At 39.5% G+C, this 243,793-nt stretch overlaps 4 protein-coding genes across 17 annotated transcripts; 2 read left to right on the top strand and 2 right to left on the bottom strand.

Moving 5' to 3' along the window:
- Positions 1 to 634: 634 nt before the first annotated feature.
- rps7 (ribosomal protein S7) lies at positions 635 to 10,465 on the bottom strand. Its single transcript, XM_069886201.1, has 7 exons — positions 10,443 to 10,465; positions 9,807 to 9,890; positions 8,186 to 8,257; positions 7,018 to 7,161; positions 6,862 to 6,926; positions 4,559 to 4,709; positions 635 to 754 (listed from the first exon to the last, which is right to left on the bottom strand). The coding sequence occupies exons 2-7, from the start codon at positions 9,879 to 9,881 to the stop codon at positions 677 to 679; spliced, it is 585 nt and encodes a 194-aa protein (XP_069742302.1). The 5' UTR covers positions 9,882 to 9,890; positions 10,443 to 10,465; the 3' UTR covers positions 635 to 676.
- Positions 10,466 to 18,525: 8,060 nt separating this feature from the next.
- Positions 18,526 to 68,283, top strand: rnaseh1 (ribonuclease H1). Of its 5 annotated transcripts, XR_011340363.1 has the most exons (11): positions 18,619 to 18,776; positions 25,218 to 25,339; positions 27,535 to 27,696; positions 28,178 to 28,277; positions 31,115 to 31,169; positions 34,275 to 34,359; positions 34,612 to 34,736; positions 35,959 to 36,105; positions 55,017 to 55,098; positions 57,911 to 57,980; positions 68,142 to 68,283. XR_011340363.1 is itself a non-coding variant. In XM_069886200.1 (8 exons), exons 1-8 carry the CDS (start codon positions 18,541 to 18,543, stop codon positions 36,043 to 36,045), a joined length of 972 nt encoding a protein of 323 aa, XP_069742301.1. In that variant the 5' UTR covers positions 18,526 to 18,540; the 3' UTR covers positions 36,046 to 36,949. The 5 variants fall into 5 exon arrangements, 1 of the variants encoding a protein (XP_069742301.1); XR_011340362.1 differs by lacking the exons at positions 57,911 to 57,980; positions 68,142 to 68,283 and adding an exon at positions 50,356 to 50,494 and having other exon boundaries at positions 55,017 to 57,897; XR_011340364.1 differs by lacking the exons at positions 57,911 to 57,980; positions 68,142 to 68,283 and adding an exon at positions 56,104 to 57,892.
- Positions 49,945 to 149,572, bottom strand: trappc12 (trafficking protein particle complex subunit 12). 8 transcript variants are annotated; one of them, XM_069886194.1, is made up of 13 exons: positions 149,355 to 149,572; positions 117,366 to 118,622; positions 110,454 to 110,570; positions 98,935 to 99,048; positions 98,165 to 98,303; positions 83,772 to 83,884; positions 70,914 to 70,986; positions 68,913 to 68,986; positions 64,412 to 64,510; positions 61,344 to 61,447; positions 57,521 to 57,608; positions 54,994 to 55,069; positions 52,783 to 52,876 (listed from the first exon to the last, which is right to left on the bottom strand). In XM_069886194.1, exons 1-13 carry the CDS (start codon positions 149,505 to 149,507, stop codon positions 52,869 to 52,871), a joined length of 2,415 nt encoding a protein of 804 aa, XP_069742295.1. In that variant the 5' UTR covers positions 149,508 to 149,572; the 3' UTR covers positions 52,783 to 52,868. The 8 variants fall into 8 exon arrangements, 7 of the variants coding, with proteins under 7 accessions (XP_069742291.1, XP_069742292.1, XP_069742294.1 ...); XM_069886190.1 differs by lacking the exon at positions 54,994 to 55,069 and having other exon boundaries at positions 49,945 to 52,876; positions 149,355 to 149,570; XM_069886191.1 differs by lacking the exons at positions 54,994 to 55,069; positions 149,355 to 149,572 and adding an exon at positions 123,531 to 123,610 and having other exon boundaries at positions 49,945 to 52,876.
- On the top strand, positions 123,576 to 232,985 carry eipr1 (EARP complex and GARP complex interacting protein 1). Of its 3 annotated transcripts, XM_069886197.1 has the most exons (9): positions 123,576 to 123,773; positions 133,327 to 133,410; positions 160,579 to 160,711; positions 183,735 to 183,891; positions 199,996 to 200,095; positions 207,830 to 207,966; positions 222,851 to 223,018; positions 229,337 to 229,504; positions 232,700 to 232,985. In XM_069886197.1, the coding sequence occupies exons 1-9, from the start codon at positions 123,732 to 123,734 to the stop codon at positions 232,869 to 232,871; spliced, it is 1,161 nt and encodes a 386-aa protein (XP_069742298.1). In that variant the 5' UTR covers positions 123,576 to 123,731; the 3' UTR covers positions 232,872 to 232,985. The 3 variants fall into 3 exon arrangements, with proteins under 3 accessions (XP_069742298.1, XP_069742299.1, XP_069742300.1); XM_069886198.1 differs by lacking the exons at positions 123,576 to 123,773; positions 133,327 to 133,410 and adding an exon at positions 149,893 to 150,737; XM_069886199.1 differs by lacking the exons at positions 123,576 to 123,773; positions 133,327 to 133,410; positions 160,579 to 160,711 and adding an exon at positions 173,341 to 173,442.
- The last annotated feature ends 10,808 nt before the right edge of the window (positions 232,986 to 243,793 follow it).

The following is a 243,793-nucleotide window of genomic DNA, read 5'->3' as shown; positions in this document are numbered from 1 at the left end:
TGAGATTATGTTCATCAAGCTTCATTGGAAAGGAAGGAGAAACAGGCTTAACAGATAAACATGCAGAATGAAATGATCATTTAAAAAAAACGCACACAGTGAAGACTGCTCGATGACCAGCAAACTGGATCACATTAATGCCCCTTCAGCAACTGAGGGGATTGCAAACAAGGCAGCAACAACAAAAAAATTAGCCACTGTATCTGTGTGCACATGGGAAGTTCTTAATAATTGAAAAGGGAATGCAGAACAGTGTTAGAGTTGGAAGTAAACCATTTGAGAAATCACAAATCACTAGCAGATGGGGGCAAGAACTGTATAATGATTAAGGCTTGCATAGAAATTGGCAACTACACTATGCTTCATTTAACCATAGCAGAGGGAAATCCTCAAGTGATATTCCAAGTTTTGAAGACCATCAGGTACATGACTATCCTTGTGGGGCCGAAACAGCAAGTGTGACATAATGCATGTTAAAATATTTAAGCATCATCCAAAACTGATCAAAGAAAGTTTGTACACAGCACACTAAGGATTTTTGGTGCAGCAAAGAGAATAAAGTTCAACAAAACTATCCCAATATTTTTAGCCAGCAACATCACAAAACACAACAGCAATATCCAAAAAAAACAAGTTATGACCAAATGCTTGCTTTATTTAAACCATTCTGCAGAATTTACAACTGGAACTCTGGGAATTCATATACAACATCTTTGCCTGTTAGTTTTTTGTATACAGCAGAAAATGTATCCACCTGTGGGAAGAAAAGAAAATGCACATTAAAAATATCAAATGGTTAAAAACTTGTTCAAATTCTGAAGACTTTCAATTGTTATACAGTTACAGCAACACTACATGAAGATACCATTCTTAATGTCAGATTGGAATTATGTTTAATACTTTTATAAAACTACACCAAACCAAACCCCAATGTTATGGTTTAGTGGAAAGAGCTAAAGGGTGAGGTTTGAAGAATACAGGGGGAAAAAAAAACCTTTGGGATAATGTGCAGCAACAAGAAATTCAGAACCAAGTTTACATCTTACAACCTCCAAAGCCAAATTCCAAAGCAATTTTGCAATGATGCAGATACTCAATGAAATCTAGTCTTCATAACACACCAACAACCCATACTCTTTTCAGGAAATGTTGCAAAATACTTTCATAAATCAAATGCTCCAAGCATCCAAAAATCTGAAAGCCTTGCATGCATTATACTTAGCAGAATTAATGTTTCATATCATAGAAAGATAGCATTTCTACATATTAACACAACCATCCTGCTTGAGGGAACGAATCCCTCAACAAACTCATTTAAAATTAAGAACTGAAATTTGAAGTTTCAATTTTGGAAATTGGTCATAAAGATCCTATCAATAAAATATTTAAGAATTTTGAAAATATGAGTTATGTAAAATACTAAAACACTGCTTATTAGTACTTTAAAAAAATCTATCTGCAAATACTTCAAAGAACAAAAAAGTCTTCAGATATTTTACTCTGGAATTAAATCAGTTTCCATCAACAACGATTCAAACACTTCATTTTTTGATGTATGGAGTTTTGGCAAAGTCAACACATGCGGGGAGATTTTAAAGAGTGAGAAAGGGGCTGTCATAGAATACAGCAGAATAATGATCAATTGAAAATTGGCCAAAGAAATTAGATGTAATTTAATATGGACAACTGCAAGGTGATACTTTTCAAGTCAAGTACAAGAAGAAACTGTTCAGCAGATGGCCTCGGAAGCACTGATACACTGTACAGTGTCTTGCTCCATCAAGTGGCAATATGTGGATAGGATGGCAAAGGCAAGCTTGCCTTCAGTTTGAGCATGGAGTTCAAGAGTCAAAAAGTTATGTTGCAGCTATACTTTAATATATCTTTATGAGTACCGTGTGCAGATCAGTTTGCCACACACCAGGAAAGATGTGAAGACCTGGGAGACAGTGCAGAAAAGCTCCACTAGGATGTTGGGAAACAATAGAAAAAAAACATGAAGTCAACATTTAGAGTCAGGACTTTTTTTAAAAAAAAACTCTTCACTACAATGTTTCCTGGGTCACAGAGTATTAGGCACAAGAAGATGGACTCAGTTTTCTCTGAAACAATTGATGAGCAACCCAAGTACAGGAGCTCCTTGGGTAAAAAAATAACCCGATTTAGGCAAACTAGCTTCAGACAAATTCTCCTAAACTTTTTTTTTTAAAAAGCTACTATTAAAATGTTCACGGCTTTCATTCATGACTGGTTATGGTATATATTCCATGATTTTAAATACTAGTAGCATTTGGATGATTAATCAAAAAACTAAAGCAAGTAAATGTACAGCAATATAATATGGTTAACTAATGAAAGATGACATTTCTGACTTGGAGACTGAGACAGGTCCCAGACACAGAACTCGGGAACTGCCTGTACACATTTAAAAATGATGTTAAGAAAGGAGTGGTAGATGCCCAAATCAAGTTGCCTCAGGAGGTGGTGGAAGCAAATATAAAAGTGATGTTTAAGAAGCTTCTAGACAGATATGAATCAGCATGGAATCGAGAGATAGGTGCTACATGCAAGCAGAGTTTTAGTTTAATTTGGGCATCATGTTCAGCACAAATGATGTGAGCCATTGTGTTCCTCTGCTGACATTAAAATCCATCCGTTATATCCACTGCCAGAAAGTTGGACATCCATCAGCTGACTTTCAAAATATAAAGATCCCCAAAGACAAAATTTAAAAAAAAACACACGTTCAAAAATCCAGTTCATTTTATACCAATAGTACACCATATTGCTCCAAACATTCTTGCAAGTATTTTCGAGATTATTCTGGATATGTCAATCAATACATCATCAGTAAACAAATTAATCTTGTATTCATTATCTACAGTCTTTATCCCCTTAATATTACAATTTTGTCTTATTGCCTGAGCTCAATGACCAATGCAAACAGGGTTGGCGACAATGGACAACCTTAACGTGTTGATCGCTTTAACTTAAATGATGAAGTTGTTTGACCATTTGTCACCACCCTGGCAACTGGCTTTTTATACAAGGCCTTAACCCAACCAGTAAAAACCAGTCTAAATTTAAATTATTCTAGCACTTTAAATAAAAAATTCCATTCAACTCAGTCAAATGCTTTTTCCGCATCAAGCGTGACCACCATTGCATTGGTAGGTTGGGTTGCTGACTCGATGCATTGATCAACGTTATCATTCTAAGAATATTATCAGAAGCATATCTATTTTTAATAAAACCCACTTAATCAACATGTACTAACTGAGGCAAATATTTAACAAATCTATTCGCCAATATTTTAGCTATTATTTTATAATGTACATTCAATTATGAAATTTCTTTCTTTTAATCAATTTAGAGAAAAATTTGGAACATCTGAGTTCTTTATTTGTGTATTATCAGGTTAGACATTCGTTAGGGATAATTTTGGAAAATAAATGATAATGTCTAAATTTTAAAAATTTGAATTTTTGATTTCACAATCGCCAAAAAAGGGTTTTATTTCTGATATGTATGCTTTGTTACAGGATAGTAAGGATAAGTCAAATTTAAATAAATCTCGAAATCGATGGGAAGGGGATCGATCTTATGATATACCTCAGGAAGATTAGGAAATTATGTGTCAAAATGGGGTGACTAAATTACTTAATGTAAGATTATAGTATAGTTAATTATAATTTTCTGCATCAGTTTTATTTGACCCCTGAAAAAATGAAAAAATATGGATTTAGTCATTCAGATTTATGTTTTAGATGTGGACAATATGTTGGAACATTTTTGCAATCAGTTTGGCTTTGTGATAATGTTCAACCATTTTGGGGAAAAAATTAATAGTATATTTGGAAAAATCATTTAAGATTAAATTGCCATTAGATCCTGAAATTTTATTGGGTTACACTGTTTCATTGACTGGTTTGGGGTTGGACAAGTTTCAGATAGCTTTTGTTCGTTTAGCATTGGCAGTAGCACGGAAAAATATAGCGATTACTTGGAAAGATGATGTAGAAGTAAATATAGTTCATTGGCATCTTGGTATTTGTATGGAAAAGATAACATAATTTGAATGATAATTATACTTTTTTTGTTCAAATGTGGTCATCTCATTTGATTTGTATGGGGTTGGAAATATGTTAAGATACTTTATAGTTTATTTCTGTATTTGTTACTTTTTTTGGCTCCCCTTGCGGAGCATGCTGAGGGTGGGATGGGTTTATGTTTAGATTATTTTGATGTATTGTTTTTATGTATTTTGAAAACCTTAAAAAGTTTTTTTTTTAATGATTCAGTTCTAAAAGGAATAAAGTAAATAATATCGAGGAAAAGAACTCAAAAGCATAGTAACCATAAATATTAAGACTGAAACCTTTTGGGGGAAAAAAAGCTAGTATAAAATTTCCAAATTAATATTAAAGCATCAATAGGGGTTTCAATGCATACATATATTCTATAGCTAAGATAGTGAAGCCAAAATTGCTCAAAGGATTTTCAAGAGCAAAGTTTTATAATATGTCTCCTCAAACAAAATGCAGCAAGTTAAACTCACTTTATGTTCTACATTGTTCTGTTGTGCCTTATCCAAATGGACTTTGATGAGCCTTGTTCCATCCAATTTCACACGAATTCTCTTGCCCACAATTTCACTCGGGAATACCAGGTCCTCAAGAATTGCATCATGTACTGCCGTCAGCGTACGACTGAAAATTAAAATAAAATCTTAAAACCAACAAACTTCATAGATATGAAGTCATGAAGAACTGGCTCATCATTGAACACTTTAAAGTGAAACAGTGACAGAGACAGCATCAATTCCATCTTTTGTCCACTGCTTGTTAATTCAAGAATTATGACTATGTGTTGGCTCCTCTTGGGTGTTGGCAATACCAGCATTATGAAAGCTGTAGCTTCACCAACAACTTTTTGGATGAATTTTAAATAACCAAATTTTTGAGGCCTACAGGAGAACACAAACCAGTCCTCATCAAGGGGTGAACAGTGGAAAACATTAAGAACTTCAAGTTCCTGGGGATCTGAGGCCATGTTGATGGAATCACAAAGGCAGCTTGCCAGTGGCTATACTTTGCAAGAAATGTGAGATTTGCTGTCACTAAAGAGTTGCAAATTTCTACAGGTGTACCATGGAGAGCATTTTGACTGGAATGGAGGTGTCAATGCACAGGACAAGAAAAAAAACTGGAAAATGCAAACTCTGCCAACACCATCAGGACATCAGTCTCATCTCCATCGAGGTCATCAACAAGAAGTGGTCTTAGGAAAACAGCCTCTATCCTAAAGGACCCTCACCATGTCCTCTTCATGAAGCTACCATCAGCAATGAGGTAGAGGAACCTGAAGATGAACACCCAGTGAGTGGAAGAAGGAAAGCTTGTTCCCACCTACCATTATTTTAATTTTAAAAGTTGCAATATTTGCACTGCAAAACAGTGAATTATGTGACATGATTTTAAAATAACTTCAAATGTAGCAGGCAAGGTTAGTGTAGCAAATAGTGCAACATTATTAAAGTGCCAGCGACCCAAGTTCAAATCCGGCGCTGGATGCAAGGAGTTGTAGGTTTTCCGTCTCTGTGGGTTTTCTCTGGCTCCAGTTTCCTTCCATCCTTTAAAACATATGGAGGTTGTAGAATAATTGGGGTATTTGGGCAGCACAGGATTGTGGGCCAGTCTGTTACCATATTATATGTCTAAATTTAAAAAAAATTCTTCAAATCTTATCCAGATTTGTGAATACTCAACAATAGTCCAACAAGAATGGTTGAAGCCAGAACATTTCTTCCTTGGTTAACCTGACAGAAGTTTTAAAACAGATCGCAGAAACTTCATACTTTTTACTTACCGCAAATTACTCCCAACCACAATATCCAAGATTCTAAAGGCAGAAAGTGAGCTGATACACAGCATTTCTACCTCTCTTTGTGACATTCCCTACATTGGAGAGACTGGTTGCAGATTGGGAGATCACTTCACTCAGCACTTTCTCTCTGTCCTCAACCACAGCCACCTCCCAGTGGCCAACTACTTCAATTGTGGGTCACACTCCGAGGCTCATGCTTGTCCATGTATTATCCCACCCTGACCATCCAGAGATTGGAGGAACACCACCTTATTTTTCGTCTGGGCTCCATCCAGCCAGATGGCATAAAAATGAACTTCACTGCTTTCCATTAAACCTGCTTGCTTTTTCTTCCACCTCCCCAATTTGCCATTCCACCCCACCTCCCTTCTCCACCTATCATTTCCTGCCCTGCCATTCCCCCCTCCCCAATCCTTTATTTTGATGCTCACCAGCATTTTCTCATACTTTGATGAAGGGCTCAAGACCGAAGCATCAGTTATGATGCCTTTGCTACATAAAGGGCACTGACCTGCTGAGATTTTCCAGCATTGTGCTTTTATTTCCAACTTGTATATTCTTGAAACACCGTCACAACCCAAATTTTTAAAACCATCTCTGCATTGACAAGGTCAAATATTTAAACCTATTTTTAATTATGTAAGATGTCAAAGTTTTAATTTTGCCATTGCTCCAGCTCTGAACAAGCTCTGCAAATGATGCCATTCACTTTCTCTTCTACAACAGGTCTGCACATCAAGCCTGCACATCAAGCCAACTAAATTTCTACTAAAAATTAAAAACAGTTTTAGGACCAAAATCTTGAGTGCACACCAAATATACTCATACTTTGTTCTGTGACCCACAATTGGTTTTGGGTACTGACCCACAATTTCTATAAGCTTTTTAAAAAAAAACATCCTAATGTACCACAGATGTGCCAAAACATATGCACCATCAGAACCAACTGCAATGTTGCACAAAATGATCATTTACCTTCTGGGACGCCTCTGCTTATTCTTGTTTCTGCTTTTTCTGGTTGGCTTTGGTAGAATTCTCCTCTGTGCACAAACCAATTTCAATGCTTAAGTTAACAAGTCAATACACAACATACAACAAAAAGTTTTGTTATATTCAAAAATCACATTTTACCTGTGCAATGAAGACAACGTGTTTACCACTAAATTTCTTTTCAAGCTCACGTACGAGTCTAACTTGGATCTTCTGAAAGGACTTCAGTTGAGGTACAGGCACAAAAATGATGATTGCCTTTTTGCCACTGCCAACTTCAATTTCCTAAATTAAAAGCAAATTGATCCTCAAATTATATACTTTTTTTTCTCTTTTAAATACCAGTATTTAAAATAAAATCAAAATATATACCTTAGAAGATAATTAGTTACAAACATTAAGGACAGAGATTTTATGACCAGATGTACAATTTGCTTTTCAGTAATAACATTCAAAGCCACTTCACAAGATGTTCAATCAAAATTAACATATCCAAAACAATCCATCCACTTCACAATTTTCCAAACACTTAAAATGAAGAATTATCCATTGTGACACTACCACTTGTAAAATAAAACCTACAGAGTTAACCACACCGAATTATCTGGACCACAGGATGGATACTGCACATCCTTTTCTCATTCAATCTTTCTCACTTATCACTCACTCATCAACCCATCTAATGCAGAAAGTATTTTTTTTAGAAACTTATTCAGTAAGAGAGCAACAGAAAAAATGGTGTAAACTCCCCATCAAGCATTAGGATGGAACCAAAAAGCTCAGAAGTGAATCATGTCTTCAAGGTAATAATGGAGCAACTGAAAATTAAGACAACTTAAAAAAAAAACCATTAAAAATATAATTCCAACAAAATAATAATTGAACAAGGATTTTACCAGAAAGCTCAGTTGAACTTTGGCTGGTCTTTAAAGTGAAAGTTTAACAGGCTTCAATTCAAATCCAAAATGGAAATCTTTAGTAAGAACACAAGTCTTGACTATATTACAAGTAAGATATAGTTGAATACAAATTAACCAGGATGCAAAGAAGAGAAAGAATGATATATTAACATTTTAATGAGATTCTCAACTGTTTGAGGAAGGGATTTGAGACCAAGTATGACAGTATGACAATTTCCAATGAGTCACTGGCATGGATTTGCAACCACTAAAATGTATTCAGTTGGAGAGCGCGAGATTGCAGGGATACTGAACTGAGAAACTTTTCTCTAGACACATGTACAATGCTGAAACATTCCATCCTACACCAAGATAAAAAATAGCAAGTCAAAGAAATGTTCAAAACACACCTTAGCAGCTGTAATGTTCAATTCCCTTAACTGCGCCTTCAGATCAGAGTTCATTTCAAGCTCCAAAAGAGCCTACGAATACAAGATGAAATAGTATTATTGACATTTTCAATATTGTGTTAATAGACAATGATCAAATATTAAAGGAGAACCAATTCCTTTTAAAACATTTCTACATCAGCACAATTTCCACTTGGACATAACCCATAATGTAGCAACAATACTTTGCATCCACATGGTCAAGGAAGTAGAGCATTTTAAAAGGAAACAAAAAAAAATTTAAAAGTAATTTGTTTGGGAAAATTTCTCCAAACTCATTTTAGTGAGAACAGTAAAGTGGTAAAGTTGAGCATTATCAAATGCAAATAGATTGTTGGAATTTTAGGTCAATGTAAGTGAAAGGAAAAATGTAAATGGAAAAAGACCAAACAAAACTATTTGAACAGTGTAAACATACAAAAGAAACCACAAGAGACAGATAGAGAACCTCAGAAGGCCCAACAGCATCTATGTAGACAAAAAGGATTATCAAAATTCTAGGTCAAGATGCAGAATCTCAATCTGAAACATCAACCACACCTCGAGGTGAAACACAAAAGTCTAGACACTGTGATAGAGTAAAACCATAGAAATGCTGCAGGAAATCAGCTGGTCTTGCAGTGGCCAAAGGAAGTAAATATACATGTACCTTAAAGTAGGGTTCATCTGAAATGTCAGTTATGTATCTTTACTTCCTTTGGCTGCTGCGATACCAGCTGTGTTCCTGCAGCATTTCTGTCAACCACCCCTGTGATTCCATGGATGCTGCTTTCTCAGCTGAGGTTAGTGTTTGTTGCAAAAGTGGTCCTTATTTGATGATTCTCTAGCTACAACCAAATAAACAGGAATGGACCAGACAAATGTGGCCCCATCCCGATTACAGGACAGGCACTGCTGCAAGTCAGTGTAGTATTGTCTGAAAAGCTGCAAATTTGTCACAATCAAAGTGAGCATGAACAGTGACTTTCACCTGAAGTTTTTCTACTGGAGCAGAGGAAAGAAACAGAATTGGAGGATATCAAGCAAAAGCAAACAGCAAGAGGAGCAAAAGATCTCAGATGAAAGGAGAAAGTGGGTGCTGATTTACAAATACAGCTTCTTGTCTTTTCAAGAGACAACTAATGATAGTCAAAGGGAGCCATTTAACAGTACCAACTGACAAAAGATCTCAAATGAATTGGATATAAATAGATGAGAGCAGAGGTGGGCATCATTTGAATTTTATCAAATTTGAGGTCATTGGGGTGCTATACCAAAACAGGAAGAGGCCATATTGGGACTTGGGAATGACAAAGTTAACATTACAGGTTAGCTTTCAGGAATCACGGGGGGCGGGGAAGAAGAGTTGATCAAATCATCTCAGGTCTATTAATTATCCCCTAACTCATGTGGAGGTTTTAGATTAGTGTTGAAGGCACCAGTGATATTTTTGCAATCCAGAATGAGCAGCAAGGCAAGTCTTCAGCAAAATATTGCGAGCCCTGAATAGTTCTTCTGAGATACTGTTTAAATATTTTGAATACTCCACGCAATTTACATCTCAAGTCTTCCACGCTGCAACGTCTTACATGATAGGACTTACCTGGGAAATGCCAGACTCGAATTCATCTGGCTTTTCGCCATTCGGCTTCACTATTTTGGCGCTACTGCTAAACATGGCCTATTACTAAAACAGAGAAAAGAAAGTCACCATTAGCCATTTATTTCGGGTGTCGTCACCGAGCCGATTAGGCCATTAGGCAGCCCGCACTACCAGCTGTGGTGAGTGAATAGCAGGAGGCCGCTGCGTGTCCACAGCGAGACGTTTCATTCACGCTGAAGAGGGGTGGGAGTTGAAACAAAACGTGCAACAGTTTGCGGCTGAACGCTGGGGCTGTTAGAATGGGACCCACCTCCACAGCGAGATTGCGGCCTGCAGAGATCAAGGGCACTCGCAGGGGCTGGTTACCTGCCACCTGGAAATGGGCAGCAGATGCCACCCGTTCAGGAAGAGCGCGGTCCAGGGACAAGCCCGCGTCTGGGCCCGGTTCGAGCAGCCGCATACAAATCCCCTCACATTAAATAATCCTCGTCACGGCGGCCATCCGGCCGCTCAACCACGCGAATCCCAACCATCTCACACCCACCGCCCTATCCCCGCCGTTTCCCTGCTCGTATCGAGCAAATTGGAGCAGTAATTCGACAGAACCGGCCAACAGCCATACACACGGACACCGACCTAGGCTGACAGCGGCCAAAGAAGAGGACCAGGTATCGCGAGACTTGCGCTTAAAAGAACGCCGCTGCTCTCGAGCGTGGCCGCGTCATGGGAAGCACCCGGGGCGTTACCGTGGCAACCGTGTGCCGCGCGCCGATAGCCTTGCACCAGCGACAAGAGCCATTGCAATGTCCAGTCTTCGATGTGATAAAGAAACATGGTTCTGCATCCACAATGAAAAAAGTTCAACTTCCTTTTCACTCCTTACCGCATGTGGAAACCCATGGGTTTCTTCTCCAGAACCTCCTCAACCAGCGGGCACTTCTTCAATGATATCATAGCATCTATATTCAAAACACGCAAAATGTACAACTCCCTTCCGCATCTGCTTCACCTCACTCGACTGGCAGACAGCTGCAGCATTATCGCTTCACACACTAAAAATCTTTCCCTTAACACGTTCATTGCCTTTGCACCTCACTGAAGATGCCACCAAATCTTGTTTTTTTTAAATCAAGTTGATTGTCAGCCCCTTGATCATCTCCTTGGATCAGTGTCCAATCTTTTGGCAAAGGCTCAGTGAAGATTTTGGTTAATTTTGTGTTGGAGATGCTAACTCTATCCAGATCGCACCCTATTGTCACCAACATAAGTACAACAGATAGATGCACTAAAATTCTTACTGCTTGCAAAAATACACAAACTACAATCAGAAAGAGATAATAACTATGAAGGCTATGCACTTTAGCCTAACCCCTGGAGAACAAATAATTACTGGAACATATAATAATTATTGATTCTTTCAATTATAAAAAATTCTAAGAATGGGCCCAATAATTTCATAAATTGAAACTTTCTACCTTTAATATTATATCTGATTTTCTCTGAACTTAAATAGAACATTATATCATATAACCACTGCATATGAGTAGGGAATGCATCTCCTTTCTATTTCAATAAAATAGCTCATCTGGCTATCAATGTAGTAAAAGCTAAGACTTTTTCCTGAGTCCTGAGAAAAACCAAACAGAGCAATTTATGGACAGGGTGAGCCAGCATTTCTTGCCCATTCTCAATTGCCCTTGAGAATGTGGGTCGAGCTGTCTCCCTGAATTTGTGCAATTTTTAAGATGAGAGAAAACACACAATGCTGTTATGGAGGGGAATTCCAGGATTTCAACCCGGTAACAGTGAAGCAGCATTGATATATTTTGAAGTCAGGGCAAGATGTAGATTGGAGGGCATGCTTTTGGTGATTTTGCTGCCCTTGCCAATCGAGCTGGTAGAAGTTCTGAGTTGAGAAGATGCTGTTTCAGGTCGTTTGCCGGGCTACTACAGAGCATTCTGTAGATGGTACAAATGGCTGTTACTGTATATTAGTGGTGTCATGAGTGAAAAGTTATGGATGGGGTCCCCTATCAAGTGGGATGCTAACTCCTGGCATGCTGTTGATCTTCCTAAGTGTGTTGAAGCTTCACTCATCCAGGCAAGTAAGGAGAGCATAAGGCATAGGAGCAAAATTAGGCCGTTCAACCTAACTTGTCCACACTACCATTCAAATCAAGGTTGATATATTTTTTCCTTTCAACCTCATTCTTTTGCCTTTTCCCCATAACCTTTGACACCTTTACTAATCAAGAGCCTTTCAACCTCTACTTTGAATATACACATGACCTGGCTTCCATATTTATCTGTGGATCTTATCCATAGATTCACCATCCTCTGGATAACGTATTCGATCACACTACTGATGAACTTTGTAGATGATAGACAATTTTTTGGGAGTTAGAAATGAATTAGTTGCTGCAGTTCAGTTTCCAGTCAAAGGTAACCACCAGGATATTGACAGTGAGGAATTCAGTGATTCTGATAAGTCATTGCAAGGGTATTTCTCCATATGGTATGGAAACTCCACCCAGTCGCAATGCCAATTCATCCATCAAGAAGCATAATAGGTAGAATCTAAAGTCCTGCAAAAGGTAGTGGACACAGCCAATTACATCACAAGCAAAACTTTCCCCACCATCAGGAAAATCCATATGGGATGCTGCAAATCATCAAGGATCCACACCACCCAGGCCATGCTCTGTTCTTGCGACTGCCATTAGGAAAGAGGTGTAAGTGTGTTGAATAGAAGGTCGCCTGGCCAATCTGGAAGTAGACAGGTCGAAAGTCACCTCACCTGCCAATCAAGGGTTAGATCCACCCACAGTTAAAGCTGCCATGCAATTGGCTCTCACATCACATTGGTGATCCTGAGCTGCCCTCCACCCCAGTGGCAATACGTGGCCACCTACATGGAGAAACTCACTCTCTTTCTTGTTCCCTTGAGATGATCACTGAGCTTCACTCCAGGCTGCGAGCCTCAGTCGATGCTGGAAGACCATTTGTGAGGAGTCTGATCCAGGTTGCAAGCCATGAGAGACACTGGAGATCCAGTTATGATCTGTGTATAGTTCAGGATGGGGCTGACTGCGGTATCCACCTAGGAGACCACTGCATTTCACCCGTTCTAAATTATAACTAGATTAGTGTTCTTGTGTTAATTAGTGTATCATTGTTGCTTATTGCAGAGGAGGTGGCAGGTATTATTGTGTAACACAGCATCACAATCAGAAGTCACCATTATCTTTCACTAACTAGCGTGTGGTGCACATTCTGGTGAATAGAACTAACAAGGACTCCACAGGCAAAGGTAGTAGAATCCCGGGTTGGACAGATAATGGTGCTAGATTCAGCAGCCTGGCCAACCTGCTGGTAGGCCAGTGGATTGGCCAGATGGCCTAGAGCCACAGGAGAGGAAATGGGGCATAATTTTTCATCACACCTCAGAGCATCAGGGTTCCCAGGTGCAAGGAGAGCCAAAGGGATGCCTTGTGTCTACTGGCAGCTGCCCTGAGGCACCAGCATGAAACCTTGGGGAAGGAGAAACAGGCAACTAACCAGTTGAAGTGTGAGGTGGAGATACTGTAGCAGTCTTGATACACCATGGGAGAAGCTGTTTGGGTTGCACAAACCTGGGCCTGACAATGAGAATGCAGGGGCACCGAACTGGCATCCAGGCTAGTGAAGATGCAGCAGCTCGAAGTGGCTTGCCAGGCCCAATCAAGGTCAAAGCCATGATGCTGTGGGGGAGATGGTGCTGGGACATGGCCAGGGGATGGGGACCTCTGAATGGATAGCAATGATAGTGAGGATGCTGACCAGTACTGTGAGACCACTCTGTCAAAGAATGGTCTGGGGAAATTGCTAATGTCAAAAGCTGGGTGAGTCTGCCTTGTAGCTGCTCCGGATCTGGGATGAGGGCAATACCACTGTGAGCTTGTGCTGTTGGGAAGCAAACATTCTCCCCCCCCCCACCCCCACAAATACATAAAATAAAATTAAATAAATACAAAATATGAAATGCAACTACATTAAAATATTGTCACCCCCATCTGGGATACATGTATCACACGTGGCACCCAGCGCTACTGAAACCCCCTCCATGGTTCCTATGGACCCTGCTCGTTCCTGTTCAAAGGACACCCAGGCGTGAACATAATCCCTGAAAATGGTTAATGCATCATTGCAAGAGGAATAATGCTTGCTTCCAGGATCTATGGATGGCGAGTTTCACCAGGCCCAGGAGCCAGCCTACCAGGACATCCCCATCCACACTGGGTAGCCAAAGATAAGGAGGGCGGGGCTGTAATGTAACAAGAATGCGAAGAGCAGCCTCTTCAGAAGGCAAAGAGGCACCACAACCTTGCACATTCCATGTGCATGTGGTGGAGTCTCCTCCATCTCACAGAAATAAAACAGGAAAATCTGCAGACATCTTGTTGAACTAAAAACACAAATCAGGTCAAACTGTAGTCTTTTGTTACAGGGCACTGCTCGATGCAGTATCTTCCACCCCAGGTCCCTGTTTTACAAGGGCCAGATTCCTGCCAAGTGAGTCCACTACTGGGGACCCCCATGAATGACAGATGGCAACACTGAGCACCTGGGCGTGTCCGAGCAGTGAACTAGTGCGAGGAAGTGGAAGGTGTGGAGCACTTTCACCCTTACCTGTTTCTCAGTATGGATGTTGACGAGAGATGGGTCAGGTTACGTGGGGCATTTCCCCGGGTAAGACCTTGGCCTGGGCCCAATGAGCAATCCCGTCTGAGCGGAGATTAGGGTGGAAACCCTGCATCAAGACTGAGAGAAAGAAGAGAGCAAGTGTAAAGAGGAGAGAGGGAGGAGTGATACAGAGGCCAATGACTGAGGAGGGGCAAAGGATGATAGGCAGATGGAGCTAGATAGAGGAGTGGGAGGTGTGGGGTTGGGAGACTACAGGAGTTGAGTGATGGATGGAAGCAGAGAAGGAAAAAGTGAAAGTATCTGGAACTATATGGGATTGGGGAAAGGTGAAGACAACAGCTGGAGGGTGAAAAGCAGGTGCACAAAGGTGTGAATGGCCATCACAGATGGAGAGACAAAGTGTGTGATTTCTGTCTTATTTTGCTTGTTGTTCTTCACTTCAGTCAAGACACGAGGTTCCTGTTTATAAGACACGTGACATATTTCTACTCTAAAATTGAGGATTGACCCAGCATGGGATTGCATGACTGTAGAATATGTTACAAGTTTACTTGGCTATTGTGAGGAAATGAATAACCTTTAACATTCAAGGAAACATCCGGACACTATAGAAATAAATTAAACATAAACTAACAGACCATGTATTTATGTATGGTAATTATTTGAAAGACAAATGCTTTGTAAATTGCAATAAAACTGGTTTTTTAGGGAGGGTAGAAGAAAAAGAATTTGATAGGTGATGGAGAGGAAGGAAAAGGGCTAAGAAGAAGGATAGCTATCTGATAGGAGAAGGAAGGGAAAAGTGTGGACAGCAGTTATTTAATGTGCTTATCATGATGTGGATGTTCATTTCCTCTGGAAATTGTTTTTTTAGATATAACCCTTCTTAGACCTTTGTAAATTTTTTTTTTGTGACGAATAATAATAATAATAATTAATGACCTGTTATATCAATGAATATTGAATATACAATATATTTATAATTTAAACACTGACAAACCATGAAAAAAACTAAAAGGTGACAAATTAAAACAGACACGCCAAGAAATAGAACAATTATGCTTTGGCAACACTGTGTTTGAAGTATAATATTTATTATATATAACAAACAGCGTATAATGGCATGTAATTCTTGTTTTTAGCTTTTTTAAAATATTTTTAATGTTGTATCAGTGTTCATTGAGATAACAAGCATGGTTATCAGACTTTTTAATTTTTTTTATTTCAAAAACAAATTGATTTCCAAAAATCTAAAAAGGATTATACAGGTATCTCAAATTTCTTTTTTCTTCAACTCATATTCAAGTTTTTTTTTACAGTCCCTTTGAAAATAATGAAATAAGGGAATGATGAACAATACATGAAGTTCAGATTCACATCCTTCTATGATCATGGAGAATTAAAAGGTTCTCTGATATCACTCTCTGCATTCATCCCAGTTGCAACTGCACCTGTTGAAGATTCGTCCACAAAACCAACACAAGGATGTGAACTTTTTCATACGAATGGAAGGATGCCTGAAGCGTCAGTGCTTGGATGAAGTGGAGCATTTCTATAGCAAGAAAAGTGTCTAATTGAAGCTTCTTGTGCTGTCAGCCTTCTCATTGCACAACAGAAGAAACCTCACACAGATGGAGAGGTACTGATCAAGCCATGTGCCCTGAAGATGGCTCGGATTGTGCTTGGAGAAGAAAGTGAATAATGATGAAAAAAATCCCTTGTCAAATTCTACAGTGCAAAGGAGGTTTGCTGATTTATCAAATGACATGAAAGAACAGTTGATTGCAGAAATCAAGGATGCTACATTTCGATTGTTCTCAATTCAGCTGGATGAATCCACAGATATTTTATCTTGTTCCCATCTTCTTGCCTTTGTTTGATATGTGAAGAGGGAATCAATCAAGGAAGAAATACTATTTTGCTGTTCTCTGGAGACAAGTATCAGAGATGTGATGGAAAAGGTATCAGATGTGACGGAAGAGGTATCAGAGCTCTTTAACCGTGAGGGTCTGAACTGGCACAATCTGTGTTGAGTGTGCACTGACAATACACCTGCCACGTTTGGAGCAAAAGGTGGCTTCCAACTCTTGTATGAAATAGATCTCCAAAAGTCATTGCTGTTCACTGTATGTAACATCGGTAAGCTCTTACTTCAAAAAAACCCTCCACCTCCTCTTCAGAATGTTATTGTCAAGTCATTAAAATTGTAAACTACTTAAAAAGTGAGGTTGTTCAAGTAACTGTGCAAAGATATGGATTCAGAGCATCAGAACCTGCTCTACTACACCAAAGTGCAATGGTTATCAACAGGAAACACGAGTGTTTAAACTACGAGAAGAGTTTCAGTTGTTCTTGAAGATGCAAAAAAAGTTTGAACTGGAAACCTGCTTCGATGAAAAGCTGTGGGTATTTTGCTTTGCCTACCTTGTGGATATTTTTGATCAATTGAACAAACTGGATCCCAGGTTGCAAGGCAAGGACACAATTATCATCCAGTTTGTTTGTGCTCTCAATGCATTTATACAAAAGCTTGTCAACTGGAAACACAGGGCTGAGGGAGGGAACTTTGCCATATTTGGATCTCTTTCAGCAGTAGCTGTTAATGGAATGGATGCTGATGTTCCAAAGGAAGTTGTCTCGCACCTCAGCTGCCTCCAAGAGAAATCAGCTGAGAAGGACTGGCACTGGTGAGAAACTCCTTTCTTGTTAAAGTCAACAAAGTTCCTGATGATCGACACAATGAAGTCATTGACCTTCAAAATGATTCTGAATGCAGAGATGTGTTTGAGACTTCACCTATCTCTGAGTTTTGCCCAAAAATGCCAGTTACCCCAACATTGTGAAGGAGTGTCTTCAGAAAATCTTGGCCTCACTTATCTTTTGTGAATCAGCCTTTTTGACATTGCTGCAGTTGAAGATAAAGGCACAAAACTGCATTGAAGTGGACACAGATCTCGTGTGTGGATTATCTACAATAGATCCAAGGATATGGAAACTGGTAAAGAAACTTCAGGAACAGCAGGCTCCTTCTTCTTGGCTTGAGTTTTGATTTTGATCAGGAGTTTTTTATGTTGAGTGTGTTCTTGCAGTAATTTTTGTTCTTTAAAAATGTAAAATAAAATTTCTTTAAATTAGATAAAAACATGTTTCGTTCAGAGATACCTTTGACTTGAAAATATTGCTCAGTCACTACCATCAGTGGACCACAGCATGTTAGGTCAGAAGCTAGGTGGGCCTTAGACAGAAAAAAGTTGAGATCCACTGCTCTTGTGAACGATATACACCCTGGTCTACAAAAGAGTGACTGAATGGATGGAGGAGATGCACTTGAATCTTGGTCTCAGCTGGAAGGGATGCTGAGGAAGGAGATGTTGGGACAGAGAAGGAGAGGTCAGGGAAAGATGAAAGGACCACAGAGTCATGGAGGCAGTGGCCCATGTCAAAGGTGGAAAAGGGTGGGGAGGGAGAGTTAAATAACAAAGTAAATCTGCAGATGCTGAGGTCGACCTCATACCTGACAAAGAGCCCAAGCAAAAACTTTTACTTCCTATGATTTGCCAAGTTTTTCAAGCACATTTGTGCCTTACTCTCAGCCCCAGCATCTGCAAACTTTCCTGCTTAACTCCATTCAGCTGCTCTACTGCAGATGCCTGAAGAAGTTCTCCGCCTCTCTTCGTCTAACAAAGGGCTCAGGCCCCAAACGTTGGCCACCCTTGACTTCCATGGATGCTGCATGACCTACTGTGTTTCTCCAGTGGATTGCAGGGAAAAGAGGGACTAGTCATGGGATCCCATTGCAGCAGGCGAAATGACCCATGCATACCAAGCCTGACTGCACTGTAATTCCAACGTTACCCAATTTTTACAGGGCAAATTTCCTATATGAATGACGACGCCGCCAAAATGAAACATCTTGACCATGTGTAACTTACAAACTGTTAGTTCGGAAGCGCATGCGCAAACATCACACTCCTGCTGCCGCTGCTTCTTCCCACCCCCACGCCAGAAAAAGGAGCGGAAGTTGGCGTCGGAATGGGCGGGACGAGACCTGATGTCACGTGATTGTCGGGGTGTTGACCCGAAGCAACAAGGTCTCTTTCATCGAGTGTTCCACTCTCTCGTTATCCCCGTCGATCAGCCAATCAGGAGGAGCGCGTCAACAAAGGGCGGGGCGCGCGGCCGGATGTGGCGGTTGGGCGGACTGGTGCTTGCGTTTGTGCACGAGATGAAGGGTCGGTTTTACTACGCGGTGCAGGCAGGGAGGAGCCCTGGGGTCTATGCGACTTGGTGAGTGAGTGAGTTGGGGTGGGGGTGGGGGTGGGGGTGGGGATGGGGGTCGGGGGTGAAGTGGGATATGGAATGACGCAAGAGGCTGCAGGCGCTGGAATCCGTAGCTGCACTCAACCTGCTGGATGTTGCTGGGTCCCCCGAGTTCCTCCAGCAGATTGTGCTTGAAACACCCCGGGTTCGCTCCTTAGCCCCTCTCTCATGTGGGAACGTGTACCTGGGCCTCTGCTGAGCAGGCGATTGGTTCAGTGCAGTAGTTTTCAAACGCTTTCCTTCTATTCACATACCACCTGTGCTGTAGGCACTCTCTGATCAGTAAGGGATTGCTTAAGGTGGTTGGGGTGGGGGTGGTTGGGGTGTGGGGTGGGGGGGGTGGTGGTGAGGGGGAAAGGTTGAGACCACTGCTTTAGACCCAGTTGTTACTGAAATATTTTGCTTGAGAAAAATTGTCATTGGCCCATTTCCTTTGGAGTTCTAAAACTGCACATGAGTCAATTAGGGAATGATTGAAATAGTGGTTTTTCAGATCTTTTTCTACTCACATTTCACTTTGTCATCCTTTACTAATCACAGCACATGTAACATAGGGCGCTCAATTGGAAAAGAAAAGTTTGAGAACTGTCAGAAATAAAACTTCTCACACATGAGTCTCTTTAAAACTGATGACACAACAAGCTTTATTTACAAGTCTGCAGAGTTGGACTCAACTGGCTTCTCACCAGTTAAGCCCCGATACATACAGTGCATTGATTTTTATACCCTTGTTGTTTGCCCTTCCCCTTCTTATTAATACTGTTTTAATTGGTTAGTATTGCAAAAGCATTCTAAGTACAACTGCATTTTTAATTATCACGTTCGTTACGTACGCTGCGAACTCTACATACACTAAATTCTGTTTCTCACCCTTCTTATCAATCTTTTGTCTCCTGCATGTCTCTCACTATGACCATGAAAAGATATGTTTAAAAAAAACATATCCAGCTGAACTTTTTGTCCTTGGTTGCTAGTAAGCTCCCTGTCCGTTCTGGCTTCCCTTTTTATGATTAATCATCACATTTTAACTTAAGCCATTTTAACCTAAATTCTCTATTTATAACTGGTTGAGTGGGTGGATTCGAGTCGTCGGGGTGGATTTGGAAATGATTTCATTGTCCCTGGATCATGTTGGAATGTGGGTACAGTCAGGGTTGGTGTCCCTGGAAACTATTGGATTAGGGGTACAGTGAGGCTCAGTGTGTTTGGATCATTGGAATAGTGGGACAGTTGGGCTCAGAGTGAAGGAGGACATAGCTTGGCTTTGGTGACTCCTGAAATAAGGAACATCATATTTTTCAAAGTATTTTCATGACCTTTTATTGTAGTAACATGGTGTTGTACAACATGGTAGAAAACTAGTGAATTGATTATCGTCACATGCAGTTTAGAACAGTGTTTTGCATGCTATCCAGCCAAGTCAAACCATGCTCTTCATAAAACTGCAGACTGCAAGAACAAAAAGTGAGTGTTATGATTTAAAAACAAAAGTGCAGTGTTGTTTCAGAGTTCCAACCCCACCTTCAAATTTCTTGGCACTGTAGTAGGAGGTATATAATGAGATGCAATGCAGGAAAGCAATTGAAAGTCTGGTGCCATGGTGCTAAGATGACTCTCAACGTCGGTAATATAACTAGGATGATTATGGACTTCGGGAGAGGAGACAGATCTACAGTCACGTCCACATGAATGCTGAAGTCAAGTGAATAGCTTCACGTTATAAGAAATAAATATTTCCAAAGACCTGACCTGGGAAATGTACGTCAATGGAATGATCAAGAAAGTGCAACAATGCTGTTATAGCCTTAGAAAACTAAAATGCTTGCCATGTCCTTCCAATAATTTCTGTAGGTCACCATCAAAATCATACTCACTGGATTTAACTCAGTTGGGTATCGGAGCTGCTGTGCTCAAGATTGAAAGCTGCAGAAGGAAGTGAATGCAGCTCAGAACTTAAAGTTTCCTCCCCTCCTTAAATTCCATCTACATCTGCTGCTGCTTGGGAAAGGTAGCCAACATACTGAAAGACCCATCTCACATCAGAAGATTCATCTTCATCCTCCCATTGGACAGAAGGCTTAAGAGTGTGAAAGTGTGCACCAACAGGCTCTTGCTTGCTGCTATTTGATCTTTCTTTTCATTGCAATCCTACACTCTGTAATTGTGCTTATTATGTCACTGTCTGAATGTTAAAGATAATTTGTTGGTCTGTTTGTAGGGGAACCTTTCACACTGAACTTGGTATGATGTGACAAATACATTTAAAAGAATAATGCAATTAAACAGTGCAAGGCATCAAATGCTAATGAAGAGAGCAGCCACCAAAACCCAACCTCCTCCTCTTAGATGTGGGAGATATAAGGATATTCCAGGGAGTGTCAGACAGGAATCATGACCATCTTCCACAAAGAGAAAGGATTCAATCAAAGTAAATACACAGGATTGCTTACTGTCTGCCATAAGGGATATTGACCCATAGTGCTATTCAATTGTGTGGTGTGGGAGGTTGAAGTGCTGCTGCATGGATCAGTGTGTTTTCTATTTGTTTAGAGGCAGTGGACATGATCTTCATTCGGTGACAATTCCAAAACAAATGCAGGGATTAATCCCAACTATAATATCTGGAATAGACGTTTTGTGTTAGGGTTTCCACTGGAGTTTTTGGGGAATTTGAAGGGCTTTCTCAGGGACATTCTGAAGATTATGGTTTCCTCTTGTGGGAGAATCCAGAGCTAGGAGCCGATGTTTTAAAAAGTGATCACCGATTTAAATGCGATGTGGCAAATTTTCATCTGAGGTTGTAACACTTTTCTCTGAAGACTGGCTTTTTCTAAATGTTTTTTTAAAATTGTGGTAGGTGTTCGCTTAATATTTAATTAATGAATTTGCATTTGGATCAACTGTGATAAGAAATGGTGCAGTGTTTGAGTAACTTAGTGGCCAACTCCTACTCCAAAATGGACTTTTTCAAAATTAATAAAGCCTGTGCAGCTTTCTTATTCATCTGATTTTGTTTTCAGAGATTAGATCTTTTGTTGGACCCATTGGGTTGGGATAAGTGCTTTGTAAAGCAAGCCATACAACAACTGGAAAAAATAGTAAAATAAGGTTGGAATTTCAAATCATGTAATCCAGTTAGTTGCTAATATTTCTATTTAAATGGAGATTTTTTTCCATTGTTTTTATGAACAGCAGTACAGTATTTAATTTTGCATGAGTGAAGCTGTTGTTTAAACTTGTGATTTGAGTTAAATTATTTTGTTCATTTCCAATGAGACCTTTGTCTTTCATAGTCACACGTAGAGAAGTTTTCAAACAAATCATACTTGTCTGCCACTATCTGCACAACAGTAACTGGTGTAATGGATAAATATTGGGACAAATTTTGTCAGATTATAGTAGGTTACTACATACACACATTTTAAAACAGGCCTTATTTGAAAGATTGAAGAATTCCTATTCAGTAACATTGCAGGATCTATGGAGACTTTTATGTACATTTCACAAGTAGGTGATAATTGAAATGACCCATGAAATGAATAGCCATTGTTTTGGAGGAACCAAACTGGCTGTTTCCAAGTGCCTACAGGGTGCTCACAGAAAGGTCACTCCTGGGTTGTTTATCTAAGACAACAGCTTGACCAAGAGAGGAGAATTGTTATTTGCTGAAGAAGGTGGGGGTCTTTGCAAAGGAGAGAGTCACATGGGCTTCCTGGCAGTCTCAGTTGGAGAGAAAGAGTGAGACCAATCTCAACAAGGGTTTTTTGAAATAAGAGCTTGCCAATGTTACATACAGTGAACAGCAATGACTTTTGGAGATCAGCGAGACCTTGAGGTGACTAATGGTGGTACCTCAGTTGTGGAAATCCTGGAACAACAAATCTCTCTCTGCAAACCCTACAAGAACCTTCCTGAGTGGTAAATATTTACCTTTTGAGCACCAAAGCCTGGTGAACTTTATTCATGTTAAATTCTGTGCAAGTGTAAGAATTGCCTGCAACCAGAGAACTTGGAAGAAGTGAGACTGAACTGTGAACCAAAGAATTTTTCATAAATGTATACACACATTACATACACGTGTGCTTAGAATTAGAAGGGGGCTAATTTGGGTTAGTTAAGTATAGAGATAAGTTAACATTTGATTCTGTTTTCATGTTTAAAGTTGATTTAAAAACAACTGTTGTTTTAAAAACTACTTGTCTTTGTCAATGTCTATTGCTCCTGGGTTTTGGGGTCCTTTGGGCTTGTTACACTGGTTAGCAGGAGAATGTGAAGTTCATATTGGCAATTTCCAGTTCAGGAATGAATGTGTGAATTTCAAGAGTGTTGACTTGAATATCCTTAAAAAATACATTTTGGTACATGTACAGTGAGTGCCCTCCAGAATGTTGAGGGCAAAGACACCTCTTCCTTTATTTGTCCCTGTGCTCCACAGTTTTAAAATTAATTTCTTCATTGGTGCAGATATAAGAGTGCTAGGCTTCTGCTTTTGATCACCTTGAGTCTGTAGTTGCCATTTTTCTGAGGACCAAAGTTGTGCCAATGTAAGTCAAATAAACCATTATGAAGCTGAAAAATAAGAATAAAATAGTAAGAGACATTGCCTTAGGATTACCAAAGTCAACTGTTTGGAACATCATTAAGAAGAAAAAGTGTACTAGTGAGCTTGGTAATCGCAAAAGGGCTGGTAGGCCAAGGAAGACCTTCTCTGCTAATGGCAGAAGAATTCTCATCATAATGAAGAAAAATCTCAAATGCCTGTATGATAGATCGGAAACACTGTTCAGGAGGCAGTGTCGATGACTACAGTCCACAGAAGACTTCATGATGTGGCGGCACACATCTCTGTTAACAAACTGGCCCAGTTTGTACCGCAGTGCTGGCGGGGCAGCTGCAGAAGATGGCGCCGTCGGGACTTGCTCATTGTCTCGTGATTTAGGCCATACTCGCGTCCCGGGCCACGTGATGACGTCCCTGCTGTGCGGGGCGGAACTCCTGTGGCCTTAAAGGGGTGTGCATAAAATTCAAAAACAGTTCTACTGGAAACCCCACCGAGTTCAGTGGTGTGTTTTCAGTGTTGCAGCAGCTGCTACAATGAACAGAAATAGAGGCAATGCTGCAAGATGTAAACCATGGCAAAGGTGGTATGCTTTGAATCTTGGGCCATTCCTTTATATTGCCACCCTTTGTTCTTGCCATCTCTCTGATACAGGTTAATCTTGGTCTCATCTGTCACGAGACCTTTTTTGAGAATTCAGCAGGCTCTTCTATGCTTGGCAAAATAATCAGGCCATCTTGTTTCTGTGGATAACTATTAGTTTGCATCTTAAAGTGTAGCCTCTGTATTTCTGTTCTTGAAGTCTTCTGCAGATAGTTGTCATTGAGATAGCCACACCTACCTTCTGAAGTGTTTCTGATCTGTCAGATAGGCACTTTGGGATTTTTCTTCATGATGAGAATTCTTCTGTCATCTGCAGTTGGGGGGTGGGGTGGGGGGTCCATCCTTGGTCTACCAGCCCCATTGTGATTACTGAGATCACCATTATGGTTTTTGATCTTAATAATGTTGAGTTTGATAATCCCAAGGTTGGGCGATGTCTCTCACTTACTGTTTTCCATCCTCATGATGTCTTTGTCTTTCGTTTGCTCAACTCTGATCCTTGTAGAAAAATGGTAACTACAAACTCCAAAGGTTATAAAAAGCTTAGAAGCAAGCCTAGCTTTCTTGTACCTGCACCAGTAAAGCAATGAAACACACCTGAGGACCCATAAATACCTGTGAAGTCAAATGTCCCAAACATTATGGTGCGCTTAAAATGAGAACAATGTATATAAAGTGCTGTAATGTCTACAGGGTCAAACTAAAATGTATATAAATAGCCTTGGATAAAATCTGGAATATGCACTTTAATTGCATATGAATTGTTTGAATACAAATTTGATACTGGAGCACAGAGGGAAAGAAAAGGGTCTTAGACCCAAACATTATTATGGAGGACACTGTACCTGCCTATTAGAGAGATAATCAAGGGAATTAAACAAGAGAGTAATCTTTTATAAGTTCTAATAATGAATGGATTGTTTCTACCTTGTTTCTTTTTATTATTTTTTTGGAGTTATCCTATTTTCATTTGTGGGGCAGCATGGTTAGTGAACAGTTAGCTCCACATTATTACAGCGCCATTGACCCAGGTTTGAATTCCGCACTGTCTGTAAGAACTTTGTATGTTCTCCCCGTGTCTGCGTAGGTTTCTTCCAGGTGCTCCAATTTCCTCTCGCACTTCAAAACATACAGGGGTTGTAAGTTAATTGAGTGTCTAAACTTAAATTAAAATTTAATTTTGTAAAACAAGATTTTAAAAATGAGTGGAATATGTTGCTCTAAAATTGTACTCATTTTCCTCCTAGGGATGATTGTAAAAAGCAAGTTGACAAATTTCCTAATGCCAAATTCAAGAAATTTGCAACAGAAGATGATGCATGGGCTTTTATAGGTACCACAGCTACAAGTTCACAGTCCGCAGCAACAGGTAAATCATAAATATTTGAATTGCATAATGATAGGTTAAATCTTTATATATTTTGACCGTTTTTGTATAAGGAACTGACATGAGTTTTAAAATGTTTGTAACCAGAGAAACTTACTAACGGTTAAGGAATGAAAATTGCAGATGCATTTTAAAAAAAATGCATCAAAGGTATTTGCAGTAGGGTGAAAGTATGATGGCTGAGTTTGTTCATTAATTACTATTAACATTTTAAGTGTGCAGGTAGGTGGTTAATAAATGCATATTTATAGATTTTGACAGATACTTATTTTTTTTACTGAAGGCCCTTAATGTAAACATAATTCTATCGTAACTATGAACTCAATTGCATTATTGCACAAAGAAAATCAACTTTAATATACTTGTTTTAAATCTCTGTGTCAAGCTTGATAATGTTTCAATTTTAGATTTGGATGTGATTCCACTATACCTGAAAAGGGCTGTCAAATGCAAATTGTAATGGACTACTTGTTGAAAATTTAAAAATCTCAAACCTGCCTCATTGTTTATATTTTTATTTTTGATATCATGCCAATGTGGTACTGTAGAGAAGCCATTCTTAACTGGGGCCATATGCACCCCCTCCCCTCCTCGTTTCTCTAACCCCCCCACCACCACTGGCTAGGGCCTCAGCACATTTAAGGGGGGAGGGGCATGGCTGAAATCATCATTTTTTGTTTTTTAGTTAGTTAGGAGGAGAGAAGTATGGAAGAAACCAACTAAACTTGACTGCTCACAGGGAAAAGAAGGTCCATAAACTTTGACCAGAGTTCTAAGCAGGTCATACCAAAAAAAAGTCGATGGCTGCTTTTTGCTGCTTCCTGTGCAATAGTATGTGAGAATTCTGTGGCCCCTAAAAGAGTAAAAGGAACACAGACCTTATTTCACAAGACAATTTAATGATAAGTACATTTGCTGAAGTCTACTTCACTAAATTTCTGGAAATATATCTTGTTGATCACTAGTGTCAGGAGATAATAGGAAACATTCTTTTACATGAAATCTTTTTGATGAACAAAATTCTGTTCACTTCAAAATTAATTATTACATAAGAATATAAGAAATAGGAGCATGGGTAGGCCATCTGGCTCATCGAGCCTGCTCTGATTTCAATGAGATCATGACTGATCTGGTGATAGGCTTATCTTCACCTACCTTTTCCCCATATCCCTTAATTTCCCTACTTTGTATAAATCTAGCCAATCTTGTCTTAAATGTATTCCCTGAGGTAGCTGCCACTACTTCAATGGGCAGTGAATTTCATCGATTCACCACTGCCTGGAAATAGCAGTTCCTCCTCATCTGTCCAAAATATACGATCCTAGATCTTGAGGCTATATTGCTGAATTTGAGTCCCAACCACTGATGGGAACAATTTACCTACCGCTATCTTACTGATCTTTCATAATTTTATATTTTTCTATAAGGTCCCCTCTCATCTCAAATTGGAATGAGAACAGTCCCGGAAGGGCTCATTTCAATTCTCTAATTTGATCTAGCCAATTAATATCAATTAAATGAAATTCCTGAATGAACTCCTTTAAGAAGTGCCTGAAATTTATTCAATTATGTTCTAAAATAATTGCATAGTTATAAACTGCATCTAGTAATTTGAAGTAAAAAAAATTTATAAATATTTTTCTCACCCTTACTGTTGATGCAGAGATGTGTTTCCTTTTATTAAATACCAAAGAATGGCAGCCTTCTGCTGTTATCAGAGCAAGGATCATTGGTGGGTAAATGGTTGCTGAATATATATTAGAAAGTTGATCCCAGGCTTTGATCTCATTCTGCTTTTTAAAGAGGTGACAATCTTGTAATCATGGCTAAAATTGGCTCTGTTGAGCTTGGGGTATTTCTGTTTTGATCCACAAATATATTTCCATTTACTTTCATTTCCCTGTTTCTTGGTGTTTAAAAAGGTAGCTGAAATCTGGCCCGATGTATTGGGTCCTGGTTACTCCTGATGGTATCCTCTCACAGTACACTATTTGTTTCCAGAACATAATAAAAATACTCATTCTGAAACTGCCTTTTTTTGTATTCTGTTCCCTGCAACCACTCTGAATCTTGTTACTATTTTGCAGTCTAATCGTATTTCTCCAGACTCGCATCTTCGAATCTACATTCTTTCATTCACTTCTGAAAAGTTAACTATCTATCTCAAACTTCTTTAGATTGCAGTGACCAAAGTAAGTCTGCTGATGAGTTTGAACTACTGACCAGTGGAGTGGAGAAGCGTTCATGCGTTTTGTCTGAGGATGACAGTGAGCCATGCAGTAAAAAATTCAGAAGTACCAAGTCATTCATCGACTCAGAAAAGAAGTTCACTTACATGGGTAGGCAAATGTATCGTGCAGCTTATTCTTCAAGTTTATTTGGAAACGGTATGCCTCGGGCCGCCGCCAGGAGCAGGGCCCACTGTGTACAGTACTTTTAATACAAAATATGTACTTGTACAGTAGTTTAAAAAAATTTTTTGGTCATGCGTGTGGGTGGACGTAACTCGCATGGGTCGGAAGTCGAGGACTACCTGTACCTACACCAAGGCTTCCATTCACATTTTAAAGATACCACTTCAAATCCTTGATCATTTTTTGTAGTATTTCACTCTTTTGCAAGGTATTATGTTAAAAATAACATCTTAAGTTTTTTGAGATGATTTCCCCATCTGTCATTAAATTAGATAAAGTAAATTTGTTGGATTTCAGTTCAAGAAGGAGTGAAAAGTTATGAAAGGGTGCAATCAAGTAATATTGGACTTGCTCAAGCTCAAGCTGTTTGTAAACAGAAAATATGTACTTTTGCATTAATGTCCAGGAGATGCTGTTGCAGTTTATACGGATGGCTGCTGTGCAAGTAATGGGCGCAAAGGAGCGCAAGCTGGAATTGGTGTGTACTGGGGACCTGGTCACTCTCTGTAAGTAATGACATTTGAGTATGTTTAAATTTGATTTACAACAAAAAATATAAAATGCTGGAAGTATGCAGCAAGTCTAAATGGTAGAAGGTTCTGTGGGGAGAGAGAGATATTTAACATTTCAAGTTGAAGAGCTATCAGACAAATTTGGTCTGAATTATGTCGGGATCGTACGACTATTATGATAACTATAAGATATAGATTAGTACAGGTAGTCCTCGACTTCTGACCTACTTAAGTTGCATCCGCCTGCACATACGACCACCTACACGTATGACCTTACGGCAGCTGAAGTCCCTGTTACCCTACTTATGACCAACCCAAGTTACCACCAATCCTTCAGTCCACATTACAGTGGTAAGTCGGGAGCTACCTGTACAATATTTTTTTTTTTGTTGCATCAATTATATATTGCACTACAGAAATTAAACAAATTAAATTCAAATCTTTCAGACCAATGTTTTGGATGTGGTGAGAAGATAGGAACATTTTTACATTCAACTTTATGTTCTAAAGTAAGACCTTTTTGGGTAGATTTAGGAAATTTTTTAGAGCAAATTAGAGGATTTCAATTTCTACAAAACCCAGAATTATTTTTACTAGGGAACATGACAGGGACAAGACCCAAATTGAAATGTCGAAATATCAAATAGAATCTGTTAAAATTTCGCTGGCAGTGGCCAGAAAATGTATAGCTGTTGCATGGAAGTCTGACATATTGGAATGCAGAGACACATCGGAGAAGATTACCTATAAATTTAAGAATTAAGTATGACATTTTTACAAATTTGGTAACCATATTTACAAAATTCAGGCGTAAATCTTTAGATGAGTTCTTCTCAACTCTCGAGACCAGTGTTGATCTTCTACAAAGAAAATTAAATAGAATATGAATTTGTGATCTGTCAAGTGTGTGTCACTTTTCAGCCATCCAAATTAGGTTTCCTTTTTTCTTTGCTGTCTTTTTCTTCCTTTTCTATATTTTCATATTTTTTTCTTTGTGGTTCTTTTTTTGGAGGGGGGGGTTTGGGTGGACTGGATTAATACATGAAGTAAATATTGAGTACTTTTATACTTGTATTTTTAACTTTGTAATTGACTTCATGTATGGTTTAAATTTTTTTTTAAAAAGCTATAATCAGAATAACCGTGTAGACTCGTGTAATTGTTCAATCTGTAATAATTGACCCCCAGCCCTAAAATCAGGTGTTTTTGTATGACCAATTAATAAGTTGACGCCCCAACGGTGGACCTTCTCCCCAACACTCCTGCTGTCTGTGTAAAAGTCGACCCCTTTTTTGTCCAAAAAATTTGACAATTATGTAAGTATATAAAGTTCTTTGACTTCATGCTTCTCTCTCCACCAATGCTGCCTGACTTGAATTTTCAGAGTTGGATAGCATAGAAACAGGCTCTGCAGCCATATTAGCTTACTTTAACTTTCAAACATGTATTTGCTCTATTCTTGTACAAAAAACTGATACAAATAAAAAAGGTACAATTCTAATCCCATTTTATATCATCTCTCTCTGCTCTCTTTCCCTTCCCCCATATTCTATAATTCACCTACACACAGTGTTTATAAAAGATTAATTAGCCTACAGCCCTGCATTTCTGAAGAATGAAAGAATAAGTTGGACCATTTGGAGGAAAACCATCTTGTGTATCACAAGAAGAATGTGCAAATTCCACAAAACAGCACTAAAAGCCAGGTTTGAACCTGGGATGTTGCAGCTGTACTCATTGTGTCATTGTCCCGCCCTCTGTTTTTGATTTGCAGAATCTGCAGCTTTTTATTTGTTCCAGTTGTACTTGCTAAGATTCTGCTGAACCTGTGTGAGAAATCTCTCAAATTCTAGTCTGGGTAAATCTGCAGGATCTCTGAGCCTATTCATTTGAATCCCTTGACAAAAAATAATTAAGGTTATTCCTTAATTAGTCTGTAGTTGATCTTATTTTAACTTCATTTTTTTCTCCTTGCTCGGGACATTAAGTAATGTAAAATGTTAAACATGGCAAGACCAGTGATGTCCGTAAGAATCCCAAGAGGAGCTTTGTGCTCAGTTGATTTTGGTCCACCCAGATGGAGTCTGAATTATTGGTGCTATTTGGTGTTGGGAACCAGACCAGTAAGTCACCAAGTAGAGAATGAGGGGAAGGTAACATGATCAGCAACATTGAGAAAACAAAGCCTCAATTTATAGGTAAAGGAATGAATATCAATATTAATAAGGATCATTAAATTGATAATATTCACTAAAATAGATTAAATAATGAATTCCATTCCTCGAACAATTAAGAATCCAAAAGTGCCATATAATTAAAACAGAATTTAACTTCTATGTTACTGACTCAATTTTTAAATGTGTAGGAACCAGTTGTGGTTTATGTGACCTAATATGTCATTAAGATGATGTGTTAAAGCACCATTCTACTTTAGATTTGTGGGACAATTAGCATTGACAATTGCCAATCTTGAAAACTTTTTATTGTGTGGTGCAGCACTCTGTTACGACTAAGAAGTTATTGGAAGTTTCTTTGCCATATTCAAAGGGCTTTTTGGCAAGAATAGCACTTCAAATTTAGGCTCTTCCCAGTGTATGCTTTTCAAAAGTTGGCAATTATTCTTCAAGCAAGGTAAATGGTGATCAGTATTTTTATTTTATCTACTTCACTTTCCCAAAATCCTCTGACCCTTCAGCCTCTTTCTGCACAACACTATGGATGTTATAAAGGTACTCTACTTTCTCTTATTAGAAATAAGGCAGTTTGATTTTGGAGTATGATGTATTCTGGAGGATATTTTACACCGCTATTTCTTGCTTTTTTAAAATCAGAAACTTGAGTGAACGACTGTCAGGAAGACAGACCAATCAAAGAGCGGAAATAGTTGTGAGTATTTTGCTGAAATAAATACATAAAATCTTGTCCAATCTTTTGTATATTTTTAAAAAAAAAGGATACAATTGTATCAAATGACTAGCTGCTCAAGTTTGTTTGGAATCGTGACGCTTGCATTTATTTACATGTAATAATCAATGGTGCTTTCAAGCAGCACTTGCTTTGATCAGTTTGGGTTTTGCCAAAATCACTCGACTCCTGACCTCATTATAGACTTGGTCAAAGTATGGACAAAACAAAAATGAGCTCCATGGGTGAAATGAGAGTCAATGTCCTTAAAATAAATCTGGCAATTGGCCAAATATGGCATCAAGTTGCCCTCGCTAAACTGGAGTTGATTGGAATTGGAGGAAACCTTCCACTGCTGGGAATCTCAGTGAGCACAAAGGTTATATTGAATCTCATTTGCAGGATAGCTCTGAAGGAGCTCCTCAAGGTTGTGTCCAAGGCCCAACCATCTTTAGTTGTTTCATCACTGGCTTTCCCTCAAGCATAAGGTCAGAAATAGGGATGTTCATTAATGATTACACAATGTTCAGCACCATTTAGGACTCCGATAGTGAAGCAATTCACAACTAAATGCACCAAGATCTGGATTATATCTTGGTCTGTGCTGATGGGTGGCAAGCAATGTTCACACAAGATTAGTGTCAGTCTATGACAATGCCCAACTATGATTCCCTGACATTCAATGGCTTTACCATCACTGAATCGCCCATTATTAATGGAGTTGTCATTGATCAAAACTCAACCTGATTAGCCATACACAAGAGCATGTCAGCGTGTGTTTGCATTTCCTAGGCAACCGGGAATGTAGATGAAGTTGAGGGAGGGGATGGAGGTTTGAGGTTCTGAGCTGCATTCGCCACCTTCCTTGAGCGGCATAACTCTTGTTTCATGCTGTGTTGCTTCCTGTACAAGTTAGAAACATGGTGCCCGTACTAAACTTGCTGAGCTCGTTTGAGTTCTTCTAGTATGCCAGTACTAGGTATGATTTAACAATAAATGTAATAATTTCTTCAAAATATTTAGGATAAATACTACCACATCAACAGTGGTGAAATGTTTTAAAAGCCTGTTGAAGCATATCAGCTCCTGTCTGAGTGTTGTTCCAATCTGTTCCAATTTGCCTATGATAGCCACAGGTCTCTGGCAGATTTCATCTCAACGCTCTGGACACTGGATGCAAAAATGCATACATCAGGATGCTTTTTATCAACGACAGTTTGGCATCCCCTCAAAACTGATCAGCAAACTCAGGACCTGACACTCAACACTCCACTGTGTAATTGGATCCTTGATTTTCTAACCTCCAGATCACAATCAATGAGCATTGGTAAGAACCTCTTCTCCACAATCTCCATCAGTACTGGAGTGCCACAGGGCTGCATTCTTAACTCCTATGTCTGTGTGGCTCGGTATGACAACAGCACCATTTACAAATTTGCTGACAGTGCTATGGTCGTGGGTTACATAAAAAGGGCGATGAGTTAGCATATTAGAGGGAGATTTGAAAACTTGGCCGAATGGTGCACCAACAATAACCTCGCGCTTGATTTCACTGAAAACAAGGAGCTGATTGTTGATTTTAGGGAGGTAAAACCAGACAGGTTTGATCCAGTAATGATTGAAGAGGTGCAAAATCTCATGAAATGGTGCGAGAGTGACAACCTGTGTCTCAATGTGGTCAAAACGAAGGAGATGATCATAGACTTCAGGAAGACCAGGAATGACCACCCTCCACTATACATCAACTCTGTAATAGTGTTTGGAGAACATCAATTTCCTTGGAGTTCACTTAACTAGTGATTATTATGAACACTCAGCATCTCTTGTCGGGAAGGCACAACAGCACTTGCACTAACTGAGAAGACTGAAGTGGGCAAGGCAACCGGCCACCATAATGTCAACTTTCTAAAGGAGCTCTATTGAGAGCATCCTGGCCAGCTGCATCACAGTATGGTACAGTTGCTACAGATAAATGGATCAGAGGCCAATCCACAGGACCATGAATGACATAGAGGATCACTGGAGTCTTTCTTCCACCCCATCTCCCCCCCCCCCCCCCCCCCCATCAACATGATCTAGCGAGGCCGTTGTCTGAAGAGGGTGCTCAAAATCATTGAGGACCATTCCACCCAGCATACAGCATCTTTCAGCTGCTCCCATTAGGGAGGAGATACTGGAGGATCAGGGCCAGCACCACTAGGCTGAGGAACAGCTTCTTCCCATGGGCAGTGAGAATGCTGAATGACAAAAGAAACTGCTCACTTTAACTATCTGGAAAAAATATTTGTCTGGATGACATACTTGTCCTGCATATGTATTATTTGTCTGTATGTGTAATGTCTTGTGTATTGGCATGTTTTGCATGGAGGACTGGAGAATGCTGTTTTGTCAAATTGAACCTGTACAACCAGATAACAATAAACTTGACAAATTGTAGTTCTTGGACATTGCTATCTCAAAGGATCTTTCCTGGACACTACACACTATTGGCCTTGTGGAGAAAGCATGTCAGTGCCTCTACTTCCTCAGAAGTTTAGAGATTTGGTATGACATTGGAAACTCTGGCAAATTTCATGTGGAATGTGTGCTGACTGGTGCATTATGGTCTGATGGGAACACCAATGCTGCTGAACATAAAGACCTGCAAAAGGTATGGATACAGGACATCACAGGCAAAATTCTCCTCACCATTCAGAACATATACAGGGAATGCTGCTGTCGAAGAGCATCAGTAATCAAGGATCCCTACGACCCAGCACATGCTCAGTTCTTGCTGCTCCCATCAGGAAAAAGGTAGAGGTAGCACAAGACTCATGCTATCAGGTTCGGGGACAGCTGCTACCCCTCCATCAGACTCAACAATCAACTAAATCAGGAACTCATTTAAGAACTCTTACTTTTGCACTTTTTGTTTTTTTTTTCCCCCTCGATGTTGCACAGTCAATTGACATTTCTTTGTTTACATGTGTACATTGTGTAGAGCTTTTGCACTACTAGGAAAAAGAATCTCAGGGTTGTATGTGATGTCATGTATGTACTCTGACAAGAAATCTGTATTAACGTATTTAAATTCTTCTGTTTTGTTAGGCAGCTTGTCGGGCGATTGAACAGGCACAGGAACTTGGTATTGAAAAACTTGTTATTTTCACTGACAGCATGTTTACAATTAATGGTGAGTAGCCTGAACCTCAAGACAATTATGTTTGCTGCACTTTAAAAAGACATTTCTACTTCTGCCTACTTTTATAAATTTCTTGTTGAAAATGTGATGTGTGGTGATCTGATGGTGACTGAATTGTTCTTGTATTTCGCTTCAACTGTTGAAGGAAGGGTAATGTGAGATGATGCAGTTGAATAAAAAATTTGGGGATATTTTAGTCATGAAAGGTGGTTTATTAATGAAGATTATTTCTTTATCCATTAGGTATTACAAAGTGGATTAAATCCTGGAAGACTAATGGTTGGAAGCTTTATTCAGGAGGACCTGTGGTCAACAAAGAGGACTTTGAAAGACTTGACAAATTGACTTCTGATATCAATATTGAATGGGTATGTAACCTTTTATTTTCAGAGACTGTGAAAAATCATTTGGAATTTATACTTTTAAGTTGTCCAAACTGGACATTTCATTTTGGTACATTGTTTTTAGATGATTCAAATTATTCGTTACACAGTAATTGACAAAGAGTAATAGAATTTTAGCACTAAGATTCTCTTCACGCCCTCTTCAGTACAACAGGAGGGAATGATCTTTATCTTTGGTTCAGAATCTTGCCATTTCTTTTCCCTCCATTTTTACTTAAGTGGAGGGTTGCATGAGATATCTTGCATTCATTGTTCAATTATTAATTCAGGGATAAGATTCCAGAAGTTATGTGGATTATTTATGACTCACTATCTTACTTTATAATTTTACTCCAAAGTAATTGTCGGACCTATCTTTTCCAGGATCCTTTTTTCCAAACCTTTGATTTTCTTTTAATACTATGCATATATAGCATCTGACAGTGTGGTTAGGTAAAGGGGTTTGAGTTTTTCCCTGACTATTTTCTGCTTTTTTTAATATTATTAGAAGTTTTTTTGAAAAAGCTATGTGCTGTTTAGTGTATGATTTACAATTTATGTAAGTGATGTACAGAATATTGTAGTCGCTCCAGACAAAAGAACCACAGTCAAAAGTGAATTCAACCAACTGACTTCATTAGAACTCACACATGTTTAAATCCCTAGGAACTGCAACTCCCAGAACCTTTATGACATCAGCTTCTAGGCTGTGGGCTTGCCCTGCACCCGGAGCTCTCTCAGTCAGATCTGACTCCATGAGCTGGTTCGCCTGTTGTGTAGGCAAGCCACCACAATATTTCAGTTTATGTAACTGTCTGTACCATCTTATTGAATTAAACCCTTTTGTATAAGTCCTGTATTAAAATCAATAAAAATATTTTGGATTCTCTTCACAATATGAATGTTTTCATTAGTTAAGATATTTCCAGTTCAGACATATTCTATATAATTCAAACAAAAATTAAAACATTCATTAAATGTTTATGATGCTCATCTGCTGGTTTCTAAAATCACTGGCAAAGAAGTCAAAAATTAACAATTTACATTCAGTACAAATTTAATGCAAGATTTGTCAAAATTTTCAAAGCAAGAGATTGTTGTAACTAATGAAAAAATAAAAATGCATGTCTCTTGCTGCGCATTCTGATCAGTTGTTGTACATGTCTTTCAGCATTATTGTCCTTGATTCTCACAATCTACTTTCCAGATGCATGTACCAGGTCACGCCGGTTTCATTGGGAATGAAGCAGCAGACAGCCTTGCAAAGGATGGAGCGTCCAAGCCATTGTACTGATGATCACTGACGAAAAAAAACCAGACTTGTTTACCAGTTCCGCAAGAACACAAGCCTGAAGTATGTGTACAAAGCAAACAATGATTTTTTTTTTACTCATTTAAATTGTGGTATTTATTGTTCACAATTATTTAATCCCATATCCATAGAAAGCTTGATCCACTGTCACATGGTACATTGGCAATTCATGAATTTGCTTTGCTTGCCATGATTTTCTGGCTGTTTGCTCACATTTGAATTTCCAATGTCCACTGTAATCATACAACATATCTTGCTAATACTACATTCTCAGAAGTATGAAGGTTAACTTACTTTTTCAATCTCCCTGTGTTGCATAGTCTGCACTTGTAGAAAATTAGCATAATGCCTTCTGAGACTCACCACTCATCCGAGATAAATGGCAACTATTTAGAGCATTTTTCCCCTGCCCAATCCTCCAGATGCCTGCATAACTATCGTCTCCCCGTCAGCATGGCTTTTGGGAATTGAGTCTTTTTTTCTTGATCGTTGTGAATCATATTTGTTTGTTGAATGTGTTTAAATTTAAAGAGTCATTTGTAATTAATTTTCATGCTATGACTTGAGAATTATTTGGGTGTGGATTTTGTTTCTAAATTTGGATCAACGCACAACAAGTTCAAGCCCAAATATATATTTTAGTGCTCAAATATTTTTACTACTTTTGATTTTAATAGCCATTTGTAGGCAGTTTTGTTGCAGGAACGAATTTGTGGATTAACTCAATCACTCAAAGATTCAGGTAATTGTCTCTTCAATGCAAGATATTTTATTTCATGATTCATATCTTGGCCTGCCAGACCAAGATAGTCAATTAATCTAATTTGTGCATATAATTGTATGGTAGAACTAAGACAGTGCAAAATAAATATTCTATTTTTCTGTACATCTAAAGGGCTGTTTTCCTTTATTTGCTTGGAAACCTGGAAACAATGGCAATGCATACAAATTTGCCTTAACTAGTTCTGAGAATTTCAAAATGTAATGCCAATCACATTTAAGAACTCAAAAGAAAAATTTACATTATCATCAGTTTTCATGCCTTAGCTTGAAAGGTGTATTCAGGCACAAATTCTTTTGCTTTTGGTTCACTTTATATTCCTAAATTGAGCCGAGAATCTGGATCAAGAGGCTTTTATTTGGTAGAAATTAATGATTGGAATATTTCTGCTTATTTTTAATTGGACAAAGATAACACCAATAATTTTAAAACAGTGCACAAAAGTGCTAGAGAAACTCAGCAGTTCATATGAAAAGATCAATGTTTTGGACCCAAGCCTTTCATCAGGAATCTGGGAAAAAACCAGTAGATGTCTGAATAAAAAGATGGCTGAAGAGAGAAGAAAGGAAGGAAGGGAAAAGGGGAAGAGCTCAGGCCAACAACTAAGAAGTGATAGATGGATACAAGAGGGAGGGTAGAAATCTGGTGGTGGAGGGAAAGGGGTGGGTAGTTGGAGGAAGGGAGATTATAGGGGAAGGGAGACCAAGGAAGGTAGTTATCAATGGCAAATGGAGGTCAAAATTTATGCCATCTGATGGAAGACAGAATATAAAATGTTCCTCCAATTTGCAGGCAGTCTAGATTTGGCAGTATAATAAGTGCATCAGGAGCATTGGAGTAAATAACCCTTGCAGATTCACAGGTGAAATGTTCTTTCACTTGGAATGGCTATCAGGGATCCCAAATAGTAGGAAGGAAATCCAAGTGCAGCACTTCTTGTGATCATAGAGAAGGATGAAGGGGGCATTTGATGGGAAGGGAGTGGGTAAGGGAGTCGCAGAGGGAATGGTCCCTTCTGAAAGAAAGGAAGATGTATCTGATGGTGGGATCCTGTTACAGGTGACAAATTGTGGAGAATATGTTGGATGTGGAGGCTGGTGGGGTGATAGCTGAGAACAATGGAAATCATGATGTTGCATCTGCAGGGGTGGGCAAGGGGCTACGGCGAATGTATGGGAAATGCAGATGAGAAGATTGAACATTAAAAATACAAGGCTGACTTAATAGGAGAAGAAGGGTACTACGTTTTATAAAGCAGGAGGTTATTTCCAATGTCCTGGAAAGGAAAGCCTTATCCTGGGCACAGATGTGGTGGAGATGAAGGAAATGAGAGAGGAATGGAATCCTTACAGGAGACTGACTGGGAAGAGTGGCCAAGGTAACTGGCAGTTAGTGGGTTTATAAAAGATGTCTATAGATGGTTTGTCTCCCAAAAAGGAGCCAAAGAGATTGAGAAAGAAAGTGTTGCTAGAGTGAAAGTTGGCAACAAAGTGGATAACAGTTCATGAGTGCAGGAAGCAGCACTCGTGTCGTCACTGATGGAGCAGAGGAAGAGTTGAGGAGCCTTGCCTGTGTAGGCTTGCGGCATGGATTGCTCCACAAATCCCAACAAAAAGACAGGCATAGCTGGGCACATACAAGTACCCATTACTACATCTTTGACTTGGAGCAAATGAGATAAGCCAAAGAAGTTATTGAGGGTGAGTACAAATATTGCCAGGCATAAATAAATGATAGTGATATTTTTACCTATACTCTTACTGTTCATTATGGTTTTCTTGTGTTATTTCTATATGATGTCACTTTGGTAATTTTTACTTCTTGTACTTTTAAAATCTTTTTACTTTATTTTGATGGTATTTTCCCTCCATTCCCATCACCACTTGTTCTCCATCTTTCTAGTTCCTCTCTGCTCATGTCTCAGCAAACTTACTAATTCTCCAGAAGGTACTCTGCCTTAACCTTGTTTGCTGTTCCTACTTTCCTGTTTGCTGGTATTATATATATTTTTTTTAAAGACTTTAAAATTTTTATACCATGAATACAATAAAGAATTACATTTAAAGAAAAATAGAAAATTTTTTTTAAAAAGGTATGATTACAATATTACATCAGAAAACTACACAAAATAATCCCCCCGTTAATTGCAACACAATATTAATAGTCTAACTTAAAATTAGTCCAACCCTCCCCCCCAAAATAAAGAGTGAAGAGTTAATAAAATTGACAATATTATATATAAAAAAAATACCCATTACAAAAAAAATAAAAGTTAACCTAAAAATATTCTAACAACAAAAAAAATTGTCAATACTAAAATATCACACTTAAACATATATTTAAATCAAACTTAAATGCATATAATTAGCAAATGGAGTCCACTTTAACTTATAAAAAGACATCTTATCCTGAATTGAAAAAGATATCCTTTCCATAGTCAAACAAAATTTCATTTCCAAATACCACTTATCTAAAGTTAGTATATTTCTATCTTTCCAAGTAAGTGCTATACATTTCTTAGCCACAACTAAAGCTAAATAAATGAAATCTGATAATCCTCTAAACCTAAATCGATTAATGATTGTATGTTCCCTAATAAAAATATATCGGGATCTAATACAAGATGGATATTATATAAACTGTTAAAAACAGATTGAATACCTTTCCAAAACTGTTGCAATCGATCACAAAGCCAAACAGTATGCAAAAAAAGTATTGGCCGTCTGATCACATCAAAAACAAGAATCCAACTTACTAAAACCAAATTTTTTTAATTTCTCCGGCGTTAAATATAGCTGATGAATAAAATTATAATTAATCATCGCTAGTCTAGCATTAATTAATTTCCGAATACTATTCTGACAAATTTCCATCCAAGCTTCTTCAGCTATTTTATGTCCTAAATCTTTTTTCCATTTCAACTTATCTTTATCCCAGTCTTTTTTACTATCAATTTCTTGTAAAATACAATACAAATCAGATATATATCCCTTTTTTGGTATTGAAAGTACATATTCTTCAAAACTAGATTCAGGCAATAAAATCATATGTCGACCACATAACTGTTTTACAAAAGATCTTAATTGATAATATACAAATATAGAATTTGCACTAATACCATATTTCCTTTGTAATTCGTCAGAGGAACAAAAACAACACTCAGAAAAACAATCAGATAAATTTTTTATTCCCTTCTTTTCCCATTGTTTCAAAGTGGCATTGGAGACCTTAAAAGGAACAAGTTGATTATTATATAATGGCAATCTTCCAGAATATATATTTTTAAGTCCCAATTTTTTAAGTTTACTTGTCCATAAATTCAATAAATGTTTCAATATTGGCACATCATAAGTTCGTAATAAATTATTATTCCATCGAAACAAAAACTCATGAGGAAATTTTTCTAAAATAACCGCCATTTCTATCTTTACCCAACTAGGTGTCCATATTCATTAATGCACTAAGAAATTTGAATTGAGCTGCTTCATAATAATGCTGAAAATTCGGTAATCTTAAACCTCCAAATTGAAAATCCCACATCAATTTTCTCATTGCTACTCTCGGAAATTTTTCCTTCCATAAGAATTCTCTAATCGCTTTATATAAATCCTTAAAAAAATTTTTTTTTAAAATAAGGAATTGATTGAAACAAATATTGTATTCTAGGAAAAATATTCATTTTTATGGTATTAATCCTCCCTAGTAAACCCAAAGGTAAATCCCTCCACCTAATCAAATCTAATTTAATCCTTTTTATTAAAGGAAAATAATTAATTGAATATAATTCTTGAAATTCCGTATTAACATTAATTCCTAAATATTTAATTTGTGTAGTCAACTTCAAATTTGTAATATTTTTATATACTGAATAATCACCTTTACAAATTGGTAAAATTTCACTTTTAGCCCAATTTACTTTGTAACCAGATAATTGGCCATAAATTTCTAAACATTCTTGAATTGCAGGTAAAGAAATATCTGGATCCACCAAATATAATAAAACATCATCAGCAAATAAATTAATCTTATATTCCTCATTCAGAACCCTCATACCTTTAACGTTTTCATTTTGACGTATTAATTGTGCTAAAAGTTCAATAACTATAGCAAATAAAGCAGGTGACAACGGACATCCTTGTCTAGTAGATCTTGTCAAACTAAAAGATTCTGAAATTTGGCCATTAACAGCAATTCTAGCCTTCGGGCTATTATATAAAGCCTTTATCAACCCAATAAATTAAGAACCAAAACAAAATTTCTGAAGTACTTTGAACAGAAACTTCCATTCCACTCTATCAAAAGCCTTTTCTGCATCCAATGAAACCACTATTGGATAATTCAACTGAAATTTAGATTTATTTATCAAGGTTATTAACCGTAAAATATTATCTGACGCATACCTGTTTTTTATAAATCCCGTTTGATCACCATGTATAATTTTAGACAGATATTGAGCTAATCTATTAGCCTTAATTTTAGCTACAATTTTATAATCTACATCTAACAACAAAATTGGTCTATAAGAAGAAACCTGTAAAGGGTCTTTATTTTTTTTGGTATAACCGTAATTATTGCGTTAGAACAAGACTCAGGTAATTGAAAAGTATTGTAAGTTTGTTGTAATACATCCTTATAAATAGAAGAATCATCAGTATAAAAAACTTTATAAAACTCTATAGAAAACCCATCTTCACCAGGTGCCTTTCCATTCGGCATGTCTCTTATTGCCCTTTCTATTTAATCTTCTGTAAAAGGTTTATCTAACTCTTGTCTATCTTCTTGATTCAATTGTGGCAAGTTAATATTTTCCAAGAAAGAATCTATTGCATCGCCAGTTACATCTTTACATTCTGAAGTATACAATTGTTTATAAAAATTACAAAATTCCTCATTAATCTCCTTTTGATTAAAAGTAAAACCTGATTTCTTTCTAATCGCTGGTATAATCCTAGATAGTTGTTCCTTTTTTTATTGCCATAACAAAACTTTGAGCTTTCTCACCCCATTCATAAAACTTATGCTTAGTTCGATTCATTAAACATTCAAACTGATATGCTTGTAATTTATTATATTTAAATTTTAAATTAGTTAACTGATTCTTTTGCGTTTCGGTAGCATGTTTTTGAAATTCTTTTTCAGTAGCAGTTATCTTTTCCTCTAAGTCTTCAATCTCTTTAATTCTCTCCTTTACTTTAGAGGCATAACTGATAATTTGGCCTCGCAAAAAATCTTTCATTGCATCCCAAAAAACAAAATGACTAGAAACAGAATTACAGTTAATACCAATAAAAATTTCAATTTGCTGTTTTAAAAAAACTAATAAATTCTGGTTTTTGCAATAGCATAGTATTAAATCTCCATCTTGAAGCTTTCTGAACATCTTGTGAACTCAAATATTCTAATAATAGTAATGAATGATCCGAAACCAATCTAGCCTTATACTCCACAGATGTAACCCTATCCTGCAAATGTGCTGATATTAAACAATAATCAATTCTAGAAAAAGAATTATGTCGCGAGGAATAAAAAGAAAAATCTTTCTCTGTAGGATTAACTCTTCGCCAAATATCAATTAAATTCAAATCTGCCATCATATTAATCACTTGGATTGCCATCTTAGACTTCTTAATTACTCTTGGGTACTTATCCAATAAAGGTTCCAACACCACATTCAAATCTCCCCCAATTATCACATTAGAGTTCGATTGTCCAAGTAATAAAGACATATCCACAACAAAAGCTGTATCCTCAACATTAGGAGCATAAACATCAAGCAAAGTCCATGCCTCATTAAAGATTGTACAATTTAATTTTAATAATCTTCCACCATTTTTCTCTTCATTCTGTAACTGAAATGGTAGATTCTTATGTACCAAAATTGCCACACCTTTTGCCTTAGAATTAAACGAGGAATAAAAAAAACTTGCCCAACCCATTCACGTTTGAGTTTCAAATGTTCCTTATCTGTTAAATGAGTTTCCTGTAAAAAAGCAACATCAACTTTTAATTTTTTTTAAATAAGCAAGTACTTTCTTAATAGGATTATTTAAACCTTGAACATTAAGAGAAGCAAACTTCAATTTAGACATTTCTTAGACTCAATAAAACACAACAACAAGAAACAAACAAAAAAGGAAAAAAAGAGAAAAAAAAGAAAAAGAAAGAAAAAAAAAAGAAACCCCCAAAAAAGAAAAAAAATCCTTAATTCCCCTTTAAAATTACAACCAAAAACTAAAAAAAAATTAAAAAAAGTTATATATAAAAAATTTAATTATTTAAAAAAGATATAAAAAAGCTTCACTCCCTTACCCAAAAATTAAAAAGAAAAAAAAACAGGTCGGAGGTCACAATTACCTCCTCCTGTTTAAACCGCCTACTGCGGTAACTCCCCCAAAATATTGGGTGTGAGATAACTCACACGCAGCTGATGAGTTCTGGAAATTGGTGCCCACCCAGTTCCCTCTCCCAACTCCCATCACTATTTAAAATCTTCTCAACAAAAATTTAAAAAAAAATTATTTTTTTTAATCAACTTTGCCATTGCGACCACCGTTTCTTCCATTTCTTCCAGAAATCAAATTCCCTTCTTGCAGCTCTGCCCTCTTTGGAGACCGTGGAGGACTACGTCGTTCCTGGAATTGCGTAATTGGTAAAGACTGAGCAAAATCCATAGCTTCTTTAGGATTATCAAAGAACTTTGGTTGATATCCATCCTGAAAAATCTTCAGTACCGCAGGGTATCTAAATGTTGCCTTGTATCCTTTTGTCCACAATAATTCTTTCACAGAATTAAATTCACGTCGTTGAAACATAATTTCCTGACTCAAATCCGGATAGAAGAAAACACGATTACTCTGAACCATCAAAGGAGATCTGTTTTGCTGTGCATTTCTAATAGCCATACGTAAAATAGTCTCACTATCACAGTAATTTAAACAGTGAATCAGAACAGGTCTTGGATTCTGTCCTGATAAAGGTCTCCTTCTCAAAGCTCTATGAGCCCGTTCCAATATTAAACCTTCAGGAAACTTATCTTGTCCCAACACTTTTGGAATCCATTCAGTGAAGAATTTTCTTGGATCTGGCCCTTCTTTGCCTTCTGACAAGCCGACAATTTTCACATTATTCCGTCTGGATTGATTCTCCAAATAATCAACCTTTTTAGCTAAATTTTTATTCTGAATCTGTAGCGTTTCAATTGTTTTATTTACATCTTGGAATTGATCTTGTACATCACATAATCCTTGATCACAAATCTCAAGTCTTTCAATAGTTTCGACTTTAAAAGCTCCAGATTCAGCCATCTGTTGAGTATTGACATCCACCAATGCATTAATCTTAGAAGTAAAATTATTCATAGAATCACCTAAATGCATCATTGAAGAAAATATCTTATGTTCAAGACTCTTGAAAAGTATATCAACATCAGTAGATCCAGACATGGTGGGATTCTGCTGTTCTTGTGGAATCAGAGGACCTTCTATCCCTTAATTTAGTAGCTTTTCTTGCAGTTTGACTCCGTGTAAGAGCCCCTGCCACAGACCCCCCAGAAGTATCAGGAGGCTGATGATCAGGGTTATCTTTGATCCAAACCTCCTTTAAAAGCTTCGTTACGTCAGTATCTGGAAGAGCTGTTATAACTGGTGGTATAGCAGTCAAATAACAACTCTTTAACTCTCCAACTGGTGGCGCCCCAGCTAATTCAGCAGTCAAAGTCTCAGTCGACGTTGTTTGAAATACTGGCATCCGGCCAGCCCTTTGTTCTAAAGGCAGCTGAAAACGACCTTCAGAAAGACTTACGGAGTCAGAGCGGAGCTCCAAGGCCAAATTCTTCGCTTCTTTTCCTGGATCCATTTCACGCTGAGCCGTGGCTTTTTGTAAACAAGCAGGCTCAGATAATTTCGGAAAATATAATTTTAAAAAAATCTGTTGATGTTTCCTTTTACTTTTTTTTAAACAAATGTACCATTAGGTATTAATTCAACACCTCATGCTATTTATAAACTTTTAAAAAAAAAAGTTTTAACGGGCACTTAAAGACAAAACAATAAGTTAGAGTCAGGAGAGGACTGGAAGGCACGTCTGTTCCTTACGCCATCTTGCCACACCCCTGCTGGTATTATATTCTTGTTGCACACACACTTATGACTTATTTTTATGTTGTTCCTTGTGTTATCTATTGCTGTTTCATGAGGTAAGTAGGAACATATCTCTTGAAGGATATTATTGAGTCTGCATCATTGTAATTTTATCCAGCCACACATTTGTCCAGTTTATGGGGTCAGTCTTGCTTCATACTATTGAAAATATCTTTCTAAATTTAGAATCCTAGTAATTATTTTCTTGTAAAGGCATCTTTGGAGAAATGTCCAAGTACCAGCAGATTGTTTACTATGTAGACCAGTGATTCTCAACTCTTTTCATTCCACTAACGTACCACTTTAAGTAATCTATAATGCCAGAGGTGCTCTGTGATTAATAAGGGGTTTCTTAAGGTGGTATGTGAGTGGAAAGAAAAAGTTTGAAAATCACTGTTTTAATCACATCCAATTGACTCGTTATGTGCATGGTTTCATACTCTAAAGGAAATGGGCCAATGACAATTTTTCTCAAGCAAAATATTTCAATAACAATTGGGTCGAGAACAATGATTCTCACTCACTCTATGACTTGATTGTAATTTGGGGATATGTTGTGAAAACTACTAAATATGTTTATCAGAAGTTTCTATCTAATGAGAGCTTGTATGTTGAGTTTTCTCCATGAGAAAGTTCAGATTTATTGTCAGAGTACATGCATTACATCATATACAACCCTGAGATTCCTGCGGGCTTGGCATAATAAACTGAATATAGTGTATACATGTAAACAAAGAACTGTAAACAGATGATAATACAGAGAACAAAAGAAAATCAATAAAGTGAACGTAGGAGTCCTTAAATAAATCTAATTGACTGTTATCGAGGAGCCTGATGGTGGAGAGGTAGCAGCTGTTCCTGAACCTGGCGATGCAATTCTAGCACCTATACTCTTACCTGATGGCAGCAACGAGAAAGAGCGTGTGCTTCTTGGTGCGGTCTTTGATCTGACGGCAGCATTCCCTGGAGATGTACTCAATAGTGAGGAGGGTTTTGCTTGTGAGGTCCTGGGTTGAAAACAAAAGCCCAAATAAAATCCACAATATGTTTGCTCTCTAATCAGTCAATTCACAACTATTATGGTGGGGGGCAGAGAGTGTTTTATACACAGCTGCTAACTTGATAAGATCACCAGATGTAGGAGCTGAGTTTGACCATTTGGCCTATGGAGTATGCTTTGCCATTCCAAATCACTGTTCATGAATTTTCCTCTGAATCCCATTCTGCCTTCTCTCCATAACTTTTGATACCCTTATCAACCTTCACTTTAAATGTTCACAGTGACTTGGCCTCCACAGCCTGTGGCAACAAATCCAGCACATTAACCATCCTCTGGCTGAAGTAATTTTTCTCCCTTTTTTAAAATCCTTTCCATAAAACCTCCAATGTCTGCTCTCTAATATTCTCTTACTGAAGAATTAATTTTGTTTTCTTCATTAATTCTACCCTTCCCACTCCACCAGGTTTTCTTGTATCAATTTCTATCAGCCATGCTCCTATAAAAGGCAACAAGAGTTCTACTTTGTGTAGAATTTAATCCTGCAATTTAACATCAGCTTTTATTTATGCAGCACCTTAAATGTGGTAAGGATGAAATAAGTGAGAAGCAGAGGGTATGTTGGAGGAGCAGAAAATAAGGTTTTCAGAATTTATTGTCATGAACATCACAAAATTTGTTGTTTTATGGGCAGCAATCACAGTGCAAACATTTGTCTAAACCACATTGCAAAATATTTTTTTTAATAGTGTGAGAAAATGAAAAATACCAAGTAAGGCAGTGTCTGTGGCTTATGGTTCATTCAGAAATCTGGTGGCAGAGGGGAAGAAGCTGTCCTTGTGCTATTGAGTGCTTGTCTTCAGCCTCCTGTACTTCTTTCCTGATGGCAACAGATGGCTGGTGAGGGGTCCTTGAGTATTGAGGCTGCTTTCCCACAAGACCACCTCTTGAAGATGTCCTCGATGGAGGATGACACATGACAAGTTGACAACTGTCTGGAGTTTTTTTTCTTGTCCTGAGATTGGACAACTCCATACCAGTCAGTGATGGAACCAGCCAAAATGCTCTCCAAGATGCACAAAGTTTCGAGTGGCTTGAGTGCTGTGGAGATTCATTCATTGTGTTCATTTGAAACCGAGCATTAAGTTCTGGGTATGAGGTGAATCAAAGAACACAGTGGGTAGTATAGGAAAATGGAACTCCAGTGGAAGATCACCTGGTTGACAGGCTGGATCACTCTCTCCTGCCCTCAATTTTTGTTCTTATCAGAAAGGAAGAGCAAGAAATCTCTTGGTGACTTGACCAACATTCACTCTTGAAAAACTGCATATGTCAATAGTTGTGGGCTGTTCATTTTGTTGCTGTCTGTCAGAGTTTGTATGCTCAAATGAGCAAAACAACAGCACACTTTGCTCATGAAACATGTACCATCAAAGTAACTGGTTGTATGTCAGTTATTAAAGTGATAAAAGTAGCATCACTTTATACAATGCATTTAATATAGTAAAATACCTAAAGCAAGGCATCTGAAGATGCTGGAAGACTTCCATGGTCTCCATTTAATTTTATAGGATCACAGGAAGCATTATTCAAACAGTATCATTTCTTCTCACACACCAACAGTCCCAGGATTGAGACCCTATTGTTCTGATTTGGCTGCATTGGGCAGGTAGCATAATGGCCCTGTGTAGCTATCAGAAGGAATAGAAAACCTCATAGCAGTCTATCCACCAACACATCTGTCAGTGTTCTCCTGCATATCAGTGAATGGTTTTAACATTGGCCTAATTGGTCACCTCAAAATCAGAGCCAAGCGTGTCATCCTCATTCTTGTTGCATTGCCATCAAGAATAAAGTACCCAAAATTTCTTTGCAGATGTGCTGTCAAGTAAAATTTAACAAGCCCCATTTTTAAAAAAGAAAGCCATAATTCATGAGGGATTACAATTTCAAACAATGAAAATCAGAGGGACTCAGCAGGTCAAACATTATCGATGGAGAGAAATGGATGTTTGTCTATTTCTCTCCATGGATTCTGCCTGATCTGCTGAGTTCCTCCAGCTTTTCTTTGTTGGCTCCAGATTACAGCAGCTGCTGTTCTTGTGTTTCTCCATTAAAATTTGAAATTGAGATCCTGTCGAGTGAAGAAGGCCGCTGCTTCATTGTGTGGTCAGGAGATGGCAGCACTCTGCTGTAAGAGGGTGAATGTGGCTGCTGATGGAGATTTGTCAAACCTTTCAGTGTTTTTTGTGTAAAAAAAATTCTCCAATGACTGTTCTGAAATGGAAAATGAATTGAGGTCACGGGAAGGGAATGCTCATAATAACCGATGCTTTTTAGTGTTGGAGAATTTAGGAGCCTTCCTAAATTTTAGGCCTTTTCACAAAAAAAAGGGACTGTTTTCCTAATGCATGCAATTTCAAACAAACTATAATTTCCTGGGATTACAGTCTTCTTTGTAAGGTGCTTTAAAAAAAAATAAGAATATATTTTTAAAATATTCCACGGACAAGCCACGAAACACAGCAAAAATAATAGAAAATTCCCAGCTGGGTCCCAATCACAGATTTAGTGACATTTGAGTTGGCCTTCCCTCAGTGAATCTTGAATGGTTCATTAGGTGGCCTTCCGCACTGTTGAGCAGCAGACCACCTTCTGGGAAAGGAAGCTGGGTCACTCTCCCAGCCCACTCTTCTGCTGCATTGCAACCTGCCTTCTGTCAGGTCAAAACTCATTGATTCAGACATGACAGTAATCTTCAAACATTGTGTGTGTGTATATATGTATTGTTTTAAAATGTCTTAAAAAAAAACCAAAATGGCATGAATTGTTACTATTTATTTTAGTTTCTGAAAACAATTTCATATGGATGATGAGATTTGCTGTTCTAGATGGCAGTGTGTACTTTATCTGAGATAAAGATGACAAATTAATCCAAATTGTCCTTGTAAAGGAAGACATGATAACGTTTAAGCAGAGATCCATCATCGATTCTCACTAGACAAAAACTTAAGTTCTAATAGCATTGGTGTGTTTATTGATCAGTGCAGAGATCAGACTGGTAAAGTTAATTCAGTTGATAGTGGCAGGTGTTACCCATGACATTAGTGGCATCTTTCACAAAATGGACAACAAAGAACTAAATGTCTAATTTTCAACTTCTTTTCCCATGGAAACCCTCTCCACTCAATTTCTCATTTGAATGTGTTTTATCCACAACTAATAACTACAGGTGAAATATATTGAGGGAGTTGTAATTTCACAGAATGCAAGAACAGAATGGCATGCAAATTATGTAGATTCCATCTTTTCTTATATTCAACATTTGAATCCTCTTCACCAATATAATACTGTGAGCATCAACAATGCAACTATCAGAAGCAGTGAAACTACCAAGACTGATTGTAGTAAAAACACTGGAGGAACTCAGCAGCCTTGCACCTGCCATAGGACACAGATATTTTTCTCTCCTATGGACACTGCAGTATTTCTGTGTTTTTACAACTATCAGAAGCAATTGGTGTTCTAAATCTTCCAAGTTATTCAGACAACCAAAGGCTATTAAGGTTCCTTTCCACAGATAATTGAAAACACTATAGTATTATGACCCAAAAAGATAATTAAATACATTGTTAGATTGAATATTCATCATGGGAACTTTTCTTGATTGCATAAAACTTAAGAAAATATAAAGGATGTTTTGATTTACTTACTTAATTTTATGTTGATCTAAGTTTAAAAAAAATGATAAATGGTTACTTAGTTGGGAAATAATAAGCAATGGCTTTTAAGAATTATGGAATTAAATGATTTTGAGGCCACATTTGCATGTTGTATATTGTGTTTATGGAAAGAACTCTATGTAAACAATGTATCTTGGGGTGGCAGTGGATTCTTGTCTCCATACTCATGCCTTTCCCTAATCTGAGCCAGTGAAAACAGAAATGAATACAGTATTGCATAAATTTATTATTTTTAAATTCTTTAATAAGTTAACATAAAATGATTTGACATTGCCATGCACTTTCATAAAACATATATTGGGAGAAAATTGCAAGATTATTGATTCAAACAACCAGTCAGTTTCAACATCAACAAACTTTTGTGTTGGCTGATGTGATCAGTACAGAGCAGGGTGATGCAATTCTTCTCTTACCAATGTGTAGTTGATCAGGGCTGGAGCGTCAAAGTACATCTATTTCAGGTGCACTTTGGAAATTATTTTAAGATTAAGGAGTAACCTATTTAAGAAATAGCTTGGGCAATGTTTACTTTCTCTGAGGGTTGTGCTTTGTTCTCAAAAGGGCATTAGAATCATAGTCTGAATTTTAATGTGTAGCTGATTTAGTTCGTTATTTACAAACCTCCAATAACAGAGTTTCAAAGTCAGGTGATCCTGTTCACGTCTGGGATGGTTGCTTGTGAACAAAACCTATTCTTCAGAAGTCGTGCTTTAAAACTGAAAATGGATTCCTGAATTTTTACATTTCACATTTCTCAGAAGCAGTAAGAAAAGTGAGTTTTTAATATTCATTGCTATATTATAAATGTTTTAATTATCATGAAAAATAATGTATTGCTAACAGGTTCATACAATTACAATGTGTGGTAAAGTAAAATCTTTTGCTGTTTCCTCGTGTAAAAACAATGGAATCCAAGATGTTTTTTGCTGTGATTTACAAATATTGAGGGTTTCTCATTCTGAAACATAACACTAATCTTTCTTGTAAAGGGAAATATTTCTACAGTAGCTGAATGCAAAAAATCCTTTGTCCTATTGTCAGAGCAGTGTCAACATTTATTTCTCTGTTCCACTTTCCTGAACTCTCTAGTTTTTTTTTCCTTTTTGCCTCAGTGACCAAAACTGTTGCTAGCCCAATTAACTGATGTGGCATGTAATCTTTCTTTCCCTTTTGCTTCCATTAGTACTGTTCAGAATGTTATTTTCCACACCTGTCATGGAAATTAAGTTAATTGCACCAGTATTTAATTCTAATTTAGTCTGGAATTCTGTACCATTCCTGGATTTTTAAAAGTTCAATTTTTAAGATACTGACAAAGCAGTCAGAATTATTCCACAGGGGATCAATTAGCCTTGGATTTTTGTGATCCATGTGGTGATGGTTTCAATGATAGAATTTCAGGATTCTAACAAATACTTGATTGAAGAATGACAACAAACTACTCTCATACCAAAATCTAAAAATAAGCTGGGAATACTTTGCACCAGTTACAATGGGTGATGCAATGGCTTTATCAGAACTAGGAAAGGATAAAAATCAATATTTTTTTTTACCTTTGATTTATTTGAAGGATGCTTTGTTCTGTGTAATTACACGCTGCTGTAGAGTTGACTATTTTGGTCAACATGTTATACACTGAGCAGACAGTTGCACATAAAAAGGACCTAATGTGAAATGGAAAATTATCTATGTATTGATAAATGTGATTGTTTCTCAGGTTGCCAGAAGTTCTTGACATTTTAATGAAAGAGAACGAGCATTCCAAATAAACTATAATTTTAAAACAGAAAATCCTGTTAACCATTTTTCTTCCATAGTTGTTCTCTGACCTGTATTTCTAGTATCTTGTGATTTAAAAAAAAAAATTATTATTCAGGTTTCCAATTTTTTTTCCCCCCTGCATAATCGAGGCCAACCTGGTTGCCTGTCACTTTAATTCCCCACCACACTCCCACTTTCAATTATTTGGAGCCTGATGCAGTTTGACATATTCGGTATATAAATTTAGACATACAGCACAGTGACAGGCCATCTTGACCCATGAGCCTGTGCCACCCACTGAACCCACAGTCTGTTTCATACAGTGGGAGGAAACCCACACACATGGGAGAACGTACAAATTCCTTACAGACAGCATGTTTCGAATCCTGATCGCTGGTGTTAGAACAATGTTGTGCCAACTGTGCTGCCCATATGATGGTAAATATATCCATACATTTATAATAGAAAGTGACATAGTAATTGAGTGTCTCCTTGATCAGGAAACATGGGAAATATATAGAAAACCAGCTAGCAACAGCCCCACATTTCCATGCAGTCATTTACTCTGCCCCTGAGCTCCTCCCACCTTTCATATTTCTCTGAGTGTCACAGCTGGTGCTGCCTCACAGCTCAATGTCCTGGTTCCAACCCATCTTTCATTTGTGTCTGTGTGGAGTTTGTATATTTTCTGTGCAGTGATTTCTTCTGACCCTAATGTATAGGCAAATTGCAAAATGTTGGGGGGGTGGGGGGGGAACCTAATGGGAATTTTTTTTGGATTAATGTATGGGTACTCAAGGGTCAGGTGGGACCATAGGCCTGTTTCGATGCTACATGACTCCAGTTTTCCCTTAAAGTGTATTTTTCATTGTTTGGGTCTATTGTACCTTGCAACTGTTTATTTTAAAATTGAAAAACCCATTTAGTACACCTCTGGCCAGGCTGCATGGACCAGTAGTTTTAAAAAAAAATACAAACATAGGTAGGTAACTGAAATTCAAATTGTTCCCTTATCCTGAACAGAAGATGGCTGTGAACGAAAAATCACATTATTTACTAGCAATATAGACAATTTCAGCCAAAGTTAAAGATTATTACATATTTACATAACCAAGTTACAATAACTAATTACAAACTGGTGAACATGATTTCACAGTAGTTTTAGACACTGAATATTAAAGCTGTCTCCTTCACGACAGGCCACTGACTCCAGCAAGCTCTGTTTTTTCTGCATGCTGCGAGATGATTCAAGCTCGTACATCGTGGTCAGGTTAAATAGAACACTTTCATGGAGGTAGTGTTTTGGATCTTGCTGTACAAGTCCTTCCAGCTGCTTGAGTGAGTCCTTCAGTTTACCCAAGTATAGCAAGCAGACTGCAGCATTGTTATTTGCCTAAATTAGAAGACACAATGTCAGTTGATCAGTCTTCTGAATGTACTTGCAGAATTATTCCTGAGCTTGTAAACAAAGAGGCCAGCAACTTGTTGCTAAATTCTGGTGTTCTTAAACAGAAGTATTGGCTTATGTTCAATTGTGGAAGCAAGTCAATTTTTAATGGTCTTGAAATGCCTCAAACTCTGAAACATATGCAATAAATTATGATACCAGGAACAAAACTGGGGGTGGGGCTTCTTGAACATCCTACTGGGGGCTCTGCCTCTGCTCAAGCCACATCCTTTCTATCTGTTACAGCAGGCCAGCAAGATAAGGCAGCCAAGGTGTGAACATGGGAAGACGGTAGACTAACTTCTGACCAGTAAGGGTGTTTTTTCACTTGACTGCTTTTGTCTTAAAAAAGCATTTAAATGAAATAGCATTTTCACAAGAAAATGAAGGTTTTTACTTCAATGTGGTTAGGTCTTGCTAAGAAATCTGTTCAGTTATTTGTAGTAATATAACAGCCTCACTCTCATTTTCATTGTCTTGCTTTCAATGTTTATACTGAAAAAAAAATCACAAACCAATCAGGTGATTACTTTATGCAGCACTTCTGTTTAGTTGCCTGTCACTTTAATTTCCCACCACTTTATTGGCTTTGATTCCATTGTATAATAATCAACTTATTTATTTTTCAATACATAATCAAAGTTTATTGCATTGGAAATTTAAAGGTGTGGAAAATTTGGGAGATTGTTTTGAACAGGGTAAATTTTTATCTTTTAATCAGATGAGGGAAGATTTTAGTATTGATAAGAATTCTATTTCTTTATTATCAAATTCGATCTTTGGTAAAATGTATGTTTGGTAGCGATATCATTTTACCTGAAATGACTAAATTTGAGACTTCTCTTATGAAGGTACCAGAGAAGGGTTATATTTCATTTATGTATCAAATATTACAGGATGGTATGGATAAAAAGGGTTTGGATAGATCTAAAATTAAATGGGAAGTGGATACTGGTTTTACTTTTTTTGAAGATGATTGGTCAGATATCTGTTATGATAGTGTAACTAGATTGATAAATGCACGTTATGCAATGATTAATTACAATTTTTTACATCAATTATATTTGACTCCTGAAAAATTAAAAAAATATGGTTTTAATGAATCAGATTTGTGTTTTAGATGTGGTGATATGGTTGGAACTTTTTTTCATGCTGTTTGGTCATGTATACATATAAAATCTTTTTGGAAGAAAATTCAATCGTTTTTAGAATATCTGTATAAGATTAAAATAGTTTTAGATCCAAGAGTGTTTTTATTGGGTAGTTTGCAACCTCTGAAAGGCTTGGGATTAGATAAGTTTCAGCTTGCTTTTGTATATTTAGCTTTATCCGTAGTGAAAAAATGTATTGCTAGTATGTGGAAAGATACAAATATGATTGATATTAATAGATGGCATAATGAGATGAAATATTGTTTAATAATGGAAAAAATTACATATGTTTTGCATGATAATTATAATTTTTTTATTAATAAGTGGTTGTTATACTCAGAATATTTATATTTCAATTTATATTGATTAGATTTTAATATGTATATTTAACTCTTTTTAAATATTCTTTCTTTTTTTATGGCTCTCCTTAGGAGAGTTGGCTGAGGGGGGGATCTTTTCTTTTGTGTATATATATATATATATATATGTATGTATATATATAAATATAAATATATAAAATGTTCATGTTTAATTGCTGTATATGTCATATTATTTGTTTTTTGAATGAATAAATAAAGTTTAAAAAAAAATTCCCACCACTTTCAACTATTCTGAGGCCTCCTGCACTTTTACAAGGCCTAATGCAAACTTGAGGAAAAGGCACCCTATTTACTGCATGGGGCCCTTCCAGATTTCATATCAAATTCTCTTAACTTTAAGTTGATAATTCTTTCTTGCTGTCGAATTAGGTTGGCTCAGTTTTTTTGTGGATCGTCTGTCCTGTCCCAGAGCCTTGCCCATTTACAACAGATCACACAGATTAAAAAAAACTTAATTCCCCTCATCAAACAGTATGACTGACTCAGAAATGTTTGCTTTGTTCTACATTGTCCCCTGCTACTGAGAACTAACTTGTTTTTTTCTCTGTTTCACAGTTTTGATGGAGAGTCCCAGCCCGAAATGTTCTCTGGATTGCCTGCTGCACAACCTGTTGAGGGTTAATTAATCATCAATCTGGTAATTAATGTACCTTGAGGGAAGATGACCATATCATGATTTAAAGTGACTGAGTTCAATCAAAGTGTAAAGTTTATATGCTCTTTTATATTGGAAAGAAACATTCAAAGGTAAGGGAGTAAGCAAGCAATGACTAATATGTAAAGAGTTTACAGCAAATACATATCTTTTCAAGGCATAAAATGTCAACAGAAAGAGGCTAACAGCAGGTCTAACCTGATACTAGATTAAAAGAAAAAAAAGTTGCCAAAAAAAAGAACCAACAGGAACATTTCAGATTTCAAAGGGAGATTAAGAAATTGGTAAGGATTGGTAAATGGAGCATGTGTCATGAGCAAGAAATTTTTAAAAGCATTATAGATATAATAGCATTAAAGATGAACAAGGGAAAAAATTTTCTGAAGGAAAAATCATGTTATTAAATATGTTGTTCTGCTTTCATGCAAGATGCAGAAAACCACTCAGAAATAAATTGAGACATTTCGGTCCACTAGTCTGACGCCCAATTAACCTGCAACCCCTGGTACGTTCTGAACGGAGGGAAGAAACCGGAGTCTTAGGAGGAAACCCACGTAGACACGGGAACAATGTTCAAACACCTCATGGACAGGATCGGAACCCTGGTTCCAATAGCTGGTGCTGTATAATTGTGCAGCCCTTAAACGATACAGCATGAGATAAAGCCTTTCCAGCCCATGAAACCTGTGCTGCCCCAATTGCACCGAAATGAACTCCCAACCCTGTACATTTTGGAGGGTGGCAGCAAGCTGGAGCAAACCCATGCAGGTCACAGGGAGAACTTAAAACTCCTTACAGACCAGCACCAGATTCAAACCATTTATTTGCCAGCACTGTAACACTATTGTGCTAACCACTACAAATGGAGAATAATTGCTCAATCATATTAGCATTGAGAAAGATATTGGTATTAGATGATTTAAAAAAAAACATTGAATATTTTTAAATCCATAGTTTCTGATTACCTGCATTTTATGATTTTGAAAGAAATCATCTTCCAAGATGATTCCCATGGACTGAAGGGAGCAACTGTAAGCCTACTACATTAGAAAGAAAACTGGAAAGGAAATGAAGGATAACCTCATGCTATGAGAAAATGCTCTACCATATTGGTCCTTATCAAAAAACAATAGTAGGAATGGATAGCATCAACATGGACATTTGAAAAAGGCTATAACAAATAAAATATGAGGAAAAAAAATAATACCCATGATATATTTGGTCTTTTTTATGGCCTTCAATTAAGCATGTACAAGTTATTAAACAAAATTAGAACAGTTGAGATTGGGGTAACACATTGACATGAATGGAAGGGACAAATGGATGGATTACTTTTGGATTGGGAGGCCATGACTGGTGGATTTCTGCAGGAATTGGTGCTGGGCCCATGATGTGCACAAAGGGACAAGGTGTGATATATTCAAGTTCGCTGACAATTCAAGTCTGGATAACAATGAGGGTTAGGAGGATGATCTCGAGAGGCTTTAAGGAAATAGAGTAATAAATGAGCAAAGACACGAAAGATTGAACATAATGTGGAAAATTGCCGTTTTTTAAAAAATAATGTTGGACTGAAAGATAACGGTATTCAATAAAAATGAATATAAAGGTACAAATAATTGGAAAGGCAAGTACTATGTTGGCTTTTAGTGCATAAGGAATGGAGCACAAGAACAAAGATGTCTAACTACAATTATATAAACCCACATTTAACATGAGGATCTCTCTCTCTGAGAATGGATGTATGTGACAGGAGTGGAATGAAGGTTCAGATTGTCTTAGTGGTTTGTCCTATTAGAGATATTAAGCAGATTGTGTCTATGCTCAATTTCTTAAATGGATGAGAGGTAATCTCACTGAAACCACAAAGAACATACTGTATAATCCTTAATAGGGATGGTTTTTACCTGGATGAAGTGTCAAAGTAGGAATTTATTGTCAGAGTACATGCATGACATCACATACAACCCTGAGATTATTTTTTCCTGTGGGCCAGTCAGAATTTCTAATTACAGGTAATTGTAAACTGTACTTGAAAGAAAGAAATGTAAAAAAAATGTAAAAAAAAACTGCAAATACAGAAAATATTCAGTAATAAATAAAATCTTGAAATGATTCTCTGGATGAGTCTGGTGGTTTAGGGGTTGCAGATATTCCTGAACCTGGAGGCATCCATTTACAGGAAACATTTCCTCAAATATAGCAAGTAATTAAAAGAACCATTAAGAATTAGGATGGGAGAAAAGGGGTGGCTGGTTGCATGACAAAAGTAGACATGCAACTGATTGCAGGATATTGAGAAAAGCAGAAATCTGTTGTATGATAAGATTTACAAATTCATTCTATTCTAGGAGAACTACAGGTACATTATATAAGGTTAACAACAAACCACAAGATTACTCACCACTGGATTGTTTGGGTCTAATTTGGTAACTTCTGTAAAGAATTTATGGGCTTCTGCAAAGTTATTCTGACCAAGGTGCAGGAATGCCCTAATGACAAAAATACAATATTTTCAACTTGCAATACTGTTTGCCATAAATGATTATAGAACAAAATAAAAACATCTGCTTGAAGAACCCAGTGGGTCAAGCAGCATTAGTGTGGGGGAAGGGGGGCAACTGGGGGAAGGATTTGCTGACATTTGGATTGAAACCCTTCATCAAATTATGATCGTGGAGAGAGAAGATAGCTAATATCTGGAGGAGAGGATGGGAGAAGGAAAAAATTTAAAACTGTGCAAATATAGAAAATAAATATTCAGTAATAAATAATATTTTTCCTTTTTATTAAGATTAAGTAAAGGAAGAGGTTTAACTACAGATCATATCACAGAACATGATCAGAAGTATAAAATATTTTGTGTAAGGAAGTTTTACTTGTATTCTATAATTTTTGTGTTCAATATTTGAATCTAGCATGAGTTATGATTTGTTTAATTATAATTATCAAATATAGTTTGATGTACTGAACAAAATAAGTTGTGTGATGGTTATGCTTCTAATTTACAAATAATATGTGATATGTAATGATATGATTTATGTTATAATTAAAAAAAAGAAAGTAATATATAAGTAAGAGCCTTTAAAATGAGTCTCTGGATGACTGTTGTTCAGGACTGTTGAGGGGTTGCAGCTATTCCTGAACCAGGCTGGGTAAAAGATGATACACTGATGAAGCCAGGTCGGAAGAGTGGAGGATGGAGTTGGCAGAAGGGGCAGGTGATTGATGGGTGCCAAATAAAGAAAGACAGAGAAAAAAAGCATTTGGAGCAAGATTGGCTGGAAAGGCTGAAGGTGTCTCCATTGGTGGTCTGAGATAAGCCAGAACAAAGGTGATTAGTGCTGGAATCTAAGTGAAGAGGTGGTAATAGAGACTATTTGGGGAGAGGTGAGGCACAAATGGGACCCATCAAGGGAAGGAACTTGGGTGAAATGTTTGGTTAACGGAGGTTAATAGAACCACGAGGGGAAGTCAGATGAAAATGGTTGGTTGGGGGTGCTGGGGAAGTGGTAGGATTCTCTGGGAAAGTTGACAAAAAGATAAGGGTAAAGGGGTCAGGCAGTGGTTTGGAAGAGAGGCGAACACGGAAGGTGTGGGTTAAATGTTAAAAAGTCCAATATCCATACCAAGGCAGAATATGAGGTATTTTCTCCAGTTTATGGCGAGTCTCACTTTGGTGATGGACAAAGCTGAGGTTGAAACTGTCACAGAGTCTGTGCTTGGTCTTACTGACGTACAGGAGGTTATGTATGGAATGTAATAGATGAAATTGGAGGAGGTACAGGTGAATCTCTGACTCACCTAAAAGTGATATTTAGGTTGTTGATTAGAGTGGAGTTGTAAGAGCAAGTGTTACACCTCATCTAGTTGCAAGGGAAAGTGCAAGCAGTGATAGGGAGGTGGGAAGGGAGGGATGAACAGATAACCGAATGGTCCCTGTGGAAAGGGGGTGGTGGAGAAGACGTGGATGGTGGTGGGATCACATTATAGCATCTCTCACTGTTCCATGGTTCACCAATTCTCACCCCTTCCATCCTCTTGTATTGGCTATTTCCCCTCTCTACCATCAGTCATGTTTCATTCTGAAACAAAGACAATTCCTTCCCCCACTGATGCTGCTTGAGTTGCTGAGTTCTTGAAATTATTTTTGCTTCAGATTCCAACATTTGCAGTCTCTTGGGTTGCTAAAATTAAAACAACAAATCGTATCAAATTTTTTTCACTTAATGGATTGGCTTTTTGTTAAAGAAACTAAATAATTGTTAGAAATTTTAAATTAACTTCTAGGCAGATTTTTTTTGTGTATCCATGTGTGTGGCCATTCAAACCTGCAAAAGATATCACTTAAAAAAAATAAAGCACCTTATGAGGCTTGAAACAAATAATATTCAGTTTCATAAAGGGTTATTATGTTAGGTTATTACCTCAAGCCATGTCCCACTGTGCATTGTCATTCCTTAGCAACTGCCAAATTTTAAATTTATTTCAGTATAAAAATAGAAAATACACAAGAATGAGCTAAAAACAATTTCAAACAGAGAGCAAAATATGTGGTTAAAGGAAATAGATTCCCCTGTGATTGGAAGATGTGTATTGATAGGTAGCCAGGATGCGTTTAATTTATCAATTTAACTGTCAAACCAACTGTCATCCAAAGACTTTCTTATCCTCCCGCTGGAGGAAGATACTTTCAATTGGACCCACACATTCACACAAACCATGTTGTCGATGAATTCTAAACGCCTATGTAAGATTTCACATAGTGGGATCAAAATACGTTAATTAAGCATGAACAGACTAACATTAATTTCCAGTCAGACTTCCCCTACACAGTGATGGACATGAATAAAATGCTGTGAGGCCTTCAGTTAAGCTGTTCATTTTAAAAAAAATCACCCCGAACTGATTGGCTCTGAATTATTTCCTTCTCGAGGTGATTAGTCTGTTCTATCAGGAGATTACATTTGTGGATCCTTATTTCCCCACAACATTGATAACAGTTTACATGTGCATATGAACATAATACAGTCAAGCTTAAATACAATAAAATTAAAAATCTTCAATAAGAGAAGCAAAGCAGAAGAACAAAATCCAGACAGAAGTGTAACAAAATTAATCTCCAATCTCAATTAAAGATGTTAAAAATATAAATTCACTGAAGTCAAAAAATTAGGGTAGTGTAAGGAAGCATTTAAGAGATGGATGGAATATAATAAATTAAAATATCAAAAGTGCAAGAACCTGCCATGGTAATTTCTAACGGGGTCATAATGCAGATTTAGACGGTAGTGGCTGGGCAACAAACCATTCAATTTGATCAAGTACAATGGGATTATAGTTAATAAACAGCCTCTGCTTGGCCATCAAGCAGATTTATAATCATATTCCCACATATTCTTTGGGCAGAATTTTGCATGCCAGAAGGTTAATGTCCTGATTTAATGACAGGAATAATAATTCAGTCTGACTTGAGTATATCAGAAGAGACTGCTAAATCTGGAAATACAGAAGTTAAATCCTTTTTCCCCTGCTCCTTTACAAGCTATTCAATAAAGCTCAGCAACATGGCACTCAAACAGAAGTTGTGATTCCTACCCACGAAATACACGAGAAAAATCAGGGCTTTCACATTCAAAGAATATGCATATTTTTAACAACACATTAATCTTAATGGCAGCAAACAATTTCCCGGACACTGAAAATGAACCATTAAATTCCTTTAGATTTTAATTATTGTTGGAAATTTAAAATAAATGCCCATTCCTTCTCATTTTTGATGCTGTTTAATTTTTCTTTTCCATTGAATTTTGTATTTTTGAACATAATTTCATATGTATTACAAATTATTTTGGTTCAAATGCTCCATAACTCAGCAACGATCATTTGATTAGATTAATTGAGAAAGCATGTTGTTGCTTTCCTTGTTTCTACATGTACTAGATCTGTACCATCAGTCTCCCTATCACCTTAATTTGCCAGACAAAAGCCCATGTTCCTTCAGTTTGTAACTGCCCATCTGTGGATCAGACTAACACATCTTCATTCATGGCAGATTTTGTGCCTTGTCAGTTATGCCATATGAGTCTTTGTGAAACAAGAACAGTTTGCCATATTTCACCTTTTCCTCCATGTTTTACTCATAAGATTTAAACGCTATTCAAAAACAACTAAACAAGGAATTGAAAAAATCACATTTGTAAATTTTTTTCCCCCCAATCACTTACCTGTTCATCTGAATGATTATATTTTGTTGCAATTCACTTCCTAACTTTGGAATCACTTTTTCAACTTTTTGAAAATATTTTTCAGCTGTTTTGATGTCACCAATCTAGAAAGAAAAATAATTCTGAAAATTAAAAAATCATTAATAACTCATAATTAAGGAAGACTTTTCATTTTCTTAGTAAGTTGTAATAAAAATACTGCTTCAAAAAAATCATGTGAAATGCCAGAAAGTCTAATTCTTTAAATCCACAGTATTTACGTAGGTTGTCCAGTTGTGAACCGAAAGATAGTCAGAAGGGTGGAAATGCAAATAACTATCCCCAGATGGATATAGTTTTTGACTTACCCTTCTACAACAATGAATGAATGGTACTTTCTGCTTACCAGCCTATGCATAAAGAATATCTTAAGTTCTGCTGCATGTAGTATGAATAACATTACTAAGGAACTGCAAATGGAATTAATGTATGTAATCATTCACGAACAAAAATGAGAAACTCTGTCCAAGTTCAGATTTGTAAGGCTACTTATACATTTCATATTTAACCTACAGTAAGTGTATAAATGAGATGCTTAACTGCAACTGATTAGCCTGAATCACCAAAACAAGACCTTGTAGCTGACTGCTACAAAGAAACACACACACTCACTAAGCTTTGAGATTTATTGAGGCTGGAAAGGCTCCTTTTATACAGTTGGAGTTCCCACCAACTGTTTGATTGGCTGACATCAGCTGCATGAATAACAATAGCGGGCAGGAACATTCTTGCATGTGAATACCATTCTTCCCCAGCCTGTTATTGACCTATTAACTGGGCAGCTTGGCCAGTGCCATTTTAGGGCTGGGTTCTTGTACTGCTCCAGCTTTCAACCGTGCCGGTTCGCTGTGTTAAGGGACATGTTACAGTGTGTTACGCTGCTGTTTACTACCGCGCGCGCTGCGCGATGTTCCAGCTCGATCTCCGCGGTGGCAGGCTGCCACAACCTTTTCTTTGACATGTAACTGTGAATGACAATGTTGACATTTACATCAGGTGATCTTGTCACCAATAATAAATTCATTCACCAAAATGCACCAATCACTTTCTCTGGAAATTTATAGAACCATAGATCCCTTCGGTCCTTCTAATCTGTGCTGAATGTTTTTTTAAACCTAGTCGCACTGACCTGCACTCAGTTCATAGCCCTCCATACTGCTCCCATCCATGTACCTGTTCAAATTCTTCTTAAATGTTAAAATTTGAGCCTGCATTCACCACTTCAGCTGGCAGCTCATTCCAGATTCCCACTATTCTCGGTGTGAAGTTTCCCCTAAACTTTTCCCCTTTCACCTTTAACCTATGTCCTCTTAGTGGAAAAAAAAAGCTTATCTACATTTACTCTGTCTATCCACCTCATAATTTTAAATACCTCTATCAAATCTCCCCTCATTCTTCTACACTCCAGAGAATAAAATCCTAACCTGTTTAATCTTGCACTCTTTCTATTTTATTGATATCTTTCCTATGGTGAGGTGACCAAAACTGCACACTCTACTCCAAATTTGGCCTCACCAATGTCTATACTCCTATACTCAATACTTTGATTTATGAGGCCAATATGCCAAAAGCTCTCTTTACAACCCTATCCACCTGCAACGCATTGGTGTTTAGAAGGATGAGTGGGGAAATCTATAGAAACAGATAAAATTATGAAAATAATTGATAAGATAAAAGCTGGATGTTTACACTGTCAGGAGAGATTAGAAGTAGAGGAAGTAGCATCAAGAATGATGAAATCATAGAAACAGATAGAATTATGAAAATAATTGATAAGATAAAAGCTGGATGTTTACACTATCAGGAGGGATTAGAAGTTGAGAATATAGCATCAAGATTCAGGAGATTAGATTTGAGTAGGAACTGCTTCACCCAGAGATGAGTGAATTGGTGGAATTCTCTGCTCAAGGAAGCAGTAGAGGCTGCCTTATTAAATGTATTTAATACAAAAGACAGATTTATGACTGGTAGGGGAATTAAGGGTTATGAACAACAATCAGGTTTGTGGAGCTAAGTCTGATCAACCATGATCTTATTGAAAACGGGGAGGTTTAACAGACCAAATGACCCATTCCTGCTCCTATTACTTCTGTTTTTAAATTATAACCATCTTGATATTGACTGATATGATCATTAGCAAGTGGTTCTGCATCCAACACACGCTGGTGAGAATCAACATCGAGCAAGAATTCAACTGGATTAGTTATATAAATATTGTGGCTGGATATCATGCAGTAACTGACTCATCATCTGACACTTCAAAGTCTTCAACCATCCGCAACATAAATATTCAGAAGCATGAGAGAATGCTCTCCACTTTCCCAGAAGACTGTGCAGCTTCCACAACATTTGAGAAGCTTGATACTTCCCATATTAAATAGCCTAACTGATTAACTATTCATTCCTCAACCAATGTCGCACATTGGCTGCAATGTGTGTAATTTACAAAATTTACTGTGTTTATGCATCAAGAGTCAAACAATAAAATGTCTCAAATTGCAACCTCGACCACCATGCAGCGTATAGGCAACATGCGCAACGGAACCCTTGGAATATATATTTTGATCATTTATCATTGCTGTACTTAAATTTTGAATTTTCCTATGCCACTACAGTGATGGAGCACCATCACTACAATTCCTGCAGTGATTCAAGATTCAAGAATGGCTCACCAACTCTTTATCCTGGGTAAATAGGGACAAGCAAGAAATGTTGGGTTTGTTAATGGCATCTGCATCCCAAAAAATGAAAATCAATTTTAATTGATTGCTTTGTGTAAATCTAACTTCCAACTTTTATTCAATTTTTACTTTTGCCCTGATATTATTTTGCTACCACTCTTTAGAACTATTTTAAGATTCAATCTTATTGCATTATTTGGATACTCAATACATTTCTAGAAGGTACAATTCTTGACTTTCTATGTGCAACAATACATAAGTTAGACCAAAATATTGTAAAATTAATTAAGGGCAAAATGATAATGTTTATTGAAAAAGCCCTTTTTTGATCTATCCCATGACTCATACCTGCAAAAGTAGCCTTCCTATTCCACTTAAAAGTTGAGGCTCTTGTTCTGGTTGGTATTGAATGACTGAATGGTACATGTCAACCGCAAGTACGTAGTCCTAGGAAAAGGAAAGTGAAGTGAGCAGCATGTTTAATTCAGAAAACCTAGATTCAGGAAATCAACTTTAACCTTTGTTGGCGACAATACCATTAGGCAAACCAGTAATGTTATCTATTTGCTTGAAATATTTGAAACCAAAACATAATTTACAGCAGCCATTCTCAAACAGGGATATATGCACGCCCCAACCCAGGGCCACAGTACATTTAAGGGGGATGGACTAAAATCATACAATTTTTAAAATGTTATTATCGTGTTATATGGCGAGCTCTCCACTGGCCACCGTGACAGAGGTGCACCAAAGAAAAGGTACAAGGACTGCCTAAAGAAATCTCTTGGTGCCTGCCGCATTGACCACCGCCAGTGGGCTGATATCGCCTCAAACCGTGCATCTTGGCGCCTCAGTTTGGCGGGCAGCAACCTCCTTTGAAGAAGACCGCAGAGCCCACCTCACTGACAAAAGGCAAAGGAGGATAAACCCAACACCCAACCCCAACCAACCAATTTTCCCCTGCAACCGCTGCAACCGTGTCTGCCTGTCCCGCATCGGACTTGTCAGCCACAAACGAGCCTGCAGCTGACGTGGACATTTACCCCCCTCCATAAATCTTCGTCCGCGAAGCCAAGCCAAAGATTAATGTAGTAGGTAGAAGTACAGAAGAAACTAACTAAATGTATCTGCTTCATGGGGAAGGGGGCTCATAAACTTTGAGCAGAGTCCTCATGGAGCCTTGGTCATAAAAAGGTTGAGAGTGGCTGATTTACCAAACTCATTTACAACAAATCAATCTCAACACAAAAAAAAGTTTCCCAAATCTATTATTTAAATTGAACAGTGTGTTTGATTGCCTTTTTGGAATTATTAAGAAGAATCAAAATGTTAATTGATGAAGAATTAAAAATAATCCTGGGTATAAAATAATTAAAAATAACCCTGGGTATAAAACAGCTAATTTGCTAATCAGAAAGTAATATTCTCAACCATAAAAATTGAAAAAAATACTATTACTATAGTAATATAAAACTCAAACCAAATTTTTTAATCTACCATCTATACTGAATAATGCAAAAGCATTAGGGTTCAGGAGTGGAAGAAATTGTTTAGGAGAGGCTACCAGTTTCAGTTACCTAAAGGGGTATCCAGGCACCTCCAAGAGAGTTTCCTCACATCCTGTCCTGCTCCAGACCCAGACTCTGGATGCTTGAATGACAGATATAATTACAAAGGGAGATCTCCCCAACACAGCCTCCATCCTGATAGTGCCCAACTCACTCTGCCCTCTTCTTTCTCTTACTGAGGTCACAGACAGGAATGCCCTGGTAGACCCATTGTTTCTGCCTGCTCTTGCCCAACTAAACTTGTCTCTTCATATATTGACTCCTTTCTGTTTCCCCCCCCACCCCCCCCACCTTGATCAGTCACTTCCCACCTACATCCAGGATTCTTCTCATGCACTTCACCATTTTGAAAACTTCCAATTCCATGGTTCACATTGCCTCATTTTTACCATGGATGTCCAGTCTCCATACACTTCCATCCCTATCAGGCAAGGGCTTTCCAGAACACAGACCCACCAGTTTTCCTTCACTAATTTTTTCATCCATCCTTACCCTGAACATCTTTTCTTTGGGTTTCCCCCACTTCCTACATTAAAGGCTAGCTACAATCATCCTAATTCCATATCTACTCTGGCCTCCTCCCCAACTCGTTCTCTGCTGTACTGATGACTACATTAATTCTATTTCCTGCAGTTGTGTCTAGCTTGTCAATTTATCACCTCTGCACCACTTTTCAACCTGTCCTCAAATTCACCTGGATTTCTGATACTTCTCTTCCTTTTTTGATCTCTATGTCTCCATCTCAAAATACAAATTATCCATGACTATCTATCATAAAACTCCAGACTCACTTGTGTCAACAACACCTCCTCGCACCCTGTCTTCTGCGGTCGCATCCCTCTTTCAATTTCTCCATCGCTGCCATATGTGTTCTCAATGACGTTTCTACTAACGCACTTTAAAATATCCTCCTTCAGGAAACGTGGCTTTCACTCTGCCACAGTTGATAGATGCCTCACATGAATTTCCTCAATCTTTTACACATCTATATAAAATTGATTATTAATTGAAATGTATTGTGGTTTTAAAAATTTAAATAAAATATCCAAAATATTTTACTCATCTGAGCTCCCTCACTATATGTACAGAGGTAGAGTTCTTTTGTGCCACTAGTCTCTCAATCAGCATATCATAATTTGCCTCTTCTACCAGCTCAAACAGGATCTAATCACATCTTCCCCCTTACCCCATCTTTCTGCAGGAACCACTCTTTCCTTCACTCCTGGTCAGCTCATCCCTTCCCAACCACCCCATCCCAACTCCACAACTGTAGATGGTTAAATATATGCCCCTAAACAGCCCTTCTAGCTAGGCAGAAATTTTTAAATTTAATTTTCACAATACAAGGCCCTTCCAGCCCATGACACCTATACTGCCTAATTATACCCAATTAACCTAACCCTGAACATTTTGGTAACCGGAGCACCAGGGAAAAAAAACCACGCAGGTCACTGGGAAAATGTACAAACTCCTCTCCCCATCTTGAATCATTGCTGTTTTCAAGTTTAAGTGCATCTTCAAGGATGTTTTGTTGCGAGTTCTAAAGCTTGAGATTATGGAGGAAATATAACAATGTGTTTTGAATGGAAATAAAAGACTAACTTTTAGGATTGGGGGTAGCACAGTGAACTGAGTTTGATTCTGGTCTTGCGTGCTATTTGTGTGCAGTTTGCACATTCTCTCTGTGAGTGAGCAGGTCTCCTTAAAGGCTCCAATTTCCTCCTATTTCTAAAAAAAAAGTGCACTGGCAGGTTAGTTAGCTTTTATTCAATATTTCCTTGCTTTGATCAAGATTTTGGTTTTATATATTTAAAAATCATCTTTCATGTCCAGTTTTGTTTGATAGCAGTTAAGCACATGGGAAGATTTAACTGTATTGAAGATACAAGTTACTGTTACCCATTAAAGTGCAGCATCTCAGATTGATCTGTTAAACTTCTATTTTCCATTGTAATCCTCATTCTTTGTTTGTAATATTTACACACAAAATGCTGAATTAACCCTTAGTTTTAGCAATACCCACAAATTTTGTCGTATCAAAGACATTGATTGAGTTCCTAATTTTCACGTTTATTGAGCAGCAGAGTGATGTGGCATGGAATGATGGTGTCGACTGCATGCGGTTGCATGTTTTTCTTATGACCAGTTTCCCCTTAGCTCCTACATGTTCATCAAAACTGCAAATACGAGAGGGTCAGTTAATTGGTTACTATAAATCAAACTCTAGTGTGGGTAGATGGCAAAATATTCAGGCAGAAGGTGACAAGTCATGAGTGAGACAAAAAAGCTATAGGGAAAATAAGTGAGAAATTGGATAGATGAAAATACTCTATGGGCCACCATAGACTTGATGGGTAAAGTGCTCTCCTTGGCTGTAAAATATGTGAAAATAATGAAAGGAAATGAACTGAATTAAGATTCAACCTAATTCAGTGTTGGTGGCAATGATTCTAACAGCAGAGGGCGATGTTCTACACAATAAATTGACCTGTACTGATTTTTTCATACAGAATATCACAGCTGGTGCTCGGCACAAATGTGTTGTGCTTTAATAGGACATTCAGGCATGCTTGAAAGAAGAATTTCAGATAATGTTCTCCTCTGACCCATCAATTGGATTGATTATGATCTCAGGTAATATTCCAAAAAAGTAAATGTCTATTGCTTCAATAAATAAATTTCTTTTCAGTTCCATTGACAAAGGAGTTATACTTTCTAATTAGTATTTATTAGCTTGTCTTATTTTAAAAAAATACCTGCTGTTCTTAGCTATTTTTAAAAAAGTAAACAATTTCTTGTAAACATGCATTTTTTGTGGTAGAGTTAAAAATAATTTAAAAAAGCAAAAACTCAGGAACAATTTATCATACTTGACACAGTAACAGAAAATATGAGGGTTGGAAGTAAAATTAATTGAATTGTATTTTTCCTGTGTTTCCACCAATATTTATTTTGCAAGCATTTCATGTAGTTGCAATAATAATCAATAATCCAGTGAGGAAAAGCAATTTTCAGATGTGTTCTGGTTTACTCACTTATTGTTGTCATGAGTTGCAAGAAACAATAAATATACAAACAAGGCATTGTTTTGGATTTTATAAAAGGCCATGAAAGGAGTATGAAAAGAATATATCGACTTTAACTGGTGTGTTTGGTTTAAAGCATCTGCACACCCCAGTTTCTTCCACCTGCTGCAATATACAAACTGGTGCATTGCCTACAGAAGTGCTCAGATTATCAGATATATACGGTAATCCTGCAGCCCACAGCCACCCACGTACCTTCATCATCAGCAGGCAGTTTGCCATGGAGTACATCACACGCCCCAGACGTGACCTCCACAACTGCATAGAAGCTGCAAGACACAAGAGCATCTCATAAAAATATGGCAGACAAATAATTGCTTTCTGATACTAGCTTCAGCAATTCAACTACCAGTTATTGTCAATGGATTGCATCAACTTATTAATTCTATTATTACTCTCAGAAAGAAACATTACTTATGCACTTCAACAGTGCAATGATGACTACAATTCGATTTATAAAACATGTTAATGCTTTAATGATTGTGGACACTACATTTTTCTTAAATTTATAATAGAATGTAGTTAGAATATCTTCCTGGAAAAGACAATGCAACTGATAGAAATTCTGTCTACCACACAATTAAATAAAATCTAATCCAATTAAGCATTGTACAGTTCAGAGTATAATAATGTAATCTGCACAAAATCAGTCTGAAGAACCATGTTCTATGTTTTGCAAACATTATTTTGATTCTGGTGGCCATGGTCAATATTTAACCTCTAACAATTTAGCTAGATGATACAAATATGATTATAATTGTACAGGAATCTCCTGAATGACATCACTTCCTTCAGGTCTGAAATGATGAGAAATATAAAATTGAGATTTTTTTTTCTTTTTTTTTTACTCTGTCCTTGGCCAACAGAGTCACAGGATCAGAAGTGAGAGTAAACATCCATAGCCACATGTGGCCAAGTGTCTCACCAACATGTCACAGTAAAACTAAAATCAATATTAGTTTGGATGAATCTGAGATGCAAACCACAAGTGCGAGAAATGCTTCGCAGGTCAGATATCATCTGTGGTGAAAAATGCTTGGTTAATATTTTGTCTAATGAGTTTTCATAAAAATTAGAAAAGATAAAAGATGATGGTAAAGTGACATTGAAAGATAATCATGGCAAGGACTGAGATAGTATGGAAAGAGCGTCATGATAATCAAGTGATAAAAATCGATCATGGTTAGCTTTGAAGGTGTCAAAATTGAGAAAAGCAGACTCATTCAATCAAATTTTGAAATGATTGTTAAATGTAGAGTCTTTGATGTGACAAAAAGACGATGAAGTCAATCATCAGAATACAATTTTTTTTTGTCAGTACACACATGACATCACATACAACACTGAGATTCTTTTGCCTACTGGCAAAGTAGAATTTCTAATTATTGTTAACTGTAATATGTACTCAAGAAGAAAGAAATATATACATGACTGTGCAAATATAGAAATAGAAATATTAACTAATAAATAATGAGCAAAGAATCCTGAAATGAGTCTCTGAGTCTGTTTAGGAATCGGATGGTTGAGCAGTAGCATCTATTCCTTAACCTAGAGATAGGATTTTAGCATTAAACATGCATTTAGCATATTAGCATTTTCATGGAATTTAGATATTTTAAGTCAAGCAACAAAAATCAAATGCAAACAAAATAAACAATTATTTGGAATGTCATAAAGTCAGATCAGCAGTGTTCAGGCCTTTAGGTGTGCTTCTCTGTTCCACTATTTTCCTCAGTTGCATAATTGACTAAACCGCGCATCCAAAACTTCTCAGATATGCATAAGACTATAAATTTTTTTGTCAGCATGAATTATCTGTCCCATGTAGCTGCGAGATTTTTGTTTTTGTTAAGATGAATATTAATGTACAATTGACAGACTTTATTGATAGGTTACAGAAAAGCTTTCAAATTTCAAAATGTTAGCTGCATTTTATTTGGGTTTCAGTTTACAGCAATGTAAAATTTCTTTTATAATGATCTCACAAAGATTTTTAAAATACAACTTACATATCGCAAAATGCTTGAAAAATATTGTTTAAAACAAATTCCAAATCTACCACATGAAAATAGGTTGCTATTAGGCTGCTCTTCATGTCAAAATGATTTAAGTAGGTTGTTATTTGTGTAACATTCTGGTATCTGCAAAAACGAGAATTACTCGACTTGAAACAAAAAGTGTCAGGGAATTTCTTACCTTGTCTGTTCTCAGAGGATATGCTGATCATACTTCCATCTTCAGCTAGTCCATTTTCCAAATTATCATGAACCTGCATGAAATAGGAATCAGTCTTAAACCTTTGAAGGTGTAAGCATTCATTAAAATACTTAAATTAACAAAGTATTTTAAAAATAAAAGCACCTGTTCTAACAAATTTTAAGGAAAATGTCTCATCATGGATCATTGCCTTTCTTCCTGGGAAGGTGATACTTGTATTTAAAATTGGAGTGGGGGGGGGGGGACAATAGCCTTGCAGAAAGGTTTGCTGGTGCTGCACCTGTGAGGAGGATGGAGGGGGTGGCGTGTGAATGGGAGGTGGAGTTGCAAGGAGATGGGAACCAGACTGCTAGAGTAGAGTGGATATGGAAAAAGATGTTTAGCCTGCAAAGTCAGAAATCAAATGGTCAAGCACGATGGGAATAATGTCTTGGGTTGCCTCAATTTCAATGCAAGGAGTATTGCAGGAAAGAAAGGTGAATGATCTTACATCATGGATCAGCACGCAGAATTATGACATTGTTGCTCGTAGCGAGACTTGGCTCCAGAATGAACAAGACTGGTAGCTCAATATTTCAGGGTTTTGTTGTTTTAGTCATGATAGAGAGGAAGGGATGAAAGGAGAGGTGGTGTTGCTCGTCAGGGAAAATTTCACAGCAGTGGTCAGACAGGACAGAATAGAGGACTTGTCTACTGAGGCTATGTGGTGAGAACTGAGGAATGGGAAATGGGTGATCTCATTAATGAAATTATATTATAAACAGGAGGAACTGGAGGAGCAAATTTATAACAGACAGTTGCAAGAAACACAAGGTTGTAATAGCAGGTGATTTTAACTTTCTACATATTGACTGGGAGTCCCATAGAATTTGTCAAATGTGTTCAGGACAGTTTCCTTAATTAATACATAAGGTCCCAACTATAGAGGGTGCAATGCTGAATCTCTGATTATGGAACAAGATGGGGCAAGTGATGAAAGTGTGTACAAGGAAATACTGGATCCACTGATCATAATGCCATTTGTTTCAAGATCATTATGGAAAAGGATAGGTCTGGTCCTCAGGTTGAAATTCTAAATTAGAGAAAGGATAATTTTGATGGTATTAGAACAGAGTTGGCGAGCATGAATTGGGATAGGTTATTTTCTGTCAAAAGTGTGATTGGTAAGTGGGAGTCTTCAAAGTTGAAATGTTAAGAGCACAGAGTTTGTAGCTGGGAGACAGTGGCACACAGTTTGAGAGGAGTTGGAGAGAAAAGACAATAAGGAAGAAATGGAAACAGGGATGGGAGGAAGTTACCTGAAATGAGAACAATTGTCATTCTAATTTTACGTTGGATGAATTTTTTTTTCAACCTGTGAGGTCTGTTTGGCTCCAAAAAAAATTGGATAAATGAGGATTTTGGAGAATCTGATTTCAGATAATCGGAGTTATACTGTACTTGAAGTGAGGAATGTGAGTCTTAAAGTATTAACAACAGTAGAGAAACAAACAAGGTGCATTCCATTGATTAACTAATAGGTTGATGATTCAGAAAGGCTAAAGCTGATTATGAAGAACATTATTTTTGAAAATTTTATTTAATAATTTTACAAAATAAACATATAAAATATACTCATTTAAAAAAATACCCCCTACTACACCCCCTCCTCCTCCCTCCCACCTAATCCACCCCCTCCTTCAGAACTTTCTTCCCCCCAAAAAAAAACATTTCGGGTTTTAACAGGTTGCTGTGTGGTGTGCCATCTTTTTACATCTTTTTTTTAACCCATACCCTCAAAATACAGACTCCACATTTTAACAAAAAAATAATTATTCCACAAATTGTAAGTTATCTTTTCCAAGTAAATACATGATTGAATTTCATTATGCCTCCTTTATATACTCAAATCAACATCATTTTTCCAACTGACAGCTATACATTTTCTAGCTACTGCCAGTCCTAAACGTATAAACGTATAAATGCAATTTGAGGTTTCTCCAGTCACAAACCTGTCGTTAATGTATTCATATATCCCAGTAAACATACCCATGGATCAACATATAGATTTATCTTGAATAAATCTTGCAAAAATTTAATAATTTTTTCCCAAAAAGGTCTAACTTTTGTGCATTCCCATACTGAATGTAAAAAACTATCTGTCTGTTCACCACACCGAAAGTCTGATGAACAAAATCCATATTTTTTCAATTTTTCAAGGGGTTAAATATAACTGATGCAAAAAATGGTAATTAACCAAACTATATTGTACATTAATTAACTTTGTGACACCGTCAACACACATATTAGACTACTCCTCCAAAGATAATAGGAATAGATAAGTCCTTCTCCCATTTATCTTTCATTTTTTATATACATCAACCTTCACCATCTTTTCCTGTAGTAACATATACATTTCTGAAATAAATCCCTTTTTCCCCTTATCAACAATTAGTTTCTCAAATTTTGTTCTTTTGCTTGGCTTCGCGGACGAAGATTTATGGAGGGGGTAAAAAGTCCACGTCAGCTGCAGGCTCGTTTGTGGCTGACAAGTCCGATGCGGGACAGGCAGACACGATTGCAGCGGTTGCAGGGGAAAATTGGTTGGTTGGGGTTGGGTGTTGGGTTTTTCCTCCTTTGCCTTTTGTCAGTGAGGTGGGCTCTGCGGTCTTCTTCAAAGGAGGTTGCTGCCCGCCAAACTGTGAGGCGCCAAGATGCACGGTTTGAGGCGTTATCAGCCCACTGGCGGTGGTCAATGTGGCAGGCACCAAGAGATTTCTTTAGGCAGTCCTTGTACCTTTTCTTTGGTGCACCTCTGTCACGGTGGCCAGTGGAGAGCTCGCCATATAACACGATCTTGGGAAGGCGATGGTCCTCCATTCTGGAGACGTGACCCACCCAGCGCAGCTGGATCTTCAGCAGCGTGGACTCGATGCTGTCGACCTCTGTCATCTCGAGTACTTCGACGTTAGGGATGTAAGCGCTCCAATGGATGTTGAGGATGGAGCGGAGACAACGCTGGTGGAAGCGTTCTAGGAGCCGTAGGTGGTGCCGGTAGAGGACCCATGATTCGGAGCCGAACAGGAGTGTGGGTATGACAACGGCTCTGTATACGCTTATCTTTGTGAGGTTTTTCAGTTGGTTGTTTTTCCAGACTCTTTTGTGTAGTCTTCCAAAGGCGCTATTTGCCTTGGCGAGTCTGTTGTCTATCTCATTGTCGATCCTTGCATCTGATGAAATGGTGCAGCCGAGATAGGTAAACTGGTTGACCGTTTTGAGTTTTGTGTGCCCGATGGAGATGTGGGGGGGCTGGTAGTCATGGTGGGGAGCTGGCTGATGGAGGACCTCAGTTTTCTTCAGGCTGACTTCCAGGCCAAACATTTTGGCAGTTTCCGCAAAGCAGGACGTCAAGCGCTGAAGAGCTGGCTCTGAATGGGCAACTAAAGCAGCATCGTCTGCAAAGAGTGTGTTCTCGCACCAACCCTCTTTTCAATCTTCTTCAGCATGATGCTGAACCAAGCCATGAAAGACCCCAACAATGAAGACGCTGTTTACATCCGGTACCGCACGGATGGCAGTCTCTTCAATCTGAGGCGCCTGCAAGCTCACACCAAGACACAAGAGAAACTTGTCCCTGAACTACTCTTTGCAGACGATGCCGCTTTAGTTGCCCATTCAAATCTCTTTATAATAAAGAAATAAAGTGTTTGGTAGTATACCGAACTTCTCTCTAAATCTATTGAAAGAAAGAAATAGATCTGCTTCAAAACAATCCTCAACTAGTATCACACCTTTTGATTCCCAAGCTTTCAAGTAAGGATTATTCAAAGAAAATGGGATTATCTGGTTCTGATATAATGGCTGAAATTTTACCTTTCAATCCTATGATTTGATTTCATCTATACCATACATCCAGCAAATGTTTCAAAACTGGCATTTTATACTGCTCTAGAGTGATGGATTCCATTTATATATAAAGTGATGTATGTTTCTCTCATAAATATGGTCCAACTCCACCTTCGCCCATACTGGAGGTTGCTCAATATCAAACAACCTATTAATAAATTTTAATTGTGCCGTTTCATAATAATTCTGAAAGTGTGGTAATTGAAGACCACCTAAATCATACGTCCATGTCAACTTTTACGTAGAAACTCTTGACAACTTGCCTTTCCATAAAAACAAATGAACTGCTTTATTTAATTCCTTAAAGAATTTTCCCGATATAGCACTCCAAATAGACTGAAATAAATATTGAATACGAGGATAAATATTCATTTTAATGCAATTAACTTGTCCAATCAAAGTTAATGGTAACTCCTTCCATCTATTTAAATCAAATTTAATCTTATTTTATAGAGGCATATAGTTTAAAACATAAATTTTGATATTCTTTATCCACTATTACTCCTAAATACTTAATTTTATTGGACCATTTAAATTTCTAAGCTGTCGACAATCTGAATAATCTTAATCCAATATTGGTAATATCTCACTTTTATCCCAATTTACTTTGTACCCCAAAATTACCCCATATCTTTTCAATAAATTTTGTAACGGTTCTAAAGAACTTTTGGAATGAGACAGATATATCAACACATCATCTGCAAACAGATTAATTTTATACTCTTGACCACCAATTGTAATTCCCTTAATATTAATTTCTTGTCTAATTGCTTGAGCCAGAGGTTCTATAACTAATGCAAATAAGGCTAGTGACAGCGGACAGCCCTTATAGTTGATCTAAACAAATTAAATACCAGCGAAATATGCCCATTTGTCACCACTCGAGCAGAGGGATTGGTATATAATGCCTTAACCCAACCAGAAAAGAGTGGTCCAAATTTAAATCTTTCTAACACCTTGAATAAAAAATTCCACTCCACACAGTCAAAAGCTTTTTCCGCATCTAGCGCTAGTATCATTGGTTGGTTGAGTTGGTGTCTTGAAGCATTCATTATTGTAATCAATTTAGTAACATTATCAGCTGAATACCTATTCTGAATAAATCTTGCTTGATCCACATGTACTAATTTTGGTAAGAAATTAGCCAATCTGTTTGCCAATACCTTTGCTACAATCTTGTAATCCGCATTCAATAAAGATATTGGTCTGTATGAAGCTACTTTTAATGTGTCTCTGTCCTTCTTTGTTATTAATGCCCTTGAAAATGACTCTGGAAATAAACCTATGTCAGTCGCTTGTTTAAATACATCTGTACATACAAGAAGTAACAAATCATAAAATTGTAAAATTCCATTGTAAATTCATCTTGTCCAGGCGATTTCCCACTCGGCATAAATTGCAATGCCTCTTTAAGTCCAAATCAGTATATGGACCATCCAATTCCCTAATATCCTCATCATTTAACAAAGGTAAATTTAAATTAGCCAAAAAGGATTCAATCTGCTCCATGTCAGAGGTCCCTTCAGGTGTATACAAGTCCTGATAAAATGTACAAAATTCATCATTAATATCCTGTGGTTTATAAGTTATTTCTGAATTTTTCCTAACTGCATTAATCATTCTAGATACTTATTCAGTCTTTAACTGCCAGGCTAAAACCTTGTGAGCTCTTTCACCCAACTTATAATAACGTTGTTTCAATCGTTGAATCATTTTTTCGTAATTATAAGTTTGCATTGTATTATAATGGACCTTCAATTTAGTTAATTGTATCTTATTATCCTCCGTTGAATTTTTCTGAAATTTCTTCTCTAGTATTGCAATTTCTTTTTCTAAATTCTGACTTTTTGCCATATATTGCTTCTTCAATTTTGCTGTGTAACTAATAATCTGACCCCGCAAATATGCCTTTAAAGAATCCCATAAAGTAAACTTACTCTGATCTGAACCTTTGTTTGTTTCTAAAACAAAACTAATTTGATCTCTTACAAATCTAATAAATTCAGGCTTTTTTAACAACATTTAATTAAATCTCCAATAGTAGGTGATTTCTGCCACCTCAGTGCCACAAGATGAAATTAGCAATAGTGAATGATCAGACAAAATCCTACTCTTGAATTCCGCCTTACCAATTCTACCTTACAAATGTGATACCAAAAAAAATCTATTCTTGAGAACGAATCGTGACGGGCAGAATAAAATGAAAAATCTTTCTCAGTCAGATTCATCCGCCTCCAAATTTCCATATGTGCACTACGCCCGATCGGGCCCAGGCTATGGGAATGACCAGCCTCCGCCGGACGATGTCGGCTCAGTTTGGGGTGGGGGGGGGGATTCAGACCCGCAGCCAAGTGGCACGGGCTGAGATGGTCGCTGTGGAGCAGAAGAGGAGGAAGAAATGTTGACAATGATGGAAGAAGAAGAAGAAGAAGAAGAAGCAATATTACAAGCTGCAAGAATTATTGAAGGTTGGCCTCAAAAGATTTAAATCTCCTCCACTACAAACTTTTAAAGCTTCAGTTGGTGAAGGGGATATTTTATGCGAAGAATGGATAATATGGCAATACAGTTTACTCAGGGTTTTATAGATAATAAGACTCAACTGACTGAATTGAGAGGGAAAATAGCCAATATATCGGAAGAAGTGTCTGCAATTAAAAAAGATGTGAATAAATGACTAAGAGCAGTAGACACGGTGCAAGATGAATTCAAAGAAATAAAACGGGCATTTTGTGACTGTAAACAACAAAGTGGAAAGATATGTGGAAAGGATGGATTATGTTGAACAACGTATTATGGGTTGGGATGTGCAAAAATGAGAATTTCTGAAGAAAATTGACTCATTGGAAAATCAGAGTCGGCGTAATAATGTTAAGGTAGTAGGACTGCCAGAAGATATAGAAGGAACAGATCCAGTGACATTTTTTTGGAAATGGATACCTGAAATGTTGGGAGAAGTGAAGAACATCTCCTGATTTAGCAAGACAGTATAAGATTGAACCAATAGGTAAGGGACACCACCTGGCCTAATGAGTCATAAAGAAACAGGTACTTGTATAGAAAAAGATTCTGAAGGTCTGTTTGACTGTTCTGGAAAGTTGGGTTTGTCTATATAAATATCTAACTTGTGAGCCATGTGGCAGATTCCCTTGTAATGAGACTAGCTGCGTGTGACAGTGCCCAACATTGTAAAGCAGTAATGAAGTATGGTGAAATTTGCAACTGTGTTTGTTGTCGTTTATCATGTATTTTCAGGTCTGCTTGATCAGAACAGTATAAGAAATGTGAGAAAACACCAAAGAAGGAAAGCAGGAGAGTGAAAAAGAGCATTAATCATCCCACCCCAGTGCCAAGAAGAGCAGGGTGAACTGTCTCAATGACTATCATCCAGTAGTACTCACATCCACTGTGATGAAATGGTTTGAGAGGTTGTTCATGGCCAGAATTAACTCATATCTAAGCAAAGATCTGGACCCACTGCAACCAGATCATTTATATACATATATTTTAAAAAAATTACAAAGAGCAAGGGTCCCAGAACAGATCTTTGCAGCATTCCTCTAGTTCCCATCTCCAGGCAGAATACTTTCCTTCCATTAAGTCTCTGCTTTCTTTACAAACCAGTTTTAAAATCCATACAGGCAAGGTTCCACTGATCCCATGCCTCACGACTTTCTGGATGAGCCTCTTGTGGGGGACCTTGTCAAATGCCTTGCTAAAAAATCCATGTAGACTACATCTACTGCCCTACCCTCATCAATTTCTTTTGTTACCTCCTCAAAAAAAATTCAATTAGACTTGTGAGGCATGACCTTCCCTTCACAAAGCAATGCTGCCTGTCCTTCCTCACCAACTCAGAGCACATAGCATCAGGCTTTTGTCCTTCTACCCTAATCTCTGCACTTACGATTCTGATTCTCACCCCTCTACCAAATGAGTTTAAACCCTCCCCAACAGCTCTAGCCAACCTGCCTGCAAGGATCTTACTCCACTTCCAGTTCAGGTGCAGCCTGTCCTTTTTGTTCAAGTCAGATCTTCCCCAGAAGAGATCCCAATGATTCACAAATCTGAAACCCTGCCCCAATTCTTCAGCCATGCATTCCTCTGCTACAACTTCCTGTTCCTACTCTCTCTGGTGTGGCACAAGCAGCAATCCTGAGATTTCCACACTTAAGGTCAAGCTTTTTAACTTCTTTCCTCAGGACCTCATCCCTACTCCTATTTATATCATTGATCCCAATGTGGACCACAGCATCTGGCTGCTCACCTTCTCCCTCCAGAATGTGATGAACTCGATCAAAGACATCCTTGACCCTGGCACCTGAGAGGCAACAAACCATCCGGAAGCTTCAATCTTGTTCACCCAACCTCCTATCCATTTGTCTCACCATTGCTCTCCTCTTCCCTTCCCTTCTGAGCCAGGGTGGCGGGGGGGGGGGGGGGGGCGCTAGCCTCTGTGCTGGAGATGTGACCACCACAATTTGTCCCAGATAGATCGTCCCTCCCAACAGTATCCAAAACAGTATACTTGTTGAGGGTAACAGCCACAGGGGTGCTCTGCACTATCTGCCTCTTCCCTTCCCTCTTCTGACAGTCACCCAATTACCTGTCTCCTTCCTTTTAGGGGTGACTGTCTCCCTGAAACTCTCTGCTTCCCTTAAGATCTGAAGTTCATCCAGCTCCAGACCTCTAACTTGGTTTGTCAGGAGCTGCAGATGGATGCATCTTTTGCAGGTGTAGTCATCAGGAACAAATGTGCTGTCCCTGACTTCCGACATCCTACAACTGGAGCATTGTACTGCCCTAACTACTGTGTCCATCACCTTCTCCTGAAGTTAATTAAATTTATTAAAGAAACTTACCGGCCTTACCTCTCTATGAGGTGTTGCACTTTGGGAGAATGAACTAAAGTAGGAGTTGGATGGTAAACAGTAGGACACCATGGATGCAGTAGAACAAAGGAATTTGAGATACAAATACATAATTCCTTGAAGTGGTGTCACAGGTAGATAGGGTAATCAAGAGAACTTTTGGCACATTGGTCTTTATAAATCAATGTAGTACAGAGTACAACAGTTGGGGTGCTACACTGAACTTGTACAAGACTTTAATGAGACTAAATTTAGAGTATTGTGTACAGTTTTGATCACCTACTTACAGAAAATATATCAGTAAGATTGAAAGCATGCAGAGAAAGTTTACAACAACATTCCCCTAACTCAGCTCCTCGAATATTGGCAAAGGTTGAATAGGTTAGGTCCTAATTCTCTGGAGAATCAGAAAATAGGGAAGATTTGATAGAGGTATACAAAATATGAAGGGTATGGATTGGGTAAATTCAAGCAGACCTCTTCATTTGAGGTTGAGTGAGACAAGAACAAGAGGAGTTAGGTTGAGGATGAAAGGTGAAATGTTTCAGGGGAACATGGGGAGGGGGACATCTTTACTCAGAGGATGGTGAGAGTGTGGAACAAGCTGCAAGTGGAAGTAGTTTATGTGGGTTCGATTTCAACATTTAAGAGAAATTTGGATATGTACATGGATGGGAGAGGTATGGAGGGCTATGGTTGAGTATAGGTTGATGGTATTAGGCGGAATAATTGTTTGGCAGAGGCTAAATGAGCTGAAGGGGCTGTTTCTCTGCATTAGTGTGAATGGATTGGAGAGGATTGGAGAGACATAGGCCAAATGCAGACCAATGGGACTAGCTTGGTTGGCACAGACATTTTGGGCTGAAAGGCCTTTTTCAGTGGTGTAGAACTCTTGTGACTCAATGTTATGTTTCCTGCATATTAAATTGAATGTACTACATAAACAAATGTTTAAATATACAGTAAAACCCCTGGTATATGGAATTCAAGCAACCGGCAGCCTCAAGCAATGGCAAAATAAACAAAAAAAACAAGGAAAATAAATTAAAATAAGAATAATAGGGAAAAATAAGCAAGTTTAAAATGGTAAAAGTAAATGTTCTCTGAAGTAACACATAAACCTTTGGTGAAGATGGGAGCAAATATTCAGCCTGCGAAGTGCCTTGGTCGAGCTTTGCTCACAGTAGCTATTTGAATAAAGTTGTGTTTGAATGAAATGGTGTAGCACAGGTTGAAAAGCTAGTTGATGCTGCTTGCTGTTGGGGTGACTCTCTTTAAGTGTCTCCTTTTTTCTGCTTAGTAAGTCACCCCGGTCAGAGATTTTACCTGTAAACTTGGTTGGGGGGGTGGGGGGAAGATAAGGGGGAGTAAGGGTCAATTATGTACCATGTTTTGTTCATCTTTTGGGCAGCTCTGTGGAGGGGAAGGAACTTGTAGATGCAGCGATGATTAAATGTTTTCAAAGAATGTGGCTGAAAGTAAAGCAAAATTCTTTAAGGTTTATATATTCATGCAAGTGAAGTTTGTTCAGTGCAAGTACAGTGTAGTATTTTTGTCTTTTTATCTTTTAAACTGTTTATTCTTAATGCAGGTGCATTTGTTAAGCATTGTAAGAAAAGTCTCAAGCAACCGGAAAATACACCGATTTGGCATCTACCAATACCCATAGGTGCCAGATACCAGGGTTTTACTGTACATTGTTCCTTGAATTTTTAATTTTGAGAAATAAGTACACTTTAAGTTTTCCTGCATTATTAAATTAGAAATGTAAACAAAGTCCAGAGTTTGCAAAATAAATAACCCAATTAATTTAACTAGGGTAATACAACTGAAGTTAATGCACATAGCATAGTGAATACAGGCAACCCTTGCATTACTCGAGTTGGGTTCTGAGAAAAGGGTCCACATCATGAGTTTCGGTAACACATTGTTCTACACATACATCAAGAAATAAGAGTTGAAACTTTTTACAGATCTTTTGTTTGTTTCCCAGGTTTTTGATCGTTATTTGGCAATAATGCAATGTGGGGGTTACCTGTATATAAAAGTACATTTACATTAGCTCTACATTAGGGCCATTCACTCTTACAGAATTCTAATATCACTATCGAAAAATTCGAGATATGGAATAAAACTTGCTCTCACGAAATTTATGTGATAAAAAGTTAATCAATACAAATTTTAAAAATCACTAATTTATTGAAACACACAGGTGATGCAACTCCATGCTATTGCAAATCATAATACACACTATTTTCTTGGAATACTAACCCCCTGTAATCCAGGGATTACTTGCACTCCATCAAAGGTTCTTCTTTAAAAGACTGAAGATTTATAAAATGAAATTAGGGAAATATTTTATCCATAATGCAACAAAAATATAACCTGAATAGTGTATCCTTTTACTTAAGGTTTTCCACTGTTTCTTTCTGTGACATCAAAATTAAAAATTATATCTTAGATCTAAAGCAGAAAGCCAGGTTGTGTTTTAATAGCCATAAGCAATTTTTGAGGACATTTGGCCTTTACAGTGTCAGTTTGAATCCCGCGCTATCTGTAAGGAATTTGTATGTTTTCCCCGTATCAGCGTGGGCTTTCCATGGGGGCTCCTGCTTCCTCCCAACATTCAAAACATATTGTGTGTGTCGTCTAATAGGGCAGCATAGACTCCTCGGCCAAAATGGCTGGTTACCGTCCTGTGTGTCTAAATTTAAAGGCATAATTTAGTGTCCATAACCCAAGGGGAAACAATTCAGAATTTTGAACCAGAGAACTGAAGCAAATTCTATTTTTTTTTTAAATTATTCCCATGCTACAGGGAAAAATTAATTTTAAAGAAGTGGGAATGAAGAGTCCATAAGTTGAGGGCCATGTTATTTATAAACTGGATGTAATCAGGTGCTTTTTCGGCCAATTCTTGTCAACATTTTGATCCTGTGGTACACAATTGAGATAATTCAGTCATTTCTATGTGAAAAAAAAAGAATTATCTTATAAGCAACCAAATTAAGTGTTTAGAAAATGGGAAACCAGTCTATTTGAGGAATACAATTTTGATGCTAAGAATACTTTGTTCAACAATTTCTGACACTAGTTTGTGTGATAGGTGCTAACAATGTTCAAAAGTTATCTTTGAAGAGAAATAAAATGATTTAACAACTGTAGACATACAAGGTCCCTCATGTACAGAATTTCTATATATGTCAGGGAAAATAGCTGCAAGCTCTCAAAGCTACCAGAATATCAGGAATACTAGCAGAGGCTATAATAGCCTAGCACACTAAAATTCCATCACCATCATGGACTGGTGGTTCCATTACTCCTAATTTAGGGAGGGCAGGAGATGGGTGGAGGACTTTCCACAGATACTACCTATTCAGATTTTCCAGCATTTTCTGTTTTTCATTTCAGTGCTGAGAATTTTGAAAAATGATCTTTAGATTGCTTATGTCATCTTCCAACTACCGGATTTACGTTGAGACTTCAATATTTCAAATGTGATGCTGCAATTCTGCTCCATAAAGATCGTACCACCAGATTCTCAAATCATTTACTTCATAAAGAGCAGTCATTTTAATTGCATGGACCAATTTAATGGCAACTGCAAGCTACGCTGGTTGCCTGTAATGGAGAAAAATTAAAGAATTTTTGTACATGTGATTTTCTCATGATAAATTCCATTTTCTCACAATAAATTCCATGGAAAATTACTAAGAACAATATGCACATCTTGTATAGAATTCTGATTGGTGAGAAAGAGGTGGTGATTGTTGTGAAAGAATAGGCTATCATGTGCTATGTTTGGTACCTCATTACAGCTTAAAAGTTCTCACAAGGAAAGGCTGCTGTTTCACATGGTCAGGTACAGCAATCAGAAATAAGTTAAAATTTACATACTAAAGAATTTATGGGGAGGCAATCAACTAGCTGTGATGTATTAACATGCAAGCAGTTTATTTTGAAAGTCCTTCTGACATCAGCCATGTTCATAAATGCTGAACATGATTATGCAAACTGCATTTCTTCATCACATGATCAAATGGACAACCCACAAGTACACCTTTATTTCTCAAGTTCCTACCTTTTGGCAAATTACTTTCAGGCCATGCAGCCTGTCCAATGACTCCTGTGGCTTTCCCAAATATTGTGGCAGCTCTGCATGTAGGATTCTCATTGAAAATGGTATCATGGACCCTATAAGTGGAATTGAAAGAAATTATAACTACAAAGGAGAATCAACCATTTCTGGTTCTGCTTCTTTGGTGTTGTTACCTGTACATTTTGAATTGATTATTAATCATTTTGAGGATGATTTTACTTCAAAACATTTGTGACTGAAGATAAACTGTAGTTAACAATAAACACTCAAGTCTTGCCCAAAGTGATGTCAGCACATGGCTCCATTCCCCAACATATTGGAAGTGATTTATATGCATATTAATATTACTACATTTTTAAACAAACAAATGTTGAGGAGTTGTTGTTTCTTTGACTTTTTGTGTATTTTTGGGAGTTATATTTTTTAAAACAAGGAAATGCAAGCCAGACAAATCATTTGCCTTTGCAGTAAACATTTGCCTTTGTAGTAAACTATTGGTTGTTTGATATCTTTACTGGTACTTATATTTTGCATTTCATGTCAACATGCTCCAAAATAAAATTCTGTTCAAGTGTACTGACTGTCACAACAGTCTAGTGTAGATTCCCAGCTAAGTCACCATGTTTCCTCATCAATGTAGGACCTAAATTCTGGAACTTCTTCTGCAATTAGTTGAGAGGGGGGCATCTTAATTTTCCAATGTTCTGACATTTCAGATATGATAGAGATGGATGTACAAGTGATGGAGAAGTTGAATTACTGATCAGAAAGAATCTCACAATTACATTAAAGAGAATATAATAGAGAGCTCATCTACTGAGGCAATATGGATAGAACAAAGAAATAAAGAAAGGCACTGCAACTATGTAACTAGGGTTATATTAAAGGCCTCCCAATGGCCAGTGGAAGATACAGGAACAGATATGATAGCAGATTATGGAAACATGTAAAAGGGAGAGGGTTGAAGTCCGTGATTTTAATTTCCTAACATCGACTGGGACTTCTTTGGTGCAAGAGGCTGAAATGGGGTAGAATTTGTTAGATGCACCCAAGAGGACAATCCAACAAGGGAAAGGCTATTCTACACCTTGTATTAGTAAATGATCCTGTGAGATTTCAATGAGAGCGTAGTGTGGAACAACAATAACAATAACAAGTCTTCAAGTTTTCAGATGATTATAGATAAGGGTAAGACTGGACTTTGGGAAAAAGTGCTAAATACAGGGAAGGAAAATTATACAGTATTAGGCAAGAGTGGTGGTTGGGGGTGGGAATAGATTGGAAGTAATTGTTATTAGGTGAGCACACATTTGACACGTTTAAGGACCAGCTGATCAGAATTCTGGATGGGCATGTCCTACTGAGGAAGAAAGGCAAAGACAGCAAGGTTCAGGACCTTTGGATGATGAGAGATGTAAATTTAATCAAGAAAAAAAAAGTATGCATACAGTTAAGAATGCTGAAAACAGACAGAGCCCTTAAGCATCAAAAATAAAGCAGGAAATAATTCAAACTGGGCTCGTCACATAAATACCACAGCTACAATAACAGAAAATTAGTATTGTGCCATAGGTGATTCACTTCCTGATACCACAAAGCCTTTCTGCCACTTTCCAGACAAGTTAGCAGTGTGATAGATCAGTTTACTTGCCTTAATGACTTCAATTACAACACTCAAGATTTTCAACAATAGTCAGGGCAAGGTAGCTCACTTGATTAGGACTCCATCACCAGTGCACAGTGACTATAGTATGTACCATCTACAAAATACTCTCCAATTGCTTTCTGAGACTCCTCTAATAGAACCTCTCAAACCTGAAACTTCCACCAGAGAACAGAGTAAGGGCAGAAAGTGCTTTAAATCATCAGTCCCTCTTCTTTTTGAATCAAATCTTGGAACTCCTTAGCCAATGGCATTGTGGGAATAGCTTTTCCAGAGATCTGGAGTGGTTCAAGAAGACTACTCATTACTACCTCTTCAAGGGCAGTTGAAGATGGGCAATAAATAATGGCTTTGATTATGATGTCCAGATTCCAAGAAATGCATAAGCAAATGGGAGTAATTTACATACTACAACTACTCACTAATGGCAATGATTTAATGACATGGAACATGTTGTACAGGATCAATCCATTTATGAGAAGTCCATATCTGTGTGCATGCTGTACAAGAGTTTCGGAATCGAGGATTTTATCTCACCCTTTATCTTTCATGTACAATACTCTATTTATTTATCCAAAATTATTCTATTCCATTCAATCAGTTCTGATATTTTAATTACTTTCAAGGTAAATGACCAGCTAAGTCGTGACTCAAGACATTGCAGATGTTGGAATCTGAAACAAAAGCATGAACTGCTGGAAGAACTACAGATTGAACGGCATCAATGGGAGAAAATTAACGGCCAACATCAAGTATTGACAAAGTGTTCTTACCCTAAAGACTGACAATACTTTTTCTCCCTTTGGTGCTGCTGAACCCACTAAATTCCTCCAGTAGATTTTTATTTGTTGCTCCATACAAGTAACTAATGTCTAAGTCAATGCAATAATAAAATTGAAGAAGGTTGAGCAAATACTATTTCAGAGCACAATATAGCCCAACATGAGTTCAGTGCTGAGGGAATGCTGCAATGTCAGTGGTTAAACATAGGGGAAGGAAGGTTATGAGAAGGAGGGATATGAGAGTAGGGAACAAGGGAAATCAAAGCTAACACACAAATGAGCAAGTATACAGTATATAGCCTTAAAATTAGATTGTATTGTTCTCCAATACTGAAGAACACAAATCCATGCTTTCACCTTAAAATCAAAGGAGAATAATGCTAGTTTTATGATTTTTGATTGAAAGAGATATGAAGTCCAACTTTCTAGCTGACCCATATCAATGATATCTTGGAAAGTTTTCTTTGCTATCTAGAACTCCACCAATGTTTGTGTTGTCTTACTAATCAGATCAGCTATATTCTCAACCAAATATTTTAAACATATATTACAAACTATGATGTGCACCACTTTGTACAGTCTTCCAGTTAGAAAAGTAGCCATCACAATTACTTCTTGCCTTTCATCCACCTTGAGGCCAACATATCTCAGATCCAACCTATCACACAGGATGTCAATAGGGTTACTGAAGTAAAACCATGTCAAACAAGCTGGGCCAAAGTGTTATTTTACTTTCACCCTTAACCAACATCATGACTCAAACCCTTCTGTTTCACATGGAATCCACATTCTTGTGGATTGAATCAATTTAAATCATAGGCCAGTGTCAGCAAAGAGCAATCAGTTTATGTTTATAGTTTACATCGTCCTTGTTCAAATTGGGCTAACCACTTAAATGTCAACTTTGGTTCACGCAAATGATCTGCCACCACTAAAGTTACAACTGAATTAAATCTTTCATTTACAGAGGAAGCTACATTCTTGCAAACTTTCTGCTTTCCATAATTGTAAATACATCTTTTATTAAATAGAAAAATCTATGAAATTTATTTGTGAATTCACTCACTGGGTGCACACAATTAATATTCCAATAATCTAGCATCCGATTATTCAGAAATCCTGATAGTTTGCTATCTGGCTCACTCATTACTGGAGCAAGAGCAGGGTTTACAGCCAGGACCAAGGTCCAGAGTGTGAGCTGGGACTACAACTGGATTTGGTCTAGAACTCTAGAGATCAATAATAAGGGCCAGAGTGCTTATATAATTCTTGCTCTCTTTAAGCTCACTTATTTCACTGGGAAATTTATTATAATACTGTGTAACATGTTAAAAAGTGAAATGAAAGTATGTTGGTATTTTATTAGAACTAGCATCTGATAGTCCAGAAAATGTATTCATTCAGCACCAAAGCCTTGACACTGCCAGATTATGGGACTTCTATTGTATATCCTCTGAGTCAATAGTTTTTCTTCCTTATCTGTATTTCCTCTAGATATAGATAATGTCTAATAAGAAAGGAATTCCAAAATGGATTACAAAGAATTAATTTGGAAAATAATAACCAATTGTAATTGGGAAAAGAAATGTAAAGGCTGGTATGCTAGAATAAAGTAAATACTTAATGCATTTAATGCAAGAACACAGAAAAAAAATATTTCACTTTAATTCAAAACATTAACAGGAATACTACTAAATAAGTAAATTCAGAATTTTTAATTCTTTCTCCAAGAACACTGTAGATTATTGGGTCCAATGAGCTCAAATACATCAGATGGTTCATAACTGAATTGAGATTGTTAACTGAGTAATATCTCGAAGGTTGCAAGAACAATTTTGGAGAGTGAAAAATACAAGATAATCCATGTTGATATTCATTTTGGCCTTTAGATTATTTTTATATTTACTTCTTCACTTGATATTTGCAATGTTGGCTTGGCCAGTATTCATTGCCCATCTCTTGTTGCCCTTTAAGAGGTAGCAATAAGCAATCTTCATGTAATCCATCAGGTTATGATGTTCCCACAAAGTTCCTACATGTCTCTTTACTTGAGGAAGGATGCATTGGCTTTGGAGGTGATGCAGAAGATGTTCACCAGGTTGTTCCAGAGAGATTGAGTTGCCTAGGACAGTACTCGCTGGAATTTAGAAGAATGAGAGGGGATCTGATAGCAACATATAAAATTATGAAAGGTACAGATAAGAGGTAGGCAAGTAGTTCCCTTTGGTAGGAGAGACCAGAACTAGGGGACATAGCCTCAAGATTCAGGGTAGTAGATTTAATAGCAGAGATGAGGAGAAGCTGCTTTTCCCTGTGAGTAGTGAATTTTGGAATTTGCTGCCAACTGAAACAGTGGAGACTATCTCTGTAAATATATTTAAGACAAGGTTGGATAGAATTTTACATAGCAAGGGATTGAAGGATATGGAAAAAAGAAAAGGTAAGTAGAGATGAGCCTATCATCAGATTAGCCATATGGCCGAATAGGCTTGATGGACCAGATGGCCTGCCTACTTCTGTTTCCATTTCTTATGTTAAAGAGGAAGCTTGAAGATTTGGATCCAGTTGCACTGAAGGTACTTCAGCAGATGTTCTGTACAGAAATGTGTGTGATTTGAAAGAATGTAGACAGTACTGGAATAAAATTTAAACATTCTGACAATTACACCTCAAAAATTCTCACTGGCAGTCAAACACTTTTTGGGTCAAAATCAACAGCACATAAATGAAACTTCTTTATTCTTTTCGAAATTGAACATTACTCACTCAATATGCAGTTTCAAAAACCTGAAGATTTGTAATTGAACTAGTTCTCTGATGAGGAGCCACTATGATGGGATAAGTTGATCAGACAAAAATTGGTATATAGTTATTAAATAGTCGCAGCTCATTATTCCTAACAGATGCTAAAGAATGCTGATTAAATAGCTCTCCTCACTCAGTATTCTTGCTAGAGAGAAATAATTTTCCACAGTTTATTGCCTTTCACAGTGAAGGAGCATCAATGGTAAATACTGACAGGCATAGTCCTTAAAATATGCAGAAAAATCCGGGGTATTAAAGCAACCATTGATTTTATCTGTTGTTTAATGAAAACAAAATGCCGTAATTTGTAAAATATGACAAGAGGAATAGATTGATGCCAAAACACAACAAAAACAAACAGAACAATCCTCAAGACAATCGTCAGATCAAGTTTTCGCATTCTTTGCAGATGTCTTTAGCTCCTTCTATCGATTCAACCTACTTTTAGCTGTTAATTGTTTACTGTTACTAACTTCACAAGAAGACTGTGTGACTAAGAGGCTAATACAGGTTTTCCCCAAATGGAAACAATAGATTTGAGGCATTCAAGTCAAGAAACCCTACCCTATAAAAGAAATCCTTGTACGATCTTCATAATGACATTAGGGAAGCCAAGAGGCATACCACACTAAGATCAAATCCCATGAGAGCACATTGGACTCATGGTGACTATGGAAAGGCATGCAAGTTATATGGTGTACAGTGCAAAGCATGCAGCATAGCATGCAACAGTGCAACACTCCCCATTGAGCTTAATGTATTCTCTGCTCATTTTGAACAGGAAACCAGTGAAGCAGTAACATCCACCTCAACTAGTTGAAGTGCTCTTGCACCCCTGGTCACTGCTGGAAGTCAGATCAGCTTTTTGGAGTGTGAACGCATGGAAAGTGACTGGCCCAGTTGCACATGTCCTGAAAGCCTGTGTAGGTCAGTTGATAAGTATATTCACAGGTATGTTTAATCTCTCCTGGAAACAGGCTGCAGATCTGACCTGTTTTAAGACAGAATTGGACATCTTGGAATCCGCAGTTTGGTGCTGGATATTATGGCAAAAAAAAAAACATGACTTTTCTACCCCCTCAGACATTTTGGCTCAGCAAACAAGAGCCTTTTGTAAATTATAACGATATATTTATCATTTATTGTAGCTTTAATTATAAAAAATTGTTCATTGAAGGCAATTTTAATTACATATAATGAAATATAATATATACAATAAGTGATTACCTGTATAATCCCAGTATGTGGCAATAATTGCAAAAAAATTGTTGTCCTCTCCCCACAGATACTGATTGATTCCAGCATCTGTGTAAACCTCCCAAACTTCATGCCTCCTCTCCTCTCCCCAGGGGAGGAATAGTGTTGCCCTGGGGAGGGAGTGTTACCAGTGGTCATAGTTGGGGGGGGGGGGGGGAGGAGAAATGCAACCAAAATCCCTTGTTTGCCAGGGGAGGGAGTTTCTGCAACACCAGTGGTTCAGCAGTGCAGCAGGACGGAGTCAGCCAGCAAACAGTGAGTGGGCCGGGCAGGGAATTCCTAACTAGTTTCTTAACTGTTAGCGCCAAACTGTGGACATCAAAATATCCTAGACCCATTTCAAGAAGGCTTCTACCATCCGAGTACTAAAGAAAAGCACAAGAACAAGCCTAAATAGTTTTTATCTGGAGGTTCTGCGATCCAGCATCATGAAGCATGTTCAGAGGTTAGCCATGGCTCACATCAACTCCTATGTCCAACCAGCCCAAATCCACTTTAATTTGTCGACTGCCCAAACAGGTCCAGAGCAAATGGCATCTCCCTGGCCCTGCACTGAAACATCTAAATACCAAAGACACCCATGTCAGACTACCATTTATCAACTACAGCTTAACCTTCAAATATAATGGTCCTCAATAAACTCATCCCTTGGCCTCAGCAGCCCCCTCTGCATCTACATCCTGCCAAATTGACTGCAATCAATGAAGATGGAAAACAACACCCTTCCATGACAACTCTCCACAAGGATGTGCACTCAGACCCCTCCTACACTCCTTCTATATCCGTATCTGCATAGCCAAATACTGTTGCAAGTCCATGTTTAAGTTCACCGGCGACATCTCAGATACAGGCCAGATACCGGCTACACTTTATTTTCCTTCCTTCCATTGGGGAGAATGTTCAAGAGTGTGAGGTCACCCATTAATATGCTCAAAGACAGTTTCTTCCCCACATCCATCAGGCTTCTGAATAAACCTTACAATAATGTTCCCATGCCATCCTTGTAATGTACTATTTGTTCTTCTTACTTTAACTCTACATGTCCTCTTGCTCCTCCAAAGTGAACTTGCTAGACTGCTCACAGAACAAACCCTTCTCATTGTACCAGGTATGAACATAAACTTGAATTTTTATAATTTTTTGAGCTGTCATAGGTGGATTTGTGGTGAAGACTGGACCCAAATTCTCCAAAATAATGAAAGTTTGGTTCAAAAGGGTAGTGAAAGGAAGGAATGTTCCTGGCCTAAAGATTAGAATTGAACATTACAGTTTCGCAAAAATTATCCATTTAGGATTTTAATTTCATCAGATGCATTGTGAAGTTTTGGAATTCTCCATCTGGAAAATTAGAAATTCATTGCATTGAAATCTGAGATAAATAGGTTTCTGGATAATAGAGGAATCACAGGAATATAGGGCCAGGACACAAAAGTGATGATGTGGTCATCAGCCATCAACTTGCTGAATGATTAAGCAGGCTCAATGGGGTGAATAGACACTCCTGCTCTGATTTCGTATGCTTCCTTGACTGTCACATTTCAAATTTTTGAAATGAGCATCTCCAATGACCTGCCATGGACCAATCACGTTGATGTGACATTCAAGGAAGCATAGGTACACCATCATTTTCTTAAAAGACTGAAGAAGATTGCTGTGTCCCTCAACATGATCTACAGGTGCACTATCAAAAACATCACTTGCTTGAAGCATCGTAGTGTGGTAGGGGAACTGCTCTGCTTAAGATTGGAAGTGGGACCAAGTAGTGAATACAGCTCAGAACATAACAGAAACATCCCTCCCCTCCAAAATCTCTATCTACCTTTCTCACAACCAAGAAAGGGCACCCAACATACTGAAAGATCCATTACACCCCAGATACATTTTCTTATCCCTCCTCCCATAAGGGAGTAGGCTCAAAATTGTGACAATAAGGATCAATGGGCTTAAAGATGGTTAATTCCTTGCATGTGTCAAGCCCCTGAATTAATGCCACAATGACTGAATTTATCTACTCATTCAACTTCAACACCATTGATACTTATAGATAGATTGTTATCTTAGCATCAATCTCCTTCCCCTATTCTGTCTCATTGATATTTGATACTTGGTCCATGACTGGTGTTTCGGAATATTTTAAGATGGTTTTGGAATGGTATTTGGCTGTACATAGTTGTGGAGGAGGTATAGTAGGGGACTGAGTATACATCCTTGACAAGGGCTGGTGCTGAGTATGATTATGGAAATGTAGCTATTCATCATCACTGATTGAGGTAAGTAAAACAGGTAGTTAAGGATCCAGGAACAGAGGTTGGATTCAGAGGTTTGCCAAAGACTCTGATATTGAAAGCAGAGCTGTCGTCTCTGAAGAGTAGTCTGACGTGTGCTCTTGGCTACCTGGAGTTCCAGGGCCAAGTGAAGAACCAGGATCTTGTAGACAAAGTTATCGTGTACAAGGAAGAATTGTAATTTTTTTTGATTGGGGAAAAATTGCAGTTGATTTTTTTTAAAAATAATCTTTTTGAAAAGGATAAATTAGCTGGAGCCAAAATCTCTGCACTGGGAATAAGTTTAATAAACTGAAGCCTGAGGAGTATCATTTACTTATCTGACATTGATGCAAATTTCCCCAAAAATACAAGCTAGTCATTAGTAACGTTTTGCGGCGTAAGTGATCTGATCGACCACTCATTAGTAACGTTTTGTGGTGTAAGTGATCTGATCGACCACTCATTAGTAACGTTTTGTGGTGTAAGTGATCTGATCGACCACTCATTAGTAACGTTTTGCGGTGTAAGTGATCTGATCGACCACTCATTAGTTTTACCTACACAGTTAAGTCCAATCTCATTTTATCCAACGTCTTCACTTTGATGATTCAACAAAGATTAATAGTAGAAAGCAAGCACCAGCCTTAACTTTGGCCAATTTTTTAATCCAGTATCATTTACTGAATATTTGGCTTATTGAAATCAATGCCAACTAAAATGAAACCTTGGCAGTTTTTTTATTATTACAGGGTTTGGATACATTGTAGCTTAATCAGAAAATTCTAGGTACATTATTAATCATTAATGTTGTAATTAACCCAATCTGTGTGAAAAATGAAGCTGCGTGACATACTTAAACCATCTCTTATCAAAAACAAACCATCATCTGAAATTCATATTGGGAATAGGGGAATGGGAAAAATTGGGCGAAGTAAAAACTCGAATAGTAGAAAAATGGACAGTGTGGAACCAGAGAGGTGGAGGGTTACCTAAAAATAGAAAAACTGATATTCAGGCCATTGGGTTTAAGCTGTCCTCAAGAACTATGATGTGTTTGTTCCTCAAGGTTTTGTTTGGCCTCACCCTGTGAATAGATGATGCTGAGGATAGAAATGCTTATGTGGGAATGCTGAGGGGAATTGAAATGGATGGGTACTAGAAGTTACAGCTTCACCACAGACAGAGCACAGGTGTTTGGTGAAGTGGTCACTCATCACTGATGTAGATGAAGTCACATAGTGTACATTGAATGCAGAAGATTAGGTTGGATGATGTGCATGTGAAGCTCTGCCTTACCTATAACGTCTGTGGACTCAGATAGAAGTAAGGGAGGAGACAAAGGGAGAAGTTTTGCATTTTTGACGATCATAGCAGGAAGTGTCCGGTGGGGTGGGGGAGAGGAGGAAAAGTGGACTAAGAAATCTTGAGAGATTGGTCTCTAAAAAGAACAGATAGGGAAGAAGTGGGCAGTGACGGAATAAAGCTGGAGTGTCAGAGGATAATGTGTTGGATGCCAAGCACAGAGGGTGGGAAGTGAAGACCAAAGGGACTCATTTCTTTTGCCTCCTGTGGGAAGGTGGCACTATGCTCCTCCCACTGCCCTTCCACCCCCAACATTTTATTCAGGTACCTGCCTGATTTTTGCTTATACTTTGATGAAGGGCTAAGGCCTGAAAAGTTGGTTATATATCTTTATCTTTGTTACATAAAGAACGCTGTGTGACCTGCTGAGTTTCTCCAGCATTTTTTGTGTTAACTGCAATCATAGTGTTGGCAGATTTGCTTGTTTAACAGTTAATCATAAACCTCTATTACAGATCCACTGACTCTCACAGCTACCTGGATTATTCCATTGAATGGAGAGAGAATGGGGTGGACAGCCAGAGGAAAGGAGGCAGAGTGATGGGGAAGAGAGGAAGGCAGAGAGGTGGCCTAATGGAAACTGAAGAAGTTGATGTTAATGCTATCTGGTTGTAGAGTGCTCAGAGGGAACATGAGGGCAAAAGTAAGAGAAATGGAGAGATACAGGTATGGGTTTTTAATCAATGACAGTACAGGGGAATGCACATTTATTAAAGAAAGAAGACATTTTGGATATATGAAATGGAAGGCCTCATCCTGGCATCAGAGGAGAAAGGAATTGCGTCCTTACAAGAAATATAAGAAGAGGAATAATCCAGCTAGCTGCAAAAGTCAGTGGATTTGTTATAGAGGTTTATGGATAACTATTAAACAAGAAAATCTGGAGAGACCGTGATTGCAGTTAACACAAAAAAATGCTGGAGAAACTCAGCAGGTAACGCAGCATTCTTTCGGGCCTGAGCCCTTATTCAAGGTATGGGCAAAAAGCAAGCAGATGCCTGGTGGGAGAAGGGACAAGAGCAAAGGCCCACAGGCAAGAGGTCATAGGTGGTTGTGGGTGGGAAGGCAGAAGAGAAAAAAAGCAGAGGTGAAAGGGGGAGAAGAACCCTCTCTGAATGGAGAGGGAAGGGAAGGGGGTGGAGTGCAGAAAGAAAAGAGAGAGGGATAGGGAAGAGAAGTAGGCAGAGGAGTAGTCTAACTGAAACTGGAGGTCGACATTTATGCCATCTGGTTGTAGAGTGCCCAGAGTTAACTTGAGGAGTTATTCCTCCAATCTACGGATGGTCTCAGTTTGGGAGTGCATGAGACCATGGACAGACAAGTCGGCAAGGGAATGGGTTGCCACTGGGAGATCCCCACTATTGCAGCAGACTGAGTGAAGGTACTAAAAAAAGTGATCTCCCAGACTGTGTCCAGTCTCTCCAATGTAGAGAAGGCCACAATGGGAGCACTAGATGCAGTAGATGACCATGCAGATTCACAAGGGAGATGTGGCTTCTCTTGGAAGAACTGCTTGGTGCCCCAAATCATGGTGAAGGAGGAGGTGTGGGCACTTGTAGCATATCAAGGGTGGGTACTAAGTGGTCAATTGGTGGGATGGTATGAATGAATGAAGGAGTCATGGAGGGAGCAGTCACTGCAGAAGGCAGAGAGGGAATGAAAGGGGAAGATATATCTGGTGGTGGGATCACGTTGTCGGTAGCAGAAATTCTGAAGGATGATATGTTGGAGGCCGGTGGGGTGGTAGGTAAGGACAAAGGGAATGCTGTTCTTGTCACGTCTGGGATGGAGAGGGCCAGGGCAGATGTGCGGGAAATAGAGGATATGCGGGTGAGGGTCGAGTTGATTGTAGTAGAGGGGAAGCCTTTTATTTTGAAGAAATCATCTCAGATGATCTCACATGGAAGTCCTCAACCTGGGAGCAGATGTGATGGAGATAAAAGAATTGCGAGAAAGGAATAGAATCCTCACAGGCAACAGTGTGTGAAGAGGAGTAGTAACAGTGAAAGTTGGTGGGTTGGTAAAAAGGCCTGCCTAGAGATTCTCCTCCCCCCCCCCCCACCAATCCAGAGATGAAAACAAAGAGATCAAGGGAAGAGTGTTGCTAGAGATGTATCAAGTGAATGGACCTCCACCCTGCCACTTCATCTCTTCTCCCATCCCCATCTTTTTAATCTGGTGCTTGTCTGCTTTTGGTTCATACCTTGACAAGGGGCTCAGACCTGAAACATTGGTTATATATCCTTGCCTCCTATGGAGGCTGCAGGACCCACTGAGTTTGTCCACCATATCCTTTTGTATATTAACTAGAATTGGAACGCAGACTGTTCCACATACCTGACAAAAAGGCAAATATATTTGCATGTGCCCATGGTTACAACTTGGATCAGAAGGAAATGAGGTGATTTGAAGGGTAAGAATAAACTCCACCAAGCAGAGAACATGAGCAGAAGGAGCATGAATTGTTTTGTATTCAAGAAAGAAGTGGAGACATGGGGGATCAGAGGTGGAGAGAGTGAGCATATTTAAGTTCTTGGGAGTCACTATCTTGGAGGATCTTTCTTGGATCCAACACATCAATCGCATTGTGAAGAAAGTACGACAGCGCCTCTATTTCCTCGGGAGTTTGCAGAGGTTTGGTATGACACCAGAAAACCTGGAAAATTTCTACAAAGGTGTGATGGAAAGTGTGCTGACTGGCTGCATCACGGTCTGGTATGGGAATACCAATACCCCTGAACATAAAGCCCTCCAAAAGGTAGTGGACAAAGCCCAGGACATCACAGGCAAAACTATTGAGTATATCTATGGGAAACGTTGCCATTGGAGAGCAGCAGCAATCATCTAGGATCCATACCACCCAGCACACGCTCTGTTCCAGTTGCTGCCATCAGGAAAGAGGTACAGGTACCACAAGAAACGCACCACCAGATTCAGAAACAGCTGCTACCCCTCTACCATCAGACTCCACAACAACAAACTCAATCAGAGACTCATTTAAGGACTCTTGTGCACTTCATTCATTTTCTTTTTGTTCTCTCTGTATTGCAGTTTGTTTATTTGTTATTTGTTTACAGTTTTTGTTTACATGTTTACACTGTGTACAGTTTTTTTTTGCACAGCCAATTAGCGGTAATTTTACCATGCCCACAGGAAAAAGGAATCTTAGGGTTGTATGCGATGTCATGTATATACTATGACAATAAACCTGAAACAGATTAGAAATTTTTAAAAAAAGAAAGAAGTGGAGGGTCCTAAAGTCTTCCAGATGGGGGATGGATGTGTATAAGGAATTCAGATCCATTGGAGAAGATGTGGCATTGGGAAGAGGGTTGGTGGAGAATTCTTGATTTTGAGAGCATCATTGGTGTCCAAGATATAAATGGGAAAGCATTGGATGAGAGGGAACAAGGTGGTGACAAGATACAAGTTTGATGGGGCAGGACAAGCGGAAACAATGAGTCCACCAGGGAAATTCTGTTGGAGAATTTTGCACATAATATAGAAGAGAGCAGTATGTTCGAGGGAGTGGTGGGAAGATCACCTGAAGCGATGATGTCTGTAGTCGTCGCGGAGATGATATCCTGATTATGGTTATGAGGTCATAGTCTCTGAGTAGATATGAGGAGGAAAACACACCATTTTCCTCCTGGACAATCTTAAAACCAATGGCATGATCATTGATTTTTTTTTTCTAATTATTAATCTGATTAAACTTTCCATTTCTTCTTTACTTACTTCTGTTCCTACCTTTAACCTTTTTCCCCTCTCAATGGTCTTTCTCTCTCTCTCTCTCTCTTTCTACCTCTCTAAATTTATTCTTCCAAAACTCTAGTCACCTTTCACTAACCCACTAACTTATTTCCCCCTTCTTTTTGCCCCCCTCTTGATATCACTCCTTGAAAGTGTCAATAAAGTCCCTCACCCAGAAACATTGACTGACCATTTTGATTTATGGATGGTACCTGACCTGCTGAGTTTCACCAGCTTCTCAATGTGTACTCAAAATCTTCATAGATCCTTGCCAATTTTCTTAATGCCGATTTATTTGCCTTTTTTTAAAAAAAAATCAGCCACGTAAAAGAAATAACAAGTTTTAGCTCCAGAGCAAATTGGATTTTGAATATTTTCAAGGAAAATGCAAATATTAAAGCTGGATTTAGTGACATTTTTTCTCCATTGAAATGACATTATTTAGTCCATAATGCAGTAACTATGAACAAAATTTTAAAAAATAACCTCTGCGTCCAGGATACACGTGAGGATAATATTCATAGTACAAGTCTGGCTGATCAAGGTTCCCGAATGGTTCAAATTCCATCTCAGCATTTTGGAATAAACTCAGCTTCATCAACAAGGCTAGTCGTACAAACCAAAGCTGAAAGAGTGAACATATTAATGTTATTCAGTCTCCACCATATTAAATTATGCCTGTAATCAGAAATTGTTTAAACTCTGACATTTGAATCCAGACCGTCTCTGTTGCACATGTAATTGAATTCAGCAAATCTACATCTGGAAGGCAGACAAGGATATTTTCAATCCAGATTACAATTCAGTTCCCAAATTCAGGACAAATAACTTATTTCACAGTAAACCAAAGTCAAAATATCTCAAGTTTCTAAAAGATAATTTATCATCCAAAACTAAAATAAATCCACTGCCTTATTTCTAAAATTGTGCATTCATTTATTTTTATGTTTGCATCATCGTACAACTGATGGAAGATCAGTGCAAATTCATACACAGGTGATGCTGGTCATCTACAAATTAGCTTCAATATACATAACTGTACTTTTACCTAAAATCTCATTATTAAACACAAACCTTTCTGATATAACTTGACACAGTGGTTGTTGTTACCTCCATGCCAGCTGTTTCTGATATAACCAATATCTGAAGAGATGTACAGATTATTTTAAAAATATAAAACCAATGTTTTCTGATCCACCAGTTGCGCAATAATTCAGGAGGATCAGAAAACAAAATTAAATTGTACATAAACACACCTGTACAGAATCTGTAGTGTGGTTTGTTGGTTGACCACTTTTACCATAGCCTTGACCATGTGCTGTGAGTAATCTTCCACAGAGATCAACAGCAGCTCGCCAATTCTTAGTTTTCTGTTGAAAAAAGGAAAGAAAATGATAAACCCACCAACTGTTTTTAGTTCTTCGAGCAGACACATGTATGACAGTGGCAAATGCCACCTAAGAAAAAGGAACAATTTTAGAGAAATTCATGGGATTAATTCAGGATACAAATGAAAATAATCCAACTGTGATTGTCAGAAGGTGAACTAACTTTAAAGTCAACAATTAGATTCTTAGCAAAGTTGAGGCAGAGGGAGACTGCATTGCTGAAGACCTCCATTCTAATTTAGCCAATAACAATGAGATAAAACTTCTTTCAGGAACTCAACAAAATTTATTTAGATAACACCTACACTATTTTTAAAGGCTATGAAAGTGTTCATATTTCAAGATCTAATCCTATATTGACAAGAATGACAAAAGAATAGTTGTTTGTTTGAGAAGAAAGGCATTTCAGCCTCCTACCATTGATGCCACAAGGGCATGGCTGCAATTTACAAATATTTTTAAATATGAAACATCTGTTGTGAGTACAGGATGAAAAATTATCAAGAGCATTTTTGGGAATAAAAACAGAAAGTTCAATAGGTCATATTAATGCTATTAAGATAATAATATTACCTACATTTTTGTATTTATTTCAAGCAGTCCCAGTTTTTACTCCAAAATCCTTTTTTGATAATATTGACTCTAAAATATCTTCTTATATTTGGAATAAAAAGAATCCCAGATTCCTTTTCTGCAGATAGAATTTGAGTAAATTCTATCTGCAGAAATTAAAGAAAGATGGTGGTATGGCTTTACCTAATCTTAGATTATTCTGATTCTGATAAATTTGAATGCTCTTATTGGGTAGATTTGGAATTAAATTGTGTGTAGAGGTATTCAGTAGCCTCTTTATTCGGAGCAGCTCTTCCTTTTATACTTTGTATTAGTAAACATACCTTTAACCTAATACTCAAACATACATTCAATTTTGGAAGTTTTTTGACTTGAAAATTTTTTATTTTATTTGGCACCATTTCTCCTAATTATTTTTTTCCAACCATCAATAATTGATCAAGACTTTTTTTTTAAAGAAAGATAAAAGAATTGTTTATTTTTAACTTAATGTCTTTTGAACAATTATCTAATAAATATGCCTGTACCCAAGTGGCATTTTTTTTTAAGAAAATACTTCCAAATTAGACATTTTCTGAATACTACATCGTACCAATCGGAGTTAGATTTTTTTTTCCCCATTTGAACCCTTCTCATAAGGATTTAATAAGTAACATTTATAATGTTATTAAGATTTATGATCAAATTCTAATGACAAAATTAAAAGGGCCTGGGAAGAGGAACTTCAGTTATATCTTCCAGAGGAATTATGGGGGAAAATTTTTGGATTGGTTAATACCTCTTCAATATGTGCTCATCATTCTTTGATTCAGTTTAAAGTTGTACATTGTGCTCATATGTCAAAAGACAAATTGGCCCATACTTTTTCTGTTAGTCCCATTCGTGATATCAGTTTGAAGAGATAGCTGTTAATTGTGGTGTAATGCAATATGTTATATGATGTCATTTAGTGATACTTTTCCCCTTTTTGATTATCTACTCCTATTCTCCTCTTGTATTGTTTGCCAATATAATCAATAAAAAGATTTAAAAAGAAGGAAAAACAGAAAATTCTGGAAATACTAAGCAGGCCAAGATGAATTTGTTGGAAGAGAAAGAGTTGAAATGATAGGTAATTTTTTCTAAAGGAATACAACTTTGAATCTGGGCATGCCATCTTTCTAATGTTAATGAAACATCAGATTTCCATGTTACAGCAATACATTTTCTTGCTATTACTAAAACGAACTTAACAAATTTTAATTGAGAATAACACTTTCAAATTTCCCTAACAACAATTAATCAGAGTTCAATGGGGAAAAAAAAGTCACTCCAGTTATTCATTGCAAAAACCTTACTAAAAGAAACACAGAAAGAATTAACCTTCAAACAAGATCACATGGAATGAAAAAAAAGTTCAAATTTCTTTTCCACATCCAAAGCATTGATCCTTATTTCTACAAATTTGGAGCCCACATGTTAGAATTATGAGGTTAAAATTATAATTTATTTTTTGAATTCTCCTGACCAGTGCAGTTTTCCCTGAATACATAATAACTTTATGATATTTTTGGGATCCTTGATGGTAATCTGATGCAATCTGAATCAATCAATATGTAGTAATGATATTATGTATGTTAGTCATGGGATTAATTAGGTTGGGGGGGGTTAAAGGAGGCTTTTAGAGTGTTTTTTTTCAAGTTTTTTAAAATATTTTCAGCATATATTTGTTAAGATTGTAATATGATGATTTATTACTGTTTGTTATTATGATCTTATATATGTTGATTAAATAAAATATTCAAAAAAAGAGAAAGGAAACAGAAAAAGCTTGACTAATTGCAGGGAGGGTGGAGGAGAATATCTCCTGATAGGGTAACACTGAAATAACCATGATGATGAGCTGTGAATAAGGATTCTTGTCAATGCTTCAGCTTTCACTTTTGCACTGATGTGAGAATCCAGGTAATTATGGCACCTGCTGATCTAGTGAGTTATTTAATTGTCCACCACCATTCAGGATTGAATGTGAAGTATGAATAATCTCAATGCATCAACAGTTTATTGGGGACAGCATCACCAGTTAGTTCATCAAGCTTCCATCACTATCATTTCAAAAGCCTTCTGAACCTTGAGGAAGCAAAATTTGCTGGAGAAATTATCAGGTATGAGTAACAATCTTTACCTATATTTCATTAGGCCTAGAGATAAATAAAAAAAAAACACTTCACAAATTAGATTTCAATTCCAGCTCAACATAACTCATCATGGCCATGCTACAATGCTATGACTAACTGAGAATTAAAGATGAACTTTAATGTTTAGAAACCAGGGCTGAATATCATTAAACAAGTTTTCAGCAATCAGCAAATAAGAGATTTATACTCATAAAGGAAAATCCATTTGATGCATCTGGGCCACATAGTGTTTCACAAGCCTCTTCCCATCATGTGTGTCAGTGCATCAGCATTTCTCTTCCATGTGTTCATCTAGTTTACCCTCACATTGACCTACTGTAATTGTTTCAGTAAACACAGCTCTCCACATTCTAACCAACCTCTGGGTGACCATCTTACATCTACTGCATTTTGTGCTGGTCATATTACAAAGGGAATTAGCCTCTCCATGTCTACCCTACTAAATTACTTTACAATCACGTTATCCTCTAGCCAGCCAGCCAAATCTATTTCTAGATAATTCTTCCAACAGGGAGAGTTGAAATATATCAGGTTCTAAGTGTATCCCAACCATATTTCTGTAAATTCAAGGTATAACTCTTTTGATTTTCAAATTCATCCCACCAAATATCTTCTGATCTATTTTTTTCTTGTTTTCTTTTTAAATAACCTTAATTTTCTGAGAGACTATCTATATTTCTGTGCTCTCAGATTCCCTTACTTTCTAATCATCCAGACAATTATTTTACAAACAGAATGTGGCATTCTTATTCTGCCTACCAAGTGGAATTTCCTTTTTCTCTCTGTAAGTGATTACTTTTACCACAACAACCTATGTGAAAGCCAAACTTTTATTTCTGTTACAACAATTGATTTGTAATTTTAATGAAATTTCAAGAATTAGCAAATTTTTTCTGAAAACACTCTTCAAATTTAAATATTCATTGGTAGAAATTCTAAAACAAATAATTTTATAGGAAATTAAACCTTCAATTATATCTTGCATTACTTTTTCTGGAGAATACTTGATAAAATGCAAAATGAAAAAACAGTCAAATGAAAAAATAGAAGAGTAGTTAATTTAGTTCATCCAGCCTGTTCCCTTATGCAACCAAGTTATTACTCTTTCTACTCTATTTGCATAGAAATACATAGAAAATACATCATGACTATTTGTCCCAATCATTCAAAAGGGAAATGTTTAGGTGTATTTTAGTCAATATGGTTCAAAGTGTGAAAAAAAAACATACACTACTTTTCAGTTTTGCTCCATGAGAAATATGCTTATTTAGTTTGTTTATAGCTTTATGAAAATGCATTATCAGTTCCTGACTATGCATTCCTGTTTCTCATCCCAAGTATTCGAATTTTTCTCACCAAGATGCAGTACCCCAAAATTTCATTGTAGTCCATTTCCCAGTTATATTCCCATTTTGCATCTATTATTCAGCTTTGATCCATACATCTTGAGCAATAATTTAAAAAAAAATCAATTGCAGAAATGGGAAGGAATGAGGTAGCAGTGAAATTTTGAGACAAAGATGAAAATTTAAAAAATGAAAGTGTAGCATGCGTACTATGCGAAGTGTGGAGTAAGAATGACACACACGCAGTTGAGTTGAGGTCAAACACTGATTTATTGCTCTGCCAGCTTTGTTTATATTCACTTCCTGTCTCAGACAACAGGAGTAATGTCATTGCAGCACGAGCCTCTATCTGGCCAGCATTCCCGCCAATGTCCACTGTTTTCTGCCATGCGGGAGGTCATGCGAGACAATGGCTGTTTGTCCCTGTGAGGCCCTTCAAATCGCTGCATTTGCCAGCCATTTTGTGACCCGGGTTGCGATTCAGTTTGCGGGCCGCTACACAAACACCCACCCCCACCCCCCCCCCCCCAGAACCAGCAATTGGAGGGTCCATTTCCATTATGGGTGGCCTACCTCTGTGTCGCGGGGGCTGAATCTTGACTGACTAGCCTTTTCAGGCAAAGGCTAGGAGAAGGTAATTCTGACTTCAAATCCCTAGGCTCAGCTTGCCCAGCTGTCAGTATCTGGAAAAGGCCCCAGCTATGAGCAAACAGCACATTTCAGGGTGGCAGCAGGGACAGAGCATGGGAAACAGTTTCCCTAGTGGTCTGCAGCAGGAAACCACGGGCGAAGGATCCGTAAGGACAACAGCCAGCAAGCACGGTCTTGCAACAGACCACTGCAGGGCAATCTCGCGTCACTCTGGTTGTCATGCTTCGCACTCCGCTAGGCCCAGTGGCGTGGGACCCGGAGGGAGGTGTTTGCCCTGGGCAAGCACTCGCCTCCAAGTCCTAGCATTGGCACATGGTGCCTAAAGCTCCATTTAAAACAGAACAAAAGTTCTGTGAGGACAGGAGAGAAAGAGAGAGAGAGAGAGAGAGAGAGAGAGAGAGAGAGAGAGAGAGAGAGAGAGAGAGAGAGAGAGAGAGAGAGAGAGAGAGAGAGAGAGAGCACGCACGAGCTGTTGGAGGGGTTTCTGGAGCACTCCACTTAGCATAAAAACATTCACAGGTGTGCAAGTCCTTTGGGACAAAAGATTTGGGCTGGCCATGAGGCAGGGGCTGTAGAGGGGCTAGGATACCCAGTCTTTCCCTCAGCTGTTATAGAGCAACTGTGGGGTTTCCGGATCCTTAGCAGCAGCCAAGAACTCCCCCAGGATTACCAAGGGTGCGCCGTAGACCATTTTTGCTACAGAGGCATTAAAGACCTTTTCTGGCACAGTGCGTATCCCCAGAAGGACCCAAAGCAGTTCATCTGCCCAGTTTGGCCCCTTGAGCTAGGCATAGAAACATAGAAGATAGGAGCAGGAGTAGGTCATTTGGCCCTTCGAGCCTGCTCAGCCATTCAATGAGATAATGGCTGATCTTAAAGTTCCATACCCCGACCCTGCCTTCTCTCCGTAACCCCTAATTCCCTTATACTCACGAAATATATCTAATTCCCTCTTAAATATATTCAATGAACCTGCCTCTACTGCTCTCTGTGACAATGAATTCCACAGATCACCACCCTCTGGGTAAAGAAATTCCTCCTAATCTCGGTCCTTAATGGTTTGCCTATTATCCTCGAACCATGGCCCCGAGTTCTGGACTCCCCCACCATTGGAAACATCCCTTCCACATCCATTCTGTCCAGTCCTGACAGAATTTTATGTCTCTATGAGATCCCCTCTCAATCTTGTAAACTCCTGCGAGTGCAATCCCAAATTGCGCAATCTTTCCTCATAAGTTATTCCTGCCATTCCAGGTATCAGCCTGGTGAATTGTCTTTGCACTCCCTCCATTGAAAGAACATCTTTCCTCAGATAAGGCGACCAAAACTGCACACAATACTCCAGGTGTGGTCTCACCAAGGCTCTGTACAGCTGCAGTAAGGGCTGCTTTTAAGTGTTTGTGGAACCGCTCCACCAAATCATTGGTCTGTGGGTGAGGGGTTGCAGGCCACTACAAAGGTATGCCATGGTATGATGGAGTTGGGTTCCCAACAGTTTAGCTAGTGCCACTCAGAGCCCCGAGGTAAACTGTGCTCCCCTGTTGGAGGTGAGATGTTCCAGATGTGCCAAGTTGTACACTGCGTCAAAGACCTCCCGTCTCCATGCTGCTGGCACGATGAGGCAGGGTTTGCTGGTGGAGACATCGCAGGAGTGTCTGGTTGCCAGGGGTGATGATGACATTCTCCAGCCACAGCCCAGGAAACACCATCCTGTAAACCAAAATCTCAGGGTCGCCATGTTACGCCCTGGGATAGGGCATGGACAGATTCGATGGAGGAACATAAGAGTGCATGGGCTACCATATTGCTCTTGGCGGCAATGTGTTGGAGGTCCATTGTGAATTCAGACACATTGGAAAGGTGCCTCTGCTGCCTGGCTGACCACAAGTCAGACACTTTGTGGAAAGCAAAAGTCCAAGGTTTTTGGTCTTTGAAGACCTTGAATTGTCTGCCTTCCAGAAAGTATCAGAAGTACCTGACCGCCAGGTACAGTGCCAATAACTCCCGGTCAAAGGCACTTTATTAAAGTTCAGGTGGCTGGGGGTGTCTGCTAAAAAAGGCCAGGGGCTGCCATTGCCCATCGATAGGCTGTTTGAGAACACCTCTGACCGCTGTACTGGAGGTGTCCACCGTGAAGACAGTCGGTGCCTCCGGCCTAGGGTGAACCAGAAGGGTGGTATTGGTTAGGGCATCCTTCGCCTTCTGGAATGTCTCCAAGGCCTCCCCATCACAGGCAATGTTTTTTTATTTTTCCCCACCATGAGTGCGAAAAGTGGGTGCATGATCTGAGCTGCTGCCGGTATGAATCAATGAATAAACTTAATCATATCAGGAAACTTCCTCAGCTCCTTCATGGTGCGAGATTTTGTGAACTACCAAATAGCATCCACCATCTCGGGCAGTGGCTTCACCCCTTACCTGTCAATCCGATGCCCCAGGAAGTCAATTGTGTCCTGCCTGAACTGACACTGGCGGGGTTGATCATCACCGCAAACTCTTACAGGTGAATGAATAGTTGTCTGAGGTTGGCAGTGTGCTCTACATGGTTGTGGCTGGCAATAAGAATATCGTCCAGGTAGATGATCATGAATGGGCAGTCCCGGCCCACCATGTCCATCAGCCGCTGAAAAAAGTCTGAGCAGAGTTCTTAAGCTTGAAGGGCATCATGAATTTGAACAAGCTGAAGGGGGTGATTATGACACCTTTGGATATGTCCTTGGGGTGCACTGGGATTTGATGATAACCCCTGAGTAAATTGACCTTTGAAAACACCCGTGCCCCTTGTAAGTTGGTGGTAAAGTCTTGGATATGGGACATTGGGTATCTGTCCGGTGCGGTGGCCTTGTTCAGGCGTTGGTAATCACCACATGGTCTCCACACTCCTGCTGCATGTGTTGGGGGGCAGGCCCAGGAGCTGACTGACCTCCACACTATCTCCAACTCATCCATTTTCTTAAATTCCTCTTTGGCAAGGGGATGTTTTTCAAAGGTGGGGAAGGTGGCATGCTTTGGCATGGAGCGAGGGACCCCTCAGTGAGGATGTTGTGCCTTACCCCATGCTTCAGTTCCGCAGAGAATTGTGGCACCACAATTGCGGGAAACTCTGTCAGGATGTGTGCGTCGTCAGACAGTGTGTTGGAGTCAAGGTGGAGGGCCGAGAGTTTGGCTTCCCCCAGGGATATCGTTTAAAAAATCTGGTGTCACTAAATGCCACCCTTTTAAGTCTACCATCAGGCAGTGGACGTGCAGGTAATTGGCTCCCAGGAGTGGTTGCGCCACTGCCATGACAGTAAAAGTCTATTTAAATTGGTGGCCAGCAAATTGTAGGGGGGGATGGTGCAGGTGCCACATGTTCATATGCTGCCCTCAGTTCCAGGTCTAGCTTAACGTCCAGGGTGTTGTAGGGCGTGGGCGGTAGGACACTTATTTCAGCACTGGTGTCCATGAGGAACCTCCTTCTCGACAGAGTCCCACACGTGGAGAAGGCTGTCACGTTGGCCAACCACCGCAGCCAACTGGCCATGGCATTTGCTGGAAATGTGCAGGGTTGGCAGCATCAACAGGACTCGCACCCTTTTGTTGATGACATTAGCAATATGGCTGCATGGGGGGAGGGTCCACTTGCCTCTACGTCAGCTGTGGCCTTGTTGCCGGTTGAGGTTGGGGCTTGGTGATCAAAGCACAGTATTTTTTTTTCCTTCGTTCTCCAAAGCATGTCCTCGCGGGCTGCGACTTTCCTCAGGTCGCTGAAGTCCTTGTCGGCGAGCAAGAGTAGGATATCCTCGGGCAGCTGCTCCAGGAAAATCTGCTCACAGAGCAGGCAAGGCTTGTCACCCTCGGCGGATGGGTCCCTGTCCCCCAAAACGTCCATATGCAGCAAATGGGCAGTGTGCTTGCGCTGTGATAGCCCTAAAGTGCGGTTTAATAGCTCTTTGAGGGGACTGTATTTGCCTTATTCCAGAGGCTGTCATAGGAAATTGACGACCCTCCCTGCCGTGTCCTGGTCATGCAAGCTCACTACGTAGTAGTAGCGGGTCTCTTCGTTGCTGATCTGTTGAAGGTGGAACTGGGCCTCAGCCTGTTTGAAGCAAAACCACGTAGAGAGCTGCCTGTCATCTTTGCGTCCAACTGCTAGTTGGGCCTGTCAGGATCGCCAATGTTGCTATGTGAAGTGTGGAGTAAGATTGACACACACAAGAGTCGAGGTCGAAGACTGATTTATTGCTCTGCCGGCTCGGCTTATATTCACTCCCTGCCTCTGATGACAGGAGTGACATAATCACAGCGCCGACCTCTGACTGGTCATCATCCCCCCCCATTGCCTGTTTCCCCCCCATGCGGGATGACGGCCATTGGTCCCTGCAGGGCCCTGACAATCACCGCATTTGCTAGCCATTTTGTGTGCTGGGTTGCAACTTGGCTTGCAGACCACTACAAAGGTATGATTCATTGCCTATTAATACAGGTAGCAAGCACAAAGCTGATATCTGAACAAACACAAATGAGTAAATGGATAGGATAGTACTGGAGGTTGCCTAATTCACAAAGAGCAGAATGTAGGATGTTCATAAGCATATTGAACCTTCTGCATAAATTCAGTAATGATGGGCATCATCTTAGAACAGAGATACAGAGGAATTTCTTTCACCAGAGGGTGGTAAATCTGTGGAATTTCCTGCCACAGGTGGTTGTGGAAACCAAGTCATTGGGTGTATTTAAGGCAGAAGTTCTTGATTAACCAGTACATCAAAGGTTATGTAGAGATTAGGCAGTGGGGCTGAGTTGGAAAATGGATCAGCTCATGATTAAATGGCAGGGCAGACTCAATGGGCTGAATAGCCTATTTCTGCTCCTGTTTCTTATAGTTCTTGTAGCAAGTCTAAAAAGGCATTGATTATGGTTAACATGTCTTCTCTGGAAACGTTTATTTATCTTTCATCAAAACTCAACTTTTTGGAAACTTATAAAAACAACTTTCATTTAATCCTCCCTCAGCATCAGCTTCTTTAACCGTCATTACCACTCTTTTCTGTACTCTTTCCAAAGCTCCTTCATGAACAATTAGGCACTACTGGGAAGAATTAAAACCTGTTTAGCAAGACAAGGAGAGACAGGATGAAGTACTGAGGAGAAACAAGCTGAACTGGTGAAGACAAAAAACAATCCAGAAAGAGAAAGCGTGGAATAAATCCAGGAACTTTGAAATACTTTTGTGTTATGTGCAGGAAGACGCTGTGAAAGTTAACAACTGATAAAGTGCTCATGCAATTAGAATACTGGATAATAAGATATGTGGTTTAAATAAGGACAGGAATGGTAACATAACATTCCTAATTTATTTAACCAAAACAGTTATCAGTGAGATCTCAGACTGAGCTCACTCATCTTCATACCCATCACTTGAATGCTTGTGAATGTCTTTGACATTCATAATCATTTGGGATCTGTCAGAAGATAAAATAATTTAAAAGGTTAAGAATAAAGGGACCCCCCCCCTCACCAAAAAGATATATTTATACTTGCCTTCCCTGATTAGGCACAATCAGGGGTTGATAATAAATGCCAACATTGTTGGTGATATCCACACCCCTTGAATGATTAAGATAATACATTTAACATTAATTAAAACGTTGAAGGAAAAATAATTTTATTAAATGAAAACATTTATTTTCAGTACCTTTCTCCCATTCATCTGAATGGGTCCACTGAGAGCTGCAAAAGCTGCCCAGTCTGACCAAAGGTCATTGAAGTGCTCTGCTGCGTAGAAAGTTGCACTCCAGTTTTCACTTGGGAATTTCCCAGTGACAGGTACAATCATCTTTACATCAGTCTTCAGAACTTTCTAAAATATCTGTCCCACTGGGTTTCCTTCCCTTCTGCAAACAATTTCTAGCAAATGAGCCAATGACAAGAAAGTCCTTTTATAGGTATTCAATCTGTTTTTAACAGTTTATATAATATCCATCTTGTATTAGATCCTGATATATTTTTATTAGGAACATACAATTATTAATCGATTTAGGTTTAGAGGATTATCAGATTTCATTCATTTATTTAGCTTTAGTTGTGGCTAAGAAATGTATAGCACTTACTTGGAAAGATAGAAATATACTAACTTTAGATAAGTGGTATTTGGAAATGAAATTTTGTTTGACTATGGAAAGGATATCAATTCAGGATAAGATGTCTTTTTATAAGTTAAAGTGGACTCCGTTTGCTAATTATATGCATTTAAGTTTGATTTCAATATACGTTTAAATGTGATATTTTAGTATTGACAATTTTTTTTTCTTTTTGTTGTTGTTAGAATTTTTTTTAGGTTAAGTTTTATCTCTTTTTTTGTAAGCGGGTATTTTTTTTCATATATAATAGTCAATTTTATTAACTCTTCACTCTTTATTTTGGGGGGAGGGTTGGACTAATTTTAAGTTAGACTATTAGTATTGTGTTACAATTAACAGGGGGGGTTATCTTGTGTAGTTTTCTGATGTAATATTGTAATCATACCTTTTTAAATTTTTTTTTCTATTTTTCTTTAAATGTAATTCTTTATTGTATTCATGTTATAAAAATTTAAATAAAGTCTTTAAAAAAAAAAGAAAGTCCTTTTATTTGTTTGCTAACACTGTACATTACTTACTATTAATTGCTTGAGTCCCACAAAGGACTGTTCTACAGCATTTGCAGTCAAGGCTTGTCTCTTCATTGCGGTCTGTTCTCCCAAAAATCGTAGCATTACTTCCTTGACAGCATCGCCCTAAAGAGATCAAAGTACACCCATGTAGAATTTGATTAATGAGTATTTTGGTGTCAGACTAAACAGATTTTAAATCTTTCAGTCTGACCTTGTGCTTTAAATTGCATAGTGTTCTATAACACACAAAACAGTAAAATTGCTTGGAACTATTATTGAAAATTGAACAATTACAGTTGAACCCAAGCAAATGCATACGATCTGGACAACTATGGAAACATTGATCTTTCACCTTCATTCATTTCTTATCATCACAAGAATGAATTTTAGTAACCTAGTTCGAAGGCAAACAAACAATGTAAAAGTGTTATGCTGTCATAAATTTTCCTGACTGGTGGCACAGTTGTATTCAGTTTTTCATTTTGTGTTTGTGCTGCAGAAGGTTTCTGACTCCAAAATTGTCATATGGCTTTCTATTCAAATACAAAATCCAAATCATACAAAAAGGGACAGAATATATCAAAATGAAATGTTTTTAATCCAAGTATTTCCTTCCTGTAAGGGCATTTTATTTGAAGACTGACTTGGTCATGAATGCATTTATAATGTTAAAGACAATAATTTTGTGCATTTTCCATTATTTGCATTAATCTGTTCCTGAACACATCATTTTAAGTTCTCTAACTGAAAGCTGAAGAAAAAAAAAAAATCAGGATCAGTTATCTACCCAAGGATTAGGCTCTTCACATAATCTTCAGCCTTTTGGGATTCACAATGACTTCTACTGTGCTTTCTGAGGTGATTGATGAAGCCATGGGGTAGAAGATGTTGGGCAGGCAGATTGGCAGTATGTGAGTAGTTCACTCATCCAATGCATTTAATTGGGCTTTCATATACTCCTGAAAGCACCTCAGGTTCTAAATGTCACCTTGGATATTTTTGCTCCATTTTCACTTGATTGGCTGGAAATTTATACAATTCAATTGGGTATGTTACACCCTTTCAAAGCAGTTTTTTAAAAATTCATGAATTGGTTATTCTATTCTCCTGATGAAGTCTTCTGTCACGACAGAGATAGCAGAGCTTGTTTTGGGATTTAATAGTCAAGTATGTTAATGACGTCGTCTCTCTATCGAGGCCAAGTGTAAACAGGGCCTCAATCCTGGAGATGCTGGCCTGGAAGACTTTGACAATCCTGCCAACAGATTTGGATAACTTTGAAGGGAAAGTATTGATGGCACTTCTCTCACACTTTGCTCCAGCTAATCTACATTAAGGAAGGTAACACTAACAGTAAACAAGAAAATCTACAGATGCTGGAGTTTCATTCAGTAAAGCAAATGTTAAGAGAAACTCAGCAGTTCACACAGAATCCATAGAAAGTAAAAGGCAGTCAACATTTCAGGGCTGAGCCCTTCATTAGGAATGTTGAAAATCAGATGAATACGAAGGTTGTGGGGGGGGGGGGGGGGAGGATCATACACTAACAGATGGATACAGATGAATAGAAGAGAAAAAGCTGAGAAGTAATAGGGAGAGAAGGCAGAGTGCCATTTCTCTGAGAGGTGAGGAAGAGATAGAGGGATGAGGGGAAGAGAGATACCAGGAGGGGTTCATAATAATTGGAGAAATCTATATTGATATCATCTAGTTGGAGACTACTGAGATGGAAAACAAGGTGTTGTATCTCCAATTTGCAGGTAGCCTCATTTTGACAGTATGTTAATCTATGGACAGACATCAGTGTGTAGAAGAGGTTCATTCCTTTTGCAAGACCTAGAAACAAAATATAATCTTTTAAATACTTTTCAAGTTTGTAAATATTTTGACTTTTATTTGTACATTTTGCAATTTTTATTTCACATTCTGTAAAATGTTCAAATTGTTAATTTAGAAGTTTTTATTTTCCCTAGCTTGTTTTATGTTAGAATTCATTAATGTGATTGGTTACTCACCTAGTGAGTATCAATTTTAAGACATCAATTTTACTGGGCACAAGAAATTACATTGAACTTAGAAGCAAATTGTATCCCTACTGAAATTCTAGAACTTAATAGACAGGAACTTTGAAAGGCACATTGACAGACTCATCTCTCATACACAGGAAAAGGAGCACATGCCAGGATTCTTCAGTGACACTGTAATTGTGGCTACTTTAAAGGAAGATGTCTGATCTGATTGTGGTAATTATAATATGGTCTCCGCTCCCTGCCATAGAGTAAACCATTGCAAGGATCTCAGTATTCAAAGTGTGGCTCTCATAATTTCAGTGTAGATTCCACTTACCTAGAGATATGATGAACATGGTCTACACCACATGACAATTCTAAAAGAAATGCAGGTAGCAGCATCAACCATTACATATATATTTTGAATCACAGAAGGCTTTGTCTCTGTCAACACTTGACTTGTGAATTTATAGGAGTCATTACCACATCAGGCACTCTGTGCTTATTCTGTTTCAGAGAAGATGCCACCAAGACCAATGATCTCAGTACAAGAGATTTTCTCTTTTCTCACTTTGCTTGTACCAGCTGTGAGTTCAATGTAATTTCTTGTGCCCAGTAAAATTGATGTCTTAAAATTGATACTCACTAGGTGAGTAGCCAATCACATTAATGAATTCTAACATAAAACAAGCTAGGGAAAATAAAAACTTCTAAATTAACAATTTGATCATTTTACAGAATGTGAAATAAAAACTGCAAAATGTACAAATAAAAGTCAAAATATTTACAAACTTGAAAAGTATTTAAAAGATTATATTTTCCAATATTTATCTAAAGAAATAACTGCAAAAAATATTAACAAGCAGCATATAATTTCTAAAGCAGTACCTGCAATTTTCTACATCTTTAAAACCAAATTTATACAACTAGCATAACATTTTTAGTGAATACTACAGTAGCAATAGGTCCTAAGAAAGAAAATCTCATCAGACCACTTCACCTTAATTATGCCAGAGAAGGGTGCATGACATCACAGCCACAGCTAAAATGCTGAGACCACGTTTGGCCAAACCCTAAAATTACACTGATGCCAGCATTAATTTTCTCGGAGCCTTTTTGGATCCTCCAGTAAGGGCACATTGAGTCACTCTTTTCTGAGTCTTCATGATCCGCTCAGCTTGCTTGTTGACAGCTAATCTCCTCCCCTTGAACCTCATCCTACCAACTACTGCTGGAGTTTTCAACATCCTTTCCTTGTGTCCAGCTCCAATACACCTATTCATTTGAAAATAATCCTTCCAAGTCATTAATCAATTGTGAATAATTGCATAGCTACTGTGACTTCAAAAGAAGCAAACACGATGAATGACATGTCCTTTATCTGTATTTTCATGATCTCAACTCAACTGTTCTGGCAGGTTAGGCTCTCATTACCAATCACACCTTAGTCTGCCCTCCAATACTCCCCCCCCCCCCCCCACCCACCCCCCCAGACATGCTCATCCCTTTCAACTTTCATTTAAAATCTCTCACCTTCAACATTTTCCCATCAAGCATTTTCATTGGATTCCTCTAGTTTCTGAACCACTTTAATTGTCCACAAAAAGGTACAAGGACGGCCTAAAGAAATCTCTTGGTGCCTGCCACATTGACCACCGCCAGTGGGCTGATATCGCCTCAAACCGTGCACCTTGGCGCCTCACAGTTCGGCGGGCAGCAACCTCCTTTGAAGAAGACCACAGAGCCCACCTCACTGACAAAAGGAAAAACCCAACACCCAACCCCAACCAACCAATTTTCCCCTGCAACCGCTGCAACCGTGTCTGCCTGTCCCGCATCGGACTTGTCGGCCACAAACGAGCCTGCAGCTGACGTGGACATTTACCCCCTCCATAAATCTTCGTCCGCGAAGCCAAGCCAAAGAAAGAAATTGTCCACAATGATTTCAAACTCAAGTTCAATGCCCTCCCAAATTCCACCAAATCCCATCCTCAACAGCTCACTCTTTTATATAGCTCCACCTTCAAAAGAATAGTACCAAATATACTCATTTCTGAACTACGTGACATTGGTTTCAGCACTCTGAATTGAATCCATGACTTTCCATCAGTGAGGATTGGTGAAAGCACCTCCTCCTCAATCATTGTCAACACCAGGGCACTGCAAGGCTGAGGATTCTGCCCCCTATGATACTCACTATGCGTCATGACTCTGTAGCCAAACACAATTCCAACTCCATTTATAAATCCACAGATGACACCACCGTCATCAGCAGGATCTCTAACAAGTGAAGTACCGAAAAGAAATAGAGGGACTCCTGGCTTGGTGCCACGACAACAACCTCTTCCTCAATGTCAGAAAGACCAAGGAGCTGGTTATAGATTTCCAGAAGAGGGAGGAATTGACTTCCAAGTCCTTATCAATGACAGCTTCACCCATAACTTCCACACCACCCCCACCCTCCCCTCCCCCCCCCCCACCGCCAATGACTCCATCTACAACTAATATTCCTTGGAAAAGCAGCCAACATTTTAAAAGACTCATCACACTCCAGACACACTCTTTTCGCTCCTCTTCCATCACATACAACCTGATTTAAGAACATTTCTTTCTCACTAATTTTACTTCTAAATGAATCTCAGAATAAAAATGTTGCCTTTGCTCGGAACTACCTGAATTTCTGCATTTGTACGCTGGGCTTTACTTGTTGCACTGTGCATATGATGTCAAACTGGTCTGCTCGCAATCATGTGACAATAAACAAACCTGAACTCACACAAAAGTTGTTCTTCTGCAAATAAAAGTTAACAGTAAAATATTAACACATCCAAAATTCTCAGAAAAAATAGCTCTCGACTCCAGTGGATTCACAAAATCCAAATTGGTTCAATTAGCCATCCCAGCAGTTTGCATGAAGAACCAATACATGGTTGCTTGAAAACACTTTTTTTCTTGCTATCTATGATTTATTCCAATATTAAAATTTCCCATTATCAGTTTATTAAAACACAGCATCAATATTCATTTTTCTGTTTTTTTGCATTATCATAGTTTGTTAATTAAACCGTATTTTCATCTGCCGCTTCATCTGGCATTTCTTCCAATTGTAATTTGATCCATTCTCGATTCTTTAATTTCAGAATCAGAATTTAATGTCATGAAGATGTCATGAAATTTGTTGTTTTGCGGAAGTATTACAGTGCAAATATTGCTATTAAATTACATTTAAAAATAAATAAATTTGTGCAAAAATAAGAGAAAGTGAGGTAGAGCATATGGTTCATTGTCTATTCAGAAATCTAATGGCTGAGGAGAAGACACTCCTTTAGGCGGAAGGGTTAGTGTAGCATTTAATGCAATGCAGTTACAGTGCCAGCGATTGAGTTCGAATCCCATGCTGTCTTTAAGGAGTTTGTATGTTCTCCCTTTGTCTGCATGGGTTTCCTCCGGGTGCTCTGATTTCCTCCCACCGTCCAAAATGTACTGGGGGTAGTAGGTCAATTGGGAGTAATTAGGTGGTACAGGCTTGTGAGCCGAAAGGGACTGTTAATCTGCAGTATGTCTTTCTTTAAATTAAAAGAGTGGTCCTTGTCCTGCTGGGTGTTTGTCTTCAGGCTCCTGTACCTTCTTCCCAATGGCAATAGTGTAAAGAGGGCATGGCCTGGGTGATGAGAGTCCTTGAGAATAGAGACTGCTTTCTTAAGACACTGCCTCTTGTAGATGTTCTTGATGTAATGAAGACTGAGGCCTGTTCACAACATTTTTGGGTCCTGTTCATTGACACTTCCATACCACACAGTGATGCAGTCAGATTGTTCTCCACAGTAAACCTACAGAAATTGCAAGGGTCTTTGGTAACATACTAAATCTCCTCAAACTCCTCACAAAGTATAGCTGTTGGCGAGCCTTCTTTGTGATTGCATCGACATGGAGGACCCAGTACCGATCCTCAGAGATGATGACACCCAAGGACTTAAAAGCTCCTCACCCTTTCCACAGAGCTCACCCTCTTGAAGGATGTTCTGACGTTAGCATCAAAGACTTCCCTGCCTTGATACATTTCAAGTTAGCAATATTTCCAAATTCTATGTCAATGATATTCTGTCTAATTATATACACCGTCTAATTGTCACTTTGAACTTAATGTTTTATTGTTGGTTCAAGCACATTTCATCCTGATCTTGTAAAAATAAATCATCTTGTTGGAAATTCAAATCTGGTTTATCCACCCTGCCTTTGCTCTATGTATAATCTTTGCAAGTCACCAGTCCACATTACAGGTACACAATCCTTTATCCGGAACCCTTGGGAGTTGGTGTGCTCCGAATTTCGGATTTTTCCAGATTTTAGAAAACCCACCCAAATTGTGCTGCCATATCCACCCCCACCCCCTTCCAGTTGCCCGGCGGTCTCCCCCAACCCTGGACCCTCGGTTGTCTCCCCCAACCGCCGGTCCCTTGACATTTAATCTGGTATTTATGCTTTCATTTGTAAGTTTTCCTTTTCAGTTTAATTCTTTAAATTCAGGGTTTATTCTTCAGAGGTCTCACCCTAAACCTCAGAAGCATGGGTTCTGAATTTTGAAATATTTAAACCTAGTTCATCCTCTAATCTAAACCTGGGAGGTTTTAAAGTGCAACTATGAAGGGGTATTCTATTAATGATCAGTACTGCAGTTAAGCTCCATTAATTCCTTTTGTACAGCGAGATATCATCAGCCTTGAAATGGGGTAAAGCCCCTAGCAATTTCTTGTGTATGTTACACATACATGGCATTTTATTCTTGCAGAGAAAAATTAATTTTTCGTCATGAAATGCAGGTCAAGACTGAGCACATTTTGATATTGGAAATGCTACCAAACTAGCAACTGTCATATTTACTTTTGACACAGAAATAAAACCGACTTACTTGAACGTTGTCAAACTTCAGGCCCGGCATAGTCAATCTTTCCTTGTCAATGAATACTGTATTGTATTGCTGTGTAGCTACAGAAATAAGGATTTTCCTAGTCACTTCAGATGGAAGCCAAGCATCGTACCGTCTGTCTACCTCACTCATGTTCAACGCTGTAGCAAAGGGATCATCACTTCCGGCAAATGCTGCTTGGAGCTGAGTAAAGGGCTTGGGTGACAGAGAGATTTCAGCAGTTGATGCTGGTGAAGTTGCTATACCATTTCCTATAATGAAAGATTGGTTTGTGGAGTTAGATGGACTGGCCATCCCTGGAGAAGAAAGTGAGGACAATCGATCAGGCACTGAAGCACTAGCATTTGGATTACTAACAGAAATAAAAGACGTTGATGTGAAGGAGTCAAAAAATTCTACTGCTGATGAACTTGAACTGACGTCATCCGTGAAAAATTTGCTAAGGCTCGGACTAGGATGAACTCCAAATAGCGGTGGTTTACTTGGGGTATCAATGATTGTTCCAAAGCTGGGGGATTTTACCATCTGTGGTTCATAGCCATCAGCTTTCAAACGAGTATTAACCTGGTCTTTACCTTGATTGTCCTGATTAAAAATTGTACATACAGGTAAATTTTCATCCTTCACTAAATGAGTGGTTTCTGGCATCTGACGCTGTTTCCCCTGCAACTCAAAATCAGCCTGGCCATCTGATCCATTTTCAAGACTTTCTTCTCTCACTTGAAGCTCTTCTTCTGATCCAATCGCAAGCTCCATAGTTTGTGAGACAGACATTTCATCTTGTGTTGGAGTCCTATCTTCATCAGTATTGCGCATAGATAATATAGGTTCAGTCTCCTGGATAGAGGCCTCATTACAAACCTTTTTCTCTGAATTTACTGACCTAACATCACCACATTCCATATCTAGAGTCACTTCACAGTCATGCAGGATGGCCAGGTCTCCAACATCACCCTCACTATTACTAGGTGAGTCAGATATTATGACACTCTCCATCATCTGCTCATTAAGCTTGTCCATCAGATTCATCTGATAGGTATCATGTATTTTTTCTGTGGATTCGGCTATGAATGCATCAGCATCGAGGTCAACATTTTCTGTTCCAAACAACAATTGCTCTTGCTGAGTCTGAGAATCCTGTTGCACTGCTGTCACACTTTCTTTATTCATCTCCTCGCCAATACTGAATGTTACGGTGTCTGCAACCTCGGACCCCAGTTGAAGATTTTCCATCTTTTCCTGCAACCAAATTTCATAATTTTAGTACTCTGCATGATAAAATCCTACCACAACATTATGAACAATTATAACAAACACAAAACTCACATATGTTAACATGAATAAGAGCTGAACCCAAATGGTTAGTTTAAATTAAATGATTTTTTTTCTTGCTTGCAATTTACTGATTTACCCATAAATATCACATTTGTACTTTTTTTTTTAAATACAAAAATTTTAAATTTATACCATATTGGTTTAAATGTCAACGGATTAATAAAAACATTTCCTTCATGCCACACATTGGATTACCTTTCTAGGATCTCTTTTCACAAACTTAAATTCATTGTTAGGCACAAGCAACAACTTTATTGTCATGGCTGAATTTGATTGGATTGCAACACCTGATCATCTGATCTAATCTGATAGACACAGTATCCCATGTGCTTTCAGAACTGTGGGATAATGGTAAAAGCTTTTGCATAGCAAGCAACTATTTACAACATCCCAGATACAAATTAAATGCAAAAAGAGCAAGCTTTCGCAAATAAATTTTTGCTTTGTCAGTTTTACGAGAGGTTGTACCTCTTTAATCTAGTAATGTTGGGACCTGGCCATTGCCGGACCACAAAAAGTGCCAGAAAATAGAAATGGACCCCGAATAGAATATAAAGCTTAAAAGAGGAAATAATACTATGGGCCGGCACAGGTAGCGTAGTGGTTAGTGCAACGCCTTCGCGGCGAGTCCCACGCTGTCTGTACTAACGGCGGCAGATTCAAACGTGCCAGACCATGGGAGTTGCCGAACTAAAGAATGCCAGATAAGAGAGGTACAACCTGTACCTGCCAACTATCTGCCAGTAATTTTTTTTTAAATCCCTAAAGATACAAATGTACCACTGATTCTGTAGCCTCTCAGCAAACTTTAAGGGTGAGCACAAGCTGCTGGCTTTCACAATCTTCCGGATCATGTCTTTGAGAACACAAATAATGTGACCATAGAGAAAATAAATATAAACTTTACAGCTAATCTTTTTATCAGTCTGAGCTGCTATCAATTGTTTACATTTTAAATTAACAAGATTGGATTAATCAGAGAAATTTAGATATAGCATTTTTAAAAATTCCAAATCAAAAATGACCCAATACAAATTTGATATGAATGTAGAGACAACTGAAAATTAATGTAATCCACTATTATGAAAGTTAATTATGTCATCAGCAATTCTGTACATAATTTGCTTCAGTCATTCAGTCTCAAAAGTAGTTAAAATAATTGTGAAAACCTATTCTTTCATGGTCTTAAACAATGAATTTATTTTCTTGGCCAAATGACTGCAATAATGTTGTTAATTTTCCTACTACTCAAGCACTTATATCTTCCTATGTTTTAATTCTTATGTCAACACATGGGAAAGAAATGCTTATTTTTTTATGCAAGGCTGGGGAATTTGTTTTTTTATAATGTATTAATTTGTTGCCTCTCTATAACAATTAACATTTCTGAACTATTCCAATGAACTCTTCATTACAATTGATGCAAATTCTGCTTAATCCAATTAAGCATTTAAAGATTTCCATTCAGTTTTCAAATACTCCATCATGATCCATTTATCTGTAATTTTTGCTCCTCTGTTTTTCTCCTCAATCTATTGATGCTGGCTGCTCTGCATTTTTTGTTACTTAAACATGTTATCTTTTACAAGTCTGTGCAGGGTTGTTTTAATTTGCCAGTAGTCATTTGAATGAGTTAATTTTGTTTTGGATTATTGTTTCTCAAAGTTTCCTAAACCGAGAGGTTTTACTGATTGGCCTCCAGTTGCTATTGAGCTATTTATTGCCCATTCCTTTCTTTCCCTTATGGCAGAATGGCTAGCTCAATTAAACAGACTAGCTATTCCCTTTTTCTGTGACATGTGAATAGACCAAGTGAATGTTTACAAGGGTATGGGAAATACAAGAGTTGTTTCTTCAGACACCAACCTATTTACAGATTTACCAAGTTACTTTTGATAACTTGACACTGTGGAATTCAAAGCCTCAGCCTGAGTTTCAAACTAGTACAAGTCTCAGATAATAATTTCAACCAATGTTAATTATTGATAAATTTAATTTTCAGTTCCTAACCTCTAGATTTCCCCAAATACTTCAATCCACACAGCTGCATTAAATTTGAGATTTCTTGCATGTTTGAGCCCTCAAATTAAATCAAGAATTCTGAAACTGAATGTATCTTGTGAATACACTCTGACATTAAATACAAATTACATTATATCACTGCAAATGATTAGAATACACCAATGGAGGCAGGTTAAAGGACACCAAAAACTGATAAAACCACATTGCATTTGATCAGTCACCACCAAGTGATTTGTAACAACACTTTACTGTGGAGTGACAACAGAATTTTTGGCTTGTCACTCATAATGTTGGAGATACACAAAAGACTGCAGATGGTGCGAGATGAAGCAACAAACTAACTGCTGGAGAAACTCAGCAGCTCGAGCATATCTGTAGGAGAAAAATGTTCACTTTTCAAAACCCATCTCCTCATCAGTCTTGATGAAGGGTTCTGACCCGAAATATTGGCCATTCTTTTTCTCCCACTGATCCTGCTTGACTCACTGACATCCTTCAGCAGTTTGAATGACTTGGATATTGCTGCAAGGTTCAAGTAAAATTCTAAGAGTAAAAGAAAGCTGAGAATCAAACACTTAAAAAAAAAGTTGTGTATAGGTATCCCCTGCTTTTCGAAAGTTTGCTTCGCGCCACTTCTTTGCTAACCACAAGAAATCTGGAGGATTTTTATCTTTATGGAAAAAAAAAGAGAAAATAGGATTCAGTGGGCTGTTGGGAAAGCGTGGGTCAGTGAGAACAGTGTGGGGACTGATAGTGGGCTGTTGGGAGAGTGTAGAGCAGTGGGATCAGTGTGGGAACTGATCACAGGGTGTCGGGAGAGGGCAGGGCAGTGTGGGGACTGATAGCAGGCTGTTGGGAGAATGTAGAGCAGTGGGATCAGTGTGGGAACTGATCACAGGGTGTCGGGAGAGGGCAGGGCAGTGTGGGGACTGATAGCGGGCTGTTGTGAGAGTGTAGAGCAGTGGGATCAGTGTGGGAACTGATCACAGGGTGTCGGGAGAGGGCAGGGCAGTGTGGGGACTGATAGCGGGCTGTCGGGAGTGGGTCTGGGAATGCAGAAAAACATTTTCCAATATAAATTAATGGTAACTGCTTCTTCACTTTATGCCATTTTGGCTTACGAAAGATTTCAATAGGAACTTTCGGATAGCGGGGGATACCCGTATAATAAATTATGATGACCTAACCAGAGGTAAACTAATGACTAAATCATGGCCACATAATTGGTATATCCTATACAAGAAACTTTCTTAAAAAAATGCAACTCAAGATGATCCGAGCTTTCATACTGAACCAAGAAAAGCCAGTTCAGTGCAACATTACACTGGAGCTGAAGCTGTGATACTACCTACCTTGACAGCTAATTACCCTCCATACCATGTTGGTCATGTTCACACAGATAAGACAAACAGTAAAAAATGCTTTCAGGAGCAGTGTGAAAGCATCTTTATATACAAATAAAAGTAGGCCATGATCACCTGAAATTTGAATCCATGTCTCACATACGTGCCTAAAATCCTTCTCCTCCCCTCTCAGCCTTCTGTAGAGACTGCTCCCTCCGTGACTCCCTTGGGCATTCTTCCCTTCCACTGTGGTCGTAGGAGGTATAATACCTGCACCCACATCTCCTCCCTCACCTCAGACCGAGGTCCCAAACAGACCTTTCAGGTGAAGCAACATTTCACCTGTACCTCCAAAGAATTCATTTACTGCATTCGGTGCACCCTGTGGCCTTCTCGACATCAGAGAGACCGGTTGCAAATTAGGAGACCGCTTCGCCAAGCACCTCCTCTCCGTCTGCAACAAAAGCGACCTCCCGTAGCCAACCAAACCAATTCTGAGTCACACTCCCAAGCTCACGTGTCCTTCCTGGCCTTTCACACTACCCCACCATGACCACCTGCAGATTGGAGGAACAAAACCTCATTTTTCGTCTGGGCACCCTCCAACCCCAGGGCATGTTCACTGCATTCCACTAATCAATTTGCCCTTCTCCCCCCTCCCCTTTAATTAACTCAGATTCTACTTTGATCTCTCTCTCTCTCCACCTAGCCTTGACTCCTCCCCCTCCACCTATCATCTCCCACCCTCACCATCCCACTTCTGTTTGGACATGTCTCATGTTCCCCCACACCACAAGCCTGAAACGTTGGTGATGCATCTCTGCCATTGCTACATTAAAGCACTATTTGACCTGCTGAGTTTCTCCAGCATTTGTGTGTGTATTTTTCCCCCCCACTTAAAATCCTATTCAGATCAGCTGTGGGTAATAAAAGAAAGAAAGGAAGAATATGGATATTAGAAAACAGAATCCCAACGCCAGGTTGGGGTTCCCCCCTTATTTTTCAGGAAGTTCTGAAATGCTTGCCAGATGATGAAGCGTGGTCCACCAGGGCCAGAAAAAACGCATCAATTTAGACACAGCACGTTCCCACACACAGCCACCTGAATACAACCAGATATCACAGGCATTACTTGGGAGGGGGCATCCCCATCCACCCACCCACTGGAGCAGACTGGCAGCGGAGTTCGAGGGACCTGCGCCACTGCCTCCCTGTCCCTGCGCTGCGCTGCACCCGGGCGTCGACCTGGCCGTCGAGACTGGGAACGGAGCGGCCGCCAACCTCACGCCGAAGGTGAAGGCAACGCCGGGCGGCCGTCAACCCAGGGGACCCCGAGCGGCTCTCAGCCGATGCCGGGCAGGGTCAACCGCCCCTCCCGCGAGCGCCCCGAGTCGGTCGGGCGGCCGTGACCGACGGACACCGGGTGCTCACGCTCCCACTTCCTCACCTGAACGTCGCCCCGACGGGTTGTGCCGACGCCTGCGCGGCAGGAACCAACCGAACCGGAAGCGCATGGACGGCAAGCCGGAGGGTCGGGTTCGCGATCTTGTCAAGAGCCGGCGGACCGGAGGGCGTGTTAGTTCTGTTGTTGTCTTGGGTTAAATGTCCTTTCCTTCCATAACACGTATTTAAAACATAAACAGAGGACATGGAAGACGACGCGCCTGTTATTTATGGGCTGGAATTTCAGGTAGGGGAACATTAAGAACGATAACCCAATGAAGGCAAGATGATGGTCGACGAGGCCGGAGCTGGTCGATTGGAGTTAACATCACGCTGCTTTCGGGGTGAATGTGCCCATGGTGCAAGTTGTGCCATACTAGTGATAACCGTGCTCTATTAGATGTAAAACTCTTCTTTCGATAAAGACTTGAAAGGTGGTAGATAATTGCAAGTCCTTTAGTGAGAAGAATTCATGTGCTTGCAGCCTGAGTTGCTGTTTGGCATATGAAGGCGAGGCTCTGTTTTGTCGATTTAAGGGGGTTATGCCCAGTTTCCAACAATGTTCATCCTCAGCTACAGCTAAACAACTAAAATCTGAATTTTTTTTTGGAGGTAACTCTGCCAGGTGACAATTCCTGACATTTTTCCACCCTTTCAAGATTCCACTGATTCCATCTCAAGAGAGAAGCCATCTCTTAACATTTGCTACAACTCCACTGACTCCCACAGTTAGATTATGTATCCTCTCACCTTTTTCTTAGGTCATTCAACACATCATCCTTTATTTCCAACTGCAACTAGACCTTGCTACCAGTCGCATCTACCCCTCCCATCCCTTTCTGCCTTCTGCGAGGATTGTTCCCTCTGTGACACCGTTGCCTGCTCATCCCTCTTGACCCACCTTGCGGTGAACCCCTGGATCCATCCACTGCAACTGCAAGAGGTGTAACACTTCGTCTTGTACCTCCTCCCTCACCAGGGATCTTAAGAGTCATCCCAGTTGAGACAAAGCTTCACATGCACCTCCTCCAACATCACCTACAGCATTTGGTGGCCTCCACAACATCATTTGAACAGTTTCATGAAGCATCTGTGCTCGGTCCACAATGGCGATCCTGAGCTCCTTGTTGGTTGCCATTTCAGTTCTCTTTCCCCTTCCCACATCAACCTGCCCATCCTTGGCCTTCTGCACTGTCGATGTGAGGCCCAACTGAAACTTGTTGAACAACAACCAGCTAATTCTATGCCTCAGTGGTATGAACATTGAACTTTCCAATTCCTCAACTTGCCACTGCCAAATTCCTCCCACCCAGTCCTCATTATATTGGCTATCTCCTATCTGCACTCTCAGTCTTGATGAATGGTTCTGGCCCAAAACGTTAATCATTCTTTTTCTCCCACTGATGCCAACCACAATTTAAATCCCAGTACGTCATGAGTTCCTCCAGCAGATTGTTTGTTGCTTCAGATTAAAGTGGTGGTCTTGATTCCTATCATATCAAGGTTACTTAAGAAGTATTTAATTGGCTGTGAAGTAGTTTACTATAACCTGAAAATTTAGTTAATACTTATGATTAGGGTCCGATCACAATAGGTATCACCTATGAAGAAGGCACTAGGCATAAAAAGGAAGATCCCTTTGAAAACAAAACCACAGACAGGTAAAATCTTAAAAAGGGAGGTAAAAGGGCAAAAGTAAAGATAGAAAGAAAGATGGTGAGGCCCAGCAAACACTTCCTAAAGCCGAAACTCCCTAATCCCCTTTCCATTCCATTGATTTGACTCTTCAGCCTGATTTCTCCAAATAACTATTCATGAACTCACAGTAAAAATAATTTGAAAAGGATAGCACTTCCTTTAAGATAATGTCTTCAAATCAGGACCAATGCATAGAGTTTCAAACACTGGGCATCTGCATCTCCCTCTGCAACTGGATCCTTGACTTCCTCATAGGAAAATCAGTCAGTGCCAACAACATCTCACTAACAACTGACACAGGCACACCTCAAGAATGCATGCTTAGCTCACTGCTCTAGTCTCTCTGTGCCCTTGATTGTGTGGCTCTGCACAATGAAAATACCATCTACAAATTTGCTGATGACACCACGGTTGTCAGCAGAATCAAAGACGGCAATGAGGAAGTGTACAGTAGTGAGATCAATCAGCTAGTTGAGTGGTGTCACAACAACAACCTTGCACTCAACATTAGCAAAACAAAGGAACTGATTGTGGGGTTAAGGAAGGGAAAATGAGAACACAAACCAGTCCTCATCGAGGGGGTCAAGACTCAGCAATGGAGAGGGTAAAGATCTTCAAATTCATGGGTGCCAACATCTCTGAAGATCTATCCCAGGGACTTCATGTTGATGCAATCAAGAAGAAGGTTTGCCAATGGCTATATCTTGTTAGGAGTTTGAGCAGATTTGGTATGACACCAAAGACTCTTGCAAATTTCTACAGGTGTACCATGGAGAGCATTCTAACTGGTTACATCACTGTCAGGTAGGGAGGTGCCAATCGATGTACAGGACAGGAAAAGGCTACAGAGGGTTGTAAATCACCCATTGCTATCATGGGCATTAGTCCACTCCAAAAGGAGGTGACATCTCAAGAAAACAGCATCTATCATCCAAAACCATCACTACCCAAACCAGGCCTTTTCCTCACTGCTCTGCTACTATCAGGAGGGTGAGGACGAATATCCAACATTACAAAAAAACTGCTTCTTCTCTGCCATCAGATTTCTGAATGAACAATAGACCACAGACACGACTTCACTTTTTAAAAATCTTCTCTTGAATTAATTTTATTTTTGTGTAATATCAGACATGTAATTTATAGCAATGCACAATACTGCTGATGCAAAACAAAAAAAAGTTTTGTGATGCATGTTCATGACAATAAAACTGATTCTGATTCTGAATTTCAAATGTAGATGGAACAATTCTAATGCCATTGACTTATTTACCAATGGTTAATTTCATTCAGTGCAAGATAAATGTGCATTAACAATGAAGAATGAATTAGAAATGCTTGCACTGTATACATTTTTGTATTACATCTTTACTGAGAGGTAAAAGGCATGTTGCTGAAGGAGTACTTCTCTTTTCTGTCATTTGGCTAACTTTCTATTTGTGTTGCTGCTTTCGCTTTCATTCCGAGAGCTTCAATTTTGAAGGCAGGACTATTATTTGGCATTATAATCAAATGATTTTTACAAGTTCATAAATAGCACATCACCTGCTTGCTCCTCATTGATCCTCTTGCGTCATCAAGATGCTGTTGTCAAATTAGTGAAATGTGATTTGCTTTCAATAATTCCATGTTGACTTTTCCTTATCAATGCATACTCGCCAAAGGGATGCTACTTTTTCAAAGCTTTTTTTCTTCATTGAGGTTAAATTGGCCCGTAATTGCTGGGTTTATCCTGATACTCTTGTGTTTGAACAATGGTGCAACAGCTTTGGTTCTCAACCTAATCATATATCTGTACGTATTTGAAAGATTAAGGCCAATATCTCCACAATTTTCACCTTTCCTTCAGCAGCCAAGATTGCACCTCATCGAGAGATTCGGAGGGGGCTGCAAATGCTGTAATCTGAAGCTAAACACGATCTGCAGCAGGAGCCATGAAGCATCAATGGGACATTTTTAAAAAATGGTCAACATTTCAGGCGAAACCCTTTTGCAGAGATTGATGTTTTCAGTAGAAACCCAATATTGAGATAAAGGGTTTTCGCATGAAACATTAACCATTCTTTTTCTCCCACTGATGCTGTGTTCCTTGAGCAGATTGTGTTTTGCATCTCATCTATTTCAAGTAATTTATCTACTTAAAAAAAAAGTTTTTCTCATTATGTGAATTGTTTAAAAATAAAACTATGATGGGGTAAATCTGAAAAAAAAAACAAATGCTTGAAGCACATAGTAAATCAGGCAGCCTCTGTGGCAAAAAAAAAATCAGCTGATGTTTCAGGTTTAAGATTCCTTGTCAACTTTATTTTGTTAGTTCCTCATTATTGAGTTTTTTTGCCAGTCCAGCTCCCCTGGAGTTTGCATCCCCTCTTGGCTGCTGCTGAACACATACTGCCATCTTGGGCCCAGACCTTGCAGTTGCAAGATTTTAACGGGCTGTTTCCAGTCTGTACAGAGCCATCGGCATTAGGACTGTGCGTTAGGACCCTTCAGGGGAGCACTGTCTCTACTTTGTCTCTTCAGTCTTTATAATTTTGCTGAAGTTTGCTGCAACTCCTGATTTGTGCCTTGTAGGGATGAAGGTTTGGCAATCGATAGGCAAATCGTTCACTGCAAAATAGCTTGTCTCAAAACTGCTCTTCTATTGATGTGGCTGATCCAGCTAAGCTTATGATCTCGACTTTCCTCCATGTTATTAATGGTGGAACATTTGGCAACATTAACACTATTGAATGCCAAGTTTGGGTGCTAGATTATCTTAGAGACACAGTTCTGTAGCACAGAAATCAGCTCTTCCATGCTGAGCAAGCTAGTCCCAATTGCCTGTGTTCAGTCCATTTACTCTTCTATTTTAATATTTTTATTAAATTTTACAATAATGGTATGAAGTGTATAAGCCATATTTATCAAAATATAAAAAGGTAATATGAAAATATACAGAAGACAGATTTGTATAAGAAAATCTATTACATATAAACTACATATAACAATCAAGCAAAAAAAAGGAAATAATCAAGTAATCATTTAATCAGTTATAACATGTGGCTAACTGAAAAAGATAAAACAAAATAAATTGATACTATGCAACAAATTCTGCCCACTTTCTTCCAAAGTTAATTGGTAAATACATACAATCTCACTACCATTTATTAAAAAAAACACCAACTCACAAGACAAGATATAATTAATCTTATAGATTATGAAAAAATTAATAAAAAGACCCATAAGCTTAAAAAGTTTAATTCTGTTACATTTGAGAACTATCTGATTGTTTTTTTCCAGTTCGACATGCCATATAACCATTGAGTATGAGTAGGAGGGACAGCATCTTTCTATCTCATCAATATTGATCGTCTAGCAATAAGGAAAGCAAAAGAGACTACATGGGATTGAGACGCATTTAATTTCAAATCAGTTACCTTAATTGATCCAAAAAGAGCAATTTGAGGATCAGGTATAAGATTTACATTATAAGGTACGAAAATCCCAAAATTTGGAAATCGAGGAACAAGACCAAAAGATATGTAATAAAATGCCCGCTTCAGCCTTGCATCTATTACTATTCGAATAAATATTAGGATACAATTTAGCCAATTGAACTTTAGAAAAGTAGGCTTGATGTACTACATTAAATTGTAGAAGTGAATGAAGGGCATATAAAGTGCAAGAATTTGCCAATTTTAAGATAGAATCTGAGAATGAGACCTGAAGATCTTGCTTCCATAATTTTTAAATCTTATCAAGGGAGGTATCCCTAGATTTTAATTTTAATAGTAAATCATATATACCTGATGTAGGATTATTACTACTAACCATGTGGAAATAAATGAAGCATTTTGACAATTTTACTTCAACTTTTATAAATCAGAATCTTCTAATTCTTATGGAGAAATTTCTAGATAATTTGACTGTTTCTTTGCTTTCGTTAGAAAACCAGACAGTGTTGGAAAAGCCTGTCTCTTCTGACAAGGTAATAACAGGAATTAATTCTTCACAATCTGGCAAGGTTCTCGATCCCAACGGCCTCCTAGTTGAGCTTTACAAAACCTTTTCTTAACCATTGGTGCCCTATTTAGATTCCATTTTTTTTCCTGAATCTTTTACAGTTGGAAAATTACCTGCTACTTTTTATGAAACTTCAATTTCATTTATTCCCAAAAAGAATGAGGATCGATCTGATTGTTCTTCATATAGGCCAATTTTTCTTTTGAATGCCAATGCTAAGATTTTGTCTAAAATATTTGCCTCTAGTTTGGAAAACATTATGCCTCTTATTTCTGAAGATTAAACCAGTTTTATTAAGGGCCATTTTTAACAATTTGATATCCATTGCTTATTGAATATTCTCTATTCTCCTCCTGTTTTATCCTTTAAATGTGTTATTTCCTTAGATGCTGAAAAAGTCTTTGACAAGGTAGAATGGGATTATTTATTTAAAGTGTTAGAAAAATTTAATTTTGGCCCTAAATTTATCAATTGGATTAAATTGATATATTTATCTCCTGTTGCCTCATTCCTTACCAACTCTTTTAAAATCCAAACCTTTTAATCTACCATGGAACTAGACAAGGTTGTCCTTTTAGCCCTTTGTTATTTGGCATTAGAACCATTAGCTGTGGCCTTTTGCCAATCTAATGATATTTTTTGAATTTTGTCATTTGGCTAATTTTCAGATCATACATTAAGTCTTCAGAAAAGCGAGTTACTTGTGTTTAACTCTTCTAGTTCTTTAGATACTGCTCTTCCTTTTAAAATAGCTAAAAATCAATTTAATTACTTAGATGCTACTATTACAAAAAAATCATTTGTTTAAAGAGCATTTTCTTACTTTATTGAATCATCATGTTAAAAGGTCTTTATTCTCAGTGGTCTCCTCTTTCAATGTCCTTAATTGGGCAAATTAATGTTATTAAGATGAATATTTTACCTCTTTTTTTGGTACATTTTTAAGTTGTTCCTGTGTTTGTTCCTAAAACTTTTTTTTGATACACTCTGCTCAATTATTTCCTCATATTTGGAAAAATAAGAGTCGTCATCTTGATAAAGTTTTCCTTCAAAACCTTAAAAGGAAAAGTTGCTTGGCCTTGCCTAGTTTTAGACTTTATTATTGGGCAGATAATATTAGATGTAACCTTTTTTTTAATTCTCCAAATTGGATTAATTTAGAAATTAATTCTACTCTGAAATATTCTCTTATTTTGATACTTGGAGTGCCATTACCTTTTCCTACTTCCAAATTAATCAATAATTTTGTTGTTAAGCATACTTAAAGAATTTGGTTTCAATTTAGAAATATTTTTGGATTTCATAGATTTTTTACTTGCCCTATATTTAATTTTTTTTTCCATCTTCTGTACAATATTCTGCTTTTCATGAATTATTTAAGTTGGGTATCTAATCTTTTAAGGATTTATTTATTCATAATAATTTAGCTTCATTTGAACAACTATCTTTTAAATTTAAATGACCTAAGAATAATTATTTTAGATACTTACAAATTAAGAGTTTTTTTGAATTCAATATGATTGAGACTTCCTCAGGTCCTTGCTATAAACACAATGGGGATGATTTATAATTTTAAACCGAGTATATATAAAAAAAAAGCCAATATCAGTCTGTTTACTCTTAACCTTACCTATTCATGTACCTGACTAAAAGTCAATTAAATGTTATAGTTGTCTCTGCTTCTACCACTTCAACTGTCAGCTTCTTCCAGATACCTACCACCTGTATGTAAAAAGTGCCCCACAGGTCCATTTTTAATCTTTCCCCTCTTGCCTTAAACCTATGCCCTAAAGTTTTAGATTTCTTGATCCTGGAAAAAAAGATTGTGACTATTTAGTCTATATAATCCTCTATAAGGTCTTCTTTTGCTTCCTCCGATCCAGGGGAAGAATTTCAGCCAGTTTAGCCTCTCCTTCTAATTTACATTTCCTGTCCCAGTAGCATTCTTATAAATCTTTTTTGCACTCATTCCAGTTCAATTGTATTTTTCTTTTAGCTGGTTTTAAAAGGTCTCCTTCTCAAAGCTCTATGAGCCCATTCCAATATTAAACCTTCAGAAAACTTATCTTGTCCCAACACTTGTGGAATCCATTCAGTGAAAAATTTTCTTGGATCTGGCCCTTCTATGACTTCTGGCAAGCCGACAATTTTCACATTATTCCGTCTGGATTGGTTCTCCAAATAATCAACCTTTTTAGCTAAATTTTTATTCTGAATCTGTAACATTTCAATTGTTTTATTCACATCTTGCAATTGATCTTGTACATCAGATAATCCTTGATCACACATCTCAAGTCTTTCAATAGTTTCAACTTTAAAAGCTCCATAATCAGCCATCTGTTGAGTATTGACATCCACCAATGCATTAATCTTAGAAGTAAGATTATTCATAGAATCACCTAAATGCATCATTGAAGAAAATATCTTATGTTCAAGACTCTTGAAAAGTATATCAACATCAGTAGATCCAGACATGGTGGGATTCTGCTGGTGTCTTGTGGAATCAGAGGACCTTCTATCCCTTCTTTTAATTTAGTAGCTTTTCTTGCAGTTTGACTCCGTGTAAGAGCCCCTGCCACAGACCCCCCAGAAGTATCAGTTGGCTGATGATCAGGGTTATCTTTGATCCAAACCTCCTTTAAAAGCTTCGTTACATCAGTATCTGGAAGAGCTGTTATAACTGGTGGTATAGCAGTCAAATAACAACTCTTTAACTCTCCAACTGGTGGCACCCCAGCTAATTCAGCAGTCAAAGTCTCAGTCGACGTTGTTTGAAATACTGGCATCCGGCCAGCCCTTTGTTCTAAAGGCAGCTGAAAACGACCTTCAGAAAGACTTACGGAATCAGAACGGAGCTCCAAGGCCGAATTCTTCGCTTGTTTTCCTGGATCCATTTCACGCTGAGTCTTGGCTTTTTGTAAACAAGCAGGCTCAGATAATTTCGGAAAATATAATTTTTTAACAATCTGTTGATGTTTCCTTTTACTTTTTTTTAACAAATGTACCATTAGGTATTAATTCAAGACCTCATACTATTTATAAACTAAAAAAAAGTTTTAACAGGCACTTAAAGACAAAACAATAAGTTAGAGTCAGGAGAGGACTGGACGGCACGTCTGTTCCTTACGCCATCTTGCCACGCCCCCCGCAGGCACCACGGTTGAAGTAAAAACACAATGCTGGAGAAACTGAGCAGATCAAACAGTGTACTTCATCAAGTAAAGATAAAGATACATAATCAACATTTTGTGCTTGAGCCCTTCATCAAGGTCTCTGTATTACTTTCCTTGCATCAGTCTATGAGTGAATGGGTAAAGGAATAATGAAGAAAGAGCCGAAGATAAGAGACAAATTCAGTTGCCCCTTAATCAGATGAAATGTATTTGAAGGCATCAGAATGTTTGAGAATTGGTATGTAGATGTGTTCCATTTGAAAACCGATTTATATGATACTTTACCTTCAATTTGAAAATGGGTTGGGTTGAAGTTGTGACAAAATTACAAGCCTACTTGTGAATCAAAACAGTCCTCTGACAGACTGACCAATTTGATATTTGTGCCAAATAAGTCTATGTTCTGTCCAATTCTTGGTGTAAAAAGTGACCCTCCATTTGCCTATGCAGATGCAACTTCACCTGCTGAATGTTTCTTGCAGTTTATGTTTTGCTTCACATTCCAGCATCTGAAGTTGCCAGTGCCCTTCGTTTCCAAATGTTTTATCATTTTTCATGAGCCCAGCTATGAACAATTGTTTTGTGGTCCAGTGGCCTTTTTAGTGTCAAATTGTGTCTTTCTTCTTGATTTGTTAATTTAATTGTTTATTGTCAGATGTACCAAGATACAGGCAACTCAATATAGAGCAAGAATAAAAGCGAAAGTATGAGGGATAGTGCACAGTATAATGATGGAAGGTCCTTTCAGGGACTGATAAAAGCAGGACAGGAACTGCCCTTAAATCTGGAGGTTCAAACCTGTGTGTCTTCAACCTGATGGAAGTTTATGATTGGAAACTTTAAACCTGTGATTAGCAAAAAGCAAAAACGTGAGATAATGCACTGACAAGACCAGAAAAATTCAGATGTGCAATTTTTATTTTACAGGCACGTGCTTTAGCACCACAGACCGCAGAAACAGATGCAATAAGATTCCTGGTGGGAACTCAGTCTCTGAAGTATGATAATCAGGTGAATATCATTGATAGATTTGGTATAAAATGCTGAATATTTTAGGAATAAAGATAAAACTATAAACTCTTACGATGTGAGCTTAATAAGTATTAATTTTACAAAATAATTTTATTTGTAAAATATATTTGTAATATTTAATACTACCTACATATTTGTAAATTTATGTATTTCTGTATAAAGTCTACTCTTGCATATTATGGGATTTTGCCCTGTTTTCAATCATTCTATGTCATTGCATTAGATTTCAGATTTATTTTCAGCGTACATACATGACATCACATATAACCCTGAGATTCTTTTTTTCTTGTGGGCACGGCAGAATTACCACTAATTGGTAGTGCAAAAAACAAACTACACAGCGAAAATATGGAAATAAATAAAAGAACTATAAACGGATAATGAATGTAAACAAACTGTGCAATACAGAGAGAACAAACAAAATCAATAAAGTGCACAATAAGAGTCCTTACCTGAGTCTCTGATTGAGTTTGTCATTGAGGAGTCTGTTGGTCTGTTCCTGAACCTGGCCGTGCAAGTCTTGTGGCACCTATACCTCTTTCCTGATGGCAGCATTGAGAACAGAGCATATGCTAGGTGGTGAGGGTCTTTGATGATTGTTGCTGCCCTCTGATAGCAGCGTTCCCTGTAGATGTACTCAATAGTGGGGAGGGTTTTGCCTGTTATGTCCTGTGCTGTGTCCACTACCTTTTGGAGGCCTTTAAGCTCAGGGGTATTGGTTTTCCTATACCAGGCTGTGATGCAGGTGGTTAGCACACTTTTTGCCACACCTCTAGAAATTTGCAGAGTTTCTGGTGTCATACCAAACCTCAGCAAATTCATGAGGAAATAGAGGTGCTGATGTGCTTCACGATGCCATTGGTATATTGGGTTCAGGAAAGATCCTCCGAGATAGTGAATCCCAAGAACCTAAATTTGCTCACCCTCTCCACCTCTGATCCCCCAATGATCACTGGATTGTACATCTTTGGCTTTCCTTTCCTTAAGTCAACGATCAGCTGCTTGGTTTTGGTGATATTGAGTGCAAGGTTGTTGTTTGTGCTCCATTCAGCCAAGTTTTCAATCTCCATCCTGTAAGCTAACTCATCCTCTTCCTTTCTACAACCCACTACCATGGTATCATCGACAAATTTGTAGATGGTGTTTTGTGGTACCGAGCTACAGTTAACTTACTATATTTACATTGTTCCAAAGTGTTATTAACGTGTCATTCCCTAACACTCCATTTGTGACAAGCTTGCCATTAAGTGTCCAGTGGCAGAAGGACCCCATATTGGAGGCTTGTTCTACAGAGCCTTTGCTCCAACTTCAGTGTGTCCCTCAGCTTGCAATCTTGCGATCCAACAATGCTGTATTCTGATGAGTAACTTTTGAGCAGCTCAAATGTTGTCTTTCACTGAGCTATGATCTTTTAGCAGCAACTGATGTTTATCTCATTATACATTTCTGGATCCAACCTCTCCTACTCTGTTCTAATTATTCTAGCTGTCTCCCCTCTGGACTCTTTAGTCTTGATGAAGAGACCCAGTCTGAACTGTTGTCAATTCTATTTCTCCCACCATTACTGCTCAACCCACTGAGTTCCTCCAGCAAATTGTGTTAAGCTCCTGGTGGCAGCATCTGCAGCGTCTCCTGTTACCTTGAGAGTGTCTGTGGAGAAGCTGTGTTTGGGAGAGGAGTATTGCTTGGCTTTCCTATAGTGTGTTTTTTTTTAATTTGCAACACGGTAGAAGCTGATTCCGGTCATTGAAACCCGAGCTGCCAGATTAATTAAACTCTTTTAACCTACAGTCCCATAGGTTTTGGAGGGTAAGAGAAAACTGGAGCATCCAGGGAAAACCCATGCAGGTCATCAGGAGGACCTACAAATTCCTTAAAGAGAGTGCTGGATTCTTCCTTGCGTCGTGCTAACTGCTACACAAACCGTGTTGCCCTTAATGTTCAAAGTTTAGATTTATTGTCACAGTACATACATCTCATTACATAGAGTCCTGAAATTCTTTTTCTTGCGGTTCAGATAAAATTTCTACTTATCGGTAGTGCAGAAAAACTGTACTCAAGAAAAGATATGTATACAAATGAGAGAAATGTAAACAAGAAGGAAGTACAAACAAACTCCAACACAGTAAATAAATATTAATAAAGTGCAAAGTACGAATTTAATTTTGAGAATTTTCAATCAACATGCAGTCAAAATGAAGAATAGTCAAAAAGTAAAACATCACTATCCATAATATTAACAATAATATAAATATCAATCCACATGTCGATATTTTTAAAAAGTGAGAAAAAAGATGAGTCAACATGTGATTCAATTATGATAAATAAATAAAAATCACAATAATACTACAAAAATGCAAATTCAATGTCCATGCAAAGAAAGGATCCTTAAATGAGTCTCTGATTGAGTTTGTTATTTTGGAGTATGATTTTTGAAAGGGTAGCAACTGTTCATGAACCTGCTGGTGATAGTCTTGTGGCACCTGTACCTCTTTCCTGATGGGAGCAGTGAAAACAGAGCATGTCCTGGGTGATAAGGATCCTTGATGATTGCTGCTGCTCTCCAACAACAACGTTCCATGAAGATTTTCTTGATGGTGGGGGGAATTTTTCCTGTATGTCCTGGATTATATCCACTACCTTTTGCAGCACTCCGAGATATTGGGCCATAATGCAGCCAGTCAGCACAATTTTCACTACACATCTGTTGAAGTTTACCAAGGTTTCCAAATATCATACCAAACTTCCACAAATTCCTGAGGGAGTTGAGGTGCCAATGTGCTTTCCTCACATGATGTTTGTGTGTTGGATCCAGGATAGGCCCTCTGGAATAGTGATTTCCAGGATTTTAAATGTGGTCACTCTCTCTACCTTGGATTCCCCCCAATGATCATTGGATCATACACCTCTGGTTTTTCTCACCTGAAGGGCACAAAGACCTCCTTGTTAGTATGCCATTCAGCCAAGTTTTCAAGCTCCCTCCTGTATGCTGACTCATCATCCACTTTTATACAACTCACTACTATGGAATCATCAGTAAATTTGTAAATTTATTGTCATACCAAGCCACACAGTCATAGGTGTAAAGTGACTGAGCAGGGGGCTAAAAATGAAGCTCTGTGGTGCTCCAGTACTGATGGAGATTGTGGAGGCGATGTTCTTACCAATCTCATTGATTGTGTTCTTGACCTGAGGAAATCCAGGATCCAATTATACAGTGGTGTATTGAGGCCCAGGTCTTGTAGTTGCTGGTCATTTTTGAGGGGATGATGAACTGTAGTCGATTTTAAAAAAAGCATCTGAATATTTGCATCTTTGCTGTCCCAGTATTCCAAGGCTTTGTGTAGACTCCATGAGATTGCATCTGTCATAGACCTGTTGGTGAACAGATCCATATTGCCGCTCAGACAAGAACTGATATGCTTCAACACCAGCCTCTATGCACTTCATCACTATGGATTTGCATACCACTGGTCAGTAGTCATTTAGGCAGGTTACCACACTCTTGTTAGGCACAGGTACATTTGAGGCCTGTTTGAAACAGGTGGGTACCACGAGATGCTGAAGATATCTATGACTACATTGACAAGTTGGTCAGCACAGATTAGTAAGATTGTCCCATGAGTAGCTTCACTATTTGGGTCAGGAAAATTTAAGTTGCCAGAATTTAACTGGTGAAGGAGGGGGCAGAGGAAATAGGATATTACTGGCACCAGGGTGAGAAATTTCATCCTGGTTCACAGCTTTGACTGCTGTTCAGGACTCCCCATTGAAAAAGACGTGTGAATATTTTGCGTAAAGAAAGTTCAAGTTCATATTAAATGCCTTCTGTCAAACAGGCTCATTCACAAACTTGCATGAAGTAATAAAAAGTAATTCATTATTGCAAAACATTGATGAGAAATAACAAAAGAGACTGGCCCTCGAGGTTTTACTTGTGGGCTTTGGTTCAGTGTTAATGTATATCTAATGTTAGTGTATATCTAATGTATGAGTATTAGTTTGGGGGTGGGGATGGAGGGGAGAGGAGTCAGAAATTGTTGGAAAATCTCTTGAAAAGTTCAGAATTACAACTTTTATCCCGCAGTTCCGTTTATACCTTGATTAATTTAAATTTAGACATACAGCACGGTAACAGGCCTTCCAGCTCATATGACCATGCAGCCTAAATAACCCAATTAACCTACAACGTCCATACATTTTTGAAAGGTGAGGGGAAACCAGAGCACCCAGAGGAAATCCATGTAGACAGATGAGAATGTACAAACTCCTGACAGACAGTACCGGATTCGAGCCCGGGTCGCTGGCTCTGTAGTAGTCTTGCACTAACTGTTGTGCTAACAATGCTGCCCTCCTATAAATGTAATACCTTTACAAGGTAAGTGCAGTGGGGAGAAGTTAAATGTGAATATAGAGTTGTCAATAACTTATTAATAAGAATCTGAAGGAAATAAAATTGCATCCGAATTCCCATAAATTTAAAATAAGTAAGGATGCATAATTTATGTTCATGCATCCCTTCAAGAAAATTATTTTACTTTGATAATGTAAATTCTTTAGCTGAAGGCCAGTATGAAAATATGACTGAATGAGAAGGGGTTGGCTGGGTTCTGTTCGATACAATGGGAACATATCACCCTTGCAACTGTACGATGCTCCTTATTTTTGAATATTTCCATTGCCTTGTCTTTTTTGAAGTCTGTACTTAGTTCCAATCTTGTAACTCCCCCCATGTATCCATGCTGCTTTAACTTGGGTTCTTGCTCATCCTAAATTGAATTCCTCCACCTTTCTGCTGCCAAGACCCTAAACTCTGGAATTTATTAAACCTCTTAACCACTCTTTCTCCAAATCACTATTTTTTTCTCCCTTTAAACTTTCAAATCTCTGCCAAAATATTTTATCAAGTTTATTGCATTCTGATTACGCAAGTACAACTCAACAGAACAGCATTCCACGATCCCCGGTGCAAAACACACGGATGCAACGCATACAGACAATACAAATGCAGGACATGTATTCACGCACAGAAATAAATAAATAATGTTTCATGAGTATGAGGGTCTCGGCTGGTTAGTGTGAGCTGTTCTTTTGGTCATTCAACATTCTCAATGTCTGTGGGAAGAAGCTCTTCCTGACCCTGGTGGTGCTGGCTCTGATATTCCTGTATCTCTTTCCCGATGGGAGCTGCTGAGAAATGCATTTTGCAAGGTAGAAGGGGACCTCAATGATTTTGCGTGCCCTCTTAAGACAATGATCCCAGTAGAATTACATTGATGGTGGGTAGGGAGACTCGAATGATCCTGTCTGCCACTCTTATTGTCCTGTGGATCTGCCTCTGATCCATTTCTCTGCAGCAACCATACCACACTGTGATGCAGCCAACCAGGATGCTCTCGATAGAGTTCCTGTAGAAGGATGAGATAATGGTGGCCAGTAGTCTTGTCCACTTTTTCTCAGAATGCAGTAGATGTTGCACCTTCCTGACAAGTGAGGAAATATTGTGTATCCACAATAGGTCATTAGAGGAACTTGGTACTCTTCACTCTCCCCACTACAGAGTTGTTGATGTAAAGTGGAGGGTGGTCGTTCCTGGTCCTCCTGAAGTCCACAATCATCTCCTTAGACAAACTTGAGACTCAGCTTGTTACTCTTGCACCATTTCAGCAGATTTTCCACCTCTTCTCTATAGTGCGACTCATCATTGTTGCTGATCAGGCCAACTACTGTTGTGTCATCTGCAAACTTGATGACACTGTTGGAGCTGGATCTGGTGATGCAGTAGCGTGTTCAAGTCATCTATCCTTTCATCCTCTGTACCTGTCTTGGTTTTGTTTGATTTTTTGTTTAATAATACTCCTGTGAAATATTGTGGCATATTTTTGAATCATAGAAAAAAGAGCTAAATAAAATAATTCAAGGCTTTCCATGGGGAATTGCTTTAATCTGGCTTGTATCTAATGCAATAATGTTTCAACATGGAAATGTTTAAAAAATGTTCTCATTCTATCCATACATTTCTTAATTTTATAATTCATTATATGAGTAGAATTATTAAATATTTCAAAAGTACGCCCTTTTGTTCATTGACTTTTATGGTTTTTTTACACAGAAATCCCACGATATTTCCATAAGAAAGACCTGCCATTAAACCAGCTTTGGTCGTTTATACTGAAACGAATAAAGCTGGCACTTTTGCGGGTCAGTGTATCTTTTTATATAGCTAGCCACATTCTGCGAGCAAAAGAGGAGGGACATGTAACTCAACAGCATTGGTGTTGGTGACTATACCATACCATATATGATGGCATGTTAGACCCACTTTTTTTTTCCCCAAAAAATGATCCAAAAATATTCCTCCGGTCTTGTATGGGAGATTGAAATCAGGATGATAACGGTGAGTAACGCCAACAGTAATGCTGTCGGTCCCTGCATTGGTCATTGTTGTGTTAAGAATGTGTCAGGTTTGTTTGTGAGAGATGAGTCTGGACACAAGGGTTTGCAATCAAACGTTACTTTTATTAACATACAACAAATAATTGAAGAGTGTGGGAAAATTGTAGCAGGAATAAAACATGCACACAATTTATAAAGGAGTATGGGAAAATATGAGCACGATTGAATAAAACATACACGCACAATGTATAAAAGTGCATGGGAAAGTGTATGCATATGTTCTACTAAATTGTTTGTATATAAAAGGTCTGACAGTGACTCCTGAATACATTCAGTAAACTGAGCATTCACCCCCTCCTTCTCTTTATAAAACATTTTTATTAATTTGATAGAGAAAAATATTACATGTATATATTTAGATATTAATTCATTGTATAGCTTTATATAATGCAATAAAAAATGTCATGTTTAAATTCTACATTGTCTTATATAATTCTCAAAAAAAGTGAAATATCCTTGAGAATTCCACCTCATATTCTAATATTGAGATATACATTGTGCTTATCTCTTCTAGTTATAAAAAATACAAAAATGAGAACAACAGAAAAAAATTTTCTTAAAAAATTCAACCCCTCTCACTAAATACGGTCACCATCAAATAATTTATGAAGAATCAAGTATTGGCTCTTGGACATCGGATAGAAATCCTCCAGAGTGCCCCTACTTAAGTAATCAATTTATGATAACAGTCCATGAATGGGCCCATATCTTGTCAAATTCAAACTTGATCTCTACTATTATGTCTAACTTTCTCCAAACTCAAGCAAAACATAACATCCTGTCACCTTTTCATAAGAGTTGGGGCTATGCTGTCTTTCCATCTTATCAAAATTGCTTGTCTGGCCATCAGTGGGTCACGGGGCAGTGGTATTATTGTTAAAAAGATTTCTCCTGTTGTTCTACTTGCATGTTTTGTCCAAGTTTTAAATACTTACCCATAAATACACACACAAAAAAAATTACAGTACACATACATATCCTTACCCAAATTGGCACCAGAATGCCAGAACTGCCGTTTGCGCAGTCAACATTCCGGGACTGTTACTAAGTCTGCTGCCAGAAAAATGCTGGGACTGGAATGACCCACCCCCCCATTCCATCTCGCTGGTTTTTAGACAGCAGACATTCCTTTTTAAAAAGTCCAGGAATGAAAGGAAGGGGTGTGTTAAAAGCATATTTGCTTTCTTCATTTGTAATTTATTGGGTTTTGCTCCAGTGAATTTTGACTGAATTAGAAGTTAGAAAATACAAGAAATTTATAACGTGCTTAAAGTTGCATTGATTTTTCTTCCAATTTTTTTTTTCCTGGTTATTTTATAGATGATATGCCTTGCTTCTCTTCCACTGCCAATGTTTGTATTTTGAAACAGTACACCATTCATCAGAAAAAATATTTCTTAAACCTAACACTCGCCCAATGCAGATCTACTTCCTTCCAACTCCTCAACTAAATAATACAACATTCAGCCTGTTGAGCCAGAGCTCAATTCATTCAGATAATACCAAATTATTTTTACCAACAGGGTAACCTATCGCGAGTTATTATGCATGTACATTTGAGGGTGTAGGCTCAACACTCCCAAATGGAAGATAATTTAAGGGGCAGAATCTGCAAAACTGGCAAGGGAGGTGGCAGAGGTACACAATTACCCGATAACTTGCAGCATCCCAGGGTCTGAAGGGGGTGCGCAGCCATGTTTCTTCTTTTGTGCATGCGCTATGGATTTGAGTACCAGGGCCAACCAGTGCATGTGCCCGCATGCTGACGTGGAGGAGGGGTTGGGACAGGACTCCGGAATGTTTAAGGCAGGGCGCAGGTGTGTACTTCTGGCGCAAAGGAGGGTGAGTAACTTGGTTTTGATTCAAATTTTTTTAATTTTCTAAGTTTTGAAATGCTTAAAGAGAAGCACTTATGAGAAAAACAAGACTGGAAAATAATATTGAGGTATCAATGAAAGTGTACCAGTTCACAGAAATGGAGGGAGTTTGGGTGGAAAAACCTGATAAGATACTTTAGTGCAGCCTCTCAGAAATCCCATTATGATCGTAACCTCCCTGTTTGCTGGAGAAATTGTGGAAATCAAAATGCAAACTATTACCATATTTTTTTGGGACTGCCCTGTTATCAAAGATTATTGAAGTGGAACACACAATGCCCTGCAAGATATTTTTAAATGTGAAATAGCTCAAGTATGTTTGAAAATAGATAAATATTTAATGAATATACTGCTGATGGCTGGTAAAAAGACTCCTACCAGGAAATGGTTATCACAGGAAAGCCCAACTTTAAACACATGGAAGGAAATTATAATGGACATTTATAAAATGGAGACGATAATAGCATCAATTAATCATAAGTTGGAACAATTTGATTCATACTAGGAAGAATGGTTTAACTATATCATACTTCATAGGCCTGGCCTTGTTTTTACAAATCAATGATTTTTTTTAAAATCACTCCCTACTTATATATAGTTTAATTAATTTTCTTGTTCTTTCTTCTCCCTATAAGTGTATACCTCAGATAAATATTATGTGGGGAATTGTGACAAATATTAATATATGATATATATGCATAATATCTGAGATCTAGCTTAGAAATGTTTCTTTAAACAATAAAAAAGTAAAAACATCATTACTTTAATGCAGTGGTCAGTGGAGGTGTGGCAAGTTGGAGACTGACTTTTTTGTTCTTCTGAGTTTTCTGAAGCTGCGATTCCTCTCAGCTGGATGCGTTTTGTTTGAATGCACACATTTGCACAAATGACCACTAGACAGTGTGTGTGTCCGCACACCCGCACAAATACGCGCACAGCACCGAGGGAAGCCCTCTATTCTGGACATGTGGAAATGGCCACCCTAGGGTCAGATGTTGCCATTGGTGATCAGCTGTGAGGTTTGGCTCAGTTTTTCTCTTGCCACCAGCACAGCCTCCAGTATTGAAGACTGGAATCCAGGTACAGCAGGTGGTGAACAAAGCATGTTGGGCCTTTGTTATGAGAGCTAGAGAAGCAGGGAGGCCTTGCTGCCCCAGTAAGGCCACACCTTAAGTATTGTGTGCAGTTTTGGTTTAATCTGAGGAAGGACATTCTTGCTATTGAGGGCATGCCATGAAAGTTCACCTGACTGATTCATACAGCAGAATTGGTGTATTAAGAAATATTGGCTGGACGCGAGTAATACTCATTAGATTTTAGAAGAAATGAAAGGGAATCTCATTGGAACATAAAATTCTGATGGAACAAGACAAGTAGATACAGGAGCAATGCTCTGGTTAGTACAGCGGCAAGTGCAACACTATTTCAACACCAGCCACTCTGGCTCAAGTTTGGTGGTGTCTCGATGTTTTCTCCATGTCTGTCTGGGTTCCAGCCCTCGAGTCCATGCCGTTGAAATACCCCAATTAACCTACAATCCCCATATGTTTTGAGGGAGGAAACCAGAGCACCCAGAGAAACTCACACAAACATACATTGGGTCACTGGCGCTGTAACAGTGTTGTGCTAATTGTTATTCCCCCTTACTAAGCAGAATGTTTTGAAGTAGTGGACATCATTATCTCAACTTCTCAGAGCTTCCTTCAGGCAGAAGTCCAGCACCTCCAGGTTCAAGAATGGTTTTCTTCTGTCAGCGATCAGGCTTTTAACCTTCCAGTACAACTCCACCCCCAACCAGAAACCACCCCAGGATCACCAAAAAAAATCAGTCTGTGCAACTGAAATGTCAGATTTTTTTGTACTAACTGCAACTGTGAATATTAATTTATCTATATTTTGATGTTTATTATCTGTCTTGCATTACTGCTCATTTACATTTTTGATATTGTTCCTTTTTGGATGCTGCAAACAAGAATTTTGGTTCATCTGAACATGGTACTGTATATGACCATGAACTCTCATTGAATATAATGCTCCTTCCCAGTTTCTAGTTCTTGCATTCATAGAGGCTCTGTGTCTGGCATAGATTTGTTCACTCACTTTGTCTTTATCCTGCTTTTGTTTTGTGCTTCCACATTTTAAGATCCCATATAAATGGAATACCACTTCTCACAGACCTTCTCACTTCTCACAGGCCTTCTCACTTCTCACAGGCCTTCTCACTTCTCACAGGCCTTCTCACTTCTCACAGGCCTTCCCACTTCTCACAGGCCTTCCCACTTCTCACAGGCCTCTAATCATGATGCATTTGGTGTTTAGAACTTGATCTCTTACCTCCTCAGAATTCACCAGCTCATATAAGGTTATTTCTATTTCTTTTTGTTTTTGTTTTTGCTGGTCTTCACATACTATATTAAACATCTTTTAGAAGACAATGTCCACATACATGCTGCTTTCAAAAATAAATTCAGCTAACTGTTTGAAGATATCCTAATGTTAACAAATACACAAACAACTGATTTTTGCTCCGCTAAACTTTTCTGTCGCTGACAGCAGATTTCAGGAATACCCCAATAACTGTTATTAAGGTAACATAGTACTCCATCCCTTATAATTTAAACAATGTTATAACAATTGTTGATGAAGACAATCTCTCTCTTAACTCCAATTACAACAGAGTTCTCAGATCATTGAGATCCAATTTTTATTTTTGATATTTTGCCTTAAACTGCATGTTGAATTTAGCCAAAGGCTCCTCTTTTCTCTAAAATGTTCTTGTTTTATTGACATGCCCAATGAAATCTTGTAAAGCCTGAAATAAGCTGATGGAAACTTTGCCATGCCATCATAAATCTTCTTTTTGTCATTTTTTTTTCCTGTTGCAGTCATCAGTAATTTTATAAAGCTATGAAAAAAATTTAAAGATTGCATTTCAATCGAAGGAATAACTTGGATTATTGCCAAAAAAGCAGGGTGCCTGATGATTGGGGAAATTTTAGAAATTTGTAAAGGAGGATTAAATTATTGATAAGGATTTTCATGTATTAAGGGAACTAAAAGGTTATGGGAATATGCTTCTGAAGTAAACAGAGGAACCACTGACATGGTCTTTGCCCTCAGACAGCTCCAAGAAAAGTGCAGAGAACAAAACAAAGGACTCTACATCACCTTTGTTGACCTCACCAAAGCCTTCGACACCGTGAGCAGGAAAGGGCTTTGGCAAATACTAGAGCGCATCGGATGTCCCCCAAAGTTCCTCAACATGATTATCCAACTGCACGAAAACCAACAAGGTCGGGTCAGATACAGCAATGAGCTCTCTGAACCCTTCTCCATTAACAATGGCGTGAAGCAAGGCTGTGTTCTGGCACCAACCCTCTTTTCAATCTTCTTCAGCATGATGCTGAACCAAGCCATGAAAGACCCCAACAATGAAGACGCTGTTTACATCCGGTACCGCACAGATGGCAGTCTCTTCAATCTGAGGCGCCTGCAAGCTCACACCAAGACACAAGAGAAACTTGTCCGTGAACTACTCTTTGCAGATGATGCCGCTTTAGTTGCCCATTCAGAGCCAGCTCTTCAGCGCTTGACGTCCTGCTTTGCGGAAACTGCCAAAATGTTTGGCCTGGAAGTCAGCCTGAAGAAAACTGAGGTCCTCCATCAGCCAGCTCCCCACCATGACTACCAGCCCCCCCACATCTCCATCGGGCACACAAAACTCAAAACGGTCAACCAGTTTACCTATCTCGGCTGCACCATTTCATCAGATGCAAGGATCGACAATGAGATAGACAACAGACTCGCCAAGGCAAATAGCGCCTTTGGAAGACTACACATAAGAGTCTGGAAAAACAACCAACTGAAAAACCTCACAAAGATAAGCGTATACAGAGCCGTTGTCATACCCACACTCCTGTTCGGCTCCGAATCATGGGTCCTCTACCGGCACCACCTACGGCTCCTAGAACGCTTCCACCAGCGTTGTCTCCGCTCCATCCTCAACATCCATTGGAGCGCTCACACCCCTAACGTCGAGGTACTCGAGATGGCAGAGGTCGACAGCATCGAGTCCACGCTGCTGAAGATCCAGCTGCGCTGGATGGGTCACGTCTCCAGAATGGAGGACCATCGCCTTCCCAAGATCGTATTATATGGCGAGCTCTCCACTGGCCACCGTGACAGAGGTGCACCAAAGAAAAGGTACAAGGACTGCCTAAAGAAATCTCTTGGTGCCTGCCACATTGACCACCGCCAGTGGGCTGATAACGCCTCAAACCGTGCATCTTGGCGCCTCACAGTTTGGCGGGCAGCAGCCTCCTTTGAAGAAGGCCGCAGAGCCCACCTCACTGACAAAAGGCAAAGGAGGAAAAACCCAACACCCAACCCCAACCAACCAATTTTCCCTTGCAACCGCTGCAATCGTGTCTGCCTGTCCCGCATCGGACTGGTCAGCCACAAACGAGCCTGCAGCTGACGTGGACTTTTTACCCCCTCCATAAATCTTCGTCCGCGAAGCCAAGCCAAAGAAGAAGAAGAGTCAAGATCTTAGTGAATAACAAAGTAGGTATGAGGGGCTGTGTGGTCTTCACCTGATTCAATGTCTTCTGTTCTTAGACTTTAAAAATGGAATATTTGTGCAATCTTCCATTTCACTTGGGTAAGGATGGTTTGTAATTGTATTATTATTTTATTTCATTTGGTAGCTTGTGCTTGAAATGAGTGAGTCCTTTTTATTTAAAGAAAACATTTCATTGTTGTGAATATGTGCATCGATTTCTTCCCATTGTAAAACTACCCTTAATTAGAATAGTTCTCCTGCAGAAATGCACTCATTTTCTATTTTTGTTTCAGACTTCCTGCAAAATGCAGTGCAGGATCAGTCTAATTGAAATGGAAAGTCCTGCCCATGTTAACGAGTTCATTATCATGTGTGGTTAGGGTTACAGCTGAACAGGTACTTTGGAAACAACTACAACAGTATACTTAATTGAATTAAAAAGAGACAATGAATACAAATAAAAATAAACAAGAATGCAGTTAATGCCGTGCAAAAAAAAAGTAACTTGGTAATAGTGTGGTGTTTTGTGGTGTCACCTTTTGTGGTGTCGGAGCAGTCCCTGATTGTAACAAGGCTGTGATAGGTAATTGTGAGAATTAAAAAGTTGGTGGCTGCTCTCCAAGCTTTACTCAATTTAATTGTACAATTAGAATTACAGGATGGGTGAACCTTTAGATTTAGTTCCCATGTGACTTTATCGCTAATGTAACTATCAGTGCTGCATGAATCCAACAGAGCACTTAACCTTTTACCATTCACAGTCGCTTGAGTGAGTCCTTGTGGCACATTTGTAAATGTAGCCAGTATGTGAGAATTGACCACTGTTGTCAATGAGCTTGGTGAGGCCTTGGGTTTGCACACCTGAGCATAATGTCCTTTCTTGGCACATTTATAACAAGTAGCCTCTCGTGCTGGACAGTTATCCCATGAATGATAAGTGAAACTACAGAAGAAGCATTTAGGTTTCGTATTATAAGTTTCTCAAGAGTAACTGGAAGGTTATCAGGCAGCCCTGCCAAAGAATCCTTCTCACATACCTGCAGTACCTGTGATGGTTCATGGTTCACTACTGCAGCTGTATGGGCCAGTGGGGTAGTGTATGCATCATTCTTCTTTGGCTTGGCTTCGCGGACGAAGATTTATGGAGGGGGTAAAAAGTCCACGTCAGCTGCAGGCTCGTTTGTGGCTGACAAGTCCGATGCGGGACAGGCAGACACGATTGCAGCGGTTGCAAGGGAAAATTGGTTGGTTGGGGTTGGGTGTTGGGTTTTTCCTCCTTTGCCTTTTGTCAGTGAGGTGGGCTCTGCGGTCTTCTTCAAAGGAGGTTGCTGCCCGCCAAACTGTGAGGCGCCAAGATGCACGGTTTGAGGCGTTATCAGCCCACTGGCGGTGGTCAATGTGGCAGGCACCAAGAGATTTCTTTAGGCAGTCCTTGTACCTTTTCTTTGGTGCACCTCTGTCACGGTGGCCAGTGGAGAGCTCGCCATATAACACGATCTTGGGAAGGCGATGGTCCTCCATTCTGGAGACGTGACCCATCCAGCGCAGCTGGATCTTCAGCAGCGTGGACTCGATGCTGTCGACCTCTGCCATCTCGAGTACTTCGACGTTAGGGGTGTAAGCGCTCCAATGGATGTTGAGGATGGAGCGGAGACAACGCTGGTGGAAGCGTTCTAGGAGCCGTAGGTGGTGCCGGTAGAGGACCCATGATTCGGAGCCGAACAGGAGTGTGGGTATGACAACGGCTCTGTATACGCTTATCTTTGTGAGGTTTTTCAGTTGGTTGTTTTTCCAGACTCTTTTGTGTAGTCTTCCAAAGGCGCTATTTGCCTTGGCGAGTCTGTTGTCTATCTCATTGTCGATCCTTGCATCTGATGAAATGGTGCAGCCGAGATAGGTAAACTGGTTGACCGTTTTGAGTTTTGTGTGCCCGATGGAGATGTGGGGGGGCTGGTAGTCATGGTGGGGAGCTGGCTGATGGAGGACCTCAGTTTTCTTCAGGCTGACTTCCAGGCCAAACATTTTGGCAGTTTCCGCAAAGCAGGACGTCAAGCGCTGAAGAGCTGGCTCTGAATGGGCAACTAAAGCGGCATCATCTGCAAAGAGTAGTTCACGGACAAGTTTCTCTTGTGTCTTGGTGTGAGCTTGCAGGCGCCTCAGATTGAAGAGACTGCCATCCGTGCGGTACCGGATGTAAACAGCGTCTTCATTGTTGGGGTCTTTCATGGCTTGGTTCAGCATCATGCTGAAGAAGATTGAAAAGAGGGTTGGTGCCAGAACACAGCCTTGCTTCACGCCATTGTTAATGGAGAAGGGTTCAGAGAGCTCATTGCTGTATCTGACCCGACCTTGTTGGTTTTCGTGCAGTTGGATAATCATGTTGAGGAACTTTGGGGGACATCCGATGCGCTCTAGTATTTGCCAAAGCCCTTTCCTGCTCACGGTGTCGAAGGCTTTGGTGAGGTCAACAAAGGTGATGTAGAGTCCTTTGTTTTGTTCTCTGCACTTTTCATGGAGCTGTCTGAGGGCAAAGACCATGTCAGTGGTTCCTCTGTTTGCGCGAAAGCCGCACTGTGATTCTGGGAGAATATTCTCGGCGTCACTAGGTATTATTCTATTTAGTAGAATCCTTGCGAAGATTTTGCCTGCAATTGAGAGCAACGTGATTCCCCTGTAGTTTGAGCAGTCTGATCATTATTGTGTTGGGATACATCTAATACAGAAGTTTGATTAGAAGCAGTCTGTAAGTCATGTTTTGTTTTCTAAGAGATGCAGTTGAGGCAATGCCAGTGATGAATGTGTCAAGCATTGCCTAATTTCCACATTGCTCTGTACTATAATCTCAAAAATTACAGTTTCTCTAACTTTTCCAACTCCCTGAAGAAATCATCTCCTTGCTTCTGCCACCTGGTAGCCACTAAATGTCTGGCAAAAACCTCACTGGGAGTCTTCGCTTATAAATGTCCAATTTAAAGATAGCTGTAAAAATTTTCACATCCTTCTATGTATTGGAAAACTTTGCAACTCACACAGCATAATAGTGTTCTGTACTTTTTCAGTATCTTGTCCCCATAGTCGTCGATGTAGTTCATGAAAATTGTATGCCAGTGTCGCCACTTCTTGGCAGCTGTTGGTGAGCTGGGGTCGATGTCTAAGCACTTGGGCCTCCACGCCATCTCCATGCTTGTCAATTAAGTTGAGTAAATTGTTGTGAGAATGAAAAACTTGGTGGCTGCTTTCAAAGCTTCTCTCAACTGAATTGTACAGTTACAGTTAGAATTTAGAATTACAGTAAGAATTTAGAATTAGAACAATTAAGAATAACTTTGAAATATTATAGTATTGGAAGAAACTGTTCTTGAAACTAGACGTGCTGGTCGTCAGGTTTCAGTTAGCAGTGAGAAGAGGTTGTGACCAGGGTGATGGGGGTCCTTTATGATGTTGGCTGCCTTTTCTGAAGCAGCACCTCACATAGATGGATTCAGTGGATGGGAGATTGGAGCCAGTGGTGGACCTGGCTCCATTTGTTACCTTCTGGTCTTCAGCATTCCTGGACAGGCTGTGTTGAACCTGTCACCATAATGCCAATGACCCCACGGTTGGTAGCACAATCACAGACAGCAATGAGGAAGCACATAGGAGGACGATAGATCAGCTGTTTGAGTGGTGTCACAACAAGAAGCTTGCACTCAATGTTAGAAAAACAAAAGAACTTATTGTGGACTACAGGTTTCATTTAGCAGTGAGAAATGGTTGTGACCATGGTGATGAGGTTCCTTCAATCTGGTCACAACCTTTCCAAATTTAATTTTAACATTTAAGAAGAATTTGGACAGTGACATGGATGGGCTATGGACTGGGTGCAGGTAAGAGGGACTAGGCAAAAAAAAAGATTCAGCACAGACTAGAAGGGCCAAAGGGGCCTGTTTCTGTGCTATAGCATTCTATGGTTGTATGGTTCAGGAAGGGGAAACCAAGAGAACACAAACTAATCTTCAACAAGGTGTCAGCAGTGGAGAGGGTAAAGAACTTCAAATTCTTGGGCACTAACATCTCTGAAGATCTATCTGGGGCCATCATGTTGTTGCAATCAAAAAGAAGGCTCATCAGTGGCGATATTTTGATATGAGTTTGAGGAGATTTGGTATTTCACCAAATTTCTACAGGTGTACTGTGAAAAGCATTCTGACTGGTTGCATCATTGTCTCGTATGGAGGTGCCAATGCACAGGGCAGAAAAAGGCTATAGAAGGATGTAACGTTCAGCCAGCGCCATCCTGGGAATTTGTCTTCACTCCATTAAGCACATCTTTAAGACACAGTGTCTCAAGAAAGCAGCCTCTATTATCAAGGACCCTCAGGAACCAGGCCATGCCCTCTTCTCACTGCTACCATCAGGAAAGAGGTACAGAGGTAAAGATGCCCATCCAATGTTACAAAATCAGCTTCTTCTTCTCTGCCATGAACAATGAACCACAGACATTACCTCACTTTTTAAAAAATCTCCTTTTGTACTGATTATTTTCAAATGTAATTTATAGCATTTCTTTTGTTTCTAATGCTCAATACTGCCATTGCAAAACAGCAAATTTTGTGAGACATGTTCATGGCAATAAACCTGATTCTGGTTCAGTGCACCTGCAGAAGTTTGATAAAACATTTAGTGACATGCCACATTTCCTCACTCCTTAAAAGGTAGGGCATTCCCTGAAGAATTTGAAGCTAGTTAACTAACCCATGTCAAAGAATTTTCAGTGTTTGAGAATATCACTGACATGCAGAACTATGGAGAAAGTTAGAATGTGGACTGAAGACTTTCAGCCCATTGAAGTTGTGTAGCCTCTTGACAAGAGCACATCAGTTCACTACTATCAACCCATTTTTTCTATAGTTGTCCTGAATGATAAGTTGTTTATGTTAAGAATTTCAGTTTCAGACACCCCAAGACAACCCAGTGTTCTTGCCTTTGGTGGGATTTCATTGTGCAGTCCTTCCATATTGTGTAAGAATTGAGAACAGATGAAAAGACAATATTTCCAGTTACAAATCTCAACGGAACCAGTACAATTGAAATGATTCTTGGGATTAAAACCATTATATTCTTAGATTTCTTTATTATTTACTCAATCTGGAACACTGGTGCCATTTCTATCTCTCATCATTAAAACATGCTCTTCATTTCTACTTTTGTTCTAAGTTAAGACTGTAGTTTAAGAGTTAGAAATAAAACTAGTGTTTTAAAATTAAACATTGTCTATACTGCTCATTATGTGCAGTTCCTAACAATGTGTAGTGCTTGGGATTAACTCCAACTATTCCATTCGGTGTTTTTCACACCTTTATTTATTCTTCTTTGTTAATTTTATTTAATTTTTAAAATTTTAATATTTAGAGATACAACACTCCCTTCCAGCCCATGAGTCTGTACCGTTCAAATGCACCAATGTGATCGATTCATCATGCAGACACAAAGAACAAACAAACTCTTGACAGGCAGCGCAAGATTCAAACCCGGATTGCTGGCATTGTAATAGCATTATGTTAACCACTATACTAACCGTGCCATTCAATTTCAAAGCTCAATTTTTCTAATTGCATTTTTCCAACTCTGAGATTGTTTGTTTCCAATATCTGCTTCACTTGCTGGCCCTGAAGGCTTCTCTGATTCTTCAGAGGCAAGAACCAAATGTATTAGCTGAGATATGACCCATCCTCTGTGCTTTACAAATTGGGCTATTGGCATGATCATTGGTGAGTCATCAGATGATAACTCAAATGGTTTATCATGGACTTTCTCTTTCAAGTTTTGTTTACTTTCTGATTAAATTTCAAGTTTATCTCTACTTTCCAAAACAAGGATCCAAGGTGAGCTGGCTAATTGCATTCAAAATCGGCTTGATGATAGGAGGCAGAGGGGAGTGATAGAAGGAAGTTATTTTGATTGGAAGTTTATGATAAGTGGTGTACCAGTGGGATTGGTTTGGACCTTTGCTATTTGTTATGTATATCAATGATGTGAATGTAGGAGGGATAATTAGTGAATTGGACCATAACATGAAAATTCATGGTGTTGTGGATAGTGAGTAAGGTTGTCTCAAGTTGGAAAATTGGACTGAGTGTTCGCAGAACAAACTTAATCTCAGAAAGTGCTCAATGATGCAGTTTGAAAAGTCAGAAAGGGTTGGATTTGCTCACAATTGGTATGGCATTTGGGAATGTTGGTGAACAGAGAGACTTCCAAATCCTTAGTTTCCTGATAGTCGTAATACAGCAGAAAAGAGTTGTGTAGATGGCATATGATAGGCTTGTCTTCATAGGTTAGGGCATGAAATACAAGATGTTGGTTGTTAGGCTGTTACTTATGAACTAACTAACCTGCATTATTACTAACATAGGAACAGCAATAGAAGATTTTCTAGACAGTGATAAATTCAAAATGATAGTGTTTATTAAACTATTTATCACATAACAGTTCTCACTTAACTCTAAATGTATTTAACTTTAAGCTTAATCCCACTTTGTGTGTGTGTGTGTGTGTGTGTGTGTTAGTATTAAAGTCAAAACTATTTCAGTTTAAACTTGAGTCTGAAAAGCTATTTTTAAGGCCCAGTATTTTAAAGTCTTGTTGAACTTGATGATCTATTAAATTGTAGTTCAGAAGTGATTATGAAACATCAATTTTTAAAAATTGTTTCTTAAAACAGTAATGAAGTGTTTGTTAACAGTCCTTAGACTGTTCAAACTCACAAATCTGGTGAGCTGTTTTCCCAAGAAGAGATTTCTTCTTAAACTCTCATGCTGGTTTTTCTTCAACTCCCTCTTAGCTTCTTAAGAGTTCTGGAGCTCTTGTCCATGATGAGGCTGCCTTCTAATAACAAAAAGAGACAGGCAGAAGTGGTCTGGCTTACTTCAAAGCCACTTAAAATAGCACCTCCTCCTTCTCCAGAGAATACTGACAATCTTTCCTTCTGGTTTCTTCTTCTTCTGGGATTTTTGGCTAAAGATCCCTCTATCTTCAGATATATATAGCCTTAAACTCATATAAATGACATCACCAATGAGATCAGTCTTAGTTCCTAGAAAACGTGATCAGTTATTGGAAATTTAAACAGTTGCCAAACCCAGTTTCCTGTAAAGCATGTGATCTTTATACCTCTGTCTTGTAGACAGCACGACTCTGAAACATTACTTCACTTCTGTTTCAAAGGTGAAAGTATATCACTCACATGGCTCTGATTCATTTCTCTTGTTCAAGAGAACATAAGTCGGTTAGTTTAAAAGCAGATGGCTTCTTTCAGCAGTTCTTATTGAGTATTTAGATACTTCAGTTTTTAATAAAGCAAACACTCCATTGTTCTTAAATAATTGAGATCCACTTCAGGTTCATTAGCTCTGTCTTTCTAGACACTGCAACTCTAAACTGGCACTTTGCTGTGAGTGCAATTATGCCTTTTCAAACATGCTGCGATCCGTGTGTAACCCTATTCCAAACCCACTACATTACTTAAGACAGATTTATAAGAAATATAGCTTTACCTTATCCTAAGTATTACTATGAACACCAACTATACTAATCACAGTTGGGCCTCACTTGGAATACTGTGTGCTGTTCTGGAAGAGTGTGCTCGCACAAGAGAAAGTGCAGAGAAAATTCGCAAGGATGCTGCCTGGATTGGAGGACTTCATTTATGAGGAGAGATTGGTTAGGCTGTTTTCCCAGAAGTGAAGGAGGCTGAAGATGATCTGACATATGTATATGAAATTTTGGGAGGCATTGATGGGTAGAGAGTCATTTTATTCCACCGTAGGGGTATTTAAGACAAGAGATGTATCGGTGAGAGGAAATAGTTTGAAAGGGAACCTTAGGATAGGATTCTTTTTACATTGACAGTAGTTGATATCAAGATTGTGCTGCCAGAGGAAATGGTCAAATCAAATATAATTACTACATTTAAGAAGCTGTTAGATAAACACAAATTGGTGTTCCTAATGCAGTCAAGTGGGTTTAGTGTAGATGGGCAAAAAAGGCTGGTATGGACATAATGGGTTGAAGAGTCTGATGTCCAGTTATATTATTGGTGATTTTCCTTTGTCATTTTCCGGGATATAGCAAATAAAGGAATATTGTACCCATGCCAGAAAGGATTTTTAATTAAATGGAAGAAAAATCAAGTCAATCCCTTTATGGGTATTTACTGCAATCCAACTAGAATAATTCCTCTCCTCCTATAGGAACATTTCTGTTATTAATATGCAGTCATATATGACATCATATTTTGGGGTTCTTATTGAATAAAATTACAAACCTGCTAATAAGTAGGACAATGAGTAATTGTGAAGTTATGAAATCAAATGAATGGAATTTGTAGGTTCCAAAATGTAATGTGATTTTCTTCTTTGGCTTGGCTTCGCGGACGAAGATTTATGGAGGGGGTAAAAGTCCACGTCAGCTACAGGCTCGATTGTGGCTGACAAGTCCAATGCGGGACAGGCAGACATGGTTGCAGGGGAAAATTGGTTGGTTGGGGTTGGGTGTTGGGTTTTTCCTCCTTTGTCTTTTGTCAGTGAGGTGGGCTCTGCGGTGTTCTTCAAAGGAGGTTGCTGCCCGCCGAACTGTGAGGCGCCAAGATGCACGGTTTGAGGCGATATCAGCCCACAGGCGGTGGTCAATGTGGCAGGCACCAAGAGATTTCTTTAGGCAGTCCTTGTACCTCTTCTTTGGTGCACCTCTGTCATGGTGGCCAGTGGAGAGCTCGCCATAGAACACGATGATGCTGGATTCATGTGCTGCTGTTGATTATAAATTTATCGCATTGTCTGACACATGCAATTGACCTAACTTGGATTTTATCTGCACTTCATGCTGTTAGCTGACCCCAGCTGAGGCACATGGAGGGTATCAAATGTACATGATACCAAAGGACTGGATGTTGACCAATTTGCTTGTGCCTTATTAATGCAAGGGGGAGACGGCGGCCCCAGTCCGGGCACAGGGAGAGCAGCAGCGGCCCCGGCCCCGTTCCGGGCGAAGGGTAGACGGCGGCGGCCCCGATACGGGCAGGAGCAAGGGGGAGACGGCGGCCCCAGTCCGGGCACAGGGAGAGCAGCAGCGGCCCCGGCCCCGGTCCGGGCGAAGGGTAGACGGCGGCGGCCCCGATACGGGCAGGAGCAAGGGGGAGACGGCGGCCCCAGTCCGGGCACAGGGAGAGCAGCAGCGGCCCCGGCCCCGGTCCGGGCGAAGGGTAGACCGCGGCGGCCCCGATACGGGCAGGAGCAAGGGGAGACGGCGGCCCCAGTCCGGGCACAGGGAGAGCAGAAGCGGCCCCGGCCCCGGTCCGGGCGAAGGGTAGACGGCGGCGGCCCCGATACGGGCAGGAGCAAGGGGGAGACAGCGGCCCCGGCCTCGGTCGAGTGAGGCAGGCGGAGGCCCCGGTCCGGACAGGGAGTGGGAGGCGGCGGCCCCAGTCCAGGCACAGGGAGAGCAGCAGCGGCCCCGGCCCCGGTCCGGGCGAAGGGTAGACGGCGGCGGCCCCGATACGGGCAGGAGCAAGGGGGAGATGGCGGCCCCGGCCTCGGTCGAGTGAGACAGGTGGAGGCCCCGGTCCGGACAGGGAGTGGGAGGTGGCGGCCCCAGTCCAGGCACAGGGAGAGCAGCAGCGGCCCCGGCCCTGGTCCGGGCGAAGGGTAGACGGCGGCGGCCTCGATCCGGGCAGGAGCAAGGGGGAGACGGCGGCCCCGGCCTCGGTCAAGTGGGGCAGGGGGAGGCCCCGGCCCCGGTCCGGGCGAAGGGTAGACGGCGGCGGCCTCGATCCGGGCAGGAGCAAGGGGGAGACGGCGGCCCCGGCCTCGGTCGAGTGGGGCAGGGGGAGGCCCCGATCCGGGCAGAGAGTGGGAGGCGGCGGCCCCGGTCCAGGCACAGGGTGAGCTGCGGCGGCCTCGGCCCCGGTCCGGGCAGTATGGACCGTCCTAGGAGGGGAGGCAGGCCCCTCCAGCTCGGGTAAGAAACCTGCATAGGAGAAGGCCACTCCGATATAAAACCTACGACCCAAGGACCTCGCTGCCACGTCCCAGCTTGCTTGGCCACGGCACACGAACCATGGGTGTAAAGGGTGGGGCCAGTACTGCGCGCACTGCACTCCACCTAAAAGCTCCTTTGCGCAGGCCCGAGGACAGATCCACGACCTCCCCCTCCACGTCCTCCCCCTCCACGTCCTCCCCCTCCACGTCCTCCCCCTCCACGTCCTCCCCCTCCACGTCCTCCCCCTCCACGTCCTCCCCCTCCACGTCCTCCCCCTCCACGTCCTCCCCCTCCACGTCCTCCCCCTCCACGTCCTCCCCCTCCACGTCCTCCCCCTCCACGTCCTCCCCCTCCACGTCCTCCCCCTCCACGTCCTCCCCCTCCACGTCCTCCCCCTCCACGTCCTCCCCCTCCACGTCCTCCCCCTCCACGTCCTCTCCCTCCACGCCTTCCCCCTCAAAAGATGCTCACAAACTCAAGCTAGCATGCTGGAACATCAGAACCATGCTAGACAAGGCTGACAGCCACCGACCTGAACGTCGGTCTGCCCTCATTGCACATGAACTCCTCAGACTTGACATCGACATAGCCGCTCTCAGTGAAGTCCGCCTGGCAGATGTAGGCAGCCTCCAAGAACGCGGCGCGGGCTACACACTCTACTGGTCTGGCAAGCCTTCGGATGAACGACGCCTATCTGGTGTAGGCTTCATGGTCAAGAGCTTCATTGCCTCCAAACTCGAAAACCTTCCGACAGGCCTCTCGGACCGAATCATGTCCATGCGACTCCCCCTTCAGAACAAGCGTCACATCACCCTCATCAGTGTCTATGCTCCAACCCTCCAGGCGGAACCAGCAGAAAAGGACAAGTTCTACACCGACCTGCGCAACCTCATCCAACGCACCCCTACAGCCGACAAGGTTGTCATCCTGGGCGACTTCAACGCTCGTGTCGGCAAAGACTCAGAAACCTGGCCAGGAATCCTGGGCAAGCATGGCGTCGGCAAGTGCAACGACAATGGGCGCCTCCTGTTGGAGCTCTGCGCAGAACAGCGGCTTGTCATTACAAACACCCTTTTTCAGCAGAGGGACAGCCTTAAGACCACCTGGATGCATCCCCGATCCAAACACTGGCACCTCCTGGACTACATCCTGGTGCGAGAAAGTGACAAACGAGATGTGCTCCACACCAGGGTGACCACCGGCTGGTTCGCTGCAAGCTCAACCTTCACTTCAAACCAAAGCCCAGGAACAATAAAGCCCCCAGAAAGAGGTTCAATGTTGGAAACCTGCAGTCAGACGAAGCGAGAAGAAACTTCCAGGCAAACCTCAAAGCAAAGCTCGACGATGCAATCCTCCTCACGGACCCGTCCCCTGAAACCCTCTGGGATCAGTTGAAGACTACCATACTGCAATCCACTGAAGAGGTACTGGGCTTCTCCTCCAGGAAAAACAAGGACTGGTTTGACGAAAACAGCCAGGAAATCCAGGAGCTGCTGGCAAAGAAGCGAGCTGCCCACCAGGCTCACCTTACAAAGCCGTCCTGTCCAGAGAAGAAACAAGCCTTCCGTCGCGCATGCAGCCATCTTCAGCACAAACTCCGGGAGATCCAAAATGAGTGGTGGACTAGCCTCGCCAAACGAACCCAGCTCAGCGCGGACATTGGCGACTTCAGGGGTTTCTACGAGGCTCTAAAGGCTGTGTACGGCCCCTCACCCCAAGCCCAAAGCCCGCTGCGCAGCTCAGACGGCAAAGTCCTCCTCAGCGACAAGATCTCCATCCTCAACCGATGGTCAGAACACTTCCAATCTCTTTTCAGTGCCAACCGCTCAGTCCAAGATTCCGCCCTGCTCCAGCTCCCTCAACAGCCCCTAAGGCTAGAGCTGGATGAGGTTCCCACCCTGGATGAGACATATAAGGCAATCGAACAACTGAAAAGTGGCAAAGCAGCAGGTATGGATGGAATCCCCCCAGAAGTCTGGAAGGCTGGCGGCAAAACTCTGCATGCCAAACTGCATGAGTTTTTCAAGCTTTGTTGGGACCAAGGTAAACTGCCTCAGGATCTTCGTGATGCCACCATCATCACCCTGTACAAAAACAAAGGCGAGAAATCAGACTGCTCAAACTACAGGGGAATCACGTTGCTCTCCATTGCAGGCAAAATCTTCGCTAGGATTCTTCTAAATAGAATAATACCTAGTGTCGCCGAGAATATTCTCCCAGAATCACAGTGCGGCTTTCGCGCAAACAGAGGAACTACTGACATGGTCTTTGCCCTCAGACAGCTCCAAGAAAAATGCAGAGAACAAAACAAAGGACTCTACATCACCTTTGTTGACCTCACCAAAGCCTTCGACACCGTGAGCAGGAAAGGGCTTTGGCAAATACTAGAGCGCATCGGATGTCCCCCAAAGTTCCTCAACATGATTATCCAACTGCACGAAAACCAACAAGGTCGGGTCAGATACAGCAATGAGCTCTCTGAACCCTTCTCCATTAACAATGGCGTGAAGCAAGGCTGTGTTCTGGCACCAACCCTCTTTTCAATCTTCTTCAGCATGATGCTGAACCAAGCCATGAAAGACCCCAACAATGAAGACGCTGTTTACATCCGGTACCGCACGGATGGCAGTCTCTTCAATCTGAGGCGCCTGCAAGCTCACACCAAGACACAAGAGAAACTTGTGCGTGAACTACTCTTTGCAGACGATGCCGCTTTAGTTGCCCATTCAGAGCCAGCTCTTCAGCGCTTGACGTCCTGCTTTGCGGAAACTGCCAAAATGTTTGGCCTGGAAGTCAGCCTGAAGAAAACTGAGGTCCTCCATCAGCCAGCTCCCCACCATGATTACCAACCCCCCCACATCTCCATCGGGCACACAAAACTCAAAACGGTCAACCAGTTTACCTATCTCGGCTGCACCATTTCATCAGATGCAAGGATCGACAATGAGATAGACAACAGACTCGCCAAGGCAAATAGCGCCTTTGGAAGACTACACAAAAGAGTCTGGAAAAACAACCAACTGAAAAACCTCACAAAGATAAGCGTATACAGAGCCGTTGTCATACCCACACTCCTGTTCGGCTCCGAATCATGGGTCCTCTACCGGCACCACCTACGGCTCCTAGAACGCTTCCACCAGCGTTGTCTCCGCTCCATCCTCAACATCCATTGGAGCGCTTACATCCCTAACGTCGAAGTACTCGAGATGGCAGAGGTCGACAGCATCGAGTCCACGCTGCTGAAGATCCAGCTGCGCTGGATGGGTCACGTCTCCAGAATGGAGGACCATCGCCTTCCCAAGATCGTGTTATATGGCGAGCTCTCCACTGGCCACCGTGACAGAGGTGCACCAAAGAAAAGGTACAAGGACTGCCTAAAGAAATCTCTTGGTGCCTGCCACATTGACCACCGCCAGTGGGCTGATATCGCCTCAAACCGTGCATCTTGGCGCCTCACAGTTTGGCGGGCAGCAACCTCCTTTGAAGAAGACCGCAGAGCCTACCTCACTGACAAAAGGCAAAGGAGGAAAAACCCAACACCCAACCCCAACCCACCAATTTTCCCCTGCAACCGCTGCAATCGTGTCTGCCTGTCCCGCATCGGACTTGTCAGCCACAAACGAGCCTGCAGCTGACGTGGACTTTTTACCCCCTCCATAAATCTTCGTCCGCGAAGCCAAGCCAAAGAGAGATTAATGCATGCTTATCATCAGTCCCAGCTGAAAATTTATTTTTATGCATCATCCGAGGTCTGAATTATGTGATCACCAATATTGTGATTTTTTTTTTAAATGGCAACTGGGTGAGGTATCTGCAAAGGCAATCTCTACCTGTAGAAATGGATCCTACCAGTAAATCAAGATCTTTAGGAAGAGAAGACACTGGAGAGGAACCATTGACAAGTAAAGATTTCTTTTAAAAATAAGCAGAGCAGTTCTTATTAGTGTTTCTGTATTTCTGAGATGAAATTGTTTGATGCAAAATGACAGTATCAACTCATGAAGAGTCCTGTAGTTTAATGTATTTTGATTAAATTACCCTTGAATGGATGACCGATTTCTACCTTCAAAACACCATCTCATGAATTTGCACTTTTTGTTTGACTCTTCCAAAACCTTTCTGGCACTCCAAGCATGCCATTGATTAAATTTTGTGCCTTAAATTTGAGCTTTTAATAAAAAGCCTTGCAGCAGTTTATCATTACTAATTTATCAATGTGGATTATTATGTTTTTAGATTCACATCATAGATTTTGATGATGAAAATAACATTATTAACAAGAACGTCCTTCTGCATCAAGTAGGAGAAATATGGCACATGAGTACAAGTCCTGCAGATAAAGGTGTTCTGGCAACCTGCTACAATAAAAGTAAGTGCAGTGAATTGATTTGACCATTGATGGAGTTCATAAAATAGCCTACTTTTTAAAACATTAAAGTTCATTTTGCACATTTGATTTTTTTTGTTGATAGACTTTTGTTAAATGATTAAATCAAGGAACTTTTCTCAATGCTTTCCATTGGCTTTGTATTTTACATGATACATATTTGTATTTTTCTCTCAGCTTGCTTTAATTTGCAAAGGCATCTTAATTCACATTTTAAATGTATGCTGACCTTATAATTGCAGTTAATTTATCACATCTCATTAACTGACTTAATTTTCAGAAAACATTTTATTCTTAAAAAAATACAATGTTTAATTTGAAACACTTATGGTGTTAGCAGTAGAAAATAAATCAAAACATTGTTAATTATGAGAAAATTAGGACAAAGATATAGCCTAATACACACTCTTGTTGGATTTAGTCTATGAGTTGTTCAAGGGAAGCCAAGGCCAATCCCATCATAAATTAGAAAGTGTAATATGTCTGTTGACCAGGTTAGCTCATCTAGGATTTGTTGGTTACCAGATAGTGCACAGACACTTTTTGGATCATATCCCTATATAAACAGATTTTAAAGAGGTGAAATACCCACTTTACCATCAGAGACCTGAAAACAGTTCTAGATATCAGGGGCTTGGGAGAAGAGGAGAGGAGAGGAGAGGGTGGAATTACTAATTATTTTGTGATCACGTATGACTCCCATCATCCATAATGTCACAGGATTTTTAAAAAAAATTTCTTTTCTCAATTTTAATTTGGAGGGTTCTCCTTGGGTTAAAAAGCACTACTCTGTATCACTATCTAATTTATTTGAAAGAATCTAAAACAGGGGTTAGATAAATATTTGGTAAGATACTTATCTTATTTCGTTCATGCTTTCTTTTGCAGAACAATGGTAGGACATACACTGTCGATGGTAGGATACTGAAGATTGTGGTAGATTAGAGGGATATGGGTTTACAGATACATAATTCCCTGAACATCACAAGTAGATAGAGTCACAAGGAGAGATTTTGGCACATTGGCCTTCATAAATCAGTGAATATATGAATATAGGAGTTGGGATGTTGTGGTGTAGTTGCACAAGCTATTGGTGAGGTCAAATTTGAGGCCACTATGTTCAGAATCTCAAAGTTTCCTGTCTCCTTTTGAGGCAGATCTTTCTGATGCATGATATCTGCATGAAGTTGAGCAAGAACACCACTTGCTTGATTCTTGACTACAATACAGAAGTAGTCCTTTAAGTCTGAGCATCCATGCTGCTGCCTTTTTCAAATGAGTCCAGGATGAGAAGTAATTGATTAAGCGGGTTACTAGATCCACTTCTTCAGATGTTATCTGAGCAGCATTTACAGTTAAGTTCTTGATTTCAGAGGCTTTTGGTGAGATTTCTTCCAATCCATCAGGATTTTAAGGCCACTTTTCCTTTATCTTTTTAAAGTATTTTTATTGAGTTTAACATAGTCTTACAAAGTCTACCAATATAACAAAAAGCATGCACTATATATATGTATCACAAATTAATATAAATGTAATATTGTCTCATTTGATGATATAACAATTAAACCCATGTATAATCAATTAATCGAAGGAAAGGAATAAAAAGAAGAAAAGGAAACAAAAAAACTAAAATTAAATCTAATCTACCCCTTTGCTCTAATCAAGGTTACCTGTAGAAAAAAAAGTAAATATATGGATTAAAAAGCAATCAGAAACCAGACAGAGAATCGCCAGAGCATCCAAGTTACTTAAATCTGCCAACCATGATAGTATTCTATGAATGGGCCCCACATCTTAGGCCACTCTTCCTGAGGCTGAAGAAGAAACCAAGGCCTAGACACCCATATTTCTTTCTTCAATAATTATTTGACTTTCAAACCTCAGGAAACCATGTCTGCTGGATTGTTAACTGTATTAACATATCTCCACTGTAGTGCATGTGAAGCTTTGTAAATTTCTGCAACTCCATTGGCCTCGAAAGTTCAGAACCTTGTGGTCTTATTGTTCATGTATTTGAGCACAGAGGTGCTAAGGGTCCAAAATATGGAGTCTGCTAGTTCCATCTGCATCGCTTTACTCCATACTGTGTCCATTCTGCTCCCCATGGTGGCAGCAGGCAACTCCATTCAAAGGATTGTGGTTGACTTCAATAGACCCACTCTTGCTTTTCCCATCACAAACCTACAATATGCCCGACCATGGATATTATGCAGTAACCAGTAACTAACAGGTCCATAACTGTCCTCACACACATCAGCAAAATGATGCATTTGAGCAGACGTCACTGTTCCAAAGTTTGTGGGTTTGAAGGATCTGTCACCCTGGAAGTCTTACAACTTATGAAGATCCTGAATCGAACACAACCATTTCTGTACAATGGAGTCTGGTATCGAATCTTCCCAACCAATCCTTTTCCTACACAAATCGTGCAGGTCATCTTGGCAGTCAGGACAACTGGTGCCAATATTTCTGGGGGATCATACATCAAACTTACTGTTGAAAGAATCCCCCTTCTTGTGAGGGGGTCAGTCTTTTAAGAGGATTTTGAACCTAAAAACATCAGACTGAACACACCATTGTACACCTAATATCCTCTCCACAGAAAGGTTGTCGTAGTCCAATTCCAGATTCTTCATTTCTTTTTCACTCCCTGTTTCGGGTCTGGCAACCAACACATGATAACGGTTACTTATGCACTCGATAAAGAGAAAACCTCCCTTAAACCAAATCGCTCATAACTCATGATAAAGAGCTATAACAGCTTCTTCTGAGGCTGCTGAAGTGAGGCAGTCATCCACATAGAAGTTGTTCATGATGGTGCATGCAGCTTGAGAGCTAAACTGTTTCATATTGCCTCAGCATACTTCCTAAGGGCAAAATTCGCACAGCTTGGAGATGAATTTGCTCCAAATAGATGCCCTGTCATTCTGTATTACACCATGTTCTGACTGTAGTCTCCATCAGGCCACCAGAGGAACCTTAACAGGTCATTCTCTTTATTTTGTACTTTTACCTGGTGGAACATTGCTTCAATGTCTGGAGTGATGACAACGGGTTCTCTGTGGAATCTAACCAAGACTCCTATCAATGTACTGATCAGATCTGGCCATTATAAGAGCTGAGAATTTAATGAAACTCCCCAAATTTTCAGTCAGACACCACTCAGTTTTGTTTTCTTTTATGGATACAAAACCCCATGGTGTGGTAGATATAATTTTCTGCTTTCACCACGTTCCAAGACACCATCTGGTACTTTATCGGTATGACCTTTGTGTCATGTCATGAAGTTGGTGTCGTCCGAATGGAAGGGAGAATCCCTCTTGAGATTGACTGTACGTTGTTCAGCAACACTTCTATTGTCAGACATGCATATTTCTCTTCCTTTTAAAGGTAATCCAATACAATAATGGCCATCAACGAGCTTGGCAAATTTTGAGACTAAATCCAAGACTTGAAGGTTCTTGGTCGTCACTGAAGCACCCGGGAAAGTCAGTCCTGAACTGCTATTCCCACATCTCATCACGTTTCACAACTGATATCCCATTGACACTCGTTGCTCCTGAACATAATAATTTATTTTCCTTCTAATAATCCATTAATCGTCCAACCAAGGATGATTTTGACAGCATAAGGTCCATTTCCACACTCTGTATTACATCTAGTGGATCCAGAGCCTTTGGTACATCTGAGCCAATAAGCAATTCTATCTCAGAGCTAATTTCAGATAGATGAACATTCATCAGATGAGACCACCGATTGATATCTTTTTGATGTGGGATGTTTCCTTCATAGCCTTCTGAGTGTATATCCCTGGGAGATCACAAAAATCGCTGCTGTCCAGTCCAGCGACCTCTAAGCCTGAAACAATTCTGGTTTCGATGACCTTCCCGTGACCTATAGTTCTCAGTAGAATATTTGACCTTCTTCCCTGAGGATTAAGCTCATTCATTAGTCCCACTGTGCAAAATGATGCAGTGCAACTTGGGTCAAGAAATGCATAAGTAGAAAATTATATTGAACTTATTTTATAGCTTGACACTTTCCTGTATTCCTCCAATCTAAAATCTAATTTATGTATCAAACCTGCTAGCTCTGTCAAATAAACCAAAACATCGTCAGCAAATAAATAAATTTTATATTCCTCTTGATTAACTTTAAATTCCTCTTGATTAACTTTAAATGCTTTAATATGAGGTTCTATTTCAGTGTATAAGATGAATCATGAATCCCTAAAAATTTCTTTTGAGACCTTAAATTCACCAAAAAAAAACCAGATTGACGTCAATTTGGCATATAAGTCAATGATGGAAGCACCTCCCCACTGATGGCACTGCCGCTCCCCAACAATTTCACACCACTGGGCCCTACCATAACTACTGCTACCTGGGACCATGAGGTCGCCGTTGCCACTCTGCTGAGGTTCCTGCTTTAGCCAGGAGCACAATGTCGGTGCTCCAGATCCATGGGCTGTCACTGCTGCTGCCTGGTAGGCCGAGGTTTCTGCTCACACTTGGAGCATGATGTTGCTGCTCCAGCTCCATGGGCCATCGTCATTGCTGTCTAGTAGGCCGAGGTTTTTTTAAAAAACTTAGTTAATTTACAGCTTTGTTACTTGTGATTTGGGTGTTTTAAAATATTTTGGTTTGTTCCTGGGGAGGCCTGGACAACCCGAAAAATGGGGGTTCACTTATAAGCGGATATACCATAAAACCTTTAAAATTAGGCTTAGAAGTGGGGGTTGATTTGTACGTCGGTCGACTATATGCCAAAATAAACAGTATATCTAACATTTGTCATACTATCTCGGCATAACTCTGACCAATTTTGTTCATCAAGATTAATATTTAAATCTGCCTCCCATATCTGCCTGGACCTATGGACCTGCTTAGGAGTTCCCTTTTGCAATAGAATACACATACCTGTATATCTCTATATGCCTATTACAAATCATCATTTCCACGTCACTACATTTCAGAAATGCCATTGTTGCACTCAATTTATCTCTTAAATATGCCCTTAGTTGACAATAACAAAAAAGTGTATTATTTTGTATCACATAATTATTTTTTAATTGTTCAAATGACATTAAATTTTCTGCGTCATATCAGTCTTCTATATATCTAATTCCTTTACGGGACCAAATATTTAAAATTGACTATCCATTGTAAATGGAATAAGTTGATTTTGAGTCCGAGGCATTTTAGATAAGACAATCCCCCTCTTTCCAATTCCAGACATTAATCAAATGTTTTAACAAAGGGGTTCCCCTCTCACCTGATATTAATTTTGATTCCCCTTTATATATAAAGTCTTCTGGTATTCTCTCTCCTATTTTTATCGATTTCTATTTTAATCCATGCTGACTTCTGGCTCTCTTTAAAAAAATGAAGCAACAATTCTTTTGAGCTGCCTACAATAATTTTTTTTAACTTGGAAGCTGTCGGCCTCCTAATTCAAATTTCCATGTTAATTTACATAAAGGAATCAGCAACATCTTACCTTCCAGATAATCTTTCGTATATTTTAATTCATGAAAAAACTTTTGCAGTAATAGTATTGGAAATATTTGAAAACGAATCTGTACTCTAGGGAATATATTCATTTGAACAGAGTTAACTCTGCCCAATAATGTTATTGGCAACACCATCCAATCAAACCTTCTCCAATTTTCTTAAGTTAAGGTGAATAATTCAATTTATATAAATTATTTAAATTATTATCAACCCATATCCCAAAATATTTTATTCCATTCGCCAGCCATTTAAATTGGGTGTTTCTTTGGCATTGAGTATAAGCCCATCTCGTGAGAGGCATAATTTCACTTTTGCCCCAACTTATTTTATAGCCTGACACTTTCCCGTCTTCCTCCAATCTAAAATCTAATTTGCGTATCAAACCTGCTAGCTCTGTCAAATAAACCAAAACATCGTCAGCAAATAAATAAATTTTATATTCCTCTTGATTAACTTTAAATTCCTCTCGATTAACTTTAAGTCCTTTATTATAAGGGTCAGATCAGATCAATTCTGCAATAGTTCTATTGCTAGAATAAATAAAGCTGGTGATAATGGACATCCTATTATACCTTACACTGCAGAAATTAAATAGATTGAAGTCAGATGTATCAGATCAATGTTTTAGATGTAGCTGGGAGATAGGTACCTTTTTACACTCTACTTGGTCCTGCCCTAAAGTGAGACCATTTTGGATCAATGGGAACTGTTTAAAAATAGGTTAAGGAACTCCATTTCCATAAAATCATTGGTGTTTTTAGTAGGTAATATTGTAGTGATAAGATCGTAATTGAAATTATCTATATATCAAAAGGAATTTGTAAAGATTGCATTAGCAATAGCAAGAAAATGTATAGCAGTAACGTAATTGTGGTAGGGAGTGATGGAACACAGAAATGCATTGTTCTATTCCCCTTGAGAAGATTGCTTATAATTTAAGAAATAAGTATGAAGTAGTTTTGAAAATTTGACACCCGCATTTACAAATTGCAGGAATTAATTTATAGATATTTTCCCTAAACTTCAAGAACCTCGTTAACCTCCTTGGAGAACTCCTTTGGCTTGGCTTCGTGGACGAAGATTTATGGAGGGGTAATGTCCACGTCCGCTGCAGGCTTGTTGGTGGCTGACAAGTCCAATGCGGGACAGGCAGACACGGTTGCAAGGGAAAATTGGTTGGTTGGGGTTGGGTGTTGGGTTTTTCCTCCTTTGCCTTTTGTCAGTGAGGCGGGCTCTGCGGTCTTCTTCAAAGGAGGTTGCTGCCCGCCAAACTGTGAGGCGCCAAGATGCACGGTTTGAGGCGATATCAGCCCACTGGCGGTGGTCAATGTGGCAGGCACCAAGAGATTTCTTTAGGCAGTCCTAAACTTCAAGAACCTGATTAACCTCCTTGGAGAACTAAAATAAATGTAAATGGTTAGAACCAAGTGGTGGGTTGTGTCTTCTTGGGAATCTGGTTTTCTTTCTTTATCTTTATTTCTTTTCTTGTTTCTTTCTATCATTATTTCTTTTCTTTCTTTATTTGAGGATGCTTTACTTGGGGGGAGGGGGTTATGGCTTTGGGGGTTTTAAACCATCATGATTATTTTGTATTTTCTATTATCACATGTATGGATAAAAATTTTAAATAAAATATTATATGAAAAGTAAATGCATAAGTATGCACTGTTGCTTGCCCCTTCCTGCATTGATTTGTATAGGTACTATTGTGAGTTTGCAGTTATTTTCACAGAGATACAGCACTGTTTACAGCTGCTTCCTTTCTTTCATCTTGTTCCTTTTCCATTTCCTTCTTTCAAAATGCTGCATATTCACCAAGGATACTTTAAACCTCATATGTTGTTGTTGAGTCTCTTCCTGCAGTTTTGCTGCTGTGCCCTTTACACAGACAGCCAAAACATATTCCATTTTCCAGCTATGTGCCCTCCTTTCCAACTGTGGACACATCTCCAAAGCATGTCCACCTCCATAGAACAAACAACCTTCACAGCAGGCAAACTTTCCTTTTCCTTAGTTCCTTAATCATTTCCTTTACCTGCAGCTGTCACAGTGGTAGCAAAGAAATTTCCCTTTATTCTTAGATAAGGCTGTGACTTGGACCTCCTTACATCTTTGATCACTGTTGGAGTGACTTTGATATCTCCAAATACTGGATCTGTTATAATCTGCACTTACCATTCAAGGAAATCCACCATATCCTTAAAGGTAGCTCATTGATTGTATTTTGCCTGGAAATCACGGGCCACAGTTCTCCACATAACCCTCAGCTGGTTGGGCAACTTCCTTATGATGACTAGCATATTTGCAGGCATGTAAAGCTCATGCATGTATAAATTGAATTATACCCCTTTACTTAAGAAAATTGATGAAGACTAAAATAAATGGATGGAATTGCCAATAACTTTACTGGGAGGAGTTAGTTGTATTAAAATTAATATATTTCTCAGAGTACAATACCTTTCTCAAACATTGCCTATATCCTTGCCACAGAAAAATGTTCAGATATTAAATACAGTACTACTCCCATTGTCCAAAATCAGATTCATCAAATTCCTCAGTTAATATTAAAAAAAATTTGGATAAATGAGGTTATCTGCAATCCTCATTTATCCAAAATTTTGTCGGAGCCAATGTGAACGGGGACGTTGGGCTCCCAGTGGCTCCAGTAGCGGACCTCGGGCCCCCAGCAGCAGTGGGATCCTTGGGATCCCGACATGAGCGGAGCCTCGATGGGGGAAATGTCAGTGATCGGCAGTGGCCAGCATTTTTTTTGATGAGAATTAAGCTTTATTTTAATGCTTTAAAAGCTTTACCTTGTTGTTTGTGTTATATAAACACTGTTACAATTGGTTTGCTGTTACTACTGGGCTGTTTTAAAAAATTTACCGGTTCTCTGAGGGGGGAAAAAAATGTTTATCCAAAATGTACTTGGTCCTGATCATTTTGGATAATCGAAGTAGTGCAGTAAATATCTAAGAAAATTTCTTTGGAAGGGCAAATGTCGAGGGTTTTGTTTGAAAAATTAACATGAAAATTTGAATTTGGAGGTCTACAACTTCCAAATTTTAAGAATTATTATAAACCAACACAAATGAGATTTTCTCTTCCTTTTTTAAGGAGGAGAGAAGCCAGCATGGATTAAGATGGAAAAGATAGGAGAGAAGTCATCAGAAGATTTTGTTTCCAAATGGGAATTGAGATTAATATCTGGAGAAAGAGAAACTCCACTGTTGAAGTATTTGGTTAATATATGGAATAAGGTTAAATACTGACATGGGAATAAGGAATCTTATGTTATCCAAAACGCCTTTGAATCAAAATAGACTTATCCCGTTTATAATGAATAATTGACTTTTGAATATTTGGTTCTCCAAGGGAATCAGAAACATAGAAGATTGTAATAAATTTAATGTCATTTGATCAATTTAAAAATAAATATGGAATACAAAATAATACTATATTCTGTTATTATCAAATAAAGCATCGTTACAAATTGGGTCCAACAATTTTATTACCTAAAAGGGGTGAAATAGAAACTTTGATTTGTAATAGATCTTTTAAGAAATTTATTTCAGCCATGTATATATTTTTGCAAAAGGGAACTCAAAAGCAGGGAATTCATAAATTTAGACAGAAATGGGAAACAGATCTAAATATCAATATTAGGGAGTAAAATACAATAAATGTTAGATACAGATTGGTTCAGTATAACTTTCAACATCAACTATATCTTACCCCACAAAAATTAAATAGATTGAAGTTAGATCTCTCAGAAAAAATGTTTTACATGTAGTCGAGAGATTAGTACTTTTTTTGCATTCTACATGGTTATGTCGAACAGGAATGAGTACACTCCTGTTCGGCTCCGAATCATGGGTCCTTTACCGGAATCACCTACGGCTCCTAGAACGCTTCCACCAGCGTGGTCTCCACTCCATCCTCAACATTCATTGGAGCGACTTCATCTCCAAATTCGAAGTACTCGAGATGGCAGAGGCCGACAGCATCGAATCCACGCTGCTGAAGATCAAACTGCGCTGGGTAGGTCACGTCTCCAGAATGGAGGACCGTCGCCTTCCCAAGACCGTGTTATATGGCGAGCTCTCCACTGGCCACCGAGACAGAGGTGCACCAAAGAAGAGGTACAAGGACTGCCGAAAGAAAGCTCTTGGTGCCTGCCACATTGACCACCGCCAGTGGGCTGATATCGCCTCAAACCGTGCATCTTGGCGCCTCACAGTTCGGCGGGCAGCAACCTCCTTTGGAGAAGACCGCAGAGCCCATCTCACTGTCAAATGACAAAGGAGGAAAAACCCAACACCCAACCCACCAATTTTCCCTTGCAACCGTGTCTGCCTGTCCCGCATCGGACTTGTCAGCCACAAACGAGCCTGCAGCTGACGTGGGCATTACCCCTCCACAAAGCCAAGCCAAAGAAAGAAAGAAACATGGTTATGTTCAAAATTGAGACCATTTTGGATAGAATTAGGAACATTTTTGGAACAAGTTACAGGGATTTAATTTCCACAAGATCCAATGTTTCTTCTGGGTAATATTTCAGTGATAAGCCTAAAATTGTAATTGAATATTTATCAAAAGGAATTTGTGAAAATTGCATTAGCAGTTGCAAGAAAATGTATAGCTGTGATGTGGAAATCAGATTCACATTTAGGTATGGAAAGATGGCATGTGAAAATAGATAGCTGTGTACCTCTTGAGAAGATTACATATAATTTAAGAAATATATATGATACTTTTTTGAAAATTTGGTGCCCATTTTTACATATTTTAAGTATAAATTTATAAAAGGTTTTCCCTGAACCTCGTAAAACCTCGTTAACTCCTTGGAATAAATAAATAATACTGAAAACGCTAAAATTGAGTGACACTTTGGTAACCAGGTGTGTTTCTTTCTTCTTTATAACTATAATTTATTTTTTCTTTCATACTTCCTTTTTTGTTTTCTGCTTTTGGCGGGTTATTTGGGGGAGGGGGTTAGTGGGGTTTCTGGGTGTTATATAATACATCATGTATAATGGATTTGATATGGTTATATGACTATTATTTCTTGTATCTTGATATTAATACATGTATGGAAACAAATATTCAAAAAAAAAGCTCATGCATGTAGTTGATATCTTCCATGGCATTTCAGCATCCTCTTACAAAGGGTGTGCATGCATGTAGTGTTTTTGTGTCATCTGATTTTATTGATGACCATGAAAGAGCTTTCTCCACATAAGCTGTAGCAATTTTATACTCGATGCCAAAATGCTCCTGTAGTAAAGACTTAACCTTCCTGAAACCTCTGTCCGAGGCCATATGTAGGCAACTCCTTACAAGTTCCCTTGGCTGTCCATGTGTACTGTTCCAGATAATAGACAATCTCTGGGGATTTTGTTCTTGCTTTCATTATGTGTTCAAAGGATTTAATGAATGCTTGGTCCTGAAGTGGGTCACCATCAAAAACATGAATCTCCTTCTTGGGCATGGAAGGGAGAGATTGTAGCTAAATTAATAATGCGGTGATTTCATTTTGCTTTTCCATGACTAAGAATAATTGATTGCTCTGTTCACTGCTGTTTGTAGCAGGTAATGTAGCTGGAGATGTCACGTGCACATTCACCTGTATTTCTGAGGCTTGACTAGAGTGTCAAGGGAACTGTGGTTAGAGATTGGATTTGAACGATGGCTCTGTCTGCAGTTGTTATTATTCATGTTTGTGGATTGGTGACACCGTGCCTTGGAAGGATTTGTCCATGTGTATGCATGTCTTGTAACTGAATTGCAAAAGGAACATTAAGTGCTTTCTTTCCTGTTGTTCTTTCTCAAAATATGACTGCATACCATCAGACACTTCACATAAGTTACTTCGAACACCGGATCCCTTTGAAGCTCCGAGTACGGTCACTTTGGCCATAGTAGCAGCAATGTTTGCTTCCAGCTTCACCTTTTTCCTCCTTAGCTGTTCCTCCTGGCTCCGTAACTGCTCCACCAGCTGCTCCTTTTCCCTCATTTGCTGGTGCTCCTGCTTCCAACCTTTGACACACTGTCACCTGGTTGTATTTCATCCTGCATGTCAGATGTTACCTTAATATTTGACTCTTTCTCCAGTTTGAATTGCACATCCTTTGCATTTTCATTCTCTTTATCTTTACCACTATTTTGTGACACATTTTCAACCATTTCTAAGTTGTTGGCCTTAAATTCATTTGACGTCTTATGCAGTGGTCTTAATCGTGCCTCAGTGGCGATGCCGTCAGCAGTGCCAGTGGTGGCCATTTTACATATCTCCATCCAACAGTCCACCGTGCTCGAGCCCCAAGCACGCACAACACGAGCCCAAAACTAACAATCTCCAATGGACAAGCAGCAGCACCTCCAAACTGTGTTCAGCTAATACACAGAAGGAATCTACAAATGTAATCCTACCACTTCTGACAGCTGTGATGCACTGCTGTCAACAAGCTAGTTTCCACCACGGCAACAGTCAGTGATATTGCTGTAATTCATGGCAAATGACTTTGCCAGCATATACATAAGGACATTCTGCTCTAGGATTAGAAGCCTGGACCCCTCTGTAGCGAATGCTCAGACTGACGGAGGTGGATTGCTGTCAATGGCCTGCGCTCAACATTTCCAATGTGGCTGCCATATTGTTTTCGGCATCACTCCAAGCCAGAGGGAAAACAGTCCAAATGTTCCAACGATGTCCATTCAATCCTAAATGTGGCTATTTTCTGTTGACTAAAATGTAGAGACTACTATCCATAAAAAAAGCCACTTGGAGGCTAAGTAGGCTCTTTACTGTGATGTGTTAGAATAAATTCATGTTGAAGTCCAGGTGTTTTTTCAAATTGTTTATTAGTGAACAGAAAGGGACTAACAACACGATAACGATCATTGTAATGTGGAAACCTCCAATGTCTAATGATAACATTCCTGATAATATTGTAACATCCTTGCTAACGTGACTAATGCAAAACTGAAAATATCGGAGCCCTACTCACCCACCATCTCTATCTGCCATTACAGTCAGTGTGGGCTAACGACTCTCAAAGCCCGCAAAACCCCCACCCATGTACCAACAACCGAAGTTAATAAAGTGCGCCAGTAGAAACAGAATGCGAGCAGCCTTTGGAGCCTGGGATGCCGCCAACACCCGCGACTACTATGAACAATAATAAGCTACATGATCAGGTGAATTCTCGCTCCTGCATTGATAGCTGGAGTACTTCATGAGTATTCCGTACTTCTTTTAAACTAATGAAGTGCAAGCGCAAAAATCTCAGTGGAAATAATAGATGGATTGAAGTGGAGATTTTAGAAAGTCTAGGATTGCTGAATGGTTGGGATGGATCCATAGTTGTTTGAAGGAAGTAGGGTTGTAGAAAGACTTGGCAAGATCTTTTCATTCTTCTGAAATATGGTAAGTGCCAGAGGACTGGAAAAAGGCATACAGTATGTGCCACTATTTTATGGAAAGGAGTATGAGAACATTTTGAATATGTATTGGGTTGTTACCTCATTGGCACAATGAAGTTTCATTTGGGTGAAGAGAGATAGAAAACTTGTTTGACTACTCTAATGGAAATGGAGGGACTTGGTATGTCAGGAAGCATCCATGGAAAATCAGTGTTTTAGATTGGGATACTTGCTGGATGCTGTCGGACTTGCTGAGTCCCTCCAGATCTTTGCTCAAGACTCCAGCACCTATTGTTTCTCCCATGTCCCTGCATTTCGCCCTTATTCTCTCTTATCCATGTATCTGCTTAAATGTCTTTTAATGTTGCAATTGCTCTTGTCTCCTCCATTTTCTCCAATATCTTATTCAATCATTTTCCACTCTGATGGCAAACAGATGGTCCTCAGGTACTTTCTCCTCTCATCTCAAATCTATACACTCTTGCTTTGGACTTTTCTCCTTAAATATTTTTATTGAATTTAACATATAAACGTACATACAAAATTTTAAGGAAAACACATCTTATATACATACAAAAAAATGGATGGAACTACGTTAAACAGTCGCTTAATCCACATGAGAAACAAGTAATTGATAACCATGTTGAAACCCATATTTGCCAAATTAATCAAAATAAAATTTGATAAAAAGAAAATTTAAAAAAATCTAAAAACTAAATCTAATCTACTCCCTCCCTCTAATCAAGGGAACCTTTCTCAAAAAAAAGGGAAATTGTCGATCAGATCGCACCTCCAGACATTGGACAGAGAATCTCCAGAACATCCAAACTTCTTAAATCTTCCAATCATGATCATATTCTATGAATGGGCCCCACATCTTTACAAATTGAAACTTTCTATCTTTAATGTTCTATCTAATTTTTTCCAAGCTTAAATATGACATTATTTTTCTACCCTGAGAATAAAGCTATGACCATATCGATTTTATAAACCAATGTAAGGTCATCCCTCAGGCTGCTTCATTCCAGGGAGAAAAGTCCCAGCCTATCTTCCTCATAAGTCAAGCTCACCGTGATCTCATCAATGTCTTGTAAAGCTGTAAATGATGTCACAGCTCCTCTTTTCACTGCCCTGACTAAAGGCAAGCATGCAAAATACCTTCTTCACCATCCACTGACTCGCGTCATGACTTCAAGGAACAATGTACCTGTAGTCCTAGGTCTTTCAGTTCTAAGCCATATTAACTCTGTTCTCTGGCTTGTCTTTATACTGGGTGCATCCTGTTTGTCATCTATTATGATGATTTGGATGGAAATGTAAATCACTTGATTAGTAAATTTGTGGATGACACCAAAATTGGTGAAATAGACTGTGAGAAAGAATACCTAAGTTTATAATAGGATCTGGTCAGTTGGATGGGTGGACCAAGGAGGGTCAAATAGAATGTAATTATGACAAGTGTGAGGTTTTGTACTTTGTAGAACCATGCAGGACATGTACAATAAATGGTAGGGCCCTGGAGGGTGTTGTAGAACAGAGTCCAAGGAGTACAGGTGCATATTTCCTTGTAAGTGGCAACTCAGATGAAGAAGGTGTTTGGCAAGCTGGCCTTAATTGGGCAGGGTATAGAACATAAAAATTGAGACTTCATGATTCAGCTGTACAAGGCATTGGTGAGACCACAGTTTAGACAACTGCGTGCAGTTCTGGCCGTCCAGCCATAGGGAGAACATCAATAAATTGGAAGAGGTGCCGAGGGGAGGTTGAGTTCTAGGAATATTTACGATTCGTGGAAAGTTTTTAAAAGAGGTGAAGGTAGAAATCAATCAATTTCTCTTTTGCAATTTTATAGCCAGCCTTTAGCATATGCAATACAGATGTATCTGGTTCATGAAAACTGCAAATCTGGGCTTCTGAGGAATGGGTTTGTGCTGGAATTTGAGACTACTGCTGTGAACTGCAAGCAGCAGCTGGTTTGGATGTAATTGAATAAATGGAGGAATATATTTGCCATCTGCTGAAAATCCTGTGGAACTTCAGATAGTGGTTCAGACGATCAATGTTATGGTCAGGTTTTGAATTTACATTAGTTCTGAGCTAACCCTCCTGCACACAGTCCTTTTCCCCTTATCTCAGTTTATTAGTGTATGTTATTCCTTTATGCACGCTTATATTTCTCATAAAACCTTGAGGGGATGAAGCAAGTATCGGTAATCCAGAACTCTTCAGGATGAATCACAAATCTTGAAATCTACATGAAATGCATTTTGATATATTTGCCAGTGGGGTGTTTGCTGTTACTTGATGTGTGCATATTTTTGGCTCTTTCACACTTGATCAAAAAAACTGCTGAACGTGAAGGGCAAAGATACTCAGAGACCCTTCATAAACTATTTTACAGGTAATCCCTGGCTTACAACCTATGTGACTTGCAACTATCCACACATAGGACTGAATTTTTAAAAAAATATATAAAATTTACACGGTTTATATTGCATTTCACAAACTATAACAGAGATACAGGGCATGTAAGAGCCAAAATGTGTGTACTTACATTGTTAGTCGGTGTTCTGGGGTCCCAGGGCTGGGTGCAGACAATTTGAGTCTTGTGCGAATGCGCAAGTCTTCGGTTGGCACATGCATGATGTGTTCATGTATTGGAGTTCGATTGGCGCAAGCATGAGAGTTAAGGGTGAAAATTCAATATCTTCAGGGCACTTAACTCTCGCACATGTGCTAACTGAACTCCAATATGCAAACCCTCCGAAGGCTTGCGCATGTGCCAACCAAAGTCGTGCATGCACACTGGAATCAATTTGACTGCATCCAGACCCGGGACCGCAGAACGCTGACTAACAAAGTAAGCCTTGACCAGAATGTGGAAAGATTTGCTAGGTTGATCGACAAAGTCCAGAAGTTTTAAGTTGTTATCATCAAATGTACAATGAAAAAAAATTAATTTAAAAAGTTCACTTTAAGACTTTAGTACTCCCAAGTGTGCAGGCACAATTCTGACGCATCCATTCCAAGATGCGACCGATTCTTTGGTCCCCATTACAGTCATAAATTGGGGACTACCTGTATAAATTTTAAAAAGTTGCTACATTGTACAACTTGCTTCTGCCTTCAACTTCAGTGGTTCAAAATACTTCTACCAATTGTGGTATATGCATACTTTAAAGTTATGTTTGCTGTTCATTATTTTATTAATGTGAAGAATCTTGGCAGATGGGATAAGGACTAACATCATATTTCAATTGTCAGAATTCTATTTACAGATGCTAAAATGAAATTATTTTTTTAAAAGATTAATAAGGCAGCAAGACCAACTGCATATCTGCTTGTTAAATGACACGTTATAGAAATGATGTAAAATCTCTGTCACCTGCCATTTTGCTTTTTTCTTTGCATTTTCCTTTGATTCATGCGTCGGCTTCTTTGTAGGTTTATTTATATTTCCAGTTTCCTTTTTATCCCTTCCTCCTTTGGTAATCTACACTAGTAGCAGCGTGGTGTCTCTCTGATCAGCTCTATTGATTTTGCTTGCTGCTGGTAATGATAGCACAGACTTTCTTTCCACTAGAAGATCTGCTATAAGTTGAATGCACAGGGGGATTTTTGAAACAGAAGACTGCAGGGGACACAATATAAAATGGAGTAAGAGTGAAGGAGGTAGCTAGTAAATTGACTGTTCAAGTTTCTGTCGTCAGACTAATAAATTTCTTTTTTAAATGTATGTCTTCACATAAAGCAATGACTTAAAAATCACTACAATGGAAAAAAAACATTTTGAACGAAATGAGGCAGAGCATCACACCCTACAACTATCAAATTAAATTGAAAGAACTGCCTGTATGTGGTTAATAGCTGAATTAAAAAGTGTCTTGTACATTATCTTCACAATAGCTACATCTGGATTAAACAGGAAAACAGATGCACTGTGTAAAATCATTTAGGCAGTATCTTAACACTATTGAACAATGCACAGGCCAAAAATGCATCAGTAGATATTGTGATCATAACTTATGTATTGAAAATTGATCAAAACAAATAAAACTCACTCAAATCAAAAGTGTCATATTCCTGATGGATAAATGAATGAAACTTGCACCATATCAGAATTAAAAATTAGTGAAACAAATCCTTTAAAGAATCATATGAAAACATTATTTATTTCCTGCAGTTAAAATAGTTTATTTTTAATGAAAATTTCATTCAAAGAAATAATATAATTAACTTTATAATATAAAAAATATAAACCACTTTCAAAGATGCATGATCAAAAATATTTAAGATGATGGGGCATATTTTTCATTATTTGAACATTTTTCAAAGTTGAAACTGTAAAGCCGGTTTGCATCTTGTGGCAAATCTGGTTCTAGTTCTGCATGTTATAAAATAGCAGCTCATAAATCTTTTTAAAGTACTTAATTTTTTTCAATGTGCTTCCTTGCAAAGGAAATTCACCACAATTAACGGCTCTGGAAATAAGGAAAGATTGGACAGGTTGGGTTATTCTGATTGAGATATAGGAAACTGAGTGGTGACCTTAGAAGATTTTAAAATTTGTAAAAAAATTATGATTGGATTAAAGGACAGATTTTTTTTCCAAGGGCATTGATCTAGAACAACATGGGAAAGGTGAAAGGAGAGAGGGGAGAAGTTTAAAGGAGACTTGATGGGTATGTTTTTCACTCAGAGGATGGTGAATATCTGGAAGACACTGCCAGAGGAAGTAGTGGAGACAGATACTGCAATGTATAAAAGCATTTGGGTAAGAATTTAGATAGGAATTTGGATAGGAAAGGAGCAGACGAATACGCGTCTAATGGAAGCAAATGGGATTAGGTAGGTAAGTATCTTAATCAGCATGTATAAGGCAGGCCATAAGAGGCAATTTCTGTTCTGCTCGGCTCTCTGATTCATCTAAGGCAGTGGTTTTCAAACTTTTTTTTCCACTCACATGCTGCTTTAAGTATGCCATTGGTGCTCTGTGATTAGTAAGGGATTACTTAAAGTGGTATGTGATTGGGGAAAATAAGGTTGAGAACCACTGCTTTTGACTCAATTATTACTGAAATAAGTTGCTTGAGAAAAATTACCATTGGCCCATTTCCTTTGGAGTTATGAAACCATGCACATAACGAGTCAATTAGGTATAATTAAAACAGTGGTTTTCAAACTTTTTCTTTCCACTCACATTCCACTTTAAGAAACTCCTCATGTATGGCATAGGTATGTGAGTGGAAAGAAAAAGTTTGAAAACCACTGATCTAAGGGAACAAGGAAATAATCCAACGTGAGACTACTAATTGTTAGCTTTGAGCTCACTTTTCATGATGGTATCATGAATTTCCCAGCACAATTTTTTTTAATTTCAAGGTTCCTTTATTGTCCATAAGCACACAAAATATGTTGACTTTTCTTTGTTTGTAAACCTTGCCTGTTGGACAAGATGTTCTCGAAGAGAGAATGAGGTGGGATTGCAAGAAGCAGAAATAAATAATCAGAAGTTGAACACTTTTTCTTCTGTATGATGGTATGCTGCTAAGCTGTTACAGAGAGCTGTTCCTATTCAAATTCTGTTTTATAATTGGTAAAAGATCTTGGTTGAGTTTTTAATTACAAATTAATGAATTCGTTGGACAACTATCAGTTTCTACAGTTGGAATTCAACCTGCTTGATTTTGAGAGAGAAATTCTCAGTTGGCTTCTGATGTTGATCACACTTCAGAGTTTCTTATCCTTCCTCCCAGGCAAACAGACATGTGCATACTTCAGGTAAGCTGTCACAATACCCACAGTTTAATAATTAGCTGGCACCAACCTTTCAAGGGTATTCATAGGAAATGCATCTGGATTTGATAAAGAAGGATTTCTGAGGAACTCGGAATCAAAATTTATTGTCATGGAACATGTCACAAAATTTGTTGATTTCCGAATTGTGCCCTACTTTTAGCCAGCACTTTCAGGAATAATTGAAGCAGAGGCGGGGGGTGGAACTTTGTTAGGAAGGTCATAATCAGAATTTATTGTCATGAACAAGTCATGAAATTTGGTGTTTTGCGGCAGCATCACAGTGGAAACGTTCATATTATAAACCATCTTACAACAATAGTTAGAAGGAAAATAAAAATAGTAGGGCACGAAAAGTAAGGCAGTGCCTTTGGTTCATTGATTATTCAGGAATCTGATGGCAGCAGGGAAGAAGCTGTCCTTGTTCTCCTGAGTTCTCGTCTTTCGGCTCCTTTACCTTTTTCCCAATGGTAGCAGAGTGAAGATGGCATGGCCTGGGTGGTGGGGATCTTTGAGGATAGAAGCTACTTTTTTGAATATTTTACTTAGCAATTTTTAAACAACAGTGAATACATTTCTTTCAATAAAGAACTTTCAAAAATCATACATGTGGTATACAAAATCCCCCTTTCCCTCCATCCATCCCTCCCCAAACACCTAAAAAAAAAATGGGGGAAAAAAAGAAAATAGAAGAGAAAAACTGGAGAAGGTCAAGAGGATAAAATATATTTTGTAAAGTTTTAAATAACGTCATGATGCTGGAGGTTGCCAAAAGATGGGGTCTTCAGAAAGTTTTTTTTAAACATTCATACCCACATTTTTTAAATATCCATGCCATATTTTTCAAAATGTCTGATATTTACTTCGTAAATTATAAGTAATCTTCTGAAGTGGAATACACCAACGAAATTCGGCATGCCATCTCTTCATCCAATGCTATCTACAAATTTACACTTCCTGGAAACTGCTAAATCAATTTGTACGAATTCAATAATTTACATCATTAATTTTAATTTGAGTCTTATAGACCTAATATTACCCAGTAGAAATAACATCAGATCCTGTGGGAACTTAACCCTGTTAATAGTTCCAAAAAATCTGCAACTTCAAACCAGAAATGTTTAACTTTAGGACACATCCAAGTAGGATGCAGAAATGATCAACCTCATGATTGCATCTAAAACATGAATCTGATAAGAAAGGGTTCAATTTTTAAAAACATTTTTTGAGGAGTTAAATATAACTGATGGAAAAATATTGTATTGAACCAACCTAATGTAACATTAATAATTTTTGTCATATTATGTCTATTTTGTAATATTTGCCTATTTAAATCCATTTCACATCTTAATCTCTACTTATGAATCCCTATTTTTGGTACTTTTTTAAAAGTAAATTACACATTACAGAGATAAATTTATTTACATTACTATTACGAATCAATAATTCCAATTCACTCTGACGATGTAATGTCAAACTCAGACGTATCCTATCAATCAAAAAAGCCTTCACCAGATAATAACAGAAAAAATGTATTATTTGGTACATTAAATTTATTCTTCATTTGTTCAAAAGTAATAAATCTTCCAGCTTCAAAACAATCCCCTATTCTCTCAATACCCATCCGCATCCAAGACCTCAAAGGCTACTTTTTTAAGACACCACTTCATGTAGATGTCCTTGATGAAGTGAAGTCTGGTGCCTGTGATGTTGCAGGCTGAGTTATCAACCCTCTAGAGTTTTTTTCTTGTCCTGAGAGTTGGCCCCTCTATTCCAGGCACTGATGCAACCAGCCAGAATGCTCTCCATTATACACCTGTATATATTTTCGAGTCTTTGGCGGCATACCGAATCTCTTCAAACACCTCACAAAGTATAGCTGTTAGCGAGACTTCGTCATGATTGCATACAGGAAGGATCCTCGGAGATGCTGACACACGTGTATTTGAAGGTTTTGACCCTCTCCACAACTGAACCCTCAATGAGGACTGAGTCATGTTCCCCTGACTTCCTTTTGAAGTCCACAATCATCTCTTTAGTTTTACTAACGTTGAGTGAAAGGTTGTTGGTGTGACACCACTCAAAGGCTGACCTATCTCCCTTCTGTATGCTTCCTCATTGCCATTTGTGATTCTGCCAACAATTGTGGTGTCATCGGAAAATTTGTAGATAGCATTGCAATTCTGCCTAACTACACAGTCGTGGGTGTATAAAGAGTAGAGCAGTGGGCTAAGCACGCATCCTTGGGTTGCTCCAGAGTTGATAATCAGTGAGGAGGAAGCGTTGTTTCCAATTCGTACTGACTGTGCTCTTCCTATGAGAAAGTCAAGGATCAAAGAATGTCAAGGTTTTAAAGTACAAGGGAATCTTTTTCTTTCTTTCTGAATGTTTGCAAGTTCCTGAAAATATATGTTTAACTGGATTCCCAGAAACCTTTTTCAAGATGCTTGTGAAGCACAAAAGTCTGCAGATGCTGTGATTGTAGTAAAAACACAGAATGATGGAGGAACTCGACAGGTCTCTCAATATCCATAAGAGATAAAGATATAAAATCGATGTTTCGGGCCTGAGTCCTCCTTCAAGGTATGAGTAAAAAGCATGCAGGAGTCTGAATTAAAGACTGTGGAGGGAAGAAAGGGCAGGTGGAGGAGTACAGATCAACAGACAAAAGGTGTTAATTGTTTATGAAAGCAGCACATGAGAAAAGAACGGTGAAAATTGACTGGGGGAGGGTGTTTGTTTGGGGCTCTGTGGAAGCAGAGTTAGGGGAGAGGAAACAGGGAAAAATGGGAAGGAGGCTAATGAAATCCTAAGAAGTCAATGTGGAAGGGTGCCCATATGGAACATGAGGTATTCCTTCAATTTGTGGGTGGTCTTATCCAGGCAGTACAAGACCATGGAGAGATATGTCGGCAAGGGAATTGAAATGTGAGATCCCCGCTATTGCTGCTGATGGAGCAGAGGTGCTGAGCGAAGTGATGTTCCAGTCTCATCCAGTCTCTCCGGTGTAGAGGAGACCACAATGGGAGCACCAGATGCAGTAGATGATCACTACAGATTCACAAGTGAAGTGTTGCTTCACTTGGAAAGACTATTTGTGCCCCGAATTGCAGTGATAGAGGAGGTATGGACCAAATAGCAGTAAAGGTGAAGATATGGGGTCTCAAGCATTGCCAGACTGATACCATCCGCAAAATGGAAGAACAAAACTTCGTATTGTATCTGGGCACCCATCAACCCTGTGGCATTAACATCGACTTCTCAAGATTCCGTTAGTCCCCATCCCAACCTCCCCATCTTTCCCGATGTCTCCTTTCCTCTCTTTCCCCCCCCTCCCTTTTTCTCTCTGTCTCCTTTCTCTAATTCTGCTTCCACAAAGCCCCAAACAACCCCCGCTCCCCAGTCAATTCTCACCTTTCCCCTCTCCAGTATCCCATCCAATTAATGCCTTTTCTCTGTTAGTTTGTGCTCCCCCTGCAAATTCTTACCTTCCCAGCCTTTCATTCGGGCACCTGCCAGCTTTTTACTTTTACTTTGAAGAAAGGGTCAAGGCCCGAAACATTGTTCATATATCGTTACCTCTGATGGAGGACCTGCTGAGTTCCTCGACATTTCTGTGTTTTTTTTTCCAAAATACTTACCAAAGGTCATTAAATTGCAATTGCATAACCTTCAATAAAGAATCTGATTTTGTACTTGTAACTTGGGATAAAATGGTTGTGTTGATGATGGAAAAATACAAAAGCCCAAGTTTTAGATGTATGATAGCCACGTCATGATTTTCACAAGGTTCTTTTGAAAATACTGAGAGGTGTCTGGAATACATAAAATATTAACTTTGTCTAACCTCAGAAGCTATTGTCTGGGATTTCAGCACAAATAATTGCAGTCCTCTGTATGAAATCTGCCATATTATTCTCTTTCTAAAGCTTAAATGACATATTACATTTAATAATTAAACAATTTAATTATATCAAGTCTTGATACATATCCATTAATGACCATTAATCTGCTAATTGGAATCCAGAACTGAGCAGGTTATCACTGGCAATAATGATGCTTATAGGATTAAAATTTTGGCAAGGATGAGTATAGATAATTTTTGTTTTGAATGCATGTAATTTTTATCTTTGCAACTTAGTATTATTAAATAAAGGATTTCTCCCTTTTTATGTTCAAGCTAGCTGCATCTGAGAGCATAATGAGTTAAAATTTCTACACATTTATTGAAAGATTTGTTGACAGTCAATCTTTTACTCCTTGGTGCTTAGCTTCGGACAGCAAAGTCCTGATGTGTGCTGCTGTGTGGAGGATGCCGAAGGAATTGGAATCAGGCGGTCATGAATCTCCTGATGATTCATCAAGCAACCCACAGACCTTAGAGCTGCTTTGTCACCTTGACAACACGGCCCATGGCAACGTTTCATGGTAGGTCGCTCAGTATTGATTTAAAGGATTTCAAATGCTTTCTTCAGGATGGAACTGTGTGAATTTTTTAATTGCAACGTCTAAACAATAAAGAAATCCTGGGGGAGATAAAAGAAAAATATTCGGGGGAAAAATAAGACACAATTAATTTATGAATGCCAAACACTTGTAAACTTGTTTAATTTTATTCAAGTAATTTTCCATCAGTTTTTATTTTGCTCAGTTTATCAAGTGTATTAACTTTATTCTAATGGGCAGAGGATCAAGGTGAATGTTACAGGGGAATATGAACATTAAAATTTGAAATTATGAGAGTAAATATTTCCAAATATATCTCACAATAATTTATGATATGCTTATAACCTAAATCTGTTTATTTCATTCATAAATCTGGTTGTTATAATTTACTAATTATGGCAATCTCTGAAAATTTTGTTAAAAGTTTAAATGCTTTAACTAGTTTTTTTTTAAATCTGATTTTCATGTGTTCAATGAAAATATAATTTTTAAAGCAATCAATATACGCACACTTTTCAATATGCATGCTTCTTGGAAAACAGCACCCGCAGAAGCCATGACACTCAAAGTGGTTCTGAAATTGGCAGATTTCCTTGTTGAAGCTCCATGCCTTTCTCACACAGGACACAACGCAGCCACGAAATGCCCTTTTTTCCCTTTGTGCCACACATTCAACATGACTTAGATAATGTCTAAGGTGTGTTTGCAAGCTTCAAGTAGGAAGTGCATGAGACAACATTTGTAAAAGTGATTTTGTGCTTGTGCAAAGCAGCAAAGTGAAAGCACTACTTTTTAAGATAGAGCATTTGCTCCACAGAAACAGGGACAAGCTGCTGCCAGCCAGATTAGAGTATTTATGGGGGTATTTCTCTTACTCCTAAGTATAATGAGATTCAAAGGATGATATTGCCCTTCATCATTAAAGTGGTCTTGTCTATTAACATGTTTCCAGCTATATTTCAAGATATTGCAAGGCACAAGGTATAGTTGCAGTCCTCCGTTCAAAACAGGTTATTTGAGGAGGTTTGTACACAACATTTTGTTTCCTGCTCTCTCTAACGAGCAGACAGAGTGAACACAAATGTTTTGCATATATGGCATCCTTCCAATCATGATTTAAGATTGACTTGCTTTGTTCTATTCATGAAAGAGAATTTGTTCCAGTTTGTTAATATATGGCCATAGGCATGCTGGTACATGCCGATGATAATGGAAATAGTTAACAAGTTACTGTTCCTTCATTTTGTCCCATCCTCTCTGATGTACCATCAAAGACTCCAAAAGACTGAAGTTGAGCAAACTCATAGGCTTTTATTTGCTATAGAACAAAGACACGTCCATGCTGGTCAACTGTCCAGCACTGGGGAAGGGGCTTTGGAAAAGTCACCTTTATTCAGGAGCACGTGAGAGAGGCCACAGGTACACTCGGCCAATGGGCGTGCACAGACAGATAAAGGGGTGAAGTGGTGATGCTACAGTTACAAATTAGCTATTTCAGGTAGTCTGGTTTTTTTTTGTGAACATTGTAATACCGGCTGCGATTGGGGCGTAGTGGTGGGGTCCAAGGCTGTCTGGGGTACCTGTGTGCAATTGTCGGTGTTGGGCCGATGGCAACGAGTCTGGTGTATCCTCTGTTGGGGTGAAGTAATGTGCCATGGCCCTGGTGCATCGTGGGTGACTAGGAGAGAAGGGGGGTATGGTGTGATCAGTGGAGGTCTCCAGAGCCCCTGAGGGCACCAGATCCCTAATGGAGACAGCGTCCTCATGCCCATCAGGGTACACCACGTAACATATTTTGGATTGGTGTGGAGGAGGTGAACCCTTTCAACCAGAGGGTGAGACTTAAGGCTCCTCATATGCTTCCAAAGTAGGGCCAGCCCTGGGGACATGCTGCCAGCGTGGTCCCTGTCGCAGATTTCCTGGGAAAGGAAAACATACGTTCATGTGCTGTGGCATTCATAGGAGGGACCTGATGGAGTGGAATGCCTCGAGGAGGACCTCTTGCCTGTGGGAGACTGGAAGGCCCCAAGACCACAGGGCCAGGAGGATGGCCTTCCAGACTGTGGCATTCTCCCACGGGGGTTGTAGCTCGTGGTCCTGCTCATGGCAATGCCTCTGGCCAGCAGGTACTGGCGCAGATTGCTGCTCATGAAAAGGACTCCCGGTTGCTATGAATACAGCTAGGGAAACCAAATAGAATAAAGAGATGACACAGGGCCTTGATGAGTGTGGCAGCGATCATGTCAGAGCAGGGGATAGCAAATGGAAAACGGAAATACTCACCACAAACATTGAGGAAGTACACACTGTGGTCCGTGGACAGCAGGGGTACTTTGAAGTCAACACTAAGGCATTCAAAAGGGTGGATGGCCTTCATCAACTGCGCACTGTCTGGCTGGTAGAAGTATGGTTTACACTTCACGCAGACCTGGGAGTTTTTGGTCATTGATCTGATCTCTTCAATGGAGTATGGCAGGTTGTGGGCTTTGATGAAGTGGAAGAACCAGATAACTCCGGGGTGGGAGAGATCATTATGAAAGGCTTGTAAACGGTCAATCTATCTGCTGGCACAGATCCTGCAGGATAGGGCATCAGGTGTCTCATTGAGTTTTCCAGGCCAGTACAAGATATCGTAATTGTAGGTGGACAATTCATTTCTTCACCGCAATATCTTGTCGTTCTTGACTTTACCCCGCCGCTGATTATTGAACATGAATACAACTGCACATTGGTCAGTTAGCAGGGTAAGTTGTTTACCGGCCAAGTAGTATCTCCAGCCGTACCGCCTCAACAATAGCTTGGGCTTCCTTCTTGACAGAGGAGTGTTGAATTTCAGGGCCTTGGAGAGTACAGGAAAAGAAAGCAACTGGTCTGCCCCACCCCTCATTAAAAGTATCAGCCAGAGTAAAATCTGACGCATCGCTTTCCACCTGGAATGGGTGGATTCATCCACAGCGCGCATTGTGGCCTTGGCAATATCTGCCTTGGTGCGGCTGGAAAAGGTGTCAGAGGAAAAGAGGTGGCTTTGACGAGGGGGCAGGCCTTGTCTACATAGTTAGGGACCCACTGATCACGGTAAGAGAAAAAGCCCAGGCACCTTTTCAGGGCCTTAAGGCTGTGGGGTAGGGGAAGTTCCAGGAGTGGGCGCATGCGGTCAGGGTCTGAGCCAATGATTCTGCTCTCAGTGATACAGCCGAGGGGCAAGCAAGGCAGGTTGTGTGAAATATGTACTTGGCCATATTGTACATGAGATTGAGGAGCTTGGAGGTTTGGAGGAATTTTTGAAGGTTGGCAGGTCACAGCAGCATTGTCAAGATACGGGAATGTGGCCTGCAGCTCGTACTGATCCCCCATGCAGTCCATCTCAAGAACGAGACTCCATTGGTGATGCCGAAGGGCACCTGCAGAAAGTGGTAGAGGTGGCCATCTGCCTCAAAGCCAGATCGTTCATGATGAGCAACTGGAATGCTGTCTGTGTGTGATGGGGGGAGCTGAAGGGTGGGTGGAATGCAGTGGGCGATTTGAGAACTGCTGGTTACATATAGTGAGGGGTGGATGGGGCTCATCGAGCTCCATCTTCATGCTTTTAAGGTGACATTGAAAATCAAGTCTCCCAGTAGCACGGCAGCACAGAGCTGCAACATTACCAAAAGTTTAAAGTCTTTATAGTCTGTACCCCATATGGTTAGCGTCACTACACAGTAGCCACGGACATCCACCGTATGTGACCTTGAGGCCAAGGAGACCTTTTGGTTTATTGGCCTTACCGCAAGGGAGTGGTGCTGCACCATTGTCAGGATGAATGAAGCTCTCCGTGCTCCCACTATTGAACAAGCAACTCATCACATGGCCGTTTACCTGAATGTGCATCATTGATTTGGCGAGCTGATGCAGGCTGTCCTGGTCCAATGTGATGGAGGCTAGTGTTGGAGCGTGGCTTGTCACTGCGGTGGAGAGATTGCGTGCTGACTCGGAAGATGGCAGTGTCTAAGATGGCCTGCACACAGCGCTGCTGAGTCTCAAAGATGGTGCCCAAGATGGCAGCCCCCATCACTCACACGTGGTGTTACTAGTTCCTGGCAATGGCAACATCCAAGATGCCGGCCCCCACGGTCCGCACATGGCACTGCTGGGAAGGGGTTTGGATCTACACACCTTAGCATAGTGTCCCTTCTTCCTGCAGCTGGAACAGACTGTGTCTTTTGCTGGGCACATTTCCTTGAGTGTTTGACCAGACTGCAGAAGTAGCACTTTGGTGGTCCCAGAGTATGGCAACTGTGGTTGGGTTGCTGACGGAACCTGGCGAGGGTGGTAGAAATTGTTCGCGGAGTACGCTGCCACAGTCAGATCGTTAGTTGGGCAAAGGGTGGAAGCACATCCTAAGATGGTGGTGTGCAGGACAACCACAAGGCGGCCACATTGTCGGTTGAGTAGGCCTCCATATTCTGAAGGGCCTCCTCCTGCGTACAAGCCAGCTCGACTGCTCTCGGCAGGCTGAGCTCCCCTTGCTCCAATGGTCTTTGGTGGATGTAATTCGACCTGATCCCTGCAATGTAGGCATCCCTGATCAGGTCTTCCGTGCACTCCACAGCCGTCATGACCTTGCATTCACAGGCCCTTCTGAGGGTTTGCAGGGCCCGGAGGTGCTCAGCGTTTGACTCCTTGGTTTGCTGCTTTCGAGTCGACAAGGAAGTTAATCTTTTGCAGGTACTAACCCTTTAGAATGTCCATGGCCTCCTGATACGGCACAGTGTCTCTGAGCATCGAGTACACCAGGGTCCTATCCTGGGATTGCAGAACCTGTAATTTGTCAGTCTCTGACTGCAGGACGGCTGAAGATGCCTGCAGGAATGCCTCTAAACAGCTAAGTGAGAGTTCAAAGTTGGTAGATGCCTTGGGTGATTGAGGGTCAATTTCCATCTTCCCTGGCTTCAGGATCTGCTCCATTATCAAAACTACAGCAAATGAAATTACTGCACTGTCAATGACTCCAAAAGACTGAAGTTGAGTAAATGATAGGCTTTTATTTGTTAAGGAACAAAGCCACGTCCATGCTGCTCGACTGTCCTGCACTGGCGAGGAACAGTAATTTTTATTCAGGGGCCTGTGGGAGGGGCCACGGGTACAGTCAGCCAAAGGTTGTGCCCAGACAGATAAATATATCCATATAGTGGTTTACCACATTCTCTTCCATTTATGTTTCAACCATCATGCCAACTCAAGGATTAACTTTTAAGCATCTGGAATTAACTCATGACATGATTTGTCATCCATCTGATCATCTAAGGCAATGTGAAAGCCATCCTATCACAAAGAATATTACATAAAACACTTGGGCATGATAAAGCAATGCTTCTTATGTTTGTATTACAGTGAAGCTCTGTTGTTCAGTTGTGAAAATTTGTATATATTGGCAAACTGCTCATCTGAAGCATGCAGGAGAAACTGTGGATTTGGAAGTGAAGGAGTTAGAACAGCAATCGGAGAAGGGGAAGGGAAGTTGCAAGATTTTCAACTGCATTCTGCCTGGGTTCTACTAGTTTAAATTATTCATTACAATACGTTTCCGATTAACTGAAAACCAATCAACCGAAATTTTGAATATCCAAAAGCTTTTTTGGGTGAGACATGACGGCACAATTTGAAAAGAGGTTGAAAGAAATTTTATCCACCGTACTCAAGTTGGGCGACACAGGGAATAAGTTTTACAAAGGAAACATTTGTCCAAAGGTTTGAAGGAAAGGAGAGCACTGATTATTTATTAATTGGCATTTTTTGGCCATGATTTATTGCATCATTGTGATAAATTGCATTGCGGCATTCTCAGAATTTGAACTGAATACTTCGCTCTCACCCCGCTCACTTGCCGTGCTGGGTTCGCTGAAATTCTGCTGGAGGACAATTTCTCTGCCATCTCGCTACCACTTATAAGTGAAGTGAGACCTTGAGCTCCCAGGCAGGATTGGTGACAGCGGTGGGGAGTTGTCGGGGATCAGCAACACCCAATACAAGTTTTCTCCTGATGCTACTGGGCTGCTTTAGAGAAAATTCCCGAATATCCGGAAAATCCGCTTAACCGAGGTAAGTCTGGTCCGAAGCATTTCAGATAATTAGAAACAATACTGTACTAACTTCACTGATGGCAATTCACTAAAACTCCTTACTGATCACCTATAACTTTTCTTTCAGGCACACAAGAAATAAAAGCTTCCAAAAAATTAATTCAAACCAGCAGCAATCATTAAATGCAGTAGAATTAAACTAATCCCTTTTATGTATTCCCACAGTTTCTGTATTCTGTCTAGACCTCTACCTCTCCTTGTCTCCATTGCGGTATTTCTGTGGCAATAGCAGAGCGGTGGAAAGTTACCTACCCTCAGTTGAGAAGATTAAAAATAGCCTTGCAGAACAATCTCAAAGGCTCAAATGAACCTAGCTTGCATAGGAACATCGAGGCCTGAGCTTCAGAGGTCTGGGTGCCCTAGTAAAAACATGGGCAACAGCGGAACAGAAATACTAAAATCCTGACAGTGAACTCAGCTTTGTTATATAGTTGCTGTCACCTCGATGCTCTTGTTGATCTATATGGTAACTAATTGTGTCAATATGATGAATTTCCATATGAAAAGCATTGGCCAGAATTGTGATGGCAGCAAGAGGAAACTTTCAAGGCATTGCCATGTGGTTTCATAGTGTGAAAATCTTTGATTGAAACATTGGCATTTTTCATGTAATATTAGAACATAGGTGCTTCATGCTTGCTTTAAAGAGAATGTGCTCTTAGTTCAGGCTGTAGGCCTAAGCTGGATACTTGTTCTTGACATTGTTCAGAGAACTTCAAGCAAGAATTTCTTCAAGCAGCTTCATAAAGTCATACATTGTGGTAACAGGTCATTCAACCCAACCTATCTATCTATGCTGAGAAAATATGTCCCACCTACACTCCATCCTACCTGCCAGTGTTTGGCCCATATCCCTCCAAACTGTCCTGTAGTTTGGTTTGTAGGTTAATTGGACCCAATGGTGTATTTGGGTGGTGCAGGCTCATGGGCCGGAAGTTCCTGACACTGTGCTATTATCTCTAATATTCAGTAGCATAAGATTAAATTACAGTCTCTTTGCCATTTTCTATCTCTCTTTAATCTGACCAGAATGGTTTTAATTTATGTATTTGAGTTGGGGAAGAGGAGAATTGAGTTCAAATGATGGAGAAGAGGAAGGAAAATGAACAGTTGCAGTTCTTCAACAAAAAGGAATTGGTGTGGTCGCAATGAAATCAAAGGAAGATTAATACAGTAGGGTAAATCACTCCCATCATCTATTCCTCTAGTACTGCTTGTGATCTTGTTTTAGTAATCTTCCACAGCAGATGCAATATCACTGGCTCTCCACTCAGCTCTGGATCACCTGGACTACAGCAACACGTACATCAAGCTACTCGTCATCGACTATACCTCAGCTTTCAACACTGTCATATCCTTATTGCTGGTCAATAAACTGCAAAACCTGGGCTTCTGGATCCTCAACTTCCTCACTGGAAGATTACAGATAGTATAAATCGAAACTTATCCTCCTCACTGACGATCCATGCAGGAGCACCTCAAGGATGTGTGTTTCATCCACTTGCTACACACTTATGACTGTGTGGTAGGCACAATTCAAAAGCATCTACAAATTTGCTGATGACACCCCAGTACCCCATCAATGTACGGGAGGAAAATAGAGGGGTTTCACAACCTCAGCATTGCACTCATCATTCGCAAAGCCAAGAAACTGATTGTGGGGTTCAGGAAGGGAAAATCAGGAGAATCACGAGCCAATTCTCATCGAGGGATCAGCAGGGGAAAGGATCAAGAGCTTCTTTCCTGGATGTTAACATCTCTGAGGATCTGTCCTGGGGCCTCCCTGTCGCTGCAATCATGAAGAATGCTCGCCAGCGGCTTTACTTCGTGAGGAGTTTGAGGAGATTTGGTATGTCACCAAAGACTCTTGCAAATTTCTACAGGTGTTCCGCGGGGGGCATTCTGACTGTTTGCATCACTGTCTGGTATGGAGGTACCAGTGCACAGGGTGAGATAAGAAATCTCACCCTTGATGAGCTCAGCCAGCAACATCATGGGCATCAGTCTCCACTCCATTGAGGATACCCATCAAAGGCAGTGTTTTAACAAACCACTTCACTCTGCTCCCATCAGGAAAGAGGTACAAGAGCCGAAAGACGAACAGCCAGCGGCACAAGGACAGCTTATTCCCCTCTGCCATCAGATTTCTGAATGGACTGTGAACCGCAGACATTACCTAGTTTCCTCTTATTTTGTTGCACTTATTTATTTATTTTTAAATATAATTTTATAGCAGTATTTGCAGCTGTAACGCTGCCACAACGCAACAAATTTTGTGACATGTTCCCGATGATACATTCGGATTCTGAATCTCCTCTGAATAACGACTCCAGACAGTTCTTTTTTTTAAACCACTATGTTGTTAGATATTTCCCTCCAAGGAAAAAGAAAGCCAGTCAATGAGCACCTTACAATGCAAACTGAGTGGTGTAATTCTGGTGATTTGACAATTCACAAAATTTAGTGTTCTGCAGCAGTACCACAGTGCAAACATTCATATTATAATCATTTTACGACATTACATTTAAAAAAAATCGTCGTGCACAAAAAGTAAGGCAGTGTCTTTGGATAATTGATTATTCAGGAATCTGATGGCAACGGGGAAGAAGCTATCCTTGTGCCATTGAGTGCTCATCTTTAGGCTCCCGTACCTTTTCCCTGATAGCAGCAGATTGAAGAGGGCATGGCCTAGATGGTGCGGGCCTTTGAGAATAGAGGCTGCATTTTTAAGACCGCCTGAATGGAGTGAAGTCTGTGATGTCGCAGGTCGAGTTAACAACCCTCTGGAGTTTATTCTTGTCCTGAGGGTTGACGCCTCCATACCAGGCAGTGATGCGACCAGCTAGAATTCTATCCGCAGTACACCTGTAGAAGTTTACGAGAGTCTTCGGTGACGTGCCGAATCTCCTCAAACACCCAACAAAGTATAGTCGCTGGTGAGCCGCCTTTATGATTGCATCAACATGGAGGCTCCAGAACAGATCCTCAGGTATGCTGAACACCCAGGCATTTGAAGTTCTTGACCCACTCCACTACTGAGTCCTCAATGAAGTCTAGGTCCTGTTCCCCTGACTTCCTCCTGAAGTCCTCATTCATCTCCTTGGTTTTGCTGACGTTAAGCATAAGGTGGTTGTTACATCATTCAATGACTGTGGTGTCATTGGCAAACTAGTAGATGGCATTGGAATTGTGCCTGGGCACACAGTCATGGGTGTATAATGAGTAGAGGAGTGGGCTAAACATTGCATCGTTGGGGTGATCCCTAGGTATGTTTCAAATGGAAGTCTATACTGCGCAAATGAGTGCTGGGGAAGAGGAACATTTGAATCGAAGGACTGAATATGGATCATTAGAGATTATTTTAGATGTATTTATCACCAGATGAGGTTTGGGCATCCTATTTGAAGAGTGAACCTAAACCATGGTTTAATTTCTGACATTGCATTCTGGGTTTTGGAGTAACCTTCCTGGCACTGATTGACACGACTCCCTGCTCCTACTTCTTCCTTGACCTTTGTCTAAAAGCCTGTATTCTGTATCTTTCACTGACATCTCCAGTGTACTGTCAGAAAGCCTTGGCTTAAATTTATAACCTTTTATTTAAGTATCAGAGGGATTAGTTTTTCAAATGATTCCCATGACTTGCAGTAGCCCGTATATTTGGCTCCCTAATGACCTTTGCAGCTAATGAGCAGTTCAGGTGATGCTGGGGTGCAAGCAGCAATCATATAAAGCAGCAGGTAGCTGCAGTTTAATATGCTGCTGCAACATATTGAATGGGAGTGGGTTAATTGTGTCGTATGATCTTTAAGGTCTTAAGCAATTTATTTCCCAAAATAGCTCTTTCTTCATGGCAGTGTACTTCCTTGTGATTGCAGTCTGGCTGCCTAATTCCCCCAAATAATTCTGAATGTTTTCTAGAAAAATAATCAACTTACAATTTTATTTCTCAGCTACCTAAGATTTTTAACTCCTAAGTCAAAATAAAATCACATTTTCCAATTATAAATCTTCAGTTCCTTCATTGAAGTTCTTTTTATCACACATAGAAGCCTCAGCATGCATTTGTAGGATGCTTATGGCTGATTTTAAAATATACATCCTGATCTGAACCTTATTTCACTAACCTTGGTAACAGTTCATCCTCAGCACTGGTGAAATATCTAGTATTGGTAATGTTTTGAAATTACTTCATTTGAGAACCTTCATTCAGCCAACAGTACGTGTATGGATTTAAAAAAATGATTTTAAAAAAATTACTTGTAATACTTTGTTCACAATTCAAAAGATGGATTGTCAAGCAGATAAAGAAAGTTTTCTTTAAGTAAATATGTTTTGCCATCAAATTAATTTTTGAAGGCAATAACTTTTGTTGCATTCTGTTATTTCCTGCTCCATGTATTAGGTTGCACTATTGCCTCGGCTTTCAGGGTTGTTGATTCAATCTTGATTTTAGGTGGTGTTTGTGTAGAATTGGCATATTTTCTGTAACTGTGTTGGTTTCCACAGTGTCCTCTGGTTTCCTCTCATTCCAAATACAAGCTGGTAGGTTATTTTGACATTGTAAATTCCCTTCTGTGCAGGTAAGTGGCAAAAGAATCTTTAAGAGGAGTACCCGTGAGAAGTAAAAAGATGTTGTTTATAAGGAAATAAGGATGGAGAATGGAGAATGATAGGATCATTCTGGGATCTGAATGGCCTCCATCTATGTTGTAACTAGTAAGTAGCACAATTACAATAATCAGATATAGAAATTAGCACAACAAATCATCAGACATGTTCTGATGGATTGTCACACAATTAAATGTAAGAGTTCTATAGCCCACCAGGTCATTGTTGACCATCAAGTACCAGTACCTATTTATTCCAATTGTATTCACCAGCACTTGGTCATGTGGCTTCTCATGCCATAGCAATTCAAGTGCACGTACATAAACGTCTTAAATGTTGTGAGAGTACCTTACTCCACTACTTTCTGAGTTCTAGATTTCAACCATCTTCTGGGAGAAAACAAAATATTCCTTATTTTCTCTAAACCTTTAGCTCCTCACCTTAAATCTTGCTCATTGGACTTCGACACCTTTGTTGTACGATAAAACTATCTACCTTATCTCTGCACCTTTGTGCACCTCCATCAGGATCCCCCTCGGCCATCTCCAAAAAAAAACAAACCAAACCGATCCATCTCTACCCCATAACTGACACATTACATCCTATGCACTCAATGAATCTCCTCTTTACCCATTCTAGTGCAATCATATCCTTTCTGATGCAAAGCCATCAGAACTGTACACATTATTCCAGCTGTGGCCTAAGAATTGTTTCATATATTATACCAGGACCTCCCTTCTTTTGAACTGTATGCCCTAGCTGATGAAGGTAAGCATACCAAATACCTACTCCACCACTTAATTTACCTGGGTCACCACCTTAAAGGATCTTTGGATTTTTACAAGAAGGTCCCTTTGTTCCTGAATACTTCCAAGGACACAATCATTCACAGCATATGAACAGCCTTTACTAAACCAAAATCTATTATCTCATGTTTATCAGGATTAAATTCCATCTGCCATTATTCTGGCCGATATCATTCTATGACCTGAGACGACTATCTTGACTGACAACACCACCAATTTTTGTATTATTTGCAAGCTTACAAATCATTCCTCATACATCACATCCATGTTGTTAAAGTGCATTAAAATACTGCAAGTATCCCAATTCCAATCTCTGGTACAGCAATGGTTACAGACCTCCAATTACAAAAGCAACCAGCCTCTGTCTCCTCTTACCAAGCCAATTTTGGACCTATTTCTCCAATATGACTTAGATCCTATAGGCTGTAACCTTTAGGATCAGTCTTCTTCATGGGACCTTGCTGCCCTGTGTTCATCAATATATTTTATTATGTCTTCAAAAAAAAAGTGAATTCAATTAGTCAGATTTGATCTCCCACCATTAAATCCATGCTTATTATCCTTATCAACCCCTGCCTTTCCAAGTGTGGATTAATCCTCTTTCTCAGGAATTTTCTCCATAATTTCCCTACCACTGATGTTAGCCTCACTGACTTTCACTTACCTGGTTATCCTTGCTTCCTTTCAAAAACGAAAGTACTACATTTGCTATCTTCCAATCGTCAGAGCTCCTGTAATCTCATTGGGGGATACATCCCATCATGTTCTTGGGGTTTTTGCCCTTTTAGGAGACGCCTAAAACCCTTTCCTCTTTGATCTTAATGTGCTCAAATTGTCCCAACCAAAGTCTCCATTGACAAACTCTTTCTCCTCTTTGATCACAGATGAAAAGTTATTTATTTAAGATTTTGCACCAGCCTTCTGGCTCGAAGCGAAGGTTGTCATTTTGATCCCTAATGATCTTCACTCTTTCCCTTGATATCTTCTTGCTCTTAATATACTTATAAAATCTCATAAGATTTCATGCAAACAGCTATATCTGCTGGTGAGGTCCCACATTGGAGAATGAAGAAACACTTGAACACTTGATACTCTTCTGTTTTCAGTGATCTCAGCTGCCAGGTTTCTTCTTTTTCTTAACTTCATCAAATCTTCCATGTCCCTTTATATTTAGGAACTCAACAGATCTCACAGCATCCATAGAAAGCAACGTCCTTAGCCTTTCATTAAGAAAATTACAGAGAATAGATATTATGTTGGATGAAGACAGTGGCAGACTAACAACCAACCGGGCCCTAAGATGAACTTTAGTGAGCCCTCCCCCCGGCCTTGCCCCTCTGCCCCATGACCCCCACCCTTCATTGATATGTTCTACAAGCCTACCACTCCCACAGTTATCTTGATTTATGCCTTTTCTATTCTCTTAATTCTTCTGCCTCCATTGCACCTGCTCCCAAGATGAGATCTTCCATTCCAGAACATCTGAGATGTCCCTGTTCTACAAAAAAAAGTGGTTTCCCCTCGACTGCCATCAATTTAGCCCTTATTTGCATTTCCTTTATTTCTGCACATCTGCCCTGGCTCTCTCTGCCCCAGGATACAACAACAGGATTCCCATTTGTCCCCACCTACCTCTCCACCAGCCTCCAGATCTAACTCATTATCCTCTGTAATTTCTGCTACCTGCAAGGTGATCCCACCACCATACCTTCCCCTCCCTGGTTTATGCAGAGACTGCTCTCTCTGGAACTCCCTCATCCATTCATCCCTTCCTACTAATCTTCCCTTTGAAACCTCCGATTGTGACCACAGAAAATGCTCCACTTGCTCCAACATCTCCACCCTCATGGCCCCAAACAGTCCATCCAAGTGAAGAAACATTTCACTTGTGAATCTGCAGAGGTTATCTATCACATCAGGTGCTCCCATTGTGGTCTTCTCTATATTGGAGAGACAAAACACAGACTGGGAGATCCTCTCATTGAGTAACTTTGCTCTGTCTGTTGCAATAATGGAGATCACCCAGTTGCCAACCATTTCAATTCCACACATCATTCCCACACCCAACATGTCTGTCCATGGCCTCATGCACTGTCAAATGGAAACTACCTGCAAATTAGAGGAACATCACCTTGCCAGGGCAATCTCCAGTCAAATGGCATTAACATCAACTTCTCCACTTCTCCCTCCCCCCCTCTCTCTCTCTTTCCCTATCCCTCTGACTCCTTCCCTCTCAATTCAGAGAGCCTTAGTCTCCCCATCACCTCAGTTATTTTTCTCTTCTGCTCTCCCACCTATATCCACTCTTGCCTGTTGCTCTGTGCTCCTCTCCCTGCACCCTCTTTTGTCCTCTCCTCACCCCAAGTTTTTATTCACGTGCATGCCTGGTTTCTGCTGATACCCTTACAAGGTCTCAGGCCCAAAATGTTGCTTTACCCTTTGCTTCCTTTTGATACTTCGTGACCTGCTGAGTTTCTCCAGTACTTTTGCGCATTGCGCAACAATCACAGCATTTGCAAACTTTCCTGTTTTATATTCATGCTTCACTGATATTTCTGTTCCTCTTGTGAGTTGGCCCTGAACTCTGGCTTATTCATTTTTAAAATACTCCCATTTCCTGGGTGTAGATTTATCCATCAGTAGCCCCTCACAGTCTATATTTGCCAAGTCCTGCACAAAGATATTGAAATCAGTCTGCCTCCAATTCAGACTATTAATTTATGGATTAGCCTTGTCCCTTGCCTGGGATACTTTGAGTTATGAGCTATGATTAATAACCCCAGAGTGCACTCACCCATTGAACTTCAGCTGCTTGCCTGACTTCATTCCCTGGGAATAGGTTAATCTCGATAAGTGTATCTACCTAATTCTCTCCTGGATGCACTTTAAGATTCTACGCCTTCCAATCATTTCACACTTAGGTGATCTTAGTTCATTGGGGAAGAGAAATCCCTGACCACTACCACACTGTTACTCTCCTATCTTCTCTGTGATTTGCCGCCTTCTTTCTCTTGCTGACTTTTGGGAGACCTGTACTATAATCCCAGTAAAGTGATGGTTTTTTTTTTATTTTGGACTTTATTTAGAACAAGCCAAACATGATGCCAAATTAAACTATTGCCTTTATTTTCATTTGTCTATATGGAAGTCTCTAAAATGCTATCATAATATCTGCTTCAACCACTACCCCGTGGCAGCCTATTTTAGGCACCTACCACTCTATGTGGGAAAAAAACTTGTCCTGAACATCTTTAAATTTTCCCCCTTCACCTTAAATGCATTTCCTCTAGTTAATGATATTCTTTACTTGAGAAGAAGATTCTGTCTAACCTTTTGGTGCCTCTCATTAATCCCTCAGTCACGATTCCCTCAGTCTCTGATGGTCCAGAGATAACAATCCAAGTTTTTCAACCACCCCCCCCCCCCCCCACCCCGGCTTCTTGAAAGAACCTCTTACAGCATCCTTCTTCTTTACTGCAGTGATGGTCTCAGTGATCAATAATACAATGCCCTTTCTGTTTTTCTCCTCCACCTGCCATCAGACCTAAAATTTTCGTGTCATGGGCTTCTTTTTTCTTCTTCTCTGACACTGCCTAATCTTTGAATATTTCTGGGATGTTCTCTCATTTGACATTCTTCTGTCAGCTGTGTTTTGCTCTTGAATAGATAACTTTATTTAATAGCAATGGATTTTTGTTATTTAGACATTGTAAATGAATGATCCTGATAGGGCCCAGTATGTGAATGAACATTCCTTTCACTAACCTGTGACATGCCAGAGAATCTATTGGTGTTTCTTTTATAGAAAAGAACACAACTTGATGGTTGCCAAGTTCCCCAAAACATAATTTGATTCCTCACAGATATATATTTGGTTGCCAAGTATTTCAAGCTTTTTATTTCAGAATTAGGTTGAAAACTTGATTTCAATTTTTTAGATTGAATGTGAATGGCCCTTTGGAAATATAATCCTTAATTATAATATTATTTAATTCAAAATTGAACTATCAAAGACATTAGAAATAAGTATATTCACTTTAAGTCAGGTGCCAGTTCCAGGTGCAGTGCATTTAAAGATCAAAATTATCAAGTAATTATTTAAAGACAGAATGTGTGAAGCTTTGTGATCTATTGGATAGCATGCTTTATGTCATTACCAATTTTTCCACAAAAAACTTATGGTGATGTGGCATTCTTTCTGAAACATGAATAATTGTTTTCTGGCCTTTGTTGCTTTAATCTCTTCTCCCTCATCCACCTCAATTTTTCATTACTCTTTGAAGGTAGAAGCCCTGTTAACAAATTTAGCAACCGATTTCGATGAATATATTGCTTTAGTTTTAACTTTTCCAATTGAGAAACTTTTAACAAGTCCATGCTTGTGGTTAATTCGGACACTGCAATGTATTGTTCCTTTGTAAATTAGCATATCTATATGCAATGGAACCAATGTTCTCGTTTGACATCATTTTTGACTCCCCAGTTGTTGCATTTTAATGAAGAAGTACATTGCCTGGATTGTTATTGAAGGAATTTTACTTATACAGTGTACTCTGGGAGCCAATGGGAGATGGAAAAAGGGTTGCATCATTGACTGATAATCATGTCCTTCTTTGGGACTTGCAAGAAAGCTCAAGCAAGGCAGCGGTAAGTAATTTTGCAGTTTTGTCATAAAATCTTTTGTTTTCCTACACTGAGATGTGTTTCATAAATATTCAGGTTTGTGGATTTTTACTGGAAACATCCCATGTGAAGTTGTCAAATAGTAATTGCATCCTTTTGCCAATAAATGTTCGTTGCCAAAAGTGCCAATAAAATACAGTATATTTTGGCATATGCCAAGTTGTGAAATCCAAAAAAAGTCTCAAAAAAATGGAGGTTGACTTATCCATCGGATATACTCTTGAGACCTTAAATTCAGCTCAAAATTCAATCTGTGCTGATCCGGTGTACAAGACGACCCGAAAAATCAATTAAAAATACCCGACTGTGATAGATTTTCATTGAGTTTTTATTGGCAATTAGCACTTTTCAAAATCATTCTCATTGTCTGAAAAGCAACATTTAGAACCCTTCAAATGCACTCTCATTATCATCGTCTGAGGCAAAGATGGCAACAAGCACATCCATGCTCTCACTGTTTAAACAGTCACCATATGGGTCCCAGTTTGTATCTGATGAGATGGTTTCAGCTTCGTCGTCATAGTCCCACAATAAATCATCTTCCATGCTATCAATTGCACAATAGATGCCCACTTTTCTTTTGGAAAAAAAAAACCAATTTTATCAATCTCCACGTTAACTGCGTCCCATGCCTTGAGCATGAAGTTACACAGTATATCAAGTGATGCAGCGCACATTGCCGCACCTTTTGTAAACAACTTTTCTGTACTCAACATCCATATATTCCTTTCCTTGCACACATTGTCTTTGAATGGCTTGTTCAAGCAGAGCTTGAGAGGTTGCAAAATAAACGCCAAACCACCCGAGATAAACGCCATGTAAGTATGATGTAGTACTAATCTACTTTTAGGCTTCTCGGTCAAGTGGCTACGAAACCTATCTCAGACCAGCAAACTCCGTTCTTAGCATAAACTGCCTGGCTGCCTGTTCCACACATTGTCTACCCATAGTTTAACACCATTTTCATCCATCAATCCTTTTTCATGAAAATGTACAAAAATACCTGCAGGGAATTACATTTTTGGCTTAATTTTGCATTTGAATATTACTATGTCCTGTCGGCCGTGCATGATAACACCACGGTAAACCTGATCCTCTCATGGCCTGTACTTCTGGTTTGCACAGTTTTAACACCTTTCCATGCCATTGTTCTATTGCCTATCATGTAAAAATTCGTGGGGGTTTCGTCCATGTTTCCAATATCTGCCAATGTGAACTGATGTTTCTGCTGGTTCTGTATATAATAAACTGGTGAAAACTTACAACCTCATGATGAAGATCTTTTGGTGTTTCTGTGCAATTTTTCTTTTTTGGCGTAATACCTGATTTTTCCTGTTAATGAAACAATTGCATCAGTCTACTGTAGCCTTAAAATCATCCTTGAGGTCTGGATACGACTTGGCCCCCTGCAACGTGATTTTCCAACTCTGGCCAATGTATGATTCCTTTTCTCAAAGAACATTGCCTTTTTGGTATGTTTCTTCAAGTCTCTTCTTCTTCCAATTTCTTACCAACTTCACATGACATCAAGTTTTCTTGCAGCAGTGCAGTTGTTGGCTTTCTTAGCTATTTCTTTCACTTTCAAAGCTCGCTTCATATTTTTGTCGCGTGCCGCATTGTATTGATGGACCCTCCATGATAGCAATCACCTTCAGCCAACGCCCAGGCATCTCAGGCATCGTGAGCTTTGAGGGGTCGACTTGTATGCTGGTCAATGGGGCACCTCAGGCAGCCAGAAAATTGGGGTCGACTTATACGCTGTATATAGCATAAAGCCCTTAAAATGACGCTGAAAAAGGGGGGGTTCAACTTGTACGCCGGTCGACTTGTATGCTGAAATACGATATATCTATAGAGTGACAAATTTACACTGTTCATTATGATCATGGGTAGAAAACAGAGATAAAACAAGCACAAGTTAACATGGCCCATACAAGATTTGTCATCATTTGGGTACACCTTCGAAAGGGCCAACAAGCAGGATAAGTGTGTACCTGTTTCACATTGGCTAAGGACAGCTGAAGCATCGTGCTCATCAAGCAAGAATTGGGCAATTTGCACATCAAAGAGAAGTTTAATAGTACTCAAGAGCCAAAAGGAAAATCTGCTTCAGATTACTGGTGTTGGATTGGAAAACAAATCTCAAACCTTGCCACAAAGAGAGGTAAATACTAACCATGAAGGCTGAAATTCTGTCTTTATAAGATCAAGTTTAAGTTTATTAAGATTCAAGATTCCTTTGTTGTCATGTATTAAAGACAGTGTAAGGCAGACATATTCGCCGTCGGCAAAAATTGCTTGAAGCGCTTCTTACAGTCTGAGAAAGAGAGTTCCTCCTAGAGTCACCAAGTGTCCACAGATTCCCCTCCAGCACTCTCGGAGCCTCTGCAGCCACAATTGCCAAACCATCGGCAACCTGTGCTCCAGTTCCGGACCTCTGCCACGATTAGGAACCCTTCAGTCCTCTTGGCACCATCTAGCATTCCAATTCCGACACCTGGTGCCCCTTCAACTCATCAGGAGCCCGTCTCTAGCCGTCCTCCACCTGGCGTGAGTCCCTTGACCGCAGTCGCCCACAGTCTGCACGTTTTCCTCTCAAATCACCAGCACTCTGCCGTCGGTGTTTTCCTCAACCACAAAACCCCTCACTGGTCCGCCGCAGTGGTCAACCTCCCTTGGTTCGTTTCGTCTGCTTTTCCTTCTCGTGGGGGGGGGTGGGGGGTGGGATGTGGCTTCCCTGTTTTCTGGTGCTCTGCACCAGTCCTCCGCTTCTCGGAGTCTCCAACCCCTCATGGCTCTGCTGCTGATCATAGGTGCTGCCATCTTGGGCGCAGACCTCGCAATCACGCGATTTTAAATAAAACCACTGTTGGCTTGTATAACAGGCCATTTGAAGTCAGTTCAGAGCTGACAGCAGACTGACTGAGCAGTTGGACCCCTTGGGAATGCTGTGTCTCCACCTCTGCTTTCTGCAGGTCTGCATCAGTGCTGCAATAACAGCAGCACCCTCATTTTCTTCTTATCATCTGATTCTACAATCACAGCCCAACGAAGCAATGTTCCCTGGTCCTCTTTACAAAAACATGTAAACACACATGCGGACAGAACACGCAGAGACAAACAATACATATGCAATATCAATATGCATAACCGGGCAATAGAAAATGGCATAGAGTGATTGGAAACAAATGGAGTTTGCACTTAGGATTCAAACATGACTACTTCAGAATTAGAATTTATTGTCATGAACATGTCACAAAATTCATTGTTTTGTGGCAGCATCACATTGCAGATATTTATATAAACCACATAAAAATAAATAAATGTAGTGTAAGAAAAAAGACACGGTGAGGTAGTGTCCGTAGTTCATTCTTCATACAGAATCTGATGGCAGAGTAAAAGAAGCTGTCCCTGTGCTGATGAGGGCTCGATTTCAGGCTCTTGCACCTTTTTCTCAATGGTAGTAGGTCCTCTACCGGCATCACCTACGGCTCCTAGAACGCTTCAACCAGCGTTGTCTCCGCTCCATCCTCAACATTCATTGGAGCGACTTCATCCCTAACATCGAAGAACTCGAGATGGCAGAGGCCGACAGCATCAAGTCCACGCTGCTGAAGATCCAGTTGCGCTGGGTGGGTCACGTCTCCAGAATGGAGGACCATCGCCTTCCCAAGATCGTGTTATATGGCGAGCTCTCCACTGGCCACCGTGACAGAGGTGCACCAAAGAAGAGGTACAAGGACTGCCTAAAGAAATCTCTTGGTGCCTGCCACATTGACCACTGCCAGTGGGCTGATCTCGCCCCAAACCGTACATCTTGGCGCCTCACAGTTCGGTGGGCAGCAACCTCCTTTGAAGAAGACCACAGAGCCCACCTCACTGACAAAAGACAAAGGAGGAAAAACCCAACACCCAACCCCAACCAACCAATTTTCCCCTGCAACCGTGTCTGCCTGTCCCGCATCGGACTTGTCAGCTACCAACGAGCCTGCAGCTGACGTGGACATTTACCCCCCTCCATAAATCTTCGTCCGCGAAGCCAAGCCAAAGAAGGAGTAGAGTGAAGAGAGAGCAGCCTGGGTGGTGGGGATGTTTGAGGATAGAGGCTGCTTTCTTAAGACACCAGCTCATAGATGTCCTCAATGGAGTTAAGGCTGGTGCCTGTGATGTCATAGGGAGAATTTTTTTGTGTCCTGATCATTAGCACCTCTATACCAGACATTGATGCAACCAGACAGAATGCTCTCCATGTAGAAGTTTCCAAGAGTCTTTGGTGATGAACCAAATCTCCTCAAACTCCTCTCGAAGTATAGCCACTGGCAAGCCATCTTCATGATTGCATTGACATATAGGCTCCAGGACAGATCCTCAGAAATGTTGTGGCCCAGACAGTTGAAGTTCTTGACCCTCTCCATTGCTGACATCTCTAAGGACTGGTTTGTGTTCTGATTTCCTCCTAAAGTCCACAATCATCTTGGTTTTGCTAACATTGAGTGCAAGCTTCTTATTGTGACACCACCAACTAGCTGTTCTATCTCCCTCCTGTATGCTTCCTCATTGTCGTCTATGATTCTACCGACAACCGTGGTGCCACTGGCAAATTTGTAGATAGCATTTGAATTGTGCCTACCCATGGAGTCATGGATGTAGAGTAAATAGAGTAGTGGGCTAAGCACATATCCTTGAGGTACTGTGTCCACGATACATTCTGTGAAACTGGATGTTATGCGATGTGGACATTGTGTGAACACCATATTACTGTATATACTTGGTAAAATGATATGGGATACTTTTAAACTTTCATTTAAACACTTTCTTAGCCTATATCACACACAGTTTAACAAAGAGGATCTGGATCATCCACATCACTGTTCTCAACTTCCTCAAAGTGCTCCAATGGAAGAGTTTCAGGTCAAATAACTTCCATTGATGAACTGTCACTCTAATGCCTGAAGGACCTGGCTGAAGCTCTTCTTGGGGAGGTGTTGGTTTCTTCAGGAATATGTCTAGTGTTGTTTGCCTAGTTTGCATTTTCTTTTCTTCATAATTTTTAAAAATATTGCTACAAACACTGCATGAACATTCCTCTCTATCAGTGAAAAGCATTCAGTGTATGGTCTATCTCTTCAGCACTCTCTCGCAAGCTGTTAAGGTCTGCAAAGAATTTGGTTATCCCCTTAATGCTGAACATCTTCTGCACCTGTTCTTCTCCTGCAGTTTCCTTTTCCCTTGCTTCTTCTTCAGCTGTTGACTCTTGCTGTAGCTCCAGCAACTCTTCATTTGTTAGTGCCTCAAACTCTTCTGCTGCCTTCGCATTAGCACTCACAGACTCACGTTCACATTATGCAGGGAGAAACATTGTTTGAACCACTTGAACCATCCAGAACTAGCACTAAAATCAATATGGTAGTCTGATCCTGCGTTTTCTTTAAGCAACTGGAACAGGCTTCGTGTGTTACCAGTGATCGTCAACATGCTGAGAGGGATTTGCTTTTGTGTTTGGTCCTCAATCCACGTCATTAGCAATTTCTCCATATCTGATATGGGTCCCTCTCGCATTTTCGTTAGCTTTGAAGCTTTCAGTGGAGCCGATCCTTGAAGAGCTTGTTGAATGTGTCATGCATAAATCGCAGGCAAAAGTATTCGCTGTTTTTCCACCTTTGTGCTGTTTAATAGACCTTAGTTTCACTTCCAAGTTGAGACTTCTCCTTTGTCTCTTGCTGCTGCTATCACTAGTACTGTGTTTGGGAGTCATGATAAATAAAAAGAACAGTTACCAGTATAGTATACAGTATAGTATAGGCCTTTGCCACGTGCTGTGTACAGGAAGTTTTGTGCACGTCTATTGACATCTGCTATGTCCCATTCTCACATTCTCCGATTGGGATTTATGACTAAACTCCATTATAACCTGATCAGACCACGGATGTATATGCAATCAGACATTGCCCGATCGGACATGAAGTGGCAGACACCTGTATTATGGTGCCCTGAAATGAGGGGACTATGTCCAAGAAGTGCTGTAATTTCTACACGGTCAAACCAAAATATACACAAAAAATGCCCTTTAATAAAATCTGGAATGTACACTGTAATCACTTGTGAATTGTTTGATCACAAATATAAAACTGTGGAGCACATGGGGAAAATAAAGGAAAGAAGTGTCTGATCCACACTGTATATTTCCTTGAAAATTCCTTTGCATAATTATAAATACAAACTGTGCATCTTGTTATCAGAGAAAACAGTTTCTATCCAACAATGATCTCTCTTGGTCTACTACAGGTTCTCCATGTCTATGAACATTTCAATTTATAAATCCATCCACCCAAGCATAGACATTCATAAGACAATAGACACGGACAATTCGATTTTGCAGCAAAGGTTAACACCAGCTTCCATGGCTGTGAATATCATAATCACTTTGCCAATTATCAGAAAATTATTAAGTCATAGGATCCCGCTGCACTGGAGAAGGCCATTTGATCTTCGGTGTCAGCGCCTTTAAATTGGAATGAGCTGGAGTCACTCGCTTGCAAAATTTTCCCTTTCAAGAGTTTATTCAGGTTTGCTCTCAGCAGCAATTATTGAATCTCCCTCCCTTTCAGCAATTATTGTATCTACCTCCTGATCATCATAACTTGCTACTTTGGTTGATTACTTTGAATCTGTCCAATGGCTCCTGTTCCTTCGAAACCACTCATAATTTGAACGTCATTATTAAATCTCTCCTTGAGATCGTTAAGATCATCAATCCGAGCAACCATCTACGAAAATGAATTTTCTCATCCCTGCTACAATTCTGGAAATGGTCACTGCACAGTAAGTTTTTAACAAAATCAGTAAAATGTGAAGAGGGTTCTGAACGAAAAATAAACATCAAATTTCTCTAAGCATATCTTCTCAATCATCTGTACTGACTATATTAGCAGTAAATTTTATGTTGAATTAGTATCTCATGGAATGTGGAAAGCCACAGCATGCAGTGAGATGTTAGGAGTGGGAAAATTAAAACAAAAATCAAAAATGGATACACAAGTCAAATTAATGTTTGTGACATTTGGGGATGTGTAATGCTTTCAAGGAGGCTTAAACTGTGGTGAAATGTCTTAGTTTGCAATCACCCCCTTTTACTGAGTTTGAGTCTACTTGACCCTAAGAGTTAAATGATAATAAAGATCATTGTTCATCCTTTATTTATTAATCCAATATCACGAGCATTTAATTTTACAGGCAAATAATTCCCATTTGCTCATAATTTAAAAAAGTTACACAGTAAGTTGCTGAATTTAACCCTGATTTACCTCCAAAGCATTGTGGTAAAAGGCAACAGTAGTGTAAAATTATTTTAATGAATTGTAACCAGCCTGTGAATCTGAAAAAAAATATGAAAGAAGGTCATAAAAGACTTGATTGAATTTAGTATCAGCACAAAATTTCACCCTGATAATAGTGAAATGTATAATTCTGTTTTACATCCATTAAATTTTATTTGTATGGTATAATGAGAGCTTAATGTGGTAGCAATTGGATCAGGTACAGTTCAGTGCAGTGAATCATGGTGAAAACCTAAGAACAAGTGTTTTTGCAGTAAAGGATTCCAGGCCAAATATTTGTCATAGGTTCAATTTTTTAAGACTAATATTATTTATTTGCCTTTTCAACTTATTGTCTGTTTATTTGTGTAATGTACCTTAGCTCTCAAGTTCAGCAACTCTGGAAGGAAAAGGTCAGTTAAAGTTGACTTCTGGACAATGGAGTCCTCACCACAACTGCACACAAATTGCCACAGCGAATGACACAGTTATTCGAGGCTGGGATACCCGAACCATGAGGTAATCACAAAGTGTTTCTCAGTTAACAGTTCATCGTTTGTGCAGTAATATTGAATGCATAATCTGAAAATCCTTGACGTTTTAAACTGATTAAAATGCAGCCTGTGAAATGCCAATCTTAGGCATAATTTTGGCTGATGGCTTTAGCAGATTAATCTCTTATCATTGACTGTCATTTCTGTAATTGATATTACTGTAGTTGAGTGTTCTTTCTCTGCAGGTGACCTTCAAGCCAGTTTTACTCTATATAAAAAATCTTATTGAGTAAGTTATGGGAAATTTATAAATGGCATTTCATTGACTTGCTTGTACAACTCAAGTTTCTGCTCTGAAATATTATAATTCTTTGTCTCTGTCCTTGCAACCATTAAAATTCCATTGAACTTACTTAAACATAATAAAGTGATTAATCTTTTTTGTTCAGGAAATCATTCTACAAATGGTGCAGGTGTACAAACACATCACCCAAGTAATTCTGATTTCAGTCCTCACTCATTGGACGGCAAACTGCACCAAATTTCCCAACTAAGCTCCACTCATTGACTGCCTAAATCATATCAGTATTAGACTTCAAAATTATTTAAATTGCTTGGAAAGATTTGAGAACATCTCAGGTGTATGTATAAATGCAGGCCCTTCATTTCAAAACAAACTCTGCTAATTCTCAATAATTAGATCGAGCAAGATTTTCCCATGTAGATGTTTGTGTAGGGATATCAGCCCGAAATGCAAAGATCTGGTTAGGGCCTCATTGCTTTTTTTTAGATAATAAAACTATTTTCTTAGTAAAATTATATAAATTTGTCTTTAATTTATAATGCCTTTAACGAAAATTATATGAATACATTTTGCGAATCACATCTAATATTTCTTTGAATTAGTTTTAGGTTTGAAATCGATTTTTTTTTCTCTCTGTTTCACATTCATAGTGACTGAAGAATAGTTATAAGTCTGTTCGACCCTGAAGCCTGTTTTCCCCATTCAATAAATGCATGACTCATGTGTGGCCAAAGCCTATATGTTCATCTTTTCCACATTGGCTTAACAAAAATCAAACAATCTCAGATGGAAATATTTTTAAAACTGGACCTGGGTGCAGTTTCCCTTTGTGTGGCGAGTTCCAAGCTTCCATATCTGCAGTAGGAGATGGAAAACTGGCACAGTAGAACACAGCAAAGCTTCACTCCTTGATGAACTCAGTGCCTCCTCCTCCCAATTTAATCGCCAAAACGAGGACGAACCACATCCCCTGATGATCCTCTACTGTCAGTATCTGAAAGTGTCATGTGGGCTGCCTTCACGAGAGTGAATCCAAGGAAAGCATCAGGTCCAGACAGAGTACTTGGCCGAGTATTGAAAAACTGAGCTGACCATCTTGCCATTGTATTCATGGATACCTTCAACATCTCACTTGGACAGGGCAAGGCACCCTCCTGCTTTAAACAGGGTTCAATCGTACCTGTGCCCAAGAAGAGTATGGTAATCTGTCAAAATGATTACCAACCAGTTACATTTACATCCACAGTAATGAAGTGTTTTGAGAGGCTGATGTTTAAGGGACTACAGTTTGGCATTCAACAACATCATCCCCTCAAAAGCGATCAGTCAACTCCAAGACCTAACACTCAAACCCCACTGAGTAATAAGATCCTGGATTTCCTCACCTCCAGTGAGAAAATCAGTGAGGATCAGTAGGAACATCTCCTGCACCACCTCCATCAGGACTAGAGCACCACAGGGTTGCATATTTAGCCCCCGCTCTACTCAATTTCCACCTATGACTGTGTGCTTCGGTATGACAACCCCACCATCCACAAATTTTCTGATGATTCCATGGTATGCTGTATAAAAAGGGGTGATAATTGGCATGCAAGAGTAAGATTGGAAACTTGGCTAAAAGATGCATTAACAGCAACCTCACACTCCACGTCTCGAAAACTAAGGAGCTGATTGTGGACTTCAGGAAGGGAAAAATAGAGGTGTGCGATCCGTTGATTATTGGGGGAATCCAAGATGGAGAGGGTGACAAATTTAAATTCCTGGGGCTCACAATCTTGGAGTGTCTTTCCTGGACCTAACATACTAATGGCATCATGAAGAAAGCATGTCAGCACCTCTGCTTCCTCAGGAGTTTGCAGAGGTTTGGCATGACATCAAATACCTTGGCAAACTTCTACAAATGTGCAGAGGAAATTATGCTGACCGGCTGCATCACAGCCTGATAGGCAGAAAACCCTGAAAAGGTAGTGGACACAACCCTGTACATTTCAGGCAAACTCTTCCCACCACTGAGAAAATCTGCTTGAAACTCTGTCGCCGGAGAGCAGCAACAATTTTCAAGGATCCACACCACCCAGGACCTGTTCTGTTCTCATTGCTGCCGTCAGGAACGATGTACAAGTGCCACAAGGCTTGTATCACCAGGTTCAGGAAAAGTTGCTACGTCTCCACTATCAGACTCCTAAAGACTCAATCAGAGACTCTTACTCTATTACAATTTTATTTGGTGTTTGCACTGTCAGTCTGTTTACATTTTTTTCTTTGTTTGCATTTCTCTCTTTTGTATATATGTCTTTTTTCTTGAGTACAGATTTTTACAACTTAATGTTGAAATTCTGCCTGGTCCACAGGAAAACAAAAATCTCAGTATGTATTCTGACAATAACTTTGGAAATTTGAACAGATATTTTTCCTAAATTCATTCCTGAAAGTCCTGGCTTTAATGTTTCCATTGTTCCATCAGAGCTAGTTCTCTCTATCTAACCTAATGGTTTACTCTGTATTATTCTGGTAATTCCATGCTGCAATCCCTCCAAGGCAAATATATTCCATGTGTGGAATGATGCTGACCATTTTTAAAGAATATTCATTTCCAATTGTTTTAAAAATGTATGGTATAATGTACCAGTGCTTACAGAAAATAATATTCATTGATTTATTGGGAGGTTTATCATGACATATCTACCAGTTTTGTACCACGTCTATTGAGGATATACCTAGAACTACATGCAAGACATGTCAAGAAATTCTCTTGCTCAACTATGAAATCTTTGTTGAATAATGTAATTTGGTATGACAATTATATAGTCAGCTGTGGTTGCAAGGACAAGGGTGAAGGTGTACCATTAGTCTTGCCCCTCCTTCCTGGTGAGGCCATTCAGGAGAGAGGCTCGGGCCACACAATTTTTTTTCCCGTATCTCAGTGCACGTGGTAATAAACAGTTCCGTTTCATTTTCCTTTCTGTCTTTCTCTTGTTGGAACGCGAACTATATATGTCCATTAGTGAATGGAAGTTGTTAATTATTTAAAACTGCATTATAGATTACTGGAAGGAGCAGAGAACAAGGTTAATGTACTCAGCTGCAGTTAAGGAAGGAAATTTGGGAAATCGATATTAATTCCTTTTGGTTGAAAACTACCTCTATCCATTGCAACAGTGAAGACTCAGTGGCAAGCCACTTCATTTCCATGCCCCATTGCCACACTGACATACCTGTCCATAACTACATATACTGCCAGGTTGAGGCCACTTGTAAATTGGAGGAACAACACCTTATATTCTGTCTCAAAAGACTCCAACCAGGCAGGATCATTCAAGATTCCTTTATTGTCATGTCTTTCTTTGGCTTGGCTTCGCGGACGAAGATTTATGGAGGGGGTAAAAAAGTCCACGTCAGCTGCAGGCTCGTTTGTGGCTGACCAGTCCGATGCGGGACAGGCAGACACGATTGCAGCGGTTGCAAGGGAAAATTGGTTGGTTGGGGTTGGGTGTTGGGTTTTTCCTCCTTTGCCTTTTGTCAGTGAGGTGGGCTCTGCGGTCTTCTTCAAAGGAGGCTGCTGCCCGCCAAACTGTAATAATACTGGAAATGTAACATTACACAAATTTTTCAATACTAATGGCAGACAAAGGATCACTATTAGTATTTCCCAGCACCCCTTAAAGAAAGAGTTCCTTCAGAAACACTGATTGTCCGTGGATTCACCTCCAGTGCTTACACAACCTCCATAGTCTGTTTGTTCTATTCACAACCCAAGATCCATATCCAAACCTTCCCCACAATCATGAAGATTTCAGTGCCTGAGGCCCTTCAGGAGCTCTTCTTCCCCCTTAGCAATCTCTTGAATCCTGGTTTTTGATGCCTGATTCCCTTGAGCCAGTCTTCAGCAGCCTACAGTCTGTGTGGGTCCTTCAGCCCCTGAGTCCCTCAATGGTCCAGTGCTGTAGTCACCATCCTGTAGAGTCAACTCCTATGTTTCACCTTCTCAATAGGGGTTGTTCTTCCTGTTTCAGGTGCCCTGCTCTGGTCTGGTCTAATACTCCCCTGGAGTATGCACCTGCTTGAGGCCACTACCCAGCATAGGCACTGTTATCTTGGTCACTCACCTTGTGCAGCCACAGGATTTTAATTAAAAGCACCATTAGGTCCTTTAACAAGCCATTTAAAGCCTATAAAGAGCCGTCGACATTAGGAGCAGGTGGTTGGACCTTGTGGAGCAACGCTGTATCTCGGCTCCCCGCTCTCCTGGGTCCGTACCAGTGGCAGTGCTGCCGTTAAAGTAGGTTAATCACCTTCCCCCAGACTCCCCTTCTTTTCCACTACCAGTCCTCAGACCTCTGCCCCCTCCCTTTATCACCTCTCAGTCCCTTTCTCTCCTTCCCCCATCTCACCTCTATATCTGTCACCTTCTAGCCTTCTTATTCGGATCTCTGCCAAATTTTCAGCATACCTGAAGAAGGGGTCAAGTCCGAAACGTTGAATGCCTTTTGTTTTCTCTGGATACTGCATGACCTGCTGAGTTTTTGCAACAATTTTGTGTAGTGTTGTACATGAATGTTCATTGAAGAGAAGTATGAGATGTGCAGCTCTTTCATTCATTGATTATAGAATTTTATAAACTTTATAATCATATGAATCTATTGTTCAGATAATCTTTAAATACGAAATCTTAAAGTAAAATGGGATAAGCAAATTTTAGAGTCATACTGTGATGAACAAGACCTTCGGCACAACTCATCCACTGAGCAAGTTGGCATTCTGGGCTCATCCCACATGCTTGCATTTGGCCCTTCTAAACCCTTCCTATCCATATATTTGTCGAAATGACTTTCAAGTGTCAGAATTGTACCTGCCTTGAAATCTTTCTTGAACAGCTTGTTCTAGAGATGGAACAAGCCACTGAGTGAAAAAGATGCCGCTCCCTGTTACATCTCTCCTCTCTCAATTTAAAATTGTGCCCTATCATCTCAGAATCATCTATCCCGGAGGGAAAAAAGCTGTAAGATTAATTTTAGCCATTCCTCTCATGATTTTAAATATCTCTATAAGGACACCCCTCAGCCTCCTACACTCCAGGGAATAAAGACCTAGTCAATCCAGTCTCCCTACAACTCAAGTTCTTTCATCCCAGTAACATCGTAATGAATCTCGACTGCACCATTTCCAACTTAAAGACATCTATTCTGTAGCTGAGTGAGTAGAACTGCTCAGTGCTCCATTTGTGGCCTCAGCAATGGCTTGTCAGCTGTATCATGACATTTTGTATGTAACACCCTGCCCAATGAAGGCACACGTGTCCACTCCTTCTTGTCCATTCTGTCTACCTGAGTTTGCACTTTCAGGGAACCATGCACTTGTACCCTGAGGCTCTCTTTTCTATAATACTATCCAGGAGCCTGCCCTTTATCAAGTCCTCCTCTGGTTTGCCTAACAAATTGTTGCACCTCACACTTATCAAAATTAAATTCCATTTGCCATTCCTTGACCCACCTTCCCAACTAATCTAGATTGTGTTATAAACTTGCATGTCCTTCCTCCACGTCCATTGCATCACCAGTTTTGGTATCATTTCCAAATGTATGTTTGGTTAACAACATTGTCATTGAGGAGTGTTCTAAGTGAGGAAACAAGTTTGGTAGGTCTTAAAGGCAAGGACTCTGGACACAGTTTTGGTAGTAAAGGACTTTATTTACTGAAGGCAAATATGGGGAAAATAACATCAGAAGCAAAACACACACACCCACGCACAATTTACAGCAGCCATGGGAAAATCGGATGGAAATAAAACAACATGGACAATTATTAACGAGATGGGAACAAAGTACACATACACATCAAGGAAAAATCAGTACAATCCCTCACCACCCCTTGACTCAGTGCATGCATGGCTCTAAGTTATCAAGGGTGCTAATTAAATGCTCTCATCCCTTTTAAACAGTGCATGTCTTAACCAACAATTTCTCCAGTGCTCTTCCACGATTCTAGGTCTGGAGTGAAGCAGGGTGGTCCCAAGCTGGCAAAAAGAGAGAACAAAGCACTTGTGGCACCTTTATAAGTGTTGGAGGGTTGGGGGTTCGGCAGCCCAGGTCATTAGCAGGGAACCAATAACTCAGTGCCGTCAAGGTTAATCTGATTGCAACAGCCAATGGGCCATGGCCAAGTACAAGCAGGCTGGAGAGTCCAGCCAAGTAATTTACAGGAGACCAATGGCTGGGTGCTTGTAAAGCTAAGCTGATTACAAAAGCCAAGTACAAAGGAAATTAAATTGGTCAATAGCAAGGTGTGCACTAATAGGTGGAGCAGGACAAAACCTTGATTGGCAATCGGTGTGTCTTCCAACTTTTCCTCTTTCCTGATTGTAGTACTGATGTGGATTCTTGATGATTGCTGATGTTTTCCAACAGCAGCCTTCCCTGTTCTCAATAGATGTTCTCAATGGTGGGGAGACTTTTGCCTGTGATGTCATGGGCTGTGTCCACTACCTTTTTCAGAGCTTTACACTCAGGGGCATTGGTCTCCCCAGACCAGACTCTGATGCAGCGTGTCATCACACTTTCCATTGCACCTCACGAGAAATTTGCCAAGATTTTCGATCTCATACCAAACCTCCGCAAAGTCCTGAGGAAGTAGAGGTGCTGACATGCATTCTTCATGATGCCATTAGTTCAGGAAAGATCCTCGAAGATAGTGACTCCCAAAAACTTAAATTTGCTCACCCTCTCGCTTTTCTCTAGTTTTCCCTTCCTGAAGTCAACGATATGCTCCTTGGTTTTGGTGACATTAAGTGCAAGGTGGTTGTTGGTGCCCCATTCAGCCAAAATCTCTCTCCTGTATGCTGCCTCATCACCCCTTTTTATACAACCCACTACTGTTGCATCATCAGAGAATTTGTAGATAGTGTTTTTGTTGGACTGAGCCATAAATGTGTATAGCAAGTAGAGCAGGGGACTACGAATGTAGCCCTGTGGTTCTCCTCTATTGATGGACATTATAAAAGACTTGTTCTTACCAATCCTCACTGATTGTGATATGGAGGAAAGGAAATCTTGGATAAAATTACGCAGTGATCTTGGAGTTTGTTGATCAGTTTTGAGAGGATGATGGTGTTGAATTTGAACTGCAGTCGATAAAGAGCACCCTAATGTATGTGCCTTTGTTGTCCAGGTGTTCTAGGGCTTTGTGTAGAGCTATTGAGATGGCATCTGCCATAGACCTGTTGTTATGGTATGCAAATTAGAGTGAATCCATGTCGCCTCTCAGACAGGAGCTGATATGCTTCAACACCAGCCTTTCAAAACACTTCATTACTGTTGATATGAGTGACACTGGCCAATATTCATATTGCCAGGTTTTCACACTCTACTTGGGCATCACAATGATTAACATGTTTAAAACAGATGGCCATCAAGCCTTGCCGGAGTGAGAAGTTTCAGATATCCATGAATATATTGGCATGTTGTTCTGTCATTAATTAGCAATATTTAAAAGGTTTGGTTTGCTTGGAAAATTCTGAATCCAAAACATGTGGTTGGTTCCAATATATATTTAAATCTAGTTGAATCTCTTCAATTATATTTCTTTTTTACGTTTGACACTTCACTACCAATAGCTGTGAAATGGCATACTCCATCAGAGCCAGAGATTACAGCTGGAACAACATCAACAAATACCATCGACATGTTTCCTGTCACCAGAGGCCCAAACACCCTTCACAACTGAAAGATCAAAGATGCCTTCTACTCAATCCTCTGCCTGCAACTTGGGAAATTGGACCACCAGGCTGTATTCCTCCTTGCCACTTAGAAGCAGAAGCTGAAATGCAAGGATTCAGTGAATAGAATCATACAATGTTGGTGTGACGGTATAGATGACATGCCAAATATCTACTTTTGAGTCAGTTGACTGGTCCACATTCAGGAACTCAGCAGTCAACCTAAATGACAATAGTATGCTACTATTGTTGCATACTTCATCAGCAAATGTATGGAGGACTCCATCTGAAAGAAGGCAATCGGGACGTTCTCCAATTGGAAGCTGCAGAAAAAAAAAAACAAGTGATACACTCTCTATTGGAGTCCAGGTCTGAGGCTTTCAAATTGGGCAACCCTGATCTATACAAGAAATCCAGGTATGATTTCTGCAAGGCCATCAGGTATACTGGGAAACAATACCAGGCTAAGCTAGAGTCCCGGATTAATCTCACAGACATCTATTGATTGTGGCAAGGTAGGCATTCTGCCCTGGGACATTTGGATAACAAGGACACCTATGTCAGACTCCTATTTATTGACTACAGTTCTGTCTTCAACACTTTAGTCCCAAATCAACTCATCCCCAAACTCTGAGATATTGGTATCAGCACCTCCTCAGAAATGGATTCTCAATTTCCTGACCAGCAGACCATAATGAGTGAGGATTGGTGACCACATCTCCTTCACAATGGTCCTTGACACTGGTTCCCCACAAGGCTGCATACTCAGCCCCAACTTTTCTCCCCATACACTAATGATTATGTGGTCAAACACTGCTGTAACTCCATCTACAAGTTACACACTTATGGTGTGCTGGATCTCAAACAATTAGGAGACATAGTCGAGGAAGGAGGTAGAGAGTCTTGTGGCATGGTGTCCAGATAACAACCTCTCTCTTAATGGCTCAAAAACAAAGTGTCTGGCTATTGACTTCAGGAAATGAAGCAGGACCACATATCTCTGTAGTGAGGTGGAGACTTCATATGCGTAGGAGTAAATATCACTTGCAATCTGTTGTGATGTAACCACATTGATGTAATGATCAAGAAACCTGAGAAAATTTGGCATGTCCCACAGGTCTCTTGCCATCACTAACAGAACCTGCCTGAATGGATCACAACTTGATGTGGGAACTGTTGTGTCCAGGACCGCAAGAAATGGGAGAGATGTGAACACGACTCAGGGTATCGTGCAAACCATCCTCCCGTCCTTCAACTCAGTCTATATCCACTCTGTCTCAGGAAAGCTGTTAATATATGTTTGGGCCTATCCCACCTGGGTTATATTCTCTTCTCCCCTGTTGTTGGGCAGAATACATGTGTGCTTGAAAACAAACCTCTAGGACAACTTCTCCCTGCCGTTATCAGTCTCTTGAATGGATCTCTCATGGCTTGCACTGTTTTTCAATGTTCTCTATATCCTGGACTCTTTGAGTTAATGTAACAATACTCCCTACACTGTTGTTTATTTATAATGTTCATTATTACACAACCAGCTGTTTAAGTTGACTGGCTGACATAGCAAGGAAAACATCTTTATTGTCATATCTTGATACACGTGACAATAAACAATTCAATTCAGTTTAGTCAATGCAAACAAAATCGTTGTTCATGTTTATTTTAAACTGGCCGGCAAGCACAGCCTTGCACTTCATGTACTACAAGGAGCAAATCCTTCTTGGCCTCTGTTTATGAATTTAGTAAAATGCAAAAGGATATTATGTTGCTATGGAGACTGTTCTGTGCAGGAAATCCTAAGTAAGCACTTTTATTCCTATAGAACAAAAAACATTCATCATCTCAATGTTTGAAGGCTGCTTTATTCCAGTTACTGTTCTTATGAGAGAAAGATGATTTGGAATTGAACTGCACAATCATTGGATTCCTGGATAAAATAAATCAAACCTGCACCTGTCAACACCATAAATTCTAGGATGATACCACATCTTTGTAATCCAGTAGTTTAGAACTGCTCTGTATTCAGGGTTTTATTTAGACCAAAGTCACAAAGGAAAAAATATTTTTAAGAAGTCCTCAAGCCCGAAATGTTGGTAAATATATCTTTGCTTCTTCTGGACGCTGCTGAGTTCCTCCAGCATTTTTGTGTTTTTACTACAATCGCAGCATCTCCAGATCTTTTGTGTTTCACAAGAAAACAATACCTGTTTAATTTATAACATTCTCCTGTGGTTAATACTGTACCATGAATATCTTATTTGAGTTTAGCAAGATGGTTTTCATCTATCTCTGTACATGTGCATGAACCCTTGTACACATATACACATGATTGTGTGCACAGACACTCTGAATTGCACTTCTGTCTCGGGCATCAAATGACAAAGAAATAACAATTAAGTGCAAGCCCTAGATTTTCTGACAGTACCTCACCCATCTGTCTCTTTTGTTGCCATCCCCAAATGCTGCAGCCAGGCCTGGAGTCATCGCAGATAGACTTCAGTTTGGACTCAGGAGAGGGAAGGCATTTTAAGGTCTCACATTTCCAACCATTTTGTTTTGTCATAGTTTGTCCTCTGTGATTTAGGATTGCGTACCCCTTTTCAGAGTCTTCACAGATAAGACAATGATCCTGCTAAATTACTTTAGAACATGGAATATTATTGCACAGTTCAGGCCCTTCTTCCCATAATGTTGTGCTGACCTATGTAAACCTCCTACACAACAATTATGAAGCAGATGCACTCCTCCAATTCTGGCAGGGAATCATACAACAGGCTTTTCTTGTATACATTGTACTGGTTCTAAGTACATTAACAATTGCACCTATGGGGATTAGTAGATGCCAGATAAATGTATTTTATGGTTGCTTTAGATTTACTCTTACAATGCCTAACATACACCTGCATTAAGAATAAACAGTTTTTTAAAAAACTACTATACTGTACTTACACTTGTGACAGAGTATATAAAAATGTTTTTGGGAGATAAATTGGGAAAGGTTTGTTAGAGTAGGTTACATGCAAACACTTTAAAACAGATCTTATTTGAAATACTGGAGCTCTGTTTATGCCAAACATAGTGGCTTCTTTCAGTTTTTTTCCCAGAGCTTTGAAGAGTGCTCAAGAGAATTCACTAATGGATTGTTGTTTACCAAAGCAACAGATGAAAGAGAATGCCAGCACCACTATTGTGTGCAGGAGAGTTTTGCTGTTGTAAGAGGGTCATGTGGTTTTACAAGCAGAGAGAGTCAAACAGGCTTTCTCTCAATCTTGGAGTGTGTGTATGTGTGAGAGAGAGAAAAGCAGAGATCACTCTGACTTCTCTGCAAGAAGTTGTTGGAACTGGAACAGGACAAGCTGGCAAGCTTTTAGAAGATAGCCTGGTCGAAGCCCTTGTGGTTCTTGCAAGAGGAGAGGACTGGCTGTCTAATGTTTCACTTGGAATAAGAGAAACAAAAAGGAACTCTCCGGTGACCTGAAAGAAAGAGGTTATCATCTGGAGAACCTTGAAAGGGGAAAGTTTCATCAGCAAGATACTGAGGTGACTGATTGAAATTCATCAGTTGTGGATGTCCTGGAACAACAAATCTCTCTCTGAACACCGACAAGAACCTTCCTGAGCGGTAACCATTTACCTTGCAAGCACCAAAGCCTGGTGAACTTTACAAATGTTAAATTCTGTGCACAGTGTAAGAATTGCCTGTAACCAGGAGGAATGAGAAGTGAGATTGAACTGTGAACCAAAGAACTTCTATGAACTTACACACACACACATTACGTACACGTGCACTTAGAATTAGATGGGGGTTAAGTTAATAATAGATAAGTTAAAGTTTGAGTCTGTTTTCATGTTTAAGTAACCAATTGTCTTGGTGAATATCTATTGCTGCTGGGTTTATGGTTCTGGGCTTGTAACACACTGAACAAACTTCACTTCCATGAATATATAAACCATAAAACATTTTACTTTATTTTCAGTCACATTTTTTGAAAAACTTTAAATGTCACTTCATCTACGGGTTCCTCCCCGTCCATAGAGCTGCCTGAAAGACAAACAATAACATATAGAAAATTAGTGCCCCCCCCCCCACCTGCCCAAGTTTACAGATAAAGCCTCTGACCAGGGAGACTCTTATTAAGCAGGGATAAAGAGACACTTTAAGAGTGTCACACCAGTGACATCAACCGGTTCTTCATCCTAGGCGACGCCATTGCTGTTTCACATAAGTTTATTCAAACAGCTACTATGAGCAAGGCACTCCACTGGCTGAATATTTGCTCCCATCTTCACCAAAGGTTTCTTCAGACAACATGTACTTTTACAATTTGAAATGTATGTATTTTTACTTTTTATTTTATTCTTTTTTTTATTTATTTTCCTTTTTTTTTTGCCAGTTGCTTGAGGCTGCTGGCTGCTTAAATTTCAGACAGCAGGGTAATATGGTAAAGTTTTAGTGGTTCAAAATTCAATAATTTCTTCATTTTTTACATTGTTTGTCATAACAGCATGGATGGTCTTACAGTAGGTTAGATGTCTGGAAGTTGCTCCATTTTCTGTGCAATGTTCAAGGCTTAATGGTGTCAAAGCTGAAGGACTTGCGTGATCTTTGACCATGACCCTGAACTCCGTATCCACCCAAATGCAGTAAGGATGTGACTGCAGTACATGGTTAAAGCTCTCAAGATTATTTTGGCTCCAACTTTCTTCCTTTAAATTTCAACAAGTGACAAAGAAGCCAGAATGTGGTGCAAACAACATTATGCAAATAACCTTGGATATTTAATGCACTGTTCATCTTTTGCTGCTGAGTCAATACAGAATTCACTCCTGACCCCATGGTTGTGCAGCATTCATCCTAGAGATGTAAATTTTCAAGAGAAAGACCATCATCACCATTAGAGATAAATGCAGACTTGTTAGCATTCTCTGAGAATAAATAAAATGTGCTTCTCTAATCATTTGGGCAATATTAGTTTACGGGGCTTTCCTTCTCCAAAATTGATATGGGTTATTTTCCATTCCGATGATAAGATGGGATCTCATTCAAAATACTTTGTATGTAACAATGCAGCAATTTATCAATGTTAAATCAATGAATCTAATGAATTATAGGCCAGTGTATTTGTTAGTGAGCCTTACATCAATTATAAGGATAGAGCTGAAATTTTAGGGACAGCGTTTACATGCAGTTGGGAAAATCTTGGACTTGTCAGGGAAAGCTAGCATAACTTGATGTGAGGGAGGTCCTGTCTCACAAATTTGAGTCTTTTGAGGAAGTGATGAAGTTAATTGATGATGGGGCAGGGGATTTTTTTTCTACATGGAATTTAGAACAGCATTTTACAAGGTCCCTTCCAGTAGGTGCAGAAGATTAGTCTCAAGGGAACTTGGATACAAAATTTTTTGATCATGGAAGACAGAGTAAAGTGGTGGTAGGATGTTTCTCTGGAGATTTGTGACCAGCAGTGTTCTGCAAAGATTATTATTGAGACTAATTTGTTGTTTGTAATACCTGTGAATGATCTGAATGAAAATGTAAGTGGTCAGATGTGGCGACGTGAAAATTGTGGATTTTTTTAAAATTAAGAGGCATTTTAATAAACACTTAAATAGGCAAGGAAGAGGGATACAGACCATGTGAAGACAAAGGAGATTATTTCAGATTAGTATTCTGGTCAGCCCAGTCACAGTGGGCCATAGGCCCTGTTCCCATGATGTACTGTTCTATGTTCTCATGTTGTAAATCATTTTCATTCAAGATACACAAGTTCAGCATCTTACTGATTCTTAAAATAGAAGGTAGCTCACAGAAAATAATAGAGCTTTGTGCTCGACACCATCTTATTTTACAGTTACAGTTGGTATGTTATCAGTCGGTATGTTTTCATTTCAGGGATTTTCAGCTACTTTGCACTTGAGCAAAAACTTTTCAATGAGAGTATTGTTGTTTACCTAAATGAAAACCATTGTAGCAACACACAAATCTGCCACAACAAACCAGGCTAGGAGCTTTGTTTGTGTTGTGGATGTTGGTGATTGACAACAGTACATGGTGACTACAAAATGAATGGATATTTGGATTTTAGGGGAGTCAAAAAGTCTGGGTTCCTGCAGGAAATTGGAAATGAGGTAAAAGATTAAATGTGATCTTATTGAATAGTGAAGCACTCACAGGTATCTGAATGCTGCTAGTTTTTTTTCCCTCATTAATGCCTAATAGTACAGGAGTTCTCCAGGTCACAAATGACTGACTTACAGAAATTTGGTTTAAATTCTTTTTGAAGTGTTTTTCAACCTAGCAATAATAATATGTTCTCTGGTCTTCGTTAATGACATTTGACAGTATATATTCCATTAGTTTAATTATGGGCAGTATTGTGTTGATCATTCAATTAAATGAAAAAAGTACAGCAAGTGAATTAAAGTAATATGATGTGGACCTTTCTCAGGAAGACAACTCTTGCATACCAGGGCCTGCCTGTATTCACTGTTTAGTTACTCACCTACAGGCATGGAGATGATTCATTTCAAACTTCTGCTTTAAAGACAGAATGATAAAATAGAAAAAATGTATCTTGGTGCTTAGAATCCATCACATTGCCTGGATAAAGTAACATGTTGCAGGGTGTCAATATATAGATTATTTCTGTAAAGATGAACCATTTTCCATCGAAGGCTTCCCTTAATAAGACATTTCAGAGTTGTGATCTTAATAAGGGAAAATTCCCTTGATGGATGATTTGGAAAATTCCAATTTGCAAAACATTTTTATCATCTAGATCTGAGAAAAATAATTGTTTAGTGCTTATCCATTTGAAAATGCTATTAATGAAAATTTATATGTTTACATGTTAAATGTACTTCAGAGGTGAACTATTTTACCGTTTCTTTCCTCAGTCAAGTCTACTGTGTGGAAAATGCCCACGGCCAATTGGTACGAGACCTTGACTTCAATCCCAACAAGCAGTACTACTTAGCAAGCTGTGGCGATGATTGTAAAGTGAAGTTTTGGGATACTAGAAATGTTCAAGAACCAGTCAAGGCTTTAGAAGAACACTCCCACTGGTAAGCATTTTTTCTCTCTCAGCAGGACACAGGTTCATTAACTCACTCATTTCTTTATGTGTATTGCTAGTAATGTTTCTTGATCAACCTTATAAAAGATATGCTTCAGTTGATAAAAATTGTAAGAGACAATTTTGCCTTCTCCTAGGAACTGATGACATTATCTCACTCAAAATGCATAATTGGAATTATTGGGACTAGGCTTTTTCTATACTTCCTTATCATCAAAAAGAAAGCTATTGGTCCATGCAGTCTACGTTGACTCATAGAACAATCACATTTCCCCTTTACCCTCCTCAATAACCTCCCTACCTTCTCATTAACTCCCCCCTGCTTGATTCCACCACCCATTTGCACTGGTAATACAAAGTGGCCAACATATCTTTGGATATGTGGGTTGAAACCAGAGCACCTTTTGGAAACCCATGGCAAACGTGCAAATTCCACACTGCCCACACTGAAGGTCAGGACTGAAATTTGAATTGCTGAAGCTGTGAGGCACTAGTTCTGACTGCACCAGTGTGCCACCTGGACATGTTTGCCAGTCTGTCATTATTATCCTATCTTTCTTCCTTTTCTATTGTGTGCTTGACTAAGTTTGATCTGAATGCCAGTGTAAGCCTTAACTCTGCAAATGCTTGATCAATAAGTGTCTCAAATCATAAAATTGGTCACTATTAATTCTTTTGACACTGACAAGTGCAAGATAATATTGTGCAAGTGTTGTGGCTGAAGAGTTACAGTTTACACTTGGAAATCATGATACATACTCCTGCTAACGCAGAATCCAAAGTGGCCCAGTATATAAATAGTTTGTGTTTGCCTCTTTAACTACAAGATTGTAATAACACAGATTCCTAGAATTAACAAAGGAAAATTGAATGCGGGGATTCTACTTGTCCAGTAATTCCTGATGAAATTGGTATTTGCTTGCACCTGATTGACCTTTCACATTAGATGAGGATTTGTTCAGACTAAATTAGCATCCTCATTGCCAATTAAATGTCTTGTCAGTTCTCAAAGCGTGAAAGCACATCAGTGTACAAGCTAACTTCATGTTTTATCAAGGGGAAGCAATCTGTCATATTTTCTTCCAACACTTCTTGAGATAAAACCATTGCAAGCATTTGTCCCTGCTGAGACCTCCCCATCAAAATTACTAATTTTCTTTGGAGTATGGATGTTTAATTTGAAACAATGTTTTTTTTAAATAACTTTGACTCTGAACAAAATCTGCTGGAGGATCTCAGTGGATCAAGCAGCATCTTTTGGAGAAAAAGAATGGTTGATGGTTCTGGCTGGAGCCATGCATCAAGATTGGGAATGCAGCGAAGAAAGCCAATGCAAAGAGGACAGGATCCCATGTGGGATTGGTGAATCAGGTGGAAGTGAAACAATGACAAACAGAGAAGCAAGGAAAACAGTAGGGCCAGATGGAGAAGGTTGAGTTATGCAGAGTGGAGTGGGTTATTAGAAGGCTGCCAGTGTACTGAAAATCTGCCCCAACCAACTAGCTGGACATTTTCAACCTCTCATGATGGCAGTCAGGTTCCCACCAGCTTCAAAAGGGCATCAATCACCAAGAAGAGTAGCGTGGGCTGCCTCAATGACTACCACCAGCAGCACTAACTTCTACTGTGATGAAATGCTTCAAAAGGTTAGTTATGGCCAGAATTAGCACATAAGTGAGCAAAGATCTGGACCCACTGCAATGCGCCTATTGTCACAATCGCTCCACAGCAGAATATCGTTGGCTCTCCACTCATCTCTGGATCACCTCGAAAACAGTAATTCATACATACGGCTACTCTTCGTATACTACAGTTTGGCCTTCAATACCATTATTCCCTCAGTGCTGGTCAAGAAGCTACAAACTTTAGGCCTCTCTAGTCCACTCTGCAACTGATCCTTGATTTTCTCATCAGAAGACCACAGTCAGTACAAATTAGAAACAATGTCTCCTCCTTACAGTCGCACTCCAAGGATGCATGATTAGTTCACTGCTCTACTCATTGTACACCCATGACTGTGGTCATCTACAAATTTGCCAATGACACTACAGTTGTCAGAAGAATCACAAACGGTAACGAGGAAGCATATATGACATAGATCAGTTCATTGAATGGAGTAATGACAACAACCTTGTGCTCTACATCAGCAAAACCAAGGAGATGATTGTGAACTTCAGGAGGAAGTCAGGGGAACACAACCCAGTCTTCATCAAGGGCTCAGTAGTAGAGAGGGTCAAGAACTTCAAATCCCTGGATGTCAACATCTCCAAGGATCTGTCCTGGAGCCTCCACATTGATGCAATCACAAAAAAGGCTCGCCAGGGGCTATACTTTGTGAGGTGTCTGAGGAGATTCATTATCTCACCAAAGACTCATGTAAACTTCTACAGGTGTGTACCATGGAGAGCATTCTGGCTGGTTGCATCACTGCCTGGTACTGAGGCGCCAATTCTCATGACAAGAATAAACTCTAGAGGGCTATTAACTCGGCCTGCGACTTCGCTCTGTCAAGAACATCTACATGAGGCAATATCTTAAAAAAGCAGACTCTATCCTCAAAATCCCCCACCAACCAGGCCATGCCCTCTTCACTCTGCTACCATTGGGGAAAAGGTACAGGAGTCTAAAGGCGAGCACTCAGCAGCACAAGGACAACTTCTTTCCCGCTGTCATCAGATTCCTGGATAATCAATGAAACAAAGACATGGCCTAACTTTTTTGAGCTCTATTATTGTTATTATTTTATTTTTTTATAGTAATGTCACAAGACTTTTATAATACAACTCTGATTATCCAAAATGATCGGGACCGGTCCTATTTCGGATAATTTTTTTTAGTGGGGTAAACTGGTCATTGTTTAAAAAAAAACCAGCCCAATAGCAACAGAAAATCACTTGTGACAATGTTTATACAACAACAAACAACAAAAGAAGGCTTTTAAAGCATTAAAATAATGTTAAATTCTTACCCCAAAAAAGCTGGCCACCGCCAATCACTGACACCTCCTCACCGAGGACCCGCTCATGCCAGAAGCCCAAGGTACACTGCTGCTGCAGGGGAGCCTGATTTCCCTCACTGCCACCAAGAGCCAAGGTCCATGCTGCCACAGGGGAGCCTGATTTTCCTCGCTGCTGCCAGGAGCCTGAGGTCTGTGCTGCTGTCGGGGAGCCCGACGTCTGCTACTGCCGCTGGGTGTCCAATGTCCCTTGTCAGTTCAACTCTGAAAAGATTTTGGGAAAATGAGGATTTCTGATTTATTTTTTAAAAATTTCGGATAGTTGATGATTTCCAAGAATCCGATTTATGATTATCAGAGTTGTACTTTATGAATGTTTGCAGAATGACGCTGACACAAAACACCAAATTTAATGACTTGTTCATGACAATAAATCCTGATTCTGATTACTAGTAGTTGATAAGAGAAGGTAACAACAGTGGTTTAACCTGAGACCCGATGGAACCAATATGTGGCTGGGAAGTTAGTGGAAGATTCCAGTGGAGAAGTAGGGGTGAAAAGGGATAGAACCAAAGTAAAGGGTGATAAAATGGACTGGGTATGAAAGAATTTCTAGTCTGAAATTTAAAAATTCTCTGTTCATCCTATTGGGCTGGAGATGGTGCAGGCAGAATACGAGGTATTTTTCCTCTAGGTTACATTGGGCAGTGAAAAAGCCCAGGATAGACAGGTCAGTGACAAAGAGAGCTGAAATGGCCTGCAACCATTATGGACAGAAAGTAGATGCTTTCTCTGCTCCCCAATGTGTGTTTGGTCCCACTGATGTAGAAGAATCTATGTCGGCAGCACCTGGTGCAATAGATAAGGTTTGAGGAGTTGGCCACTTTCACCCCTTATCCTTCTAAACCTTTGCTATACATGTCCCTGTCCACGTGTGGAGCCACTGGAGATTCTCAGGAACTCGGGGAAGTTAACACCATCATTTTGAAAAGAATCCACATTACACAAGGCAAAAGTGTTGGAGATCTAAGAACACAAAGGTAGAAAAAAGCCTGAGCCTGATCAAATGTATCCTAGAACATGATGGAAAGCTAGGAATTAAATTGTGGGGGCTTTAACAGAGATAATAATGCACCATTGTTAGCCAAAGTGCTGGAAAGCTAATATTGTGGACAGCACAGTTAGTGTAGCGATTAGCATGACACTGTTACAGTGCCAGTGTCCTGGGTTCTAATCTGACGCTGTCTGTCAGGAATTTGTACATTCTCCCAGGGTTTTGTATGTGTCTGCGTGGGTTTTCCCTGTGCGTTCTGGTTTCTTCCCACCTCCAAAATGTATGGGGTTGTAGATTAATTTGGGTGTAATTGGGTGGCATGGGTTTAAATGGCTGGAATTGGCTCCTACCATGCTGTAAATAAAGTTTAATAAACAATCAAAATTTATGAAAGGCTGCAAGGGAAAAACTTGGAACTACAGACTGATGGGCCTAAAATCAGTAGCTGGAGAGTTATTGCAGGATAGGATCTACATGCATTGAGAAGACCAGGACTCGTTTGGTATAGTCGACATAGTTTTGTTCATGGAAAATTATGCCTTACAAATTTGACAACATTTTTTTGAGAGGTGACCAGGATTGATGAGTGCAGGGCAGTAGATGTTTTCTACAAGGACTTTAACATGGTAGGCTGGTCTGAAAGATTAGATTACAATGGGTCCATAGTGAGCTCACCAGTTGGTTATAAAACTGGCTTGGCAGTAGGAGGCAGAGGGTGGTGATAGTGGAGGGTTGTTTTCATACTGGAATGCCTGTGAGAAGTGCTGATCCAGAGCGATTGATGCTGGGTCCACTTCATCTATTATATTATAGGTGGCATAGTTAGTAAGTATGCAGATAACACAAAAAATTGGTGGTGTTGTGGATAGTGAAGAAGGTTATCTAAGATTCTCCAGGATATTCATCAACTGAGTCATTAGGCAGAGGAATAGCAGATGGAGTTTAATTTGGATAAGTGCAAGGTGTTATTTGGCAAGTGAAACCAGGTTGTAGGTACAGGTAATGAGTTCCCTGAAAGGGCAATGACGATGATGTTTGGTATAGTTGCCTTGATTGGCCAAGGTATTGAATATAAGAGTTGGGACATCTGCATACTGCTGCATAAGATGGTGATATGAGCGCATTTGGAATATTGCCTTGCTGAAGGAAAGATGTCATTAAACTGGAAAGATGCAAAATATATTCACAGGGATCAGATTTCAGATTTATTGTCAGATTAGATACATGACATCACATACAACCCTGAGATTCTCTTTTTTCCTGCCGACGTGGTAGAATTACCACCAATTGGTAGTGTAAAAAATATAAACTGTGCACAGTGTAAACATGTAAAAAAAATTAAAGAATTGTAAACAGATAATGTATGTAAACAAACCGAAAACAATACAGAGAGAATAAATAAAATCAATAAAGTGCACAAGTAAGAGTCCTTAAATGAGTCTCTGATTGACTTTGTTGTTGAGGATTCTGATCCCAGGGTTTGAGGAGTGACTTACAAGGAGAGTCAGGATCGGCAGTTAATGTTTTTCCTTGAGGATAGAAAGATGAGGGGTGATCATAAGAAGTATATAAAATCATGGATAAGGTGAATGATCACAGTCATTTTCCCCAGATAGGAGAGTTAAAAGTAGAGAGCATACATTTAAAGTGAGAGGGGAATGATTTAAAAATGGCCACAGGGGCATGTTTTTCCAGAGGGCAGTAGATCTATGCAAAGAGCTGCCAGAGGAAGTGGTAGAGACAAATACAGTTATGACATTTAGTTTTTTTATAAACTACCTGTACTGGGTTTTACCAAATATTAAAGTCTATTACTTTGTCTGCTTTTAATTTCAAAAGCACATTTTGCACATCCAAATTTTTAAATACTTTACACAACCAAACAACACACTGCTTCAAATTCCTCATGACTCCTGAACTCATGTTTGAAGTGCTCCCCAGGCCTTTACAGCAGAGCCATGGCTCACAGCCAGCTTGAATCATCCAATCCTCACACTCTGCATCTTCCTGCAATTTAGCATGGAGTGTGGATTTGCTGATTTTTAAAAAATGGCTGCACAGGTGAAAAGGAATCCCAAAGGCTAACTTTGAGCAAGCCTTAATATTGTTGCTTGGTAAACCTGTGCAAAATGAATTTATCAGCCATAATATCTAATCCTTGTCAAAATAATTAATTTCTTATGTAATCAATGAACAGAGCAGATGAGTATCTGGGTACACTTCCTTTTGATGTATTAAAGTATTCAGCAACGATGATTTTCACGTCCCACAAAACAACCCATTCTTCTTATTTGCAGGGTTTGGAGTGTCCGATACAATCATTCACATGATCAGTTGTTGTTGACTGCCAGCAGTGATAGTAGAGTCATTCTTTCCAACATGGTGTCTATTTCATCCGAGCCCTTCGGTCACTTAGTGGATGACGATGACTTCAGTGACCAAGAAGAGAACCAGCATGAAGAGAAGTATGTTAACTGTCACATAATTTTAACCTTAGAAGGATAGTAGCATTTTGATAGTGTGAGAAGTTTGGTAGCAATATCAACAACTCCTGTGCATGAATAATTTAGTATTATTTTGATAATTAACTTGCCATGGTATAGAGAAAGTAACACAGAAGAAATCTAACCTTATTTTGTAAGAATGAGAAATTGTCTTTGGGACAAGCAACAGTGCTTTCTTCCTTGTTTGTGTTGTCCATATCACAAGATCCATGAGGAAAACCTTATTGATTATCAGTGATTTTAATTGTAATGATCACTGCAGGATATGTAACTTTCTCCGTGGAAATTGAAAATATAGCTTTAAAAAAAAGAATGTAATTTTAATTTCTCATTTTGACTGCATGTGGAACCCAGTCAATGATCAGGTTGGAAAATTAGAACAATAATCTTGCAACCTAACCTATGCTCCTATTATGAGACATCCTGCCAGGACATAGCAAAATAATTTATCCTCAATAAGATTATATCAAAATGTGTTAATTATTTTCAAATACAGATTAATTTTGACTAAAACAGTCATTTGTAACAATGCAGTCACTTAATAAATTAGAGTTGTAGAGTTATATAGGCCATTCAGCCCAACTTCTCCATGCTAACCAAGTAGTCTGCTTGACGCAGTTCCATTAGCCTGCTTTTGGCCCATATCCCTCTAAGTTTCCACTTAAGACTGTTTCCACCTTTCAGAAAATAACCTACAATGGAACCACCATCTTTAAGAAAGATAATAGTGTCATTATGAAAGGTAACTGTTAGAAAAAATTATTACATTCCTTGCATATTGATCTAAGGTTCAAAACTTGAAACCAATTGCCTCTCTTTAATTTTCATTGTTAAATATTTGGAATGTGGGTAATTTTTCTGAATTATTCAAATATTCCACCTGTATCAATATGAAAACAATGTTTTTGAAAATAATTTAAAACATCCAAAAGAGTTACTAAGTGCAACAAAACACTCAAATTCTACTTACCGGTAAATAGTTTCCTCCATGGCAGTGAAATATCGTAAAACCAATGACATACATTTCATCTGTACTCACTATGAGAAAAACTTGGTCTCTGAGACAGCAATTAAATTAATGACTGCATAATAATTTTTATTGGTGGTGGGGGGTTGGTGAGTGGAAATGAATGGCAGTGCACTGCAAGAGCCCTGCTGCACTTAATGCCACAAGATCTTTCATATACACTTGAATAGGTAGATGAGCTTTGGTTCAATAAACACCCAAGAGACTTTGGAGCACTCAATCTAACCAAAAATGAAATGTTAGTTTGAGTGTTCAGTTCTTAGAGAGGGATTTGATCCTGATTTTAAAAGAAACTAATTTGTTCTATTCCTTTATTACCTTACTGTTTTTTTAAAAAAAAAGCACGGAGGCTGTAAGAGTTATTGAGAATGTTTGTTCTTTCTGCGTTAGGCAGATGGAACTAATCAGTTGTTACTTAATAGGAGAACAAAAAAGAAGGGCCAATAGTTGATTGCTGTAGATAAAAAAAATGAGTCTTTTACAGGACAAAGAGAAAGCAAATGGGGGGAAAAGGAAAATATGTTACATGTTCTGCATATAGAAAGAAACTTGGATTATCCTCCATTTTATGAAAACCTGTAGCAAACTGTGACCCACTTGATTAATGTCCACCAAAGACTTCGTGCGGTTTGAAAAATGGTGAAAAGTGCAAGCTAAATACACACAGAAGCTTTCTTCTTAAGCCACATGTTGGACAAAGCATTTTCTGATGGATATGAAATCAAAATGATGTGCAATAGGCAATAATTTAAGGTTGACAAAGTGACCAAAAGGTAAAAACAGAATGCTGGAGAAACTCAGCAGGTCAAACAGTGTTCTTTATATAGCAAAGATAAAGATACATAACCGAAGTTTCAGAATTCAGCAAGGAAGAGCAAAATGTAGGCAGGCACATGAACAAAATGGGGGGGTGGGAGATGGGTAGTGGGAGGAGCCATCCCTCAAGCAAGTGGTAATAGGTGGATAAGGGAGGGAGGGTACACCAGCAAACAAGGAGAGGGGAAATTACTCTTGTAAATCAAGAGGGAAGGGGGTGGAGACCTGGAGGAAAGAAGACAGAGAGATGGGGAACAGAGGGAGAATGGGCAGTAGGCTAGCAGAATCTAGAGAAGTCGATATTAATGCCATCCGGTTGGCGAGGGCCCAGACAGTAAATTAGGTTTGCTCCTCCTCTTGATTTGACAGTATGAGGCCATGGACAGACATGTCAGCGCTGGAGTGGGGCGCAGAATTGAAATGGTTGGCCACTGGGAGATTCCTGTCATTGATGCCGACAGAGCGAAGGTGCTCAGTGAAGTGATCTCCCAGTCAGCGTCCCGTTTCTCCCCGTTTCTCCAATGTAGAGAAGGCCAAAGCAGGAGCACTAAATGCACTACATGACTCCCGCAGATTCATAAGTGAGGTGTTACTTCACTTGGAAGGACTGTTAAAGGTTGGGCAGATGTGACCAGACATTGGAACAAAAAAATGTGTAGACACGAAGTGCAAATTTATGAAGTATAAAGAGAAGGGAAAATGGTGATTGGGCATGCATAGTAATTGCATGTATGGGGGTAGTCATGACAATTAGTATTCATCAGTGTCTGTTCATTGAATCAAGAATACAAAATGGTTTTCCTTGAGTTGTTGCATGGAAAACTGAATAACACTGACATAGCATGTCCTGCTAACAAACATTATATTTTGGTGTGCTAGGTAGATAGCTTAATACTGTTATACAATTGATACCACAAAAGGGGTGGCACGATTGGTGTAGCGGTTAACGCAGTGCCCTTACAGAGCCAGTGATCAGGACCAGGGTTCAAATCCCATGCACTGTCTGTAAGGAGTTGGTACATTCTCCCTGTGGTTGCATGAGTTTTCCCTTGGGCTCCAATTTCCTCCCACCGTTCAAAATTGAACCAGGGCTATAGGACAATCGGGTGTAATTGGGTGGCACGGACTCGTGAGTCGAAATGACCTGTTACCCGTGCTGATTGTCTAAATTTTTTAAAATTAAAAATGTAAATTTAAAATTTAAAAATAATGTGGCTGAAGGTGGTATTGCATTAGGTTGCATTTTTAACCTATGCAGGAGGTCTCTACCAAGAGCTCAAAGTAATCAACCATTTATTGTTTTTTCGTTGCAGGAAAGAGCCATTGCAGGACAGCATAATAGCGACATATGAAGAACATGAAGACAGTGTTTATGCAGTGGAATGGTCCTCAGCTGATCCATGGTTGTTTGCATCTTTAAGTTATGATGGAAGACTTGTCATAAACAGAGTACCGCGGGCATTAAAATATCGTATTTTGTTATAATTTTTAATCTTGTTCTTAAACTATAAAAGTACACTTACTGTTATATAGAACCCTAAAAATTACATTGTGCTATAATATTGCTGGAAACAATAAATAATGACTGACTCAGAAAAATGTATTCCATAAATTTGATAAAGAAATTTAATTATTTTTATGGTATACCTATTGCATCGTTCACAGGTTTTATCAAACATTTAATCTGCAGATGGAGAATTTTTCCCAATTTTCTTCCCATCTCCCATCAATGGAAGATGTCAGAGTATCCTCCAAAATTTAAGGATGCAACATTCAACGTTAATTGGTCTTTTCCACATCACCTTTCCACTGACTCAATGGCTTAGGAAGTACTGCACCCCAATGGGTATTTAGCCATCTTGACACATATACTTCTTATTGTTGATCTTATTTTTAAGATTTGTCCAGATTTTGATTAAATTAACTGATGTATTTACAATACAACTGGTTGAACATTTTGTAATGGAAAGTACAGTTTCACTATTTAGATACTATATTCTAATAAACCAATTTCAGTGCACAGATTCCACCTGACCACTGGAATGTAGGACTACCACCACAAAATGATCACATCTTTCTTATTCCTTAATTCTACCCTCATTAGGCAATCCCTCCAGGATATCCTCTATGGGTACTGATATAACGCTTTCCATGATCACCAGCACAGTACCTTTTCCCCTTTGTTGAGACTGAAATTTCTACACCCTGTATTTCTGTGATTGCAACAATATCTTCATCCAATGTCCTGATACATGCTCTCAGCTCATCCATCTTACCTGCATGCCTTTGCATTAAAATAGCAGTCCACTCGTGTTTCCCCTTCTAATGCTGTCTTCTCTTGCCATTGGACTTGCTGTACCATTTACTATATCAGCCAACCTCTGCATGATTATTCTGAGCATTACTTACTCTACTGTCTCATTAATATAAACCTTCTTAAGTTGAACCAGCAACCCTCCCTGCACAGATATTGGTTTCCCCTCCAGTTCAGATGAAACTTGTCTTCCTGATACAGGTCATCCCTGTCCCAGAAGTGATTTCTATGGTCCAAATATTGAAGCCTTCCCTCTTGCAACATCTCTAGCCACACATTCATCTGCCCTATCTTCATACTTCTCAATCGCACATGGCACAGCAAGTAATTTTGGGATTACAACCCCAGAGGTCCTGCTTTTTAACTTTGTACCTAACTTCCTCTCTCTACCTATGCCATTGGTACCACGATGGATCACAATCTCTGGCAGCGTGCTGTCCTCTTTCAGGATATTCTGTACCTGCTCTGCTGGCACCAGGAAGGCAACACCTTGTCTTGTGATCTCGGGGCCACAGAATGACCTGTTTGTCCCCCTATCCCACTGATGGCATCTAGACTTTGTCCTTCACTTCTGAAGAGCAGGGCCTGTCATAGTGTCATAGAGAGGACAGCACCCCCACCCTGACTCCTCAACTGTACTCAAAAGCATACACTGAAATAAAAACAGAAGATGTTAGAAAACTTCAGTAGGTCAGATTGTGAAAGTCAGCCCACACTATAATAAAATAAACAGCAGAAACAATTAAGCATACAAGTTTTCTTTATTCAGCCTTGTAAATGCTAGGGGGAGTGAGGGGAACAAAGAAAGAGTTCAGTAACTCATTCTCTAAACTGATTCCCCACTCAAACCGTACAGCGTGTTCATCTGACTTTTATACACTTAAAAGCAGGGGTCTGTGCAAGACTCTACAAGTTTCACAGGAGTTTCACACAGCTGGTGTTCCATTCTTTACAACAATATGTTCCCTTGTGGTGTCTGTAGACGGCTGGGAAATGTCAGGCTGTCCTTACTCTTGGTTTATTTACTTTTACTACCTCATTTGTGGTGTTACTATCTCACCTACAGCACAGGGAAGGTCATGTTGGAAGGCAATTACATTCCCACCATGTTACACTAATTCATTAACCCTTTGTTAAGTATATTTGTTAAATTTATTCTTTCACGTCTGTGAAAAGTGAAATGGTTAACATTTCTGATCCTTCATCAGAACTGAGAAAGAGAGAGCACAAGTTAGTCTAGTCAGCAGAGACAGGAAATGGGTGGAACAAAGGGAATTGGTCTGGTAGAGTGAAATAATGTAGCTATTAAATGGATGGTTAGCCTCCTTTCTCAGTAGCCCTTTTCACACTGCTGGCGAGCAGTAACTTTTCACACTGCTGGCGAGCAGTAATCCCACTTAGACCTGGTGAAATTCCCAGGAAGGCAGGACCTCATGGGCATTTCACACCACGGAATTTGTCCTCTCCAGCAATTTGGGGGGGGGGGGGGGGGGTTGGGGATGGGTGTCCCATCCCCAGTGATAATGCATTATGTACTGAGGCTACTCTAACCAGAGTTGTCAGGATCTCAGAATAGGACCTTTATGTCACACCCCATTGTTCGATCAAGCCGACCTTCACTGATAGGTGATTATTTCATCATCACATTAACATGTGTCTTTAAAGTATTTCTTCATCCAGTTCTCCATTTGGCATTGAATGAGATTCCGATTTGGTGATATGGTTCAAACGTTTAATGAGACACCCCCACCTCCGGCCATTCATCGCCTCCACCCCCTGGCCCCGGCCATTCATCACAATACCCCCCCCCGGCCCCATGCCATTTGTTGCCCCCCCGGGCCCCAATCTGTTCGCCCCCCTCCCCTTCGGACCACTTCGGGATGTAGCGACAATGGCACAATGTGGGATCAATGACCGACTTTTTTACCTATAATCCCTCACACAGCTGGAACCGTTCTGAGAAATGCAGAGCAGTTCTAGCTGCTTGAGGGATTATGGGTAACAACGACAGCCATTAATCCTGCGGTCATTGAGTCACTGTTCTGACACCCCAAAATGTCCAACTGTTGTCAGGTGGTGTGTTTTTTTTAATCGCCTATGTGACGCAGCATGCAAGTGCTGACATCATGACTCTTCCCCAGTTTGACCTTTCCCTTTTCACACTGCAGGGAAATGGTGGTCCAGGAAAATTACCCAGGTCTGCGGCCCTACATCTTGGGTCGGGCCTGGGACCCAGATAATTTTCCCGGGCCCACATTTTCACAATGTTGGTTCACAGGAGGGTTCCTGGGAAAATTTACTGGGAATCCCCATTTTACATGGTGGTGTGAAAAAGGCCTAGTGCAATGTGTTGTGAGGTCCAATAGTAAGGATATGCAAATGAAAGCTCCAGGAAGAGACAAAGGGCAGACAAACTGGCTAGATCTGATGCAAGCATAAAGACAGAATAAGTTATTCAATATTGAAGAATTTAATGCAGAGGTCTTGCAGGCTGGTTTGGTAACTTTTGAAAGTTAATGCATCTTTTAAGTTTTCCATGAATAATTTCATCCTTCAATGTATGTATGTGAGAATTAGAAATAAAACATTGAGAAACTAATCGCGCAATACCGAGAAAGGATAAACATTGATAACTTCCTCCAATCTTCTCCATCACAGGCTGGATCATGTGGATCACCAGTCCAGTTTTGCGGTAAAGGACTGATAAATACAGATTACTGAATACATCCCACCCCAAGGAACACATTCCGATCTCAAACACCACATTTGGGTACCATGAAGTGTTCATTTGAGACATTTTTTCCCCACAAGTAAGAAGCTGGTTTCTTCTTTTTCAGTTTTACTGATCCTGAACAAGAGGCAGTTTAGTGTAAAAATAGGAAATGCAAAACATGTTTTAAAAGAGCCTCATTAAACCAGTTTATTTTTTTATACATGATCAATTAATGTGAAGCATACATTTCTGAATTATGAAAGCTATTCAGCTTTTCAAATTCCAAATACCTTGCTACAACATCACTAATTTTATTTTGACTAAATTACTCCCTCCAAGGGCACAGTGCACAAAAGATGCTGGGAAGTCTGGCTGTGATGACCTCCTGCACCAAAGCTGGTACTAAGATCGACTCACTCTCCTTGGAATACCTTCTGTTTCCAGTCGAGCCGCCAGCTGCTGGTGCTCCTTTTACCTCCAACGTGTTCATCGTAAATCATTAGGAGTTCATTTTACCAACTTCAAAAAATAATTCCCCCAAACCACATCAGATGAACTAGTTCTATTGGTTGCAGCCATGACCAGTGGAGAATTCACAAAAACAGGGCAAAACAAATTTCCACATTCCCGCAAGGCTAGATTTTCCAACGATATGACTATCCTGCGAATGGAAGCTGCCGTTTACTTTTATGGAACTTCATTTTGGAACAACAGTTTTTGTCAAATGCTCACATGCTTAATTTAAGCATTCACTTGGAAGGTCGAATAGGAAGTCGAATATAATATAATTTGAGACAGATGGCATAAATATGTCTGGCTTTTGAGATTTGTACTCATGTAGCTTTGAGTTGCTGGGCAATTTCTCATACTGCACAGATATTTTCTGCAATTTATCACACAGCACAAATAGAGAAAGGAACATAAGAATCACTAGACTGTTTTATGGAGAAAAAAGGCGAATGTAAAGCAGATTCTCTGTCTTTACATTGCAGCACCTACCCCCATAAAAATTCCAAAGGTGGGTAGACTGTTGGAGTACGCTCCAGCTTCCATCTGCCTGGGGCGGGGGGGGGGGGGGGTACACCGAAAGGTGGAGTTTAGTCACTCCACCACCTCCATAGAAGGAATGCCGCTGAAAGCGGGCTGATGATGTCGCGATGATGTCGTCAGCCCATGACCCAAGCATGAATTTTAAAGCACTCAGCATGTTCAGATACAGGGCGATACCAACCACGATTTGTCTCTAAAGAATCTTTACTCTATTCATATGAGTGATGGCTAAAGTTTTTTGTTCTTTTATGTGGGAGGGAGTGTCTATATTAATTTTTCACTTGCCGCTGCATATGTTTGACATCACGGTGACAGGTGGCGCTACTTCACCACTCGTCACGCCTCCCTCAGCTCTGGAAGCCAGCTCCCGACTCTGCTGTCCATCAAGGGAACACTGGAACCACATTACAGGACGTCACCATAAAAGGTAAATTCACCTATTTTTTTTTATAATTGAGCTGACTTTAATGCGGGGTTGCACCATAAAAAAGGCCTTCTGAGGTCACCGTCAAAGTACATAGCCTTGGTGTGTTTTTTTTCTCCTCTGTTGTACTTTAATGCTCACTCTGTAGGCCTCTACGTGCTCGTGTTTCTTGCTTCAAATAGGTGTCTCATCGTTTCTTTAAGTTACCATTTCCTTAGACTTCATTCTTTTCTAATGGCATTTCAGAATTTATAAATTCACCTGATATGAAGCTGCAGTGTGTCACAAGATGAGAATCTTATTGAAAGGTTTTGATGATGTTTCCTGACAGGAATCACCTTCAACTCTTGTTCTCTCACTGATGCTGCTCGACCAGCTGAGTTCCTCCAGCAGATTATTTTGTTTTTGTGAATCCTATTAGTGCAGGTCAGAATGGAGAATGTGAGCCTGACTTGGAGAAACCACCCCAAAAGTTACTGCACTCTCTTGAGAGAAAAACTGGAAGAAGGGGCCTTGTCTGGTACACCAAGATTGCAAGGGCCAGGATGACCACATGACAGAGAACCTGGTTCTCGAAAACAAAAACCTGATACAAGGTCGGGAGGGAAAGAGTAATGTTTGGGGCCTGACTGGGGTCTTGGCATTTCAGGAAAGTGTAGTTGGGATAGACCAGATGATCTTGGCCAGAAGACAACAAAGCAACAGGAGGAAAAGGTCTTATGGAGCAGAAGCACAACATTTGACTGATTTAACCAGGATTCCCATTGTTTAAATCATTGCTCCCACCACTCACGTTCTCCCACTCCACCACATCTGGCTCCATATGTCCATCATTCTTCACTCCACTTATCACCCACTGACACCTCCCTGTCTCTTTAATACTTCACTCATTCCTGAACCAGAGTTTCAATCTGAAATTGAGACTGTTTTTCTCTGCAGGGGCTGCTGTATCTGGATTCCTTCATCAGTGCTGAAGGACAAGTGATCTTGCTCATCTCTATGGTGGAAGTGCTTGACATGTTTCCAGATGCATTGCCTTGCATTTGCAGAAAGCCCTGTGCTTACGGCCCACACCCCCCCCCCCCCCCCCAAGTCTGACTGTTCAGAAAAAGGGCATGCAGGATGGCCAAATCTGTTGAGAACAGAATGGCCACTTCAAGTTTTCCCCTGGGGATTTTAAGCTGAAGTCAGGACCACCTTCCCATTGATTTTCATCATGACTTTGAAGATCAAGGGATCTACAGATCCCTTTGTATTTATTGCCCCTGCTCCTGGCACTCAGCCTTGAGGAACAGACATGGGGCAGCTTTTACAGTTAATCTTGTTCTCATTCATATTGCAGGGCAGGAAGAGGTACAGGAACACTTGCTCATATCATGTCAGGGACACTCCAATCTGACAAAGGTGTAATGTCCAAACTAAAAAGAAATGCTGTAATTTGTGAGAGAGCTTGTGGACTGTTAACTCAAATTAGATATAGTCAAGAAAATTCTGGCCTCCTATCATCCCACCTCAATACTCTGCCAAAGGTTGGTAGGTTGTTTACTGATGAATCCAAAAAAATGAATGCTCATAAAGCAAAAACCAATCCATTAGGGAAACTTAACTGATTAAACAGAATCAGTGGGGGAAATGTTTATTAAAAAAATCTGTTTTCTACTTATATCTATTATAATACTAATAATCTTTAATAACTTTACAACTCCTGAAAACTTTTGAACCAAGAACGTTACACATAAACCCATTTCTTTGAGTGTGTGCTTCCCCACACCCCCCCCCCCCCCCCCACCCAGCCGCCCTTGGTTATCTATTGCAGTACTGTTTTCTGAGAATTAATCTTTAATTCCTGAACACCAGGACAGTGATATAGGAGGTGATCAGGACAATCCCAGTAGTCATTATATTCTTCTATCGCTTTCACATCTGAGCAAACGATCTCTCTGTATATTCATCATCCCTTCATCTCTTCTATCTTGAAATTCGTCTTAATTCATTCACTGCATCACTCACACTTCAGCCCTTCCTCCCTTTAATTTAAGATATTTCTCTTTCCATTATCTTCCACACTTACTCAAATGTTTGACTGGGGAAAAAGTCATAACATTCAAAATATGATTATAATTGCACAAAATCAATATTCTAGAAACACACATTTTTGTAGCCTGTACTATAATACCATGCAAATACTTTAATAGTAATTTATTTGGATGTCATTTTATACACTGAATCCAGTATTATGCAAATATCCATTCAAATTACCTATTTTCATCTGATACTGATTGTAAATAGCTCTGTTTTAAAATTGCCTAATTCAATGATTTTTCCATTAGCCATGCCCCCCAGCTCCACATCTAAAGAAGTTTCTGGAAGCACAAACATCAGGTCTGTATGCTGAACAGATGTCAACAGAGTGAGAATCAGATGACCAGTTTGACTTGAAAGGTGCTGTTTGCATTGAGTGCATCAAGTGCAGGCAGTCATAACAGAACACAGTAAAGCTTGATAATGTCAAGACAAACTAAACTCCATGAGGCGACGGTCCAACTCTTTCCTTCTCCAAATGTAACATTTGATGATGTAATCATCACCTTTATCTTGATAAGAGACTAAACATTTTAACATTTGCAGTGCATCATCGGACTTCTTTATTTTAATGAAGCACAGATTCACAACATCCCTTTCAATCTTGTAGACCATCTAATCCTGTGATCATTAGAATTTACTGTCTGTGATGTTTTGTTTATTGTAAAGAAACTATTTTATAACAACTATACTTTATGAGTGACAGCACTCACAACCTATTGGAGGCATCCATTTTAAATCTACCCCTAGCTGCAACAGCTTGTCTCTGACTCCCTCTAGTGGTCAGGATTATCATTAGCACACCACCATTACATCCCCTTTCCTTGAGTTGTTTAATCTAACAATATGACACACTAATGCAGTATTCATTTCAACACAAACATCAGCAGCACAAACTTTTTAAGTGTGCAGTTCTTTTTCTTTTAGAGATTCAGTCTGTCAGGTACTTTAATAACACGTGTCGATCTTCTTAACACAGGTGCTTGTGTCGGCTCTGCTGGTCCACTACTGGTGGTGTTTCCTCTGTTGCTGTGCTGACTGTATCTTATGCATTTGTCTGTTCTTGCAGTGTCTCTTGCGTTTTCAGCAGGCTCTTTTGATTCTTCCTTAGTACTTGACCATCCTCTGTTCTGACAGTGTAGGGTCTTGGATTTAATTCCTCCAGAACAGAAGCCTTTTTGTCCCAAGTGTTGGAATCTGAGTCTCACTGTGTCATATTATGCCAGTGGTTCTAAGCTTCTTGCTTACATCACAGTTTACTTTTTGTCTCAATTGCAGGCGCTTTTATTTGCATTTGACATCTCTGTTCTTGTTTGAGTCTGCAGAGTAGGGAAGTCTTATAGTAGTCTACATCTCATCAGGAACTCAGCATGTTCAAATGTTGAAGGTCTGTAACTGAGTAGAGCTAGATAAGGAACTGACCCACTGTCTAATGCTTTCTTGAGCAACTGTTTAATATGTGGACTCCTTTCTCTGCTATACCATTTGACTGTAGATACAGAAGATTGAAAGCAACAGGTCAAAAATTATACTCTTCTGCAAAATTCTGGAATTCTCTATGACTGTAGCATGGTCCATTGTCACTGTGGATAATTTGAGGAATTTCATATCTTGCAAAGATCAATTTCATATATTTGATCACACTATTAACAGACATGTTAGGAAGCAGCACAATCTCTGGATAGTTCGATAGATAATCAATAACCATCAAGTAATTATTTCCATCCATGTGGAACAGATCAGTCCCAACTTTATGCCATGGTTTCGCTGATAAGTCAGTTATGATCCTGGGTTCCTTTGCCTGCTTTGCATGATGTTTCAAAAAGGTCTCACAGCTGGAAACATCCTGCCAATGTCAGCATTTATCCCTGGCAAATAAATGGCAGTTCTGGTCCTCCTCTTGCTTTTTTTCCACTTCAAGATGTCCTCATGCAGCCTTTTCAGTATCTCTTGTAGCAGTAATTAAGGAATGATCATTCTGCTCTGTCTGAGCAGAGACCCATTGACAACACTCAGCTCTGCTCTGATGTTGTAGTAAGGCTGACATTCACCTCTAGGCCAATCTCCATTCAGATTATTGATGACCTTCTGTAGAACTGTGCCCTTTTCTGTTTCAGCTGCAATCTGCTTGGATTGTATATCAGATATGGGAAGCGATTTAGTGATCAGGTTTATGTGGAGATTCACTTCTGTCTCTATAGAACTCTCATTGTGTGTTTCATTCTGCGTTGTTGACCTGGATAACACATCAGCTAACACAATATGTTTCCATGGTGTGTAGACCCATTCAAAGTCATAAAGTGGTAGCTTCATCATCAGTCTTTGGATTCTCAGCGACATTTCACTGAGATTTTTTAAATTACCGCTATTAATGGCTTGTGGTCTAGCTCTGCCATGAATGTTGGTAGACTATATATATAACTGTAGAATGTTTTGAATCCATAGACCAGACCTATGCACTCTTTCTCGATCTGTGCATATCGACATTCAGATGTTGTCATCGTCCTTAATGTGTATGCCACTGGCCTCCAATCTTCTCCCTCAGCCTGAAGTAGTTTGGCTCCTATTCCATCTTTTGAAACATCAGTAGATATTTTAGTCCTTCTGGATGTGTCAAAGAATGTCAAAAGTACTGGTTCTGCAGTTAGAATGGTCTTCAGTCATCCCCATTTTTCCTCCTGTTTGGCAGTCCACTTGAATGCACATTTGTCCTGTAACAACTTCCTGAGGTACATTGTTTTGGAAGACATGTTTGGTATGAATTTACCAATGAGATTGATCAACATTCTCCATGTTGCCTTTTTTTTGTCAGTGGGTCTGGGCATCCCTAAAATTGCTTTCACCTTGCTCTTGTCTGGCCCTATACCTGCCTCATAGTATATCTCCCAGAAAGTTGGTTTCCTTCACCAAACACTGACATGTTGCTCTGTTTAACTTTAATCCATACTGCTGGATGCATTGTAGCACTTTGATGAGCCTCTCATTGTGTTGTTCTTGTATGGATCCCCATTGGATCATGTCATCCATGTACACGTGTACCCCATTTATGCCTTCTATGATGTGCTCCATTGTCCTGTGAAACCCCAGGAGCTGAGGAAATTCCAAAAGGCATCTTCAGAACTATTCCCTCTAAGCTGTGTGCGCGCACACAAATTTTGCAACCAGCACACAAAGGAAATTAATGTGTGCACAAAAGATTAGTTACCTAAAATAATGTAGTAATTAAAAATTATACTGATTGAAAATAATCTCTTAGCTATCATACTTGTATTATATTAAAACATGCCAATACAGCCATGAGAGATAGGATGTACCAAAATTATCTTGAAACAACTTCAAGTTTACATCTGCACCAGCGTACAATGCGCATATACTTTTGTCGCAGGAAAAAAAATTGCACTACATAAGATTTTTGCACACACTGACTACTAAAAATTAGAGGGAACATTAATCCTCATACAAGAGTATCAGCCAAATGGTGTATTAAATGTATAGTATTTTGTGCTGTCTTTGTGCAGTTTTATTTGCCAGAAACCCTGGGATGCATCCAATTTAATGAAAAACATTGCACCGGCCATCTCAGTTGTAATTTCATCCCTGGTTGGAATCTGATAATGTTCCCTCTTTATATTAGCATTCAAGTCTTTTGGGTCCATTCGCATGCGTAGGTCAATGCTCTTCTTTTTGACATATGCCATTGAATTCAGTCATTCTGTGGGCTCCTCCAATTTCTTTATGACCCCTAGTGCTGTCATTTGGTCGAGTTCCTGCTTGAGCTTTTCTTTTCGTGGTGCTGGAACCCACCTCGGGGCATGCACTACTGG

Source organism: Narcine bancroftii, chromosome 6 (assembly GCF_036971445.1).
Source record: "Narcine bancroftii isolate sNarBan1 chromosome 6, sNarBan1.hap1, whole genome shotgun sequence".
NCBI classification, from domain to species: domain Eukaryota; kingdom Metazoa; phylum Chordata; class Chondrichthyes; order Torpediniformes; family Narcinidae; genus Narcine; species Narcine bancroftii.
The sequence above is the reverse complement of the archived record's forward strand: the minus strand, read 5'-3'. Positions and strand labels throughout refer to the sequence as shown.

Coding starts and splice junctions, on each gene's coding strand:
- rps7 (XM_069886201.1), bottom strand. CDS start 9,881: ATGTTTAGCAGTAGCGCCAAAATAGTGAAGCCGAATGGCGAAAAGCCA. Junction 4,710..6,861: donor AAGCAGAGGCGTCCCAGAAG/GTAAATGATCAT, acceptor TTTAATTTTCAG/TCGTACGCTGACGGCAGTAC. Junction 755..4,558: donor AGAACAATGTAGAACATAAA/GTGAGTTTAACT, acceptor TTCTTCCCACAG/GTGGATACATTTTCTGCTGT.
- rnaseh1 (XM_069886200.1), top strand. CDS start 18,541: ATGTCACGTGATTGTCGGGGTGTTGACCCGAAGCAACAAGGTCTCTTT. Junction 31,170..34,274: donor ATCAAAGAGCGGAAATAGTT/GTGAGTATTTTG, acceptor CTGTTTTGTTAG/GCAGCTTGTCGGGCGATTGA. Junction 34,737..35,958: donor CTGATATCAATATTGAATGG/GTATGTAACCTT, acceptor TCTACTTTCCAG/ATGCATGTACCAGGTCACGC.
- eipr1 (XM_069886197.1), top strand. CDS start 123,732: ATGGAAGACGACGCGCCTGTTATTTATGGGCTGGAATTTCAG. Junction 160,712..183,734: donor GGCAACCTGCTACAATAAAA/GTAAGTGCAGTG, acceptor CTTGGTGCTTAG/CTTCGGACAGCAAAGTCCTG. Junction 229,505..232,699: donor GAGAACCAGCATGAAGAGAA/GTATGTTAACTG, acceptor TTTTCGTTGCAG/GAAAGAGCCATTGCAGGACA.
- trappc12 (XM_069886190.1), bottom strand. CDS start 149,507: ATGGAGATGGCGTGGAGGCCCAAGTGCTTAGACATCGACCCCAGCTCA. Junction 68,987..70,913: donor ATCCTCTGAGAACAGACAAG/GTAAGAAATTCC, acceptor TGTGTCTTGCAG/CTTCTATGCAGTTGTGGAGG. Junction 52,877..57,520: donor TAGACCCAAACAATCCAGTG/GTGAGTAATCTT, acceptor CTTCTAATTTAG/GCAAATAACAATGCTGCAGT.